The sequence below is a fragment of the Anas acuta genome, chromosome Z, assembly GCF_963932015.1.
Source record: "Anas acuta chromosome Z, bAnaAcu1.1, whole genome shotgun sequence".
Taxonomy (NCBI): Eukaryota; Metazoa; Chordata; class Aves; order Anseriformes; family Anatidae; genus Anas; species Anas acuta.
Genome location: NC_089017.1, coordinates 10639536 through 10927893, shown reverse-complemented (window position 1 = coordinate 10927893; position 288358 = coordinate 10639536). Strand labels below are relative to the sequence as shown.

General features: G+C 40.2%; 10 protein-coding genes and 1 long non-coding RNA gene across 27 annotated transcripts; 6 read left to right on the top strand and 5 right to left on the bottom strand.

The window, feature by feature from the left end:
* Nucleotides 1-60545: 60545 nt before the first annotated feature.
* NNT (nicotinamide nucleotide transhydrogenase) lies at nucleotides 60546-103222 on the bottom strand. Of its 4 annotated transcripts, none has more exons than XM_068667409.1 (22): nucleotides 103060-103222; nucleotides 102091-102288; nucleotides 95025-95254; nucleotides 93615-93832; nucleotides 92830-92917; nucleotides 92004-92092; nucleotides 90263-90450; nucleotides 89913-90046; nucleotides 87496-87687; nucleotides 86190-86343; nucleotides 85592-85753; nucleotides 84703-84813; nucleotides 83767-83912; nucleotides 82558-82753; nucleotides 80927-81160; nucleotides 78855-79015; nucleotides 78157-78336; nucleotides 74183-74342; nucleotides 73085-73166; nucleotides 64183-64301; nucleotides 63114-63229; nucleotides 60546-62762 (listed from the first exon to the last, which is right to left on the bottom strand). In XM_068667409.1, exons 1-22 carry the CDS (start codon nucleotides 103205-103207, stop codon nucleotides 62613-62615), a joined length of 3456 nt encoding a protein of 1151 aa, XP_068523510.1. In that variant the 5' UTR covers nucleotides 103208-103222; the 3' UTR covers nucleotides 60546-62612. The 4 variants fall into 4 exon arrangements, with proteins under 4 accessions (XP_068523510.1, XP_068523511.1, XP_068523513.1 ...); XM_068667410.1 differs by having other exon boundaries at nucleotides 102091-102285; nucleotides 103060-103163; XM_068667412.1 differs by having other exon boundaries at nucleotides 103103-103118.
* Nucleotides 103223-103628: 406 nt separating this feature from the next.
* PAIP1 (poly(A) binding protein interacting protein 1) lies at nucleotides 103629-127610 on the top strand. Of its 3 annotated transcripts, XM_068667420.1 has the most exons (12): nucleotides 103629-103647; nucleotides 104375-104479; nucleotides 107514-107695; nucleotides 112494-112682; nucleotides 114908-115020; nucleotides 116777-116888; nucleotides 118168-118293; nucleotides 121841-121947; nucleotides 122920-123037; nucleotides 123227-123281; nucleotides 123993-124086; nucleotides 126205-127610. In XM_068667420.1, the coding sequence occupies exons 2-12, from the start codon at nucleotides 104449-104451 to the stop codon at nucleotides 126296-126298; spliced, it is 1221 nt and encodes a 406-aa protein (XP_068523521.1). In that variant the 5' UTR covers nucleotides 103629-103647; nucleotides 104375-104448; the 3' UTR covers nucleotides 126299-127610. The 3 variants fall into 3 exon arrangements, with proteins under 3 accessions (XP_068523521.1, XP_068523519.1, XP_068523520.1); XM_068667418.1 differs by lacking the exons at nucleotides 103629-103647; nucleotides 104375-104479 and adding an exon at nucleotides 106216-106579; XM_068667419.1 differs by lacking the exons at nucleotides 103629-103647; nucleotides 104375-104479 and adding an exon at nucleotides 106217-106570.
* A 135-nt stretch (nucleotides 127611-127745) lies between these two features.
* On the top strand, nucleotides 127746-143251 carry CZH5orf34 (chromosome Z C5orf34 homolog). 4 transcript variants are annotated; one of them, XM_068667417.1, is made up of 15 exons: nucleotides 127746-128026; nucleotides 128564-128693; nucleotides 130086-130154; nucleotides 130536-130650; nucleotides 131486-131575; nucleotides 134693-135339; nucleotides 135976-136077; nucleotides 137454-137577; nucleotides 138183-138274; nucleotides 138493-138562; nucleotides 138841-139011; nucleotides 140054-140142; nucleotides 140887-140979; nucleotides 141766-141806; nucleotides 142581-143251. In XM_068667417.1, exons 6-15 carry the CDS (start codon nucleotides 134759-134761, stop codon nucleotides 142772-142774), a joined length of 1557 nt encoding a protein of 518 aa, XP_068523518.1. In that variant the 5' UTR covers nucleotides 127746-128026; nucleotides 128564-128693; nucleotides 130086-130154; nucleotides 130536-130650; nucleotides 131486-131575; nucleotides 134693-134758; the 3' UTR covers nucleotides 142775-143251. The 4 variants fall into 4 exon arrangements, with proteins under 4 accessions (XP_068523518.1, XP_068523516.1, XP_068523517.1 ...); XM_068667415.1 differs by having other exon boundaries at nucleotides 130083-130154; XM_068667416.1 differs by having other exon boundaries at nucleotides 127746-128693; nucleotides 130083-130154.
* Nucleotides 143252-145181: 1930 nt separating this feature from the next.
* On the top strand, nucleotides 145182-156356 carry TMEM267 (transmembrane protein 267). Its single transcript, XM_068667421.1, has 4 exons — nucleotides 145182-145337; nucleotides 147005-147150; nucleotides 149269-149656; nucleotides 155146-156356. The coding sequence occupies exons 3-4, from the start codon at nucleotides 149345-149347 to the stop codon at nucleotides 155479-155481; spliced, it is 648 nt and encodes a 215-aa protein (XP_068523522.1). The 5' UTR covers nucleotides 145182-145337; nucleotides 147005-147150; nucleotides 149269-149344; the 3' UTR covers nucleotides 155482-156356.
* A 13223-nt stretch (nucleotides 156357-169579) lies between these two features.
* On the top strand, nucleotides 169580-180014 carry CCL28 (C-C motif chemokine ligand 28). Its single transcript, XM_068667209.1, has 3 exons — nucleotides 169580-169718; nucleotides 177280-177406; nucleotides 178222-180014. The coding sequence occupies exons 1-3, from the start codon at nucleotides 169655-169657 to the stop codon at nucleotides 178376-178378; spliced, it is 348 nt and encodes a 115-aa protein (XP_068523310.1). The 5' UTR covers nucleotides 169580-169654; the 3' UTR covers nucleotides 178379-180014.
* On the bottom strand, nucleotides 176585-182967 carry LOC137848218 (uncharacterized). The gene is made up of 2 exons (XR_011091227.1): nucleotides 181032-182967; nucleotides 176585-176697 (listed from the first exon to the last, which is right to left on the bottom strand). It is a non-coding gene; the product is annotated as an uncharacterized lncRNA (long non-coding RNA).
* A 1469-nt stretch (nucleotides 182968-184436) lies between these two features.
* Nucleotides 184437-194205, top strand: HMGCS1 (3-hydroxy-3-methylglutaryl-CoA synthase 1). Of its 2 annotated transcripts, none has more exons than XM_068666011.1 (10): nucleotides 184437-184590; nucleotides 187317-187774; nucleotides 188105-188230; nucleotides 188733-188897; nucleotides 189588-189756; nucleotides 189888-190058; nucleotides 190771-190877; nucleotides 191221-191346; nucleotides 191868-192031; nucleotides 192435-194205. In XM_068666011.1, exons 2-10 carry the CDS (start codon nucleotides 187327-187329, stop codon nucleotides 192525-192527), a joined length of 1569 nt encoding a protein of 522 aa, XP_068522112.1. In that variant the 5' UTR covers nucleotides 184437-184590; nucleotides 187317-187326; the 3' UTR covers nucleotides 192528-194205. The 2 variants fall into 2 exon arrangements, with proteins under 2 accessions (XP_068522112.1, XP_068522111.1); XM_068666010.1 differs by lacking the exon at nucleotides 184437-184590 and adding an exon at nucleotides 186465-186496.
* Nucleotides 194206-195418: 1213 nt separating this feature from the next.
* On the bottom strand, nucleotides 195419-227046 carry NIM1K (NIM1 serine/threonine protein kinase). 2 transcript variants are annotated; one of them, XM_068666012.1, is made up of 4 exons: nucleotides 225244-227046; nucleotides 205599-206794; nucleotides 199319-199587; nucleotides 195419-196633 (listed from the first exon to the last, which is right to left on the bottom strand). In XM_068666012.1, the coding sequence occupies exons 2-4, from the start codon at nucleotides 205888-205890 to the stop codon at nucleotides 195884-195886; spliced, it is 1311 nt and encodes a 436-aa protein (XP_068522113.1). In that variant the 5' UTR covers nucleotides 205891-206794; nucleotides 225244-227046; the 3' UTR covers nucleotides 195419-195883. The 2 variants fall into 2 exon arrangements, with proteins under 2 accessions (XP_068522113.1, XP_068522114.1); XM_068666013.1 differs by lacking the exon at nucleotides 225244-227046 and adding an exon at nucleotides 200424-200508 and having other exon boundaries at nucleotides 205599-205739.
* Nucleotides 227047-227195: 149 nt separating this feature from the next.
* ZNF131 (zinc finger protein 131) lies at nucleotides 227196-246892 on the bottom strand. 7 transcript variants are annotated; one of them, XM_068666008.1, is made up of 8 exons: nucleotides 244743-245166; nucleotides 243309-243447; nucleotides 241768-241869; nucleotides 241036-241180; nucleotides 236490-236853; nucleotides 236165-236387; nucleotides 231851-231981; nucleotides 227196-229416 (listed from the first exon to the last, which is right to left on the bottom strand). In XM_068666008.1, the coding sequence occupies exons 1-8, from the start codon at nucleotides 244764-244766 to the stop codon at nucleotides 228766-228768; spliced, it is 1779 nt and encodes a 592-aa protein (XP_068522109.1). In that variant the 5' UTR covers nucleotides 244767-245166; the 3' UTR covers nucleotides 227196-228765. The 7 variants fall into 7 exon arrangements, with proteins under 7 accessions (XP_068522109.1, XP_068522105.1, XP_068522106.1 ...); XM_068666004.1 differs by lacking the exon at nucleotides 244743-245166 and adding an exon at nucleotides 246736-246892 and having other exon boundaries at nucleotides 236165-236853; XM_068666005.1 differs by lacking the exon at nucleotides 244743-245166 and adding an exon at nucleotides 246464-246622 and having other exon boundaries at nucleotides 236165-236853.
* A 13077-nt stretch (nucleotides 246893-259969) lies between these two features.
* Nucleotides 259970-269653, top strand: SELENOP (selenoprotein P). The gene is made up of 5 exons (XM_068666610.1): nucleotides 259970-260130; nucleotides 261831-262034; nucleotides 263918-264130; nucleotides 265904-266021; nucleotides 267863-269653. Exons 2-5 carry the CDS (start codon nucleotides 261844-261846, stop codon nucleotides 268508-268510), a joined length of 1170 nt encoding a protein of 389 aa, XP_068522711.1. The 5' UTR covers nucleotides 259970-260130; nucleotides 261831-261843; the 3' UTR covers nucleotides 268511-269653.
* CCDC152 (coiled-coil domain containing 152) lies at nucleotides 268928-287950 on the bottom strand. The gene is made up of 8 exons (XM_068666611.1): nucleotides 287888-287950; nucleotides 285525-285630; nucleotides 275017-275085; nucleotides 273717-273781; nucleotides 272463-272565; nucleotides 271206-271333; nucleotides 270395-270481; nucleotides 268928-269873 (listed from the first exon to the last, which is right to left on the bottom strand). The coding sequence occupies exons 1-8, from the start codon at nucleotides 287948-287950 to the stop codon at nucleotides 269751-269753; spliced, it is 744 nt and encodes a 247-aa protein (XP_068522712.1). The 3' UTR covers nucleotides 268928-269750.
* Between the last annotated feature and the right edge of the window lie 408 nt (nucleotides 287951-288358).

Genomic DNA, 288358 nt, shown 5'->3' with positions numbered 1-288358 from the left:
CAGAACGTGACATCTTGAAATGACTATTTGAATATTTCCATATCAGTCATTTCCTCATTTCCTGTCTTTACATTTGAAAATGCATATTGTCTCTTTAAGTTTCTCACTGCCTTAGTGTCTGCTTTTTCATATAAGTCTGAAAATATTTTCAGATACATTTTTTTTAAATATTCTGAGTCTCATAGGAGGACAAAGTTGACATGGTGCTACAAAATACTATGATGCAAAAACTGATTTCATCCATTCCACTAGTTTTGCCATGGATACTGTCATTATGAGCATACAGTACATTGGGTGCAAAACCTGTATATGTTGCTCATATAGTTTTGTACATCTTCTTGCTTCCTCACATTCCATATCCTGACAGCCATAACTTTACTGTGATATAGTGCAAGCCTGAATAAATAGTAAAATTAATAGTAATTAAAAGACAAGTTGAGAGATTAAAAAAAAAAAAAAAAGTCCTATAAAAAATACATTGCTCTTTAAGAGATAACTGAGATATAAGAGACCGTGAAATGAATAGTGACTCAAAGTCAACGCAAATCCTGAGAGGAAGTGACAGAAGGAAATGTGTTTCAAAGCACCCATTTTGGACTATAGTGTCAGAAAAGAATCACTATATCACCACTTTGCAAGACCTCAACCAATTTCCAAGCATATTTACTTTTTTTCCTTCTTCTTTCTCCCTACTCTCCCTGCCTTACCCTCCAATATCTTCAATACTTAATTTGAAACTATTCATTTTCAAACTAATATACATTTACATCCCCAAAGACTCACAAACTTTTAATTAGATCTGATCATAGTCAGAAAAAAAGTAAATATGATCCAGCCCCTACCTACTTACACACACAGATTTCCTATGTATAGAACACTGACCTTTCTTTAATTAGGGAAGCCAGCTGGGATTTGAAATTTTCTTTGAAGGAAGCACAGAAGCAATGTTTAGAAAACGTATGAAATCCCATCTTGTCTTTGAGCTGTCACTCAGGCTTTGGGTCTTTTGCCTCATAGTCTATTAACCATTCTTATTCTGAACCTGTGATATCCGATTCCTCTTTCTGTAATTTCCATCTTTTGTTCACAACTCTATTCTCACAATAACACTATTCAGATAAGGTATGTCTTTGAGTTGTCAGCTACTACTTTTTTTTTTTCCTCCTTGTACAAATACTACTAGTGCTTTGGGATTTAGTGATGTAAATGTACAAAGCAAGAGCCCTCTGCTAAATATTGCAGCTCACTTTTCAGTACTACATCAGGCAGCATTAGAAGGGAGTTTTTATAGTTTACCTTGTAAATGATGGAAACCACTCTTTGTTAAACAAAAGAATGAAGGGAGCCCAGAAAAAGATATACTCAGTGCATTGCTTGTATGCTATGGTGTCCTGGCACTGGAGGAAAAATGTAAGAGGATTATTCCTCGATAAAGCACCTTGCAAATATAACATGTGCGTGTTGTGACACTTTGCCCATATGATCATCATTTAGTTCAAAATGGTATGCTTTCAAGGTTTAAAAAGTAAAAAGATCAGAGTAATGACCTTGAACTGCACAGCAAAAGACACAGCATATCTTTATTATGTCTCCTTTGAGCACAGATATTGTATTTTTTTTAGGTACACACTGCCCAGCAAAACGGAAATAGGGATCTCAGCAGTAATAAATCCATACAAAATCCCACTGCATTTAAAATAATTTTAATAACAATAACAATAAGAGCCTGAGCTTTGAGCTCTGGATTTTGGATAAAAATATATGGTGCGTTACATATCAAAGCCTAGAATGAGCTAGAGCTAGAATGTCAGTTCCTTGCCAGTCACATGCTTTATGATTTTCAACAGACCACTTTTTTCTATAGTTGTGTCATTTTATTAACCTGTAACATGTGAAGGTTACCATTTGCATCAAAAAGACTTGATTTGGAGGTGCAGCTTCATTTAACAGTACTTGGAGATTATTGGACGAACAGGGTTTCATCCATGTCTAGGGTCTGTCTCCAGCTACTTAACAATAACAACAAAAACTTCAATGAGTTTCCACAGGCTTATATTGTTGGATAAAATTTGCAGTTCAATAAAGCAAATAGTATAACTAACACTAATTTTGCAGTTTAAAGCTTTTCTCAAAATTATTTATATTTTATTGTGCTTATATAAAAAGAATAGTAATTAAAAATTTGCTAGCAGTCATAATCATTTCTCAGTAATTGTTTTAAAATTTACCTGATAGCTTAGGGCAGGAACCACTCAAAATAGCCTTCATTCATAATAAAACTGACAATAATTTTGGAATATATTTGTTTAAATGTAACATCAAGATGACATTTGTTTAATAGTCAGACATTTTCCTACTAGATTAACCTACATTACAAAAAGAAAAAAAAAAAAAAAAGGAAAGGGGAAAGGGAAAAAGGGAAAAACAGGAAAGGCTAAAGGGGAAAAGGAGGAAAGAGGTAAAGAGGGAAAGACAGAAAGACAGAAAGATGGACGAGGAATAAGACAGAAAGACTAAAAGGGGAAGGGGAAGTGAAAGGGGAAGGGGAAGGGGGAAAAAGAAAAGGGGAAGGGAAAAGGGAAAGGGATAAGGGGAGGGGAGGGGAGGGGAGGGGAGGGGAGGGGAGGGGAGGGGAGGGGAGGGGAGGGGAGGGGAGGGGAGGGGAGGGGAGCTTTTATTTATTTTTATATGGAAAATAAGCACAAATAATCATACTTCTGAACAACAAAATGTTATTTCTTTGGCCTTACTGACCTATTCCTCTTAGTCTGCTTGAGCACTTCTGGTTTCAACAGTCAGCACTACCAAGATACCAAGCAGAGGAAGTATATTTGCTAGTCATGGCACCTACTCCTGACAGACGCCAGCAGCAGTTGGCTGTAGCTACAGTTTTATCTGAGGATGTGTCACATATTTAGGCTGTTATGTGATCTTTCTTTGCTGTTTTCCCTTCCTAAAAGCTTTCTCCATTCTCTCAACTTATATAATTTTTTCACATTTGTGAATTAGGTGCCGAGTGACTTGCTCATAAAATAGCTACATAGGCTGTTTTACAACTCCAGAGGGGAGCCAAGGCTCTCTTCACATTAGCATGCTTTATGCCTCTAAGCAGGCAAGACAGGAGACTTGATGTGGGAAAGTAATTACTATATGGGCATATCTATATACTGGTTCAGTGAAGGAGGGTCAGATATGCAAGCACAGTCTCTTGCTTGCCTTCACAATTCATATTCCTGCTTGCCACTCAAGTAGGAAGCTAGTCAAGTCTAAAAGAACTGATACTTGTCTCTGTTAGCTGCCCATTACACGGGCCAGTACAGCATTATACGGGTTTGTGCTAAGAAAACTGGTCCCTCAGCTCCAGATAAAACAAAGTGGAAAGCTGTTAGAGCAATATCAAGGATCTGTTTTACATTTAAAGTAAGAATACTGAGAAATCTATTTTCAAATTTTGTTTTTTGACTTGTCTCCCAAGAGCCTGTCACAGCCACAGAAACTGAGTTTGGGGTCTGGGTACCCATACATACAGCACGTTTCACATCACATCATTCACTATGGACTTTTCATGTTCACAGACAAGAAGCATTTGCAGATACAAGTCAAAGTTGTGTGCACACAGAAGTCATAAGGTAGCTTCTGTTCTGCAATTGTCAGCCAGAGAGCCAGCATGATCCCATCGCCTGTGGCTGGAATGTATAGCCCCCTTACTGCTTTCCCTGGCTGGGAGGATGGTTTGGGGGGCAGTATCTGTGCCACATGTGTACTGCATTTACCACTCAAAAGAAAATTATGGATGAATGAATTGTAAACAGTTGGAAATATTCACTAGTAGTACTGAAGATCCCTTTGACCCAAAAAGGTTCACCAATGCACTGCTGCAGAGAAAACTGTCCTCCCGTTTATTGGGTACTTTTTATGATCAACATCAGATGCGGCTGGATACATGAAAAACACTAGCTAACTTCTCTGAAACCTAGCTTCATAGTTGAAACTACACTAGTTAGATAAAGCAGTATACTTACCAAGCATAATGAACTAAAAATAAATAAATAAATAAATAAATAAATAAATAAATAAATAAATAAATAAATGTTTTTCCATGGATTCTGAAGCAGGCCTTAAGTGATTAGAATACCTACACACACACATTTTTATTTTTGCTAACTACAGTATTCATTTTCTGGAGGGGTTTGGCTTTCTCATTCACCTGCTAGACTTCTCCATAGACTTATTGAATTCATTCACAGATACAAATCTTCCTGAAGTCTTCCTGGGTTTGCTCCTACTGGCAAATAATATGACAGACAGGCAGTGAACTTAGTCTCCCGTTCAACCTTTGGGTTGCTCCAGCCCATCAATGTAAACACAGCCATTATAATTAATCTTAAGGATTGCCATAAAGTTAGAGAGGCCATTTAAGGAATATGGGTCTGATCCAAGCTTACTTTGTCTTTCTATTTAACTTCCGTGCACCTTGGAAGAGGCCTTAAATTGGCACTGCTTTCCCATAAATTAAGTATGAGCCTTTTTCTAAACCTTAATATGTCCAGGGAGGATTTTATTCTATTATAACAGAAAGACCAATGAATCAACTCCATGCTACCCTTTTACACTTATTTAGAAATTGTACGTAAATATTTACAAATAAAGTGAGAATAGGAACTTGATAAATACACATTTCAGAGGGGTGTTCTCTATAGTATGCATACAGCACTTCACAGGAAATATTTTAGAAAGAGGGAGATAGATGTAATAATTAAAAATGTGCAGTTCAGTGTCTTTGCCTTACCAAAACCAGTGCTCTTTCTGTCTGGAAGAAGACCACATCTCATACTGAGTGATTAATTTGCTATGAATGAGAAATTCTGTGAGTTTTAAGCTCCTCTACATATAACACATTGTAAATAGACAATTTTCACTAAATTTACTTGATATTCACTGAATTGAGATACTTGTTTAGTTCAAGTGTTTCTGTATATCTGAGATTTGAGCTATGCTACTGAGTTGTGATCAGATGTGTGAGTGACCAAGAGTATCATGTGCTTAGAAATACAGATAATACCCACTCAAAACACGTTGGTCTCGTTCCCTGATCTATTCTCTGCTTAGAAAGGAACTCAAGAATTTCTATCACAAGTTTTTTCTGCATACACCTCTAAACAGTTTTCCCAGTAAAATCCATTATTCAAATACATGTACATATAGGCAGTTTATCTGAACTGCACAAAAATTCTGCACATTGTTACCTGACTCTTAATCACAATCAGTTGAAAGCCTGTTTTAAATGTTAAGATATGTGATTCATAACAGTGTCTCAGGTAGTTCCGTGAAGGAAGAGAAGGAATACTAAACTTGTGTTGGAATAGGAATGAAAGACAGTAAATCACAAAGTAGACTGTGGGTTTATATATTTATCAAATAGAAAGAAGCTGCCATGACATGGTAGTCTGGTATCTGTAGGACTTCCTAAGTATCCTCTGTAATGGTAATTTAGTTGTCTTGTTTTGCACCGAATTTGGGTGATAAGGAAAGGGAACTGGAGTTCCATTCCTAGAATCTGATATGAGCTGTGTAAGAATTGAAGTAGATGGGTTTTTTTTGTTATTATTATTATTATTTCTTGTATGAGCCAGACACAGAAAATGTGTAGGGCTCTTTTCTTTTCCCTCATGGCTAATGATAAAAGCAACAACCAGGTGAGCGCTGAAAATATAGTAATACAGTAACACATTTGATCCAGTGAATATAAATAAATAAATAAATAAAAACCTGCTTTTGTGAAAAACAGAAAAATGTGGAAAGTATCTGAAAATGCTGGCATTCTTGATTGGACAAATCAAGGCATAACTACTTTGGAAGAGGAGACTGGAGTTCTGCAATGATTATCACTCCCCAAAGAGATAAGAGTCCTAAACAGTCCAAATTCAACATTCAGTGGGAAAAGATAATAATTGTATTGTAAGGGTTCCCTGTAGGGAGAGGATATATGTATTTTTCAGATGGCAGTCTGACAATGTTCTCTTCCATCTCATTTGAAACATCCCAGGAGGCCTAGCAATTTGAAATATATATAGAATTGACTGAGCCGCCTTAAGTATTTGTTTCACAGTAATGATCAGCTCTGTTTTTTTGAGCTGTTAATCATGAGCCAGGTCTTTCAAGATGACTTCAAGTTTTCAAGTTAAATTTGCTCTGTGGAGGATTTCAATCCACATCATAGTTTTATCTGCTGCAGTTTCCAGCAGCAAAATGAGTGATGTACCATTATCCATACCATGGCTTTGTGGCATTTGCCACACATTGTCTTTATATAAATGAATATCACATAACCTCTAGTTTACAATCATTCCATAGTAACCTATTTGTTAAGAAAATGTGACAGCATGTAATCTTTCACTTTTTACATCTGCAGCTTTATAGTCATGTTTTTCCCTGGTCTCTTCTGGAAGAATTCATTTAAAACACAGATGGGACAAAGGTAAGAAGTAGAGAGTAGATGTCAAGAATTTCTACAGCAAAGAAAATGAAGATGTTGAATCCTAAGCAGTGACCTTTTTTTTGTTACAGAGGTACCATCCCACAACAAATTACTTTAAGCACCACTATGAAAGATCTTCCATGACTTCGCTTCTCTGTATCCCCAAATTGAGCTGGTCACAAGCCCTCAGGACTTGGAACCATGGAGCAGTATCTGCAGATGAAAAGTACTTAGAAATACATTATCAAGTATCTTGTATTTCTAAGAAGAAAAATAAAAAGTACAATGAGACTCTGCTCTGTTTTTTTCTTATTCCATAAAAAGATTGTATGTAGATAGCTTTTGAGGAAGGGTATGTGGGTAATAACTTCTATGTGGTTAGACAGGAAAGCCCAGAAGAATTAATCACATCTTGATGAAACCCTAAATAATTCCACTTGCAGTGCTGTATGTCTGGGAGAGACACATGAGTAAATGTTGTGTCAGAGGCAGATACAACCACAATGGGCCCAAAGAGTCGTGGTAAATGGAGTCAAGTCCAGTTGGAGGCCAGTCACTAGTGGCGTCCCCCAGGGCTCGGTGCTGGGGCCGGTCCTCTTTAATATCTTCATCAATGATCTGGACGAGGGCATTGAGTGCACCCTCAGTAAGTTTGCAGATGACACCAAACTATGCGCATGTGTTGATCTGCTCGAGGGTAGGAAAGCTCTGCAGGAGGATCTGGATAGGCTGCACTGATGGGCTGAGGTCAACTGCATGAAGTTCAACAAAGCCAAGTGCCAGGTCCTGCACCTGGGGCGCAATAACCCCAAGCAGAGCTACAGGCTGGGAGATGAGTGGTTGGAGAGCTGCCAGGCAGAGAAGGACCTGGGAGTGATGGTGGACAGTCGGCTGAATATGAGCCAGCAGTGTGCTCAGGTGGCCAAGAAGGCCAACGGCATCCTGGCTTGTATCAGAAACAGTGTGACCAGCAGGGCTAGGGAGGTGATCGTCCCCCTGTACTCGGCTCTGGTGAGGCCGCACCTCGAGTACTGTGTTCAGTTTTGGGCCCCTCACTACAAGAAGGACATTGAGGAGCTTGAGCGGATCCAGAGAAGGGCGATGAAGCTGGTGAGGGGCCTGGAGAACAAGTCCTATGAGGAGCGGCTGAGGGAGCTGGGCTTGTTCAGCCTGGAGAAGAGGAGGCTCAGGGGCGATCTTATTGCTCTCTACAGATACCTTAAAGCAGGCTGTAGTGAGGGGGGGTTGGCCTGTTCTCCCACGTGCCTGGTGACAGGACGAGGGGGAATGGGCTTAAGTTGCGCCAGGGGAGTTTTAGGTTAGATGTTAGGAAGAACTTCTTTACTGAAAGGGTAGTTAGGCACTGGAACAGGCTGCCCAGGGAGGTGGTGGAGTCACCATCCCTGGAAGTCTTCAAAAGACGTTTAGATGTAGAGCTTAGGGATATGGTTTAGTGGGGACTGTTAGTGTTAGGTTGGACTCGATGATCTTGAGGTCTCTTCCAACCTAGAAATTCTGTGATTCTGTGATTCTGTAATGTTCCACATTTACACAAAGTTTTAAGAACTCATGTTAGCCAAGATTAATTTGGTTCTACATTGGTTCTACAAATCCATTAGGAGCCCGAGGACAATGAGAATAAATGTTAGCTTATTACTTAATGAGGAAGACAGAAGTTACTTAATATGCTGTAGATCGTAGCATGTAATGCTTTTGTGTGTTTGTTTCAGATGCCTCTAAAAGGCTCAGTCACATTTACTATCAGAATTAATACCAGAATACTTGAAGACCTGTCTGAAGCACTCATTACAGTTTCTAATAATCAAAACCTCCAGGGATCAATGAGTTTACAGAAATGGGAAACATGCTGTCTGTCTTTAAAATATAGGGAAAAAAAAGAGGGGATCAGACGTTAGATTAGTCTAACATTCTGGTTAGACTAGACTAGAATGTTAGTCTAGTGAAGGTAAATTCATTCTAGTTTAGTGAAGTTAACTTCACTTTCCAGGGGAAAAAAAATAAATAAATGCACAAACCTAGAATAAAGGAAATAGTCTGCAAGAACCTGGAATGAGGAAGAAGATAACCAATAGCCAAGATGAGCCAGTAAAAAAGATCTCTCCTATTTTTCTTCTGTGATGGGAGCAAAAGCAGAGGAATTGTCTGTCATGACTTGAGTAAGTCTGTTGACACTGATTCCAAAGGTGCTCTGGGATGGTCAGAATGTGATGGGAAACTGTCATCTGCCATCTTCATTTCCAGTGAGATACACACAGTCCAGTTTTCAAAATGCATTGCCTGATCTGATAAATCATACCAGATCTGACCTGGTTGCAGATCACCATTTGATGAGGCCTAGCCTGAAAAAAAAGTGACTACTATGTGGGAGCATAACCAGCAAGAAAAATACACATAGGGTGCTGCTATCCAAAAGCTAACAGATGCATTGAGCATTATGAAGGAGTCTGTCCTGGGGCTGATACTGTAATTCAGTGACTTCATTTTTTACCTGGAGAATGAACGAAACTGTTTTTCAAATTTACAGTTAACATCGAGCTTGAGGGATGAGGTCGAATTCAATATGATCTTGGCAACTTGGAGAAACAGTACAAAAAACAGTACAACTGATTGACAGTGATCTTGAGGAGGGATTATCCACTTAAAAAATACAGGAAAGTGAGCAACAGGTAGCAGAACACAAGCTGCATGAGCCAAAAATGTCATGTTAAGAAAAGACCAATTCCAGCTGGAGGCATTTAAACAGCAGTATAGCCTGCAAAAGACAGAGGCCTTTCACAGAGGTAAAATACTAATTGAATCACTTGCAGAGGGACCAGATGAAGAAAAAACACAAAAGAGGCCTACCATGATAAAGAAGTCCAAAAAACATGACTTGAAAGACATGATCAAAAGACCCTGGGACTGTTTAGGTTAGATAAGGGAAAACTTGTGGAAGACAGGGTAACAGTCATCTGGCATCTATGCTGTTCCTAAGAAGGTCAATAGGAGAAGGAATGCCACAAGAGATATGTGAGAAGGCATTAGGATAAACCTTCTAGTTCTCACCATTGTCAATCACTTGCCTAGGGAAGTTGTGGTATGGGATTATTTAAGAAGAGTTTAGACAAATATTTTCATGAATGCGATGAACAGGGAACAGAGTGACTTCTTTCCCTTTCCCTGCTCAGACTGTGCAATATGACTGCTAGCATATATCTTCTTATAACGCTGGTGATCTCATGATACTTCCTCTCCCCCTTGTAACTTTTTCCCTTTTCAACAAAGCCATGAATGTGCCACCACCCATGTTTGGATTCTTGTAATGTTTTCTGCCTACTGTGTTTGTACTTTCTACTCTATACAATTTGCAGAAGAAATTTTATTAAAGTGCAGACTTTAAGGAATAACCAGTCTGTAACTCTGTCCAGTCATTCAGTAAGCTAACTTGCAGATGTATTGCCTCATACTCACTGGATATATCTCTAAAACTTCACCTAGCCTGTAGTAAACCAATGAAAGAGTAAAATGGCATGAAAAACATTTGCACAAAGAGCACACATCTGTTGATTATGTTCATGGACACAAAGAAGGAAATAGAATTAGAACTAAGGTCTCATTTCTGTATAGTGCTTCCATCGTTACTCATATGAAAACAACTATGAGAGAGGCTGTTACTAGAATATTGTGAATGACACCTTTGAATTACACCAAGGACAGTTTTGTTTAATCTGTAGTACACCAGCAGCAATGCGTCTATCAGAGAAACCCTAGTACTTGGTCCAGTTTAAATCCCTTGGTCATAAAATTTTCTAAGATTTCCTTGACAGACTGTCCTAGCTTGTGAGCATGTCTGGAATAGAAAAGCACCATCAGTTGCAATGAAGAATTGTAAAGAAAAGAGGGAGATAGAGTCCATGAACAAAGACTGAGTAAATACCAAGCTGTACCTAATATATTCAGTTACATAGCTGTCTTAAGGTTCTTGGTGGGAGACTTCATGAGAAGGCCTGGATCATGATATTCTAGGAAGAACAATGGGATTGGAAGTGAATAAGACACTCTGTAAAGAATTTGTTACCTGTTCATACAATTCTAACAGGACTTTGAATGGGATGGAATAAAAGAATAGCTATGGCCCCAAGTCACTGGAGACATCAAACAAGAAAAGACACAGAGCAAGAATTGATGAGCAACTCTAGGGTGTCAAGAGCAATCCCAAACAGACATGGCACATAGTAGTCACTGCTGTGCAGCCCTTGACAAATACAGCAAAGAACAGACATAAGTGTTACAAACTGAGGAGACATCTTAGAATCATAGAATGATAGTTTGGGTTGGAAGGATCGTCTAGTTCCAACCCCTACTGCCATGGGCCGGGACACCTTCCACTACACCAGGTTACTCTAAGCCCCATCGAGCCTGGCCCTGAACACTTCCAGGGATGGGGCATCTACAGCTTCTCTGGGCAACCTGTTCCAGTGCCTCACCACTCTCATAGGAAAGAATTTCTTCCTTGTATCTAAATCTACCTTTTTTTAGTTTAAATCCATTCCCCCTTGTCCTATCACTACACTCCCCGACAGACTCCCTCCCCAGCTTTCCTGTAGATAGACCCCCTTTTAGCTACTGAAAGGTCTACCTGGATCATCCTCTTCTCCAGGCTGAACAATCCAATCTCCCTCAGCCTGTCCTCATGAGAGAGGTGCTCCAGCCCTTTGATCATTCTTGTGGCACTCTTCTGGACTCACTTTAATGAGGTCCATGTCGTGCTTGTGTTGCGGGCCCCAGAACTGAATTCAGGACTCCAGGCTGGGCCTCACAAGAGCAGAGCAGAGGGGGAGAATCACCTCCCTCAACCTGCTGGCCACACTTCTTTTGATGCCATCAAAAATGGCATGGTTAGTTTTCTGGGCTACAAGTGCAACTGGCTCATGTTGAGCTTCTCGTCCACACTCTCAGGTCATTCTCCTCAGGGCTGCTCTCAGTCCATTACCCACCCAAAGATCTTCAAAGATTTTGAAGGTCTTTTCCAACTTTAATAATTCTATGATTCTCCTACAATGCGCCTTCATTATCCTAGTCTTCAAGCTTTTGTCTATCCTAGTCTATCCAAGACTTTGCTTTCAGGGACTTAGGCACTGTGGCTAGAGCTCTTGCCCACAAAAACTGAAGCAAAAGAATTATTGAGTACCTCAGCCTTCACTATATCCCAGGTGACCAGGTCTTCCATTTCCTTCCAGAGAGGGCCCACAATTTCCCTAGTCTTCCTTTTAATCACTGGTGTGCCTATAGAATCTTTTCTTGTTGCTCTTGATATCCCTCGCCAAATTTAATTCTAACAGAGCTTTAGTTTCCTAACCTCATCTCTGTCATCTTGCACAATTTCTTTGTATTCCTCTCAAGATATCTGTCCTTGCTTCCACCCTCTGTAGTCTTCCTTCTTGTGTGTCACGAGCATCTTGTTCATCCATGCAGGCTTCCTGACATTTTTGCCTGACTTCCTCTTTGTAGGGGTGCATTGCTCCTGAGCTGGGAGGAGGTGATCCTTGAATTCTAACCAGATTTCCTGGGTCCCTCTTCCCTCCAGGGCTTTGCCCCATGGTACTCTACCAAGCAGATCCCTTAAGAGGCCAAACTCTGCTCACCCAAAGTCCATGGTAGAGACCTTGCTATGCTCTCTCCTCACTGTCCTCAGGATCCTAAACTACACTATTTCATGGTCGCAGCAGTGTGGTGGTTATACCCAGCTGGGCAGCTGAACTCCACCACAACCAGTCTCTCACTCCCCCTCCTCTTCAATGCAAAAGAAGGAGTAAATATGATGAAAGGGGTACAAGAGTTGTTATGAGAACAGGGAGTTCACTCAACAATTATCATCATGGGCAAAACAGACTCAACATAGGGAGATTAATATAATTTATTACCTATTGCGAACAGACTAGAGTAGTGAGAAACTAAAAGCAAAATGAAAACACCTTCCCCCCCAACCACCCTCTTCCACCTCCTCCCCCTGAGCAGTGCAGGGGAACAGGGAATAAGGGCTGCAGTCCGTCCATGACGCTTTGTCTCCGCCTCTCCTTCACGGTCCCTCTCTGCCCCTGCTCCCCGTGGGGTCCCTCCCACGGGATGTTGTCCTTCCACAGCTGAGCCTGTGGGGGCTGCCCACAGACAGCAGCTCTTCAAGACCTGCTCCCACACAGCTCCATCCCACAGGGTCCATTCATCCATCCGCCAGGAGCAAACTGCTCCAGCACGGGTCCCCCACGGGTGGGCGGCAGCTCCCCCCAGACCCCCTGCTCCTGCGTGGGCTCCTCTCCACGGGCTGCAGCTCCGGCCCAGGGCCTGCTCCTGTGGGGGCTCTCCATGGGCCGCAGCCTCCTCCAGGCCACATCCACCTGCTCCACCGGGGGCTCCTCCACCCATGGGGGGGCTGAAGTGTGGAGATCTGCTCCATGTGGGACCCCTGTGCTGCAGGGGGACAGCCTGCTCCACCAGGGGCCTCTCCACAGGCCACAGGGGAACTGCTGCTGCGTGCCTGGAGCACCTCCTGCCCCCCTGCTGCACTCACCTGAGGGTCTGCAGGGCTGGCTCTCACTCTTTGCTCTCCCAGCTGCTGTTGTGCAGCAGGTTTTTTCCCCTTTCTTCAATCTGCTCTCACAGACGCCCAACCAGCATTGCTCACTGGCTTGGCTCTGACCAGCAGCGTGTCCCTTTTGGAGCCAGCTGGAGCTGGCTCTGATCTGACATGGGGCAGCTGCTGGGCTCTGCTCATAGAGGCTCTGCAGTCCCCCACTACCAGATCCTTGCCATGTAAACCCAGTACAGGCAGCCAAGGCTGCCCTTGAGTTTCAAATTCTCCACAAGCATCTTCATGTCAGTGAGAGGTCCAGTACAGCACCTCTCCTCATAGGCCCCGCTATCACTTGTAGAAGGAAGCTATCGTCAATGCATTCCAGGATCCTTCTGGATTGCCTGTGTACTGCTGAATCATACCACTAGCTATATAACCTATCACAAAAGGTACCAGGTGGCTTTTGTAAAGTATCACTCTTTTGGAGGAAAAGATTGAAAGGTTAAAAAGTGTAATTGTTCAACCAGCTTTTCTACAAAGACACTGGGAATTTGTTTGCATGGAAAGCTCATCAATGACAGGCTAGCCCAGCTAGGGATAAACCCAACTGGAATAAATACAAGTTGCTGGAAAAGCCTCTTCTGTTTTTGGAATAGTCTGGACAGTAATACACATCTAGAAATTATTATAATGGCCTACTAACTACTGTTACTAGGGGGAGAGGATTTGTAAAAAAGGAAGAAAGTGGTTAAGTATAGGATAAACAGATGTCAAATAAATATTTTATTGTTCCTTTTCTGCTTGTTTTATTTTGATTACTCTGGTTTAATGCACCTTCTGAGTGTGTGAGAAGCTGTATAAAAATAAATACACCCCAACAGAAAGGTGAAAATGCCCAGAAGCTGCAAGAGGTATCTAGGCTCCTTTTTTATATAGGCCGTGTGGTAAAATGTCTCTTCCTCACATATTGTGGGATTACAATAAAGTGGAGAAAAAGACTCAGAATGTACAACGGGGCACATAAATCACTGGTCTCAATAGGCAGCCAAGATCTAATGCTGGGAATATTAAATGGTCCAGGCAAGGGGAAAAAAAATATATTTTTTTTTTTGAAGGTTAATATAGTAGCAATACTATTCTTTATCTTAAAGAAAGAATGAGAAAACTAAGAAAAGTGCTGTTGAGCAAAATTAGCAATCAAAGGTAGCAAGTGTGGCAGTTTGAAGGAGGTGACAGAACACAAGAAAGATTAAGAAAAGAGGTGTGAAGAATCCCCAAGAGTGAAGCTGTTGGTGGCATCTAAATTCTTGCACCAAATTAAACCATTTGGAACTTGGCTTCATTATATCTTGTATATCATGGTGTCACACACTGACATTCCAGAGACACAGACTTTCTATTTGTGAGCAGGATTTTTCATGACTTTACACATTAGCAGTGGAGAGAAAATCATTACAGTGATTTGCACTTGTATTCTGTACTGGGAGCTTGAACACAGAATTTACAGCCAGAATGTCTTCTGCCTTTGTTTTCAGCTTGGAAAGAAGACAAAGGCCTAGCTTTGCAGAGCGCAGCTAGAAGTCAATAATAAGAGTGGGAGCAAACCCTACAAGCCCTACAACACCAGCCACAATTACATCACAAACTAAATGCACTACTTGGATTATCTGTTGTTTAAAATAGACGTCTTTAGTATGCTATCTATGTGAATAAAAGCATAAACATTTCAGCTATCAACTCATCAGAACCGCTTGAGCAAGCATAAAATATCTTCTTGGCACCAGGTAGTCATCCTCTTAACGCGATTTCTCTCTCAAACTTACTCTTCAGCCACATGCTAATGGGTTCATCTTAAGATAGCAAAGCGATGCATGTTTTTAATATCAGACTTCCCTTGCATTGGTGAGAGCTACAGATTTTTTGCTGACAAGACAGTTTTAAAACTACATGAATGGTACATGCTTGTTTAGGGGAAAAATGAGGTGAGTAAGAATTCTGAACCACAAATGATGTCATGTGAAAGTCTAAAAAGTGTTACAGACCACTTTGTAAATGCAAATGAAGTAAGGTGAATAAAATGAGAGTCCAACAGATGTTTTTTTAAAAAGACTTCATTCTTTGAAATTTGGGGTATGTTTCAATGTTTATTTTCTGATTTTCTTTCCATGTTTATACTGAGCAGACAGTCCTGAAGCAGATCACCTAAGTCCTTTTGGTTCATCACAGTTTTTAATTTTCCCCTAATTCCTTGGGTATTTTTTATTTATTTTTTAGAGGACGAACAAGGGCTTCTAAAACCAGAAAATAAGCCCTGTCTGATTGGTCACAGAGCCCTCTGGGCAAAGACTGAAGTACTTGCATGGTGAATACTGCTAATGATTGAGTGCTGTGTGAACTGAAGCACAAGCCGCTTCCTGCTAGAAAAGGCCTGTGATGACAGGCTCACCCCATGGAAACATGATGTCTTCCCTTTTCATCACTGAGACAAATCGGCATGGGTTTCCTCTGTTTCTGCCATCCTCCAGGAGGTTTTCATCCATTATTCATCCCCTTTCCCTTTATAGGCAAGCATGTATGAATTTCTGTCCATTCTTCCCAAGACCAACATCGCGCCCCTCCCCTTCACAGCTACACTCATATATATACACATTCTCTTTCCGCTAAAGAAAAAAACAGAAAAAATAGAGGCAAGTGGGGAGAGAAGATTGCTTATGAAATCTTCATTGCCGAAGACAGCAGAAGAGCTTTATGGACAGTTTGAATGAGAGCCTCACACTGTCTTGAGCTGACTCTTCTTGCAATAACAGCATCAGCACTGTTTTATTTTCAACTCAGCACCTCAACAGTGAAGGACTTCAAGCACTTTGGGCCCTACTCTCACACTGCAAGGAACCACTGACTTCCTCTGTGTTCCTGTGGGTGACGTGCCGTAGAAGATCAGTGAGAAATATGAGAGAAATCCACTCCTGTCCTAGGCTACCTTGGTCAGGTAATCCCTTTCAGATTTGTATCAAATTCCACTTAATACCATCAGTTTCTGTGGTCTTCTTTTACCTCCCTGCCGCAGAGGTCCTCTCAACTGTCCCGCTGACAAGTCAACCTATTTCTGATGTTTCCAAGTGCCTGCAAGGAGATGGTATCAGATAAGCACTGAGATGAGTGACTGGCTTAACTGATAAAGTTGCTAATTAAAACCCTGTTTTCAACACTCCTGAAATATTTACTGGGCCAAAATTTAGAGCACAGGGGAAGTTTACTTTTGACAATGTACACTATTTGGTAAATAAAAGGCTCTAACAATTTCAAAGAAAGTCATAGTAAGAATCTTGCAAAAACATTTCCCTCCTCAGATAAATGTACAAATGGTACAATTCACTTTAGAGTTTTGTAGGTTTAACTGTGAAAGTATCTTGTAAACACTGAGGCTAATTCACTAAAAATGCTGAAGCATTGCAAGCACAATCATTTTATAATCTCAACAATTCATTTTCAATTCCCTATTACTAACATTTCAAACTAGCCAAAAATCAAAAATACTGGAAAACTGAAAATGGGTTAAAGGAAATAATTTCTTTCCTGTCCAGTATAAGGTTAGATATCTAGTTACTGGCAGGACTATACAAATGAGATACTGAAGTCATATTAGGATGGCAGTGACAAAGCAACTACCTACAACAAACCACTAAATGCACCCAGTGTAAACTACATGGCTCTGAGACTGAGCTGACCAAACCTGAACTGAGTCCCTGTTCAACCCATAGAAAGGCTGCTCCTTTTCTTTCAGGTATTGGCAAAATTACCAAACAGTTACCAACTGGTTGTTTAAAATACTACAGAAAGTCTATCATAAGTAGAAATACTGTTGAGATTTTAAAATGTTCTCAGATGCCTCATGTGCATGCACACCTGTTTTGTTACTTGCTTGTAATATTCCCAGATGGTAAATGATGAACACCTATTTTGAAACAGTGTGATGAGCTGCACTGCACTCTGTCTGGTAATGAGCACAGAAATTTCTCAGCACATTTTTTATTTAAATTCTGTAACAGTGGTTATTTACTGTGAGGGTAAGAGAACAGATGGTGAACACATACCTAACTGATATTTACAGGTTGCACATGCAGCAGCAGATCAGGACTTTTATTGGTATTGAGGCAACCATTCTAAATTGCAGCTCTGTTACTTGCTTACTTTTGGAGAGAGCTTCTGCTAATAAGTAGAATGGAAAATGAAAGATGATTACCATTGAAGAATTACACATATATCTCGATAGCCTTGTGTTTGATATATTCATATTTCATAAGGTAATTCAGTTCAGGCAGGTTGTGATAATAGCAGTCATTTATAACCTGGTAAATTTAATTTAACATGGGTAATGCAACAAATCTGAGTGCAGGTCCTGAATAGATCCCAAGAAAAAGTACAACATAGAATTTTTTGACCCACATTAAGGACATGATGGAGAAATCCAAAGTTACTGATGAATTCCAAAGATGCTTGGCTCTGGACGATTCACAGAATCACAGAATCACAGAATTGAAGGGGTTGGAAGGGACCTACAAAGATCATCAGGTCCAACCCTGTTACCGAAGCAGGTTCCCTAGAGAAGGTTCCCCAGGTAGGCACCCAGATGGGCTTTGAATATCTGCAGAGAAGGAGACTTCACTACCTCCCTGGGCAGCCTGTTCCAGTGTTCCCTCACCATGAAGTTCTTTTGCATGTTGGTGTGGAACTTCCTGTGCTCCGTTTTGTGACCATTGCCCCTTCTCCTGTCCCCACAAACCACTAAAAAGAAGTTGGCCAAATCCCTGTCTCCCACAATTAGGTATTTCTAAACATTAATAAGATCACCTCTCAGTCTTCTTTTCTCAAGGCTGAGCAGACCTGTGACGCTAAGTCCACCAAGAGCATGATTTAATTTAGTGACATAGTGCTTTGTTAGCGCTATCACTCAAGAGAGATGATAAAAGCAAAGTCATCATCTACACAATTATATTTTCTTATAATGACAGGGTCACCATTGCTGGTTTTAATTCTGCTTTCTAATTACATTTTGGATCAGGCAAACTCATTCCTTCCAGTTATCCTGCAATAGTTTATTAAACTCTTTGTACCACGCCTTTAAATCCCATTGAGAGATGCTTACATTGCAGCCATGGCGTATCTTGGTGATGATGCTATTTCAGACAGAAATGAAGAGCTCACACCTCATTTTCTTCTTCTAAGCCAATGAATGGTACAGTTGTCAAGACTCTGTATGATCTTAAGCTACTTTGCAACACAGATACCTAATATTCATTAAAAGACCTCACTTTACAGTTATGAAGTTTAGAATCTCTTTGTTATCCACAGAACAGAAAAGCGACATCACAATGACATTGTTAACTGATCTGGCAACACAAGGCTTAATCCCTGATTTAGCCTCTTAATAGAGAGTACTATATGTGACTCTAGCATAACCTTATAACATTCTCTTTTGCATTCGCAGCAACAATTTTAGATTTCAACAACACAGGCTGCATTTCAACTGAGAGCCTAGTAATTATTGCAGGAACTTATTTCTTATTTTTCCTCTTCTTCAACTCCTCTATGAATTTTGTTCAACTTCCCCACTCCCAGCTCCCTCTAGAAGCTCTGCATATCTCTGGGAACAGTCTGCCTTTAGCATCACTACTCCATTGCTCTACAGAAGTCAGGAGCAGTAGCAGCTCTGTGAATTCTGACTTAAAAGCAATGTACAGCAGAAAGGATGCTAGAGAGCCTGTCATAAAAACAGGAACCTAAAACTTTAAAAAAGCTATCATAAAAATTGTCTAAAAGGTCATTAAAGCTGTAGCTTTACCCTACTGCCTTAGCCTGATCCTGTTCCTAAGTCAACACTGAAGACTGAAAAGCAGCCTCAGGCCTCCTTTAATCCCATAACTGGTTACAAAATTCCTTGACAGAAGTTCAACTAGGAAACAGTTCTACTGACATGGGTCTGATCTCACACGCCCTGTATTCAACCATACAGGACAGCTGAAGTGAATAGAGGATTTTACTTTGGTATGAATAATTTACAGGAGTAACAGTTTGAACAGAAAACTACACAGAGCTAGGTATGTACTCTGCAGATCATGACTGTCTGTGAATGTTTGAGTTTAGACCCTAAATCTAATTTTGAATGACATTGGAATGTTTTGCCAATATTTATTGGAGTAAGCCCTTAGCTCCCCACAAAGCTCTGTCCTCAGCTACCAGTCTACTTTTAAACAGTGTTTTGATTTACTTCTCTTTTCAAATTATTTATAAACCCTTCATTTTTTTCTTCTTTTCCTCCTCCTGTTCCACAGTGATGTCTACATCTTTTCTTCTTGGCAACCTTACACCTTCTTTCCTTCTTAACAATCCTGTCATCCAAAACACACTAAAATTTTTTGAGAAGAGGTTGCTCAGGGATGTAGAAGAGAAAAGTCTCTGGAGACTTTTGTAAATCATCCTACTCATAGAGTGTAGAACATAGAGATCATTATATGCAAGAAAAATGAAAACAAATCAATAAAGCAAAAGAAATTATGGAAAATTACAGGTGTGGAGAAATCAGATAATACAGCCAGATTCTGAAATTCCAAAAGAATGATGAAGCTATATAGTATGAGCATCTCTCCATGTTGTGGAAAGTAGTGCACCCAGTAAATGATAAAGTAAAAGAATGAAACATATACAGTGAGGAAGAACAAACATTTCCTAGGAGGCGTGCTTACAACAGCAGAACTAGAAAGAAGTGGGAAATTCACTGGCTTCCTTCCAACTACAGATAAATCAGCAATAACAATGACTGGACCTTGCAAATGGTAGAAGACAAACATGAGGTTTGAAGGCAAATTCTTTTGAGAGAGATCACAAAATGGAAAAATTCAACAAAATCTGTACTTTCATCTTCATGTCTTTACTTGACAGCTGGTTGGTCTGTAAAGTTACAGGGCGTTTTCATGTCCAGCAATAGCAGAGATGTAGAGGGGGGATTACTCTAGCAATCCTTTGCCCTGTCAGAAGAATGTTGCCACAGATGTCTGCATCTGAGTACTAGCTTGTATCTAGCTTGCGGTAAAGCTGACACATGTAAAATCTCTACACATGATTTTCTTCCTAATTTATGCTTTGCCTTTAATCTGTCTGGAACTTCCATGGACAACAGTAGGAATAGTAGCGAACAGTGCATGCGTGGGTATTGGCAGAACCATTAGGAAGAAATGCCCTGCCGAAATCAAAACAGAAGACTTGCCAAGCAGAGTGCTTTGGAAAAGGAAAGCAAATCCTGGCAACATATGAAAAAGCAGATGAGACAAAGCATAGTAACTTTGAAGTCTCACACGCAGGCTCGCAGATTACCTTCCAAGGGTAGCTGTTCTCTTTTTTACAGCAATTTCTGCCCATGCAAGAGTTGGCCCATCCCCTTTAACTGGGAGCAAGATATAAACACATCTCCTACCAATACTGTGCACTACACAATGTATTACAAATATACAAACACTGGGAGCTAACATTTTTATGGTGATTTTTTGATTTTTTGACAACTATGCAACTATGAACATCAAATGGCTAACTAAAATAATTTGATAGTTACATGAATAAGTATTTTTCTTTTCCTTGTTTTATGTCTCCTCTGAATATCTAGTCTTTTTCCTTTTTTTTCCTTTTTTTTTTTTTTTTTTTTTTTTTTTTTTTTTTGCCAAGTGGGGAATTTGCTTTAAATAAGAAAAAAAAAAAAAAAATAGAAAAAAGAGAAAGAAAAAAGAAAAAGAAAACTAAATTATCTGCTTTCCCTCAGAAAAATGCTCCTGCCAAAGGAGCTGTGAATAAAAGCCAGCTTTCACTGCCTTCTCGAGCATCTTCCATGCTTTCTGACTCCACCAGATCTGTTTCACAGATGCCTTCCTTGGTAAGAAATCAGTGTTATCTCTACTCCCCTACACAGTACTGCCATGGTTTGATACTATCACTTACGCAATGTTCCCATCTCCTATCTGGTTAATTAAAAATATGCACTTCAGCTCAGACTGAAACAATAATCTTACAAGAGATTCTATAAGACCAAATATTGAGCCAGCTGGCTATATTTTCTAATGAAGTAATCCAGTTGTGCTTTCTAGTCGGAAATTGGGTCCAATACTGTATATCATAGAATTATATCTTTTATGGTTACCACACAAGCAGCCTGTGATCCTCTGGCTTCCAACTCTCTACTATCTACATACCCCACAAATACAGACTTTACATATGGCAGAAAGAACTCAGCTTCCCAAGATAGCTCCACAGGCTTCAGTGGGGTTACTCCAGGCATGAGTTTATACTCTGTAAAAACAGCAAATCCACTCCTGTATCAAGCATCCCCCCAAGTGCTCTGACAAAGAGATGCCTTGCCATAACAGACTGTCTTTGGATCAGTGCCTGCAGAGAACACATTAGCCACTTTCCTTCTAGCAGTAAGCAAACAGCTAGACTTCATGCATGTCCTCCAAAGGAAGGTCCTTTGCAGTCTTGTTTGTACTGACAGCTGCTATTTACATACCTTTGAGAATGGCAATGGGTTTGACACTGTCTAGCTCTCCATATAAGTCAATAAGATTGCAAGAGTTATAAATCATGAAATAATATTTCTTGCAAATAAGCCCAGAGTATTTAAAATAATCCTAAATAAGACAGCATGATTATTTCTCAAAATAGCAGTAGAGAGAATGGATTGCCTGGAAAGCTGGATTTCAGTTCATCCAGATGTGTGCAATGGAATCATTTTTGTTTTCTTACAGCTATTAAAAAGTTATCCATCTTAGCTTTCACCGTGGAAAATTACCAAACTCGGGGGCTAGTCATGAATGACACGAGAATCAATTTAATAGAGACAAAAATATGTCTGAGACAAAACTGATTTAGAGACAGGAATGATTTATAATGCTCTTTCCCCGGTATCGGCTGTTATTTCCACTGCAGTCACTTTAATCTCAAATATCTGTAATGTGGCGTGTAGCTAAAAGAAGACTCCAGAGCTTGTTTGGAAAGATGGGGAGAAAAAAAACCACAAGCATTAGCATATAAAAATATGAATAGCTCCCCAAATATGAATTAAGTACTTTTTTTTTTTTTTTCTACCAGACATGACCAACATTACTGGAGCCTTTTCATCAGCTGTGTGGAAAAAAAAAAAAAAAAAAAAGCTGTGTAGCAGGACAGTACTCAAATAATTCCTATGTCCTAACAGGCAACACTCCCTATTAAGGTAAAAAATAAAAATAAAAGGCAAAATATTATCTGGATTTTTTTTCCCAATGGAATCATGTAGATCTATACAACATCTTCTATGAAAGCACAGCAATAGGTAATAAGTAAATCAATACTAAGGAGCAAACATTCACCTGACATTCTCTCCATCAGCTTCATGTGCACCAACTCATACTAGATTTCCAACCTTGGTCCATTCTTCTGTTTGGAAAATTTACTCTTCTATTTACCAATTCTGCAGTAGACTTCTAAAATACTACTGCAAAATAGCATGTTTGGATCGTCACAGTAAATTACTCCCATGGGAGTGTTTACAAGTAAAAATAGTAACAACATTTAAGTGTTTTTTTCCCCCCTTTCTCGCTCTAAGTGCTATGCTGTTTGAAAACAATGCCAGACTTAGCACTGGATAGTCGTCCACTGAGTAGAGACCAAATCATGGGAGAGGTAACAAAAAAAATTCAGTCCCTGGATAAATTAAATCCTTGGCCTCTCTGCTCAAACAGCCAGCAAGGATCTCAGCTGAAGCCAAACATAGTAGCAGTGTTTTACTGCGATGCAAATTCATCTTCACTATGATCTGACCCAAGACAATCCAAGAGATTTTCAGTCAGCTACAAAATGAACATCCTGAAAGATAAGAAGTCAAACAATGAGATGAAAAAGCTCAATAGAGAGAAAGATTACAATATAGTCACTGCAAACAAAAGTGTAGGTTTTGGTGAACATGAAAACCTCATCAGCCTCTTCAACGACTTGGAAAGGACCTGAACAGTGTGAAGTGGGTTAACAGTTGATTTGCGCAGTTTGTAAATACATCTGGGAGCTGCTAATGTGTGACTATTGGTTTTGTGGTGTGGAAAAGGTAGAACAGGTGAGTTGTGAGGATAAAACTTTAGGCTATACCAATACTGCAATGACCTTGTTCTTCCTCTTTTAACATACAGACAAGAACTGGACTTGGGATTTGTCCGTGTTATCCTGGGAATAATTCCTCCTTTAGGAATTGCCCTTTTGACTTTTACTCCAGTCCTAGCTTTGCACTGAACAACTGAACCTCAAGCTCACTCTCTTCTGAATACAGACAACACTCATGCTGTTATATGGAGATCTCAAAAGGGATTAACAATGAGAAACCAGTCAAGATCCATTGGTGTGTGACAATCTTTCTTTATCAGAAGAAAAAAGAAAAAAAAGTTTTCTGCCAGTAAGGTCACTGCTTTGACAGATTGTGTAAAAAAGCCAGGGGAAGGTGGGGAGTATGCAAACTAGACTGCTCCCAGTTGAAGTATGTGAACAAAAGAATGACAGAGACCATGATAAAAGTTGATTGTGTGAGTAAAAAGGCCAAACCACTACCACATGCCTGATGAAAAGGCAGGAAAGATGTTGTCCAAACCAGGACTCCCAGGAGAGATGAGATCACACTAAGCGGGGGAGGAGGGTACGTACAGGATGTTGTTTTGTAACTGTCTAGTGTTTTCCAGAGTAAAAGTGATTGTGGCTTGGCTAAGCACAAGTTCCTCGCCTGCAGCCTACTTTATCCCTAAAGACTAGAAACAAGAGCTCCACCACCAGGTAGGCTCTCTGGAAGTGCATCCGTACAGCATGGTGCTGGGAATGCCTCTTGTGAGCAACATCTCTGGAAGACCAAACCTGTCTATACAGATGGAGGTGACTGCCCAAGAATTATGATAGTGCCTCAGATTCCTGAAGCATAGAGCTAAACTGCCCAGTACCCAAAACCTAGAGGTTGGAACAAAACTATTTGGTCATGGGATGACTATTATCATAGGGGGTAAAGGGCTTCCCCATAGCATTCTGCCTTCAAGCTAGGTCTTCATTGAAAGGGAGTTAATTTCCATTTCTTAATGCACATACAGCCTAACATTTATGCTATCCTATTTAATGTTCAAGAGCCTTTTTACATAATATTTTAAAAGATCTATAGTTTGCCAGATTATTTATTAGTGCTGCATTCTTTTCTAGCAGGGACACAGCTTTAGATGAGATGTTAGCTATTTCTAACTTCTCTGGCAGGAAATTTATTCCGGCTGCTCTTAGAGGCCCTTCTCCTTTCTTCCCTGATTTCTGGTCCCTCATGTACTATCCACTCTCCTTGATACTCTATTATCTTAAACTCATATTAGTTATTGCATTTTCCAGTACTGCTGTCCTTATCTTTTACACTCTCTACTTCACTATGTCATTGTACCGTTCCTCCTCTGCATTTAATGTTAAAGTCCATGGCTGTATCTATTCCGCGCTCTGCATTACTTTTCCTGGTACTCTGATTCACTGGGCCTTCTAGGCTTTAGATTCTGCATAGTCAGCTTCCTCGAAGGACTGAGTCTCAGTTTCCATTCATGTCAATGGCAGGCTCTGGCACACAAGTGTGCATTCTGTTAAGACTACGAGAGACAGCATGCACTGATGGTTATGCAAGTCCTCTTGATACTAACTATTGCTTCATTCTACATGTGTATCTTCTGTTTATGCCTTCAAATATGGTATTCCATCTTGTCAACTTTTCTTTCATGCTACTAAAGTTTTCTCTGGCACAGTGTTGTGCTCTTATTACTCTTAATTATCTTCTCATTGGCTTAATTTCAAGTCTAATTAAGTTCTAAAACTAATTAAACATTCTCATGCTTCCTCTTATTCATGGTTCTACTTGGCAGAATTAGACATACTTCTTACTTCAGTTAGAAAAACAGATCACAAAAGCTGGACATTGATTTATTAAAACAAATTGTGCATCACCTGTTTTGTAAGCAAACTCATTACCTTGCCATGTATGAACGAAAGAACCATCTGAAACTTTTCTATTACCTTATTTTCTACATTGTTTATACACATTATAGTCTGATAACATAATGTGTTAAGAACATTGTAGACCTTGTAATTAGAGCTTTTACGTTTGTGAACTTAGAAAGAGCTGTGCTGCAGGATTTAGGATTTTTGTCTTTCTGTTTTCTAGCCCAGTCTCCTATAAAGCAAATACATATTACTAAAATGTATCTTCCTTTTGAATACTATTTCTTGCTCTCTTTTTTTTTTCAGAGTTCCATCTACTGTTACTATCGATCTTTAAAACTGCACATCTGTCTTGGCTGAATGTTTTGATTTTTTGATGCAATTTTGATGCAATTTTTATAAATTATATCATGGGAGGAAGGTGTTGCATTATTTTCATTTATGAACTGAGCTACAGCAATGAGGCATCTGCCTGAGAAAAGCAGTGTGGGCCAGAAACAGTCTTACTCTACTTTATAACATACTATGTTAATTTATGAGTATGATGCAAATTACATTGAATTACTAAAGCTTTTCTGTTATACCAGCTAGAAGAAGAATTGGTTGGGATAATCAGAGCTCTGGGAAAGCTATTCTAGTTTCTCATACCCCAGCCACAAAACAGCTTTGACGATTGAAAGGATCTTTTAAGTCCATTAGGAAGATCCATTCCTTAGGTTGCAAGGAAGGTCTCTGAGGCCCTGCATATGACGTACATCAGCCTCATTGCAATCCCAGTATCTACTGACCCAGCAATCAGAGGACAAGAACAAAACTGTGTGGTGTCCTTTGTCCAGCTTTGGTCATTCCACACTGACTGGAAACAAAATGTCACTTGGCTGAGGCGTCAAGTTCACTGAGGGGGCAGGAGCATCATGCAACGCAAGCTGTTTGTTATCCAGCTGACTTCCTAAGAGTATGAAGAAATGGACCAAATGTTTGGCTATTAGGAAAGATCTGAAGGCAGATCATCAAGACATATAGAGTGCATGTAAGGACAGTCTGCATTGAAGACTTACACATCATTAGGACCACTCCATGCATATAATCACCTAAATAGGTGGATGAAGCAGCACAAAGAGATCACACAGATATTAACTGCATTTTTTTCTGCCTGTGTCTGGACCTTTTGTATGCACCAAAATCCCAAAGACTATATTTGTCCAATAGGATATACATGTAAAAATCATCACGACTTATCTACTGCTCTGACCCAGTAAGATGAAGGCAATTTTATGGTGCTGTTATAATCCTTTAGATTTATAACCGAGTGTATTTGCCAGATGGTACTTATGGGGACAGTTAGAATAGACGGCAAACAGCAAATATTTGATGAACCTTTGCAGACACAACAGTGTTAAAAAAAAAAAAAAAAAAAAAAAAAAAAAAAAAACGGCTGCAAATCTCAGAGTCGTGCAGCAGTACAGTAAGGTGAAGGTTTTCCAGACACTCAAATCAAAAAAGAATGCAGCTCCCTTGGGCAGTTAACAGATATGTCCAAACTGGGGGAGGGGGTGGGGAGGAGAAGTGTGTTTTCAGTAACAGGAGTCAGCTTCCAAACCCATTATTAGCTGTAAGCTGTATTTTCAGAATTTTAGTTCCCACCGAGGTCACAGGGGAGAGCACAGCTGCTATTCATAGCCTTTTGGTCCCTCTTACACTGTAGGGGAGAGAAAGAAAAAAGAGGAGCACAGAGGGAGAGAGGGGAGCTTTGAGTATAAAGTAGATTTGTACACATTGTCTTACGTTTCAATACCAACATATACAAATGAACTTTACTGGTCATCATTTGAATGACTCTTCATGCCTAATCAAAATAAACTCCCATTTTTTTTCCAGTATGGGGGAGACACTGTCTAGCCCAAGAGCATAAGCTGTGACTGGGGAAAGGGCAGGGTGTATTTGGATGTACTGTACTGGAAGGTCATTTTCCATAGGCCATCAAACAGGCATGGCACTGCTGGGGATAAACCCAAGTATCTGAGCTCAGTGACCTCTTTCCCACACCATAACATAGCCCTGAACTAATGCAGTTAAGCTTTTGACAGCAGAGAGGACATCTGTACAGGAGAAAATATGGCTACACAGACTATATAATTTTCATGCAACCCAAGCTTCAAAGGACTTTTTTTTAGAGCAGATTAATTGAAAGATTAATGGGCTTATGTCTATAAAACTGGCAAGAACATCTCACTTATGAATGTGAAACAGTTTCACTTTTTTGCTTATATGAGAAAAACATATACCAAGAATTAAACTCATAGATTTTAAAGCAAAGAGAGGTAATTTTCCAGTGGGGCATCAAATGAAACTACCTTTGTGAAAGGACTTGATTTGGAAGCAGAATAAGCAAAGATTCCAGAGATTTTTGTATGATGGTCTTGGTGATGTTCTGTACCAGCTGTTGGTAAAGGCTACAGAGACAGAGTTTTCTACCCTGTTGAATGCACAGAATATCAGTGGCTGTCACTTAAAGAACGTCAATCAAAAGTACTGCTTTACATTTACACAGCTCTCAGACTGCTCTGTTGTGTGTTGTTTTTTTTCCCAGCTGCCTAGAGCTTCAGTACAGCTCTGGCAGCTACCAGTATGAGAAACAGCATCATATAGTCATAGAAGCAGAGTCACAGAATGGCTTGGGTAGGAAGGGATACTGCAGATTCATGTCCCTCTGCCATGGGCAGGGACACCTTCCACTAGACCAGGTTGCTCAACCTTTGTTTTCACCATCAGACTACACTTGCTGGAGACTTGTTGACTTCTTCTGCTCTGGGAGAACTCCCTAGGAAGAAGTGAAGCTAGTTGTTCTTCTACTTAGAAGTCACATTATGACATAAAGCAGGAAAGGTAGTCATAATTGATAGCAAATGATTTCCACAGATGTGACCAGCAATGTGAGCAAAGACAGAAGCCTGCAGTTCTCGGTGACATTGTATCTTCACTAATCTACATTTACCTCCCATATGGACACTGACAAGTTTTCATCTAAAAGGCTTGTATTCTTTCAAGCTACACGGCCTCTTTAAGTTACACAGGCTGCTGTACATTTCTAATGCTTTGCTTGATAACAAGAGAGTTTGCAAACAAAAACTCTTTTTGGTCTTTACAACATACTGTGCATTTTTCTCTTTCATCTCTGGATGTCTCTAAAGAAATTGAATGAACACAGCAAAGAAAATCAGCAGAGCATAATATGGCCATTAGTGTATCAACTGCAGTGAGTGCGTTTATGAACCTGTCACTCAGAGATTAGACTAGACATGCTTCTCTCATCAAAGGCTTCAAAGTCAAGCCTGAATACTCAGCCGACTTTCCCAAGATGGGATTCTCCTACTCTCAAAACAAACATGTCATTTATGTCTATGCCAGAGAGCCCTCTCATATAATGCCACAAGTATAATTAGTTGCGTTATTGAATCCAACTGCTCCAGCATCAAATTCTCTGTAAGTTCCAGTGTGGCTGACTTGCTGCCTTGCAATTTGCTGACATCGTTTCCGTATGCATTGGGACTGCTCTGAGTTCATTTACAGTTCCACTGAACTGTAATTTAGTGAAGCCTAATGGCTTAGAGCATTAACTGAAAAGCTGTATTCCCAGGTCAGTTACCATTCTTGGCAAGTTGCTTAACATTTTAAATAATCTTTCTTTTAAACTTGTTATTGTTATATTTAGTATACTAACCTCACAATAATTTTGTGAAGATTGATTAATATTTATAAATCTCCTGGCTTAGATAACAGGCTCTGTTGAAATATGAATTATTGTCACACCTATTAAAACTGCTTCTCCTTGATGCAAAATCACCATAATAGAAATGGTTTTAGGCACTTTTGTTACTCTCTCAATAGAACCTACACTGCTTGCACAACAGTTAAAGTACCAATATGAAGAACCTCCCTGCTCACAGGTCATAATGATTCCGATTTTATAAATGGGGAATTTTCTCTTTCTTTCAGTTCACAGCTAATTAAGGACATGGCAACCCAATGCATAGCATCAATTAGAACAGAAATCCATTTTTTGCCAGTAAATTTCAAAATATGTTCTTTTCCAGCATAGTGGAACATCACTCAGTTTGGTTCCCACTTTGTAATTCTGTGTTTGAACTCCTGCACAAAGTCAGAATGAAGGAGGACATCACTGGAGTACTTGTGATTGTGAATGTGTGTGTGAAAGAGGTTGAGTTTAGCTAACAGAGCATAAAGCTAAGGGAGGAAATTTTCACATGAGTTGTAACAGAAGTGAATGAACTTTGAGGTCTGTAAATGTAGATCGATGCTTATTTATTTTTTCTTCTTTTCTAGACTGAGAAGGAGACTCTGAGATCTGCAGTTGTAGGCTTTTATTGCACCTAAGTAATCCAAAGAAAACCATATTGTTGTTTTCCTCCTGCTGACTCCTAGTGTTGTGAGCTCTAAAAATTTAACCAAGGATATTCCAGTACATTATGTTTTTCTTAAAATCCCTGTTCCTGAAGAAACATAGTTTTATGTTTTCAGGCAGGAGCATCCCATACCTACCTGAAGCACTCAACTTGCATTCAAACCCTAAAACTTAGGCAGACAGGATCTCCCTCTACAGGCCTCCACAGACATTTCCTTCTACCCCTTGATGCCAAAGGCATCCTAGAGCACTGTCCCAGTGTAGTCAAAATGAAGCCACAGGGTGGCTGGCCTGGGTACCCTATGAAGTTTCTGGTTTATGGATGCACATCCCTCATGTCTGAAATTTGAAAGGCAAAAGACAAATAATTAGATGTTTTATGACTTGCCGAGTCATGATTTTGGAGACATCCTTGTAATTTTTGGGATCTGTTTATTGAATATCCGTAAGCACTGCACAAGCCCTTGCATATAAATATTCCAGCTCTCAAGTATACTACATCATGTCTCCTTCTGTCTAAATCAAGCCCGAGCAGCTTCCTTCTCCTGATGGCATTAGCGACAAGCCCACAAGAGGTTGTCTGAGAGGCTGTTGAGAACAGCAAGGGCTGCATGCGTGCATCGTTGCACACTTCAGGCTTTTAAGCTAAAAGGGAATTCCTTGTGTTTGGACAAGCTGTAGTGGTTGATGTTTACAGCTCCCACTGTGTGAAGAAGGAAACTGAGGGTTAAATACAGAGGAATTTTCTTTTGTAACCTCAGTGTTGATGATAGGGATTGCAATGCTGCCATGTGGCTGAGCAAATGTTCTGTTTATTACAAGTATGCGTATAAACAAATAAATGCATGTGATGCTTTGGAAGAATCCTGAGAAGGGCTTTTACTTCCTTGTAAAAATGTCAGTGAACCCACAGGTGCATCCCAAACACTTCTCAGTGTCTCTGCCACTCAGAGCCTTTTCGGTACCAACAGCTTTGTCTGTATTTCCTGCCTTGGTAATAAAGTCCCACACCAGAAGGGTCTAGAACCTCCCTGTTCTCTGGTGAAAAAAAAATACGCTGTAGGCAGGCCATCTGGTATCAAACAGGGAAACTGTAGAGACACACACAGCTTTGAAGGATCCTGCAATCCTTTTTGCTGATTGCTGATGGCTGCAGTGGAAATAGAGGACTGTGACTAGGAGGAAGGCATGCAATCTTTTGGAGATTCACTATGAAATGATTTGTGTCCAATTCTTTTTATAGTTATGAAGGTTTCTCACCAATAGTCTTGAACACCACTGTGAACAGCAGTGCTTAGGAAAAAAAAAATCAGTGTGCTAGGAGCCTTGAAAGGAATTTGGAACATATTGTTTACTGGATGTTAGCAGCTACTTGAAATTGAACTTTTTCTGTGTGTATACATTACCATCCTCCAATCCCACAGGAATTATACACAAATATCCAGCTCTACTGATGGAAAACATGACAGGGTGCATTTGGCAAAGATTTTTCATTCAGAACTGACTTCCCTGCCAGGAAGTTTTGAAGTTTATGCAGTATTGTTCGTATGGCACCTACCCTTCTGCAAACCATCAGTGCAGCTTAAAAAGCTTCCTGATTACATCACTCCTTTTCATTTTGTTACCATTTAGTAAAAGCTTCCTCATAGTGGGAAAAAGGTAGGATTGTTTGTCTCAGCCATATTAAATATTCTCATACAGCCCCTTGTCCTAATTCCAATCAATTTATTAGTAAAAGTCATGACAGATTTAATGTAAGAAAGAATGGCCCGAAACAGTGATTTGGGGCTTTTTCTGTTTCTGGATCTTCCACATTTCTTCAGGAAAGGTGGGACACCAGTATAACAAACATAAGCTGAGCAACACCTTGATTTCATTAGCTGTTTTTCACAGACTACTAATAGAAAACCCCTATCCTACATGTAAATCATTACATCACAGAATGTGACTTGTACAACTTTAATCTCTACCAAGCCAGTAAGCTAGTCCTCTGCAGGATTACTGCCCATGATTTGGGCCATAATACCTTTGCGGGTAGTTTTCTGCAAAATCTATCAGACAATAAAGGAAAAGACACCTCTTCAAAACTAGATATTTGTCCACATGTCTCAGAGTACCTCTCAGTTTGTAGAGTATGTATGTACAGTGCACCTATTACGGTGTACTCGTTTCTAACAATGGGGAAGTGAGGAGCAAAGGAATACCTTTTACAATACTTTCAGGAAAGTAACACCAGATGAATTAGAGGCACGCCAGAAATTTTCACAGTGGAGAAAAATAACCTTCACAAGGGATGATGCAGAGCAAGAAGCTCACATATGTATTCTAAATAGCCTACAGTACTCCAAGGGACTGCTGTCCACAGATGACCCGCAGCCAGGCAGGAGCAGTTTTGGTGGACTTTGGCCTGCAGGGACACCTCCTGAGAGGTTGTGGCTCACAGGAGACCCAGAGTAGAACAGGGACACCCCGGAGTGACTGCAGCCTACAGGCAACACCCCTAGGAGGAACAGAAAAGAGTGGCAAGAAAACCTGAAGAAGCAAAAAACAGCAGAGAAAATGAATGAGAAACAAAGAGTAGCAGAAGAAAAGTAGTAAGAAGCAAAGTGCTGGAGAACAAAATCAATAAGCAAGGAGAGGAGAAGAAAAAAGAGTTATGCACACAACACCAAACCTCCCAGGTCACCTCTCACCTGACTCGAGTAACAGCGACAGACTCAGTTTAACCTGAAGCAAATGTAGGGGAAGTGGAGCCTGGGAAAGAGGGAGGGAAGGGTGTTTGGCACAACTGCTTATTTAATTTTTTATGTACTCTTTTTTTCACAATACCCAAATCAGTGATCATAAGTCTATTCAATATAAAATACATAAAAATTCCCAGAATGGAGAAGTTTTGCCTGTGATGGATGCTCACATGCTCTTGCCAATAGGATGTGCTTCCACAGAGTGGATCAGCCCAGCAAAGCTCCAATTCTTCCCCATGGAAGCACATATTTGTCCTCAGTAAAACTGACCAGAACCCGCAGTGCCTGCCTCCCATCAGGTGTCCCAGCCAATAGTTTCCTTTCACTCCTGCAACAAAAAATGTCATAAAAACTTATTGATAGGCCAAGCCTAAAGCTACATGAGTATTTCAAAATATTCATTATTAAATTTGGAGGGAAGCAGGAACGGGAGTTATATTTGGTAGTAAAAAATTGCAGCCCAACAAACAACCAAAAAAAAAAGAGTGTAGATATTATTAAACACAGAGTTAGGTGATTGTCATGTTACAGGTGAGGCTTTAACATTTATTTTTTCTTTCACTACAGTCAGCAGTAAAACATGCTTTTACTTCAATAGGAACTGAATGGAGCCATTAAGTAGAGTTGAACTGTTAGGCCATATGGCCTCTCTCCTTGTAGTTTTCTTCATGTTGCAGGTATTTGTTTCTGTTTTGTGTTTGTATTTACATTTTCTTGGCCCTTTTAGTGCCCTAAGGAGCCATTTATAAGTGGTCATAACACAGTAACCCACAAAATTACAGCCCTATAAATTATTCCCTCAGGCATTAAAACAGCCTGGGAAAACACAAACACAGACAGACTCAAAACTTTCATTTAACAAAATTTAGGCCATATTGGCAGTGGAAAAAAAAAAAATCATTTCAAAAAACAAGAAAACACTTTGAAATATACTTAATTTTTATCTACTTGTGTTATAGATAGACATCATTTGTTGGGTAATATATAGTAATACAAGAATTAACCAGACCTTCCATGTTATCTAATTTGTCCAAAGTGATGTTTTTATTAACAGGAAAAATGAGTTTTATGTAAAAACAGTGAATATTGCTAAATGACAGTGTACTTACTTGTCACATCATTTACAAAGTGAAATGCTTAAAAGCCAGGAAATGAATAAAGGACGTCTGAAATCTTAGACTTGCCACATAATAAAAGAAAAATAAACTGACGTTTCTTGCAATGGTATCCTAGAATATCATCCATGCATTTTTTCTCCGAGCTTCTATCTGACACAAGGACCTGTTATTTTTAATCAGTGGGAAAAAAGGCACGAAGCAACAGATTTGGAAAGATCGACAGCTTTGCAGATCCTGTGGACATAAATGATCACTCTTAGGTTCTGTCCCAAAGGGGTTTCTGAAGTGGCATAGGCTGTGTTTGCAGCATGTAGGAGTGCAGACAAGAGGGAGATAAGCACGCTTATGTTCCCTATGTTCACGTGCAGGTTCCTGAAAGCAGAATATGTGTAACTCAGAGAGACACAACCACACCTCTAGACAGGATAGCTTAGGATAGTCACAGGCACATAACGTTGGGATCCTCACAACTAGTTTACACAATTTCTGCAATGTCATGATGCCGAGGTAAGGACAAGGGCAACATTGGCCAAAGCATTCTGCCACAAGACTGAGTACCCCAAAACTCTTGTGGCTGTACTCAGATGCGTAGTCATACACTCCCTCACTCATACTGAGAAACAAGAAGCCACACTGAAAACTGAGAGCAAGGCAGGAAAACTCTGACTAAATTGACATACAGATTGCCAGTTGGTTCAACTACAAATTCTCAGAGGTTTTCTAACATGCCCTACCCTACTTAGCTTGTGAGATTTGGCAAGACTCCAAAAGAAGTTGATATAGGCATACACAGTCTCCATTTTAAGTTCTAGTCAATTGATATTACTTTCTTCATAGGAAGATTTGGACTAGAGATGTAATCGCAGAACACTTCAAACTAAAGTTTGCAAGAAGACAAATGTCTCCATGTTAATCCTAGAAACAATAACAACAAGAAAATGCCTTTGTCAGTTGTTTCCAAATGTTTTTTGACCTCTTAGTCCTAGAGATTATGAATTTCAGATGGTTGTATTGGATGCCAAATATATTAACTCAAATAATCAGTGCCCTGGGGACCCACCTCTCTAGGAGACAGAATTCATCAGTAGAATGTGCTGCAGGACCTGATTTTGGCACACGTTAGTATAAAATCAAGCCCAGGGGAAAGAATCTTAGAATTCACCTTAAATACATGTATGGAATAAATTCATGGTTATACATTATTTTTCTGGCTACAATACTGCTGTCATAGGATTTGTGGAATGTTTTCTTCCCTCCTTTCTATGAAAAAGATGAAAAGTAGGTGAGAAACCACGTTTTTCAATAGGATGAGCTACTGAAGAGACCATACATCTGCTGGAAAGATAAATGGAGCTGTCGGTCCACCTACAGTTATGGGAAGACTGCGGGGTAATATGCTGAGGTATTTTAAGTCTCTACCATCTGCAAAGAAACAGCTCCAACTCATGTCAGTGCTGAAATAAGATCTAGAAGAGCAAGGAAAAGATATAACTTAGTTTCTCAAAAAGAAGAATTTGAACTGAGCAGGGAGACAACAGGCTACTAAGGAGCAACTCTATCCTGAACACAGACTCACACAGAATCACAGAATCATCTAGGTTGAAAGAGATCTCCAACATCAACCTCTGACCTAACACTAACATGTCCTCCACTAAACCATATCGCTAAGCTCTAAATCTAAATGTCTTGTAAAGACCTCTAGGGGTGGTGACTCAACCACTTCCCTGGGCAGCCCATTCCAATGCCTAACAACTTTTTTGGTAAAGAAGTTCTTCCTAATATCCAACCTAAACCTCCCCTGGTGCAACTTTAGCCCATTCCCCCTCGTCCTGTCACCAGGCACATGGGAGGCACCTTGCTACAGTCTCCTTTAAGGTACCTATAGAGAGCGATAAGGTTGCATTTCTCTCCTAAAGTGTTGTGCACATTTTCTCTGGGGTATCATTTGGTTTTTTTTTTTCCAGAAGGTATTGAAACATTGTTCTTGCCAATAGAAAATTTCTCTAATTACAGATAGTCCTCAGTTCAGTCCTTCTAGATGCTTTACTCACAGGGACTGTTTGCTGGCCCCGAAGCCAACTGGTCACATATAGAGCACATATGTCACCTTCCCCATCAACCCATGTAACCAGGGTAGTACCACCCAAATCCACTGCTGGAATGCACTTTCTTCCCCTCCCCCTGGATGATTTCTGAGTTATGGCCAGCTCCTGTCAGTGAAAGTGCCTGTTGGTTTCAGCCACAAACAGGGACAACGTGTGCAATGTTACAGTTCCCTGGCCCTCTATATCCTACTAACATAGATAGAAATATTTAGCACAAGCTTGGACCAAATGAAGGCAAACAAGATCAACTTAAGGCACTGATGCTTATGAGAGTGGTATTGCCCCCCCTTAGAGGGAGATTAAAAAATCTCCATAACCATCCTATAAAGTAGGACCAGAGAAATGACTGTCTTTAAAACATTTTTCTGGGTCTAAAGAATAATTCCTTCCAGATCATTTTAACGGCAAGAGAAATATACCATTTTAAAACTCAAGTCTTTACATTCACAAAAGTGAAATGTTACGGGCATCATAAATTTTATGACATTACTACATATAAACCTGTTTTCATATTGAGGGCAGACTGTGCCCAAGTGTCAAGTATATATTTTAATGAAGATTTTTATAAAATCAGTTATGTCATCAGAGATGACTTAGCAACATTTGAGAGCTGTGAGTTAATTTTTATTTGTATACCTACATTCAGTAAAATTCACAGAAATAAGATGTGATTTACTGCAGAGTGTAGACTGACAGTTTTAAACAACTGCTTTCACTGCAGAAGTTCCATAAAGAAACTAATCAACAGTTATGTGGAACTCCAAAGCCACACATAATTAAACTTTTTACAGAAAAGTTGAATTATACATAGAGCAAATAATCTTTTTAAATTAAAATACTATCTTCAAAACTTCTAAGAACAGACTTCCATTGATTGTTTTTGAAATTAAGTTATCAGGATATTAAGATTAGTATTTATTATTTGTCAAGTGTCTCAACAACCCATTTGACATTATGCAAGTCCATCCAGAATACGTAAGTGGCCTTCCAACTTGTCACATATATAGTGTTTCTCAATAACTACTTCTGAATTCAAATCATCTTTGACTTTTAATAAAAATACTAAGAGCTGTGTAAGTGTAATTTCCATGGATTATGGGGAGATCTGTAGGTTCACTACAACAGAAAATAAATTGAATAGCTGTTTGCCAGCTGTTTGGACATGATCATGGGCAACCAGTTTTAGGTGGCCCTGCCTAAGCAGGGGTTTGGACCAGATGACCTCCAGAGGCCTCTTTCAACTTCAGCCATTCTGTGATTCTGTTTATACAAAATAAAAACTGGGAAAAAAAAAAAAAAAAAAAAAAAAAAAAAAAAAAAAAAAACACTCTCTGAAGAGGCTTCAGTCAATATTTTGGATATTCTCATGTTACGTGGATTTTTCCAGGGTACATGATCATCCAAGCAGAAGGTAGCAAATAACAGTGCTTTACTGATACAATGCATGCAAAATGTTGACTTACCTCCACAGGATGGACTTCATTTAGGGACTATAACCACTGAGAGGCAATTGTGTGAATTTAAAGCTTTCTAACTTGAGCTTTCTGATTTCTAGCAGAATTTCCACTGAAGGGATGACCACACAATTCAGTTCTACCCCCATCCTAAAGCTGTACGGTTTCTCATCCTAGGACAGCTAAGGCAATCTATAACTAATAGCACAGATGGGAGCATTGTATTTGCCTACCTTTGTTTTCAGCATCTTATCTGGCCACTTGCACACTAATGCCTGGCTGTTCACTCCTGTATCTTGAAAAAAAAAAATTACTTTGGCCATTAAACTTCTGGCTTTCTACGTGAAGAATAAATTAACAGGTGTTCAAAAGAGATTCAATTAACTACTCTTAACATGAGTGAAGGTTCTCATCTAACCCACTGGAGTAACATGCCAGCTGGCTACTGGAAAGAGATGAGTATCCAGAATGCACCTGTTATCTGTCTCAACCACTACCAAGGCTTTAGAGAAAACTATTTTTGAAGACAGTCCCAAGAAAGTGGTTTGTTTCATTTAAAAGTTAGTACATCTTAAACCTTATGACTAAATTAATGTAAACAATTGCTTCCTGTGTCCACATATACACTTATGATACTGTTTTTAACTTATGGCAGTAGTTAGTTCTGCTGAGGAAGACAGCAATTTTGTACAGAAATCTAATACCAACATTTTCCTGAGCATAATAAATAAGTAATTTAAGTTGTTATTCAGAATTTCTCTATGCTGAAAATACTAAAGATAATAAAAGAAAAATCCTCAGCTTCTTAGAACCTATGGTTATTTACATTTTTATATATTGCATATGTTTACATATCTACTTTTTTCTCTTTTTTTTTTTTTTTACTATTCTCTTTCTATTCTTGTTTCCCATTCCTTCTCCTTTCATTTCAGTTTAAATAATCATGGACTATGTCAAGTTAGAAGGGACCCACAAAGACCCAACTCCTGACTCCACACAGAGCAACCTAAGAATTAAACCATGTATCAAAGAGCATTTTCCAGGTGCTTCTTGAATACTGGCAGAACTGGGACCATGACCCAAGCACCCTGGGAGCTTGTTCCAGTGCTTGACCACTCTCCCAGTGAAGAAACTTTTCCTAATATCCAATCTGAACTTCCCTTGATTAAGCCATTCCTTCACCTCCTAATGAAGACCTTCTTCTCTGCTCCCTTTCGTGAGGAAGTTGTAGACAGCAATGAGGTCACCCCTTAGCCTTCTCTAAGCTGAGCAAGTAACCTCAGCCACTCCACATAAGTCATGCCCTCAAGACCTTTCAACACATTTGTTGCCCTCTTTTTGACACATTCTAATATTTTTATATCCTCACTGTACAGTCCACCCACTTCTTTACATAGAGCACAACCCTTCCACCTTGCCTACCTTGCCTATCTCACCTGAAGGAATTTAAAAGAAGTTTAAAAGAAGAAGTTTAAAACCTTTTCAAATCAGCCCTGCTATATCATGAGCAAAAATACTTTTTCACTTTTTCCCCTTTGAGAAATGTGAATTTCATCAGGCTCCAGCAGGCAGGGTATCACATAGACCATGCTGTGATTGAAAAACCCCAAATTTTACTGGTGATACCATCCTTGGAGCCAGGTATTGACAGGTTAGGTCCACCTGTTTCTTTCAATACCATTCCCTAGAATTGGAAGGATAGCGGAGAATAATACCTGTGCTCATTCCTCCATGAGTCCCCCAAATGCCTTGAAGTCTCCTGTGATTTTCCTTGAACTTATCATGACTACGTCACTACTCATATGAACAAGAAAGAGTGGATAATCATCTGAGGGCTGTATCAAGCTACGAAGTTTCCTGGACACGTTCTTAACCCAGGCCCCAGGGAATTAGAAAGCTTCTCTAAAAGGCAGGTCTGGTTGGCCTTCTGCGCATCTCAGGGAGTCACCTACAGCAATAAAGCACATTTTTTTTCTTCCTGGAGGTGGTCATGACGCAAGGGATCAGCTGACCTGACCTTGGTGGCACAGGTGGATCATCAACCACCTCATCATGTCCCTGTCCTTCCAATTCCAGAGCCTCACAGATGTTTTGTAAGGGCACCTGGGAAGCCAAGGTAGACAAGGAGGAGCTTCCGATGATGCCCTGAGCACCAACTTGTCTCCATTCACCTCTGTTCCTTAAGTCACTGCCTTCTGCCTGGTAGGGAGAGGTTACTGGATCCCCCTTGTCACCTGCTGTACTCCTAGCTGACACTTCTGTTCTACTGCAGGCAGAGTGTGGTTCCAGCACTCTCCTTGGGCTCCCAGATGCGCCTCTACCTGTCCACTTCCCCTGAAGCTCAGCAATCCTTCTGCCTGGATGCAAATCTCATAGGCATTCTCACTACTGCCCTTGGACACCAGCAGAAACTAGGCCTGGGTGGCTGTGCATTCCCTGGGAGCTGTGTCAGGTGCCAGGGGTTGCTGACACCAAAGGGGACATGGAGGACACAGCTTTCTGTCGTGTGATCACCACTACTTCAACTCGCTGGGGGGCAGCTTGTGACCAGGACTGAGGGTGGCAGGCCCCAGCATCCCCTCAAACACCTACGGTCCCTCACAAGCCTCAGGCTCCCCTCACACACCCCTCACCAGGCAGAGTTGCGGCTGGTGCTGGATTCTGGTGGCTAGAACCTGCAACGTGGCAGCTGGCACTGCCCATTTCCCACCTATCTCTCCCCACACCACCGGGGGTGCCGGCACCTGGGAGCCCCTCCAGATGTCCCCGGTGCCTCGCCAGCCTAGTGCTGCTCTCCACATGTGGCAGCTGCTGCCCCTGCAAGAGCAGAGCTGTTTTTTGTGCTGCACTGCTGCAAGGAAGCATGTAAGTAGCCTCCTGGTTGTATTTCAAATGAATATGGTTAACTGCACTTGAAATAGCCAGCATTCAAAACACAAATGAGCTCACTGCCAGTGATCTTAATTTAATACCTGTGAGCTAAAAACTTTAATTCCAACCTCTTGCCATTGAATCACGTTCAGCCTCCACACAGGCTTAAGCTTTTGCTTAAGTTGCAAGACGACTCTTGCCAATTGTCACATTTCAGTACAAATTTATATATATGTGTATGTATGTGTATGTATGTATATGTGTATTGCATTCTTTCAAACTGCCTCGAAGGAAGAAACACCGTAAGGATCTGTGATGATCCTGGTAGGGCTTTCTTTGCAGAAATCTCATCCAAACCTCCTATGTCAATACTTCAGACTTCAGCAATGGTCGTCATCCCTGATCATAACCGGGTTATACAGGGCTCTTAGCAGGCTGCACAATGTTCCATAAGAGAAGACACAGCTCCACGGCCCCCTTACCTCAGCCAGCTAGTCCTGCTTTATATCTACCTGACATCCTTTATTTGCATGCACTCTCCTTAATACATTGTTTAAATATACAGTAAGGTTGCTGCTTTTGCAGAAATGTAAATATACAACACTAGAGCAGGTAATCTCAGCCTCAGCTCTTTATTCAGCTGCATACACTGGAATACTGTAGGATTTCAGTTCAGCAACTGAGGAGGAAGGCGGCATTTTACAATGAACTTTTTAGTCTTGCTTTTATGACAATTCATAAATGAAAGAAGAAAAGTAATGTCTTTCTTAGGGCTTCATTTTAAGGAGTGTTTTGAGACTGAGTGAATACATAGTTCATTCAAAATGGTAAAATTTTACTGAAAGGGTACTTTTATTTCTAATGTTCCAGTTAAGTTTTAAGGGGTTTTTGGCTTTCTTCCACTGTCAGGAAGTATTGTTTCCAAATCATCATTTATTAGAGCAGTAAGTCTTTAAAACGTACAAAGAGAGGCAAAGAGGTAAGCTCCATATTATTTTTAAAAGTCTTCTATAGAATAAATGAAAGGCAAACCAGTCTCTATTATCATGCCTGGGTCTGCCTCCCTTCCATACAAATAGCTTTATTGATCTCCGTGTCATTACTCCTGGGAGAACTACTTGCATGCGTGGGAAGTCCTCCTGTTATGTAACACACCGTGACACACAACACATAGGGCAACGATGAGCTGCACTGTTATGCAATGTACAGTACTGTCTATGAATCAGGGCTCCCTTACAATGGTCAGTGCTTCACGGCAGTTTGTTTTAGTGTCTGCTGTAGTATCTCTCTGCTGGTAACTAAATATTTTAGAACAGTTTATATTGACTCCAGGGACAGCTGTTGAGGAGAAAATTCCTTTTTTCAAGCCAAATATGGAGTTCATGGCTTAGCTCAGGCATTGGACAGTACCCAAGAATTTGTTAGGTTTTCTTCCCCCTTGCTCTGAATTGTCCAACATCCCCCTGCCTCCCCCTTCACATACACACACACACTCACACACTCAAACACACGCAAAAAAAAAAATCTCTACAATAATAAAATTTAAAGCATATCCAGAGCACTTACTATATGCTGACATTTTCTTAAAGGGACAGTGTCTGGATAATTTAGGTCTAAATTCTGGACTTAATAAAACCTTTTTAAACAAAATGTAAAGTTAATACATTTTTTAAGATGATTTTAAACTGTCTCAGTGAGAAGAGCTGTTCATATTTTAAGGGGCCCCTAATGTCATTGCATTTCTAAGAAATGTCTCACTCTATAAAAGCTAATATGTGAAATCAAACAGACATTTAAAAAACTGACACACTAGTCTGCTCTTACTGCCTAAGCAAAGAAAAATGCAAGGAACAATATATATATATATATATATATATATATATATATATGTACGTAATTGTCATTTTTAATGTTTTGTCTTTATATTATTCACATGCCATAGAGATATTAGTTTTCATTACAGCACTTACGACCTGGTAACCAATATCTCTTTAAAGGAAAATAAAAGTGTTGTCCTAACACTTAAGTTACAATTGGTAATAAAAACAATATATCTTCTATTTCTGCTATCCAAGTGTCTATCTACTTTTCCTATCACCAATCATAACAAATACATCAACAGTATTACAAAATATGAAATATTAATCAAACTCTTCTCCAGTAATAAAAAAAAAAAAAGTCTATAAAATGTCACATTTGTTACAGAAAACATCTCAGTTTGAACTTATTTTATAAATCCTGTGTTATACATTTAATTTATGTTTAGTTTTAGCTTGCTTCTAAAATGTAGGCCAACATAAGAAAGATACAAATTCTACATGGTGTTTAGAAAATGCTGTTTAGCAGTACTATATTACTCTCCCCACATCTTACACTTATAAAAGTCTTTTGGGAATGACATCTCATGTCAATAAATAATGCCACAAGTCTTTTGTGAATTATATGTTACATCATTTCCAATAGAAGAGGAACTCATTTGCAAGAAAAGATAGTTTTTCAATAAAAAAGGTACTGTCAAGAGGAAGAGCAAATCTGTATCTGATAACCTCTAAGGCATGGGTGAGTCAAAGCAAATAATGCTTAATCCTAGTGATATGTAAAGTATTTTAAAGATTTGGAATTGGGAATATCTGTACAGTTATGAGTTTAAGAAATGCTCTTGTTCTTTATTGAGAATTCTTGGTGGAGACAATGCACCTGTGTGATGTTATTCCAGCAATAACAGCTTTATTGTGACCACTTGTCATGGGCCGGGGAGCTCTGCCTGCTGAAAGGATGAGTAACAGGAGGCCTGAGGTGCTTTCCTTGGTCATGTTCTGCAGCACCAGAAAGTGCCTTCAGCACCTACTGCAACCATCATCATTGGCAGGAGGGCTCTGTTCCTCTGGCAGGAAATGAACACTGGCCCTCTAGGCAGGCAGCAGTGGTAAACAGATCTCCTGCCTGCAGCTCTGCACAGCAAGGTATTAAAAGAAGTGCGGCTGCAGAGATATAGGGTCCTAGTGCGAGAGACCCATGTGCGAGGATACCTCCTGTGGAAGCCCTCCTCACAGCTGCAACACACACTGAGTTACGTTGGGTAAATGGCTAAGGCTTAGATCTACAAGGCACTAAATCCAGCTTACCTCCAGATGGATTTATAGTTACAGGCACCTGCATAGATAGAAAGTACTTAAAAAGTTAGATTCCCAGTTCTAGATTGGTGTTTCTCTACCCAAAACCCTTGAGAGGCTTTCTTTACCTTTTCTCAGGGTTAGCCTTATAGTTGCTTATTGGGTAGAATCAATTGAGGACATCTCCAGATGCGGTCAGCAGAAGCAGTAAATGTGATTACAGCACCACACTCACCAGAGGAGAAGATCCAATTCCTTCCTCTCAACTCCCAAGTTCTCCACCCCCTTTTCTAGAATTTTGTTAAATATTCAAGATTAATTAAAAACAAAACAGAGCAAAAAAAAAAATGTATGTTATAGAAGCCCATGGTTTAGGGAACTCTTTGGAGACATAGTTTAGTTCTCTGAGGCAGGTGTCTCCTCACATCTTATAAGCTTTTCTTCCAGAAACTGTGTTCTGAGCACAGAGTGGGCTATTTTATGCAGACTATTTGCTCATATTGTTCTGCTCATTTTGTTTTAAAACAGAGCATCTGTACAACTGTATTTCTGGAAGAATCCAGTGCTTTCACTGGGACCCTAGTGTTAAGCATCCTGGAAGAATTCCCAGTGGACTGGTATCCCAGGGGAGTGAAGCTTCACTCAGGCCATGCCGAAGGCCTTCATAAGAAGATAGGTATTGATTTTCACATTAATAAAGAGAATAAAGGCTCATTTTTATATCAAAAGGCAAATGCTTATAGTACTAGGTAGAAGTCAAGTGAGGTTACTTCAGATTTGGCTTTTGATTTTGGTTCCCTGTTGCTAGATCTACACCTCTGAACAAAGGAAAACAGCAGAAAGACTCTGTATCAGCTGTTGTAAGAGATTTAGCAATGCTTTTGGCTGTAATGGCAGAGGATGTTCCATAATTCTGAATGCACCCTTACCTCCAGATCTTCCTGGTAACTGCTGGGTATGCCAGCAAGCTAAAAGACTTATAGAACTGTTATTATAAGCCCTGTTTAGAAGAAGCTATATTTTATTATTATTATTATTATTATTATTATTATTACTATTATTATTATTATTAATTATTTATTTACTTATTTATTTATTTCCATTGTTGGGGTTTAAAGATTATGGCTAAAGAATTCAGTGGCAGGTTGTAAGAGAATTCTTGGTACAACAAATATTAGAAGATTTGCTTTTAGTGTACTATGCCTCTCAACATTGTTAGACAGCTATCCAAAAGCGGAGAAATAAGTTAAGGCTAGATGTGTTTCATAGATCAGATAGTCCTACATTCACATCAAGCCTAAGTTCCTAATTCCTGCTCTTGTCTGCCCTTCTAACACTGATGTGGTGAAATTTTGTTCTCTCTGACAAAACTTGCACTGCTCCTGTTTAGCTGAATACTTTTCATAACACCTACAGGTTATCACCTAATAGTGCTTTGGCTTGTGTAAGCAGGGGACCATGATAAAAAGGTCACAGCTTGCACATGAGGGAAAAGAAAAACATGCAAGTGTTACTGCAGTTTTTCTAAAGTGAACTCCTGGAAAAATTCATGTAAACTGTGCAGAGCTGTAATGTGAAAGGGGACATTTGTTTCTTCAGAAGGAATTATTATGGTGCAAGAATTGTCTTGGCAGATACACAGAACATATTTGCCCAGTATGTAAATAACTTTTTCTTCTGTAAAACTTCAAGCGAATAAGTAACTTTTTGAAAGGAAAAAAAAAAAAAAAAAAAAAATCTCTTTACCTTCTATACGGATACACATACCTGTTCCTTAAAAAAATAAAGTAAAAAAATAATGTTAACAAAAAGATAGATTTAGATTTTTAATTCTACCTTTTGACCTCAGTGGTTTTGTTTGGTTTACTGATCAGCACAAGTTTCAAATGTCAAACCAAAGAGCATTGCACATGAAAAGAAATCTGTTGGCAAAGGTAACTCTCCTATTGAGGTCACATTCTAGAATTCTCAGTGTGGGAAAATTGATAGTTTTTCCCCATTTTCCTAAGAGATTAGTCATATAAATATTTTCTAATTGCAAAAAACACTACACATGACTTTGCCTATTGAAATGTATTCATTTGAGTGTCTATTACGCAGATTCACTAGATGGAATGCCTGCCTTTCGCAAATTGCGTGCAAATGGGTCATTCCCTATTGGCTGACCTAGGGAGGAATGAAACCTCTCCAGACCATTGCAGCTACCCTGACAGAAATCCCTCTTGATCTCAAACCATGGGAGGTCTGTGCTTTTGGAGATGCTGCATGCAAATCCAGTGTTACATGTCATTGAGCCATGAACTCTTCATCTGTATGCAGTAGCACGTTGGCCATGTTAACATCCTAAATTAGTGCCAAGCTGAAGCTCTGAGCTGGACCAGCTCTGTAGAGTCTAGAGTCAATGTTTCCTGCTGGAAAAGGATCATTAAGACAAACTGCACATAGCTGATGCTAAAACCTGCCTCACTGGACAGCTGGGGAGAAGAGAACAGCCCAACTCAAGCAGAAAGATGCTCTTTTACCCTAAGCTACAGTCATCTCACCAACTTTGATAGTAGGACTCCAACCGCAAATGCTCTGACTACAGATGCAGATTTTTTCCAGTTTAATCACAAATGCGTCAGAACAAAGAACCCAGAGTTTTATCACAGGACATATGTATTCACTGTTACACCACAAGTCACTCAGCTGCTTCACTCAGTGAAAAAGTCAAATCTTCTTGCCTGTTTTCTTTGGAAAAAAAAAAAAAAATACTTCTATCTACACTATTTCACCTAGTTTTTTTCTCTGTACTTATTTTGTGAGTTGTCAATGGCAGGAGTGTTACATTATTAGGAAAAAAGATTTGCATTTTTATCCTAACAGCAGCTTAAAGTATACAGGCACACAAGTTTTCAAAGGAATGAACAAAACAAAACTGAAATGACTTTCTCTCATTTGTCATTTCTTATCAAAATCCATTCTTTAATGGATTTTGACACTCAGCAAGTTGGAACTACTTGTATTTTTTCATGATTCCCAAGTAGGTCCATCATATACTTTAAAAGAATTAATGAATATATCACCCTGCAGAACACTAATGCATACATTATTCATTTTACCTCAGCTTGTTTGAAATGTTTGCATGAAGAGAAACTCTAGTAGGTACTGTTTCATTTCATCACTTAGAGTGTGTGCAACCAGAATGCCGTAAAATTTACAACACTGAGCTCTTGTATGATTAATATACTTCTGCCATAAGAATATGCTATAATTTCATTACCATTACACAGATGGGTCTCTGTAGTCTTTGTGACTTTACATATCTTGAATTTAAATCTAGCAAATGTTTCTTTGAACTATGTTTTTAATTGTATATATCAAACATGGGAGACATTCTATGAGATTTGTTAGAATCATAGAATCATAGAATATCCTGAGTTGGAAGGGACCCTTAAGGATCATCAAGTCCAACTCTTGACACCGCACAGGTCTACCCAAAAGTTCAGACCATGTGACTAAGTGCACAGTCCAATCTCTTCTTAAATTCAGACAGGCTCGGTGCAGGGACCACTTCCCTGGGGAGCCTGTTCCAGTGTGCAACCACCCTCTCTGTGAAGAACCCCCTCCTGATGTCAAGCCTAAATTTCCCCTGCCTCAGCTTAACCCTGTTCCCGCGGGTCCTGTCGCTGGTGTTAATGGAGAAAAGGTCTCCTGCCTCTCGACACCCCCTTACGAGGAAGTTGTAGACTGCGATGAGGTCTCCCCTCAGCCTCCTCTTCTCCAGGCTGAACAGGCCCAGTGCCCTCAGCCGTTCCTCGTACGTCTTCCCCTCCAGGCCTTTCACCATCTTCGTAGCCCTCCTCTGGACACTCTCCAACAGTTTCATGTCCTTTTTATACTGTGGTACCCAAAACTGCACACAGTACTCGAGGTGGGGCCGCACCAGCGCAGAGTAGAGCGGGACAGTCACCTCCCTCGACCTACTAGCGATGCCGTGCTTGATGCACCCCAGGACACGGTTGGCCCTCCTGGCTGAAGAACTGCTTTGAAGAAGAAGAGCTGCTTTGGTAGAAGCTGGTAGAATTCTAGGTAAGAAAGCAGCCTAAGACTAAAGTGTTCATGTCTACTTATCTGCAATTTAGAGATTGATTCGCTGCTAACACAAAAAGACCCATAGGAATTCTTTTTCTTGGTCTTTACCACTAAGACTGGCCTTCAGAAATCCCATGTCCCAGAGGACAAACAGAATGGCTGGAGCAAGGAAGATTTGTCGTTGGTGAAGGAGGATCAGGTCAGGGAATACTTGAACAAACTGGAAGTGCAAAAGTCCACAGGCCCTGATGGGATGCATCCCTGAGTCCTGAGAAATCTCGTAGATGCAACTGAGAGGCCCCTCTCTATAATCTTTGCTTGACAGTGGCAGCTGGGAGAAGTGCCTGAAGACTGGAGGATACCAAGTGTCATTCCTATCTTCAAAAAAGGTAAGATGGAGAACATGGGGAACTAAAGGACTCTTAGCCTCACCTCAGTGACTGGTAGGTAAACCATTTCCAGGCTTTTATATAATGAAATGACCAGCCAAATGAATGAAGGAGAGAGCAATGGGTTTTGTCTTTCTGGACTTCAGTAAAGCCTTTGACACTGTCTCCCCTAAGATCCTCACAGAGAAACTGTTGAAGTATGGGCTGGAGGAGCAGACAGTGAGGTGGATCAAAAATTGAGTGAATGTCTGGGCCCAGAGGATAGTGGTCAGTGGGGAAAAGTCGAGCTGAAGGACAGCAATGAGAAGAGTACCCAAGGGTTCAGTAATGGGTACAGTCCTGCTTAACATCTTCATTAATGATCTGGACAACAAGGTAGAGGGTACCCTTAGTAAATCTGTGGATAACACCAAATGGGGGGGGAGTGGGGAGTGGCTGACTCAACAGAGGGCTGCACAGCCATCCTGGTGGACCTTGACAGGCTGGAGAGGTGGGCTGACAAGAATCTCATGGAATTCAACAAGAAGTGAAAGGTCTTTCACCTGAGGAGGAACAGCCCCAGGAACCAAGATATGCTGTGAGCCACCTATCTGTAAAGCAGTTCTTCAGAAACAGGCCTGGGGGGCCTGGTGGACACCACGTTGAACATGAGTTAACAATGTGGCCTTGCTGCTAAGAAGGCTAATGGTATTCTTGGCTGCATAAGGCAAACACATCAAGAGAGGCAACCCTTTCAATCTACTGAGCATTGGTGAGGCCATACTTGGAGTTCTGTGTTCAGTTCTGTGCTCCCCAGTACAAGAGAGATGGACGTACTGGAAAGAGTCCAACATAGGACGACCAAGATGAAAAAGGGATTGGAGCACCTCTCCTGTGAGGAGAGGCTGAGAGAGATGGAACTGTTGAGCCTGGAGAAGAGAAGACTTGGAGTGGGGGGGGGGGATTTTATTAATCTTACACAAAGGGCATAACAATAATGATGAATTTTTATTTCTTTGCATTTCTCCATTCATCATGTGTGTGATTACAAAAGCTGCATTCATATTTTTAAGTAAAATATTCAATGCCAGAAAGCAGCTACACTTCCCAAGACAAACTGCTTTAGCTCCTATAACCTGTAGAACAGTCAGTCCCTTAGGGCATCATTTACCAAATTTGGCCAATCTGTTTAACTATTAAAACAAAATTAGCAAAGGTTTGTCTTATACACTGTTTGAATTGTATGTAATCAAGACTAAACAGGCTCAGTTGTCTCCATTGGTATCTTATGTTGTTTTACAATAACCAGACAGAGGCAGCCCTTCCTGTTTGGAAATTAATGCTATATACCATAGTGAAAACTGGGGCTGAAAACTTTACCATAGAGTTTTAAGAAATGACAGAACTGAAAAACAAACCAACAAACGAAAAAAAATTACCCCCACAGCATATGGTAAATATAACTATTATATTAAGCGCATTAACTAGGGGATGTTTGATATATATATAGAGAGAGAAAAATTGTATTGTTCATTTATGCAGTTATTTTATGTATTTTTATGTATTATCAATATATTTAGAACACTATTTTCATTTTATTATTTTACATATTTACTAGAATGATGAAAATTTAGCCAGGAACAGAAAAGAGGCAATGGGACAGTGTGCTCTGGCAGAAAGTTACCTGCAGATATACATTTAGTCATAAATGAGAAAGACTTAATACAGTTCTCTGTGCCTTAGTCAAGAGGAGACTCTTGTTCCTTCATTCTGGGTTTTGATAATGTTGTCAGATGCCGTAGTTAGGACAGAAAAGTGTAACTGTGTATGTTGATCGCAGAAGGACAATTGGAATTTAACCAGTGTAGGTGTTGTCCATACATTTTTTCAAGATTTGACATGCCTTAACCAGATATTCTTTAGTCAATGGTCGCGAATTCAAGAAAATCATACTTTTGGGGGCAAAACCCTTTTGGGGTTTGCTCTTTTCTTTGAATTTTTCTCTTTTTTTTTTTTTTTTCTGGGGGGGGGGTGTGTGGGGGGGATCTTTTCTTTTCTGCCTTTGATACATTTTTGTCAATGCCCACATTTTCATCTCTAAGACATGTCTGTAAATGCACAGAAGATCAAAAGTGCTGCTTGTGAAAGCAACCATACTTCTGTTGATTCAAACTCATGGTGCAAGTCAATCCTAACACTACAGTGGGGATGGAGATCAGCATGGTAGTGGCAGAATTGACACCTTCCTGGTGCCTGTCTCATGGTTATACATTACAAGAAAAGCCAACCTCTAAACCCCACTTAAGCATTACAGGATAACATAAGCAAAAGTCAGTGTCACTACAAAATAGTCACTCCTAATTTGCAGATGAAAAAGCACAAAGCAGAGAAATAAAATTTCCTCATCCTGTGCTCACCTAGGCAGCATTTCTGTATACACACAAGTTTTTGACACCAGATCAACTTCGTATATGTATTTATGTGGAACAAGTGACATCTAGTGGCCGATGCTGTCAATTACTATTCAACTCGACTAATTTTTGGGCGAGGTGTTTGTTCCAGCACCTGAATTTTTCTCCCTTGCTTCCTATGCTTACTCCAAGTGCCAATAACAAGTCAACCAGCTGATTTAAATTAAAATTCAAAATTCTACACAAATTTATCACCTTAATACTTTTTTTACAGAACACTTCTCAAAATAACACCACATGGTCAAAATTTATCCATCATGCAAGACTGGACCAGAAGCCCAGCTTTCCAACCTGGAAACACTGGAATAATCCCAAAATGGGAGATCTATGACAATTTCAAGAATAAGGCTCAGACACAGCAACTGGGCTTTAACATACCTGCTGTTCTTAAAATTGATATCAGAACACAAAGGAAAGGAACACAGCACAGAAAATAAGTGAAGGTCCCATCAAAAGGCAGCCACTGACCATCTGTGCCATATGATAACTGTTAGAATCAATATATTATATGATTATCAAACAGCTTTGGGATAGCAAGCATTTATTTTATTTTATATTGGTTTAGTTACAATGAGAAAGACACAAACTGTAAACCAGTTAAGCAATAAGAGAAAAACTATGCTAATCTATAAACTATGTAGAACAATGTAGTTTTGTAAAAGGCTGGAACATTTTAGTTAATTTGAAATAAATCAGTGATAAAATAGTCAAACCAAGGACTCTGGTCTCAAATACATTAAAAATATATCGTATTTGTTTTTAAAATACAAAAAAAAAATACTTTGCCTTTCTTTTCTGACTTGAAATATTGTCTGCACCTGTTCACCATGTATGCACAACTTAAGTATTTGCTGTAGCTGACACTTAAATGTAAGATGTTTCCGTTTTTCTGCACTAATAGTAACATACATTTTATCTTAAATTCTTATCTAATGATTTTCAAGATTTTAGGATTTAAAGTGAGAAAGTAAAAACACTGCTGACAGAGAAAAAGATAAATATGGGATCATATAAGAATAAACTCCAGAGGGGGAAAAATCCATGAAGTTCTAATACTACATTAATATTTAATATTTTAGATTCTCTATCATTAAGAAATGTTACAAGGTACATACACAAGGCCTGACACAGCATGGAAAACAAGTTTTGTAAGAAGAAATAATGCAAGATGAAACAATATAGCTGGTAAAAGAACCAGACAAGTTTGCAGGCTGACACACCATTGAAAGCTGAGGACAAGGCCATTTCCGACTAGAAGAAGAAAATGAGGTCTGAAAAACGTGTCTATTCTTCTCTCAGCTACATCAATTGCCTAATAAAAGATGTCAACTCTCCCTTTCATTTTTAGTCTGTTTTGACAACAACAAGCCACCAAACAATAGCAACGACCAAATCCCCAAGAAGGAAAGATCCTTTTCTATGACTGTGTCATAGCAATTCCATTACACAGTCTACATAAGGATTATTTCCCAGTGGTAATGAGAACACATGCTAAGCCAGAGATCTAATTTTGACATTTCTGGAACAACCTCTCCAAAAAAAAATCTCTAAATGTGCAGCAAAGCAGGAGTGTACATATACATTGTAGACGTTTGAGCAAAAATGTGTTTGTAGAATAACTATTAGCTGAAACCCATTTTTTTTTAATTCATATTTATATACACAAATGCATGTACAAATAGAGCCTTAGTACCACTGCTTGGGCCTCAATAGCATTTAATGCTACAGGATTTTAATAAATGATGCCAAAATATTAGCTTTAAGAGACATGAGGGAGTTTGTGACAACTCATATTATACATCAACACTCATGTGATGCTTGGGATGGCAAAGATCTTAACTCCTCTTGCAAAATGGAGGTATTAACTTCACCGGGCAGTCATGAGGCAAACTAGGCCTCTCCTTCTCAAAGTATTAAACTGCTCCTGGAATATAAAGCTCTGAATCATATGGTTCTTCAAGAGGCTTGCTTTTAAACTATCCCCTATTTTGAGCCAAAACTAAATTTATCTTCACAAGAAACACAATCCAGTAAGAGGATAATGGTTTATTTATCAGAAAACTTTAATGAGAAAACGTGATTTTTTTCATTAAAAAAAAAAAAAAGTGTTATTCATTCCTGTAAATACCTCCACATTTTGACAGCTTGTGAATACTGACATAAATTATTAATAGTTCTTATTAAGAGCATTGATATTGGTGTATACAACATCAGATACAAGCTGCATAAAATGTCTTGTGCCTTTATTTTGATGGCTTCTTACTATATATAAAAAAAATCAGATAAACAACAACCAAAAAGCTTTTAAATGCCCAGCTCCTATTTGTGTCCCATTCCTATTATCTTTGTATTCAAAACAATTTAATCCCTGCAAACCACAGTAATTCTTTTTTTTTTTCATGTTTCCATTCCTGTTAATCTTGGCCAACTCCTGCAACACAAAATGCAAACAATTAAGAAAATAACTAAAAGTAATTTGGGATAATTCATCCACAAAATGAACTCAATAAAAGTTACACTGCAAGTTTATCAGAGTAATTCCCAAACCAACTGCAGCTATTCTTAAAAGTAAAAGCCATGTGGGAAGCAATTTTTGGAGCTAAGCAGACAAAAGGCAGCTGATTCTATCTCTGCTTGGAAATGGAAAAATATTAATGAATTTACACTCTGGCAAAATGCTTTGGTATTTCCTGCAAAGAACATAAGTCTTCAGGTATGGTAAACTTAGTGTCAAACTGATCAAAACCTGAGCTACTTCCCTGTCCTAACCTAATATATTATTAGGTAAGTCTGGCTGAAAGTCAAATCAGTACATTTTGAAGATTTAAAAAAAAAAAAAAAAAAAAGTGTTTGAAAGGTAAGGCTCGAATACTGACTTCTGCACCTCAGCAAAATGCCTTTTTTTTTTAAATAGAAGCATTGCATGTGGGAACAATTGTAACAAAACTTCTCAAAGACATATCTTACAAATACTTGAGCTTCTGAATTAGAACGGACAGGAGGCTAACATTCCTTTACAGCTATTTGCAGTGAAAACTCATTCACGGAAGGATTTGATGCAAGTTTATTGAAAACTAATGGTGGGATACAGCCTAGCAGAACACAAAACAAACACGGAAGAAGTCTAGAGATGACGTGTTCCAGGTTCTGCTTGGTAAAATAACCAGCTTTTTTCTTTTTAAGAGCTGACAGTTTTAAAAGCAATTATTTTGGAAAGAATGCGCTCACAGGAACAATGTGTTGCTAAGACCACAACTTACTTTAACTTAAAAGATGGTTGCTATCTGTAAGCTATTGTACACTTTCTGAAATGGAATGATATCACACCCATTCAACCACAGAAATTTAACTGTTCAGTCCAAAGCCACAAGGCTGGCCCCTGAATAAAATGCCAGAGAAGTGATCATTAAAAAAGCCAAGCTCACTCCTCTTGAAAATATCCTCACTGCTCCTGTCATCAGCTGAGAATATAAAACTTCAGATGCCTTCTTCTTATCCAGAGGGGTACACTGCAGTTCATCAGAGAGACCAATTCAGCACATCTTCAGGACCACCAGTGTGAGTCTTCTTACCTCAAATTTTTTATTATTTCTTACGCTGAGCTCTTTGAACCATGTTCTGGTCTTCACCATTACCTCAGCTTCATCCGAGTGATATTTTGTTCAACCATTTAATAAAATCGATTTTAATAATTCTGGCTTAATCTGAGGAATTACAACATGTGTCTAAAATGAGTATGACAGTAATCCAAAAGTAAATATGGGTATGTTTTCAGACTAAAACTGCAGTTTCTCACTCATATCATCTCCGTTCAGCCATATTCACTCAGATCTGAACATGATCATAAATGAAGAATAATGAACATAAAGGAATTACATCTATAAAGGCTCAGGTGAGCAGTTTTATGTTTGAAAGGACACGTTAGATGGAGCAACAGAGTTTAGGAGCAACTGCAATAGTTAGTCTACAGTTGAGGTAGCTGAAGCTGCTTGTGTTTTACAGATTAAACATAGTAAAAGAGGACAGTAAAATGGGTCTACTAATGGGTTTCCTATAGGATCAGCTCCACCAAAAATGCAAAGGTGACCACCTCCTTCAAAGGATAACAGAAATTAGATCACTCTGGACTCTTGCAAATATCAGATGCCATAATGATTTCACACAAAAAGGAACAAGCAGGTAAAAAAAGTAACTGATCCCCACACTTGCTCCATTGCCCTGCAGAAAAAACATGGTTCTGAGATCTACATACAGCATTCAGCAGCTTCATGGGTAACTTTAACATATTGCTCATGAATCTAATTGTCCAAGTAGAAAGAGTGGCTTATGATACCTCTGAAAGTCTAAAAAATAAAAAACTCACTGTTACATTAAGAATTCATCTCCTGCCAGGTTCACAAAGACCTTTCCCCTAAACCTCTTCTCAAACCGAGACAGAGTTCCATTCTGCAATCACAGAATCAGAAAATGTTAAGCAACGAGGCCAGAGAGGCAGCAAATAACCTGTCTGGATAACTGTACCATCTGATCACTTAATGTAGGTGGTTACAAATCGCAGCCTCTATGTTCACTCACTGCTGCAGCTGTAGCTCTGTCCTGTGCCATCCTCTGAACAGCAAGCAGCACAGGCAGAGAAGTCCCACTTAATGGAATTAAAGCCATACATTACTTCTTCAAAAGAAGGATAGGTAAGTTCTGAATTCATGTAAGACTAATTGTAAGACTAAGAACAGTACCAGAAACAAAGAAAAATCCCATCTATGATGAAGAAAACTTCCCAGCACAATGCAAAAATTATAGCAATACTTTTATTTTGCATTATGTGGACCACAATCCTCTGGTTTTAAAATTCAGGTGTAATTCGATCACCTTGTACCTTATCCTTCATTAAGCTAGCATTTAGTGGGTACCTTTGGGGACAGCATGTTGATGACAAATAAGGATTGTTGATATGTCTATAAATTAGAGAAGGGTCAACTTCCTGTGTTGTGTCCACACATTAACAAATCTACCATAAAACATTTAAAAGCTTAAATTCATTATACTATGGCCTATGACAACAACGAGCTTCTGCAAATGTAAAATCAGAAAACCAAATGGTTCTTCCTACTCACATCTGTAATATTTTAATAGGGAGAATAGGCAACTGCTAGTTATTACTGCACGAGACAGTTTTAACATCTGCTTGAGCTTTTTATGTTCACTAGCTGTTAGTTTCCATTCTGCTAGGAATTTTTTAAATTATGGGTTAGACTGACCATGTAACAGAATAACTTAATTTCATGCTGTGTTAAAGTTCAACCACAATCTTCTTTCAGAAGACAATTCTTACTGGGTGTGAAGCCCCCTTCTATCCTCCAGTTCTTTTACTGATTCCTTCGTTTAATGGGAAAAGGTCTGGATAATAACCAGTTTTGTGGGTTTTGTCAGCAAGAGACACGAAAAGAAGGTCAAGAGACACACGAGGGCTTTTCCTGGTCTGATGCCTAATTGTAAAACATCACTGTTAGTAAGTATATTCTGCACATCTAACAGAAGTGTTATCATGTATAATTTTATTTTCAAGCTTGTGTTCGCATATGAAGAAAAGGTCTGATCTTTGCAGTATGACTACAGCTCTGACATAAAATTTGTCAAAACCTTCCCTAATTTGTCTTGTCAACTTTGACCCCATTTTCAAAACCTATAACAAATATATATTTTTTACCCCCTGTTCATATTACATTCCAAACCATCTGTAGCTGGCAAACAAGGTTTAAAAATTATTTTCTCTATCCTTGACCATCTAAAACTGCTTTGCAGAAGTACAACCTAGGGAGTTCTAAAAAGTGCCAAGAGGTATGAATATAAAAACTAGCAATGTAGAATTCAGAGACATTTCCTTAGCAGGTGAGTAAAGCTGTGCAGAAAATTAGGTTGCAGCATGCCGTGTTTCAAAGTTAAGTACAAGGGCTACATGCAGTCTTACAGTGATAATAGGTAAATAAAATTTACCTATTATCATTACACTTCATATGCCTGCCTATATTCGGATGAAGGGTACAATCTTTCCCAGGGGAATCTATCTCCAGTGAAAAGGAAACTAGAGAAAGCAAAATAGTGATGTTTCCTCTAACACTTTTTTTCCCTCACTCTCTTCTCATCAACTTGGCTCTGGGGAGTCTGCACCTTGAATACTGTGTTCAGCTAACATTTCTTATTATCTTTATAAAACTGGAGAAAAGGCTCTTATTTTAGAAGTCATAATGATGACTGAAATAATGGCTGCAAGTTAACGTGTTAATTTTGCAAATAATACTTTAATATTTTAGGTCTGTTTTTGTTACTTCAAACATCATCTTTGGGGAATTTGGAGCGTCAAGTATTACCAACCCCATTTATGAAAGTGTGCTTGTTGCTTTCAGAAAGAACCATGTATCATGTTAGTCCAGTGTAGCTGGTGTAATATTATATCCCCTAGATAGCTACACAGCAGTTGGATTATGCAAATCATTTTTTTTAATATAATTTCATTTCTTTTTTTAACAGATTTTTTTTAAGCCACCCCACACTAGTGATATTGTTGGAACAATACTAATTGCAAGTCTCACTAAATGAGTATTTGAGCTGCACATCTTAGATAAAGACCAGAGTGCCCAGATTCCAGATTTCCCAGTATTCAGATTCCTCCCTGTAAAGTTTTCCTGCAGAATTTGGAGGTTTACAAAAAAGCATACAGGTGTCTTTAGAGCAAAAAGCTATTTTATTATTATTATTATTTTTATTGCTACATATAATTACAAGAGAAGGAAGTGAATTACACTATATAATCTCTCTCTTATGCTCTGGACATCTTGCAGTCTACCTTAGAAATTATTTTGGTGCAATATAAACACACCTAGCAAACAAAGCACTTGGTGATAAGGATAAGAAATCCACACCTGTATATATGAGGGTGTTTCATTGTGGACTACCCCTAATGTGGTCTTGCAGACTGGATATTTATTTGTGGCTCTAATGTATTTTCTGGTTTAGTTTCAAAAGAATCCAAGTTTGTGTGTTCCAAGACCACTCTGCAACAGAAACCAAAGCATATCAAGTGAATAAAATGGCAACTGACTCCAAAAGCCAATTTCTGATTCAACCAAAATTAAAAAGTAGGTTCAGGTTCCAATCTCCCTTTTTGAATGGACCATTATCACCCACTTTCTTTAAGGAACTGACACAATAGGGTACGTATTACTCATTATTGTAGGCAGGCCACTCAGGAGGACTACAAAGATGTCATGAGGCTATGCAGGGAGAAAATTAGAAGGGATAAAGCCCAACTGGGTCAATGGCATCAACTCAAGGGTACTGATGGAGCTGGTGGAAGTGCTCACCAAGCCGCTTTCCATCATTTATCAGCAGTCCTGGCTACCTGGGGAGGTCCCAGTCAACTGGCAGCTAGCAAATGTGACGCCCATCTATAAGAAGGGCAGAAGGAGGATCCAGGAAACCACAGGCCTGTCAGTCTGACCTCAGTGCCCGGGAAGCTCGTGGAGCAGATCATCCTGAGTGCCATCACACAGCACAACCAGGTGATCTGATCCAGTCAGCATGTTTTTTTTGAGCAGGCCCTGCTCAACTGTCCTGATCCCCTTCTACCTTATTGGTGACCCTCTTAGTGGATGAGGAAAAGTCTGTGAATATCTACCTAGACTTTAGTAAAAACTTTTTATACTGCTTCCTACAGCATGTTGTGGAGAAACTGGCTGCTTATGGCTTGGATGGGCATATGCTTCACTGGGTAAAAAACTGGCTGGGTGGTTAGGCCCAAAGACGCTCTTCAATTCTTCTTTATCAATTATCTGGACAAGGGAAGCAAGTGTACACTTGGCAAGTTTACACATGACACCAAGTCAGGCACGAGTGTTGATCTGCTTGAGGTTAGGAAGGCTCTAGAGAGGGATCTGGATGGGCTGGACTGATTGGCCAAGACCAAATGTATTGAGGATCAACAGGATTAATGCCAGCGCAGTAACCCCACACAATGCTACAGACTGGGAGAGGAGCTGACCAGTGAAAAAGCATCTGGGGGTATTGGTCAATGGCTGGCTAAATGTGAGCCAGCAGTGTGCTCAGGTGGCCAAGAAGGCCAACTGCATCCTGGCTTGGGTCAGAAACAGCATGGCCAGCAGCTCTAGGGAAGTGATTGTCCCCATGCTTGGCTCTAAGGAGGCCGCACCTCGAGTACTGTGTTTAGTTTTGGGCCCCTCACTACAATAAGGACATCGAGGTGCTGGAGTGTGTCCAGAGAAGGACCATGGAGCTGGTGAAGAGTCTAGAGAACAAGTCTTATGGGGAGCAGCTGAGGGAGCTGGGGTTGTTTAGCCTGGAGAAGGGGAGGCTCAGGGGAGACCTTGTCTCTCTGCAACTATCTCAAAAGTTATAGTGGGATGGGGGTCGCTTCTCCCAGGCAACAAGCAACAGGATGAGAGGAAGTGGCCTCAAGTTATGCCAGTGAAGGTTTAGGTTTAACATTAGGAAAAACATCTTCAATGAAAGGGTTGTGAGGCATTGGAACAGGGTGCCAAGGGAAGTGCTTGAGACACCATCCGTGGAGGTATTCAAAAGACGTGTAGATGTTGTGTTTAGGGACACACGTTAGGGGTGGACTTAGCAGTGCTTGGTTAATGATTGGACTCAATAATCTTAGTCTCTTCCAACTTAAATGATTCTAAAATTCCAGACCAAAACAAGAGCTTTATTTTAGCAAGGTCTTTAACAAGGTTTCCCACAGTATCCAGGTTCATTAGTGTCATATAATTTGCATAGGTAGAATATTGACCAAGTGGAAAAGTGGCTGGTCCACCAGACTCAAATGGCTTGGACTGCAGAGCAAAGTCCAGCAACGGGTGAGGTATAACTATCTCACAAAGGGGTCAGTGCTGAAGTCAATACTCTAACACTTTTATTACCGACCTGAACACTGGGAAGGAAAGCACTCTCAGCAAGCTCACAGATTTTAGCAAATTGCCGGAATAAATGATATACTGGAGTGCACAACTGCCAGAGGGACTTCAGCAAGATGTAGAAATGAATTACATGGAAGCTCATTATGTTCAAAGGCAAATCCAAAGTGCGTTATTCAGGACAGAATAGCCCCATACGACAGTGTGGGCTGGAGTCTGCCTAGCTCAAAAACAGCTCTGCAAAAAAGGATGAGATTGTCCCACTGAACAAGTCAAACATGAATCTGCAGCACAACCTTGGAGCAAAGGCCAACTGCATATTGGGCTTCAGACTGATAAGCATACAACCAGGAGGTAAAAGAAGTGGTTGTTTCCCTGTACTTCGTCCTTGTGAAACTGCATCTGGATTAGCATGGCCAGTACAAGAAACTACTGACAAACTGCACTGAGTCAAACCACAAACCATCAAACCATCATGCACATGACATACAAGGAGAAACACACACAAAAAAAAAAAAAAAAAAAAAAGAAAAGAAAAGAAAAAAAAATTTGTCAGAAGGATGAGGAGAGAATGTTTGTGTTGTTTTCAACAGGAGGGTGGGGAAAAACCGTTCTCAGAGGGGAACAGTAAAAGGATTAGGCTAAGTAATAAACACAATAAAGAAGAAAATGCTGGAACAGGGAAACAGGCTGTGGAATCTCCAGAGGCCCGTGTGATCTTCAGATCAAAGCCTGGAGCAATCTTATCTAAAACTGGATCTGTTTTGAGAAGAGGGTTGGACCAAATTATCACTAGAGGATCCTTCCAATCTAAATTCCTCTGAAACTTCAATAATGCAACGATTTCTATTAAAAACAAACATCCAAGGTGTCTCACAGCCATGACAGACACTATAAACTGGAAAAGTTCTGCCAGGTAAACAGAAATTAGTGCCCTTCATGATCTCCTTTTGTTCTTGCTCAGTGCTTTGCCATGATCTGATCAGAACAGGTTTTCATACTGTGTTTGGTTCAGGCTACAGTAAATACATCTTAGATGATAATAAGGACCTGCAGACAGAGGGTAGAGTAAAATCTTCAAACTAGCAGTCAGATTAAGGGAAGGACACAGGTCATAGCTTTATTATTTGTCAGACTGCAAATCTACAGTGTGGGTACGTGCTCCCTAGGTGGGCTACTCAATCAAGGGGATAGATTATCTCATGAATCAACCCTAGACCACAGCCTCAAAGGCCTCAAGTCTTAGCTTGACCAAAGCTTGAAGAAAGCATGAGAGCTACATGTCAGATCACTGTAACTATACAGCTAAACAGACTATCAGATGGCTAACATTATCCATTTATCACTCACTTTGAAGGTAGATGCTTAAATCACCACAACAACCAGCTTGACCATCTTGTAGAAATAAGAATTGAATTGTATTAGATTCATCTTGCACTTCAGCCAATGGAAAATGAGGCACTCAGCCAAGCCAGTTTTTCAGGTTTTCTTTAAGGCAATAGAGCAGTTGATGTCAATGTGTTGCCTAAAGTTGTCTAAGCCTCTTCTAGAGTTGTCTAAGCCTCTTCTTACTAGAATAGGTTACAGACAAGTTTCTAAGGCCAGATGATGTCATTCATACCTCAGACATATTTCAAGAAAAATCCAAATTTTAAAAAAGAAGGCAAAAGCACGTTTCACTATTATTCCTTTTCACTATACACTTCAATCTCAACATCGTTGGGTGGATATTCTAACTCTCAGAAAGAACCTCAGATTACTTGCGTAATCAGGAAACGCAACAGGTGAGAAAAGAGACAGTTATCAATAAAGAAAAATAACTGACTTTTTATTAGCACTGCAACAATTACCTGGTGTTCCATGGTAAAGCACAGTTTTAAAGATAACACTGGTACCTCTGATCCAACTGTACATTTTGTCATCAAAGGAAAAAAAAAGTCTCCCCACCGTTTTTTGTTTTTGTTTTTTTTTTTTTAATGAAAATCTAAGTCTCATATTAAGTACTTAAAAGCAAAGACATGTTGCATACTACAGTTAGATACCTGAAGTCTGACGAAACAAAAATTAATGCTTTAGGATATTAAATCCCTTCAAATCCCTTTTTTACCTAGTTGTGAGGGAGAGAGGGGATCATTTCTTAACTCTCCCCTTTCTCACATTTCACTTTTTTTTTCTTTTTTGCAGACCTAAAAGAAAAGTTGAATACAATGAAATTAAAGTGGTCATTCATGCTACCTTTATACATAGCTGCCACGATGTTTTAAATTACAAATTAATTTCAAGTATTTTCCTGCAGTATACAACACATTAATGCTTATGTGGTAATTTTTGTTTTCAAATTATATACAGGAGATTTGCAAAAAGGGTAGCTTTCATATTCTGTTACATTTCTAATGCATTACCTGTTCAAAGTCTGCATTTTAAGTGATCTTCACATAAAAACAGAGGTAGCTACGTGGAAATACTATATTTTATATGAAGTCTCAATACATGGTGTAATAAAAAAAATAACATTTGTTCTGTCAGTCAAGATGGATTAACTTCAAGACTCACTTGATAGCAGTTTGACTTTCCCAGATATTAATGCTTTTTAACACAAGTACAACTATTTGTTTACAACCTTTGTCACCACGGACAGTTGCTACATCATTATGCAAACATGATAAATTTGTTTTATTAGGCAAATATTTGAGTTCCACTCAAGTACACTTAACATAATAAAAATAAAAGAGCAATCTATGTCATAATTTAATTCTTTGCTGAACTTATTGTGGGAATTTAAACAGTGCTTTCAATTGGATTAGGGAGAAGTCAAATAATCAAAACATTGGATTTTAAGTTTGGTATGTTTCTGTGCTGTCCAAACAATAGCTTATTTAGAAAAATTCTAATAAACTCCAGCATCTTAAATATGTTCAAAAGTGCCTTTTCCAGCATCACAAAAATGTTGATTAAGAAAGCATCACTAAAATTTAAAGTAGCAAATACATTGAAAAGTCTTAAGTGAATAAAAACTGAAACACTGTGGTCCAGATTCTGTGAACAGAACATCTATGCAGCATGTTCTGTGCAGAACTGGACCTTTTTTTATATAAAATTTAAAAATGCAACAACTGGAAAAGATGGATAATCTAGCAGCTGCTGAAAACGGTTAAGCAGTACAGGTGTACATTTCCTTGTCAGGCTTGAAGATCACTTGGTAGGTCCCTGAAATCCCATGTTTCATTTTACATAAGTGGACACTACGAAAATGTGGAACTGTATTTTAAAGGAAAGTAATTTTCCTAAAACGTTCCTCATCCACAGCATCCATATATCCCCAAAAGGAAGAGTTCCATTTTTTATAGAGATTTAATATAGTATTATGTTTAGAGTCTCAAATCATGCAAGCGCTCATTTGTATCTGTTCACAGCTGTTTGTAATTTTGCTTTCTATTTTGATGAAATAAATAGTTATTTTTGTTCATACTGGCCAAAGAACAGCTTTGATGATAAGACAGAATACAATTTTGGCACAGTAATTTTTAGTGAATTTCCATGACAGAAGTATAGACAGTTGGAAAGAGGAAGCCAATAACCATTTAAAGATGACAAAGAGTAATTACTTCCTGCTTCCAACAACTCAATGCTAACCTTAAAAAGCAGACTTTCATATTCTAATGCATTGTCTCATAGGAGGTTTAGTGTGAAGAGCTAATGTGCCTATTCTTTCATAACAACCTAAATCCCTGACTCAACTACATCTCCTAGGAGTCAATGCTGTGTTCTGCAAATGCTGACTGAATTTTGACAGTAAGAAATTCTTCTAACTCGTTTTCCATGACCTCTGTGACAAAACTGTAGTTGCAATTATGAGTTGAACATAAATCAGTATTTAGCTGTGATATGATTCCCTGACTTTGGCCTGCAGGGCATCACAAGTCTTCTTAGCATCTCCCAACAACATGGCAGTATTGGGTTTGTAGAAGATCGGATTGTCCACAGCTGCATAACCGACTCCCAAAGACCGCTTCATTACAATGACCTGCATATAAAGAGCTCACGTTTGATTCAGGAAAATACAGACATCACCCTTGCTCAAATACAGAAGACAAAACCATTTTACTTCAGTCACATTCGTGAGTAAAGTACATTCATCAGGTTTTTTTTGACTGCAGTCATCAGTCTCACTAAAGCACTCACCAGCGATTATAGAATTATGAGCACTGCATCATATTTGCAGACTATTGACTGTTTTGTTGAACATCTGTTAGAAAAGCTTCTCATGGAAAATGGAATATGAAGAAGATCTTGTTTGCTTTTAAAAATATGGTTTATAGGAGAAGCTTACTCTCTTATAGGTAGGTAGATGCTGACACAATCCAGTTAATCTCACCTGTTTGGACTTCCAGACCTCAAGAACTGGCATTCCAGCTATGATCGAGTTTGGATCTTCCTGAGCTGCTGAATTAACTGTATCATTCGCACCAATTACAAGGACCAAGTCAGTATCTGCAGCAAGAGAAGGAAAACAAAAATGAGAAAAAAAATTACATGAAACCTGAGCACTGAGGCACTGGCGTACATGTTTGTGACAAATCTGATCTTTAGAGGCAGAAGAACCCACTGTGGTAAGTATTCTAAAAACATTTATGAGGACTCCATTCACAAATATTTTACAAACTTAATCAGGCAAGTTACATGTGAGAGTCCAAGTGTGCTACCAACTACCCCCAGCAAGCCTGTAAGAATCCAGAAACCCACTCCAACAAGTTCATTAGATGATTCTGCCACGCAAAGTTAAATCCTTCAATGTGACTTCATACATACATAGTACCAGCACTTTCAGGTTTCTTTGTGCCTGGCTTTTCCTTTAAATGTTCTTCTGAAAAATCTTTTACCAGCGACTTCCTGATTTTTAATTAAAGCTTTAATACATCAAATTTTCTATGCATCGCTATTCTGGCTTGCAAGATATGACAGGATCAAATCATCCACAGCATCTGACCTAAAAAGGTAGCTGTAGTTTTCCTGTATGGAGCAGTAACACAGAGGGGAATAAATAATAAAAAAGAAAAAAAAAAAAAGACATAGCATTTTCTCACATCTACAAGCAAGAAAAACAAAATAAAACTATTCTGTTAGTTCTGGAGGATATAAGTTCCACGAGCCTATTTATCCCTCCCCCTTCAATGCCTACTCTTTTTCTGTACTCCTCCATTCAACACTGATCTTTGCTTTACCTGTCGGTACTCAGTTTTCTGCTTTTGAGACAGGCTATTCCTTGTATTCCTCTACACTTACTTGCCACCAGCTGCGAAACCAGACAGGTTGCAAACGAAAGACCTCTGCTCACTTAGTGACTTTTTTCTATTTTTAAGATCTTTGTGCAACATAAAAACAATCAAATGAAAATTGGCAAGAACAAATGAAATCTATTAGAAGCTCCTATCTTGCATGGTAACCTGGGAAGTCTTCATTGATCTCGTCCATTTCCAGAACAATATCATAGGGAACACCAGCTTCTGCTAGGAGTACATTCAGCTGGCCAGGCATACGGCCAGCCACAGGGTGAATACCAAACCTAAAAGAAAAGTAAGTCCAGTTCTATTAGTAAGTAGTGACCACTCTGTTTTACATAATTAAATTGCCACCTTTGACTTCAAAGGCCAAGAAGTTCTTCGAGTGCAAGTACATGTGAATTAATAAAAGGAAACGGTTAAACCTTAAAAATACTAGTTTTCAAGGATAGCAGGGAACTAAATGGGTGGGAGTGGGAACAAGGCCCACTGATTTGAGTCTTCACCTAGACAGCTGTTGATTCCTTTTCAGGAAAATTAAAAATGTAAACTTCCACAACAGATATGCAAAAGAATCTGCTGAGTTTCCAGTAAATCTGAAGAGGCTAGGAGATCATTTTCAACCCTTCTGTCATAAGACTCTAAGAAATTCATTGCACCTGCAAGAAAAGCAGCTTTGGAGAGCCTGCTGCACTAACAATGCCACACACACTTCTAGCAACAACGCAGAAGCAACTAGTGGTCACAAATGCTGGGAAACACATCACTGCAGGATGGAACAAGAATGTTAATCTTCCACCCAGCAGCAGCTTATAAAAACAAACTTGGTGGGTTTTCTTCAATTACTTTTGAAAGTAATAGGTCTATTTTACCATTTATTAGCTACAGCCACCAGCCTGAGCTCACATAACAAGCATTCACATCCACCTTCCAAGATGTACCATATTTAAAAACTTGTGACTGACCTCTGTGATTCTTTATGAACCCTGCTTTGTGCAAAAACAACCCTTGACATTGTTTGCATGTCCCTTACATTACTTAAAAGTGAAAGCATCACAAAGTGAACAAGCCAAAATGCCAAACAAGCCAAACAAGCCTTAATGAAGAGTCTGAAAGACTGTGCAGTCTTCCTGAAATAAGAGCACTCCTACACCTAGAAATGTCCTTGGCTAATGACTTACTGAATCAGATATCTCTAGAGCATGCCTAATGACCAGTAGCCTAATGCTGCAGTCCAACACGAAACTTAACAGGGACTCCATGCACAAGACAACACTTTGCTGAATTCGGGTAACATGCCACTTTCTTCTCATGATTCATCTTGGGAAGGGAAAAAAAAAGGAGGGGAAACAAGAAGTTAAGCAGCTCTACCAGCTTAAGCATAACGATTTGAGAAATGTTTTCTGAACAGCTTAACACCAATATATAGGAAACACATTGCTTGTGAGTTACTAAATAATCAGACAGATGCACAGAGCGGCAGGGGGGACGTTAAAGCATGTAAGACTACTAAACTGACAAAACTCAGAACAGAGATGTTACACTGGTTAAGCTGCAAATCCCACAGATGTTTTTGTTAGAAGCAAATCTATTTCTTGTGGGCAGAGTGTATACTTCTACTCATCTACTGTCCCTAAATAAACTAAGTGTGTGACAGTAGACACGATCTGCACTTTCTACCTTTCCAGTTCCAGAGCAATCAAGCATAATGCTGACTCAAGCACAGCAGAAATGTCTGGGATGAACGTTGTATATAGATGAAGCTAAATGTTAAATACAGAAGCATGCATGTATTCTGGAATAGACAGAAAACACCCAGGAGAAAACTGTAAAATCTTGGATTTCTAAAGAAAAATTTCAGAACAGAAATCCAAGTGAGTCAGGAATGCAATAAAAGGACTTCAGACAGAATTCCTCAGAAAGAAATGAAAGACTGATAAATCAGCTTGCCATGTCTGAGGGATTGCCACATATTTCTATTTTCAACTCCACAGAGATGGAAGTGGATACCACATGACTGAGGGTCCATAAGTCAGAGTACAAATACATCCTTAAAAGGGCAACTGAATGCTCCATCAGCAACACAGCATTAACACAATGCAAAGATGAGACAACTGAAAATCCAGAAACAAAATTAAGGACATATGATTAATCCACATAATGCTAGATACACTGCAGCTTTAAGCTCCAGGTCAAAGAGTCAGCTTTAAAAGTCAGCTTTAAAAGGAACATTTCAAATAAATTAATAGAACAGAGTGTATTCAGCTAGCAAACGTTTGAGATCCTGATGCAAAGGATAATACCTAGAATCAGAGAAAGCACTGCAAATACACAGGACAAAACATTAACAGTTTGTTTCACACCAATCTGTCAGTAATATAAGCCATGCGTAAGACATGCAGCTAGTCCTAAACTGTACCAAATTCAAACACTTTTAGTACCCTAGGAGAACTTTTATTCTGAAGTATACTCTAGAAAAACCATCACTCCTCTGGCAATGAAAACAGATTTTCCAACAAAATTCTCTTTTGTTTCTAATAAAATGATTTGAGCTTCTTTGTGACCAAAGCTGCTTTGGCAATACACAAAACAAAATACTCGTGAGGTTTCTATTAAGTATTATATACATATACAATCTTATTTCATGAGCTGGAAAGCCAAAATTTAAGCTGCCAAGAGAATGAATTTCACCTTTGACTTCACCATTCCTGGCAACAGGCAGAGAAAAACGAGAAAAGAAAGGGACAAATGATCTTCATTCAGGAAGAGTTATGGCATGAACGATCAGCAGTTAAAATCTTCTGACAGACTGTTTGAAACCACACACTGTGTATTCAGAAAGTTTGAAAAAGCTGCTCATACAAAAGCTTTTTGGACAAATATTGAAATTACTCCCAGAAATCTGTTTCTGAGAGCCTGTTAACCAAATATGACAGGAACAGCCAGTACCTCTTGAAAATCGACGTGCAAGCGTGTCAAAAAGAATCATTAAAAATATATGCTTATCTAAAGACTTCTGTAATTTCCCAAGATATACACACAGCTGGAGTAAAATTAGCTAGTCCAACTGAAAGCAGAATTCAGGTAAGCATGAAAAAAGAGATAGCTAAAATCCTTGATGGCTCAACAACATGCCCAACAAAAGCCACGTATCTTGCTCCTGACTCAAAGCAGCAGCAGTTCTTCAAAGCTACGTGCTCTACAGCAGAAACAATTTGTCACATGTGCTCTCCCAGATGTTCAAAATATGAATCGCATTCGTATTTAAAAATTTAAAACATGAATGACTTTAAAAAAGAGGTATGTTGTAAGGAAAATGTTTTGAAGTGGAAAAATTGCTAAGTTTCTTTAATATGCTTTTAATATAAAGTCACATAAAAACTCCCCTAGCTATTTTTTCTTGTAATCAGAGCAGAATCTCACACTCTTGATTTTCTGTTTATCTGGCATTAAGTTTTTGGTCTACACGTACTTTACCCAAAATAAAGATGCAAAATCATGTTGTGGCTGACTTGAAACTTTATTCTGGTAGTTCATGGAAACACAGGCCTACCAGGAATTTTCTATCTCAGCCCTGACTCAGACTGTATAACATGGGACCTGCTTATCGTGCCAGTTGTCAGATACACTGAAGTTAGCACACACCTCTGTGCTACTGACAGACTTCACACCTAACAGTATGGGTACCAGGCAAGAATATACAGCTTTTTTTCCATCCTCTTTCGGATAGCTTTTTAGCTTCAAGAAAGACAACACAGCACAATGAAAAAATGAGGACATACAAGAAAAGCTTCAAAGTAACAGAAAGCAACATTTTCTTTTAAATTTAGACTAAAGATCTAAAACCTCTCACACACATACAGCATATCTGGGACAGCTCTTTCTAGCACAGAAAGCATTTAAATTCATCACTATTGCACTGAAATTACTGAAAAACTCAAGATGGAAATCCCATTTTCTACAGTTGAAGTCAGCATCTCTCTTTATTACAACTGGCTAGATAACATTCTTGTAATTAATACTGGAAGAGCTAACATACCTAACCCAATGCAAAAGTGTTTCAAGATCACTTCATCACATAAAAAAGGATTCCTGCCATTATGCCAAAGCCGGACAGAGTGATTAAAGTATGTAACATCTGGCTGGTGCCTGATTTAGCTTGGTCAACATTTTAGAAGCTGTATATACAGAGAATAATTTGCCCAAGAGTTATGCCTCATCCTCTCTCACCGCCCACCATCAGCCATTCATTCACTTTACTTATCCTTTGACACAGGATTCCTTTATTTCTAGTACAGACAACAATCTGTTATTCAAGGTAACAGGAGGCAACAAACAAAATCTAGATGAACAGAGGACTGCACCATTCAGACAGCACGCAGCTTAAATCCTGACGTACTATCACCTGCAGTGCCTCACGGCTTCTAAGTATCACAATATAATGCTCCGATCACACATTATACACAAAGCACATAGCTCAGGTCTGATTACACGCCTCACGCAACAGATGACCCCAGAAACAGTACTTGAAAGGGACAAAGCTCAATGGCTCTGCTGGAATCAGGTTAGCTAAATTGAATTACTTTAATTAACATATTAAATGAAGGCTGGTACTGGCTCTGTATTTCCAACCACTCCAGTGAGAGAGTTTATCACAGCAGGGGCAAGATCCATGGCATGGACCTGGTTCAGTGCAACAGACCTCCCAAAAACCCAACAGTAGGGAAGTCTGAAAAAGCATCACAAACTGACATAAGAAAGTCACCCAGAGCTGAGCTGACGCGTTGACCACTGACATACCAAGAATACACCCTGAGAATCACGCAGCCAAGTTGCATCTTTGCAGAAGCAGATCAGGTACTGCAAGGTTTTATCATTCTTTCTAGCTATACTGATACAGCACTTGAGCTAACAGATCTGTGAAACATCATTTGTCCCTCCATCTGCAGCATTAATGACTCAGAGCTCATGCAGTTAATTTGACTACAAGAAACAGAGAACCGATGTATGCATACCCACTTACTTTTCTTCCTAGTGAGCATACTTCAGTTTCCTAGAAACTTGCGTTAACACGGACAATGCTGCCATTCAGCAATTTGACAGTAATCTCTCTCTCATGTACACCTGAGTTATACAATATCTGAAGGTTGATTAGGACAGCATCTTAACTGCTTATGCTTTACAATTCCAGCAGATTTTCTTGCATTACAAAAAGCAATGTTTTTAAATTGAAATAAGTAATTTTAGTAAATTGATTTTATTCATTAAGTTACAAAGACACATGTAAGAGGTACCCATCCACATGTTCTATCACAAACACTTAGCACCACTAAATAAAAAAACAGAACCTTAAATACATTTGATTAGAGCTCAGCCAGAGGTAAAAAGAATTCAAAAACACAGATCCAACACTAAATCCATCCTGTCACATTTTCAAATATGTAAGAAACCCGTAAATGTTTCCATGTGTTTAAAAATAATCAGATTCTCCAGCACCAGAAGACAAATGAAAGTCCTGCAAGACATCTACCTATACAAATTAGGTTTAAAAACATACAGCATTTTAACATCTAATCTAAAAGGGTGTTAAAGAAGTGATCTGTATTTTCCCCAACTATGAGAGGGAAAAGAAAACCATCATGCCTTAATTATTAGCTTTTTAAAGTTCATACAAAGCATAATTTTAGAAGTCCTTTCAGCCTGGAATTGAATTTTCTTCTCAATAGTACTATGCAGGAAATTAAAACACACTGACTGAAAAGGTCTTAGGAAAGAGATGCTATGGCAGAAGCTCAGCATTTTGGTATGGACATGAAACTTGTCAATTACCCATCTACATACGAGAATGTATACAATTTTTAACTGTACTAAAATACTACAGAAGAATTATATACTCTATATATGTAATTATTATACAATTATATAAAAGAAATCAGAATTTCACAACTATGGGCCTAGAATCAACACAGCATGTAGCTGAAGAAGTTTGTGAACATCAGAACTTCCCACAATTTACTCACTTGTAACTTTGCAGAAACAAAACTAGTCATAAAACAAGCACTTTTTCCCCCAAGTCCAATGAATTCTGGAGACTGTGAGATTTAGACTATAAAACGTTTTGTTGTTTTGGCCATCCATAACTAGGTAACACTATAATTGAGGCTCAGCAATATCCAGTTTTGTATGTGATCCTACTAATGCATTAAAGATGTAATCTACTTGCAATACCATCTCAAGTAAGTGATGATGTGATGTTAGCTATGTCAGCAATTTAATAACTAAAGCAGTCTAAAGTTTCAAACTCTCCTGTAATTGTGAATTCAAGCCCTAGTCATAAAAGGTTACACATCATTTTATACAATCTGTGCTCTTCACTGAGAATGCTAGGGCTATAAGCATAGTTATTTAAAACAACAGTGTCTCTGGATCAGTCACGAGCCATGAAGGAAAAAAGACCATATGACAGATGCAATTTTTCTTGGCACAGTATGGGCATTACAAATTGATGACAATCGTATGTCCATGCTGGCACTCTTCCACAGTGGATGTGTGAGAGTGTCACTACATCTGGATGGTGAGCGTACTTAGGGTCCCGAGGCGCTCCAGCCCTACTGAAACCAGAGGGACAGCAGCTGTACTCAATGAACACCGTGGGAGCTCCGCAAAGTGATGAAAGGCCTAAATTACCACAAACTGTAAATACAGATTTATTTCATTAAAATGCTAGGTAACCACTGCAGTGATCCCTTCCTGAAATTAACTCATGTCAAGTATAAGCCAGTTATTTCAAGGATTCATTCATGTTTCTCCCCTGCAAAGCCACCATAAAAAGGCAAAACCAACAATCTTATAAAAAAAAAAAAAAAAAAAAAAAAAGAGCTCCCCCACACAGAAGCTCTAAAAGGAAAGCCAAAAGCATATGACACTGTCATCACATCAGACAAGAAGGTTCATCTAGGTTCTTTTGTTGCACAATTAACAGGTCTTCAAAAATTTTAATGCAATTTGGACACACATTCAGCTTTTTGCTAAACATGGAAAAATAAGGAGTGAAGGTAGCTGCTCCAGGAAGTAGATACATGAGCATGCATCTCACTTTTCACATATCCAAGCAAAAATACCTCAGTAAAGCAATTTAATATGCAGAATTGCAACACTGGATACACACTAACAAGTATCTGTTGCTAAAACGTACAACAGCACAATGCATGCTGTAAAATACTGCAAAGACCTATACGCAGCTTTTCAATGAGTTTGAAAAAATAGTGAAAGAAGAAAAACAAAACCGAAAAATCCCACTAATTGCTGGAGTATAGATTCCAGAGGAGAGTCACCATCTAAATGAAATAAACACGTGGAATGCAGAGAATGAGTATGGCTAACCAGCATCTGTCCAAATATCTTGTTTCAAACGAAAGCTGACCCTTGACTAATTTTAAGATATTATGTTACCATAATTAGAAAATACTTTCCCAAACAATTAAGAAGGGAGAAACGATGCTAGCTTCTCAGTATTTTCAATACCTCTAAGGTCTACAAAAAAAAAAAAAAAATTGAGGGAGAAAAGGACTTGAGGCTAGCACCTAAGATTTCTAAGATTACTAGTACCTAAGATTTCTCTCTCAGCAGTGCAGCAGAATGAAGTAAAATAAATAAAATCTGGTAGTGGCCACGTGCTTCTCCAGTAATCCTTCCATGCAATACTCAATGGACTCTAATTACAGTGTCACTTGCAATTGCAAAAACTTAACAGGAACCCAAAAAACTAAGTCTAAGATGCTTAAGGGATTACAGTATCTGTCATGGGAGAAGGGCTGAGAGAGCTGGGATCTTTTAACCTGGAGAAGAAAAGGCTCAGGGTGATATCACTGTGTAAGCACCTAATAGAGAAGAGCAAAGATACCACTGAGGAGAATCTGGTTTTGTTATCCAGTGAAAGGACAAGAGGCAATGGTCAAGAACTGAAATACAAGGAATTCCATTTAAACCTCAGAAAAACAAATTGTTTTACTCTTTCCCAGACAGGCTGTTAAGTCTCCAGCCCTGGAGACTGAACACTCAAACACAACTGGACAAGATACTAAGCAACCTGCAACCTAAGCTGACTCTGCCTTTAACAAGTGTATTGGTTGAACTAGATAATCTCCAGAGGTCTATGACTCAAACCATTCTGCAATTCTGTGAAGGTTCAGGTTACATTAAAATAGTGATAGAAGTTTATACACCTTCCTGGTTTAATTGGCTGCCTTGTGAACAAGTGAGACTGTAGAAACCTTAGAATTGTCGTGTGAGAAGAGACACATTGCATGCTTTTGCATTGCATTGCATTTGCATGCTTTGAAGCATGCAAAGGGAAAAATCAGACAGCATATCTTATGGAAGTCCTGCTGCAAATATAAGAACACATGGATTGATCCAGATTCCTCCAGAATCCTCATAGATATCTATGTGTAACTGAGGGACTGTCTGCAGCACGTTTTTGTCCAAACACGGGGCTTTAAGCATCTGCAAGACACTTTTTAACAGTATGCACTGACCATCTTTAGCTACCCCAGAGCACAGAAAGTGTTAGTAGAAGAGTACAGAAGACAGACTTTTTTTTTTTTTAATTTAAGAAGGGCATCTATCTAAACATGCCCATCAGAATTGGATTTTACTGTCGCTATTTATTTACTACTGCTGCTGAGTAATTGTAAGCATTGCTACCATTAACACAAGTCATTTATCCAATGAAATAAATGAATCCAGTATTCTTGGTGCACAGGCCACTGTACCCGATCTACTCTTCCACTTCACATAAGACTGACACAAGCAAAACCACTGTCTCCATACTGCAGAAAACCCACATTTCTTTCTGAGGATCCTCCACTATTCCCACTGCAGCCCTTCAGCTATTCCCCAACAGTTTCACAAGCAGAGGGATGAATTCCCTTAGGAAATTATTTTCTAATATAGAGCCCAGCATAAGAATGATTGCTGAAAGAAAAATTAACCAAAACACACACTTGCTGAGGATTTTAATGGAATGAAAAGAACTATAATGCTTTTCATCACAGAAAGTACTTACCTGACATTTTTCCCTTGTTCTCTCAACATCTTCACAAGATCAGCTATAGGGTACTGAGCTTTTGCTGCACACAAACCATAACCTGAAGGAAGAATTCCAATGTTTTAAGCTGTTTTCTTATTTCAGTGTAGATAGAATAGTTACAGGGAGCAAGCATACCTTCCACACAAACAGCAGCTGTCTACTTATATATTATAAAAAATATATGTTTTAGTTAATATATAATTAAATTTGTATATTTATACACAAACATATGTGAATGCATGTATCTCAGATACTCACATACTGATCAGGCTACCACTCCCTAGGAATGTAATTCACCTCATCTTTTTGGTCTCCTGACCACTAATAGTATAGTAGTTTGACCAGCCAAATTACAAAGTAAGTTGTTTTGCTTTCTCTGAAATGTGTTCCCTGCTCTATCAGAAAAGGACAACTTTGTTTCTTGCATTCTTCCCATTCCGTTGCAAAAAATATGATTTCCATGATTTAACACAACAGTGCCATTCAGTTGAAGAGAACATCTTCAACCACTCCTCATCTGATCTCTCCTAACAGGAAATATACTATTGAACCGTATGAACCTATGGCCAACACATAAGTTTAACAGAACTCGTGGTTTTGGTTTTCAGGTTTTTTCCTATGTGAATTCCAGTATTTGTTGAATACTATCTTAGATTTAGATGTTTTCCTGCAGGTTTTCCAACAAAAACAATGCAGAATTAAGCAAGTATTTAATAAGCACAAATACTCTCAATAATGTAAATGATAGCTTATTATTAATTTTCTTACTGGTACCAATGGTACCTTGGAAACTTACATCACAACTGCACACAAAATTAACTGTAAGCACAGTTTACAAAAGACAGCCTCTGTCCTTATGAATTTAAAAACTACATAAATAGGACAAAGTGGGAAGAGATGCGCACACAGAAAAGTGAAGTGACATACACATGATTACACAGAGGAATGATGACTAACCTGGGAACAAAAGCATCTCTCACAACTCCAGACAACACTGCAGTTTTTTGTTTTGGGTTGTTTGTTTTAATAATACATCCTCTCAACATCTTGCTCTGTAAGTCAAGAGTGTCTTACCTGGAGTAATAATAATGCTATTAGCTTCCTTTATCATTTCAATTGCATTGTCCACATTGATTTCTGTGTGGGTTCCAGTAATTTCCATGGGCTTCCCACCAGCTGTTGATGTGGTGCCATAGCCCCCTAGAATCACATTTGCAAGGGAACGGTTCATAGCCTGAAAGACAAGAGGTTTTTGATCAGATAAGATGAAATGGAAAAATAAAGCAGAGGAGACATCCACAAAGGAAACGTCTGGAAGTATTAAAACCCTTCCTAACAATAGTCTTTATCTGTTGGTTTTGCCTGCTGACTACTCAAAGTTCTTACAACAGGCTCCTTGAAACAGAGACACAGATTACAACGATAATAGCCAAACAATAGCTTCTAACACGTAATACTACACAGATAGTGACAGATAAACAGCATTTTCCCAAGGCAAAGAACAACACAAAACACACAAAAGACAGCTTCATCAAATATTGGTCTCTTTCTGTGATTAAAATGAAGGTATAAAAATACATATTTGATGACAGAAATTTTATATACATACATATAATTTTTGCAAAGTATTTCTCTAATTCTTGAGCAATTCAAGATGTAAGCACAGAACTACTGCATGGAAACCACATGGCTCTTACAGGTAGTACAGAAGCAAAGCTCCTACAGGATCACAACAGAAAAGAACAGGACAAAGCTAAGCAGCCACACAAAACTAACCAAATGCTAATTGAAAACAAATTTGAATGAACTAAAGGGGGCCATTAACTTACTGGCAGAGTACCAAGGGGGAACAAGAGATCTTAAACTAGGAGCTTTAAGAGAAGAACACATCCTGAAAATTCGGCTCTGTAGATACACAGCCAGGAAAAGCCACTGGCTAAATGCTTTCACTGGCATGTCTCCTTGTGAGCATGGTCCCAAAGCAATATCTGGAAGTAGGCAAAACTTGTAATTGCAATAAACAAAACTTCAGAAGCAGGGAAGGAACAGGCATAAATTTCTTTTTTAATTAAACATGTGTGTCATTCACCTGCTGTGCTAGCTCATAAATCACAGCAGATTTTAAGAATGGATCTGGAGAGACACACATACAAGTGAAAGAAAACACCCACACAAAAGTATGCTTCCAAGTCCATTTTCCACTGATATTTAATATCATGCAACTCCATGGTTTTTTCCTATAGCCTGAGAAGATGTGCAACTGTGAAATTCAGCATCTAGCAAATAAGCACAGCAAAGATGTTAGAAGAACTTTTGTTTATTCTGATACAGATACTGTAAGGATGGCACACTGTAGGGCCTAAACACAAGTTTTGTGAAATCTGCATTTTTGTACAGACTGCAGTAGTTTTATCCTTTAAGAACACGCTGCCTTTGATGTGTACCAAAACACTAAACTTTAAAATGGGAGAAGAGACAAGTTATAGCAGTTGTATCTGGTAAACAGTCTAGGCAGAAGAATACATTTTTAGACGTTGCACACTGTAAGTCTACAAGAAGCTAAGTGCTTTCAAGTCTTATTTAAACCAAAAAACAACAGTAAGACCAAGACGAAATAAAAAAAAAAATAAAAATGTTCAAGTATTAGAAATCTGAGAAACCACACAAAGCATGCATGAGATTGTAGCACCCTTGCCCGGCTTCAGAACTACAGCCACAGAAGGCTTCAAAATGAGTGAAGACCTCATTAAATAAAATTAACCAAAGCAGCTAGGACCTACCCAGCACCAGGACAGTATGCTGTCTTCCACAGCCTCCTTCACCCTCTTTGCTGCCACAAACATATACAAATAGAGAGCAGGCTTTGTCACTGCTGTTATTCAAAGATAACCCAATTACCAGAAGAAAACCCTTTCTGCTGCATATACATATACAGGTGATGCTGCCTGACGCTTGCAGCCCAGGTAAACCAAGCCCTTGATCCCTGAGCCCTTACATGCTCACTGTGCCCACATAAACAGCACAGCTAGTACATGTGAGGAGGCAGCATCCAATCTGTAAGACTAACACAGTCCATGCCTTTTCTTGCTCTGTTTCATCACCTCGGCTAATGGTTCCTCTCCCACCTGAAGCATCTTCCCCATCCCTAAGCATACTGATTCTAATACTACAATTGCAATCATCAAGTATTCACTCTGAAAAAAACAGGGAGAAAGAAGTGTTAATACAATCAAATGTTCTGTAAAAAGGCATGTTGCATTAGTGCTTTGAAAGAACCAAAATCCACAAGATGAGTGAACAGTACAGGCCTTTGCTTTTTTGTTTGAAAGTTAAATTCTTTGTCCCTAACTCACCCTAATAATAGGCACAAAAGGAGAATGGTTGGAAAAATCAGTCAGTAAAATATGAGTGAAAAATTTTAAGGGATTATCTGAATACATGTTGGCCAGTTTTATTAACCCGTGTAAAAGCTGTAAGGGATTATCTGGATAGGTTTTGGATAATTAAGCTACAGTTTTATCACAAAAAGGCAATTGGAAACGTAAAAGGAAGCTTTCAGCCCTTGTTTCCACAAATACCTGCACGTCTGCACTAGATGAGTTTCAATACATATCCTCTTTTGTGTGGAAGTCATATTGGAGGTTAAAAAAAGGTAGGGAGAAACTCCACTGCTTCATTAGCACAGGTTACAACACCCTGAAGAACAGACCTCTGTTGGAACCACTGGAACTCAGAAGCAATTTTTCTTCCTGAAAGCCAGCTTGAAGAAGGCAATGATAATGAATCCCTTGATTATAACAAGGCTTTAGAAGTAATGATTTCCATTAAAGGAAGCAAAGCACAAAAGAAAAATGCTGGGAGAGAAACAAGTTATTCTGTGTATTGTACAGAAGTTATACAAACTAATTTTAATTTTACTGGCTGATCAACTTTAATTGTCTAAGCTTACGTGAAGCAGCACAAGACTTCTTTAGTATTATCTGAAAAACTAAGCTTCCTGAATGTTAAGAAATACACAGAGGAAAAACCCCTCTGTCACTGCGTAACTGTTTTGTTAATTAAATTCCTAGGCTTCTTATTTACCTACATTAACCCCAAACAACATCAGCAAGTATCTCAAAATTCCAAGTACTGAAAGGAGCTACCAGTAAAAGACAGAAAAGAGGCAGTAAGAGAAAAATTAAGCTATAGAGCGACTATGACTGTGGGGAAATATATATCCAATAGATCGTATTTTCACCAAACCTAAAGGATCTGATCTTAGAGAATATACTTTTCACAACTCTGTTGCCTTATAAGCATCATCTTTCTACTAATACAGCCTAACTTGCTGATTGTATATATATCACCAATTTAGGTGAACAGCTTTTGGTTTTTGTTTGTTTTTTTGTTTTGTTTTTTTAAGTCTCTGTCATGGAAAGTACAAAGAAGAGAGATAAAGGAAAACAAAGAGGACTTTTTAGTAAATGATCCCCCAAAAAAGAAAGTCTATTAATACTAGCACAGTATGATTACACGAAGAGTTAAAGCCCAAGGTTGCTCTGACACACACGTTAGTATCAGCAATCAACTTATGCAAGGTTGCTGCCACCCTGTGGTACTTCACAGTAACTATTTTCTGAAGAAACTATTCAAGCACTCTGTCCCACACTCCAAAAAAAAAAAAAATTTACTCTCTAACCAAATCAAACTTTTTTTTAAAAAAGGAAGTCACTGTGTAAAGTATCTCCTCCTGCTGATAATTTAAACTAAAGTTTAACAACACTGCAAAGTAACATAACTAAAAAGACAGTTGAGCACGAGCAATCATACCTATTTAAGATTCAAACCCCAAATGTGCAAGTCCAATGCAAAGGCTTTCCTTAGTTCTGAAGTGGGTCTCTCTCCAAATTAAGACGTATGACTTACATCTAGTCCAGGAGCTTCAATTAAAAATTCTAGCTTCTAGTACTTTGAAGTCTGGTCTTCCGATTGCTAATCTTTCTAGCAAACATTCTGAATAAGGTTTTCCAGTACTTGGAAAACAAGCACAATTTCTGCTCACTTACCACACACATGATGTAAGAGAGGATGGCCCCAGAGGAGCCAATGAGTGCACCAACAATAGTCAGCAAGTTGTTGTTCAGTAGGAAGCCCTCAGCACACAAGGCCCATCCAGAATAACTGTTCAGGACAGTAATAACTACAGGCATGTCAGCACCTCCAATGGCTGCTGTTAAAGTGACACCCTGGAAAAGGAAAGACAATGCATACTTCCAGTATAAGCTATGACGAAAAAGAACATGCAGAAAGGACAGTCTGCCTGAAGCATTAAAAAAATAAATACGAAGTTACTTAATAAAGAATCCAAGTATTTTTTATGTAGGAGACATCAAGGAGGAGGAGAGGAAGGCACTCTATTGTCCTGATCTGTGTTTATTTACATATTTCTACACATAAAATCAACTGACCAGTTCCATGGCTTTTTTTAGGAATTAACTTTCCAAAAGTCTTTTAAATGGAAAGGCTCCATTAAGTCATAGCTGCAAAAAGTAATTAGATATATCAATGTCAGTTCTTCAGAACATTTCTGTTTTACAGCTAGATTTAGGAAAGTTAATTCAACTTGCTACTGAAAAGTCAACATATAGGCACTGTGTAGGATGATAGTGACTCAGAATGGTAAAATGTAATTGTTAAGAGTAGACTTGAGAAGATGAAAAACAAGCTTGTTATTTGTTTTGCCTTCTGTAATTACCCAACTTACCATTATGGCTGAGAGAGCTGACACTGAACCTAGGCAAGTAATTCCTGTAGTATAACTAGGATCGATCATGTATGGAACCATTCCACCAATGCTGGCAGCCAGCAACCCTGCATTCAATGCATGTCGACCAGGCAAAAGCAGTGGTGCAGAATTCAGGATACCTGCAATCAAATGCATGTTCAGAAATTGAAACATACATGTAGGACAATCTGTCTCTAGCCCCGAAGACTGAATACCTCAACAAAAGAAAAAAGGAGGGAGGGGGAAGGGGAGAAAAGACAAAAGTTAGTAGAAACCGAGACCTTGTACTGACTCAGTATTATAATGCATTCAGGTGTATTCTAGATTCTCAAATATTCCTGTTTAAGCTCATTTTATTTACCAATCTTTCTTCAGTGCTTCAGAATAACTTACCTAATCTAAATATCCTTTTCTCTCAAAAAAGCCTTCATTATGTTGTTTGTTTGGTTTTGATTTTTCAACTTACATTCTGGCCCCAAGACTTCACATGCTATTGTGAAGCTCTGTAGTAGGAAGTCTCTAGCTAGAACTTCTTAGTACAGGTATTATCAGACTCTCAAAACATGTGTGCTTACAAAAACATGACTACACAGATAAACCCCAAACATAAAAATACTCCTGCTAGAAATGCTTTAATTTAGAAATGCTTTAATTTCACCTCAGTCACACAGAATTCCCATAGCTTCCTACGTTGGCAGAGGCTTTACTAGAAAAAAAGGCTCTGTGATTCAGTTCAAAAAGACAAACATCCTTATTTTCACCTTAGGGGGTTGGGTTTTTTTGTTTGTTTGTTTTAAATAACAAAGCAAAGAGTCAAAATAATACAAGTTTATCCATTAATTTTGATTTACATAATTAGATGCCAAGTGTCTTATTTAAATTTATGAGAATTCAGGGGAAAGAATGAACTGCTAGTCTCAGGACTTGAAGACAAAGGCTGTGACCTACTACCTCTATTTCAGTAGGATGGTGTAGAAAGGCTTATCATTATGATGCTGATCTGAAAATGGAAGGGGAAAAAAACATGGGCTAAAATAGGCAGTGAAGCTCACCAAGGATGTGCACACATATCACTGGGGAGCGTGGAGGTGAGGGCAAAGATGGAGAAGTGGAAGAAAATCAAGAATAAATTGAGTACTGCTTAGCAGAAATACATACTACTGACAAATCCTTCAAAAGATTATTAGAGAAGACAGCTTTCCATCAATGTCATGCTTCCTCCTTCAATGGTGGTCTGAAACACTGAAGAAAGTAAACAGATGTTTCCCAAAGGAACTACTGCAAGGCTATAACAGGATTAATAATAGGAAGCTCTTCTCTTTTCTGGAAGTTATTAGAACAGACACTATCTGTCTCTCAAAAGCTGCATGCTTACATAATGAAAAATACATGTAATATGTATTTTTGTAAAATGAAACCTTCAGGTGCCTAAGAATCAAGAGTTAGCATGTGTTTACGCACATTTACTAAAACATTAAAAGGCATGGAGTATGGAATTTGTGTGGTAGGTAAATAGTAAATCAGATGGTTTAAAGCAAGACAGTCTTAACTGACACTGCAAAACTATCTACCTAATGAAGCCTGAATGATGCTAAGAACAAAACTTCACAAATATTACTAGCGCTCACAAAGTCCAGCAACACAAGGGTTTCAATTAAAGTATCTGTGCAGGAAGATGAAGTTGCAATCGTAAGACTTAAATAAAATAAATAAAATGTCAGGTACAGTGTCTCAATAACTCTATGGCAACACTTACTTCTAGATCAGATGAATTGAGAGAAGCTTATTACCATTATTAATTACCAAGTCAGATATGTCCAAGCACTGAAGACAAACCTTTCATAAATAAAGTTGTACACAAGCAGGACCAGAATTAATTAGAAAACAGTACAGCCACAAGAATTAAATATATAAAATTTCACCTGATGCAAAACACAAGGTTTCTTTCCAATTACATAGCAGTCTACAGGCAGAGCTAAACCCTGGCAGAGGGGGCAAGGGGGAGAGGTAGGCAAGCCTTTAATACTTAGTTCTGAACAAAAAGATCTCACCTTGCAGCTTTCCATAAGCAATAAGAGAGCCACTGAAAGTCACTCCTCCAATGTATGTGCCAAGGTATGCCACAATCTTGGTGAGGTTTGCAGCTGGATCAGTAGCGAAGTGAGGATACTCTATCATGTATTCTGCTACACAGGTGAGCACAGCAGCCAAACCAACCAAGCTATGGAAAGCGGCCACTAGCTGAGGCAGATCTGTAATCTGGATGCGTTTAGCAATTGTCAAACCTATTAAAGAGTTGAAGACAGAAGGGAAGACTTACAAAAACGTATCTAATCTATACAGCTAGAAATTGATACACCATGGTTCACCATGCAATGCATACATGCAAATACACACCTGCTCTAATGGAAAAATATGTTCTACACTAGAAATTGCTGAGTAGCAGAAGGCTGCAAATGTGCGATAAGGACATGATACAAATTAGGGAGATGACTAAAGTACTTTTTGTTCTGATAAGCCTAATTAAACATTAAGAAATTCAACATTTTTTTGTGAATAAAGCACAATTTGAAGAAGGGAATTTGGTAGCATTCAGTAAGCAGCTGAACTTGGCAAGTAAATATGAACTTGGGCAAGTTCATCTGCTTCTTTATGTCCAGATTCCACAACATAGGTGTACTCCTGCTTTTCCAGCAGTCTCCCTATTCTTTATCATATCTCGATGCATTAATAATAAATGCCCTGGGACTTGTAATTTTTCATTCACATACTTGCAAAATAATATAAGCAAGCCATAAATTAGTCTATTGACCAAGTTTTAGTAGCAGAGGGACCGCACAGATGGCCTCTGAGCAGAGCCCAGCAGCTGCCCCTTGTTAGGTAAGAGCCAGCTCCAGTCGGCTCCAAAAAGGATCCAGCTACTGTCCAGAGCTGAGCCAGAGAGTGATGCTGGTTGCATCTCTGGGAGAGCAGATTTGAGAAAGGAAAATAGGAAAAAATGCAGCTATGAGAGAGAAGTGTGAAAATGTAGGGAGAAATAACCCTGCGGACACCCCCGCCTTTGGGGGGGACCTGTGGTGGAGCAGTCTGCCCCAACAGATGGACCCCGTGGTATGGAGCTGTGTGGGAGCAGTGCTTGAAGAGCTGCTGCCTGTGGGCAGCCCCCACAGGCTCAGTTCAGGAAGGACGGCATCCATGGGAAGGAACCCATGGGGAGCAGGGGCAGAGAGGGACCATGAAGAAGTGGCAGAAACAAAGTGTTGAGGAACAACCGCAGGCCCCATTCCCCTGCACCACTCAGAGGGAGGAAGTAGAAAAGGGTGAACAGGGGGCAAAGGTGTTTCTAGCTTGCTTCTATTTTCTCAGTGCTCTAGTCTGTTAGTAATAAGCAATAAATTACATAAGTCTCCCTATATTGAGTCTATTCTGCCTGCAACAATAACTGGTGAGTGACCTCCTTCTGCTTATCTCAACCTTTGAGCCCTTTTTCATTGTATTTGCTCCCCTGTTCTTTTGTGGAGGGGAAGTGAGAGATCAGAGTGGTGGAGTATATCTAGCCATTGGTGTGAAACCACCACAGTACATCAATTCATCTGTGACCTGTACAATGTTTTGTATCTACAGCTTGCCTAAATGCATGCACGGAACATATATTCATTAGTTTATAGTATAATACACATACCTATGGTACCACCAAGTGCCATTGCACCTGACATCTGAGCCAACAATTCAGGTGAAGGTTTAAGGCCTCCAAGAGTTGCTGCTAAACCTCCTGCGACACCAATCATACCCAAAGCATTTCCAAGACGAGCTGTTCCTTGCGTGGACAGACCAGCCAGGGCACCAACACAGCATAAGCCTGAGCCCAGATACATCATCTTTAAAACAAGAAAAGCATGGATAAGAATATATGAAGTAGAGGCGTGTAGTGCAAAGCTGATGTCAAAAGCTTTCTGATTATTACACAATACGGTTTTCTCCAGAATATGTGTAAGTCACCAGGTGAGTTGCTCTTAATTGAAGTAAAAATCAAAGGCATGACTGTGAGAAATTGTTGTAAGAGATGTGATTTTGACCATTTAAAATGTGATCTTTATTTAAACTTTTTCCCCATTTTATGAGCTTAGTTTATCTTCACCATGAATATTAAACTCAAGTCAATCCAATTTTCCTCATCAGTTCAGAAGCAAGTTTTTCTTCAGTACTACTCTACAGCTGAACTGTCCCATTCATCATAGGAATGCTTTCAGAATTTGCTCAGTGCCCCTGAACTCCTGCTTTTGTAAAGAATAAGCAAACTTAAATGAACTGAGCTACACGTAACCTGTCTAAATAAGTAAAAAAATGCAGCGTATTACAAGCACCCAGAATAAAACCATGCTTGAGTTTACTTTTTTCTTCCAAGCATAAAAGAAAATACAAATTGATTTATTTTTATTATTGAAACAAATGCAAACAAAAGCCTACCATAAAAGATTCTATAGGTACTATCTCTGCATATCCCTCTGCGCTGAAATTTCATTCCTTACAGACATCATACTTCCTTTAATTGTCATTCCAAGTTGAACTTTTAGAAACATTTAAACCAAAGACTGATTTCTACAGTCACTATAACATTTAAAGTATAACTTAGAAAAACTATCCAATAAATAACAAAGTATCTGCGGGTTCTTGAGTTTAAAAAAGAAAAATGAAGCTTTTAACATAGATTCAGCATTTGGGGTATGACTGCAAGCTTAAAGTTAATCAACTTTAGCTTGGCCTTGTGGGAATACAAATCTGATGAAAACATGATAGCTGATTTGCTATTTACACCTCAATCGAATAAGCAGTAAAGAAGCACACCACATGGTGAATAGTGGGCTGAGTGCCACAAGGTTTGTCTTCTTACCTGTTCAATACTATAGCCACCATTGAGAGCAGCTCCATAACCTCCTACAAATACAGCACCAGGAAGCAGGTACAAGTAGTTGTACTCAGGAGGATCGGTGGGACGTTTGAACATATCCAGCATTCTCTGTGTAACTAGAAACCCACCTAGCCAAAAAAGAAAGCAACAAGTTTACAAAAATAAAGTCTGAAATTAAGCATGTGCTAAGCTACAAAAGATATTTCGCTAAACTATTATTACCACACAAAGCTAGTAACTGACACCAACAAACCTTCTGGAAAGCTAGTAAGCTGGAAGACCACAAAGCTAGAATCAGGGTGAGATGTTGCTTTCTTTTTTTAACCTTTGGAGGGAATTCATAAAAAGATGAGTTTGAAAGCCTGGAGGACTTGCTCTTACTCCATACTGCCTGCTGACTATAAAGTACAGTCTGGTTTATTATTCTGCTCTTTTCCCTTTCTATTCTAGCAAAAAAGGTGTTTTTTTTTTGTTTTGTTTTGTTTTTTTTAAGTCACACGCTTTATCTTCATATCTTTTCATTATGAAGCTGGGACTTCTAAAGATCAAGCAAACAGAATTTCATTCTATTCCAGTGGTATATTTTGCAAGTGGAAAAAGGAATTCAAGGCTAAATGCAATACCATCTGAAGGCATACAGGAAAATATATTGCATATAGTCATCACACAAGGAATACCGTAAACGAAAAATACACATTTAAACGCTTCCTTAAAAAAAAAGAGGTTACTCCACATGGTATACAAGCCAGAAACACTAGCTACCATGAAATTTTATTTTTTTTTCCCCTTTATGGATGTTCTTAGACATTATTCCCAGAATAATATTTCTCAAGTCTATATTCACTTAAAGATCTAAAAGAAATAAAAGAATTACAAAAGTACTTTAAGTTATCCTTAAAAAAAGGCTAACATTCATACCCGCAATATTGACTGAAGAGATAAAGGCTGAAAGCACTGCTAGACTTTGAGGAGCATTTTCAGGGAGATAGTTTCCACCCATCAATACCAGCCCACCAACTGCTGTTAGTCCTGTTTAAAAAAAGAAAAAAAAAAATGTTACTGAACCTTAAAAGGTCCTGTATCTAAAGAAAACTTTCCTCTAGCTGTGAAACTGATACCAGTCAAGTGAAATTTTGATCTTTTAATCAAAAAATCTTGATCTTTTTCACTAATACAAACATGTTTCGAAAGAAAACAATTAGTACACAAATGTAGTTTTAATGTACAGTACTTCAAGCACAGAGTCAGCCTTTGAACACTGGTTCAATAAAGAAACTGCTTTTAGTGGTCAAAAAAGATCAGGCTTGTAGCCTGTCACAAAGGCACAGACAGCCTCTCTTCCTCTCCTTATCTAAAATTTTTATAATGTTACCAATCTTACAGATCACTGTTAGAATTTCCCTCCCCACACACCTCCAAAGAACGTATTTTGAGGAGAGGAAATAAAAAAAGAAAAGCAAGAAACATGAAAGACAAGTTATATTCAGGTCAATACTTTGGACACAAGGGAGAAAAAGTGTGTTGTATGACTGAAGAGACTGCAGCACTCCCGAGCGAAACAAACTTCAAATCAAACAGTTTAAGAACGGGAAGTTTGTTAAAAAGATAAAAAAAAATTACACAGCACCACATTTGCCTTTCGTTTGAAAAAACACTCTTGAAAATAAGTTATCCTTGCAACCGATGAAAGTAGAGATGCTCTTTGCCATTTTAAAAGACAAATCAACAGACATTTGTCTAAAGCTCACATAAAAGGAGCTGTGCCTCCTTCAAGAAGAGAACAAGCAGCTGTATGACTGTTACTTACCTGAGATAGCATTAGTCACTGACATAAGTGGAGAGTGAAGAGCAGGAGTCACACCCCATACTGTATGGTACCCCACTATTCCAGCTAGGCCAAATGTCGTCACCATTTGCGTGAAAGCATTATTAGGAGCTACAATGCCCAGTCCTAACATGCTAGCCAAGCCTAGAAGAAAAGCAGAGGAAAATTATTTTACAACTTTTAAATGCAGGAAAGTATTCAAACTTAGTGGTATTTAAGTCTCACATAATACATTAAAGATTGAAGATTGTTGATTCCGCTGCAAAGTATAGACAATTCCTAGCAAGAGTGCTTCAACAATTTAAATGTTTTACTGATATTTTAAAAAGAAAGACAAAACACATATACATACACACCGCATGAGTCAGCACTGTTTGAAATGTTAATACTTTTGCTTAGATTTCTAAAATGTTATTCTCCTCTCAAAAGCAATTACAGAGCACTGATTTTGTGCTAGGATACATCAGCCTGGTCTCTGAGCTAGTTATTAAATTCCATAAGTAAAACGAGGAGTCACTTAAAAATACTAATTAAATGAGGAGCAGTCTACACTGATTCTCCAACTCCAGAAATTGCCTACCTGCTGTGTATACAGAAGCACTAGTCATAGTTTTTCTAAAAGGTGTAATAGTAGCTGCTTTTTCCGCTTCCAGCTCTGCTACAGTCTTCTGCTTCACAGGAGCTCCTTGAGGAATGTTATTTGGTGGTGGTGCTGGGAAAATCACCTTGCCATCCTGACAAGAGATATTTACAATTATCCCTAACGTAGCAGATGCTTTAGAGTTAGAAGAACACACTATTTTTAATCCTGTAACTCAGTAAAGTCTTAACACCCTAAAGCATCTTCCATTTTATGCATCAGAAGTTTACAAGGCTGAAGGAATAGTAGTACATCCTGACTAAATTAACCACGCTGGTTCGCACATTTATCAGACACGATTTAATGCTAGGGTCCAAGTGCACCAGGTAAAAGCACAGCACCTGGCTTGAAAGCAGGACCCAAGACAAGGAGGGGAGTTCTCTTAAATGGAAAACACTTTTTCAAAATAAAATGGGGGCTTGGAAAAAGCAAGTTCTACTACAGATCAGAACTGTAATCAGTCTGCCCAGACCTCAGAAAGGTTCCAGGCACATGTCTCGCTTTTTTTTGTGCTCCCAGATCTCTGAAGGAGTACTTACTGGACCTGAAGACGGTACAGACCTACTCAATGGTCTACAGACCTGAAGTCAACATAAGCCTCCTCCAGAGTAGATCTTTAAAAGCATTAAAACATCTTGGTAACATTATCCAACAAAACTCAACAAAAATTAGTACCTCTTGTTACCTACCTAATAAAAATGGAAGCGTTCTGCATACTATCATTGCACAAGGAAAGCCCATACTGGCCCATGCCCAAAGCTTGTATTTTATTATTTCTTAGTAGAACTTAAACTATCCTGCATATTCTAGTTCCCCTATTTTTTTTTCTGAAGTTACTCTTATATAAACAGAAACATGTATTTATGTATTAAAAAAAATAGCAGTAATAAAGGAGGAAAGGAAGAATGTTTTTATGGGCCTGTAGTAGTATTTCTAAACTGTTTTAAATAACTACTTTTTATCACATGAAAACAACATGAAAATTTAGTATTTTTCTCTTTTTCAACAATAGACATAGGTATTTGTTTAACCATGGTAAGAAGACAGAACCAAAATGTTTCCCTTCAAAAAAAAAAGGACAGAGGAATTTTCAATTGAATACAGACACAATTGCCCACAACATCCACCAAAGCACCTCTGAAGTATGTCAGCATGCAGTTATCTTTGAATACATTTTAAGGAGACAGCAATAATAAACGTGAAAATATGTACCCACAAGTTAAAAAGGGAATATTTATTGACTTACCTTCATTACTACAGTTCCTCTAATTACATGATCCAGAGTGCCGTAATCAAACTGATCTTTTGGATCAAAGTAGAAGTTCTCTTTGTCAGGACTAATAGCCTTTAGTAGTTTGATAATGTTATTGGAATATAGAGTACTGGCCTGAGTAGCCATTCTGCTAGGCAGGTCTGTGTAGCCAATGTGTGTAACACCCTGAAAAAGATTTAAGTAAAATATAAGGACCAGTCTTTCGGTGTTCTGAAAAAGCAGCATCTCCTCCAATACATCCTTCTGGAAATATGTATCCGAACAGTTTCATTTTTCTCTGTTACCTGCTCTCTAACAGAATTAGCTGAGAGAGGGTTACTTACAACAGTTAGAAAATTCAACACTATCAAAGCACATTAAATGTTATTAGCAACAAGCCAATATGACAAGGTCATACTGGTACAAGAGATTAACTTCTCCAAATGCTACTGTTCTTTCAGAACCTAGCTTCTCTTAAAGCAACCAGGTAAGAGATTATCCTGCTCAGTGCTTGGCACCTTCTCAATCCCTCCTGAGGGCAATTTTCTATACCACAGATGAGTAAAAGGAGCTTCCTCAGAGCTAGCTAGCTGTCCAAGAAGTATGCTCAGGTTCACACTTATGTAGAAATATAACACAATATATCCACACTGCTCACAGAACAAGTGTGAGTACACCTGGCTGTCAGGCTCTTGAGCTTTCAGAAGATGTTGGAAATTGAGGCTGGCATACACCCCTCATGCTCTAGCAGATTCATGTTAAAACACTGCTCCTGCAGCTTACAGCTAAGAACTGTGCATACTTCTAGGAGCTCCAGCTTCTTGATGTAATGCTGTAGGACACTGCTAGTAGTTCTGCACTGCTGCTCTTTTCCACAGCTCAGTTCCAGTACACTATACGCAGGGCTAATATGCCTCTGACTAAAAGCACTCCACATAAATTCTTCAAACAAGTATTTGTTTATTTCTGTTCTACATACTCTAAGTTCAGTTTTTAAACAGAGACACCAAAAGTCTTGAAAACCACAAATAAAATGTATGACTCACAATATATGTGTGCAGCCCTGTTTATATTAACAACAACCATGGTAGCAGTATGTTCTAGAGGCTTCCCTAGAGTACAGTACTACTGGCATTATGCCCTTTCATTCACAGAATCAGAGAATGGTCTGGGTTGGAAACAACCTTAAAGATAACCTAATTCCAACCCCACTGCCATCAGCAGAAACACCTCCCACCAGATCACGTTGCTCAAAGCCCCATCCAGCCTGGCCTTGAACACTTCCAGTAATGGGGCATCCACAGCTTCTGTGAGCAACCTGTTCCAGTGCCTCACCACTCTAAGTAAGAATTTCTTCCTAACATCCAATCTAAATCTACACTTCTTTAGTTTAAAACCATCACTCCTTGTCCCATCACTCCACTCCCTGACAAAAAGTCCCCCCCCAGCTTTTCTGTAGGCCCCCTTTAGGTACTGGAAGACCACTACAAGGTCTCCCCGGAGCCTCCTCTTCTCCAAACCGAAGAACCCCAACTCCTTCAGCCTGTCTTCACAACAGAGGTGCTTGAGCTCTCCGACCATCCTCATGGCCTCTGAACTCATTCTACTAGGTTCATGTCCTTCTTGTGCTGGAGACCACAGAGCTGGACACAGGACTCCACATGTATGTTACCAAGTAACAACCTGGGAAATCTGCTACTTTGAACAGATTTCAGTAACCACTAATAGATTTCTCACATGTACTAAAAATAAAACCTATGAAATGAAAACAAGCACTCAACTGAGTCAATAAAAACTGGAGCAAAACCAAAGTAGTTAGTCTGGCGCAGGTCAAAATTGCATAATCTAATGCTACTTCTAGTTTGGTTAACGAGTGGTTTGGATACTCTAGGGGAGATACAGTCATGTTGGCGAGGCTGATGACATATCAAGATGACACCCTTTTGAAGCTTAGGCTGCATTGAGCTAAGCCAGAGACTGCACTAAAGTACACACTGATACAGTCTGAACCTATTTAGTTGTACCTGTGACATGGATTATAACCTCCAGTTGTGGGAGGTGATGAGCAAGTCAAAGAATCTCTTGCTACTGATGTCTCTTTAGGTAGACCAAGAAACTCAGACCACACTCAGCTCAGCAGAAACAAATCACTGAACTGGAAGTCTAAGAAATGCTTCCTTACTTACCAGCCTAACTAATACTACAAAAAGGTATTTGTTTCTTTAAAAATCTTCAAATTATTATACAAAGAGATGACTTGCAACCAAATCCAAGTCTAAAGGATTATTTTAGTCCAAACAGACGAAATGGCTACTCGTTTTCAGCATACAATTTATAAAATCCTATCTTCAAATTAAGTGTGAATGTGAATTCATTCAAACTGAGAACAATGTGCAGACCAAAATGCTTACCTTATGAACATACAATTCTCCAGGCTTTGTAGTCTCAATGTTTCCTCCTGCTTCCGCAGCTAAATCCACAACAACTGAACCTTCCTTCATCGATTCAATCATATCTTTCTTAAACAAGACAGGTGCTCTTTTACCTGTCAAGACAGGACAAAGCAAGTTAAAAAATACAGCTTTTTTTCTGCAGACAGTTTGTGGAGAAAAAAGGTCACTTCAAAGACAGATGTTTATGAGGAAAGAGGTACATACACAGAAAGCATCTAACACTTCCGTTTCAACAGCAGACACGGCACCAAAACATGCAAACTTAATCAAGCAGTAAGAAAAACTAGCATATTTTGTGTAAAACATACCTGGAATAAGTGCTGTAGTGATGATAATATCAACGTCTTGGCACTGTTTGGCAAAGAGTTTCATTTCAGCTTCAATAAATTCTTTGGACATTTCTTTAGCATAACCACCTTGGCCCTCTCCAGCTTCCTTTATGTCTACTTCCAAAGGCTCTGCACCAAGAGACTTGAACTGTTCCAGAGCTGCAGCTCTAGAGAGAGAAAATTGAGGGGTGGGGGGAAGGAAAACACTATATTTTCAGAAGTAGCTCGATCCACCATGAATTTTATGATCTTTTTAGTAGCAGTCTTCAGACATGAAATCCAGAGCTTATCCTAGTACTAAGGAGACTAGGACTGAAGTCCTCAATTTTCTGTGTCTAGTGAAAGAAATGTTTGCGTAAGTAATTTTAGGTCCCTAATGATGAGCCTCGGATAAGGAATGTAGGCAGCATTACAGGCGGGATTCCTGTACAGTCAGTGGAGTTGCTCCAGGAAGCAGCAGAGCTGTGAACTTAGCTGTTTTGACTACATCTGCTCACCCAGTTCTGTTGCCTTGACTAGGTAAGTCTAGAGCCCTAACTTAGATGACTAAGGTAGGTGACTAATAAACACCATAGCTTGTGGCCCTGTCTTTAATCTGTGAAATGTGAAATACCAGTAAGTCTGGCTTTCACAGAGAGAATTGTTTTTAAACAGTTATTTGTACACTATTATGTTTTTAACGGTAAAACTGTAATTTACATTGCATCATATTATATCACAGTAAATAACATAATCCCAGTGAGGTGAAGATTCACAACATGCAGACGATTTACCACAAAAATTCTCACACAATGAGATAAAAATATACAGGATGCTTAAAATTGGAATTAAAAGAAAAATTTGAAATGCTTTAAACAGATTTTGTTCTTTTTATGACATGCAGTTTTTCTAACAAACTAGAGTGAAAGTTTTTTTAATAATGCACATCATAAATCTGGAGCATATTCGTTTTTATTCTTTCATGTCAGATACAGCACTAGATGCTACTTCTGCATAAAAACAAACACAAGCAAGTAATTTAATGTAGATATAGTATCAATTATGGACAAATATAAGTCCACTTAACTGAAAAAAAAATTAATCACATTTGCATTCTCTGTATCAATAAGAATGCTAGTCTTTAATTTTCCCAGTCTATTACTGTAAAAATGGCCACTGGACAAAATAATACTTCTGAACATAAAAGAGATCCCCCAAGAAATCAGCACCTAAAGCAGCTTCAGATGCAGTTCCTGCTCCTTCACCTTGAGTTTCATAAATAAAATAACTTGATCTCTTTCTTTCCTTCAGCAGGCTGAAAGAAGTTTGCCTCAAAAAAGTTCCTGGAGAGGTTCCCTCTGGGATCAGGAGAGTAGAGGGGAATGACAGTATGCAGCTATGAACCTGGATCAAAGCAAGCTATAAATGAGAGCAAAGAGAGTCTTTCTTTACTCTTCTTCCCCGCAACCCAAAAAAACAGACAGATGCAATTCTGGACAAAGGCCCCACCTTTATCATTTTCATAAAGTGATTTTTTATATGCATATAATTATGAATGATTTAATAAGATCTTTGTAAAGTTTCAATGTTTTGGGGAATAAAAAATGAAGATATTAGGCAGGAAAAAAAGGTAAGAAGGTAATTGTGATTCAGTGCAGAAAGTGTTTTCACAGGACTACTGCTGCGAACAACCTTAGCCGAAAACCATTTCAGATTGCTATTTCTTTTTTCACACACCCACCTTGTATCAAATCCACGAACCACTGCACCCATCGATTTCGCTGCTCCTGCAGAAGCCAGGCCAGCAACTCCTCCTCCAATGATCAAGACCTAGAACAACACCATTATCCTGCTTTGAACATAAGCTAAAAGTAGAGCTGATTAGATAAACAGCAATGTTGTACCACTTTCACAACAGCAGATAAACCTCATCATAAACAGTCATTTAAGTGAGTTAACATAGGACACAGAACCCAGAATGACTGAAATTGCCCTATAAAAGTAATAGTTTAAAAGCTCTTAACTTCATTTATCTAAGAGCCAACTCATCTGTAGCTAATAGTTTATGGAAGCAGATATGGGTTTTCCCCTTAATTTCTCTTTTTTTTTTTTTTTAATCTTTACTTTCATTTCTCTTCATCCTAATCTAACTGCATGCAATTCCTTCAAGCGAAGCAACCCCTTCAAGCACAGCCTTCAACACATCAGAAATTCCAGTATCTCTGACTTTTCCTAACTGCTTCCTTGCCTTCCTCCTTTCCCCCAGAAAAAAAGTATATATATATAAAATAAATAAATAAATAAATAAATAAAAGCATCCATGTATATCTAGTCTGAAGTTTAAAGCTAAACAAACTTAAAACTCCATTTACTTTATTCTTGCCCCCAGAAAACACTACGGGTAGTCAACAAAAATCCATATGGGAATATTAATGCATATTTCTGCAGTCTACAGAACTAGCCCCAAAGAAGGTAAAAAAGCCTTGAACACAGTTTTCAGCAGTGGTTAACTGTGATCAGGAACTCACATATTCCCCTGGCACAGTTATCTGTTTAATTGCACTTACCTTGGCCGGAGGAACTTTACCAGCAGCTGTGATCTGACCCGTGAAAAACCGACCAAAGTGATTTGCTGCCAGTACAACAGCCTTGTAGCTGTCAAGCAAGGAAGAAAACAGTCAGTATTTTCCCTGGCTCAGCACAATGCCACTCACGACAGCCATCAAAAAGATGCACATTTCACTAGAGCATACACGGGATGAAACAGGTTTACTGTTTTACACTTGGGCCCAAGTTTAACAGTCTTTCCATCTTTGCTCATGTTTATTAATAATATATAATAAATAAAATACATAATAATAAAAAAAATATTTAAAAAAAAGAAAAAAAAAGAAAAAAATGATGCAATGCATTTTCAGAGAGGACTTTTGGACTGCAGAATACTGGATGTCCGCAACTATTCACTATCTCAAATAAAATTTTCAATGAATAATAATGAATAATACATAACTTGCCAAAAGCTGACTGTTTTTCTGTGATGCTACTTTCAAAGGCTACAACCCAAGGTTCATTAGGGAAGGAACCATGTACACGCATTTGCAAAACCCAGAGTAATTTTGTAGAGAGCTCACTTAAACAAGCACACATTCAGGAAAAAAAAAAAAATGGACAGCTAACTCTTCAGATTTATATGGCTTAGGGCAAGGTGCTCAACTTTATTTCTTTTGCCCATCTGCTTTCATGGCCTTCCTGGAATGGGTGACTGGACACCAAGTTAACATCACAGCAGCTGTCTGAAAATGCAGGTTACTTTTTATTAATAAGAAACATAATTGCATAGTAAGTTTCATACCCAGCAATGTTGGCCATGGAGCTAAGTGCATCATATCCCTGAGCAATGGTGACCCGTGGAACCTGATCCATAGCCAGGACAGTAGTTTTTTTTTCTGCAAGTTTTTTCAGGAGGTCTGGATTTTGTGCTGGGTAGATAAAACTAATCAGGGTAGCCGATGTCTTGAAAAGGTCTGCTTCATGTACACCTAGAGCCGGGTTATGTATAGGAGCCCTCACCTGAAGAAAGAAAAAAGAAAGAAGTTTCCAAATTAATCAGTGGAAATAAGTCAGTGTACACTCCACTTCCTTTCTACGGCTTGTAGTCTGTTCATTTCCACCCACAAAATACACAAGGAAGGAAGCATATCAAAGGCTGTTTGCACAACTCAACTGAGTAACTGCATTTATTAGATGCATTCCATGTATTAGAATTAGCTCCATGTAGGTGGCTGACAGAGCAATAACAGTCACACTTTCAGGAAGATCTCACAGCTTCTAACCAGCAGTTACTGGCTTTCATGACAGATGGCTTTCATGACAGACAGCTGTCTCAAAAACAGCCATCTGCAAACAAAATGAGTACTGAACATAGGTGCCAGTTAAATTCTACAGGTTATCTAACTCTACAGGAATCACCAACCAATTTTGCAATGCACTACCACAAACAGGGCATTACAAGCATGAACCCCAGCAAATGCCCATCTTGATCTATATTTAATTTTTCAATTTTTTTTTTTTTATAAACAAACCAACTAAAAATGGTTGTTCACAAACTAACTCACAGAAACTTGTATTCAACCCTAACAGAATAACTTGAGGAAAAAAAAAAAAAAAACACATTTAAAGGAAGCCTCAACATCAAGAAGGCGGCACGTTTTTTTCCCTTCAGGGCACAGCACAACCTAATAGATATCAAGCAACTTCACTTTTAGCAGTCTTGCCTGATCAACTCCAATTACTCTAATTACAAGTACTTTTGAAACACACTGTTGCTGCACAATTTTTGGATGTCTGATTGAGAAAACTTAGAAACCTGCACCTTCAAAATTCCAAGCAACATTCCCTGAAGAATAACTTGGAGTTATGTGTTGCTAATCTTGGATTAGACGTTTCTTATGGATCTTGTCTGATTAGTGTCCTGAACTAGTCTACCTTTCTCTCGAAAACAAATCCTCCAAGGTACTTAAAAATTTGACAAGACATTATCCTCAAATTTTTCAATGCTGTTGTTTACTAGTTAAGTACTATAGCTGCACACATGAGCTATAAATAAAAAGACTAAATTAAAGCAGAACTTAGAATGAAACAACAAAAAAAAAAAGAAGGAACTTATTACTGAACTTTCAGTTGACTACTGGAAAAAATTGACCTATGTGGTCAAATAGAATACAAATAGAATGTAAGACAAATATATAAATAAAGCAATTACTTTGACAACCAAATCAGAAGCCAGGACTTCCTTGGTCCCCTGGATCTTTGCTCCAACTTCTCTGTAATTGTCATCAGAAAATTTGGAGGCTTCTCCAGCACCAGATTCCACCACAACATTGAAGCCTTGCTTAATCAAGGCTTGAACTCCAGCCGGTGATAGAGCCACTCTCTTCTCATTCTCAAATATCTCCTTGGGGACACCTACAGTCAGCTGTTTATAAGGAATTCCTGTAGGAGGCGGTAAGATAAGATAGCATTAGTTGCACTAAAGATTATTGAATTTATATTAACGATGCTCCCCAGTGTTGTACAGAGTCATGCACACGTCACATTTAATAATTCTCTTCAGGGAAATGGAAGAATTACTGTTTCTAGCAGTGCAGTTCACATTTCTTCAAATTATGCCACCTTTCTACATGCCCGTTCTCTCAGGTGTCAGCAGAGAAGCACAATCATCCACACAAGCACTAACAAGGGTTTACTGCAGTTCATACACATCTGATTTCATACAACTCTGGTTGTATAAATCAGAACAACAAATATACAATATAAGGTATTCTGGTGATAACACATTCAATCTGGTATAAGATGAATTTAAATTCCTCTCTAGTCACTTTAACTTTACTATGAAGAAATACAGATATGAGTTTTAGTAGCAGAACTATGTTTTAAATAAACATCAGTTCTAAATGTCTATCAAAACCATATTACAGTTGTCTTAGGTCACTGCTAATGAATGTATCAAACATACCACAAAAGCAGATTGAAAGGCACAATTACATTAATGTACATCTCTAAAGGTTGCTAGAGAAAATGAAAAAATTAAGAGTTTTTTGAAATAGTGTAAGAATAATGGAATACCAGACTACTGGTTTGTTTATTTATACTTTTTAATTTTATCTCCTTGCCTGAAGTTCTTCCAAGTTCTATTAAATAACACCAGGAAACCACAGAAGCTTCAATTTGCCAGTTTTAGCTTTGAATCGCAGAATGGTTTGGGTTAGAAGGGACCTTAAAGATAAACCAGTTCCAACATCCCACACCTCCCACCAGAACAGGCTGCCCAAAGCCCCATCCAGCCTGGCCTTGAGCACCTCCAGGGATGGGGCATCCACAGCTTCTCCGGGCAGCCTGTGCCAGGGCCTCACCACACTCTGAGTAAAGAACTTTTTCCCAACACCTAATCTAAATCTATTCCCCGTTGTCCCATCACTCCACTCCCTGACAGAGCCCCTCCCCAGCTTTCCTGTAGCCCCCTTTAGGTACTGGAACACCTCTGTAGGGACTCCCCAGAGCCTTCTCTTCTCCAGACTGAACAACCCCAGCTCCCTCAGCCTGTCTACACAGTAGAGGTGCTCCAGCCATCTGGTCATCCTCATGGCTCTCTTCTGGACCTGCTCTTACAGCCCCACACCCCTCTTGTGCTGGGGGCCCCAGCCCAGGACGCAGCACTCCAGGTGGGGCCTCACAAGGGCAGAGGCAGAGGGGCATAATCCTCGCCCTCCACCTGCCGGCCACGCTGCTTTTGGTGCAGCCCAGCACTCGGTTGGCTTTCTGAGCTACAAGAGCACATGGGCTCACACCGAGCTTCTCATCAGCCAACATCTCCAAGTCCATCAGGGCTTCTCTCAAACTTAACGTTTCAAGTTACAAACATCTAACTTTGTTCTTTGTAGTCCTCCAGTCTGGTAGTTAAACTCTGATCCAGCCAAGTGCTTAAATACATTTATAAATACAGTCTCAGGCAGAATAATCACGTATCACACTGCCACGTTGCCCCAGTTACACTAGACAGCATGCACAAAGGCCCAGTTCTGCAACATCTTTCACTCATGTGTATGCAGAATTTAAATCTGGATTCTGACATTTACGTGAAAGGCCTACACTGCATACGTGTTCTTGAAAAATAGCGTGAGCCTATTAAGCAGTCACTCATATTAAAGGTCAAGCAAACAAACAACAATAAAAAAGCAAACAAAAAAAAGAGTGATAGGCTTATTTTAAATTGCAAGTCTGCTTTTTAATTGGCCACCAATACTCTGCATTTTGCTATAAAAACTGTGCAAGACTAGGAATGTGTTGCACATTTTAGGAAGGCCTCCTTTTCACTTTTTGTTTGACTGCAATAGAAACAAGTAAAACAAAAACAAAGTCGTATCATACCATGAGACCTTTACGGAAATTAATTATTTTGATATTTTTAAAATCTAAGCCTATCTATGAAATAAAACTGGGACTGAACTGTGCATAAAGCTGAACATCAGAAAATTTTAGATTAACAACTCTCAAGATACTTTCAATTTGATTGAAAATACAATAGAAAGAGTTGCTAAGAGCTGGTACTTAAATATTTACCTGTACTTGTCATCCATTAGAAAAAAAATAAATTACTACCAATAAGAAGGCAGCATGAAAGATAATGAAAGAACTACTTAATATTATTACTTTTTATTTTAGCTTTCTCTTTAAATTTCTCTAATAAAACTGTAAGACAAGTGTTTTGTTATTTATTATGTTGGAGAATGTTTAAAAATTTTTAAGGCAAAAATCAATTTAAAAAAAAAATGCTATAAAGGAAAAGTAATACGAAGTACGAGAATGCTCACCTAGAACAACAGACTCACAAAGACAACATTGCCTGGCAAAGATTTGCTTCATCAGCACACGCATCTAAACAGCACTGTGCAACTAAGGGCATCGTAATCACAGCATCACTAGATATTTGAAAACTATGGTAACTTTCTGTCAGTCACGCAGATTACATTATCATTTGAAGGGAACTTTCCCCTTATTTCTTCTCAGTACTGCACAATGAAGCCCCGTTTATGACTTTCACGAAATCAACTCAATGCAAATGAACTCTGTTGTCTTTTAAAAGCAGAAATGAAACCAAAATGACTGAGATTTGTTAGAGTGAGAGATGAGCCATAATTTCAAGAAAGAAGTATCTCCAGGACTAGAGGCAAAAAGCTTTTCAAGAAGCACTGAGAAAATAAAAACTAGGGTGCTACATATTTGCATTCTCCTTTTGGAAGTTTTTTGCAGTGGACAAATACAGAGAGAGAAAGAAATGAACTAGAGCACATACAGGAAATAAAAGGATGGCTGAAAATTTAAAAGTGCACAGCACTCGATGAAAGCTTACTTCCCAGAATATAGTTCTATCCACAAAGGCCCAATTTTTTTTTTATTTTTTTATTTTTTTTTTATGAAAAATGACACTTTGACTTATTTTTGTTCACTTGCTTTTGTGTGGAGTGCCAGAGCAGAAGAGCTAACAGCTACAAAGGACAGGACATGAATATGTACCGTGTGCCAAATGTGTTTTCTCATTTCCTTCTTTCACATTATTGTGTTGCATGCAATAAAAATGTGAAGTTTTTTTGTTGTTGTTGTTTTTGTTTTTTTGTTTTTTTTTTTAATATAGAAAGCATTTGTACCTCCTCTACTAAGCAGAATGATTGGAGACCAACACTGAAGACTATGTCCTCTTCCAGTGCTTTGGGAAATCAAGAAGGACATTCAACAACTCTCATTGATCTATCCCCTTTTCTCCTCTGTCCCACTGCCAAATGTCTAGCAACCAGAACTCAAGTGAAAAGTGAAGCAAATAGGTGTCAGTTTGCCAGCCTTTACCCAGACCAGTTAAAAGACGCTTTTTAAGGACACTACCCTGAGCTATCATATCACTGAACACAAAAATGGAGCAGATGTCTACAATTTCAAAGCAAAGATCTATAATTGAAACTTCAAGAGAGGGTATGACAAGAACTAGGTTTGAAGGAAGCTAAACCATTAACACAGATTTGGTTCGTTGAATCCAGCAGTTTCAGTTATAAAACCGGGACCCTGATTTAGTTTTTAACTTGAGAAAGCACATCTGCTAACTTGTCTTGGGTTTAAAATTGAATGAGTGAAGCTTCCAAGTTGCATTTTTAGGCCCCCACATTGGATAATCTCTTTACGAAGTGCCTTGACTATGTCTTAGTAACTTACTGCTTTATGACATCAAGAACATTTCTCAAAAACAGACCTCAAACACAGACCAATTTACACATACCTTGACCACTTTGAGTCACATGAAGACTTCAAATGTGCTGTTCATCCAGTAAGAGATACCCAGTACTTTTCTGATATAAAGAATCAACACAAAAAGGATTTTGCCACTATCAAACGTAGAATCATTAAATTTCACAGGCCTTAGAATATTAGCATTAAACATATGTAAATTAGAATTTAGAAAAAATTAGAATACTGACATTTTAAGTAAGACACTCATTATTATGCTTTCTCACCCCCCTTAAAACAATCTCCACAGTGTAAGAAGAAAAGTGGAAAGCACAGTCTTGAACTTTGGGTAAACACAATACATGCAGGTAATCTAGATCTCCAAGCTTCAGAAATCAAACAATTAAGAAGTATTATAAAAGCAATCTTTTCCACTTAGCTTCCATTCACAAACTGGGTATTTAAAGAAGATCCTAAATTAAAGCTATCAAGAAAACCCAGAATATTTTATGCAGAAAACATGAGAAAAATACTTTCTTTTTTTTTTAATCTCCTTAACCTGATTTCATGAAGTACCTTGTAGCAAAGTAGGATATCACCAACTGACTCAGACAAAACAGAAGGGAGAAATAAGCTACATTTTCTAGAACAGGAAAACAGGATATGAAACCTGCCTAACTGCTAAATTACTCTAACAATAGCTTTAAACAAACCATCTCACCTGTTCTGAAGATGAGGACAAATTCAGCAGAACAGCAATATGATGTAGGCAAAAAAAAAAAAAAGAACGATAAAGAAGATTAAACAAACACCTGAGCCCTGCCCTTACATGAGAAGAGGTACACAGTTTATGAATAACATACAGATTAGCTTTAAAATGAATTGTCAATGAACTGTTATAGGTTTAAAGTCCTGAAAGATTTAGAAAAAAATATGAAAGAAGCATCTAAATAGAAAGGACATTACAAATCCCAAGGTAGAGGGGGTTGAAAGTCACGTATCTGTGGACAAGCCCATCTGGATGCATAATAAAAAACTTCAGTTGGTCACTCTGTAAGCACCTATTAGCATGGTCTAGGAAAGCTTTGCATCTTTTTTCTGAAGAACCTGATATTGGCAACTGGTTGACAGATTATTGGAATACTTGTTTATTCCTATATGAAAACACCTATGATTTTAAGAAAGGAAAAAAATAGCAGCAACATAAGCAGCTGTAAGAAACGTATCCATCCTCCAAGTTTACTTCTCAACTGGCTCCAAATCTCTTCACTGTGCAGGGAACTGTTATTCCTGTACTTACGACATCCTGGACTAAATGAAAGCTTATTTGAGATCATGGAAGTAATAACTACAGGCTTAAGAAGAAACATAGCACCGCTAGTCTTTTTGAAAAACTTGTTTTTCGTAATCTTACAGTGATTTCACCAAGCATCACTTTAAGCAATTTCCTAAAACAAAGAATAAAATATAGTTATTTTATACACTGTTGAATTTTGATTCAAAAACACTTAAGTATACAAAGGCAGCACTACTGTTACTGATTTGTCACTCAATTACTGCTTTATCCTTGATTTGTCCTCTGCTGAATGACAAATCTCATGTTACCAAAATGAACCATAAGGACAGCTTAATTATCAACCAGAAGACTTATGAAACTTAATAGTTGTTTAATACTGAGAATTATATCGCATGAATATAAATACTACTCTCCCTTAAACAAAGACTTCCACGAGAGAAAGGACAGCACTGAATGCTTAAACATTAAACACTAACAAGATTTATCCCTTCCTGTAGAAAAGTTTATGAAAATCAATTCATAAAAACGAGTAAAAAAATATATATATACACACATACAGACGTAGTGATTTTGAAAAAAAAAAAAAAAAAAAAAAAACACAGAAGAGATCCTTCAGTTTCATGACCAAATTTGCAGTCAAAGCCAAACACAAGAAGCGATTACAAATCCAAACAACAAGAGCACTTACCTGGGATATTTGAGAAAGAACTTTGAACCAAGTTCCCTACATCCCAGGTTAACATGCTCAACTAAAGGATAATTTGCAATATCAAGACAGACAACGATTTCTTTCTCTCAGATAATAAACATGGGGAAAAAAAAAAAGAAAAAAAATCACGGGATATCAAAACAATGCCCTGATCAGTTTTCACAGAACCTAGCTCCCTGGACTGTCAGTCAAATAAATTCAAAAAAGAAGATTCTGAAATTCAAAGAAATTTCTCCATGCAACTTTGGCAAAAAGTCACATGACAGATTATCAGAAGTTGTCAGAATAAACAAACAATGCTCTTCTCCCATCACATTTCTTCAGAATCCCTGAACACCGTGTCATTGACTTGTAAGGACCCCAAAACGGACCAGCCACTTATGCAGTTCGGCAGAAATTGTATATGATAAAGGTGTTTCTAAGTTATATGTTATGTGCTGTGTTTTCTCAGACATTTCAGTTCACAAACACTGCTGCTTTTCTAGACCTTGAGAAGATCTACTAACATGGCATCTACTGTGCATCACATGTACTTTTTTTTTTTTTTTTTTACACAGGATAACTACAACCAGATACAGTCATGCTTTCAGATACTCTCTTTGTAAGGGAAGTATTTTCCACTGCATGCACACAAAGCAAAATTCAGGGGGAAGTCAGGCTTTTAGCTAAGAAAAGATTTAAGTACTACCCTCAAGCAAAATAAGCGTCAGCAGGAGTTCTGACCACCTACCTGTAAAGAATATTTGGATCCATGTTATTCATAACAAAGACAAATACCTTCTGCATAAGCTCTGTAAACTAGCATAAAATTGGTGCCTTATTTTGAAAGCTTATTATAGCTTATTATGAAGTTTTGAAGTTTATTATATTGTAGTTTATTACGAAGTTTTGTCAAATTCAGATGACTAAAGTAAGGTAACGTGCTCTTTTTAAGATTGTAAAATAGACCGTATAAGACTGTCCTAGCCCATTCAAACGAAAAAAAGAAAAAATCAAGCTATCTTTCCCTGTTAAAATAAGAGATTTTTTACAACAGTTTAATCAGTTTACCTGGCTTTGGAGTTGCCTGAGACCAGAGCGCCTGGTGGGTTCTAAACATCCGCAAGCATGGCACTTTTGCTGAATGCACCTTAGGTGGTAAGACGTTGCCGAAAACAGGAGTGGAGCACCCACTAACAGCAAAGCGCAGGAGGCTCGTCATTTCGCCCAGACCTCCCGGCAGACTCCTTGCCACGTATGGAATCCCTGCTGCGCGTGTGGAAACAGAGCAACACCAGTTACTGATGATAACAGGCAGCAGGTATGTAAACTGGGCAGCCTGAGCCCCTGCGGCTGCCACCAGCCAGGCGCGGGTGCTTTTTCCATATCTCCTCGCCGCAGCCAGAGGACAAAGCCCGTTGTTTGTCAGAGCGGGGCGGCCGGGCACAGCTAGGAAATTAAACAAAGAGGAGGGCACCCAAGGCTCCCCAGGAGCAGCCCCAGCACCCCGCAGCTCCCCGGGGGGCGACCCAGGGCCCTGACAGGGCTCCCGCAGGGGGTCGGTGAGGGCGCCCCGGGGCCAGCGGGGGAAGAGGGCTCCTCGCCCGCCTGTGCGGGGGGAAGGAGGCAGCAGGGCAAGGCGACGAGGCACGGCCCGGGGCTGGCAAGGCACCGTCCCCGCTATTTATAGCCCGCCGCCCCGCTGACCTTGGGCAGGCCGCTCGCCCCCCGCCGCCACCACAGCGCCCGGCGGCCATGGCGCCCGGCCGAGCCGCGCCGCCTTCTCCTTCCCCTTCCTCTCCCCGAGCCCCTCAGCCAGGACCGGCCGCCGCCGCCGCCGTCCTCCCTTCCTCCCCTTCCCTCCCCGTCCTGTCCTTTCTTTCCTTTCCCTTCCTTTCCCTCCCCGGCAGCCGCTCCGCCACCGCCCCCCCTCACCACAACGCGGCTCCCCACGGCGCGGGGCCGGCTCCCCGCTCTGCGCCCCGAGCCCCCCTTATCCCTGCTGCGGCTCCGTCCCGGCCCCGGCCCCGCCGCACCCACCGGCTGTGCCGCCGGCGCCGGCCCCGCCGCGGCACTGACCGACCTTGGGGCGAGGCGAGGCGGCGGGGCCGGGACGGGGGCGGAGCGGGGAGGGGGCGGGAGGGGGACGGGGAAGGCGGGGGGGGGGGGTCCCGGCCGCCGCCGCCATGGCGGAAGGGGCGGCCCCCTGTGAGGGGAGGGTTGGCGGCCGGGGGTGCGAGGGGAGAGCGGGGAAGGGGAGGCCCTCGGTGAGGTGAATCGGGGGAAAAGGACCCCGGAGCGTGGTGCTCGGGTGCTGGTGCGGGGGCTGTTGGTGTAATTTGTAACTGCAAGGTGCGGGATTAGCGCTGGGGCTGATTTACGGCTGCTGGCAGAGCGCTCCCCTCAGGCCGTCCCCTGGTGCCAGGCGGTGAATTACGGCTGGAAGTGAAGCGAGGCCAGGAGAGCGTGAGGCTCCCGGGGTGGAGAGGAGGATGCCGAGCGCTGGTTGTTCGGGAGACAGCCGCTTTTAAAGGCGTTTGTGAGGAGGATTCGGCTCGGAGCTCTGCCCGCGGGCTGCTGGGTCCTCGGTGTTTGGGGCTCGGAAACCTGGGGCAGCAACATACCTCAGTAATACAAACATATTAAATAAAAATTAAATGTGTCGATGTAAATTATAAATGTATCGATGTAAATTATAAATGTATTGATATAAAATAAACGTATTAATACAAATTATATTAATCTTAGTTAAATATATTAGTATTAGTTTAATATATTTAATATTAAATGTATTAATATTAGTTAAATACATTGATGTGAATACAAAGCAAACACTGTATTTCGAATTATTAGAGCACATTTAGTTTTAAAACACAGCAGCAGTCCCTCCTCCCTTCTTCTCCCCAGGTAGAAACATGTTGTCACCCCTAAAAAAAAATGCTTGTGTTCCGAATAGTGATGAAGTTGCATTTTGTGGTTTCCCAGCACCAAGCACTGCAGGTCTGTGCAGGATTGCTTCTGAATTAAGTTTCAGGCTGTTAGGTAACGTGCTTAGGACAAAGCAGGTAACTCCTCTGATGGATATTTATAAGCCGCCATAGCTGCACTTGTTGAAAGTTTTAATCCAGTAGGATATACCTTGCTAATTTAGATATGCCAGATTTTCAGATTGTTCTCAATAGCTGAAGTAACCAACGAGACTTCAGTTACTCAGGCCTGAATGTTGTAAGGAGAATTTTAGGCATTGCCTAAAGGGGTTGACTACTGCAGGTAATATTTGGGAATTGTGATTTTTGGACTTAACCACCTGAAAATAGTTTTTTTGTTTTTTTTTTTTTTTTGATGTCTACTTTAGGAAGGAGAAATTAGTCTCCCAGTCAAACACAACTATTCTTGTGCAAACTTCAGTTGCGCATCTGTAGTAACAAGATGGATCTGGGATCACATTCCACTCTACACCGTAAGTAGTTGCCAAACAATCACTATATTAAAATAACATGGAGGGTTTGCTCATTAGAAAGAACTCACATTTATGACCAAAGATGAAATTGTCTGGCATAATAATGATAACCTGAGGCATTTAATTCATTATAGGTATATACACTGAAAAAGATATATGCTTTTTTGAAAAATTAGTGTCTCAAAAAGTGGTCACAGGATGTCCTGATGATTTTCTTAGAGCCTCTGCATCCTTAACCAATGATTGAGAATCTCTGCTTCCTTTTTCGTGTTGATGTAAGCTTTTCATTCTCCTCATGGTAAGATAAGGTTTATAAATGCAACCAGAGGTCACAATATAGACTTTAAAACCAGGACTGAAATAATAATATATATATATTAATTTTGTTATTTTAATATATATATAATATATATATATAATATATATATATATATAATTTTGTTAATTTTATATATATAATTTTGTTAATTTTAATATATATATTAATATATTAATAATTAATATTAATATATATATATTGATTTTGTTATTTTAGCAGCTACATTGTGATCTTCAAAGGTTTGATAATACTGCTCAAATTTAGTTTTAATAATTGCTTACACAAGTGAAGTCTTTTACTTTTCTGAAAACTCATTAGTCTCCTATATTTCCTCTCATTTCAGTCGTGTAGTTTAGATTATTTAGTTTACCAGTCTTCACTTTCAGCAGTAGCTGCGTAGGAACAGTTTTCCCATGAGCCCAATTAATTCTAACTGTGTCACCTTTATAGTCTGGCCAACTTTGTCTTACTAAGAGTCAGTCCATTACATGCCACAGGAATATAAAAAATCTGCACTAAATTTTGTATTCTATAGCCTTTATTAGTAATTTTAGAATAGTAAAATGTAAAACTTTGTAAATGTTTTTCCTGCTTATTATTACAATAGTCATATTTTCAAAAAAAAAAATATATAGGACAGCACTGTTCCAATTTCATACAGCATTTCATACACGCTTGCCTATTTTTCATCCTCTCATGAGTCATCAGCGGAGTTTGAGCCAACAACACACAAGCGTTTGGCTTGGGCTTTGGAAATAACAGGTGGAAAGGTCGGCACAGGCCAGGCTGTTCTGGGAGACAAACCGCAAATATCACCGGCTCGGTCAGCTGAGGTGGAACTCAGCTGAGTGAGGAAGCAGGTCGGGCTCTGGATTTCGCAAAGCAAGGAGAGCAGGACTCTGCCAGGGCAGAACAAAAAACGGCGAATTGAGTTGCCCATGGAGGTGTGAGTTGAATCATTAGCAAAATGATTAGCAAAATGGGCAGTCTCCTATAGTAGGTTTATGTTAGTGGAGGGCTTTAGAAGTTGTATGCGAGCATTTAACGAGAAACCTCATGTGTAGATTGCGCGTGAAAATACATTATCACTTGAAAATATGTTATCACTGATAACGCATGTTTTAACACGGCTGGTGTTACAAAAAACTGCAGTAGCATTGTCTCGTGGGAGGCTTAGCCGTGGGATTACACTTACACCGCGGTTCAGCCCGCAGTTTGTGCCCCTTTATTTTTGTTTTGTTTTGTTTTGTTTTTTGGGGGGGGGGCGCCGGCCCCGCACCGCACCTGAGGCAGCGGGCGGCGCTGCGGGGCCGGGCCGAGGCGGGGCGAGGCCGCGGCGGCGTTGCCATGGCGACGGGCGGGCGGGCGGCCGGCAGGGGGCGCTGCGTGCGGGGCTCAAACTGAAAGTGGAGGCTGGGGCCGCGGCCAGGCGGGACCCGGCCGCCTCCTCCCTCCCTCCTTCACTCCCTCCCTCTCTCCCTTCTTCCCTGCCTCCCTCCCGGGCTCGCTGCCTCCCGGCCTCCCTCCCGCGACCGCTCGGAGCCGCCCCGGCCCCAGCATGGCGGAGCACTTCGACCGCACTCCCGGCGCCGGCCGGGATCGGGGCCGCGGAGGCGCGGCGGACGGCGGCGGCGGCGGCGCGGCCTGCCCGGGGGGCGACGGCTCCCCCGGCTCGGAGGCGGCCGAGGCGCTGCCGACCAAAGCGGGCGGCCCCCCGCAGCAGGAGGGCCTGCGGCCTCCCAAGACGGCAGCGCCGGGCAGCGGTGGCGCAGGTAAGGCAGGTAGGCCCCCCGCTGCCCCCCTACCCCCACCCCGCACGGCCGCTGCCCCCCTGGGCTCCGGGGGCGGTGGTCGTGTGTGTGCCTGCGGCTTCCCCTTCCCCTTCTCCCTCCCTCCCTCCCTCCCGGTGCGTTTTGTCCGTGTGGTAATCCGGCCGCGGCTGGGCCCAGCCCTCCCCGTGCTGGAGATCCCCTGGCTCCGGCCTAGAGGGTTGCCAGCGCGTAAACACAAGCCTGCGGTAGCGCAGAGCCCTGTTCGTCGGCCGCCTTTTATTATATATATATATATATATTATTTTTTTTTTCGGGTACGTGTCGGGGTCCCTTTTTCGATAAACAATCGAGCTAATCTGTAAAGGCTGTAATCTATCTTTAGAAAATGTGCAAAACGTGGTTTAAAAACACGGTTTCATTGATTATTTTTTTTTTGGCAAATCACGCACTAGATGGACAATAGCTAGGTGTCTTTGGGGAGTGTGTTAAAATTAGTGGTGCCTGCTATTTATTGACCTTTAAAATCTTGCTTTTGCATTTAAAATTATGAAAAACCCTCAAGAAAAACAAGCAAGGAAACCATTGATTTACTGCTCGGGTTAGCTCACTTAAAAAATGTGTTGGGGGGCGGTCTCTCTTTCTCCTCTTTCTCTCCTCCTTTCTCTCCTCTGTTCCTCTTTCTCTTCTCTTTTTCTCTTCCATCACTTCCATATGAACATTTGTTCACTTTCTGTAATGTGGAAAGGCATCTAGAGTTTCCAAAAGCCAAAACTATTAATGTTTTAGATAATCAGCTAAAATGGCGTCTAAATAATAATACAAGGTATGTTTGAAATTATAGACTGTGATTAATGTTAAAAAAATACGTATTCCTTGTGTGCTCTGTGAGAATGCATACCAACTAAACAATGTCTAAGAAAGGCTGTTAATAAACACTTTTCAGAACACCTGCAACAAACAAGAATTCCATTTGAATCACAAGATAAAGCTTCAGTTCCTGATTCTGGACCAGAAATGGCTAAACCTCAGGTGGCTGTGGCTCCTGTGGTAGTATCAAAGCTGTCGGTTAAAGCACCTGAGTTTTATCCATCAGGATACAACATGAACTTTACTCAGAACTTTGTGGTAAGTATTCATCTTTTCTTCTTAGTGTATTTTAATTTACTTATTTTCAATTTAACATTTTTTTCTCGAGATATTACCTAAGAAATCCAAAAGATTCAGATAATAACCTCTAGACATAAAGCTGGAATATTAATTGACAGTGGGGTGAATATTATGGTGACTCTGAGAGCCTTTAGTGTGGGAAGTTTTGCTCACTACAGATAACCACATTCCTTGCTGATTACTCCAAGCGTTGACTTCACCAACATCTGAATAAGCAATCTTCTTGGAGACTGACTCTGTTGCATTTACATCTACAGTGCATTTTAAGTAAAGGCTTAGCTGCATTTTTGTGCTGATTTCTCAGGATTTTGAAGTACGTGTGGGAAGAGAAGCTTTAACTTAAGCTTTTGCAAATATGCTTCCACTTCTACAAATAGAATCAAATGATAATAAATAATTACACTGAAACAACTAGATTTTGAGTAACTAACACAAAAATAATTTATTTGAATCTTAAGTATAGTGTTTGTTTTTTTATTTTTTTTTCCTCCTTGCCAGCAAAATCATATTATCTGATGTTAACAGCTTTGCCAGCCCGCTGAATAAAGTTACTGTCCTGGATAATACAAGTCCATGCCCGTATACAACTGTAAAAAAAAAAAAAAAAGCCAACATGAACATGCTTCGTGTTGAATGAATAATTATTACATTGCCCCAGTACATTACATGTTCTCTGTAAGTACTGGGTTTCAGTTTCAGGATTAAAAAATGCCATCTAGAATGGTATACATTTGCATGTGTGTAATCACAAGCTCCAGAGGCCAGCAATGAATGTTGCTTTTCAGGTGCTTTGCAAAAACACACAAGCATGTGGGAGCTCCTCGTTGCTATGTTGTAAGAATATATTATGAATATGTGTGACTCAGCTATTAATAAAAATAACTCTAAAGTGCGAGCAAAACTTAGGCTTTTATTTGGATGTATTTGGTATATTGCAGGGACCTTAATTTAATCAGTGTATACTGGGCATGGAATAGTGATGTTTTTGACCACCAGTTTTAAATTGGAATCAAAACACGTTACAAGAAACTTCTGTTTCTTCAACTTTGTATTTCTTAGCTTTCACTTGTAATGTTCCCTGGAATTTTTAAATGCAAAAGCTCACATTTTTCTTACAAAATACACAGTGATTTTGTTATTCATCAAACACTTACTTTTTAAATAATAATTCATTAATTCCTTGTGTGATGATAGTGCATTATTGTAATTACTATATGTGTCCATATAATATTCAGTTCATCTCCAGTTAGGTCATACTCAAAACTGTCAATTGCTATTCAAGATGCTCCAAGACCTGTTAGAAATTTCAGGAAATTCTGAAGAATTCTGAAGAATTTCCTGTAGAATGTAGAATTCCTGTGGAATTCTCTGTATACAGCTGTCAGTAGCATAGGAAGATCTGGACGTCTGCAGTAGAATTGGTGACTGGATTCAGGTTTGGATTGCCAGTAGGAAATGTCAGACTTGTTCTTTGAATAGGGTATATGACAACAATACATCCTTCCATCCATCAGAAGGGCATAATGTCCACATGTCATAGTTCCAGTAGTAAAATTTGTGTTCCCTTGGTTGGAAGCTTTTTTTTTTTTTTTTTTACCCTTATTCTTCTACTTCATATAATTTCCAGTTAGAGGCTGAGCAGCCTCAGTGGCTGGTTTATTCATTTAGCCAAGCCTAAGAGTGTCACTTAACCTCATACATTAACTAAAATATGCAGCCTCGTACATACAGCATTCTTTGTACTTAGTTTTTCAACATCATTGTAAACTTGATGAGAATATATAATCTGAAGCAGGAAAAGCTTGTTCCTAAGAAGTCTGAAGAGAAACCAAATCAATGATATCTTATTGGTAACTAAGTTCGTAAGTGGGAACATTTTGAGTACTTCTCAGGTATAAGACAGTGTTATTTGGCACAGTAGCTGAAACAGCCTGAGAGCAGCTCATGAATCTTTTCTACATACTTTCTGATTTTTTCTTTTATGTAAACCAGACGGTACTACTTATTTAGCCTGTCCATTCTTATGGCTTTAAATTCATGAACTGACTCTTAGTAGAAAAGAGACAAACCAACAACTTTCAAGTTAGTGTCTCTTTCTTTTTTGTTGTGCGTAATCCAGGATCTAGTCCTATAGCTGTCAAACATAAAAGAGAGGGATTAGGCAGTGTTGGCCTGCTGAGAAATCATTGAAATTAATGGAAAATTTCTAGTTGACTTTCATGGCTTTGAATCATAAATTTGTAATGAATGTGTAAACTTAGAGCTTTTTGTTCGCTAACTACTGTTTAAAAATAACCAGGAGGAATTTGCTTTGTTTTCCATTAGTTGGTACAGTACGTGGTGCTGTATTTTCTGTTAAATCTTAAAATCTGACGATGAGAAATGTAAGTGACTTATTTCTAGAAGTTACTGAACTAAATCTAGTTTTTAAAGTATGGAACATTATTAATTTAGCAGTATACAACATACATTAACATTTTAATTACTTGTTTTTCCTTCAGTTTATTCTGTTCCCAACATAGTTACTGAAATTTGGGCTGTCTTTGGAATTGTGTATTTAATATAAGTAGATGAATGTGGTGTTGAGTTTAGCATCTTAAATTCAGAATGCGAGAAGGAACATGAATACAGGGACACCAATTTACCCTTTCCAAAACAAGGACATTCTTTTCTGAGACTAAATTCTTTACAGTGAGGATGAGAAGATACTTTCTCTGCTGAACGAGAGTGTATTACCAACCTGGTGGATGTCAGAACAAGCAGATGCTTTTTCCAGCTACAGCAATTACTATTCCTGCAACCTGGCTGCAGAATTTCAAAACAGCTTGTTTGCAGAGTAGGTAGTTTGGCTGTAGGTGACTAAGCTGCACTAATTAGACAATAATGTCATGTTCATGTGGAACAAAATAGTTTTACTTTGTACAGTACTTTTTTCCGGGCTGTTTGATTTCTTTTAGAGGAACAGAATACTAGCAAGTTATAAAGAGGCCTATTAGCCTCTTTATTAACTCTTTTAACTCCCTGGTTCCTTAAGCACCAAACGGCTAGAGTTATAAAATACTCGAGGTTGGAAAGGTTCTCCCAAGTTCATCTAGACCAATTGCCAGCTTAAAGCAAAGCAAACTTGTGTCAAGTTGTTCAAGACTTTATCCTCATGTATAGTAACAACTAGCCACCCTTTCCTTAAAAACGTTTTTATACTGTTTCTGGTGTGCAATTTTAAGTAACATTGTCTTCAGTGTCATCCATTGGTCAAATACTCTACTGAGTAAAACATCACAAGAACATCTTTCTAGTTTCTCTTCTGTTATTTTCACATGTGCCTCATTAGTTTAAGTTGCATGCCCTTATGACATGGGGTCTCTGAGTGATTTTGAAAATTATGCACTTTTCCCACACGTTCCTCACAGGTCCTGAAATTAATGTCAGTACTTGATTTTTAGCAATATGTGTCTGTATTTCTCCACAGTTCATGTACAGGGCTTTGATCTTTTGCAGGTCCACATTGCTTTTCAGTCTCTCCTCTACTGTGGCATTTTGAAGCCAGAAAGTAAAGGGCATCTGCTCACTAAGGGGGGTGGGGAGAAAGAGAATAGAATGATAAACATAATATATGCAAGTCCACTAAAGAAAGGAAGTCTTACCGCTTTACCTCAAAGTTTCATTATAGTGTATATATTTTAAATTATTTTCTTGTTAAATAGCAAGCAGTTGAGAACACTGATATCCTGACTGTTACCCTCATGTCTTGAATCAGGCTCCTGCTTGGACATCTGAAATGTCATATGAGATGCTCACAATCCCTTGGGTAGTGTGACAAAGTGAATTATTTGTGTGTGTTATTGCTAGTTATGTCACAAAGTATGTTGCTTCCTATGCTATTCCTCTCATGTACTTGCACTGTAATCATCCTAGAACAGTACTGAACTTTAGTGTTACATGCATTCACTTTTGAATGGGCAAAATTAGCTGTCTTTTCTTCCATCACTGGGAGCATAAACACTGATAAAGTGCTATTGTGTTAGCCCTCCCCTTTCTTTAGGGAACAGGTATGTTTACTGTCTGCACTTTAACCTCAATATCTGCAAATCAATGCAATACCACTGAAATAATTTTATTTCATGTCATGTAATCTTTCATCCATTGCTAAAAGATATGCTTTGATAACTTCAGAAGATCAGTTTTCCTGACTTAATTTTGTGCATGGGAATACTATACTCTATTTGTTATATTTCTGTAATTTCTTTCCCTCCTGCATATTTTGGAGCACTTTAGCACTTTCTGTAAGTGCAAAACATTTTGTTTCCTATTTCAATTTTTTTCCTTCTACGATTCGTTTATCTACAGCCCAGTGTGTGTGCGTATGAAGTGTTTTTAATCTCAGTTGAATAGTTCTATTCATAACAGGTATACATGTGCTTACTCATGAGTTTGTTAGTTAATCTTACACTCTGACAAACTGTTTAATTCTTATTTTTAAAAATATCTATATAATTGTCTGGGAGACCCTAATCTCTGTAAAAGTTTGTGACTTAGTTCTTAAATTGACAGGACTACAGCAGCTTTTTGATGCATTGAAGTTTATGCTCTCTAAAAATGTCTTTGTGAACCATGTACTAAAGACCACTGTGAAGCATGCATGCAAAACATCAGGAGTTATTCCTATCTAAGAACGGTATGGTTACTTCTGGAGCTGGTAAGCATAACAACTTCATTGTAGGTTCTTAAATGTTGGTATGCTTCTTCACTGTTGTAGGAATCTTCCTATGAAGATGGATATGATGGCTATCTGACTTTGGCAGAATATGTACAAGACTTCCTAAACCAACTCACTGAGCAGCCAGGTTGTTTTGAAACTGAAATAGAACAGTTTGCTGAATCACTGAATGGCTGGGTTACTACTGATGAAGCTTTGCAAGAACTTGTTGAGCTCATCTATCAGCAGGTAGCCTATGTATTCTGTCTTATACCATGGATAGCCTAACTCTTGTTACCTAGTGTCCAAGAATAGGCATGGTATTATTAGTTGTTATATAATTGTATCTATATAGCATTTAGTAGCATAATATACATGTAATATAGCATTTATAGCATATATGTAACATAGCATTTGTAGCATAATGGTGTGAATTGTCTTTCTCTTTAGGCTGAAACATATAGCAATAGATTATGCTGGACAGATTGAAATGGTAGCTCAATTGTGGGAAGTTTGCCTCATTGACAAGTTTCACCAGTTATCTCAGTTGCCTTTGCTGTGTATTTGAATCTCCCAGGTCATATAGTAGGATTGAAACTGTAGCACTTAATTTAAAGAGTTATACTTGAATTGCTGTGTTTATGTAGTACAGATAGAAAGATGACTCTTAAGCCATGTCCAAGTTCCATGTTTCTGTTTTTTTCCTACAAAAAGTATTCTTCATAATGCTTAGATGCCTTTTACTCCTTGACGTTTAAAAAACATAGCTAGATACCTATTGTACACATCTCCCTTCAGGAAATGTTTCTTCACTGACAGGCTTTGTTCTTCTTTGCTGGTCTGATGGTAACTGGGTCCAGTCCCATTGATGGCCAGAAAAATTAGGACAGAGACCTTAAACTGAACTCTGTACTAATTGGGGGAGCCGCTGGAAAGAACAGCTTAATCTGTGTTGCTAAGCAAATGAGCTGCTGTTTCTGTCTTTTGGGCTTGCTGCACAGAACAAAGTCACACTTGCACTTGCTATTTATTACACTGGATGTCTGTCACTTTCCTGGGTTGGTTGCTTTCAAACTCTTCCTTGAAGGATATGAACAGCTCTTTTATTCACCTTTTAAGTGCAGGTACTTGCTGAACTTTCTTTTTTTTTTTTATTGTGGAAATAATCTGGGGTATGTAGAAGCAGCATGACTGTCTGGTTGGTTATCATACAGGACTGTAGAGTCTTCAGTTTCTTATATCACACAGCTGCCAAACCTGCACTGTGTCTGGCAGCATCATTTTCCCTATATTTGGATACATGGAGGGTAGTGATAAAAGACTACAGCATTCAGTATAACTTTACTGAAAGAAAAAACAGGAATTTATCCCACTTACAAATTTTTGTATGCATTAAATAAATTGACTCAACATTTAATGCAAATCTTTAATGTTACCTCTTCCTCTCTCTCCCTGTTTATAACAGGTCCATTGTTGGGGTTGGCTGTACCTTCCTTAACTGAGAAGCACTAAGTGTAAACAATCTGAAATACAACAGTTTATGTGGAAAGTGAAACTCAGCTCAATATTAAAAAAAAAAAAAAAAAAAAGCTGTCCTAGTATCCAAAACATAAGATTTTAGGTTTTTTAGGAGGTGATAGCATTTGAATGTCAGTCAAGTCTGCTTTATTATTTTTCTGTCTTAAGCTTCTGCTCAGGTATTTGTGTTTCTTACTCCTGGCTTATCATAAAACTTTAATTGCAGTAGGCACAGTGTGTTTTTAAGCATCTGCCTTAGTGATATTAATTTAACCTAGTTATGCAGATTTACAGATGCTAGACTTGTGAAGGAAAAATGTTAAAGTGAAAGAAAAAAAAACCTGTGCAGTCTTCCCTTTTTTTGGGTGCCAGGTATCTCAAGCTGTCTATAAAGAGTAACCATCTACTTCCCCCATTCTTCCTAATCCTTTTATGTATTTATTTTTCCTTGTCATGATTTTGAATTCTTTCTCTGGGCATCCACTACTGCCAAACATAGATTCTAGTATAGATAGCGCTCAAACTGAATGAACGTGGGTTTTTTGTTTATTTTATTTTAATCACTTACTGCTCTTTGAGAGAGAGTGTGTCCTTGAAAAAGCATCTTAATGTCCTCAATTGACTTCTGTATAAACAACTTGTAAGTGACTTTCAGACACTCTTTGGTATAAGCTGCAATGGAGAAGTAGAGTTGAGGACACGTGGTGTAATGGCAGTTGTTTTCTTAAAGCCACATTATCACAGTAATACACTTTTGTGTGCCGAAATGCATGTAGCAAAGTGTTCATGAGATATGAAAGTTAACATGAAAAACAGTAGTTATTAACCTTCTACTCCTCAGTGATCTAGTCAACTGCTGTTAAACACCATTTTCTAAAATGCTTTTTAATACATTTCCTGATAACCTAATCATTACTTGTACAAATAATTTATTATTTTCACTTTTATTTCGGAAGGCAACATCTGTCCCAAATTTTTCCTACATGGGAGCACGGTTGTGTAACTACCTATCTCACCATCTAACGATTAGTCCACAAAGTGGGAACTTCCGACAGTTATTACTTCAAAGGTCAGTATCTGCATGTCACTTTAAACGTATTACTTTCTGAGGTTTCCTGTCTTCCTCTTTTGTGTATAACTCTTAAATTACATAGCATAGAAGAAGTACATATTTAGAATAGAAGTTTATATTTAGGGTTATTAAATCCTCAGGTACATACTGCATATGGAATACATACATATATTTATTTTTTTAATATGAAAATAATGCTCAGTTCAGGTTCTGTAGTCTCTTCTGAACTCAGTATGTTAGGCTGATACCAAATTACAAGGTACATTTCAAAGCTAGTCAACTTCAAAAGTATCCTAAATATACATATATCTTTGTCCTTTGACTCATGCTACACTTCATTATTCTGTGTTTTTTTTTCTTTAATTACTTTTCTGGCTGGAGATCCAGAGGGAAGTTCATTAGATCAGCTAAGTGACTTTACACATGTGAAATAGATAAATAAAAAGCCGGAGGATAAACTTCCACAGATTTTAGAATTTTGAGGTCTTGCAGTTTAATGATTAAGGCTTCATAGATGATAAAAAATACAGTGTTTTTTAAATATATATATTTCCTATTAAATCTTACTGCATTACATTTGAAGGAGTAGTACAGTTTTACTTCAGGAGTCTTTACAAATTATCCTTTTACCTTTAAGGACTTCTGGCTTTATAAGCTTCAGATTTACTTTTAAAGATTCACTTAGTCCATATATGTTTAGGAAAAAAACATAAGTTGAAAAGGTGATTCAAATGAATTTGTTAATCAGGAACAGTACTCTACAGAGAAGCTGAAAATACTTATTTTTTAACTTGTTCCAAAGCAGATGAGCCTTTTCTACCTCCAAACGACAGTACAAATTATCACTTTTTATCTTGTCATGTTATCTACACTTCTTACTTGAAAAACAGCATGAAGGAAATCCCTGCTAATATTGGATTACCTGATTGCTGATTTTAAAGCCAATCCAATAGATAATGTTCTAGCACCCTGAAGCTGTAATATTAAGGTAGTTTGTTTTGCTGCTAATATGGGTGGAATTGGGGTGTGGATAAAAAGGCCAACCATAAGAATACTGAAAACTACTCTTTCTTTCTAAGCCCACATCTTTACTTAAAATTTGGTATTTCAACTCCTTATATTTTTCAGTTTCCTAGATACTTATTAATCTGTTGCGTAAGCATTGAGAATAAATGGGAGATTGTCTTGTTCTCCTTTTGTTTTTGAACTGATATGCAAACCTGCATATTTTTGACACCATTGTTGAAGACTGAAAATACTACATAACTATCCTGTTATCTTAAACTATATTATTAAATGTGTTCAATTTTTTTAAAATGCTGGTTTGTAACTAAATAATGCACAGCTGTTGCTTAAAATTGCTGGATAAAGAATTTATCACATAAGTGTAAAGGCATCTGTGGCAATGTGGGAAGCACCTTGAAAAAGGAAAATATCATTTATGACTTTATTTCTGTTGACATTTAGCTGCCTTTGTTAAGCTTATTGCACCCATGTTATACTATGTGTATTTTTACATCTCAGATATCTCAGTGTTTGAAAACACAATCTTGTAATCATACTTATTCACCTAGTGCATCCACAGTCTTGTAAAGCCCTCTCATTTCCTTCACAAATCATACTTCCCAGAATTCAGCATTTAACAATTTTAATACAGTTCATAAGTTCTTAGCATTCTACTAAATAAGTAGCACGTTGTATGTGTTGGGATGTCAACAGATGATAACAATACAATTTTGTTTCAATTTTTCAGGTGTCGAACAGAGTTTGAAAACAGAGATGAAGCTGCAAAAGGAGATGAGGATACTCGAAAACAATTTCATGCCTTTGTGCTGTTCTTAGCTGAACTTTATCTTAACCTAGAGGTAAGAAAAAAGTTGTGTGTCAAATGGTTCTTTGTTAATTTTTTGTTGTGTTTAACTAAATGCTGAAATGGAGTATCATTTGAGGCGTTGCTTTTTTAATGTAGAGGTGAATAAGTCAAAGAGCTTGAGGAAAATTTTAATTATAGCTGTGCATCAAAGAAACAAATAAGCAAAAGTAGACAAGATCATTAAAAGAGAAATGTAAAAAGATATTCTTAAAAAATTACAAGAATTCCCTAAATGAACCAACCGTAAACCACCTTTTCCAAAATTTGTGTCTGGTCACATATTTTCTCTGTTGGAAAAATTGGAATGATGTTTTTAGTATTTTCTTTTGGCTTGCAAAACCATTGGATTACTTCACTTAACCAATGTAAGAAATGTTACAACTTGCAGAAGCAGATCGAAATCAATAAGCCATGTAATTCAATATTTAGCCACTAACCAGAACATAAAATACTTGAGGAAGGTGTGGGAATCTTTAAGATGAGCAATTAAAAATTGAGACCTTTAATGGGATTTCTTCTTAAAATTGAGTCTGGCTCATGCATGAAGCATGTAATCTTGTATTAGGATCAGGTTTTTGTACCTATGATGTATGTGTACACATTTTTTGTACATCAAAAAAAAATCATACCTGTGAGTTCAACAAATTCAGCAGCTTCTGAATAATTTTTTTTTTAACTGGATTATTTAAATATTGTAATCTGTTTGGACACTATAAAAAATATGTCATGAGGAAATAAAATAATTCTCCAACTCTTTCATGTTTATACATAAGTGGGCCTTGAAATACACTTTTCACTTACTGAAATAAAAAGGAAGCTTTCTAAAGGGCATGGAAGGAGAGGAGCTTGCCTGGTTTTGTGAAGTATATCCTTTATTTATAATCCATTTTCTGTAATTCTAAAGTATATATGCCTTTTAGAAGCACACCACTCAACAGCTGCAGAGAGTGCCTAATGTAACAGAGGGAAAAAACAATTTGGGTTATTTGCCAGGCATTTTGTGGCCGTTCTTAGCAATTTATTGACAAAGAAACACAATGCTAGAAGTGCATTGTTACAATTTTGTCAGATTTCTAAGAATGTTACACAGTCTGTGTTCTAAAATAGTTGCAGCACTTGATATGGTCTTCCATCTGAAGAGTTCAACTATGTTAATCACCAACTAAATCATAAAGTATCTAAAAGAGAAAATGTGACAATTTCTGAAACTTGAATCTTTTAACTGTTTTCTGATCTGATTCTATGATTTTTTGTTTTTTGATGTTTTGCAGATTAAAGGAACAAAGGGTCAGGTAACACGAGCAGAAATTCTTCAAGAAGGCCTTCGAGAATTACTAAATGCACTTTTCTCCAATCCTGTGGACAGTAATTTGATATGTGCAGTGAAACTGCTGAAGGTGAGGCAGTTGTTCTGAAAGAAGAAAAAAAATAATCAAGTTCTGTAGTTGAGGGGGACAATCTGGTACTACTTATTTGTGTAATTATATGTCAATCATGGTATAGTTCAAACACAAATAGTAAGTTATTTTGCTTTTTCTTCATCTGGGATAACTAAAAACAGTGCATCACATGTAGTCATGTCATAATGATTCCTGCTAGTGAAATGGGGGGGGGGGGGGGGGTAACAAAAAAAAAAAAGACTGCGGGATGTGGGGGGCAAATCTCATGAAAGCCTATTTCTTTCTGCCACATACCACAGTGGATTCCTAGGTTGCAAATATGAGATCCAGGCTAAGAGAGGTAGCCACATCGCACGGTTCCTTTTATAGGTCAATGCTATAGTGTGTCGTTATTAGCTGTTCTTAAATAACATGATAAAGAGAGGTTTCTAATTGTGGGTAATTAGAAATTCAGAATTGGTAAAGTAAAAAGAGAGAGGGTAGTTTCCTTTCTTAGTCAGCACGAACATTATTGGAGTTAAGCAGCTGTCATTCTTGAATGTCCCTGTTATATTCTTCCATGCACTGGGAATGCTTTAACTGAGTGCCTCAAAAGAGAAACGAGCAGTGCATAAAGTCAGTGGGATGCGCTTCTGTAAACACAAAGTGCAGGTGACATGTCTTCTGGAAGTATTTCTTGTCAGAACGATAAGAATTTTGATTATCTAAAAAAATGCTTGAAAGTTGGGAAGAGAAGGTGGATAACTGAAAAATAATACTTTTAAATGCCATAATAGATAAGGAAATGTATGCATAGAGCATTATATTTCTTTTTGAGATGATGGATGTACCATCTTCCTTTTGGTAATGGTAGGGGAGACAAAGCTGCAACAGAGAAAATGTTTGTAGGATTTTATGCACTACATTATTAGTAACACAATTACTTTTTTCATTGCAAACTTGAATAAACAAAAAAGTAAAGTACTACTGTAGAAGTAAAGTGTGAGGCCATATATAGTAGCAGTGGAACTGACGCAAAGGCAAAGGAGCAAGTAATCCTTTCAGCTCTCCTTTTCCAACTCAAATGAATTGTGAGCGTTGGGGTATATTTTCTGGTTTGAAAGATGCTGAGAAGTTAGGGTCTATCATTTTCAAAAGTTCTTTGCAGCAAAAGGTTCTGTCCCACTTCCTACTGTATCATTTGCATCAATACCACAGTATAAATAGGTATTTCTCTTTCATAATGAAAACAAGTTTCTTTTGTCATTGCTTTTACTTTTCCTAAAAAAAAAAAAAAAAAAAAAAAAAAAAAAAAACTATACAGGGAGAAGCTTGCTTTCACAAGCCCTAGTAATATTCATACTTGGGAAAACACAGTTTATTTTAGGAATGAAGGTCAAAGTATATGCTCCTTTTCCAGAATTTTGTTTCAGTATTTTCGTTGCTGGTTTGTTTTTTGTCCTTGTTCCTTCCCTGTCCTCCCACTCTATGGTTTTTCAGACTCTTCTCTTAAGTTCTTGTGGCTTCTTTTTAATACAGTGAATAGGGAAGAGAGCTTTTATATCTTCCTTAAAACAAATGTTTGAATGTTGAACACATTGAAACAAATTTTGAATGTTTAAGCTGGTTGCTTCATAGCAAGTATTAGGCTGTATTCACTGAGCACATTCACTCCTGCAGCTGATCCTTATGTTCTATGTGTCACTACTGCAGTAATATATTTTTCCTGATATATTTTCTTCTTCATATAGAACCATTTAGGTTGGAAAAGGCCCTTAAGACCACCACATCCAACCATGAATGCAACCCTAAGCAGTAGACACAAAGTCTACCACTAAACCATGTTGCTAATTGTCACATTTGCATGTCTCTTAAATACCTTCAGGGTTTTAAAGCACCACTCCACCTCCTCCCTGGAATAGCGGTGGATACCAGAGCTTTTTACCTGTTTGCTCTGCAATGTGGTGTTGTTTTTTTTTTATATATATATTAAACCTTCTTGATACTATTATCTAGTTATCTAGGATCAAGGCAGGACCCTTTGAGAAATCTGGAAATATGAAATAAGAGCTAAGATACTTGATTTTCTGTTGCATCTCATCATATAAGGGAATAAAATGCCATTCCAAGCATTTTGGATTATGTGGTACTTACACTGAGTAGACCAGAAATTGCTAATAACTTTGACTATAGTAGTAAACTAATTCTGCATGATTTAATTCATTACTCATACTGTGTAGTTCTTGGGCAATTATTTGCCAGTTCTTACAGAAAAGTCTTTCATCCACAGCAGTTCTAGATTGTCTGCTGCTAAAGTGCTATCAGCATTAGTTTCAGGCCTCACAGATTTTAAGTATTAAAATTCAAGTTACTTTGGTTAGATGATTCTTGCCTCCTCTTATATATGTCCAGATGAAATTATCTACCATGTCCGATAGCTATGTTGATTGAGGTGTTCCAAAAGATTACTAATCTGTTTGTTGTTCTCAGGTAAACTAGCGGTATTACCTGCAAAAGTATGGTTTCATTTTTCATAATATACAAAATGTAGTGCAGAGCATGCACTTAAAGCAATTAAGATCTGACAAATGCCTTTAATCCTTTTGAGCAGGATTCAAAATGCTGCTGTATTTCTGTGTTGATGTGACCCTGGTAACAGTATTGTCACATGCAATCTCCATCTCTACCGTCTGACTTCAGAGAGGTGATGAGATGTAATGATTAACATTGCAGTGACTTCATGTAGAAAATCACAGAATCGCAGAATTGTAGGGGCTGGAAGGGACCTAGAGATCATCAGGTCCAACCCCACTGCCAAAGTAGGCTCCCTAGAGCAGGCTGCCCAGGTAGGTATCCAGACTTGAAAATAAGGTAGGCATCCAAACTCAAATACCTCTGGAGAAGGAGACTCCACAACCTCCCTGGGCAGTCTGTCCCAGTGCTCTGTCACCCTCACCATGAAGAAGTTCTTTCACATGTTGGTGTGGAACTGCCTGTGCTCCATTTTGTGGCCATTGCCCCTTGTCCTGTCCCCACAAACCACTGAAAAGAGGTTGGTCAAATCCCTCTGTCTCCCACACTTGAGATATGTTTAAAGATTGATAAGATCCCCTCTCAGTCTTCTTTTCTCAGAAGAGACCCAGCTGAACAGACCCAGCTCTCTTGGGAGAAGAGAGTTTTCTCTGGAGGGAAAAAAAGAAAAAAAAAATACATGTTTTGTTCTAATATGACTGGTCCGGAGTGTAACTAAATCATTGAAGAGTTATTTCAAATTCTAGTTTAAAGACGGAAAGAAAGGAGGGATTTGGCTGTGGACTTGAAGGTAACATAAACATTGGATATAGAGGTACCTTACTGTACATAGTCTTAAATAGACTGTTTAACAAGGTCAATTTTATTCTATTTAGTGACAAGATTTAGGAGATTGGCAGGTTCAGTCTTCATATAGTTGGACAATCTTGCATGTTACAAATTGTCAACATAAGCGTTTCTGTAACAACTTGTTAATTTTTTCTATGATTTGCTTTAAATAAAAAAAAAAAGAGTGCTCATCCCTTGTCTTTAGTTAACAGGCTCAGTTTTAGAAGATGCCTGGAAAGAAAAAGGAAAGAATGACATGAATGAAGTGATCCAACGAATTGAAAATGTTGTGTTGGATGCAAACTGTAGCAGGTGAGAAGATGTATTTGTTCCGCATGTAGAATACTTTAAAAAAAAATAAAGAATACTGAACATGTCCAAAACACACATTTACTGGCCTAAAAAACTTACATTCACAGAAAGTGATGTAAGTATCACTTTGCATCTAATAAACAATATTTTTTCAACTACAGGTGTTTATTTATTTTGTTTTGGTTTTATTTCTTGCCTCAACGGAGGTGATTAATGACCTTTTGGTCTTAACCTCCAGTAAGTGGTTTAGGCTCTTAGAGCAAGTGTAAATGTAATAGTTGTGATATCTCCTTGTTTATACTTTTAAATCATACTTAAACAAATCTTAAATATGGTAGTTAAATTGCTGTAATTGTAGGGGTGAAATAGATTTATTTTTTTGCTGAAGAACATGCTGTTTTGGTAGGGTCTTACTACTTATTGCAAAAAGTAAAGGAAAACTGAACTCTTCTCCATGGACTTCCTTAGAAGAAGAAAACAATTTCTCTTATTTCAGGGAAAAATAGAAGATGATATTTAATGTATTGGAGAGATTAGTTTGCTTGTTGACTACAGAAATTCAGTGCGATTCAGAGAGGTAAAGTCAGGACCATAAATTAGATGTTTGAATATCACCCCCTCTTCCTGTATTCCCCACTACTATCCTTTTATAAGAAAAGGATTTGTTCCTCAAGTTGTGCTGCAGACTTGGTATCTTGATTAAAAACTAGAGCTGTTATCTATTTCATATGGACAACCTGCATCAACATGGAGGAAATGGAAAGTGAGTGTTTCATAATTGACCCATGGAGCATCTAGACTTGAAGAAAAAAAGGCTGTAACTCAAAATTACCTGCAGACTGGACCAAGTGTTTTATTCCTTTTGGGGCTTCTTCTGTGATGTAACTGTCTAGAATTTGTAGGATAAGAGAAGCCATTTTATTGCTTAGCAGGAAAACATTCTAACTTCTGTATTGCTTCCCTTTATTTTAGAGACGTGAAACGTATGCTTTTGAAACTAGTAGAACTGCGATCAAGTAACTGGGGAAGAGTTCTTGGAACTTCTTCACATACAGACGCCACCCCTGACAATGACCCGAACTATTTTATGGTAAGAAAGTACTGACACTATGGTTCTTTAATGTTAATTTAATTTGATCCGTAGACATTAATATTGCTGAAAACATATTTTGCTGATAACGTATCTGTAGTGTATTTCATATTGCTGAAAACTACAAAAAAACTACAAAAAGATGCTTCTCTGAATGCATACAATTTACTGTATAACTTTTATTCTTAGAATGAGCCAACATTTTACACTTCCGATGGCATTCCTTTCACTGCTGCTGATCCAGGTACATCATAGGCTTAATATATGTCTTCTTTAAAAAAATATAATTAAGTTTATGCCCTTCTGAAGTATACCTTAAGTTGTTTGTAAGATATATGAAACTCATGCAATTTAAAAGGCAAAATAACGTATGAATTTTTGGCTTTCAAGTGTGCAATGCATGCCTTACTCAGGATTAAAGAATGTAAGTGTTTGAAATGGAGGATATGTATTTGAGTTCATACAGTTCATATAGAAGAATTTGTGCCATAGTCCTCAGCACCTAGCCTCCCCACAAGCCAATAAAACTTCAAGTGGTCCTTTGTCAGTTGTTGAAAACTTAGAATCGTAATTAGGCTGGAAAAAAGCTTCCAGATCAAGTCCAATAGTCAACCTGGCCTACCAAGTAGCATCACTAAACCATGTTCCTTAGTAACAAGCAGAAGGGTTTGTTTCTTTGTTTGGTTTCTATCATCTGGGCACAACACGGCATGATGTTTCAGATGAAGGTATCTGTGACTACCTTTGCAGTTCTGTGGGATCATGGGTATCTTTCTTATTCTTAAAGGTTGGTTGATGTCCTGAAAAAACACTGTAGTACTAGGTTTTTCTGTATTATGTTTTCTGCCTTTTATGGCTTCATTACGTAGGCTACTTTCAGACTGTATAGATCAATGTTAATTTAGAGGACTATCCCTATTATATATACTACTCAGTCTCATTTTTACTATGCCAGATTACCAAGAAAAATATCAAGAGCTGCTTGAAAGAGAAGACTTCTGCCCAGATAATGAAGAAAACGGAACAGATTTACCAGGAGCTGACTATCTGTATGTTTTCTTTTAGATACTAGTTATTTTTTCTGCAAACTTAAGAATCCAATCTTGACAAAAATGAAACCATAGTAATACAATTTTTGTTTAGCCCTACAATAGAAGTTAAATGTTTGTTAAGGTATACATTGTTATCACACAAGTTTGTAACAAACTTTTATTCAACTGGTAATGAAATTTCAGCATTTCCACACAGGTACAAACTTTTTTTTAATGTAGAGAAGAATATTGCAAGCAGAACGCAGCAAGAGCTTCGAGTATCAGAAAATGAGGCAACCTGTATTCAGTTCACTGATGACTATATATCCTACCTAAAGGTGACCACAACATTTTCAAAGGGGAAGCTGCTAAATTTTTCTCCTTAGGATAAATAGCATTCCCCCATGAAATGACTGTTCAGTATTTTTGTAGAACAAGAAAAGCAAACTGATAGCAAAGGGAGAAGCAGTAGATAGGAATATGGTCTGATTTTCTAACACTGGCTTATAAGAATTTAAAATTTAAACCAGTAGGAGGAATGTGGTCTAAAGTAAATTGCTCTGAGTTTTTTATCTATCTGCTTAAAGCAGGACTTTCACGTTAGGATTTGATACCTAAAAGTATTTTCGGTGTTGTTGTGTGTGCTAACAGGACTGGCCTGGATCAATATTTTTGTTAATAAATTAAAAGACTAAGATGGCAGCTAGCTGAGGCTAGTTGCAGAAGCTGTGGAAGGTAAATTAGAGATGTCACGAGGAATTAACAGGCTCATATTGAGGAAAAAATACCCATTTGAACTGCTGTGCTTAGAAGACCAAGTTAAGTGCAAAATGGAAAGACAGAATTTTAAAAAAAGAAAAAAGAGTATTTGAAGAGTTGCCTGTGGAAGACAGAGTTAGCCTTCCTGCAAAGTGACTATGGAACCTTTGTTTAAAGCTTAAGAAAAGCTTAGCCAAATACGTTCTGATCCTCTGTCAGCTATTTCTTGTGGCTGTCATCAGGGAAAAGGGTTCTGTGTCGAGTCCCTTTGCAAGTCTACAGTCCTACAAGTAAGGAGGAACAAATAAATATCTTAACTGCTTATTTAATGCACAGTGCTCAAGAAAAAATAATTTCCTTAATTATACATTTCTTTTTGGCACTTACTGCAGTTTTGTGTGAAACAATTACGGCCACAGTGCAGATAAATCATGCTAATTCCCTTGTTAGGAACACAGGCACAGAAGATAATTTGGGCACCTGAAACAAAGGCACACTTACTGAGGGTCAATAGCTGATGACTATTTCTTTCTTTATAAGGGTGTTTAGAATTACATACCCTATCATGTTCTAGCTACAACTCCATTGTCCTCATTTATAGTGGTGAAGACACCAGTTGGACCTACAGGGAAAAAAGTGATGTGCAAGTTACTTAGCTGTGGGAAGGAGCAAAGCTGTTATGTGATCCCCATCACATCTCAGCTTTATTTTGAAACTCTTTGGTAGTCTTCCCTCTGTGCAGTACTGATTATTGTTAGCAGGATCCAGCCTTTTCTCTGGTCCAAATGTAAGAGATCTTTTTATTAAAAAAAAAAAAAAAAAAAAAGACTGCCATGTAATAGGAGGTAATATAATGCAGATGCAAAAGGGGAATGAATTAAGGTTGCCTTCTTCTGAGTATCAACAGATAGGATAATGTATTTTTTTGACTCATGTGTGACCAAGACAGTTGATTCTGTATTTGAACTAGGATGACCTAACCAAAAATTATGTTAATTAAGCTTTCTGGGGGAGGAAAAAAATAATAATAAAAAAAAAAAAAAAAAAAACAGTGCAAAAACATCATTAAGTTTTGGAAATAAGTTGTTTTGCATTGCATTGTTGCTTTTTCTGTAATCTAAAAAACTCTTAACTGCTGGAGAGCATTAGACAGTCTAAAACGGTGACAAACATTATTGTGATTTGTATATGCCTGTGCTTTGCATTCTTGGGTTATTTTTGTAGCCATGATTTTGGTTTTCTCTCTTCAATCCCTTCTAGTAAATAGTTAGCTACTATTTTTGAAGGTCTGCTTTATATTTCTCATCTACATCAATATTTCACCTATTTACTGTTGTATAAAGTATGTACTTAATCTTATTTTTGTGTTTTTTGTAGGTATTTTGATGACATTGATGACGAGATGGATCCAGAAATTGAAGAAGCATATGAAAAATTCTGTCTAGAATCGGAACATGAGAGAAAAGAGTGAGATGTTAAACATAAATCTTAGTTTATTAAAGCAGTTTAGGCATGGTTAGAATACATGGGGATATAAAACTTGTAACATTTGTACCAAAATAAGGAAGTTGAGTTTCTCCAAGTACTAAAGATACACAATTTCCATTTTGTTAAACAGAATCTGCCAAAAATTGTAAACTTATGTCCTGTATCTTAAAATGTTGTGTATATATCATAGTTTATTTTATGTACAGGTATATGAACAATGTTTTGGCTGCAATAAAAATTGATTTAAAAAGTGTCATAATGGAAATTAAAGTTTAACTAAAGGGGATCTGTCCCATATTTCCCTTTTTGGGAGAAGGGGGAAGAATAACGTGATCTAACTTTAATTGCTTGCTTGCTGGTTCTAGTATACATTAGGAGTTATTCATCCTTTTTGCCATATACAAGCTATATTTTTTTTTTTTCTGCTAAGGAGAATATGGTCCAAATATGGCTTACCTGTTCTGTAGATCATGAGAATTGGTTTGTTAAGGTTTTGTATCGTGTGGGTTATTTTGTGGCTTCTTTCTTTCTCTTCTTCCTCTCCCCAAACCCACTGGGGTGAGGTCTTGACATTTTTTCCTGGAATAAACATGTGATATGTTGATATTGTGAAAAAGCAAGCAGTATTTTGAAAGTCAGGTGCTTTCAAGACGTGGTTCAGATAAGCTTATTTTCAACTTCTACATGCAAAAATGATCCTTTAAATAATTTGCTGTGTTCTTCAAGATTACCTGAATATAGTTATAGTTTAACCCATGCTCCTCAAAAGTATGTGCAGTGCTCAATATATTTTTGAATGTATCTAACATGTCTAACCTTCTGGAAACCCTTGTAACTTTTTCCATTCTAATTATTTTGTATAATTTGTCCTAATTTTGTAGTTTGAATACATTCATATATTTCAAATATGTTAACATTCTGAAGCCAACTACTCTTCTTTGACCCAATATAATCACGTTAGTGTCCCTAGGATATTCCATTGCTGTTGGTGTTGCCAAACTCAGTTGTACTGTTTCCTGTTATCTGTTACTGGTTAGACTAAGTAGAACCCCCTTGCAAAATAAAAAATAAAAAAAAATATTTAAAAAAAAAATCCCAAAAAGTAGCTACTGTAAAGAACATGTTGTAAATATGCATGTAAATAATTCTGTTAATATTTCACTGTACTACGTTTGGTTAAATAACTTGTGTGTCTGCTAATACAGTGAGCACTGACTGTTTTCTGGATGTTAAAACATTCGTTTAGGTTGGAGTTTTTGGAAAATAAAATTTAACTAGCTTTGTTTCCTTTGGTATATTTTCATTCTTTTGCCTTTTTTTTAAAGAGGTTTTGGTCCATTCATCTTCTCATTTTCCTACCTCTAACACTCGTTTTTTCTTTAAAGTATACAGATACAGAGAAGATTATTTTTTAATATAGATTGGACACACAAAATCAATAAAATGACAATACTAGTCATAATATTTATATTAGCACTGGATGGAAAGCCAGAAACAATAAAAGTATAAATTAAATAATTTTCAGATAGAGAATGTCTGTGTGAAGTATCTGACTTTAAGTTGTGCATAATTTTCTTACAAAATTTTTAATTCAAATGTAGGTCAGTTTTCTTCGTTACTTCACAAGTAAATATCTTGTAGAAAACAGATTGCTGAAAATGGAAAATCTCGATAGCATGACCACAGAACAAGGATTCACCCATGCATGATAGTAAGTTAAGTGTCTTCAAGGGGCTCTGCCTTTTATGTTTAGTTTTACATTTCTTGTTTAGTGTCTTTCTATCAAAAGTAGCAGTCTGACTCTAGATGTATCTGGATGATAGAATCACAGAATATCCCAAGTTGGGAGGGACCCCTAAGGAACATCAAGTCCAACTCCTGATACATCCTGTGAGCTTTTGGGGACAGTTAATCTTAGATGTAGATGTAAGAAAGAAATATTGTAAGTCATCCTGTATAAAAATGTTTGAATTAGGAGTTGTATATTTTAAACAATTCAGATCAAGTTTTGCAAAATAGGCTTTTCCTATTTTTCCAGCAAAAATATTTAAAGCTCTGTTTTGGGATGTTAATTCAAAACAGTGGAGAAGTTGGTGTTCTAAGTGCACATGAATGTTTGTAAGAGCCGTAGACTTGCATTGCAGTAAGGAGAAAATGGTTTTAACTCTCCTCTATTGATTAAGAAAAACAAGATCCTGTTTGCTTTAAACATTTTAACTATCTTTCCTATTTGTCTTAAATCTCACAGGAGACTAATACAAATTAGTGAGGATGGAATGAGATGAGGGAGCAAATGAATGAAGCAGCTTTTGTATTGTAACAATCACTTTTTGCAGCTTGTCTTCCCACTTTTAACTGCTCTTCTGTGTATCACAGAGGTGAGTCTGGGGGGTTTAGGGATGATTTCAACTACACTAGCATTTTCAAGTTAGTAGTGCACTGTGCTATGGTGCTTTTCATTTATTGTTCTGATGAAAAACCCTTTGAAAAGATATTTTCTTTTTATTTTTTTTCTTCATAATGGCAAGCCCATGAAGTCAGAAAAACAGGGCAATTAAACTTCAGGGGAGAAGTTAAGCCAACTTTTTAAACACTAGTTCTGCAAAGAAAGACTCTGCATTTGAGTTCGTGCATGCAACTAAGCAGTTAGTTTCACACATCATGAAAAGTATGCATGATACTTGCCACTCTTGACAAATCAATTGTGAGTTAAAAATGTTTAATATGAGAATCTCACTTTGCTTAGTCACTTCATGCTGGGCTGAAAGATGGGTCACTTTGCATGCTGTTTGTTTTTAAATGAGTTACGTATTCAGAAACCTTTACTCAGTAATTTCCTTTCATGTCTGCTAAGAGCTTTTGCTACTAACCTACTTTTTTATTAGGAAAAACATGATCAGTAGTTTTTTGAATATTGGTTTTAAGTGTAATTGTAGCACTACAGACAGAAGTAACTGGCTTAGTTACATCAGATAGCACAGATTATGTATAGTTAGGATTTTTTTTAAGCAGCGTCCATTATGGCACTGAGCTTTAGTGACATGTGCTCCAGATTGTGATACTTGTTTTTATTTCTCTCATCTCTAAATGTTCTGCCTTTCTCTCTTTTCTACACAGAACTCATTTATGCAATTAGCAAGTTCAAGTTTGCAACTTTGCTTCTCTTTGACACAATTGTAGTTCTAATTATCCATGTTATGTGCATGGTTCCTACTAGTTGATTTAAGTACAGAAAAATGCAATTTCAGCCAAAAGTTGAGAACAGTACTGTATGCGTATGTAAATATATTCCTGAATTGCTTCTGTCACCTCTACTTCAGTCTACTTGACCTGCTTCTACAGCTAGCTTCCAAGTTTAGGGTTCCTACCTTAGCACTGAAATTGCTGGAAAAAAATATGCATCTTCCATAAATAAAAAAAAAAAATAGAGCAGAGAACTAATATTATTTGTGTTTTAAATGATTGAATACAAATAATTAAAAGCTCAACCAGGACTAGAATCTGCATTTCTGAGCCCTACTCCAGTTCTATCTCTATCAAGTCTTATACTTGCTTACTTTAAAACCAGTTATCTTTACACTGCTAGATTTTACAATAAAGAGGATAAAAATAATTCATAATCTAAAAATATACTCTGAAACTTGCTTGAGGCAAGTATAGTGCAGAAAAATAGTAATTAAAAACAGAACCAGATTTATTTCGGTGCACACTTATATCTGTAGCCACTTGACTGGAAGCTGACCTTCCCTCTGTAACTGCTTTTTCAGCAGAGGATGGAAATTTGTCCTGTATGCAATTCCATGGTCGCATATTGATCTAAGAAACATGCATTTTCAAAGGTAAGGAATTATTTTTACAGCATGATGAACCATGTGATCTAGAGTGCCATTTTATGGCAAAGGATCTTGAATTACGTTTACTTAGTGCTTTAACCAGGCATTGGTAATGAATTGTCCTTTAACTGCAAACTGTCATTCTATTTAAAATAGCTTTGATTAAACTGTAAAGGTGGATGGTGGTGGTAATGTATGTATCTTCCAAAAAGGCAAACTAAATTATAAATTGTCCTTTGGGATATTAATCTGTCAAATCTTTATTCAGCTAGGGCTGCTGAGATCCCACTACAAGTAACTACATGGATTAGATTTCAGTATATGTATGTAGAACAGCAGTCACAAGAGAAATATTTATTTGTAATCTGTCTTTGGGCTATGTTGTAGATCGGCAACCTGCCTCCTCACTTTCCAGAGATGTAAACATGTGGAGGAAATGAATTAATGAATTACTCGGCCGCTTACAGGCCGAAGGGGCAAGGGCAAGGACGAACACCAGCAGGTACTGCTGCAACAGCTCCCCAGGCAGCTGTCCTCGGTGCAAACACAGGTGTCGAAAGATGCCTGTCTTAAAGTAGCACAGTTACCAGTAAGCAGTCAGGGCATCCACACTGCTGATTTTCATTTCTGGATTTTAACCCACGTCATTCTCTCCCCTCGTTATCGAAAGCCACGACTTCAAGCAGCAATAAGCTCTGTTTGTAGAGCTACCCGTTGCCGTTCTCGTGTTACTTGCCCGCTTTCCTCACAGCCCCCCCGCCAAGCCGGCGCCTCAGAAACGCCGCCACAAACACAGCGGGCGTGGCGGCCGCAAGCGGGAGCCGCACGAAGGGGCCGTTACCTCCAAACAGCCATATTAAAATAAATAAATAAATAAATAAATAAATACATAAATAAAGAGTTCAAGCGGCGGTGCATGCTGAGGGAGCTGGGCGGCCCGTCCCTGCCTTTCCCGCCCGGCGGGCCGCCCGCCCTCGGTCGCCATGGCGGCGCGGGGCTTGATGGCGCTGCTCGGGGACGGCTCCGTGGAGCTGCGCGGCGCGGAGGGCGCCCGCCTCCTGCTGTCGCCTTGCGGCTCCGAGTACCTGTTCGAGGAGGCGCTGCCCCCCGCCGCACACCCCCTGCAGCCGGCAGAGACCTGCCGCCGACGGGTCGCCTTCGTCCTCAGCGCCCACAGGGTACGTGGCGGCCGGGGAGGGGAGCGGGCCGGGAGGCGCCTCCGCGAGGAGCGGGGCATCGCCTCAGCCCTCCTAAGGAAGGGAGGGGGGCTCGGTCTGCGAACGCCTCCAGAGGTCCTGTGATGGCACTGTTTGCTTTTGTCTTCGTCTTTAATTTAGGAACAAGTTGCACGAGCTCTGCATTTCCGGAACAAGTTTTCCCCTCGGCCGTACTTACCTTCAAGCCTTATATCCCCGGAAAGAAAGACTGTAAGTGTTACACACACAGCGCTTCTGTAAACTGAGCTGCCCTGGAAGTCTGACAAAGTGGGCTTACAGAATTGCACACGCGTGTGTATGAGTATAGGCCTTGAAAACTGACAGTGCACAGTTTGGTTCACGCATTTGTCGTCTCACTTGGAATACTGCTGTTTCAAATTACAGTTTTAAATCTTGCTTAGTTTTTTGTCCTTAGTCCTGCATATCCTTAGCAGCTGAACAGTACAGATTTCACCCGGTCTTAGTAAGACTAAAACCCAGATATTTCATATTCTTTAAAAGACTGATGAATCACCTGTATTGGACTGGCATTCCATTAGCAGCATGCTTCATGCTAATGTTTATTTGTTAAACATTGACTATCAGTACATACCTACAGCAGTCAGACCTTAACAGTCCTATCATGTATACACTATGCATGTACACAGAGCTGATGCTCTGCTGTGTGCAGTAGTGGGTAACCTCCCACCTTCTGGTTCAGGATCTTCTCATGGCTGAGTTTCTAGACAGTTCCTAACCATACTTTACACCTGCACTACCTGCTTCAGGATACTGAGGAGTAACTTTCGAAAGCCACAGTAAGTGGCTTTTTTTCTGGTCTCCTTTCTTCTTGGTTTAGCCACAACTGCTTTCCTTAAAGCAAGAATGGTGTTTTTGTAGCTTCTGATGTTGTACTCCCTTGCTGACCAGTAATTTACAATCAGCTTGTTTTTCTGTGCCCTCTACTTTCCACCAGTGCTGATATTTTCAAGGCCTTTGCTGTTTGTCACACTTAAGCTGTACAGTGTAGCAAGAGATACCAGCTGTCAAGTTCCAAGTACACACAGCAAGCTCTCCTAACAAGGTGGTCACGAGCCTAACAAGCCACTCTGGGACCTGGAACGAGTTATCTTAAGGCACAGTTAGCATAAGGTCTGTGACCTGTTACTAGCAGTGATGATACTATTTTTACAGGGATGCTGCATACAAAAATGCATCTACAGTTACACTGTATTACTTCACTTATGCTTAAATTCAAACCAATGCCATTCACTTAGGATCTGTTTGGACATGCTGACCATCTGTATCTTTAGGAGGCTTGACAAGGGGGATCCTGTCAGTTAAGTGGACTGCTTAGAGCTGTACGTAGTTTTGAACATGCAGATTTAATCATAAATGTATTCAGCAGTAGCTGTATGTTTTTTTTGTGTTTTTGTTTTTTTATGTTTGTTTGTTCGTTTCCTAGAAATTTGGAGTATGTGATATCAAAGACAGTCAGTCATTACGCCAGTATCTCATTCCTGGTGGAAATAGTCAGGTCAGAGCCCATCCTTCTGTATGTAAAGTTAGGATTGCTTTTCTTCATTTATATCACACCATTTATCTCCACTAAATAGTTATCTGCAGCCTTACTGAGCAGTCCCTTGAATATTTTTAGGGTCCTTTTGCAAGTCTTTATGGTCAATTTTCATTTTTAGTTAGCCCTAAATACCTTTGGCAGATGTTTTCACTTTGCTAATGCACTCGTGTTGCCATGTTTCATTTTTATTGGACTCTGGGCAGAAGTATGATCCTGGTTTGATTTAAGATCAGTGCTGTGGTTTAACCTGGCAGGCGGCTCAGCACAATACTGCTGCTTGCTCACTGTCCCTGCCTCCAGTGGGATGAGAAAGAAAATCAGGGTGAAAAACAAAGTAAAACCTATGGGTTGAGGTAGACAGCTTAATAGGAAAGAAAGGAATGAATGAAGACGCAAAACTCATGCATAATGCTGTTGCTCGCCACCTGCTGGCCGATGCCCAGACAGTCCCTAAGCAGTCATGTTGTCCCTGTTACCCCCACCCTAGCTGACTCCCCCTGTCTTATTGTTCAGCATGAAGCCAGGCGATGTGGGACACCGCTTTGGCTAGCCTGGGCTGGCTGTCCTGTGTGTCCTCTCCAGCTCATGGTCCCTGATTCCCCTTGCTGACAGGGCTGCACGAGGAGCTGTAATGTCCTGGGCTCTGTGAAATTACCTCTCTGCAGCAACTAACACATTGGTGTGTTATCAGCATTATTCTCATCCTAAATCCAAAGCACAGCACCACGCCAGCTACAATGAACAAATTAACTCTGTCCCAGCTGAAACAGCAAACAGTCAGGTGGGACAAAGCTGATTAAACTGAATGAATACTCTTCTGCTAAGAGAGTTTTTCAGGCCTTATTTGAAGTGGGTTTGCATTTCTTTGTTCATGTAGGATCCAGTACTTTACCTGGAGTCTCCAAATGAGAGCACAGTAAGAGTATTTCCTGTGCAGTGATCAGGCATAATGACAATACAAACAAATGCATGTCCTTTTAGGGCAGAACATTTGTAGGTGCCTAGAAAAACACTCTCTATCTTGAGTTTTTTGTTTTATTTTGTTTTGTTTCTTTCAGAATGTGATTAGTGCATTTTCTAAATTTATCTATATTTATTTATCTAATATGTATTTATTTATCTATATGTACTTAGCTATACTACCTCTTTGGTTAAAGCTATAACCTGGGGATTGAGGTAGATGCAGTGTTTGTTTGGAGCAATTTGTAGAGAATCAGCTGCTTCATTTAAGAACATATTACATATGCCATTGCACATGGTACATATTGCATATGCCATGGTACATTATATGCCATTTTACAGGCTTAATTTTATAAATAGGAGAATTCAGACTACATGGCATATCAGTGTACACAATTTTAATGTGGACTTTGCATGAATTCCACTGATAACAGATATGATCAGTATAATGATATTGATCATTTCCTGATCTTGAGCTTTCTCTTCAGTGTTTCTTAACAAGTTTGAAATAGCTGTCAGTGGGCAGTTATGCCTGGTCAGTTGGCCATGCATCCTTCTGGTTTATGAATGGGTATTAAATTATAAGCATATCGCTAGAAATAATCCTGTTAGAACAGGAGGAAAATGATTTGAATGATAGATATTTTGAGTTCACGTGTGCAAATAAATACAGACTAATGTTTCATGCCATACATCAGCATGCAGAAGACATGAATTATTTCAAAAAACTCACAATCCCTCCATTGTAATTTCTGGCAAGCATGTAAGTTTTACTTTGAAGCACATTTCAACCCTTTTTCTTGTATTAGATTCTGTTCAGTGATGTCTTAGAAGTTAGATGGCCTGACCTTGTTACTGCTGACCTGACAAGATGTATGAAGAATGGCAATGTGAAGATATCATCATTAGACGGTTATGCCCACCTTCACCTGTCAGGATTGCAGCAAGAATTTACTGTGGAGTTCTTATGCAAAGTCAGCCAACCATCTGCAGCATATTCACATTCCTCTCAGACGAACAGCAACTATCAAAATGAAGATCAGTATGGAAAATCAAGTAAAAATTCTCTTCCAGAAACGTCATCAAGACAAACGAAAGCAGAAAATAGAAAGAATGAACATGGCAGTGCTGAAGGAAAATACAGAGACCCAACCAAACCAAAGGACCAAAAAGACAGAGATAGAGTTCCTATGTTTTACACAAACTGTTCTTATGAATACACATGGGTTACACAGTGTTGGTCTGTTTCCTCGTACCCAGAAGAATGGAAATACCCTTTGTCTTTGGCATTTATGTGCTATAACTTACATACTGTTAAGACTGAAATGAAAACATGTGAGGGAAATGACCATACATCTATTGGAGCAGATGTTGTAATAGACCCCAAAGCATGTTCAACAGTATCTCGTTTGCCTACAGCTTTGCCACTAAGCTGCAGAGCACCACATTTACACAGGTAATTTAAACTGTTTGCATCTTAGTTGTTAACATATGTCTACAGTTCTGAACTTCAACCTTTAGCAAAATAACTGAAATCTAACTATAAGAAGTAAAAAATACCATCATAACCTATTTTGTTAGCAACTTCTTGAAACATGAAATTTGTGAAACCAACATTCTTTATCCTACTGTCAAAAAATAAAAACTCATTAGTCCAGAGGAAAAAACAAACAAACAAACAAACAAACAAAAAAAAACACATTTCTGATATGCTATGTAAATGAAAAAGAGAGTACTGAAAAAGAACACCGTGCTGGGGTTTGAGTTTCTGTTTTTGTTTCGGTTCTGAATAGATGATACTTCTGAAGTAGGACAGTGACATATATTCTTTGTCAGCCCTGCTAAAAATAGTTGAAAAAATAATTGTAGGTTTGAGAAAATAAATTTGGTAACTAGGAACTAGTTACTAGTTAGGTATCCTAGGAACTAGAGGACATTGGAAATACATGGCCTATTTTCTTTTGAGTAGTTGTGCATACATCTGTTTTGGTATAGAAAAATATTTCTGTTTAGGATACAGAAATAATTACCAGCCAAGAAAAAAAAAAAAAAAAACACAATCTTACTGAAGCTATTATTGTATTTTATACAGGTGGAGTTTCTGTGACTTTTTTCTACAAAAGAAGCAAGAGTCTGGAATGTATTCATACCCTCAGCTAATTGAAATTGTATGGTGCGAAGGTATTTTTTATAGGTATGTAGGAAGTCATGCATTTCATTTTTGAAGGACTTAATTTGTATGGGAATTAAACTTCAAGATAAAATGTCTTACTTCGTCCCTTTACCATTCCTTTAGAGATTGTATACAATCTTTATGGAAGATTCTATTAATGGCTGCCATTTGTTTGTTCTTAGAGCTTAAAGACAGAGCTTAAAATTTGCTTCACATTCTCTAATACATTGTAGTTCCAGGTCTGAAAGCAGGTATGCCTGAAAAAACAATTTTGAAATCATACTTAAGGCTTTTAAAGAAGTGGTCAGATTTCTTAAGAGACTTAAGTAGAGAACTGTAACTTCCACAGACTTCATTGACAATTATAGTGCCTTTTTTTTGTTGTTGTTTTGGCAAATTACATCACTTCTATTGATGCTAAAGATTTCACGTTTAGAAATGCTTGTCTTGGTGACCTATGTAATTCCCATGTTACAGGCAGCTAAACTCTACTGTAGATTTTCCTGGAAAATCAGCTTGCCTGTATGTTTTGGTTTGTTTGTATTTAAATAAGAATTTTGTAAAGTAGGCTCTGCAAATCTGTTATACAAACTTTGAAAGGGTCACAGTCGCTATCAGCATTCAAAAATTTTTGATAAAAATATAATCAGTCTAAAGCTTTCATCTTTCTCCCATACGCTCTGTTTTTTTTTCTCAGTTGATTTTTGATTCTCAGTTGATCTGAACAAAATTTTTGTCAGTGTTTTCAGTAATATGTAATAATAAACTTATTTATTGGTGAGTAGCCATACTTAGTCTTACAAGGCCCAAGTAATATTTGAAGTCCCATTACTGAAGTTTAGGCATCTGACCACATGGTGCAGAACTGAGTCATTAAATAAGCGTAATGCTCCAAGATCACAAGAAAAAGACTGGCAATCTTAAACAAAACAAAACAAGACAGAAACAAAAACAAAAAACCACAGGTGCAGCAGAAATGAAGACTTTGGTTGTTTAGGAAGCATTCGTTTCTTCGTTTCTACAGCTTTTTTTTTTTTTTTTTTTTTTTTTTCTGTGCACACCTGTGAGGGCTGGTCCCCTGAAAATAATATCTTTTCCTTCTTTTGCATTGGTATATTTTGTGTTCAGTGGAATGGGCATTGAACATCTTTTGTGAGATACCTACCTCAACACAAGGCTCTCCTTCTGAACATGCTAATCCTGTCCCCACCTCCACCCTTCAAAAGTGGCTTGGTAATGCCAATCACCAAAAAAATAATTTGTGTGCCCTACTGTTTGTGAAACAGTATAAAGTTTTTCCTTTGAGAGTTGTTGAAAATATGTTTAGTGCTTTATTCTGTACTGTCTAGTGATACAGCATTTTAAATACTTGTTAAAAGTCTTCTTATTTCTCTTAGATTTATCCATGGCAAAAGAAACATTGCAGAAATTTACCCTGGTGATGAATCATTTTTCAAGTCTGAAGGAGCTTTTTTGGGAAACTACTTCATGCATTATGCAATCCAGAAAGGAACAAACAAGGTAGGAATAAAACTGTTTAAAAATACGTTCAGAATTCCTTCAATTTAGCAGCTGTGTTTTAAGACATTTGGATATGTAGTCTAAAGTCAAGACCCCTTATTCATGTGATTCTACTTTGCTTTCAAGTGATTATTTTTTTTAGCATGGCTGTTAGTCCACTTCTCTTTCTTAACTTTATTTTTTTTTCTTTTAAGTTTATTGAGTTGTGTGTGCTAATTTCAATGTTTTCTTCTTAGATTTGGATATTTGTATTTTTAAAGCAGTATAAAGGATCAATGCTGCACCTTTTGAACCTTGCCTCTAACTTGTAGTAAAACGTAGTTACTCAGTAATGAACGATACTCACTGATAAAATAACCTATTGGTCCATGCTGAGTGTATGAAAACTGTGAATGTGTCTTAGACTTAAGGGATGGATACAACTGCATTTTTTGTTTGTGTGTTTGTTTTAGCTTTTAAAGGAGATACCTATCTTCTGCGATTAATTTAAATGTGGTTAGAGTTGTCTGGGAGGTCAGAAATTTCATCTCTTTCAAGATTATAAATAGTTTTGTCATGCTACAGTACCTATAAATAACTACTGTTTCTTCTGCTCTTTACTGCAGAGAGAAGAGAAGATGTATTCAGTAAACAGTCTTCCTCCTGATGTACCTGGAAGTCCATACTCTATATCCTCCATCATTACTCAGGCAACCAAGTAACTTATTTTTCTCCTTCATTGTTGTTATATTAACTCCTCTAACTGTGAAAGGACAATAATTAAAATTACATGTGATACTTATTATTACATATGAAAATTAAGCAAATTTATAATATCACTGGTGGCATCTGTAACTTACAGAACAAAGATCACAGCTGTGTAGAAGATACTAAATAAGGACAAAATTCTTAATATTTAATACTTTTTTTCCTCAGAATGCTTCTGTACTGCTACAAGACAAAACTATCATTAATTCCTAACTATCATCTCTGCTGCTGGAAGATGGTATGTAGCTGAAGATTTATAAATCTTCCCATGTTACAAAGGTGACTGAATGTGCTATAGGGAGTAGGACCAATTCTAGAGGGAAAAATCTTAAGCAAAGATGAAAAGGTATATAACTGAGAACCATCACCACAGACTGTTAAGGTAAATTGGTGAAGCAGAAAACAGTGAATTGCATGATAAAGAGAGCTGCTTATGGTCTAGAAAAACATGAAAATTTGGGAGAGATACAACCAGCTGTGACATTTCCTCTTTTTTATGTCCTTGTTTGGTTCTAGGTACCTGAGACAGACAGACAGGAAACGTTGCCTGTTTTGCTGGATGAAAAGGTTATTCCCAGCATTGGAAGACTTCTTGTATACTCAGACTATAAAGTCCATGCTACTTTTAGGGATGGAATCACCTTGAATATGGTTTGGGATTTCAGCTCTGGCTGTAGAAAGATTCAGGTAACTTATGGCTTATACACTACTCTTAAAACTCTTCATTAAAAAGTGTTATTAGGAAACTAATGGGGTAAGTAAATCAAGAGTTTTTCTGTCTATAAAATACAAACTGAGCTCTTTTGATAGAGTTGTGATTCAAAGCAGTTTTCTGCCATGGCTTGCTCTCAAGCTAGTATAATAGGCATAGAACTACACAGCACATAAAGACAGCAAAATGTATTGTGAGTATTTTACCCAGAAACTGAGGAGGAAAAATACTTTAGTGTATAATTCATGCCTAAAAGATAAATAAAATTGTATCCTTTTAAAAAGTCACTCATATCAGTGTAAGAAGGGGGTGTTTCTTTGGTGGTGGTGGTCCTGGTGTTATTTCAAAATATCTATAACTGAGCAACTGAATAGTGAAGAATTGCTCAGGAGTAGCCTTGTGGATATGGAATTACATATTTTTTTTAATATTTTTTTTAATCTCCTGAATAATGAAGTAAAAAGATAATGATGACTTTTGCGCTACAAAGTGGTGAAAATGGCAATGGTGGTAAAATGGCACTACAGAGAAAATCATGTCATAGTGGAATTTAAAGTTGACTGCTGAGACTTTTGGCTTCCATCTCTTTGCTTTTACCCTATGGTGACTAGACACAAAAAGATGTTCCTGAGGATATGTGTACTATAAACAATAAAAGTGTGATACTTAGCCTCTTAAAAGATATTGTAACTTTATGATGTGAGCCAGCTCAAATCTGTACACTCATTAATGATAAACGTAGGAAGAAACTAAAGTACTACAGGTTTGGAAACATCCCTACACATTATTGGAAATATCTCAAACAGCACAAAAAACAGTGTTTGTCTACGCCAGGTTTTCCTTTTTTTCCCCCCATATCTGTGATAGCAGAATATAAGCAACTTATAGCAAAACACAAACTTTAAAGTGGAGTGTTCACAGATAATTTAATTTTTAAATTAGCAAATGTTATTCACTTGCTTTTTTTTCTTTTCTTTAAAGCAGAAAATTAATACTAATTTTTTTTTCCCTTCTAAGGTAAATGAAAATGTAGGTTGGTGTAAGCTAACTACTCCTGATGGGGTACAGCAGCTGATAAAAATAAGTCATCCTGGAATCTATGAAAGGTATAAGTAGTTTAAATAATTTATAAGTAAAGAACTCTAAGCAAACCCTTTTATATGTAGAAATGTTTTTTTTCTGGAAATACATCAGAGGAAAAAAAAAAGCCCAAATACATAATGATAAAAAACACATATCTGGCTAAGATTCAGGAACTGTATGACTCAGGATCACTGCATTCAGTCATTCCAGTATAATTGTTATGGAAATGTAATGTCTTTAAAAAAAAATTAAATCAGCCAACCTCAAACTAGAGCTCCAACTTGGCACTTAAATCAGTGGGTAAGCAAAAAAAATATCTTTGTGCTGTATAAAGCTGGCATCTAGAGCTGAAAAGCACTTTATCCAATTTTTGCTTTATTACAGATATTGACCTCTGCCTACAGACTGCTTTCTCTAATCTGCTTGCTCTAATTGCAGTCTTATTATGCAAATCATCAGAAGCTTATTCTGCTGCATTTCAGCAAGCAGATATGCACACACAAAAAATAACATTTGTACACTATTCATTTCAAATCAGATGGCTTTGTTATAATTTTCTGTGACTCTATAGATTTAAATATGAAGGATATTCTTTTTTAAAAGTGTGAATCCAAAAAGGGCAAAGAAACACAGGGAAAAGGCTAGACTTTTAGTCATGTTTTTTGCTGAATCCAGATTCATTGCTTAATGCTTTTTTTGTTTGTTTGTTTCTATCTTGAATTAACAGTGTGTTTCTCATCTAAATAACTTTTTTTTCATGTTAACAGATACATCACAACAGTAATAGAATGGTGCAGAAGTTTGAATGAAAGCAAAGAGACTCCTGAACATATCGCACACTCTGTAACTGAAGAAAATTGGTACTCATTTTTATTCTAAATAATGTTGAAAATAAAACTCAAAAAGACTATAAACTCTGAATTTTATAGACAGCATTTCCTAAGGATCCAAAAAGAAAACTGTAAATCCTTTTATTTTGTGTGACTTCATATTTCTCTGTTGGAACTTAAAATGTACAGTAAGTTGAATTCTAGGTGAAGTTTATTTTATGTTGCTTCTGCCTCACCTAAAAATAGAATTATGGTGACCTTGCCAAATATTACTATAAGATTAATGTTATAGAAATAATATCTTGCAAAGTGAAAATGAGAAACTAAACAAAGAAAGGCAACTTTTAACAGAACGGCAAGCTGTCCAAAATAGTACTTTGAACTTTTAAATGACACCTGGACCTGTTATGTATTTGTCCTTCTTAATAAATGCTACTGACCAAAGGTCTAGTGACATCATGTAGTTACATAATCAGATATTACAAATGTGATATATGAATCTCATTACAGATTCACTTATCACATTATAGCAGATGCGGTAGATGGAGTAGATGGTGAAACAAAAATGTTATCTATATATACACACATAAATATACAGCAAAGAGTCTATTTTTAGAGATGAGCCTTGATTTTTAGAAACAAATGATTAACAAATGCAGCCATTGGCTAGTAGTATGAAAAAAATGCTTTTTTTTACTTAGAGTTCTCTTTCTAATTTTCTGTATTTCTGAGAATTGAAATTAAAATCTGGTGTACAAAAGTACAGTTGAGAAGCTTTTTAGATACTATGATAAAAATCTTTATTTTCTTGGACAGGTCTGCTGATGCTGAGCTTGAAAAAATACGGAGATTTAACTGTATCCTTTTGAAAGCTGTGAAGATTTTTACTTTGATATTCTGTTGTTCATCTGTATACTCAGACCTGCATTTTCAGAACATCAGAAGCTCTCTATTCTGTTCTCACCTGCTTTTTACTGCTTTACCTGATTCTTAAAGCACCTTTTTAAATCACTGTTTTCTCATTAATCTTGTTCAATTCCTTTACAACAGCACTAGCAATAAGAACAGAGTACAAAACAAAATAAAAACATTAGCAAAATAGGGAATTCCCATAATGAGTATTGAAGTTCACCATTTATTATATATAATATATATACTATGAATAGATTATATATTAATTCCACTAAAACCATCTGCTAATCTGTTCTTGAAAGAGGGATGGTACAATTGCCTTTTGGCATGTTGTTGCAGTAAAATGCTGTCTTATTTATCACCTACCTCAGGATTGTCCAACCAGCTCACAAAGTATGCAGAGTATGCAGTGCCTTTTTTTTTTTTAAAGGCAGTGTAAAACTCTCTTTATGCTGGCTTTTAATTTTATTAGGATGAAAAAACATACACGCTATGAAACTTTGCAATGTAACATCAGTTTCCTTTAAATTAACTATTGGGCAAATAGAAGCCTTAGTTAAAGACATTTTCTAGAAACATTAGCATTTTTTAGTTTTATGTAATTACTGTGGTATGAAATGTGAGCCTCTGTAATGCAGAATCATGATTATGATACGGCAAAGCGTTTTTCTCGTTATTAGGAGGAAGGCTTTGAATTTTTCTTGACAAACTCATGCTAGATATATTGGATAATAGCAATGTTCCAGAAAGGACAGCAGCTGCAAAAAACAATCCATCTACAATTGCTGTTGGAAAAACAGAAAATAGAACTGATACTGAAGAACTCAATGAAGGGTGCATCTTGGAGGCTTTGGAAAAAACCTCTAAAATAATTCAAGATATTGAATCTCTGCTTGCTGCTTCTGGGAAGTGAAAATCTGTAATACATTGTATCCTCCAAGGAGCTGTCCCAGCTATGTCTGAAGAGGCTTTGAAGTATAAGAGGGATGAAGGATGAGACGGCAGCAATTAAATGCCTTGCCAGACAAATTACATGTGTAATTTGTTATTGTAATACCACAGTTGTATGATGTGGATAGGCAAAAATTAGGGGCCAAATAGTGGGGCACCACTTGGTAAATGAGAGATCTGATGTGACATTGCTACGTCTGAGTGTATGAATGTCTGTTCAAGCTGTGTAGCTTTGTAGAGGTTTGTGTGACCAACTTGGTTAGAACTTGCCAGGGTAACTTGGGGGGAGGCATTTTAATGGTAAAAACATGCTTTTGTCCAGAAACCGACACCAAGTAGTTAAGTATTAAAGTCACCCCAATGACTCCATATTGAATAAAGTTGCCCAAAAGATTTATACCTATTGTTTTCTAATAAAAGGCGTGGTTTTAGTCAGTACTGTTGTGGGTTTTTTTTTGTTGTTTTATGCGTGGTCAGTCACTAGCCTTTCAGCATTAGGTTTTTGTTTGTTTATTTTGTTGTTTTTGTTGTTGTTTTACTCAATCTCATCAGGAATACTCAAAAACCAGTCAGTAATCACTCTGGGTTTCTCTGCAGCCCCAGTTCCCACTCCCTTCACCCCAGCGCGGGGCTGGCTGAGGAGGAGGAAGAAAAAGAGGATGTGATACATGGAGTAAGGAGGAAGGTTAATTGGGAAAAGTCTCACCACCACAAATTTTAGTAAGCCCTTATCAATCAAATTTGATGTATGTGATGACTGTAATCCAGTGAATTTTACTATTTTGAATCTGGGTGAGTTAAAGCAGAGGAAAGAAACCCAATATTGAATTGCACTTGGAGGAAAGGGAAAAGATCGTGGGACTACTAACAATCCCATGCTTACTTCCTTGTATTACATTACTGAATGCTGTTTATCACAATCCCGGTGGAATGTCCTCAAGAAGACAGAGTCTTTCTTATGGTTCAATTGGCCTCAGCCAAATTTGAAGCCAAGACAAGAATTAATGACATTCAAAAGAAGAGGAGGGAGTGTGATCTATGGAGTAATAATTCATGTCAAGAAGATGGTTGATGTTAATAAAGAAGGGGGAGATGTGGGAGTGTGGCCATGGGGGTCAGCAAGCCCCATGGTTGGTGGTAACATCAGACTCTTAACAATGAGACCATCAGGAATGTAAAAGAGTTTAGAGTTTAGAGGGCACAAAGATGGGTGATTCAGGAGAGGCCATGCCTTCTGGGGTTGCTTAATCTGCAGCCGTTAAGGCATGGAAGTTGCTGGGGGTTTGCTGTTGCCAGGCAAAGTTGTTTGACCGATGGAAAGTTGTTGGAAAGGATTGCTGCAGGGCGAAGGGTGTTAGAGGGGAGCCCGTCCTCAAGATGGAAAGGCAACATGATGTGATGAAAAAAGGAATGAAAAGGAACAGGCTGGCAGAAAGGAGACCAGGACAGGAACAGGCACACTGATCGCCTCATGAAGATAGGTTCGGCCAAACTCAGCAAACTGCTCCGAGAGGCTTGCACAGAAAGTTGCTGGAAACAGACACTGGAGCTGGGAAGAAGCTCAAGCTGAGACAAGCGGAGCCACACACACAACTGACCCTCTGGTAATCAGCTGCGCATTATGAGGAATCACACATCCTTAGGAACATGGACTGTCCTGGTAACCTTGCAGCTTATTTCCTTTATTAACAACCAGACAGTTTATGATCCTGAAATATGGGACCAAATTGATGTCAAGGTGTGGGACCTACTAAAAACGACAAGGCTGCGGTGCGATTGCTTGGCACCTGGGAGCAATCTCTGGGGCCTTACAGTCAGACGTGTGGGTTGCCAGGCAGTGAGGGAGCTGCGGGCTCGGCCACCAATCCTGCTCTGCACAATCAGCCGCTGCCACTACTGCCACTGCAGGCCTTCGCTGCTCCCACGACTATCCCTGGAATTCTCTGGTGATAGTAATCAAGAAAAGGAATGGAAAATGGGGACCATTATATGGTCTGAGAGAAACTAGTGAAGTCATGGAAGATATGGGAGCACTTCAACCAGGATTACCAACCCCAACAGTGAGCCCACTCGTGGATATTAATAGACTTAAAGGATTGTTTGTTAAATACTTGCCTTTTAAAACCTTGCCATGCTTATGTTTCAATTGGTACCTTTCTGATTGTACATATGTACAGGCGTACTGGGGTTTCTTATGAATCTGTAAAAGCAACATTCTGTGTTTTTAGAAGGTTCGATGTTCGTGTGTGCATGTTGGTAGAGCACAGACTCCCCGCGCACTCAGCGCTGTTTAATCGCCTTTTATAAATATGACTAAGTTCAGACTGAGTTGCAGCTGCATTTTTAGCAGAGGAGAAGGAGAAACAGAAAGAGAAGGAGGAGAAGGAGGGCGCCGCGCTCCCAGCCTGCTCCTCGGCCGCGCATGCCCGCGGGCCCGGCGGCGGCCCGGCGCCCGCCTCCGCTTCTCCTCATGAGGCGGAGGCGGGACGGGGCGCTGGGGGCTGCCGGCGGCCGCCGCTCCTCAGGTGGGCGCCGGGGCCGGCGGGAGGCTGGGGCTGCTCCTCGCCGCCCCGAGGCGGGTTGGGGGGTCCCGGTGTGCCGAGGGGGCCCCGCGGGCAGCTGCCGGCCTTTCGGAGGGGCGTCCCCGGAGGGAGCTGCGGTGTCTGCGGGCGGCTCGTCAGGCGTAGCCGCCGGGAGGGCAGCGGGAGCCGCCCCGGCTCCCAGCTTGGCGTCCGTCACGCTCCTGACTGCGGGGTTTTTGCCCTAAAGGGGGCTGCTTTCGTGCTCCCTGAGGGCCGAGGAGAGGTCTGCGGGGAAGCCGTGGCTGCTCTGCCTGGAAACAAAAGGGTGCCCCCACCTCCGGGCAGCCCCCTGGCTTGGCGTGTCTGCCCGCCGCGTGCTCGGCCTCCCTCAGCCCCAGTGCCCGTACACAGCACGGCAGTGCTGTAGTCTTCAATTGGATTAGCTGTTTATGGCCCAAATGGCATAGTTGTAATTAATTAGGGTGATAAATAAACCGTACTTTTTTTTTTTTTTTTTGATGCCGGATGACAAATGAAATTTTCCTCCGCTGTCTCGCACTGCGGTTTGTCTCCAGCTGCTGCATACTTTTGGGATATTCCTTTCAACTCTTTCCTTCCCCTCAAATTCCTCTCAGCTCTGAAGTGCTGTTGGCGGAGCAGGGATGCGTGTTGGTAGCTTGGGAGGGCTCTTCGCGAGCACTTTGACTTGCGGTCCCTGAAAGAAACAATTTAATTAAAAAGTGCTCACTCCTCGTTTTGTGTTTTATTGCTTGCTCACTTCTTTGTTTGTTTGTTTCCTCCTTTGTTGCTTTGTTCCTTCTTTGTTGCTTTTAATTCAGTTCGTTCCTCAGTATTGTGGTGGAATTCTGCAGATGTCTTGTGAGCTTTTGTCTGCTTTCCTCTTTGACCTGCTCCAACCCTCTGAGCCCTATAATGCATTATAATTATCAGACACAAAATATTTGCATTATTAGTCCTTCGCAGATCGTTCTGTGCTCATACCTGCTTTTCCAGGAGATAACGCGTTAACACTTTGAGCATGTGTCTTAAAGGGTGATACTATTTTATGAAGTTTTTCATATAGATTAATATCCACTATTAAATGATATTCTTGAGGAGATTATGGAACTCTAGGGGATCACTGTGATCTTTTGACTTCTTGTATAAAACAGATGATAGAACTTTAGACATTTAATTCCTATTTGCATTCATGTATTTTGTTAAATTGTAGCAAAAATTTTGGAGAGCAATAACATTTCTAAATGCTACTTTTAGCCATTGGATTTTTATTTTGCTCTTATGCCAGGAGATTGAAAGCATTTTAGTGTCAGGTGTTTCCCTGAATGCATATTTTCAGCTTTAATATAAATATCTTATTGCGTCAGTAATTTACAAAGACAACTGTGCATTTGTTGAAATTAGTTTTTTCATGTTTCCATAAAAGAAATCAAATATATCTGTAAAATTTAATTTGGGGAGTATAGACAGATTATACCGAATGCTGTATCCCATATAAAAATGTCATGAGCAATGACAGCTCGAAACAGTGGTACTATATCAACTGTCATGTGCATGTGTTTCATGTAGACCCACCCTAAATCTTCAGCATGTTAGCTGGACTGACCATGCATAGACTTTATTTAATTTATTGATTTCTTTGATTTATTTAGGCACAGAAAAAACTGCGTTTTGTCTTCCCTGCACTGGACTGGACTGGATTCAGCAAGCGGAGACACTCAACTCTAAGGCATAGACCACATTTTCTACTGGAATAAAGCAACTGCAATGGGAAAAAATGTATTCTCCTAGTTCCATGGTAAGTTTGGCTCCAAATATCAATGTGTTTTTTAAGGCTATGTTGCTACATCAGTTCTCACCAGATTGTATTCTTTGTATTCTAACACAGATTTTATGATAATTTTAAATAAAATCCAGTCTGTCATGGTGCCTTTGTAAAAGAAACATTTTTTGAGGATATTGTGATTTGTTCCTTCAAAAATAATTTATTCAGAAATATGCAGTATATTGTAAATCACTCCTCAAAAAATGACAGTTCCAGTGTTTCAGGAAATATTTTGTATATTTATTCAGAAGAGGTGCAGTCATGGTTAACAGGCTTTAAACTTGACCCACTTCTTTTCATGTGTATGCAAAGACCATGTATTATTCATGCTTTCTTTTCTCTTTTTAACCTTTTCCAAGTAAATCCTTCAGTGACTTTTTTTTTTCTGTAAAGATTAATGCCAGTAGTCATGTCTTGTGGATACTTTTACAATAAATAGGCATGTAAATAAGCTAGAAAAAAACATTTTATATTTTCTGGGGCTTATGATTAATAATGATTAAAATTCGAAAATACTGTCAATCGATGTTGTTAGAAGTGTTCATTTATAAAGAAGGTCTGATACATTCTGAAAATGCATATTTAGAATAAAAATGTACCTGGTATAACTACTAAGAAAGGAATTATCAAGATTTAATGTATTGCAAAGAAATAGCAGTGTCTTAGGATGCAGGCTTTGAAACTGCTCTATCACAGAACCACAGAGCAGTTTGGGTTGGAAAGGCACGTAAAGATCACTCAGTGCTGATGCCCTGCCATGGGCAGGGACACCTCCCAGCAGACCAGGTTGCTCAAAGCCCCATCCAGCCTGGCCTTGAGCACTGCCAGGGATGGGGCTACACAGAAGTAGAGAACATTGTAGTAGCTGGATAGTTAGAACTGATACTGTGCTTTAAAGTCTGCTTTTCGGTGCCTGTTTAACAACACAAAGCTAGGGAATACATCGATTATATGTGTGTTTCTTAACATGTATGTTTCTTTTTTCTTTTTCTTTTTTTATTTAGTGTTATCATTAAAATGAGTGCTCTGTCTTTATAACCCAGGTATGTTGTAGTTGCTTCTGTGGTGAGGTCCTTTTGGACCTCAGATTCCTTTTGAAATTTCTTTTGAGGTGTCAACCATTTTTTTAAGGTCAGGGTAATTATTCCCAGAAATAATCTTGTGCAAGTGGGTTTCATAACAATTACATAAGCATAAATATTGTTTAAGGACTTTTAAGTGATTATTAATACTTATAGCAATGCCTTTACTTTCAACTTACAGTGGTCAGCTCTTGAAAGCTAAAATGACTGGGATTAGTTCTTTTATAAGTTCTGCAGAAAGAGCTGTTCTGAAGGTAATGTGACAAATAATAGAGGGGTCCTAGAAGTATCCATAGAGTTTGCTGCTGGAATGCTAAGGAGGTATAGGAAAAGCATATGTAGTTTCACTCTGTAAGAAGTTAGTTTTGGTTACATCTGCTTGATTGAAGGGTGTCGTCTTTTTGTGTTTATTGTCAACAGTGAGGATATTACGGTGTTTCTGGAGTTCTTAATGCTTATTCTAATTGCGAATCTTATTTACCCTGGAATAAACAAGGAATAGCTCAGAAAGGTGTACCATGGCAATAATAAATATGTTTACAAACTATGAAAGATATTGAAAATATAGATTAGAAATTTGTTTTTAACTGTTCTGGCATATTTGAGATTTTTTGAGCATCAGTTCCAAGGATACTTGAAACTGATTTTTTTTGTCCTATTGTTATAGCATAACGGATTTAATTTGATGAGTATCATGAATTTAAGGCCAGGAGGAATCTTGAAAGATATTCAGTGTCTTATCATAGACACAACTCAAGTTATTTTGTGAAACTGCATTTCAAAAAGCGGAGTTAGAGCTTTCTGTGTTACGAAGGTGTGTGTGCTGATTGGAACAGGACAACCATTTTAATTCAGAGTTGTCACCTAAATGAACTTGATTAAAATCAAAGCTTCCGTAGGAATATTAAATGCAAACATTGTTTTCTTGTGCTTATTTGTAGCTGTGATGACAAATGCTTTCTACTAATGACTTTTTTCTTCAATACTTTGTTCTTTCTGACATTTGCAGAACAACTGAAGATACGTGGGACAATGCACAGTGTATATCCTGATAACATTTTGTGTGCTGTGACGTGGTCTTTGCCATGGCGTCTGAGACTGAAAAGGCCCATGCTCTCCTCCAAACTTTCAGCACAGCTTCAGTTATTTCTAGTCTAGGTTTGGGAGTATTCTGCTTTGTTGCAGACAAGCTTCTGCAGTTTTCCTTCATTCAGCAAAACGACTGGCTCCGAGCCTTCTCTGATAATGCAGTGCATGGTATACTAGGAATGTGGTCCTGGGCGATAGTGATCGGACTCAGGAAGAAAAGCGACTTCACAGAAGTCACCCTGGCTGGCTTCCTTGCCTCCGTCATCGATGTGGACCACTTCTTCCTTGCTGGCTCCCTGTCATTAAAGGTAAGTGAATAGGTGGGTGGCAGCTTATTTTTATTGTTCATCTACCGTATCCTAAACAACAACAACAAAATGATACTTTGATTAGATGCATTTTAAAAAGATATACGGGAATTCATATTTTTATACAATTGTTATGATTTTAAAATGAAGAAATACCACATTCCCTGTTAAGTTCTACCCCTTACGAGGCTCTGAAAAAGTTCTGAAAGCCTCTTTCCATGGTATCCTATGGTTATCCAAATATGGTTCTTTGGTTATCCAAATTAACATTTAACTGCTGCCACGCACGCTTTTGTGTATGAAGTGGATTATTCCATTTCTGTGTACAGTAAGGAGTAGAAATCTAGAAAACAGATCATCCAGCTGATGTTTTGTTTCATTCAACCACTCATACTGAGCAGTAGGAGGTTTGTTTTTAGTCAACTCTATAAACATTTCTCCCACAAACCAGCAATATGTGTATAGCCTGTTCACCTTTAAAAAGAAAAAATAATCTGAGATTGTCCTTAAATATAGTTGGTTGTAAAAGAAATCAAGCAAGTGTCAAACTTGTTAATAAAATGAAAAATGTGAATTGGCTCCTGCTAAGGAATATATGTGAATATATGCCTAACAGGCAGTTTGCAGAACTGCCTGTTAGGACACCATTTATCAGTACAATGAGTTTACTAGGTTGTGGTGTTTTTTCTCAGGGGTTCTCCTGTGGTTTTGGTGTGTCGTGTGCCCACTTCCCTGCTGACACACGTACATATATCCCTGTGTGCTCCAACCACCTGTTCTCAGCTTTCCCTGAAACAACACTCTGTTCTGCAGGCTCTCCAAAACACTTGCTCCATCCAGAAGCTCTGGCTGTACCAGGTCATGGTCCCCACCCCTACAGCCATGCCACTCTGCTTGTAACCAGGCATTGCTATGGTGTTGCTAGCATATATATGCATAGGTTCTACTTTGTACAGAAGGGGAAACTTTTATTTATTCAACAGGAGCATAAGTTGTTCCATGGTGTCCTGTTCTTTCTTCTCCTGCTTGCTCAGACTAGTGTTAAGCTGTTCACATGGATGACAGAGGACATAATTCTTAGGACACAGAGGCAGGAGAGGAAGGAAAGAGGTGGAGAGGAAATTGCTGTTCTTTGCAATCCTTTAAATAAAGAACTACAATCCAAAATGTTTTACCTTTTCTTTAAAAATATGTGCGAGAGAGAGATACATGCAAGAAACATTGTTTATAGTTGAGATGTAAAAACAATCAGACTTCCAGTGGGAAAACAGATTTTTTATTTGTGTACAGTATCAGTATTTATTGTAAATAAAAGATGTTTTCCTACTGGTAAGTTTGATGGACCTTCTGATATGATCAGTTCTATTCCTCTTTGACAAAGAGGATGTTTTCACAGCATCACGGGGTGGCTGAGGTTGGAAGGTGCTTCTGGAGGCCACCTGGTCTGACCCCTGCCCAGGCAGGGACACTGACAGGGGGTCCAGGTCCTTGTCCAGGTGAATTTTTAGGAAGGAGAGTCCACAGCCTCTCTGGGCAGCCTGTGCCCAGGTTCCATCACCTGCGCAGCACAGAGGTGCTTCCTGACATTCAGAGGGAGCCTCCTGTGCTCCACTTTGTTCCTGTTGCCTCTGTTTTGTCATCCTGGCACTGAGCCCCACTGAAAGAGTCTGGCTCTGTCCTCTCTGCACCCTTCCTTCAGCTATTTTTAGACCTTGATGATTGAGATCTGCCCCCTTCAGCCTTTTCTGCTCCAGGCAGAACAGCCCCAGATTTCTCAGCCTTTCCTCCAGCAGGGAAGGCTCCTTCAGTCCCGCAGTTACCATGGTGGCCCTTCATCGGATGTGGTTTTCCATAGCTCCACCTCTCCTGTGTGCTGGGGGGCCCGGAGCTGGGCACGATACCCAGAGGTGGCCTTACGAGTGCTGAGGAGAGGGGGTGAATCGCTTCACTCTGCCTGCTGGCAGCGCTCCTCGGTGCAGCCCAGGACACCTCTGGGCTTCTCTGCGGCACGGGCAGGCTGCTGGCTGCTGCTCAGCTCCCTTCCACAAGGACACCCGGGGCCTGCCCTGCAGAGCTGATTTCTGCGCTGGCTGTACCCACCCAGCAGGTGCTGGTGCCTGGGGTGTTGCTTCCCTAGGTATCCCCGCTTCTCCCCTCTCCTGTACTTTTTGCAAGTGGAAATGCCATAAAATTAGAGAACTAGATAAAGAAAAGGAAAGTTTGCTTAATGAGTCCTGTAATGTTGACGTTTTAGTACAGCATTTAAACATAATTATTCTCACATTTATTCTTTATTTTAAAATCGTAAGCACAAGTAATGAGGGACTAAGAAGTTATAGAAAACATTAAAATGTTCTTGCAACTTTTTCCGGTACTCATCACGGGTATTTTTTCTCAATGACGACTAGATGGCGCCCTTCATCAGTGCGAGTTGAGAAAGTCGGGCGTTGTGTTGTGGGACTGGGAGGTGACCTGCCTCCCTGCTGCCCCCAGCGAGGCAAGGTTAAATGTGCTTACACTGTCCGTGATGGAGAATGTTTGTGTAGGCTGCCCCTTGTGTCCCAAACAAAGGTAATTGTTGGAATTATATCAGTTAATTTCTTCCTGTGTTTTTTCAGTTTCCAAGCAGCTGTATATATATATATATTTTTTATTATTTTTTTTTTTCTAGTATTGAACCTAAATTACTGATGTTGATGGTTAGATCTCGTTTTCTTTAATGCCTGTCTGGAAAAGATGTCCGGTTGCTGTGCTCTCTCCATTTTTTTTTTATTTTTTTTATTTTTTTTTAATTAGGAATACAAGCACAGCATGCAGAAGAGTAGCCCTTGAGTAGCCACACTTACATAGCTGAAATAAGGAGAAGGCAAGATGCCCAAAGGCCCTGTCAAAGTCCCTTGCCTACCTAACTCCACTCTCCTCTGTATGTTAATTGGGTTAATAAAGGATATTTACCTGTAAACTGTGTCCTGTTTAGGTTTCTAAATCAGGGGTGTAGATCTGTAACAGTGTGATTTTTGCAACTTGAATAGACATTCTGCTTTACAATAAGTCTCTTAACTAAGTAACTCACTGAGTAAAGGCTGGAGGACCTGGATTTATGATTTCTAAATGTCCTGCCACTTTTCTGGTCTCCTCTGAATTGCCTCTTGCTTAAATTGTCTTTAAAGGGCCCTGTCCCAAACCACATACAGTATTTTAACAAAAATAGCCTAAATTTGAGCTAAGTTGTTTGTTTAATTCTTTTTGCTTACAAATACATACAATTTTGTCTTTTTTTTAAACAGCATAAAAATCCTGCTATGGGTTTTGTGTCTTCTTGCAATGCCAGCAGTCTTTTTAGTTTGTGATCTAACCTAATCCCCATAAACTTTTCTGCTGTGTTGTTGCCTGGCTAGCTAGACCTGATTTTAATGTGTGATTTTTTCTTTCCTCAGCTTAATATGATGCGACTTTTGGTTTTGTGTTGTAATTTCAGGCTGTTGCCTGTATGATTTATTACTTACTACCTTTTTACTGCTTATTTGTTAGTCCCAGTCTCATTCTCCCTTACCAGATTGCAGGACTGAGAGTAACTGTTTTACGAGACTACAGCATTTGTTGCTTATGCAACATATTGCTGAGAAACTAATAAATTAAGAAATCTAATTAACTAACCACTCCACTGTTACTAATTTATAACAGTAGTACTTTTTACATTGCTATACACAATTAATTATCATGCTCTTAATCACAACTATTAAATCTGATGATAGGTTACTTTATTGAAGTAGCTCTTCAGTGCAGCACAAGGCAGTATTGCCATTACTGCAGGTTGTTACCTACAGACTCCTCCGCTTGTTCCTGCTGACACTGCTTGTTGCTTGGACTATTTGGCTAGTGGGCCGCTTTTCACAATTTCATCATTATTTTTTCTGGAGTATTCAGGGTAAATAGTCACCTGCAGTCCTTACGTTTACTCTGACAAATACTTGTGTACTGAGCAGCATGTGATCTAACCTTTTGCCCACATTATTTTTGGCAATAAATATGAAGTCTACAAAGAATTTGCTGGTTGGAATTTGTACCTCTGTGTATTCCAGATTTGCACACAAATGTATAAAGTCTATGAACCAGTGCTCAGTCTCACTGGCTAGCTCTAAGTGAGGAAGTTTCTGCAGCCTGCCATTGCTTTCAGCTTGGCTGATAAACGAGAGTGGCGTGAAGGGTTGGATGTGGTACAGGCGTGTCTTCAATGACAAGAGTCCCCCAGGCCTGTAGTCCATCCAGGCCTGTAGTCCATCCACCTGGGGATGTTGTACGTTTTGTGGGGTGTTTGGATGTTGTAAGGCAGGAAAGGAATATACTATTTATTTATTTATTTTTTAAGATCTCATTGTGATTTCTAAAGGGCGAGTAATTTGGTAGGAGAAAGAATGTAATAGCTTATATTGCCAAACAGATCTACATCTCCCTCTCTTGGGCTTGGCAACTTAAGAATGTGAATGTTGATCTAGTTACAGACTGTAAAAGAGAAAACAGGCCATCCTCTCAGAACTTGGGCAACAGCATTTTGGAAGCCTGATGACAGTACTGCAATTACAAAAATATATATGTTTTAGCTTCTTGCTGACAGTAACACAAATCTGATTGTCTTTGTAGGGTAGGTGATAGACCGTTTCACCATCACAAGATCTTCAACCTTTAATCCCTGAACAATAAGCTTGTATGAAACAAAAACAGATTTGCTGAAAATGTACCCATTGCAGCAACTTAAAGAAGTTGGGTCTATACCTCTAAAGTTGTTGCAATTTCATCAGTGTTGTTTTTTTATTTGTGAGCTTTTTAGTCCTGTCACCTAAACAGGACTAAGCTTAGTCACTACATTGTCACCTAAGAGTGTCACAAACAAGCATGTGGGAATCTAATGGAGCAAAGCTTAGGCAAGTGAAATATATGTAACTTCAGTATTTTTTGTTGAATTGGAAATTTCTGGCTTGACAGCATTTAACAGAGAACAGTACGACTTCACAGGTATTAACAAAAGTATAATTTTTGAGAGTAAATGCCAATGAAGCACATTAGATGTTCCAAGTGTATTGTATGGTTGGTCTCCTTCCCATTGTTGTGAAATTAAATATATATAATCGGTGCAGCACACTGCGCAGGTTCCTGTTTGCTGTGTGACTAGATGACAAACAGCATACCTCATCCCTCTCGCTTCCTCTCCTGCTGCTAGTACTGCTCAGTAGGGTGCATGATTCATGTCACAAAATAGAGAAAAGCCTGTCCCAGCACCCTCAGCCCTGCTGCTGACAGGACAGCACAGAGCTCTGACACATCTGGGTGTTCGTATGGTTGGCTTTGAATAGCCACAGCGGGAAGGAATGGTATGTTTATCTTTGCACTTCCACTCAGCCCCTTAGTAATACACCTGTAAACATCCATGAAACCTTTTTTTTGCTTGTCATGATTGTAGCCATTGCCAATTATATTTTTCTTTTCTGCAGGCTGCTCTGAATCTTCCCCAGAGACCACTTCTCCACTGTTCTACTGTGATTCCTGTTGTGGCTCTGACATTAAAGTTTATTATGCACCTTTTCAGGCTTAAAGACTCATGGTGCTTTCTTCCTTGGATGTTGTTCATATCCTGGACTTCTCATCATGTTCGTGATGGGATTCGTCATGGCCTCTGGATCTGCCCATTTGGAAAAACTCCTCCTTTGCCATATTGGCTGTATGTGGCAATAACAGCATCTTTACCTCATCTGTGTTCATTTATTATGTATTTGACGGGCACTAGAGAATTAATGTCTATAAAACACGGGATTCACATTGATGTGTAAGGATGATAGGTCTGAAGTTTTTCGTATCAGCAGTTGAAATGAGCTGTGTTTGTCAATGATATGGTTTCCTTATGTTCCCTGTTAATTCCAAGTTAGGTATTTGAAGCCTGTGGAGCCAGTTACAGCTCCCATGTCGATTTGCTGTGGTCACAGAAACCTACTCTATAAATGCTAATAATTTCATATTTATACATTCCCCTTGAAAAATATGTGGTCATTATCATTCATGTATAGCTAACTAGTTTATGAAGCACTTGGTCTCTCTGTAGTAACTATGTTACACTTTGCTGTCATCATGCCATTCACCTGATCACCATTCACTCCAGATTTGGATTCTGGCTACATTTTGTCTGGACAGCATTTGTATAGCACTTTAAAAACATGAAGTACTATATAGATGCTAAGTATTATAGCGTAGCAGTGTGTGCCACTTCTGAAAAACATCAGTTAGCCTTTTGAGGTGATTTATTTGTTTTTTTGCTGGACTCTTGTATTCAGTAGTTTTTGTTTGTTTGTTTGTTTTTTTTAAATGCTTTTTTTTTACTTCAAAAAGTTGAAGCTGTGAATCTGCACCTCGTTCAACACGAACTGCCATAATACAGTGTTTACACTAAACTCTGTTCTTCTGTAGTTGCTGGATACTCAGTTTGCAGACAATTAGACAACGGAAAGAAGACAGTTTGATTACAATGTTATGTGAGTCAACAAGAGTGCTTGATTTAAAATACATTAATTATGAATATTTAATTTGGAACTAAGGAATTCTAGTAAATATTTAAGGACTGTTTAAAGGCAAACTTGCTAATTACAATGATGTGTAAGCTTTACAGAAGATTCTGGAAGGTATAAGAAAATAAAAATTGCTTAAAATGTGAGTTTGGTCTTACTAATGTACATACATAGCATTTTTCCTGAAGTGCAACATCATCCTTACTGCAAAATAAAATGCATTATTATTACACTGAAATAGAAATTTCAGGAAAAAAAAAAAAGTGTTTTTTTCCTGTGACTTTTTCCAGAAAAAGTCACAAAGTAAAAGTTTAGTTCTCGTCTAGTTTTTGGTGTACAACCTCAGCGAGTTTGCTGGTGGCACCAAGCTGTGTGGTGTGGTCGACAAGCTGGAGGGCAGGGATGCCATCCAGAGGGACCTGGGCAGGCTTGAGAGGTGGGGCTGTGGGAACTTCATGAGGTTCAATAAGGCCAAGTGCAAGGTCCTGCACCTGGGCCAGGGCAATCCCAAGCACCAATACAGGCTGGGCAGGGGATGGATTGAGGGCAGCCCTGAGGAGAAGGACCTGGGGGTGTTGGTTGAAGACAAGCTCAGTGTGAGCTGGCAATGTGTGCTTGCAGCCCAGAAAGCCAACCCTGTCCTGGGCTGCACTAAGAGCAGTAAGGACAGAAGGCTGAGCAAGGTGATTCACCATCTCATTGTCCTCATGAGGCCCCACCTGGAGTCCTGCACCCAGCTCTGGGGCCCCCAGCACAAGAAGGACACGGAGCTGTTGGAGCGAGTCCAGAGGAGGGCCAGGAGCATGAGCAGGGGCTGGAGCACTTCTGTGAGGACAGGCTGAGGGGCGAGGGGTTGCTTTTGGTTTTGTTTCACTGAGCTCCGTTGCCTGCTAAGGAGATGGGGTATTAATTTCCCTAGTTGATGAATAGCTGACAAAAGGGAGTAACTCCATGGAAAAGCATAGATAGGCTATCAGGTGCTGAACTTATCAAAGGGTGCAAAGATCAGGTGATGTGTTTATGTTTAGCATTACTTAAATTATACTACATTTACGTTAGTAAATACATACTAGTAAAAAGTACTAAAAATAAGAAAATATGACCTGTGCTGACTGGCTTAATGGGTACCAGGGACCTTCTGTGCAAAGTTGTAAAGGTTCTCTGCAGCACACTCAGCAATGCATGGAAAATGTTACACCATTTCAAACTGTGCCTTCCCTCAACACGAATAGTCTGCCTGTTTGTTCTGTTTTAAACTACAGGTTGTGAAATGCCAGTAATAAAAATCTTTTGTGCAAGAGTGAGTACAAGTCACTGTAAAAAGTTATATATTCTTGTTTCATAATATATGCATAGAGTTTTGGGCTTTATCCAGATTTGTTTCAGAGTTAAATGTGCATAGGAATAACGTGGAAAAATAACACTTTCTCATTTTTAGATTCTCATTTAACATTTTTGGTAACTATATCCCCCATCAGTCCTTCAGACTGGTACTGTACCATAAGATGCTTGATTCTTACTTGAATTCATTTCTCTTTCTAGCTGTGTTTAAAGATCGGATAATGGGGTATTCCTTCAGTACTTTAAAAATGCACATACTCCTCTTCTGCATTTCTAGCAGTTCTACCAAAGAAATGAATATATTGAGGAAAGCAGCAAGCACCTGTCACGTGTGACTTCTGTCAGTCCCTCTCCAGACAGGCACGTTAATCTTGTGCCTCTTCCTGACATTTAGACAACTTTATCTCAGGCCGTGGACAGCTTTTTAAGGTAAAGTGACGCCCAGTTTGTGGGTAGCCAGGTTAAAGAAAAAAAGAAGTCAAATATTTGTTTCAGCCCACGTCACCTAGGAGATGCACCTCCCTATTACAAACGAACTTCCTAACATTTTCTTACCAGTGCATTTCAACTGCATTGATTTTTCCAGCTATGCAGTAATATTTGCCATGTGTAGAAAAAGCATAGCAAAAATAAAACAACCCTAAAAATGTATCTTAATGAATTTGTGCTTTACTGCAGCATCACACTTGAATTAATATGAAATATAAAAAGTATGCGAATTACACACAAAAAAACTGTTTACTCAAGGTGGTAACTTCATGCACGATGTGCAATACATATCACTAAAATACTACTGTTAATTCATACATTTCATATACCAATTGAAACTATTTCCACATATTTTCAAGTCTTACAACTTAAAGTCGAAGGAAGTGGTTGTGCTGATTTTAATGGATTGCGGTCTTAAAAAGTAAGTTCTCATAATTGCCAAGTTAAAAATGTTTGAATCCGCAGCCTCCCCCTTCCCCCCCCCCAAAAAAAAAAAAAAAAAAAAGTAAGATAAAATTTATTTTAATTGCATGTTGGCCTTAACAGAAGGAAAGAATGCATTTTCTATCAATTTATATTCTAGTTCAGAATGTAATCTGTATTTTGACATAACTACAGGTGCTGTTTTTTCTGCAGTGAAGTACATTGTATTAATGATCGTCTGCCTTTAACCAAATATTGATAAGTGAATTATTCATAATTGATGCCATTATCCAAAGAAAATGTTGGTGAGTTTGAATTAAATTGAAATAATTTTATTTTTTGTGGTCAGCCTATTGGTAGTGGCTTATTATTGGATGGACATTTCCTCTGCTAATGGAAATAAAGTTCCAGAAAGAGACTTAGAGGGAAGGGGTTAAAATTTAATCTAAGGAATTGTTAGTACAATGTTCATTTTGAATATAGATACATATATATATATCTGCTCCATCAGCCCCTCTCACAATGAAGCAAAGTGATGAAATGCAGCAGAAGAGCACATTTCAGTTTAACTATTTGAGCCGATCTAAGTTCTGTCACTTATGCAAATTTATTCACAGCAGTAGAAATTTGTACTGTAAGCACTGCATAGTGTGGGCTTTGATCAACTGGCAATTTGAGTCCACAAGTTAGGATTTGTTTCCCTGCTGCAGGCAGACCTTGCTTTGAAGCAAAGAAGTGCTGTCGGGGTGAAGTACCCTTTGCATTCATTAGAGAAACAGTAGTAAGATTTTCCTCAAAACACTGAATTGGTACCCCCAGTTCTGTGTTCTCTACATTGAATTTTTTGAAATTTGAATGTTGCACTGTAGAACGGCTTTCTGTTGTTTATAACAGAAGAGTAACATTAAAGGTAAATTGTACTGGTATTTATGTGTATCACACATCTTTCTTTTGATGCTTATATAATCACTTTCTATTTCTGTAACCTGAATTTGTATTTAATTTTCCTGAGGGAAAGAGGAGTGTTTGAATGTATAGGAGATCCAGACATCCTGCTACTTAGCAAAAAAAGCTTTTATGTTAAGCAATGTTAAGGAAATCTTCAGAATATTGAGAAGCAATTAAAAGAAATTTTACTATATTCCTTTTGACAGAAGTGTTAAATAGATTTAATTTTGTAAAAACATGTGTTTAATCAAAACCAGATGACTGAAAACATTTGCATTGAGCAATCTGTGGAAGTGAATTTATACACCGCAGCTACGGCAGGGGTATCTCCCCACGTCAGGCTTTATGCTGTGTTGCCATATCCAATACAGAAACAACTCCTTCACCCAAGGAGTGTTAGCGTTCTCCTTGGAGCCTTCCTCATGCTTCCAAGTAAACCTGATCTTACTTTGATCTTAGACATTCTTCACCTCCAGAATGCACAGCATTCGGTAAGGAGTCCTGAAGAGGCGTGGGGTAGTTTCCTTAATCTGCTCGCTGCTCATTCGTAACAAGTTTTTTGATAGCCTAAGTTGGCAGCTGTGAGTTTTAGTGCAGGAGCTGTGGTACAGAAACAAAGCCAAAGATGTCAGACATAATGATGGCATAAGGAATTTCCAGAATCCACGATGTTCAGGGTCACTTTGTCATTAACGTCAGCAGACTGTTCAGTCCATCAAGGACACTTTGAAAGTTTGTAATGCTGCTGGTTTCACGTTCACATTTCAGTTTAAATTGCTGACAGCCAAAACCAGGCTTCTTTTCATGTATTCCTGCCAACAACTTAGAAGGAAATCTTGTCAGGACCCCTCTAAAAATGCAAATGTTCTGGGACAAAGGAGTACCATAAGATTCAAGTAATAAGGCTCCATCAGTGTAACCTCAATAAATAACCTATTTGTTCGTTTAACTCTTTATAATGGATAGAACCAAGCATTCAGTTGTACCCTGGGTCTTACTGTGGATTCATGGGTAGGGCTTGGGGGGTTCTGGTACAGAATACTCTAGCTAGCAAAACCTTTCAGCATTAGCTGTTTTTGTTTCATTAGTCCTCAGAGAGACAGGTCTCTTTCTTCTTCTAGACACACGTTGAGGTGAAAGTTTGAATGATTTGCAAGTATGTTTGGGTGGAGGTTTTGTATGTCTTGTGCATCAAACGCGAATAAGCAACTAAATGCATGCTACAACTTCATACCATAAAAATGTATGCACATAATTTGTACATTACTTCCCCACAGTAAGAACAATTCAACATGCTCTTACATCCTAGCTATCTGTTGGGCAATAACGTAGATCCATCTCACAGCAAACCACCACAGACTGCCCTTATATCCGCGTGGGGCCAGCCAGGCTGTGCAGTGGTGCGCAGATCACCGTGGAGCTCTTCCCACAAGAGACTTCTACTGGCGTACAGGGTTGCACTTCTCATGCCATGGTTTGCCCTAACCCGGTGGCAGCTGACTGAAATGGGAGCAGAGGCAGGTAGCTCTGCTGCGGGCAAGGTGAGATGAATCCCACGTTCCCCTTTAGGTACCTTCTAACTCTTCTACGATGCCAGCACAGAAGCTGCAGTAGGTCTGGTGACCGTTCGTCTCAGCAGTGGGCAGAAGGGCAGGTGCGTGCTTGTCCAGAAAGTTATGTTCAACACTTGAGAGTGAGAAGTGAGGACGGTGGAGGAGGATAAAGGCCAGAAATTTATTTGTTTGTGGTTTGAACAGGAAAACACTGATGAAAAGCCAGAACACAAAACACCAAAGGCAGAGTTGCTTTGCACTGTTTTTTTCTCCATCCAGTTGTTCTACCCCTCCAGCTTGCAGAAGCACTGCCCTTCCAGTCAGCCTGCTTGCATTGCCACACGGAGTGCACGTGCCCTGGGCCTCCGTGAAGGATCGCAGAAACACTCGGGTTGGAAAAGACCTCCAGGACCACCTCGCCTGACCTTTACCCTAGCACTGAGCAGCCCAGTGCTATACCACGTCCCTGAGCAACGAACAGGTGAGAGGTTTCAAGTGCAGAGGTGAGGGTGAGTTACATGATCACAGCTGAACGCTCTGCTGCTGAGCTGCTGATGGCACCTGACACCGACGGTGCGGGGGAAGCATCTCAAAAGCAGCAGTATTGATCGAGGTAGAGAACAGGCTATTTCCCTGGCACCGATGACGTTTCCTTAGGCAAGGATATCATGCCAGTTTCCCTGGCAGAAGTTACTTTATTGATGGAGATAAAAGCTTTAGTTTTCAGCTCAGATTCCAGCCAGTATGGCAAACTGCCATCATTACTTCTAGAGCGGTAACGAGCACAGATTTACTTTGGGTAATGAGAACAGCTTCTACTAAAATCTCTGAAATATATATTTTATCCAGACTTGAGAAAATGTGTCAGAATAATTTGTATGTAAGACGTTGTTTGGAAACACTCTCCTATCATGTTTGCAAAGGGAATTTGGTATTTCTGCTTCCTTCTGTCCCAAAGAAACCCATACTTGCTGGCATTTGGGGAATAAATTAATGGCCTACTTAAAGGAGAAGGAGATGACTTGCAGAGGTACACAGAGGAGAAAGTGTTTTACCAAGCTGTTTGTTTATCACCTGCTTGGCCTGGTTTTCTGTTGTGCCATGAGAGTGGCTGTGAGGTTTGTTGTGTTCCTCAGGCCTTCTGGAGGAGGTAGCTGCTAGGCTTTCAGAATCAAAACAGGGAACAGAAGTGTCCCGTGACATGCACGAAATACATTTTAATGCTATTAGGTGTTACATCCCTTCGCAACTTATCAAAGCAAAACTTCTTGCCTGACACTTGTTTTGTTCCCTCTACTATTCCTATCTCCACAAGTCACCTGCTGGTAACATTTAGCACAGATACCTTTATCTCACAAGTAAGTAAGTGTAACTCTTCGTAAGTGTTGCTTAATCTCACTAGATCCTTAATTAAGCTTGTATATATATATATATATATATATATATATATATAAAACAACAAAATCCAAAACAAAACAAAACCCAAACAGGGAAGCTGGGCCAGATAAGTGTGTTCAAAGAGAAATTCTTCAAAGCTGAAGAAGTAGAGCTGATTGGGGAATGCTGGGATGAAATGTAGTTTTTCAAGAAAAAGACAGCTCACAGAGGAGCTTGTTTCAAACCTGGCAATTTCTAGCAGAGAATTTCATAAAAAAGACATAGCAGTCACGTCCAGCTAGCTGGCCTGAAATGATGAAGCAGTTTGGGTTTTAGAACTACAGGAAGAGAGCAGGTTATTGCAAACCACTTTCCAAAGCCAGCAAACAGGCTTTGGAATAGCGATGAGGAACTAAGGCGATAAATTCACTTGCCAAAGTAAACCTCCTTCCTGCCCCAAGTGCAAACGTACAACGGCGTTGTTCCATCCAAGTGTCTGAGGGGCTGGAAACCATCGGGTAATTGGAGAAGAGGGAGCAAAGGGACTGTGGTGGTGAGCAGGGCTCCCAGCAGAGCCCACAGCCCGTACCCGCTGCACGGCCCCGTCCTTGCCCCAGCGTTACGCCAGGGGTGGGCTGGAGCCCGCGGCCAGGGGTGCCTGAGGGCAGAGAAGCAGTGTGGGGCAGTGTTTGCTTACCCAACTTCCAGTGGTCAGTGTAACCTGGGAGAGGTTTCAGTGCAAAGTTGATGGTGTGTCTTTCCAATTCGGGGGTCAAATTGTATTCTGCCAGCCCTGTGCAGCCCCAAGTAGTTATCTGGGAGATGGGTTTGCTTCGCTGTGCCCATTTAACAGCATCACCTTTGTTGTAAGTGAGGAATATGTGGTGGTGGTGGCCACGTTTCTTTAAGTGAAATAAAAAAAAAAAAAAAAAAAAAAAGCCAAATCCAGCAAACAAGACACAAAACTCTTCCTGGTATTAGTGAGTAAGAACTGCAGAAGCAGGTGTATCATTAACAACATCCTTATTAATAATGTATTTGTTCTGGGTAGTGCAGGAAGGTTTCAATCACTCGTCTGTTGTGTAACTAATCCCTTACCAAGGAGTCTCCAATCTAAATAGTCTGTTTTACATCTTGTAGGTAATATTTAACTATAAAAATGTAAATGAAAAGAGAGGAAATGGTCCTGGTCTTGTTTTGCTTCAGGTAATAGACTTGCAAATTATAAATTATATATTTTTTTCAAAATGTTGGCATTTTCCATTTCTCTTGGATTTGTGAAACTTATGCACCTGGTCATCCAGAAAGAGAGCTGCCAAACCTGCCCCACACAATTGATTTTTTTTCTTAATTTCTCTTAAAAAAAATAAAAATCTTAAGTAGAGTTTTGCACCAAAGTTTTTTGTGCCCTTTATAAGAAGGGGAACTTCAAATCAAAAAATGCAGGGCAAGCAGGTGTTTTGGATGAAGGCTCCTCACTCGGTGGGTTTTCCCCATCTCCACCAAGCTGCCTAGCAGCTCTGATACAGGATAAGCATTGTGAGGAAATTCATGCACGGACCTGGGGTAAAAACACAGCACTCTGTCTCGTGCTCTGCACAGAGCCGCGATCAGGGCCCCGGCACCCTTCAGAAAGGGAAGGTCCTTCACCAAAGCGACCCTCTCCTGTCTGAGCTCTGGCTGTGAGAAGCATAAACGAAGTCGTGAAGCTCTTTTTCCTCTTCTCCAGCTTCCATACTTACGCTGAGCATAGGTAAAGTGTGCATTTGATCCTGTGGATGCATAACCAAGCACACCACGCCACGGCCTCAGAGCTGCGAGGGACTCTGTTACCTGGCAGGCAGGAGACCACGAGAGGCAGCCCGAAATCCTTGGTGCCAGCTCAGTAACGAAGATGTAACGTGGGCGTGATGGCTTACAAGGCAAAATTTAATTTCCCGGTACAACCAGTGGCTGCAAGAGATCATAGTTCAGGGCTGATAGTGACTTCACAAGCCATGCTAACAGTCAGTGAATTTGGGTTAGGAAAGAGGGAAAATCACGTTTATTCCCCGTAAAATTGTTGCAAGTCTGTTGATCCTCATGCTTTGATGCAACGTCTGTCGTGCACTCCTCTCAGCCCCTGTTAGTATAACCTCGTGCCGTGGCTGTGTTTGCGTTTGCCCCTGCGTAAGTCTCCTGTGACCATAAACATGTTTTTAGCCAACAAGTAAGACCAGAACACCTGTATTTATTTATGTTTGTGGAAAAGAGCAACAACCTTTTCTTTAAAACTTGATTTGATTATTTTCCATTGAACGTTTGTCATTTGTGTTATGCCCCTACACATACAACGTTGGGGTTTAAAAGATAGGGGCATGCAGGTAGATTAGGGAAATCCAGGTAGACTGAAAACCAGTCTCAAGCTCCTTCAGGCTCAGGAGAAGTAGGTTAGAAAAAAAGCATCATGCTGAACCAGACCGCTGGTCAGATATTGTCTCTACAAGCAAGCATTTTCACCGATGGTGTGTTTGCGAGCAGTCCCTCCCACAGTCTGTTTTTTGCATTTCGGAATCCAAATTAACAGGCTAATTGTCTCATCAAAAAGCCAGTTAAGGCCTACAATGAAAAACATGCCAACAAAACTTAGGAACACCTGGTCTTTGGTACTCAGCCTTGTCATGAGAAGCCCTTTGGGAAACAGAGTTGGGAAAAGCGTGTGGACAACTGATGTAAACTTCGCATTTTGGGCTTGGTTTGGGAGAGTGACTAAGCTATGTAGCCAATAAAATCTTTTAAAAAAAGAACCTTTATAGGAAAGCACACAGAATTATTGGTTCTATCAAGAAACACAAATACCAATATTCTTATTTCCCACTTTATATCTCAGCATCAGGTTGTCACCTGAATAAAGCAGCAGCCAGCCATGGAAAACCTCTGCTGTCCGTTCTTCTTAGTGCATGCAGGGCCTCTCAGAGCCTTTCTCACATGGTCTTCCTCTGCAGTAAGACTGGCTTGTAAAGGGCAGAGAGGTTGAGAGGGGAAGTGTTGTAGCTGCTAGCTACAACAGGGACTTCACAACTTCCACACCTTCCTAAGGACTTACTTTGCACTTTTTTTTTTTTTTGTTTTTCCCCTGACCTGGGAGATTAATAATATCCTCTGTTTCTCCCTCTGTCCATTTTTCCAGTGAAATAGGTCATTTGTCTCAACCACCATAACAGGATGTCAACTTCTAAAGTCACATTGGAGATATGGAAAGGCTTTAATTTGGACATCCCAGGCGATGTAAACACTCTGCTGGCAGGCAAGCCAGTCCACTGACAATGATGGACTGAATTTAGGACTCTGGCAGACCTAAAGAAAGTTTGTGAGGTGAATCCTGGGCTCTGCTCATGCTTTTTCCATGCTGTTTCCATTGGAGAAGAGAGATGCTACCACAGTAAGAGCTAAAATCCAGTAAAGGCACCTGCAGGTAAATGCCTGGCTGTTGCAGAGTATCTGTGGGGTCAGCTGCTTCAGATGCAATAGCTGTAAAGGACATTTTATTGAAACAGACAGTAGAAAAAAGGAGGCGTTTCTCTGCACTTTTGGCACTGGAAACAGAGCTGGCACCACACCTTCGTCTTCCTGGTGTGGAGAGCCTGAAGCCTGCTCCCCAGCACAAAAGCCTGCATTATTCCACTGAGCTCTGCTTCCACCCCAGTCTACAATAAACTACTGCTCAGGAGGCCGCTAAGAGAGCAGGGGATCCAGGCTCAGGCCCTCACCCCTAGGTGCCAGGCAGTGGCAGAGGCTGGGACAAGTGCCCTCATCTCCCCCCACCGGGGCTGCAACTCCTGCATGGGGTCCTGAGCCCCAGCAGGGCAGTGAGAAGGAGCCACGGCAGCATGCAGGGACATCGGCCTGCGGGGAGGGACTGGGTGCTCCAGTGGCTCCTCGAGGTGCTTCTCTTTTCCTTCTGTCTGTGTGAGGCATGGTCTAGAATAGGGGCTGTCTGAAGAGATCGTGGTTTGGGATTTTGTTACCTACACAAGCAATTGGAGATACCTCTAGGAAGTCCAAAGTATGATTGTAAATTATGTTCTCTGTTCATTCACAATTTAAGCCCTTCTAGGAAAAAAAAATAGTTACTGCAAGTTGATTATTGTGAGCCTCATCAGAGTAATAGGAAGCACTGAAGTAACAGAGTCTAAGTCCATTACTTCTACCAGTAAGCCGAGAGCAAAGGCTCAAGTTAAATCTTGCTGAAGACAGCAATGGTCCAAAGTTGTTTTAACATGATTTATCCTGATTTAACAAACGGAATTGGAGGTTTTGTTCTTTGCCAGTAATCAGCACTTCTGTTGGAAGTCCGGCTTCAGAGACTGGAGGCTGTCAGGCCTCGGTGCCCTGGTGCACGCTGCACAGGACTTCTTGGATTGGGGTGCAGGTACACGGGCAGGGCAGAAGCATGTGTCTGCTGTTCCCTGTGCCGTACCTTTCACTGCAGAAAGCTGTTCAAGGGCAAGCAGGGGGTTAAAGAAGGGCAGTCTACTCCTGCCTGTGCCTCTGTAATTGGAGAAAGGTGTGAGACACCTTACAGTGCATTTTAGCATGGAGAAAGTCGCAGTCCTCTGCTCCAAAAATTCAAGGCTTTGCTCTCAGACGTAGCTTTTCCAGCATTCAAAGTAGAACAAGTTCAAGACAGAAGTTTAAAAATGAGTAGAGCAAGAATTTGCTTTGTTTCCCAGGGCAGAGGAATGACTGCCTTCTCATTTGCAATAGTTCTGCCTGTAGGTTAGAGCTTTCATTTGAGGTTTGAATTCAGTCCAGGTGAATATGTCAATAAAAGCCTTCACGTTCCTCCAGCCGTAATTGCAACTAATGCCATTGTCAACTATGTCAGTGCAATTCTGGGAAAAGAATTTCTGGCTACCTTGTTCTTTCTCTGTATGCTGGACGGCTGCCTGTGTGTTTAAGTGGAGTCATAGCACAATATTTGCCATTGTTTCCTGGCTTTATTTTTATTTTGAATTTCTCAATGTCATAAAATGGAGTTATTTTCTCAGTTTACATTTTGCCCTATTCTAATAGGTGTAACATTCTAAATTGTTGGCACATTACACAGCCTCTATAAAGTGGAAATCATGTTCCGGGTCTGCCATAATCATCGTTTCCTTGCTGTACTTTCCCATTGAACTGAACACGCATTCATTTTGTTCTGGAGCTGTAAATGTCACTGCGAACTCTGAAGGCACAGAAGATGTAAAACTTGAGCTAAAATTGAGTAATCTGACTGCAGAAGTGAGTTGCATTCAGCATGCCATAGCATTTTGTCAGCAGCAGGGAAATGAATGCCTGCAGGTATCCGCGTTTGTTCAGTTTGTGTGACACAGGATATGTGTGTGTGTCTGAGCAGCCACCTGGGAACACTCTGCATTTCTCGCACGGGGTGCTTTGGTTTTTCTCCCACCCCATCGCTGCTCCAGCTCGGCATGCTCTACACTCTTGCTGGACTGAAAATTTTGCGGTCTGCACCAGGTGTTTAAAACTGTATCTGGAGAGCCTGTGTGAAGCTTTTGTCAGAGCAAAATACTTGGTGTCAGTACCCTCACGGACACAAAGCACCCAGTTTTGAGGAGACAAAACCCCATTAGTACTGACGGAAGCCATTTCTTTAGTTCTTCAGTAACACCTGTTTTATTCAGCCTATTCCTCTTTGTGCTACGACGAAGTACATTAACACTGCTAATAGTCTTGTCCTTACCTAGGTTCATATTAATTAAGGTGCTGCGAGCTGTCTTAGCTTTGCTAGTGGCAGTTTAGACTTTTTAACAGATTTTTCACTGTAATTAAATGCCAGCAATGAGTCAGCTTGTTGATTTCAACACAAACGACTTCCCCGAAATCATACGTGAAGTGGCACACATTATCTTCTCCTCTTAACACAGTAGAGCCTCATTTGAATGTGTAGTACTCTGCAGGTGCCTTATTCTCTTATCCTGGTAGATAACAGTGTCAAGCAGGAACCAAGAGCTATGAAGTAAAGCTGTAACAGCCGGTCAGTTTGATCGCACGATAGTAATTTATTATGAGGCTGAACTGTAAAACTTGTGTTGGGACAGTGCAAGCATAGATTAAAGTCACTGAGGCTAGCAATTTCTTATATCTTGTGCTCTGGAAATTTAGGAATGGTAAGAACTGCTGTAATGAGCCAGAGCAAAGGTGAGCCTGGCTGAAGAGTCCATGGACTTCTTGAGCTGATTCTTCTAGTTCGGTCTTAGAAAAAGTCCCAGCAGACAGCCTGCGTGGCACTGGCAGTGGTGGAGGGTAGCAAAATATGGAAACCACCTGCTGCTGGTGCACTCTCTCAGCTCAGGGAGACACCACACGGTAATCTTTCCAGGCATTAGAAAATGTGAACCTGTGACCTATGTCATCTGTAGCAGGAAATTTCAGTTGTTATTTTCCCCAGAGTTTTTCCCCTGCATGAATCAGGAAAACCTTCTTTGATGCCACTCACAGAATTACAGATATTATCAGCCTCCAAATACAAAACTTTACTTTTTTTTTTCCCATGGAGAGCCATACATTTGTTCAGATTGAGTGTTCCTCTAATGTCACAGAGAATTATTGACATGGCTGCAGAAATGAGAGTTATGAGAAAATGGACGGCGATACACCAGGTATACCATTCCCAGCTGTCTTTTGCCAAAAAAACGTTCCTGTCTCTTTCACAAACAGCATGGCTGCTGCCCTACAAGCAGGTTGGAAGGGGGCTAAGGCATGCTGAACAGCACGGCTCTTGTTTAGGGTCTCTCACCAGCTGAAAACACGAGACTTGAACACAAAGCTGGTGCACGGCAAGCGGCTCTGTGGGGCTGAGCCTGTTTACAGTGCAGTGGGTTTGGCCTGTGTGGTCGCGTGTTTAGCTTTCACACAAAGGCAATATCTAATAACAAAGGTGCTTTTTTTTTTGTCCTCCTGATTTAATCCTGCAAATGTTTGTTTCCGAGGCATTTCTATAAGCAGCACTTCTACTTCTGAAAAGCCTCCTCAGCGAGGAGGGCTCGGGGGATGCAGCGGTGAGGCACAGCGGCCTCAGTGCTGCCACATACGCAGAGCCTCCTCTCCCACCTGTCCGAGGCTTCCCCGTGTAAGCAGGGAAGAAGGGGTAAGAAGAGGAGGCCAGCTGAAGCCCGCTGTGCTGCACAGGACGGAGCCGACTTCGAGCTGCTGCCCAGGGTGGGGCTTGCGATCACGTTCTTCCCCAGCAGCCGGGAGGTCGGGCCACACGATATTTCCTGTAACTCGCTGCTGGCTCCCTCAGCGCACCCCGGCTCCTGGGAGGAATGGATGTGAACTTAGTCACCGTTCTTGCTCTCCTAACAGTCGCGGTTAGTCAGACGTCTGAGAGTAAGTACAACTGAGCTTTATCTGTTTCTATGTTTTAATTGCCTAAAAGTAAAAGGAAAAAGAAAAAAAAATCCCAAGGTGTGTCTACCTAGAATTGTGTCTCCTTAAGTCTCTGCAGCTCTGCAAGGGATCAAAGATGATAGCTTAAAGGTCTGTGCTGTAGCATGGGAAAGTTTTAAAACTGAAAGCTGGCTCTCCTAACCCGCGTAGAACAACTGGAGTTTGTTTCCCTGGAATAAGTTTCACCTGAGCATTCCTTCGTGTTCCCTTAACAGATGTGGGGACTTTGTCATTCTGCAAAATGGCTTAAACGAGGAAAAGCCGTGTGGGTAATCTGTCATAGCAAATACTGTCAGGAACACTGCAGCTGAGAAATTTTCATTGCTGAAGGTGTAAGACCGTTAAAGCAGTAATTTCCGACAGAACACATAATAAAATTTTACTGTTTGTTTAAAGGGATCTCTCCAGTTCAGCTGTGATTTCCTACTTTCTGAGCTTCTGGAGAGGCAATATGCTAGAAAATCACTTGTTCTTTTTCCTTTTATGTTCACATGTCCTTGGTGGCAAAGATTTCAAAATGCTTGTTAAGACTTACTTCACATAACCAATTTCTCATACGCAGAGAAGAGGTTTTCACAGCTTTGCTTTGCATTCACTGCGCATCTCAAAGATCCATGAGATCTCCTAATGCTTGCTCTTTTCTTCGTGTATTTCCATCAAAATAACTTTCCAAACAGATTAGCCAGTGCTGTGCTTGAATTCATACTTTTCCTTTGTAATTTGCTACTGTAAAATAAACTGTGTTCTCAGAGAAGATGACTCAAATTCTGGAGAACTTCATCCTTTGCAATTTCTTGCAAATATCACTTGCACTTTCCTAATTTTCCAGTGGTTACAGTAGGAGTGGGAAATGCTGAGTTCCCTGGTGATTTAGAGAACACATGGACAAAATGAGCCTTAACGTTTTGTCCCATTAAAATGGCCACTGCACCTGCTGGCCTGAGAAGACTGTGTGAGTTCCTTTCCATTAGATTTATGATCTGGCCAGTCAGCAAGGTCTTGCACAACAGCAATGGCATGTACACACACGCACACAGGTCAAAGTAAAGGTTTTCTTAGCGCTCATTCTGTCACTCTGAACTACCTGGCGCAGGGGAAATACCTTCATCATCTAATTTACCTTACACAAACATGTTCCACGTTTACCAACAACATTCAAACAGCAGAGCCCGCAATAAAAAAGGCAGAACTGCGTCTGGTTGTATGGGTATGGGCACGCCCTACCCTCATCTGAACCAGCACTCGGCTTCCGCTGGCCATTATGCATCTGTTCACTTCAGTGGCACGGTACAGAGCCATGAATAAATTTTGGGCTGCTACATACCGATTTGCAGAAGTTTCCTTTGCTCGTGGCTGTGGATTGGTCGCTGTTGAACAGACGCCAGGTAAGCCATCTGGTGGCCAAATTACACCCAGCCGCAGGCAGGAACGTGTCTGCCAGGCACTGCCAGAAAACGAGCAGAGCAAGACTGTTTTGAAGTGTGGCAGGAAGGGTTTGCTGGAAGGTGTTTTTTTTTTTTTTTTTTTTTTTCCCCTTAACATCATTTTAAAAAAAAAAAAAAGGTCAATTTTGCTTTGGAAAAAAAAACACACACATAAAACAACAATAACAACAACAAAAAAACCACTATATTCTCCTATCCACTCATTGCTTTCAGCATCATGGCTTTACAGTGCCAAACACTGTCACACCTGCTGTGGCAGTCATGAGAGGCTAAGCAGCAGGTTGGATACGGAACTTATTTCAAAGGTGGTTGATCTGAATTTCAGATTGAGAAGACATTTCTCTTTTGAAAACTCCCACATATATTCAATTTTGAAGATATTTAGACAGAAACTTGATAATTCTTACATAATGAAAGCATCCAAAATGAGTGCTAAATGCTGCAGGGTTGGAATAACAAGTAAATAAGATTGTCTGGGTATTCCTGATGCAGTTAGCTGGAGTTAGTCCAGTCAAGTCATTCTAGTAACACCAGTCTGGTCAGCATGAGGGTCATCTGTGCAGTGTGGGAGATGGGTTTCTTCTCATTAAACTGCATTTCTTCATAGAAAAGTAAGAGATATATGTTAATACGACAACTTCTTGTTGCATTGCAATGTGCAAGGCATTAAATGTTTTTTTTATTTGCTAAGAAAAGTAGGAATTTCACCTTCTGGTAAGGCACTGGATAATAGTGTTTCTTTGACCACACCAGTATGTGGCCAGAAACATAGTGCTTGCCAATTTTCATCCTGCATCAAGGATGCTGCATGGGAATAGAAAGCTTGCAAACTGATGGTGATTTGATGGACCAAGACATATTTGCAAATCATGGCCTGCGTGGCACACCCATTTGTCTGTCTCCAGTCAGCCCTCCTGGCTTGAAACTGGCCATATTAACAACAGTCCTCACAGCAGAGCAGACAAGGCATCACTAAATGACTTCATTTATATTTATTCTAGGCCAGAAAATTGTATGTTATGGTTTATATTTTATTAAATATTATTTTCACCACTTCAGCAGATATAGCTTAGAATCCCTTCTAAATCTTTTCTTTGTCTCTTTTTCAGTTCTGTACTTCAGGTTTGTGTATTCTCATACAATCAGAATAGAAGGAAGGGTTTAATGAGGCACAGTTCAGCATCCGAGTTCCCCTCTCAGTGCCAGCTGTTGAGCAACCTCCGTGTTTTAACAGAGTACAACTACACTGTGTTTGCCAAGGATTCTAGCAACCTGCTTTGTTCACTTGCCAAGCAGGATCAGAGCCTTCTTCATAATGAAATAGTTACTGACCTGCTTTGTGTTAAGCTAGGAAGACATGCTTTAAGGTACTGAACTCTTAAATCAGCCCCAAGTTTGTTTTAGATGAAAGAAACATTTTCTGGCAGCTTCATTAGCAAACGAGTACTAAATGATCTGCCTTACAGAAGTTAGTATAAAGTGTAGGTGTTCTGAGAGAAATCTTCCTTCTGAGGGCAGAGCCTGGATTTTATGGTCATAAATCAACAGCACTGGATTAAGGTGGGAAATTTATCTACGGGAACGGCTGTATTGAGACTAGAGCATTTTAATACTTATCATGGCCTGACTAATCAAGACATTAATCCAGTTAATCAATGCAAGGGCTTTTTGTGCATATGTACAAAGCCTACTTTGTAACCACAGAAGAATTCCATTAGGAAACACTAATGACTGCTGCTGATAATCCCAGCAGTGCCGAAGCTGTGCAATCAGTGCAGGGCTGCATCAACGCATGATGAATTTGAGACACTTTAGCAGCAGATCTCACATTTCGGTTTAGACATGGAAAGAGCCCCAGGTTCCCAGATTTCACCATGCAAGATAAGCTGCCTGTCTGAACACAGGGCATGTTGGGAGAACCTGTTCTGGTTAATAACTGTGTGCATCTTTGCAGGACTCCCTTGGTCTGTGCAAGTGCAAGACCTTCCTATCGGGTATTTGAGGTGGGGACCAGAAATATGTTTCCCACTGTTCCCACCTACAGCCCAGCATTTCTGTTGTGCTTGGTTAAACGAAGCAAAAAGGCGCAGGGGTAGGGAATGCCATGGTTCCATCACTCACTACCTATTTCGGTGTGTCTTCATCTCCTTAACAGGCTGCCCAGGGAGACTGTGGAGTCTACTTCTCTGGAGATATTCAAGGCCCGTCTGGACGCCTACCTGGGCAGCCTGCTGTAGGGAATCTGCTTTGGCAGGGGGGTTGGACCCGATAATCTCTTGAGGTCCCTTCCAACCCCTACAGTTCTGTGATTCTGTAATTCCTCTTTTTTTCTCCACCTGGTCCCCTTCAGCTAAAATATGAGACAACGACCTGTCCTGCTGTGATAAATTTCCTACAGAAGAGCCTGGCTGAGCCAATGGCTGCTGTGTTTCTCCTCCCCAGTGTCTACCCACAGGGGAACATTTATGTAGCCCTGCCTGCCTAAAAACTGCAGCCAGAGACCAGCAGAATACCAGTAGCAGAATCTGCTACTGATGCTGTATTCCGCAGGAGGTCCCTTCACCAGGCACTACAATTTCTTGTAAGTGGGAAAGATCTAGGGTAATCAGCCCAAAACTGGAGAAATGTTCATGGCTGCTCCAGAAAGTGAGCAGGAAGCAGTAACTGCTTTTAAGATTTCTTGCCTGAACTCTAGACGGCATGGCCTTCCTCAACTGCTGTCATGTGGCTCTTGGGTTTGAGAATGATGACCAAAGAAAGTAAAGCAGAAATGATGAAAAAAGTTTCTACATACTGAGTTTGGCTGGGTAGAGGATAAGAAATGGAAGCTAAGACAAGGCTGTCCTTTCTCTCCAGTACTTCTGAAGTCGGTAAAGCTATCCATAGCATGTTAAATAAATCCAGCATAATGAAAAGATTAGTAATAGTGTATTCCACAAGCCACAGTGGCAAAGTATGTATCCATAAAGGAGGTCCTTCCTAGGCGTCCTTGAGAGAGAAGGCTGGGTGAGTGAGGGTGTTTTCCAGTTACTCGTTTGCCCGGTGCAAGGGTGCTTAACTTGCTCCAGTGGAATTTTCCACAAGATTTGAAGTATTAGAGGCTACCCCAAAGTAGGACACAAAACATTTAAATAGCAGTGGATCTTTCCTAGGTGAGTGTTACCAAGGAATAAACACCAAAGCGAGTAATATCACCTGCTGAAATAACAGCAGAGCTGAAATAACAGCAGAGTGATCCCTGAGTGGACCTGTCTCAAGATGATTGCTAAGCTTGTTGATCCTGTCAGCTGCTCCTTCAGTGTCCTCATTAAAGAGGCTCAGTGTCACACAACAGGTCTAAACAGTTTTTGGTAAGCAGCCGTGGATTTCTCATTGTGTCACTGGGCCACTGAGACAAGTGAAATGGGCAGCACTGAAAAAATCTCTTACAGTGACAAAGGGCAATAAAAGACCTGGCCAACATCTGTGTGGAAACACAGTTCTTTTCTTTTAACCACTGTGCTGACCATTGATTAACAACTAACGAGCCTGACCTAATTGCTGAAGCCCAAACATATTTCTGGTATTGGGTTGGGCTGAATTCATTAGCTTTGCTTATTACCACCTAGTGCCTTCCCACTTATGGGATCAGAGCACAGTTATGTTGATAACTCATCCCAGTGCTCCAGAACAACAGGTCCCTTTCCTGGGGCTTGGGGGAGATACAGGAGTTCCTTGACTCACTGCCCTGACTGTTCTTTAATTTCTATTAAACTTAATTTCTATTAAATTCTAATTAATTTCTATTTGCCATATTGTAACTGTACACTCATGTACAGAACAACAATAACATAAAAAATCACATTTTATTTAAAAGTGATAGCTTATTTTTTTGTTGAAGAGCAGTGAAGTTGGTGCAGACTGGAGTTCCTCAGGGTCAATAGCCATACAAGCCTACGAAAGCAAGACTGCCGCCCTAAGCACACGTCTCCAACAAAAAGTTACTAGCAGGTTCTCAGTCTCTGTAAGACAGGGAAATAAGCACCACCTCATTCACGCTCTACTACAAAATTTCAGTCTGTTTTCTGTCCGTGTATTCACCAGTTTCATTGGAGTCTGTTGTGTGTTCTCACATGTTGAGGCATATTTTCTTGCATAGCTGCACGATTTAGAGAGGATTAATGCTCCAGTCCAAAGACTGACTGAGCATCAGGTAACTGAATTCATTCTAAAATTGCTAAATTTTAATTAGCAATTAATTTTGTTAATTTTTATTTAATTTCCTCATATGCTTATACAGCTTATACAGCTATAAAAGTACATCAAAAATAATTTATTAATTTTCGGTTATAAAGTGTGCGAAGGACAGTTCAATACAATCCGGATCAAGGGAACAAAGAAAGTGATGCTGGTAAGTCCATGAAGTGAATGTGGGCAAACAATGGTAGCCATGCAGCAGGGAGGACAGCTGCCTCACCCTAAAACCTTCTGTAGTATCTGGTGATTCTGCCCAAGGCTGGTGGTGCTAGCCTTGCAATGCTTTTAGTTTACTAGACCTCAGAGAAGCACAGGACTGGACCTCAGATAACATTCAAGATACTATTGCCCTTCCCTGAGCTTTTTTTCCTATGTAATTTTTCTGCAAGGAACCAACTGGCAACAATGAACGCTCATACTTCAGTCACTAACAGTCATAAACCCTCAGAAAAAAATAAACTTAGTGGTGCTCTGTGAGTTGAATTCCCGTTTGCAAACATGAATTAATTGGCTTCATGAATAGTATGCTGTTTTCTCTCTTCTCGAGAGAGAAAAGAAAAGGACATCCGGGAAATAATACATGTAACATACAATACTTAATTAATCCTTCTGCACCATACAATTATTTATAGCCTCCTCTCTGGGTTGCCAAGGAGGTGACTATCAGAGCAGCTGGTGCCTTTCACCCTCCTTTCTGACTGTGCAGTCCTAGGTCTCTGTCAGCTACCCCACTGGGTACTAAAACCTCCTGCAAGCTGCAGCAGGTAGCGTGACTGGCCTTCAGTGAATTTTACTATATTGCTAGCTGCTTTAGCTCCCTGCTGCAGCTCTGCCAGCCTTCCCTGTTATTCTAGCTCTCAGAGAGAATTCTTGTGAGAAGCAGGTCACACAGTCTTCATAGGGGAAATTTTGTAAAGAGACTTGTATTTTCTTGTTTACAGCAACCATTGAAAATAGATTCTCTTGCTTATTCTTATCTATTCACTCCAAGGCTGAATTGTTACTTAAGAAACAGCATGACTCTTTTCATGGCCAGGAAAAAAATAAAATCAAATAGGAAGATTCCTTCCTTACCTTACACAGATTGATTCATTGGCTGGGACAGAGAAGTCCTTGTTCTGCTCACTTTGAAGCATGGGTTTGATCCCAAGACTCTCACATTCAAGAAAAATCCCTCAACCACATAGCTCGGCTTGTACTTGAACTCTCGGAGGGAATCCCTTTTAGAAGGTGTACACCTGTGTTAGCAATGAAGAAAAACAAACAGCAATGTGTGACTATTTGTTACAAAAAAATCTTGAGTTAGCATCTGATTTTTAACCTCTAGTCTTTTTTTTTTTTTTTTTTTTTTTTAAAGATGGTATTTATCAAGCAGAAAAAAATCTGCAGGTCATTCCCTAGCAGAGACACATTCAGTCATGAACCCACAAGCCCCAGGGGAAAAAGACAACACAAAATTCAGCAATAGCATTAATAATTTCAAAGACAAACGATAATGAGGCTGAGTCAAGATCTCAGGATGAAAGAGGAGGGTAAAAAGGAAGAATGCAATAAAACATTTTTTGCTGTGAGGGTGGTCAGACGCTGGAAGAGGTTTTCCAGAGAGGTTGTGGAGTGTCCATTTGTGGAGATGCTCAGAGCTCAGTTAGGCACAGCCCTGGGCTATCTGCTCCAGCTGATGCTCCTTCAGCAGGAAAGCTGGGCCAGATGGTCTCAGGAAGACACTCTCAACCTCAACCAGCATGTGACTCTGTGAAGTTAAGCTGTGGGTTGTCCCTTCATGTCTAAGCCATTTCTAACTTTGTTATTACTCTTTTTAGCTTTGTTTCCTGGGGCCTTTAACTGTTGCACGAAAATTTCAGATGAAATTCCCAAAGGAATTCTCCCCAGAGTGGAGAGGTTTGAGATCCAGAAAGCTGATGGCCTGTGTCACCTAGAAGCTGTTATGTAAGAAATGTTTTGGGTGCTTCACTGTGAGAGGGGTACTGTCAAATTGAAACCTGTTAGGCATCATTTTAACAAGTAGAATCTTAGTTTGCTTACAGAAATTCATTGAAACATAAGATTGTGTGTGATCTAAGAATCGTCCATTGTTGTGCTGTTTGAACTTAAGGCTGCTAAAATTGAATTTCCTTTTCAATAAAAATATTGATCTTTATTCAGCCTGCACTAACTTTGACACGTGCTTCATTTTCAGCATTGAAAAAGGACTTAGGCACCATAGGTTCTCTGATTTATTTATTTTTATTATTTTTGTATTACTATTCCTGATCCCCTACAAACCCTGCCTAAACTCAATAGTTGGCTTTACTTTTGCACATAAGCAATTTCAATTATTTTACTTTTTTATTATTATTATTTTGGCTGGTACAATATTACAATGTTTGGGTTAAACTGAAAGTTTTGTATGTAATACTGGAAATTTTTCATTTCTAGACCATTTCCATGATGATCACAATAGTAATAATAAAGTGATCTACATACTTTTTTTTTTTTTCAGTAGAAATGTAGGGTTTTGTACAGTGGTTCTGTTCAGAGTGACTGAAGCAGGAAAGTTTTTTCAGACTTTGGAAGACAGTGTAATCATGTAAACCTTTGGTACTAGAAGTTACCATATCTGAAAACAGACAAAAGGAAATGGACATACTATAGAATATAAGATTAAGCATGTTTCATGATGCTTTTGTAGGTGAATGATAAGTATGATATTTATTTATTTATTCTTAATTTTTTTCTTTGATGACTGATTTCTGCTCTGGCAGTCTCTACATAGGAGACAGAAAGTTCTGTGTGAGCCCACAGATTAAAAGAGTTAAAAAATGGATGAAGAAGAAGAAGCACAAGATTGCTGGGAAAAAAACTCATGGGAGAAAACAGAGAAGAAGCAAAAATAATAAAAAAAGCGAGAAGCAGCAGTAACATGATGAAGCAAGTCCCATGATGAAGATACCTGTGGCATACAGCACTCTGAACAGACACCAAACTACATCAATGAAGGATGATTATCGTATTAAAATAGCCTTCCAAATATCTATGTTCTAGAGACAGCAGTGGCAAAAATCATCACATGTATACAACAATGATGCTGGGCCAATTCCCAACAAAATGACTTGATGTTCCTGACAATGTCTTGCAGCACGTGCTCTGCTGTACCTCCTTGATTTATAGGTATACTTAAATCCCCCTCCTTTTAACACTGCTTTCACAGCTACCTCCCTGTGATTTTTATTTAATATGCCAACAATCCTTCTCATTGTTTTATTTATCCCACTTCCAATCTTTGCTCCGTTTCTTCCCAGTTTGCAATCATTTTTGTACAATACCTTTGTGCTGCTGCCTCTTTTGTTTCTACTCTTCTAGTCACAAATATGGACTTTTTTCTTTTTTTCCTACGTAATTTTACAGATGCCTTTCCAGATCCTAGTTTAGTTAGTGTTGGCCAAAACCATGGATCTTTTGCCTACTCTAAACACTCTCTGCTGTCAGTGATTATTATCGCTGGAAATACTGAAATACCATTGAACCAAGCCTGGTCATCAGACTCAGCATGTGGTGTCCAAAGCCGTGCAGAAAAGAGTCTTGATTGATGTTGTGCATTTCTTTCTCCCTTCTTCACGGCATTTGATCAATTAGCTCCTCAGAGTTATCTCCTGTATTTGTTTTGTAATTCTTATGTCTAACTATACCGCAGACATGGGAGGATGCAAGGCAGATGACAGTAGGTAGAAGCAGCTGCTTCTGAGTTCCCTAAAGAAAAAGAGGAACATCTGTAGCAAGGCCACTAGAGAACAGGTAGCGCACTCCCACAGACACATAGCTGATGAAAGAAACTCCTTCCAAAGCAGATAAAGGAAAACAAGAAACATAATTGTCATCTCTGATAAGCCAACGGTGCCCTAACAGGGATGAGGCAACACTTCTTCTAGGTTCTAGGGAATACTGCGTGCGCTGCTTACACTGGCACAGCTCCATCCTCTGCCTGCTGCGATGCCATGTCGGAAGCAGGCTGCCACAAGCAGGAGTCGCAGTTATTCTGGCTGGGCATGCACAGGAGCTCTTCCTCCTGACTGCCTTGTACAGCAGTGCATTAGTGTCTTGTGTGTTAGACAGGGTCCAAACCTCATGGGCCCAGGCTAGCAGAGCACCAAGAACACTGAAACACATTACACTATGCTATTAGCTCCCAGCAGCTCTGTTCACTTTCTTCCTTGTGCTCTGCTATTGATTCCGGATTTTATCTTCATGCCTCCCTCTTGAGTCACAGACATCCAGGTGGGTTTGTGATGGCATCTCAGCTCCTCATAGCTTTCTCACTGATGCAGCCAGCGGCTTTTGAGCCTATGGAGTGTACACTAAATATTGAGACTGATACAATACTGACTGTACCCTAACTTCCATGCCTATTTTATCGGGGATATTCAACATATTCAGAAAAGCAGCAAAGTGTATTTTTGTAGTTTTTAATAACTGGAATTACTACAATGTTGTAAGACCCAGACGGATCTGCAACTCAAATGCTATTAAAATATTTGCCTTTACTGAACCTACTTTAAAAGAGTGTGATATTTTTGTTTACGTCTTCCAGCTCTTCATACTGTATGTTGTCTCCTATTAGTTTCTCCTGGATCCAGTAGATTAAATTGAAAGATTAGGAGTAGATAGAGGCCATCTATCTCCAGCTGCCAAATGTGTTTTGATTTTGTGTTCCTGTGCATTCTTTTGGGAACTGAATTAGGACCAGAGTCTAGCAGTCGATCTGAAAAAATGTCTTCCCCAGTATTGGTATATCAAGTATCAAAACAGCACTTTGAAGACCTCCTCTGTGGTACAGCTTCATTTATCCCTGAACTCTGACACACAAACACTGAATGTAAAAAAGAAAATTCTTCCAGTTTCCAAACCTTCACTTAGGTGACCTCACACACTCTGCACCTGAGCATTATTTTTGACCTTTACTATTTTGTACTTGGCAACAAAATGAAATCAATACTTTTTTTCTGTTATCTCAACATCTTGTTTTGCAGAAGGGATTATTACAGCACATGACTTTGTTTTCAAAAAAAAAAAAAAAAAAGTGATAGCAATGGGTTTAGGCAACCAAAGATGCAGTCAGCTGCTTCTGAAAACCTCACTGAGTGTTTTAGTGACTTAGAAGCCTAGTTTCCATTGAATTCCATCCCAATTTGGCCCACGATTCATTTCACATTCTTGAAAATTCCAATAAATTTACTCCATTTCAAGAAACAGCTTTAATATTTGGTTGTTTGATTTATTGTAAGAGTCATCAACTCTTAAAATATTAGCCTAATATGATCATCTCTATCTCTCCAGGAGGCTTTAGAAAAAACAGTCACAGATAGGATTGCCTAAGAACTATGAAACAGAAACAAAGAATTTGTCAGGTCTATTTAGACAAAACCAGAGTCCTAAAGTTGTTACCATGACTTGAAACCAGAAGTAAAGGAGAATCATCAGACAGCAAACACGTTTCTCTCAAAGCACTTGGTTTAGGAGATTCCACTCACTTCTGCATAAGTGAGAAATGGTAAGAGAGACTCAAATTCAAACTCACCTTCTGTCAAAACGGGCTCAAATGATGCATGGGTTTTATGGGAGGAAAAGGATGTTTGTCCTCTCACCGCCAACGTCTGAGCTTCAAGGTCGTTCTGAATTATTCTGGGTTTCTTCGGTAATTGCATCTTTAGCGAGTGGACCTTTTTTCCCTTTCTCAGGTTACAAGTTCCATGGTTACAGAGGTGCAGCAATCCTTCTGGCACAAAAATACACCAAACGCCGTCTGTTATGCTGTCCACTGAAAATATCACTGGGCAGATTTGTTAAGTTCTTCAGCCGTGGAAGGGGAACAACATGCACTCTCATAAGACGTGGTGCAAACGGTGGCAATCCCATGTCTGGAGCATGACTCGGTTAAAGGACTATAATCTTAATTACCTAAGATCTGGAACAAGATCCATCAATAAATTTATTGTTATTTACTGCAATCTTTCTGAGAAATCAACATAAACCAATTGTTGTCAATTCCATTGCAACAGCTGTATAGGCAGACCTTTCTTGCAAACAGTATCTATAAGTATTCCCTGACATTACACTCAGTGACAAGAAAATTGGATCTGAAGCCTCTTGAAGCTGAAGAAAAAGACTAATGCTCTTGATAACAATGACAGAATAAATTGTAGCTACTAATTAGAAGAAATAGTAAATCTTAGGCTACAAAATGCTTCCTAGGGCTTCAAAAACCCTTACGAGGGCTACTAAATTAGTTATTGAAACAGTCAGCAAGAGGAGGTAATCTGAAGTTGATGTAGATTTAAATTAGTATCTGGAGCATCCTTAGAAGACAAATACATCACTTTTTTCAGCATAGGTTAGATACCTGGTCCCTGAACTTAACTCCAAATGATTATGAAAAAAAAAACAGGACTGCATTGTGTCTTTAGACTGTTTTAAAATTCAGAAAATCCAGCAACTGGCTGTTACATTTCACCTTTTAGCTTTCCTTCATCAGCTGCAGGGTGTAATCTGTAAATGTGCTTTGATATGGGCACAGTAGGAGAACATGGCTATAATTCTGTTGGCTACAGGTGGTTCATTCATTTGTAGTATTTTTAAATTTTACTATTTTGCACACACATTATTTCAGATTAATAGCAATGATTTCGTGCATGCCTATGCCATACTGTCTTCAACAACATAGAAAGTTAATGAGAAAGACTGTGGAAAGACTGGAAATGAGGCAGTAAATGTGGATCATCCCTTGGTCAGAAAAAACTCAGAAGATTGCTATTTACATTTGCATAGATTGTTGGGTACATTAAAAAAATAAAATCTGCTTTTACCATTCTGGAAGCAGATAGGACGTTTATCAAAAAGAAGGCGTGATGTGACTGCAGGCAGACAGGTGAGCACAGTCAAGCTGTCAGGGAGCGACAAGGGCAGGCTGCCGAGCGAGGGCAGGCGAGCCAGGAGCCAAACGTGACACCAAGGCCGGCCGGGCAGTGGCCTTGCTGACAAGGGCACACTCTCACGGCACCCGAACAGGAAAGCAAAGCAGGTCCAGGGACAGCAGCTGGGGTCAGCAGGGAAAGCTGCCGCAGTGAGGCAGGTCCAAGGCGAAGCTGGGCGTCATGCCCATGGCCAGAAGCATCCCAGGAGGGAGCTGGGCATGTGCACCCACAGAGCTCCCGAGTTGTGAGGCAGCTCTGCAGTTTTGGGGAGGCTTCCTGCTGCTCCCTGCCTCACAGCCCTCCCCGCTGCATCTGACCTGGCTGAGGAGGACACGCTGCATGGCAGCTGGCCACACAGAGACACCAGGGACCCCAGCTTGTAGGGAAGGGGCTGTAAAAGCCCCATGTCCTGCGCTTCCACCCCAACAAATTGAGGACCAGACGGCTTGCTTCCTCTCTTCCTGAGCAGGTGCGGCTCTCCACGCCAGCACAAAGTACCACACCGTGAGGAGCCATTCTGGCACATGGTGAGGGCTGGCATTAGGAGCCCATTTCGAAGTCTGGAAGAAGGAGACTTTATTTTTTCCTCTGGTAGGAAGGGCCTGGAGAACAAGTCCTACGAGGAGCGGCTGAGGGAGCTGGGCTTGTTCAGCCTGGAGAAAAGGAGGCTCAGGGGCGACCTTATTGCTCTTTACAGATACCTTAAAGGAGGCTGTAGAGAGGTGGGAGTTGGCCTGTTCTCCCACGTGCCTAAAGTTACGCCAGGGGAGTTTTAGGTTAGATGTTAGGAAGAACTTCTTTACTGAAAGGGTTGTTAGGCACTGGAACAGGCTGCCCAGGGAAGTGGTGGAGTCACCATCCCTGGAAATCTTTAAAAGACGTTTAGATGTAGAGCTTAGGGATATGGTTTAGTGGGGACTGTTAGTGTTAGGTCAGAGGTTGGACTCGATGATCTTGAGGTCTCTTCCAACCTAGAGATTCTGTGATTCTGTGATTCTGTGAAAAAGAAGGAGGAACTGAAGTTTTAGAGACCTGGGGCAGTTGTTCAACTCTCCCGATGGAGCAGAAAAAAAAATAATTTTTCCATCAGGAAGTCTGTTTGGTCTGCAGGCATGGAAGATGCGGTGTGCCCGTAGGATGTAACCATGCCATGGCTTGTTCAGTTTGCATTTTGTCACTGTGTTTTTTCAGGATTACACAGGGAACTGGCTAGCACAGTGCCTGACGTAAGCTTATCAGCAGCGTGCAGTTAACAACTGCAAACAAAACTCCCAACATCTCAGTAGCATTTCCCAATTTCATGAAGAGTTCCGTGACAAACCCGTGACTACACACGGCGCTGCGTGATGATAGGCTCAAATCAGAGTGAGCAGGGCAGGAGCTAAGGCTTTCCATGGGAGCTTCCCCCTTCCTTTTGCACTGCTTTCACCAGCTCCCAAGCCCGTAAATAACCTGTTCGTGTTGCCCTGATGCTGTGTGAGGTGAGGGGGGCGTTGTCCCTGCCAGCTGCAGCCACCAGGTGCCACAGGAGCTGCCCAGGGAGGGCACCCCTGCGGCTCTCCTGGCTGTAAAACCAGCCCCGGGACCGGACCACCGAGCCCTCCTGTCCCCCGGGGCTGTGCCCGTGTGAGGTGTGTGGGGTCCGGGTGAGGTGCGCGGGTCCCTGAGGCGACCCTGGCCACACGCCGCAAAATGGCGGCAGGGCCGGGCCGGGCCGGGCCGTGCCGCCCGTTGCTAGGCAACCGGCGGCCTCCTCGCCTCGCCGGGCCCCGGCGGCCGCCCTACTCTCACCCGCGGTCGGCCGCGCGCTCCCATTGGCTGCCCCCGCGCGGCGCTCGGCTCCCATTGCTCCGCCGCCGCCCGTGCCGCGTCCTCATTGGCGCGCCGCCCTCTGGCCACGCCGCGTCACTTTCTCACACCATTCCCCCCCGCCTCCTCCGCCGGCCCCGGCGCTCTCGGTGGGCGGGCCCCGGGGAGGCGGCGGCGCTCGTGATTGGCCGGCGGCAGCTGCCACTCAGCGCGCGGGACGGAGCCCGGGCCGCGGGGCCGTTTAAAGGGGCCGCGCGCCGGCTGCCGCCGTTTCCTCTGGCCGGGCGGGCGGCAGCGGGCACCGGGCAGCGGGTACCGGGCAGCGGCAGCCACAGCCACAGCCATCGCCTCGCGCAGGTGAGCGGCCGTGGGGCGGCCGTGGGGCCGGGGGGCGGCCGTGCGCGGCCACGGGGCGAGGCGCCGGTACCGGGAGCGCGCGGCCGGTAACGGCCTCACCTCAGGACTCACCTCAGGAGCGGCCGTGCCCGAGGGGACCTGAGGGGAAGGCGCGGGGAGCTGGGGGCCGGCCGCTTCTCACAGGTAGCCGGTGATGGGAGCAGAGGGAAGGGGCTCAAGCTGCACAGGGGAGGTTCAGGTTGGAAACAGGAGACATTTGTCCTCAGAAAGAGCAGCCGGGCATCAAAATGGGTTGCGCAGGGAGGTGGTGGGGTCACCGTCCCTGGGGGTGCTGGACGCGGTGCCTGGGGACACGGCTCGGTGGGTGCTGGTGGTGGCAGGGGGTGGTTGCAGCAGGTGGTCTCGGCTCCCTTCCGACCCCAGCGCTGCTGTGGCAGTGTGCGTACAGGATGGTGAACGCTGCCGGGTGTTGTGGGAGAATGCGGCTCTGCGTCTGGCAACGCCAAGGGGAAAGTTGTGTCTGGCTGGTGCTGCTCATTCATTCCCTGCGGAGCCCCCAAGGGGGTGCGAAACAAAGCAGGTTCCTCGTTGCCTTACAGCGAAGCATCTCCACCTCTCGGTTTTTAAAAGAAGTAGTGCTTTTGGGTAGCGTTTCACTCTAACTATTGGACCAGGGGAACAAAAGGCTGCTTGTCTCAGGGCAGACAATTTCCATCGTAACAAGTGACTTTCCGAAGGTGCTACACATCCCATTTTCTTAAGTGACCAGAGTGGGCGTGTAAAGCAGCACTGTACACTGTGGTGTAACCTGACAGCCCTGGCTGCTGCTACACCGGACGTATTTGGTGAGAATACATCAGAAATTACCTCCCTTTAGTTGTCTTCCACGAAAAGCTCTTGGGCGAGGGAACTGTGGCAAGCAGCATGTAATTAAATGCTGGTGCTGGCTGATCCGCAGGTCCTGTAACTGGCCAGCACTGAAGCAGAGTGCTTTCCTCAGAGCTCACCAATAATGCGAGTCCCTCTGGCATACTGAGCTGTCCTCAGGATAAACACCCAATTAAAAGCCATTGTTCTGGGGCTGTGGCATGCCAAGCCCGTGATATGCCATCATCTCATCTTCTGTGCTCATATGTAACTTAATTAAAACTGCAATCTCTGCTGCCTGGTAACGAGCGATGGGATGCGTGGCAATGGCACAGAGCTGTGCCGGGGAGGCTCGGGATGGGCGTGAGGAACAATTTCTTTGCCATGAGGATGGCCGAGCACTAGGATGGGCTTCCTAGGGAGGTGACCGGTGCCCGTCAGGGACACCTGGATAACACCCTCAGCATGCACTCTAACTTTTGGCTAGCTGTGGCGTGGCCAGGCACTGGGTCATCTTCCTAGGTCCCCTCCAACTGAGATGCTCTGTCCTAAACTTAACCATTGCAGCCTCTGGGGTGTCACCATGACCGTGTCAGCGCCCCCACAGCTGGCTGTGCCATGCAGAGGGAGGAAGGGGTGCCTGTGCCATGGCATGCTGCTCCCCGAGCAGCTTTTTGTCCCTGGGAAGCTGGCGCTGCTGGCGTTCATTCACCCTCCTCTCCTCCCCGACGTGAGGATAAAATGCAGCTCGGGGGTCTGGGAGCAGCACCCCCAGAAAGCCACGAAGCCCACAGCGTGCCTGGGTGCCGCTCTGGGCGTCCTGTCTCTTATTAAAAAACAAACAAATAACAAATAAAGCAGGGATGCGGGCGGGACGCGTGGCGCTGCCCGCAGCCGGGGCACGGGGCCGCCCGGGGTCACGCCGCGCGCGCTCCCGCGGCGCTGGGGACGGGAGCGGGTGCGCGCACGGCGCTCCCCCCCCCCAACTCCTGCGCATGCGCCCTGGCCGTCAGCCGCCGGCCATGGGATTCCGCTGCGTGTGAGGGACGGGAGCGGGGCGGCGGGGACGGGGCGGGAGCGGAGCGGAGGGGAGGGGAGGGGACGGGACGGGAGGAGAAGGGGAAATAAAGGAGGGGAGGGCAGCGGCTGCCCAGCTCTGCGGCACCGGGGAGGGGTCCCGGTAACCTTGAGGCGGGTACGGGGGGGCGGCCGGCGGCGGCTGAGGGCCCGCCCCGCTGCCCGGGGGAGGAGCGCAGGGCCCGGGGTGCCCCTGGGGCGGGCAGGGCGCAGGGTGGGGGGGGGAGGAGGTCGGAGCCCGGCGTCGCTGTGGCACTTGTGGAGCGCCAAGACAGAAGCGGGTTGGGAAGGCTCTGGCCTGTGTGTCGGCCGGGTTTATTCCTGAGTTGGGTGGTTCGTGGTCAGCAGCGGTCTGAAAAGCGGTCCGGTGTGCCCAGCCTGCTTGTGTAGGGTTGCGGCTCTGCTGGCACGTGGAAATAGGGTAATGGGCAGGCTCGTTTCTCAAACGCTCAGCACTGACATGGGTTTTGCTGCGCTGAAATAATTGATACCTAGTGATTGAGGCTTAAGCTAAATGTACCTGTCTCCAGTGCTGAAAATGAATTTTCAGTTAAAAGAACTTAATACAAAATGTTATACAATTGATAATGATGTTCTCGGTATTCTCAGACCAAAATCTCCAAGGCTTGCCTTTTACAAATGAACCCATAAAATACCTAAAAATTATCCTTTTCTGTATACCTGCAGAAATCTAAAGTATATACAAAGTAGATCTCTAGAAACAGATGTGTATAAACAAGTTGTTTTTATGTTTTCCTTTTTTTTCTTTTCTTTCCTTAAAGATCAGCCACAATGCCTGGGTCTCTTCCAGTGAACGTTGAATCCTGTTGGCCCAAAGATGTGGGAATTGTTGCACTAGAAATATATTTTCCCTCTCAGTATGTTGACCAGACAGAGCTGGAGAAGTATGATGGTGTGGATGCCGGCAAGTACACCATTGGGTTAGGCCAGTCGAAGATGGGGTTCTGCTCTGACCGTGAGGATATCAATTCCCTCAGCTTGACTGTGGTTCAGAAGCTTATGGAGAGGAACAACCTCTCCTATGATTGTATTGGGAGATTAGAAGTTGGAACGGAGACAATAATTGATAAATCCAAATCTGTAAAGACTGTCCTGATGCAACTTTTTGAAGAATCTGGTAATACAGATGTAGAAGGAATTGACACCACGAATGCATGCTATGGAGGCACTGCTGCTCTTTTTAATGCGGTTAATTGGATTGAATCCAGTTCTTGGGATGGTAAGTTCAGGGTATTTTCCTGCAAATTTACGTCATTCTCTGTTGTTGGCTAATCTCTTATAATTACAGTGTCTATGCCTAACTGTATAAAATCCAGAGGATAAACTATATTAATTCTTTCTGAAGTCTTAAACACGCTGGGCATTTGCCACTAGTTTATCCATGCTGTCATCTTCTGCATGTAATTATCATCACTGGTCTTTTCCTGCGAAATTTGGTAGCTGACAGAAAAGTGAAATAGTTTGAAATAACCAAATGCCAAAAGTTGCTGTTGTCTAGCAAAATCTAGATTCTTGGCTAATTCACATTGTTACTTTGGTGTTTTTACAGGGCGTTACGCACTTGTTGTCGCTGGAGACATTGCTGTGTATGCCGCTGGAAACGCCAGGCCAACAGGGGGAGCTGGTGCTGTTGCTATGCTCATTGGCCCAAATGCTCCTTTGATTTTTGAGAGAGGTGAGTCCTGTGAGAAAACAAATACCATTCAGCCAGATACTCGATCCATTCTGAAGCCTGCCCCCTGTTTCTCTGGGTTGCTGGAGGGCTGGATTAACCCCCACTAATGTCAGAAGGTTGTCTCCTTTTGGCTACCTTGGCCAAGTCCCCCTATAGTACACAGCAAGAACCAATTAGAGGTGCTTCCATCTGTTTTGTACTAGGAGATTCTCCTGTAAAGTTGACAAAGTGTGGGCTAGAACTGAATAACAAAGCACTGCACTCTATTTTCAAGAAGAAATGACTTGTTAATGTGTTTGTGATGCTCAAGCCTACTGTACTTGAGTTGCAGGCAGTTGAGAACTGTGTGAAACATTACCTAGAAGGGCTTGAAGTGCTAAGAAAACCTGTCTGTCTGGGACCAAATATTAGCTGCTTTCCACATTTGTGAAGTGATGTATTCAAACTGACTCACAGAAGCTGAATAAAATAATTTTCAATGTTGTCAAATTCTCTCCATCAGGACTGCGTGGAACCCACATGCAGCATGCCTATGACTTCTATAAGCCAGACATGGTCTCCGAATACCCTGTTGTTGATGGCAAGCTGTCTATACAGTGCTACCTCAGTGCGTTAGATCGCTGCTATACTGTCTATCGCAACAAAATCCACGCCCAGTGGCAAAAGGGTATGTAGCCACAAATACTGGAACGTATAATTACACAAACAGCGTATTTTCAGGTTTTAGCATCCAATCTAAAGACTAGCGTACTGCTTCTCTTTTTGTGCTTGTGTTTTCTGAGGTGGTTGAAATGTTTGCTCTTCCCCCTAAAGAAACACGTTATTTCTGTACTGTTATAACTGAATATCTGATGATCAGTAAGGAGTAGTCTCTTCAGGCTTTTGTTGCGGCAATATAAATACCTTGCTTCAGAGTGTGTTGTTTTTCCCTCCCCCAAGGCTCTTAAAAAATATTGAGGTTAATATTTAAATACAAAGTGATGATATTTTATCCTCCCATGTTTAGTAGTTGCTTCACCCCTATTAAGAAGGATAGATCTGAAGATTAAATAGATGAAGCAGAGTATTTCTTATTTCAAAACGCTCGGTAGAAATACTGAGTTTCTGTTAAGCTTACAGCTTTTTCTGCCAGAAGAATAAACATTGCTCGATGGTGCACAAGATCAGGAAGAAATTAATCTTTAAACAGAAGTTTTATCAGCATTTTAAATGAGTTTGCCAGGAAGAGTTAGTCTTGAGATGTCTTTTGTATGCTGACATGTTATGATGACTAAGTACTGCCATCCCCCTGTTTTATTTTAATAGCTGAAGTGAGTACAAGTAATAAGTTGTGTTACAACTTTTCTGCCAATTCCAGAAGGAACAGACAGACGTTTCACCTTGAATGACTTTGGATTCATGATCTTTCATTCTCCCTACTGTAAACTGGTGCAGAAGAGTGTGGCTAGACTGCTGCTGAATGACTTTCTCAGTGACCAGAACCCAGAGACAGCAAGTGGCATTTTCAGTGGGCTGGAAGCTTTCAGGTGAGAACAGTTGCTGCCTTACTTGTTCAGATAGTCTTAATTTGGTAAACAAGCAAGATATTCTTCGTTTTCCTCTACCTATTACTGACCACTTTTTTTTTTTTCTTGCATTTATTTATTTTTTGTAATAGGGATATAAAACTTGAAGATACATATTTTGACAGAGATGTAGAAAAAGCTTTTATGAAAGCTAGTGCAGAGCTCTTCAATCAGAAAACCAAAGCTTCATTACTTGTGTCCAATCAGAATGGAAATATGTATACCCCTTCAGTCTACGGTTGCCTTGCCTCTCTTCTAGCCCAGTAAGTATAAAATTGGAAAACCAACCTCATAGCCTTTTATATGTAAGCACATAAAACGTTACAAAACTATTCCGCATACACAGCTAGTTCAAGTGACAAGTGGATTCAAAGTTTGTGTCAGAAGCTAATCTAAAACACTGCTTACTGCCTTTCTAAGTAGGATCTTACTTGTAAGGTGGTGTACCTTTTCCCAACCTTCTCTCCCGTAACCTCCCCAAAAGACACTGCCATAGTAGGAAACAGAACCAGAATGCTTTCTCTGTTTCCCTATAATAATAAAAGGAAAGTAATACATGTATTTACTGAACTTTTTTTTTTTCCCATCACTGAGACTTAAAAAAGCATGCTAAACATAAATGAAACCACTCATCTTGGGTCTCTTGTATTGTTACTTTGCATTCCAAGATGTGATGTTTCATTTTAGGCTTTAGGATACTTAGGAATGAAAATTGGCCACTTTCTAGATGATCATATTCTGGGCATTTCTTTGCTCTTTGTTTTTGCGTAGGCAGCCTTGAAAATCATCTCATAACAGCAGTGTTTGAAATCTTGCTTTAAAAAGCCCTAATTTATGCGCATAGCATGCTAAATGTGCTGTTGTAGTTAATACAGTCTTATGTCTGCTTTTTCTAAGCTAGCTGCACTTTCTGGTTGTTTAAAACTGGCATCTTGACTTAATTCTCAGCATAAAAGATTGTTGTTTGGTTTGCAGGTACTCCCCAGAGCATCTTGCAGGACAGAGAATTAGTGTGTTCTCATATGGCTCTGGTTTTGCTGCTACTCTGTATTCCATCAGAGTTACACAGGATGCCACTCCTGGTGAGTGAAACGAAGAGACGCTAATTAACTCCCTTGCACAGCTCACCTCTAAAAGCTTTGCTACATTACCCATCAGCCTAAGTAAATCTGTAGAACAGTGCTTAATGACAGTAACATTAAAGATGTTCCACCTCCAGGGTATGTTTTAAGTGACTCTTTAGGCAAATAGATAATATTTTTCAAATGCTACAAGTGTTTTTCTCAAGTAAATGGGAGTATTCATACCTAACTAGAAACTTTGCTTCTATGATGCAGAATATTTTGAATAGTCTTGCTATGCTAACATGCTAGTGTGCAGCTTTTGGCACTGGTGCAAATGGTACATGATGGGTTTATGTTGTAGGTTCTGCACTGGACAAAATAACTGCCAGCCTTTCTGACCTTAAAACAAGACTTGACTCAAGAAAATGTATTGCACCTGATGTCTTTGTTGAAAACATGAAGATTAGACAGGAAACTCATCACTTGGGTAAGACCTTCATAAGCATGTATCACAGAACCATAATCATAGAATTGCAGAACGGTTTGGGTTGGAAGGGATCTTAAAGGTCATCTGATTCCAGCTCCCCTGCCATGGGCAGGGACACCTCCACTAGGTCAGATTGCCCTGTGCCCTGATCATCTTCACGGCCCTCCTCTGGACTTGCTCTGATAGGTCCATGTTGGTCCATGTCCTTTGTATGTTGGGGGCCTAGAGCTGAACACAGTACTCTGGTATTCCAGTATTCCTAATCCTACAGCAAAATACTTAATTTGCACAGCTGTAATGATTTGGTTATGTAATGAAGAGGATGTCCAACTCTTTCTACTTCCTTATAGCTTGTAAAGTGCTTTCCTGTAGCTCGTATTCATTGAAATGAAATGAAACCAAATGATGCAAGTTTTCCTGTCTTAGTACTTCTAAACTACAACACGTAAAGGCCAGTGTTGAATGAAACTCTCACCAGGAACCAACTAACAGGATGTGTTTGTTTATTTTTATTTTTGCAGCCAACTATATTCCACAGTGTTCTGTAGAAGATCTCTTTGAGGGAACATGGTACCTTGTGCGTGTGGATGAAAAACACAGAAGAACTTATGCACGACGCCCAATCATGGGTGATGGACCTCTGGAGGCAGGAGTTGAAGTTGTCCACCCAGGCATTGTTCATGAGGTGAACACTGTGCGCTCTTTTAAAGTTTGATGTAAATGGTGGAACGGTTTATGTGGTTGTCTTAGCATGTGCATGTATGGTAAAAGATGAAGGGATTTTACAAATTATTTTAAGTGCTTTGTTAAAATATGTAACATACAAGCCAGAAGTTTAAAAAAATAGTAATGGATTTTTTTAAAAGTACATTTCATCATAACAAGAATGAAACTGCACAAGAATGAAACAAGAAGAAACTGGCTGTTTTCACATGATCTCTTTGCATGAAGCATGACGGATATGAATGACTTTAAACCAAGCCGTCCAGTGTAGCATGAATGTTGTTTGAGAGTTGGACTAGCCATGAAGTATTGAATGTACGTGAACTAGAAAACTGTATTTAATGTCTTTTTTCCCTTCTTCTTAGCACATCCCAAGCCCTGCTAAGAAAGTGCCAAGAATCCCTGCAACAACAGAATCTGAAGGCGTTACTGTTGCCATTTCCAATGGGGAGCATTAAGATACCTCTGTGAGGTGGGGAATGGAAAAGGTGTGAGGGTAGGGTGAAAGAAAGGATTACAGTAGTACTGAAGTTGCATTGTACAGTAGTACTTACTTGGGGATGAAAAACCTTCAAACTCCTTGAAAGGATTTGTCTTAATGCAGTGTGCTGATATTTATAGTATTTTCAGGACACTAAAATCATTAATATACTGGAGATAATAGGACTTGCTAGGGGCTTTGTGGATTCTTTAACATGTCTGAATTTTTTTAATTGCTGAGTAGTAGCTGCAGTCTATTACAAGGTCTTTATACATAGGAAAAAAAAGTGAATCTTCTGCTTGCTTCTTCCATGTAAAATGGCTTGAAACCTACACTTAAATTCTACTTGTATGCAAAAGTGTGTGGCAAAATAGTCCAAGCTTTTAATGTTAGGGTTCTCAGTGCCTTGACAGTAAGCAGTCAGTCTTCTGAATTCTGCACTTCTCTTGCCCTTTATCACCTTCCCTTTCTTCTCCCAGTCTACCTCCTCACCCCATTGCTTTGGAAAAGATACAGAACCAAGTAATGTTCATCACTGGAATAAAATCACTCTCCCCTATCAAAATAGTGGATCAAGGACCACAAGGCTGACAGTAACTAACAATGTTAGTTACCATGAGGTTCCACCTAAAACCCACTTTGTGCATTTTTTTTTTACCTGCCTTATAAATCACATCAGCCTGGGAGGAAAGAGGAATGACAAGGGAGGTAGACTGTTGTTCTTCTAAAGAACAAAAAGAGGTATATTTCTTGGACTTACTGATTTGGCACTTTTCAGGATTATTTAACTATAACAAGTATTTAAAGCAGCAGAATTTTCAAATAAAACTTTTAGACATTATGGAGCTGTTTTAATTGGCAAACTAAGAAAGGGAGGAGGATCATTTTGTCTGGAACTCTGGCCTCTCACTATTCTTTATATAATACATTTCTAAGAGACTATTTCTAACTTTGGATTTGGCTTTGTACTTTGAAGTCCTTCTCACTATTGGTGATGTCCTAGGAGTGGGGTCTTTTCTTTCTTTTTTTTTTTCCCCCCCCCAGTACGCAAGCTATCCATTTTTGCAAGTGGTAGATACACAGTTCTAATGGGGATTCCATTCTGGTAGCTTTTTAAAGCCCAGATTGGTAATGAACTATGACATGAGCCTTGTAAGCTTGTATTATATATTTAATTGAGCTAATGTACAGAATGAAGTTTTGTTGAATTTTATTTCTTTGCTAATTCTGCAAAGCTACATTATCTCATATAAAGTAGCAAGAAATGATTCATCTGTTTAAATCATGATCTTTTTTTGTGTAACAAAGTGTTTGTATTATCTGTCACTCATTAGGATTTGGTAACTTGCTGTATTTGTACAGTCAAGCCTTGGTGAAATAGATGTTTATTATAAATTGATGGATACTAATCTGTTTGTTCTGCTGAAAGTTACGGAGCAATGATGCATGAAGATAGTGTTTGCAAGCATTTTGGTTTAGGTTGCCCTCATGAAACTTGTATTGGCACCAGAAAAAAAATTGCCATGGAACAAAGTCCATTGCTGGCAGTGGACAAGCCAAGAATTGAGCTACTGGCGCAAAAAGTTAACCACAGACCCTCACTGTCTGTGTGGCTGATCCTTTATTAAAATAAAGTTTGAGATATTTGAAACCTGCTGGAGTAGTGCTGACTTGTTGGGTTTTCAGGATGCGTTTTATCTTTAACAGGAAAGGGGAAGCTGACCTTGTGAAAACCCAGAGTGTGGGGGTCACAAGCTGCGTGGGCCTCCTGGATCTTTCTCCTTGATATCATTCCATTACACAAATGGAAAGAAAGGGTTGTCGAGGCTGGTGGGAAATCACTATTTTAGGGCTGTGTTTCAAGATAACTTAAAATGCTTTTGTATGGAAACTTTTTGTAGTGGAGGAATTCATTCCCAGCTTATATAATACAACCAATATTATTACTGTCTTAGGAACAACGGTATCGCTTTATCTCCTCCTCACATACACAGTGAAAGGGGATCAGTTCTTGCTTTGTGCTTACCTGGGTCGTGTTGAGCACAGTTTTCCATGGGTGGCTTTTCAGAGTCATTCTGTTGCTCATTTACATTAATTACTCTTTTCAAGGTCAACGGATCATCTCATTGGTCCTAATAATAGATAAGGCATCCTGCCTTTTAATTTGAGGACACCAACTGTACCTCTCCAAACCTTGCATTGGTTTACCTGTCTTAACTAAAATCATACAGGCTCTGCCTGTCAACACAGGCACTTCAGTTGTGCCTGTTCAAGAGGGCAGCTAGTACGCATTTACATTGGAGGTGCTGATGTTGCTGATTAAAATGCCTGATTAAAGCTGAAGGTAGAAATACCTACGTCGTGGTGACACTCAAAAAAAAAATGGAATTGTCAGGTTTCCAACTTCATGAATATCAAAATCATTTTTTCACCAGCCTCTGTTGCCAAACTACTATGGTAGAAGTTAGTGAAAACACGCCTTAGTATCCACAGTGCTCAGCTTACCCTGGGATGCCCAGTGCTAAAGTGAGAATTTAAAAGTACTTGAGTTTTGGAGTATGCTTATGTTTGTTTCTTTATTGGAGCACAACTGGGTTCTAAACAGCTGTAGACTGTGAGAACCATACAAATACTGGAATACTGGAACAAATACAAATACTGGAACATGTCAGAAGGTTAGATGGCAGCCCAACCAGTTATGCACTGAAAATTGCAGCCACATGTACAGTGTTAGAGTAGCATATCTGAATTTGCCTTTCTGAATTTGACAAATCAAGAACCATCGTCAATAACAGCCTCGTCCTTTCTATAATTATTTTTTTCTTTTTTAAAGCTCTAATTACATTTTATGTTTAATTTGCTGAATAATTTTCAAGAAGATGATTTTTTTTTTTTTTTTTTTTTTTTTTAAGAATTTACAGTTGTTTGCAGATTGACTGTTCTCTGTGAAAACTGTTCTGGTCTGCAGTGGTAGAGTTGTGTCAAGCTAAGGTAATTTTTTGAGAAGTCAATTGTAACGTGTGTGCTTAGAGATCTCCCAGGCATGCTAAGGGCAGTACTATTTGATCTTTATTAAAAGATCACTCCTGCTATTTATCTCATACCTGTTTTACCTGAGTTCTTGCACTGGCTAGACCATGTCTCTGCAGCAAAGGGAAAACCAAGCGCATTAGAGCTCTGCATTTGAGCACTTGAAGTTTGAACTGAGAAATACAAAGGAGATGAGGCATATTTGGTTTACTTAAAAGTTACAAAAAATGTTAACACCAAATCTTGTGAAAAGTGAATAAAACCCTTTGTTAAGTGTGCAGAGTATAAAGCCTGCAGTTCAGTTTACAAAATAGAACACAGCTTCGATGTGTACTTTATCCCACTGTAAGAGTTGATTCCTTTCTTGAAGTCTTGTTCTTTGGGATCTGGACAGGACATTATAGGGACGCATTCAAGCGCCCTTTTCTTCTGTACTTTGTGTAAAACAATTCTGTAGACACCTGTTATTGAGCTGCGCGCATCTCTTCCCCGGTTATTTTGAATGTGTTCTTCTGTGATTCCCAGATCTTTAAGAGTGTTTTTCACTTCAATTTCTTCCTCTTTGAGCGTACTGATCTCAGACAAATACTTTGGATCCAGTTTAAATGGCTGTAAAGGCTTAGGGTATTGTATCCCCTGCATCCATTCACTGTTCATAATAAGTTTGACAGAGTATCGTTCTGTTGGTACTGGCTGAAGGACTCCTTTTATCAGTTTCTGGCAAGGCTCTGAGAGGGAGGCAGGCAAGCTGTATGTCCCTTCAAGAATGCACTTTTTCAGTTTGGCCACTGTATCTGCTCGAAATGGCATGATACCTGTCATCATGAAGTACAACAGGATTCCTAGCGCCCAGATGTCGACATAAACACCGACGTAGTTTTCATCTCGGAAGAGTTCAGGGGCAGCATAAGGAGGGGAACCGCAGAAAGTATTTAAAGTTTCATCTCTTTTACTGATGGTGCTGAATCCAAAGTCTCCCACCTTAACACAGGTGTTACTGGTGTAGAAAATGTTTTCTGCTTTTAAGTCCCGGTGAATGATATTATTCTCATGCTATAGAACAAGAAGAAAATACAATATTAGTTTGTTCATAGGGAAGTTCCCAAGTGACTACCCCCTATCATTGATTAATTGCCACACAGGGTAAAGAATTGCCTATTTCAGACAAAGTGAGAAGTATGCAGTACTAGCAAATTGAAAAGCTAAAATTGTTAACTAAGTCTAACAATTCTCTACTGCTAAGGAAGCAGCACAGTACCTGGAGGAAATAGAAAGAAGGATGTCATTTTAGGAAATTTGTTAACAAGAGATTGCTGTCCTTAAAAATATTTTTATTAAGTAGATTTGTGATGGCATCGTGGCTATCCCTGCATGTATAGATACCTTCATGAGCAAAATGTTTTATTTTTTTCAGGGTTCAGAACACTTTTGAAATTACTACATTTCTGTAATGATGTAAGTAACAAAAACTATTTATTTTTAAATGATGCCATTTTTGCATCTGTTCTGAGCACACGGACTTGTGAACAGAAAGCTTGTAGTTCATGAATATCATAAGGGGAATGTGAACAGACAAAATAAGAAAGCTGCTATAATTCTGTTGTGTGATCCAATATCCTGTGAATAACTGGTCATGGCAAGAGAAAAGGATCACAAACTTGTGCCTTCTAATATTTCACACCCTTACAGGACACTGAGTTCAGTGGTGTCTGCTAGTTTTAGAAATCTGTAGTAAATAGGCTGCAACTTGTACCTTTTTTCCTCAGAAATGCCAGTAGCTGCCAAGCACTCAAATCGAATTTGCTCTGCTGAGTGGACACAGACCTGTCTTGATTAGGTAAGGGCTTAACTTCATTGCTGAAATAACTAGGAAGAATGGAAGTGTTTGAGCACTTTCTGCTCTTTACCCTTAGAGGTGAGAAGGTGCACATGGATCTGGGGGCAATAGGGAAATCCTTCAATATCCCCTTCTGTGTCCCACACTTCTAAAACTGTCATTAGTAACAACCAGGGGATCCTCAGTCCTCATCTATGAGGGATGAGATGGGATACGGGTATCCTGAATTTAATGGATTAACAAAAATTAACATGTTTTTAGTAGAAGATGGTGTGCATGAGTGAAGAGGTTGGCCAAGTTGGTAGTCTGGGTTTAATGCTAAGAAATAGATGTGATCTTTAAAGTAAGGTCCAGTGTCTTTGGATAAGGTGTTGAAGCTAATCCATCATTTAAAGAACATCTCATCATTCTGTCAAAATACATTAAAAAAAAAAAGACATATTCTTTATATATTCTGTAAGCAGTTTGCAGCGTGTTTTTAGATGCCTGACCTGGAAATAAATACCCTTGCCTGTGATGACCTGGCTTTCAAAGCCCAAGTGAGTTACGTGGCAGGAGAGGAGGCACCAGAGGGCACCCTGTGCCAACCTTAACAAGTCTTAGGTTTACTTCTCAAATACAGGAGAGTTTTCTAGTGTTTTTGTGCTGTAGTTACTAAGTAAGGTTCAGAGGAGGTTGTACTGGGAGTAGTTACCCTCTTCTGCCCTTGTAGGATGCTTTGTGTTCTACAAATTGCATCATTCTAAATCCAGTTGCAGTAATGAAGACTAGGCAAGAGGAAGTGACTTGCCTAGGGGTTTAAGATCACAGTTTGCACCTAAGTGAGGACCAGGAATTAACTGTCTTAATTGCCAGTGTCCCACATTCATTAATAAGCAAGTTGGGTGTTTGCAATACCTAGCACACTTTCTCTGGAACGCTTTCTGCTAGCTGAAGAGTGATGCTAAGTTTTGAAATATCTGGAGGGAAGAAACTGAGCTTTGTTACATGGTACCTACAGCAACATAGGAGAATGCTGTTACTAAATACATGGTTCTACCCACCAAATGCTCTTATTTCATTTTCCTCCCAAAAGCTGTCAACAGAGGGGCAATAACTTGGAGTGGATGTGAAAGTTCTCTTGGGTATGTTTCATAGAATCACAGAATATCCTGAGTTGGAAGGGACCCAAAAGGATCATCAAACCCCACTCCTGGCTCCACACAGAACTACCCAGGAATCAGACCACGTGCCTGAGAGTTTTGTCCAGACGCTTCTTGACCTCCAGCAGCTGGGTGCCGTGCCCACTGCCCCGGGGAGCCTGTCCCAGTGCCCCGCCACTCTCTGGGCACTTACCCCCAGCCTGACCCTCCCCTGTCCCAGCTCCATGCCATTCCCTCGGGTCCTGTCACTGTCCCCAGAGAGCAGAGCTCAGCGCCTGCCCCTCCGCTCCCCTCGTGAGGGAGCTGCAGGCCGCCATGAGGCCTCCCCTCAGCCTGCTCTGCTCGGAGCTGAGCGAACCAAGGGGCCTCAGCCACCCCTCAAGCATCTTGTCCTTCAGATCCTTCACCTTCTCCATAGCCCTTGTTTGGACGCTTTCTAATAGCTTTCTGTCCTTCTAATATTGTGGTGTCCCAAACCACATGCAGTTCTGGAGGCAGCACAGAGCACAGCAGGACAATCCCTTCCCTTAACCAGCTAGCAGTGACATGCCTGATGTCGCTCAGGGTACAGCTGTCCCTCCTGGCTTCCAGGGTATACAGAACTTTAAGACAGCTCTTCTCTAGTTTGTGTTTTTGGTGTTCAGAGATACAGGCCTGAAATCTTGGTAACAGTAAACCTACTACTTGGAAAAACAAAAGGTATATCCACAAATTCTGCCAAGTAGTAAGGAACAACGTGCCTGTGGAAGAGCAACTTACCATGTGCTTCACAGCAGAGACGATCTGGGAGAAGATTATTTTACACTCTGTTTCTAATAGCTTCCCTTCTGTAGTGATTTTAGTGAAAAGCTCACCACCTCCTGCATACTCCATCACCAGGTGCAGTTTTGAGAGCGTCTCCACCACTTCATACAGTCTGATGATATTTGGGTGGTGCAGTTTTTCCATGTTGGATATCTCACGAGACAGCAAACGTTGAGTCTTCTGGTCTAGTTTTGTCTTGTCCAAAATCTTGATAGCTACTTTCTCTGAAAAGAAAAATGCTTTTCCATGTTAACCCAACAGGTGCAAATGGTAACACTCTTTGTGTACAAGAGTGCTTGGTTATGTAACTGCAATGAAATTTTGCCTATGATGAATACAAGATAAGCTACAGCAGCCTCCTAAGCCCTGTCATCCTTCACACACATCCATGTTCCTTTCTGAACAGGAAAGGAAAAGTTTCTCCAGCATCCTACTCATAGCTGGTATAGCTAGAGGCTGGGAGAGTACTGCAAGTGCTAATCAAATCATCTGCTGTGTTCCATGGCTATCAAGCTAATATGTGTCTGATAACCACAATTACATCATCTATGTCAGGTGCCTAACCTAGGCGTTGCAGCTTTCAGAACAGAAGTCTGGCCCCAAGTCAGAGAGATGGGAAGCTGGTATTGCTGCTCTCTGCTGCCTAGAAAGAAGTGGGCAGCTGCAAGTCTCATCTGGGTGTTACAGTGACCAGTGGATATGCTGCCTTCCTGCGACACAGACTGATCCTGCAAAGCCCCTAAGACTGGGTGGAAGATGTGTCTCCCTCCTCAGCTTGCTGCTCACTAAGTTGTTAAAGTCTGTGCTCTCGCTTTTCGATATTAGCTCAGTGCTGTTCAGATGAATTAGGTGTGTTATGCACAAGAGCCTGATTCTTCCAGACTAATGGAGGTGTTGAATTTAGGTGGTTTGTTTCGGAGCTGACACAATACTCAGAGGTAATTTAGGGACTTTGAATATACCCCTGCAAGCTTGTAACAGAAAGATGTGTTTAAGTTGGTGTGACTTACAGAACGGTGGCCTAATGTCTTATCCCATATCCCCACAAATTCTCAGTTACCAAAATCAGTGTTGCAGAGGTTTGTCTTTCTCAGGATAGCTGAGCCAGTTTTTCCAACGTGTTCATGCATGAGTAGTTCTTGGTACTGCACAGAATACAGGAAAAGTACAATTTTATGTCTGTATACCACAGTGGGCCATGAATTCACACCACAGATAGACTTTACACTAAGAAAGTAAACAAAACAGTGAAGTAGAGTAAGTTGCAGGGATCCTGTAAGACAGCAAATGTGTCTTGTGCTGTCCTGGTAATGCAAAGCCGTGGTTAAGTTCTGCGTGTTTCTGGAGCTTATCTGCAGTGAAGGCGGGGTCACAAAACACTCATACACACACGCAGCTGCACTGTACCAACAGGGAAGCTCCAACAGATCAATCAGAATTGTGCTTAGGTTTCTGTCTTAAACTGGTGGGCCATGCCTCTCACAGTTGGTACCTGAAGGATTACTCTGGTTAGGACAGGTTTACAGTGCCTTTGTGTAACTTACCAAGACAGCAAAATTAAACTGGAGCAGGGCAGGTAAAACAACTGTCTGTTCTTGGAAAGAAGCACTTCTAGCCGACCATTCACAGATTTAGACTAGTAACTTTTATCGAATCTTTTAGAAAAGAACTTCACCTTGCTTTCTAGCACACAGGGGCAAATTGAAAAAAAATAAATCAGTATTGCTTATTTGTTGCTTTAAGAGAAGAGTGACAAGGAAGACAAAAAATGTTTCAGAATCCTCTTCTTACACCACCACGTATCAGGACCAAGGTCATTTAAATCTACATAATTGCATTTGGGTATGCGTGATATTTAAGAAAACCAGATGGCCTCAATTGTAAAAAAAAAAAAAACAAAAAAAAACACCCCTTATTTTCCTTCTTAAACTGCCTCAAAAACAAACAAGCAAAAAAAAAAAAAAAAAAACAAAAAAAAAAAACAAGAAAAACAAAACAGAACAAAAAAACAAACTTGGTTTACAAATCCTCTATTACCCTTGCGTGGTAGCTGTTCAAACAGAAGGGCATTTTCTGTAGGCAATTTATTTACCAAAATTAAATAATAAAAAAAATAAATACTTATACTATTTAAATAAAAAAAATAAATACTGAAATTAATTAGCAAAAGATTTTGATTGATCATATGCAGGGTATGTTGAGGTTTTGAAAAGACCTATCTGAAATCTCAGTGAAGAACAGAGATTAAATGAAGGTTGAGAAAATATTTCAGGAAGAAGTGGTGTATGGTATGCTGGCAAAAGAAAACAAAAACAGAACTGACCTGAAATAGTTTAAAAACAAATAGGTGACTGGCCAGTCCTGCCCTTGCAATTGCTGCTTCACAGCAGACAAACTTTTTAACAGCTGTAAGTTTGGGGTGTTCTCAGTTGTATACATTCAGCTGTGCTCTCATACACGTGAAATAAGGATCACAGAGTGATTAGGAATCTAACTGTCCTCAACAAGCAACTCAGCAGGCATCTGGAGAAAATCCCTGCCAAAATTCAGGTTAATAACATGGGCAAGACTCCCCAAAAAAAAAAAAAAAAAAAGCACAAAAGATTTTCCTGCATCTGCTAAGCAAGCAAGACAACCCTTGTGAAAGAAACAAGGTTCTTCGTCAAGTACAGTCCTGCAGTTTTTTCCTGTCTTGGAAACTTTTCCAGGTATCCTGCTGGAACAGCACTCACAGGCTACAGAACAGCACACGTGTAATTACTTGCTACAAAAGCTGATCTTGGTAAAGAACAAAATGGTTTCCTTTCCCAATATGGGGTGAACTGTTAGGAGGAGGAAGATGCTTGGAACCTGCCACTGCAACAATTTCTGAACAGCTGAATGTTCCCGCGCCAGATACACATGCCTGTCCCTACCACAGGAACCCAAACAGCAGTCTTAATAATGAAGCCTGTTTAATTTACATCTCAGCCAAGAAAAAGACTCGTACTCATTAGCACTGTGCGGACACATCAGCTCATTAACAACACAACAGTGCACAGCTGTTGGAAAAAAATAACTCCTCTTCCAAAGGGCGTGCATGTGTGCGTGCCTGTGCACGGCTGTGTGCGTGCACACGTTCCTGGTCTCCCATCCCTACAGTGTATTCTGTGAGGACACTTGGATGTGTGCAAGTCGATGGGGCTGGATGGGATCCACCCAAGGGTACTGAGAGAACTGGCAGAGGAGCTGGCCAAGCCCCTATCCATCATTTATCAGCAGTCCTGGCTATCGGGGGAGGTCCCAGCTGACTGGCGGCTAGCAAATGTGACGCCCATCTACAAGAAGGGCCAGAGGGCAGACCTGGGGAACTACAGGCCTGTCAGTTTGACCTCAGTACCAGGGAAGCTCATGGAGCAGATCCTCTTGAGAGTCATCATGCGGCACTTGCAGGGCAAGCAGGCGATCAGGCCCAGTCAGCATGGGTTTATGAAAGGCAGGTCCTGCTTGACGAACCTGATCTCCTTCTATGACAAAGTGACGCGCTGGGTGGATGAGGGAAAGGCTGTGGATGTGGTCTACCTTGACTTCAGCAAGGCATTTGACACCGTCTCCCACAGCATTCTCCTCAAGAAACTGGCTGCTCTTGGCTTGGACTGGCGCACGCTTCGTTGGGTTAGAAACTGGCTGGATAGCCAGGCCCAAAGAGTTGTGGTAAATGGAGTCAAGTCCAGTTGGAGGCCAGTCACTAGTGGCGTCCCCCAGGGCTCGGTGCTGGGGCCGGTCCTCTTTAACATCTTCATCAATGATCTGGACGACGGCATTGAGTGCACCCTCAGTAAGTTCGCAGATGACACCAAGTTAGGTGCGTGTGTCGATCTGCTGGAGGGTAGGAAGGCTCTGCAGGAGGATCTGGATAGGCTGCACCGATGGGCTGAGGTCAACTGCATGAAGTTTAACAAGGCCAAGTGCCGGGTCCTGCACCTGGGGCACAATAACCCCAAGCAGAGCTACAGGCTGGGAGATGAGTGGTTGGAGAGCTGCCAGGCAGAGAAGGACCTGGGAGTGATGGTGGACAGTCGGCTGAATATGAGCCAGCAGTGTGCTCAGGTGGCCAAGAAGGCCAACAGCATCCTGGCTTGTATCAGAAACAGCGTGACCAGCAGGGCTAGGGAGGTGATCGTCCCCCTGTACTCGGCTCTGGTGAGGCCGCACCTCGAGTACTGTGTTCAGTTTTGGGCCCCTCGCTACAAGAAGGACATTGAGGAGCTTGAGCGAGTCCAGAGAAGGGCGACGAGGTGAGGGGCCTGGAGAACAAGTCCTACGAGGAGCGGCTGAGGGAGCTGGGCTTGTTCAGCCTGGAGAAAAGGAGGCTCAGGTGAGACCTTATTGCTCTCTACAGGTACCTCAAAGGAGGCTGTAGCGAGGTGGGGGTTGGCCTGTTCTCCCACGTGCAGTCTCCCTTGTGACAGGACGAGGGGGAATGGGCTTAAGTTGCGCAAGGGGAGTTTTAGGTTGGATGTTAGGAAGAACTTCTTTACCGAAAGGGTTGTTAGACACTGGAACAGGCTGCCCAGGGAAGTGGTGGAGTCACCATCCCTGGAGGTCTTTAAAAGACGTTTAGATGTAGAGCTTAGGGATATGGTTTAGTGGGGACTGTTAGCGTTAGGTCAGAGGTTGGACTCGATGATCTTGAGGTCTCTTGCAACCTAGAAATTCTGTGATTCTGTGACAGATGAGCTCGCAGGCAGAGATGAGCAAGAAGGATATTTCCCCATCATCCCTTCTTCCTCAAGAGCATTGCAAACTTAGTATCAAAAAGTTAAATCTTTGCCCAGTGAACATTATAACCCAAAAAGCTACTAACAACAAAAGAAAAATAATTTTAGAGATTTCTGGTGAAAAGCAAGTTTCTCAAGGGAGAAAAAAGAAATGTCTTCAGTTTTGATATTTAGTTTGCTCAATATCACTCTGCTCATTGAAGTTCAGAAATTTCCAGTCAGCCCTACACACATTCTAAAGCAACCTAAGTTCAACAGGTGAAAGGTTTATCCAGCTCCAATTTATCTTTCCATCAGTGTTCCTCCTGTGCATGGTACAGGAGCAGCATTTCCATCAGCAGCAGGCAGAAGCAGCTTTCTCAGGAAGGAAAAAAATCACAGAGCATAAACCAAACAACTCGCTATGGGCCAAGTACAGCGGTGATGCCTCCCTGAAAAAAGCAAACCAAAAAAAGCCACACCCAGATAACCAACCCTTAGCCTTAAGCAGGCTTGAATTTTGGGGAAAAAATACCACCAGTTGTCCACTTTGCTCCCAGTGCAACAACAGCATTGTAACTGGGCTAAACGTGAGCTTCCAGACCTCTGCATCTTGCCTGAAGGAGGTGGTCAGCAAAAATAGCAACTGATAACAAGGAATGAGGGCTTTGGGGAATACCTAGATCTCTCAGCCTTAAGGTGATGCAGGGAAGGAGAAACAATTGAATTGAAAAGGAAAGACAGAACAGAAGATATTAATGTACATGGGGAAAACAAGAACAGTTTCTAATATTGTCACAGACTGCAGAATAAGCCGGGTAGCTGAAGACAAGTTCTGAGTTATACCTGTAACTGAAATGTTTGCTGCAGCTACCTACCTTTTCTAGCTCCCCCAAGAAGCAGCTTATGCAGTGCATTTCTGTACTTATAAAAAGAAAAATAATTGGCAGTTCAACACAGCTTTCTATCCAGGTTTGGCTGTAGCAAAACTTGTCCTCCTGCGTCTGCTCAGCCCACACCTACATACCCTGTCCCAGCTTCCTATATGAATGCACTACCTGCAAAAGTCAGCAGAAGCAACACTTCTCACCAAAACTACTGTTACTGAGTGAAAGCCTCAGCCATGCCAGTAAAATTTGCTGTGAAACAAAGGAAGCCTTGCTCAGTGGGGCTGTGGGCAGCCCTGAGCTGGGCAGGGCTGACAGCAGGAGGAGTGTTTGCAGGAAGGAGGTGCAACACTGTGAGGATAACTCCCCGGAGTGCACAGACAACTTTGCCACCCTGATAAAATGTTTCTGGCTGCCTGTCATGGATAAAGGCTGCTCCAAGCTAAGCGTTCACCCCTGTGCCTGCTTACAGAGCCACACAACCAAAAAGGCACATACAACCTGCATGTGTATTTAAGGCTCAGGCAGCATCTTCTTCCCGAAAAGGCCCATCTGTGTACACACAGAACTAGGGCACATAGAAACCACGACCCACACAGCGGTGCCTACCTTTGGTCAGGGAATGAATTCCAAGTTTCACCTGCGAGAAATTCCCACTTCCTATTTCTCCTCTGACTCGATAGAAGCCAATTCTCTTTCCCAAGGTTAATTCTTTCACCACTTTTTCATTCTGGGACATATCCTGCATCAGTTTCTCAAATGGGGTCAGCCTCTGCTGGCTGCCCTCTTCGTCTCCTCCACAGCACCCCTCACGCCCGTAGTCCTCTCCGCTGTCCTCACGATTCCACCTGGCATAGCGGTGTTTCCCAAGACCTCCTCCATTCACATATCCTGTTGTCATAGTCTGTAGGGTGATCACTTCCCCATTTAACAAAACGCCCCAATAAGCAGTTTAGTGAAGTGAAATAATTCTCATGAATATACAATCCAACATGTAATAGACACAGTGACAAACAGAAGGAAAAAAAAAAAAAAAAAAAAAAGCTGCTTATCAGAAGTCCAAAGACGAGTCTGGAAATTACCTTAAAAACAAATCATCTGTATTTACATGTTGCAATTTTGTCCAAAACTGTGGACAAAAATCGAAGCTATTTATGTCCATCTCCCACTAACAGATTTACCGTGTCAGGATCTCCATCTACAAGGTAAAAGAGGCTTTGCAATTAAAACTGTAAGCTTTGTGCACAACAGTGGCGAGTTGCTCACGTTCTATATAGTACCTTTGACACAAATGCAAAATATTTGACACAAATTTTCAGGCTTTAGCTCACTGTTTTGAAAACTAACTTGGTAGAAAAAGGTCAAACAAATAGCTGTTTAACTGCCCTGAATAAACCCAGATGCTTCCAGTTCATTTTGAATAGCTGACCTTAAGAGCGTAGCTCTTGACTCTGGTACCAGTCCAAAAGCTGAACGCAGGGTTTTATTTTGATTCATTCTTCAGCCTGCGAGCTTGTCACTGTGCCTTGGAAATGACTGCCTCGAAGCCTTGCTGTAAATAGTCTGTTGCTCCTCTGTTTCCTTCCCATCACTGGTTTAACAAAGCAACTGATCTTGGAAGATGACAGGAGAAGCATAATCTGTGCACCAGGCAAAAGAAACGCTGCGCCTCGGTATCACCGGAGTCACATGGCAGGACAATACAGGATTAGGTAACTGCAATGTCACTTTAACCCGCCTTTATTTAGATGAGCTTTCTTTAACGCCTTGAGCCTTCTCAAATTTTTGCCAGACGCATGGTGTTCCTAAGCAGACAGATGAAGAAAGTCATTAAAACCTTTACATAACAGCCATGCACCTCACTGAACGACAGCACACCGTGCATCATTTTACCAGTTTAACTCAATTTGTTTGGCAGCACACGTAAAGATGCCCTCACCCTGAATGCACAAGCCACCTCTTATCTTTAAAACGGTACAGCATTTTTTTCTCCTTTACCCTTGAAAAATAGGAGTTGATCAGCAATTGCTAATCATGCAAACACGTCCTTCTGGGGTGGGGAGCTGGGCCTGACGGCTCTGCAGCACTGCCAGCAGTGGCAAAGCTCGCCTCTCCTGCTCCCAGCCTGCAGCATAGCATGAGCGATGGGCACAGGAGACACCCCACTGCTGTCGTACAAGGATTGATGGGGCTCGGAGGGAGCATTGCACCAGTAATTCCACGTGTGGAGCACCTACGGCACCACGATGAAAGAGGATCTGCGACAGTGCCAGGTGGAGCTGGTCTCCAAACCCCAACAGGAGGAGGAGAGGCCCAAGGCACCACAGAAGGGAAAGGAAGAGAAAAAGGAAGCTGACAACATCTGTCATTAAATGGGACCTAGAGCAGCAAGAAAGCATTCGCCTGCTCCTGTTACGCAGCACTCTGCGGCGAAGACTGGAAAGAGTGTCTCTGCTTCGAGCTTGCCCCCCTGAAATGCATGCACGTGGTGTCCCCTCACCTTCCCGTGCTCTGGCTGCACGGACAAAGAGCCTCTGGGCTGCTCCTCGCCTTCAGAGCACCCGAGGGCTCCACATCTCTGTCCCTCTCCTCCCCGAGGCACAGGCTGCTGCTTGCTGCCTGCCTGGCCCCGCAACACGCTTACCCCTGGCACAGCTCACAACTGCAGCAGAGCAAGAAGTGTGTGTTTTGTGATGTGCCTTCGGACTCCTCTTACTCTTTTTCAAAGATAAAAAGTAAAAGTGTCTCTGCAGTAAAGCAGAGACAGAGGAAACTGAACAAAGCACTGGGGATCTCCCATCCACCCAGCCTCCTGTATCACCACAGCTGGCCTCAGACTTTGTTATCTGGCACCAGGGAAGAAACACAGTATGTATTTGTTCTCCTTTTCCATCTGGGGAAAGGACAGCTTCTTGTCAGATCACCTGAATTCCGGCCTACAGCTGTTTTCTGTTCCAACCTGTTCCATTTCACAATTTGAGACAATTTTAGGTAACAAAAAACTTGTTTGTTGAACCTCAACAACGTTTCACTGTTGTAATTGTGGACAGTACTCTGTCAGAGCAAGGCTTCTGGAAACAACTAGTCGAATGCATACCACAGTGACTGAAATTTTAGGAAGTCTGAAGAAGGATACTCTGGAGAGCTGAGTGTCATGAATGTCAGCCTATTCAGCATTAGAAGTCACGCCACTGAAGACCACGTTCTGCAAAAATCGTCAGGGCCTTTGCAACTAACTGGCTGTATGGCAAGGGCTGAGTGCTCAGGAAGGATTTCAGGCCCACACCATCCCTCCCGAATGCACTTAGCAAGGGCAAAGAGAAGGCAGCCAGCACGGCCTACGTGAAAGTTCAGTACCAGAGCAGCAGAAACACCGCCAGGGAATGCCAGGACCGTGTGAGACGGGGTGTTAAGAGAAGGGCAAACTGCATTAAGGCATTATCACGTGGTTCTTCCAGAACCTGCCCCTGCCAAATTCTTGCCAGGGCCCAACGTGCTCCATTTTAGAGCACTGCCCATCATCGATCTCCCTTCCAGGCGTCCCACTATCAGCCTGGCAATCTCCTGGCACGTAGCCAACTGGCTGGGTTTCCCCCGTCTTTTAAGATGAGCTATTTCGGTATTCCTCGAGTTGGCAGAATATATGCCATCTATTTCTGGCCTAGGTTCCTTCCTGTGACCCAAACCAGTAAAAATCCACCCTGACACCATAGAAAAGGGCACTGTCTGTAAAAGAAAACAGCAGTTCCTGGTAAGGAGAAATAAACTAGGAAATCAGAAGTCATTCAAATAAAATTAAGGACAATTATTCAACTTTTTTGTCTCCAGTATGGCTGTAAAACCTCATTATATATCTGCCCAAATTATTCATTACTCAAAAAGTAAAACAAGCAAAAAGAAAACAAACAACCAAAGTGAACAACACTCTAGGAAAAGCAACACAAGCTGTAGTGAATAAGACTTATCAAGCCTTTAAAACATGTCCCAACACTGCTTGTTTGACCTTGTAACTCAAATATTTCCAGGTACTGATGTTCTGGTGCTATTCTAAGACGTGCTAAATGCCCTCAGACTTCAGCTGAAGGCTCACTTTAAATCCTGCATCACAGACATAAGGAAATTTGGAATGAAAGGGAAAAGAATAAAACAAAAAAGATCAGTGGAGATACAGATCCTGAAGTCCTACCTCACCAGGCAAATAAAAGCGACCTGTTTTTAAGGAGCTTTGAATGGGACACATGGAAGAGTACCAGCAGCTAGAACAGAGCTACCAGCACTGCACTTTGCATCTTGCTCTCTTTTATTACGCCTGTCTTTTGCAAAAGCAATAAAAATCCAGATTTGTATACTTAAACAGCTGCAGCTCCTATTTCAATGAATGTGAAAGAAGGCACATAGGATGGTCTCCTACTGCTCGAGTCCTGAGAGTAACAGTTTGATTTTTATACGAGGATGCCACTGGAGATTGTAATACATTCACTAGAGTTCCCTTTTCAGCCCCTCTGCTTACTGCTTTGAGGACAGCGAGATTTTGGAGGTATTTTCTTAGGGCAGGGGATTAGCTCGATTTGTTCGACTTCCCCTGAAGCACACCTCGTCTCCTTTGCACATTCTACATACTGCAAGCCAACCCTAGAACTGAACTGAATTTAAAGTAGCAGGGCTTTTTTTTAAGTAAGAAAATACTGATCCTTCTCTTTTACTATAGCTTTGAGAGTTCAGTTACTGCAAGAAAATACCAGCAATCTGAGACACTCGTATGTTCAGAAGACCTACCTTCCGTAAAAGACGAGAGCGCCCTGCAGGACGGTTGACAAGACCTGTGTCACAGACCAAACACAACACAAAAGCCCTCCTGTGCAGCCACACAGCGTGTTCATTTATACAGGGGAAGCTGCAGCTCCACTTCTGTACCTCAGCTCAAGTCATATTGGTTCAGCGCAGGGCTGCTGTGGCCAGAGGAAATCAGTGTTTGTTCAAGGTTTGTCCTAAGCACATTTTTGGGGGAGTTGAATAAGCAGCACCGTCAGTGTTATTTCTGTGAACACCAGCAAACAGAGTGACCATATGAAATGCACACCTCAGAGCTGCGTATGGGTAGCAAAAAATACTCAGGACACACAACATAGCACAGCTACAGACTGAACTCAGATTCGTACAGTCCCAGCTGAGGCAGGAAGAAGTGCTAACAGTGCTCAATACTGACTGTGGAGAGCCTCCAGAAAACAGCTCTCTTTCTGTCCAGGTTGATTAAGGAGGTATTGGGGAGGCATTGGGGAGGCAAGGACAATCCCCAGACAAGGCCTGTATATCTCGAAACAAGACACTGGAACTCATGATAAGGAAGCGGCAGACGGACAGAGAAACAAATGTAAGGACTATAAATCTCAAAATTGGACATTGGAATTCATTATAAAGATACAACAAACGGAAGAATTAGCAACAACCAGCTCTCGCAATTAAGAAACATGCCAATTCAGCAGATTCCTGACCAAAGGTGAAAAGTACACTGTGAGGAAGACTCGGGGTCTTCCTCCCAAAGATCCCTGCCCACGTCCCAAAGACCCCTGCCCACAATTCTTGGGAGGCTCTACGCAGGCGCAAGGTGCCAAAAGGCTAATTAGCATGAGAAGCGGGGGAAGGCGGGGATAGGTAATGAATATGTATAGGCGCTTGTAGAATATTGATAGATTGATTGTATAAATTCAAGACTGCTTTCCGCTTTGGGTATGCACGATAGGTGGAGAGATCCCCCGTGCATCCAGCGCTGCAATAAAGAATATACCACTTAAAGGAATTTCGGCTTCGATCTTTGAATCAAGGTCCACGTGCCACTGATTTCAGTGCATACTAGAATTACATGTACTACTGTTTTTTAGCGAAGCACTCAGCTTGGCAATTATTGTTCCATGAAAAAATAGACATGAACAACAACATATCTTTTAACCTTACAAGTACCCTTACCTAAAGCATGACCTTGTTTTTCCTCTCATGGAAGATTACCACACACAGCAGCCAATAGGCAGGCAATATAAAATATAAACATTCACAGCAGAATGTGCATAAGCTTCATTTTCTTTTTCACTTAATTGAAAGCCTATTTCTCTAATGTGAGATAAACACCTCCACATTTTAAGACAATGACCGTGAGGTGCATTGCAGTGAGGCACAGCGCTCCATGACCTCTTTCAGTGTGGTTTAGGTTGTGACAGAGCACTGGGGTACCATGATATGAGTGACTACTTTTAAGCAGAGCCTCCAGCAGTCTGAAGCAGCACACGGCGAGCAGGCACCTGCAGCTCCTTCAGCCGGGCAGCGCTGCTACAATCTGCATACACTGGGCAACTCCCAGCCACCCTGGCAGGCTGCACCAGCACAAAGGCAAAGCAATCTGCATGTCTATCTCTGCATGTCTTAGGGGCACCAGACACAAAAATGCCTTGAAGATGGCAAAGTGAAAGGGAAGGCTAACAACAAAATTAAAGAACAAGGACTATTATTTATCCTACTGCAGAGTAATTGATGAAACAGAACACAGGCATCTTCAGTGCCTTCTCTGTAAAACCCAGCTTGACAGCTGCAGCACTGACAGAGGAAGCAGAAAAGATGATAAATGCTTGTCCTGCAACTGACTCCTTCACCTCAACAAAGTGCCTGTCTGTTCCGTGTGTTTATGCTAAGCCAAGCAAACCAGAAATCCTGCTGTAAAAAGAATAAAATAAAACAAACACCTAGGAACACAGCAACTCTACCCACACCTTCCCCTTTAATTGTGACAAAGAGCAGAAGACAATGCACTTTGCAACCTGTTTATAAGTTTAACCAGCCCGAGCCCTGCATGCCCAAAGCAGGGTTTGAGGGGCTGGAGGGATGTGGAGCCACCATCTGCCTGTGCTACAGACAGGGGAGCAAGGGCATTACTCAATGTTCCTGCCAAAAGGCCAGAGTAGTGAAATCTAGTTCAGCTGACGTTGCTGTGCTCTGATCTGGCATTGCTGCAGCAGGTACAGACACTTAGAACACCTTTGTCTAAAGCGAGAAAAAAGCCAAGGTAAGAACAGAAAGTACAGCACGGAAATGATCCCTCAGACACAGCAGCTCACTGCCAGAACAAATTGGAAGAGACTTTGAAATTTTATTTACTTCTCCAGTTACCACTACCAAAACCAGGCCTCAGACTAACACTGCCCCTGCAGCCAGAGCCAGGGGGCCCACACGTGGTGCTGAGTCCCCCCGCCTGGCCAGGATTCAGACCACCCGGTGTGAGAGACACTGAGTGCCTGAGCAGCAAATCCAGGCTCTCTGGCCCTTGTCACAAACAAGCAGAAATGAGCTGTGAGAGGACCACAGCGGGCAAAGCCTCCCTGAGGGGCTCACAGCCCTGAGAAGGGAGGCTAACGCTGCGCCACGTGGGGGAAGGCGTCCATCAGAGGACAGCCAGCATTTCAGTAAAAGAGCAGCCGAAGACAGGATCCTAGTTTTATTTCCCACTGGGAAAAAGGAAAAGCTGTGGTGATGAAAATGGAACAGAACAATCTTCTCTTGGTTCACGCGAGGATTCATTTTATGAAATAAGCCAGTTTAAGGACAACATAAGCATTTGTTACACAATTGCTTTAAAACCCATCTGTTTCCACAGGCATGCTCAATCCTGCAGGCAGAGATATGTCTGCAGGCCCCTGCAACCAGCCTCTCTCCACCCTCCCCTGCTCTCCCCATTCCCCCAAAATGTTGTAGGCACCTTATGGTTGATTGAGTGCCTGCCAAGTTCCTCAGAAAGGCTGAAAATCTCATCTTTGGGTTGAAACCATGCTCCTTATAGGACAGACCCTTAAAGTGAGACACGGATGCTGTGTCTCACTAAGGGGAGCATCAGACAGACCCTGTGCCCCGTAACATCCACACGGGCGGCTGAGGGGTGTCCACCAGCATCATGATGGGTATTGCCAACTCACCTGTCTGCTTCCCCGAGCAGGGCAGCAAGCAAGATTTGGGCACGGAGCCCCCAGGCTGGGAGGCAGCCCCCTGGTTCCTGTGGAGCTGGTGTGTGGCTGCCAGCAAAACGAGAATAAATGCACCATGGTCAATGCAACAAGAACTGTACTAAGCTAATACATGAAGGCCTGTGAAGTAGAAGCTAAAACATGGGGAAAAAAGGAAAAAAAACCTTTTATCCTTCTGCTGCATTGCATGATAAACAGCTAGAGACAGAATTAATTAATCTTTGAGTTGCAAATAAACTTGCATTAAAAGCAAAGACAAAAAAGGAAATTATTAGTAGAACCCATTGATTTCCCAGACCTTTGAAATACATGGGAGGAATTAATTTGAAGTCTGACTGTATTTTGAAATAAAATTTAACCTGGCCAGTCTCTTTCACTTCCTTCCCTGAGGTACAATGTAAATTGCTCATGGAAATGTTCTTCCAAAATAAAAAAGGCTTCCAACGTGCTTGTGAGGCAACAAATGCAACAGAAGTCTTTATCGGCCTTTTAAAAAGCAGGACAAAATTTAAATCTATTTCAATTACATCACTAAAAATGAATTTGACTTGTATGCTTGCAGTGAAGAAAATTAATTCTCTGGTAAAAGAAAGCTATGGCAAACAGAAGTAAGAAGCAGACAATTCTTTGTGTGCCACTGAAATCACAAAAGAAAGCAGTCTTACTGCAAGAAAATGGCATCTTTATGCAGATACACACTGCTAAGCAGATGGCCTGCAATAAAGTGGTACTGCAGCTACTTGCAGGAAAGAGAAACACGGAATGCGTTTCCATATGGGTGAAAATAGACAGTGCTCTATTTTATATTGTCTACCACAGTTTTCTTTCATTATTCACCAGGTATACATTAGATGGGCCCTAACAACTGCAAATAACTCATTACCTCTTTTAAAATCATCAAGTTTAGTTACATCTATATATATGTACTCCCCAAAAGTACTTATTAGTAAAAGATTGAGTATGCAGAAAGTAAATTTTAAATGAATCTGGGCAGAAGATAAGCAGTGGCTCGTTTTCCAAGGAGCTACATGGAAAGACAAATTCCGTACTATCTGACATTTCCGTTTTTTCAAAGTCTGAGACACTGAGGGGATGCACCCTGAATCAGCATTAACAAGCTGGTGTGTTGCAGTAATTGTATGACTGAACTTGACTAAAGGAAGGTGTAGATGTACATGCACAGTACTCACGTAGCAGTCAGTGGCAGATGTCGAGGCGAAAAGGGGCACTGCCATGAAGACTGTCTGCTTGGTATTACCAATGCTGGAGAAGGTTCCCTGAAAGCATCTTTGCAACTGCTCTGTCCTTGCCAGTTTCAAAGGTCTCCAAGTGACAGCAGTGCTGAGGACTTTCAGAACATTTGGTGAGAAAAAAAAAAAAAAATCTACATAGGAAGACACATATCTGTACTTTTTATCTAATTTTTATGTACTCTATTGCCTTCTGTATGCCCTCCCTGAACCCTGCAGGAGCACAGCCATGAGGGGTACAGCCACAGGCTCACTAGACTCTACCATGCTGAAGCTGCAGCTAACTTCTGGAAACTGCCCAGTGCAGCATAAGCATTCACAACCCAGCAAGAAGCTTAGCAGGAACTGTTTTGATCTTACCTGACACCTTACAGGTTTAAGGTGCTAGCCTCTCAGTATTAAAGAGGTGTTTCCTGCTAGTGAATGCCCTGCACTGAAGTACAATTAGAAGTGAAATCAGCATGGGTGTTTCTGAAACTGGGATCGTCAGAAAACAGTCTTGTTACAGTCAGCAGCATCTTAAGAACATCCTACTGCCAAGTGAACTGTTCTTTCTGCTGTGACGCACATTAAGGATCCTAAGCAAGGGACGTTAATCCAAGCAAGATGGAACATGGCTCTACATTTTATTCTTTTGCAAGAATAAAATTTTTATCCTTCTTGTTGCAGTGTTGCAACTAAATGCTTAGACTTGCATCCCCACATCTGGCTAAAATAAGCTTTGGTTTAGTTTTGCATTTAAGTTTCCCTGGTTTTGGAGCCCTGAGAAGTTTATAACATTGCCTCTTACAGCAACATTTCCAAACGCAGCAACATGGGCAGAGCAGCCTGTACCCGACACCTTGCAGCAGCTGCCCTGTCCTGCTACCAGGACAGCAGAGGTCCACGGGCAGGCACAGACCAAAACCCCTCTGACTCGGAGGGGTTCCGCAGAAGGGGAACACCTCAGATGCCCAAGGAATTCACAGCTCGCCACTGATCCACTGTCAGAGACATGCAAAAAAGTTGCTACCTCCTGAATACCTAACACCGTCCTGCCTTTCATAATACATTTCAATAGCAAAAGCTTTCCTGACTTGAAAGAGACAACATTAACATTATACATTTTGCTATATTTAATTTAATTAGCTAACCTTATTGAGATTTGCTGCATATCTGTGTTGGAACACAGATTATTACTGTATTTGTCAAACTGAAGACTTGTGTCAACTTGGTCCCATAAGAAAGAGTAGCACAAATCCGACTGGTCAGCAGCATTAGGAAAACAGTTCTTTCAAATTTCCAATTTATTTATTTATTTATTTTACTTTTCCAATTAGGAAACCATTTTTTTTTTTCTAATTAAATGCACTGGCAAAGAAACTGTTGTTCCAAAGATTTCTGGAATTGCTAAATATATACCATGTGGCGTTTGAACTACCATACAAAAGATCATAAAATTTACCACACAGAGGACTATAAAACATCTCCAAAAGTTACAAAAGATGACGCCCATTAAACAAACAAACAAACAAAAAACATATTCTACATGCAAGTTTGGGGACAAGATTTTGACAAGCTTGCAAAAATAAAAATTAGGAATAATTCCAACTCTGAGGTATTACACAGATACAAATTATGCTCCATGGTTTCAAGAAGCAGAGGGTCACTGATAAATAAACAAACAAAAGCCAAGATATGCAAAAGTAGAACACAACTAACTTTAGAACAGCTTTAAACCATATTCTTCCCTGCAAACACCCATTCCCCCAGTGCAGACTCTTACCTGACATTAACAGATTCAAAACCACCATTCACAACGCATGATCCTAAATACCAGATTTACGAAAAAAACTACAGGTAAGACACTCCAATTCCTTACCTTACTTCAATTTCCTCCCTGCAGAAATTCACAGGAAAATTGCAGGTAAGTATCCAGAAATGAATCCGGCAGTAGAGGCACAATCATATAGATGCCAAGGAATTTATAAACTATTCCTATTTTACTGAAATTCCGAGAGAGCAATCTGTTTTTATATAGACCATAATATTGCGCCTCCAGCATTTCATTCACTGCCCACTGTCCTGGATTTGCTTAATGCTCTGTCCCTTCAGAGCAACCTTCTACCAACACAGAAAAAAGTCAGCTGCTTGAGAGTAGCACAACTCAATGGAAGTGGAAAAACCTCTAGGTTCATTTTACACTGTAAGGGGGGGAAAAACAACAACAGAAAAGCTAGTGGAACTAGCTGCTAATAACTGCTTTAAAAAAAAAAAAAAAGAAAAGAAAATGTACGAAGTCAGAATATTGTAAGAGTCTACTACTTCAGTGGTGATAATTGCTTCTGCAATTTATCATAATTAAACCAGGAAGTAAATAAAATCTATGGAATGGGATTTTTGTCAAGGCACTTAGGAATGAGACTGCCGTTTAAATGAGATGCGCATGGAAGTGCATGCTCACAGGAAAACATACTGAGGAAAAAAAGCTGACCTTAAATTTATAATGATACTTTTCCCCAGTGCTAAAGGCAGCACTCAGAGCATCGCCTGCAGTTCAGATGACCTCTCATTAAACCATACGGAGTCAAACAAACCCATTAGGCTTTCTGAAACTGCTTTGCAGATGGAGGGAAGCGTAAACAAGAGATAGCAGAGCTCAGTCCGTCCAGCCTCCACTGACCCAGCCAGCCGATGAGGCGAGGCCAGCCAGGCAAAACAGGATGAGAAATGCTCAGCGTCACCCCAAAGCCTGGCGGTGGGCAGCCCAGAAGGCCATCACCCCTTATATTGGGCCTCGTGGCTTGGCTTGGTGCTGGTCGGGACAGTGGCCCGGGCCTGGTCAGGGCCTCACCTGATGGACACACCAGCCCTGGGCAGCTCTCACCCTTCCGCCACCTGGATCATTGCAAAAATGTGTGGTGAAGAAGGGCAAAGTCACAGCCAGTGCTTGACTGAACCTTGAAGGGGGTGTGTTGGAAGCACTCCTGCAGTGAGCTGCTCAGGGTAGACATAACACGGCATTTAATTTTGCCTGGTAACACATCGCACGTGAACAGTCAGCACCACCTTGAGACAGAACGGCCTTTTCTGATGGCACAAAACAGAAATGCAAAGAGATTGTTCTCATAACCTCTCAGTCACGGGCCTGGCATGAGCAAACAGCTTCCCATCACCATTTACTGGCTCCAGAAATAATTCTGTCCATTTTTGTTTCTCATTTTTTAAACCTGGCAGTACCTCTGGCCTCTTAGAACACCAAAACACATCATTCACCACACTGATCACGACAGTACTAACACCAAAAGTGAGAGGACCATTATTCTGAAAGGCTGCTCCCATCTCAAAGCCAGCTTCAGGCCCATATCCTGCCGCCATGCACTCTCCAGAGCTCCCAGATTTTGCTTAAACATGCTACAGAATTAGACGCATACATACTTTCCAGGCACAGTTAAATTAAAACCAAAGCAAAAAGACAACCTGTCCTACCACATCGTGCTCAACTCTTGCTCATAAACTAATTAGATATGCACATAGACCTAACCCACTATTCACTCTAGGCAATGTCACATTTCTGCTTACTGCTCCTGACATTCCTTCAAAGCTTGGTGCTTTTCGTATTTTTCCATTACAACAGAACAAACAAACAACCAAAAAAATGGCATTAAGTTGCTGTTGGCATGTAAAGTTCACTCTGGAGAAGTAAACAGGTTGAGCCTGTGGCTTTAGTGAGTTGTTAGCATGTGCCCAAGACACACAGAGAGAAGACTGAAAAGTTTCATAAGCTGTGGGAAACGGACCTGAAACATTACAGCTGAGATGCAGAGGATTGAGTCTCATTTCTGATGAAAGTGGGATTTGTTCACTTTTTCCATTTTAATATAAACATACAGTTCTTCGTCAATTAAAGGAGGCCTGGCAATACATTTGCTAATTCTGAACTTCTTTAGTTACACTCCTAAATTTAAGAAATAATTCTGAGTGTTATTTGAGAAGTCCTATAATACTACTAATACAGACTCGAAACCTTTATGCCAGGTCTTCTAACACGGCCAAATGAAGCTGAGTTCTTTTCCTTCAGCCCATATGAGATTTCCAATTCCAGGAAGGTTTTATTTCAATTATTGTTTCATAGTAGCTTAGATTTTACTTCCAATTTCTGAAATACCAACTGAAGAGAGAAAAATAATGGAAACAGAGGTATGTTTTTATCCTTCCTCGAACAGTTTCTCCAGGTCACCTAGTGGTTGCATTCCAGGGTTCAGATAAAACATAGACTCCCTTTGAGCATCTCCGTATCCATTCTATACTGAAACGTATTTATCAATCTCCAACGTAGCACAACACACTCTTATTTAACACATAGGAAACATACGCTGGCAGACATAAAACTTACCTACAAATACAAACAGGGTCAGAGTACAAATCAGATTTAAAATTCAGGAGGCCTTGGCAGACGTCCTATGTTCAAAGCACTGACATCCCATACATACACCATGTTGCATATACTGCTGAGAGGACCAGCAGGCAGCAAAACAAAAAACAAGCTCTCAGTGCAAAAGCTGCCAAATTTAGGGAGTCTTCAAACAGGACTTCTGAAGGATTAGACGTACGCAGAACTGCATTGCAACTAAGTGTTGTGTATGTATTTACCAGGTAAAGCTCAGGTCTCTGGTAGAAAATGACTCTGATATGAGCAAGGGACTGGTTTCCTTTCTCAGGCTGTAGCAGTCAGATGCCATTCCGTGTGCATGGTGTGCAGACAGACTGCCAGTCACAACATCACGGCAGCCGCTGAGTCTGCCAGCCTTCAGAGCACGGACACACGCGCTGAGTACTTCCTCCAGAAGTAGTTTTGGCTTTCTCAGTGTTCCTCCTTACATTTTCTGATAGTTATGCTTGTCTCTAAGGTATCCTGAAGGGTAACAGTAAAAGAGACAGAAGACAGCCTCTTTCAGTGGGTGTACACACACATCAGAAAAACGCAGGCTCAGTAATGGGCACCAGTGAAACAAAAGCTGTTCAGGTCAGACACCAGCGTGTGACTTCAGGGGCTCTCACTCGCTTTTCTTTTCCCTGTTATATAGCCTTGAATCTCTTCCTCTAAAGGAAGCAATTTCTGAAACAACACATTATCAAGGAAGCCACATTCTTTTTGTGAGTTAGTGATGCACTTGATCCCCTTTTAGCCTTTGCTGATAGCAATATTTTTCCCTATGAGTGGTGGAAGAGGCAATGTCCCATGACAGGCGCTTCTTTGCAAATGTCCCGTACCTCCTCAGACGTCTGTTAGGTGGAGCTGACAAAAACAATTCCTTTTCTTTAAAGAAGGTAATCCACATCAGGACAAAACTAGCTTTCATATGCTTTTAGATGAAACAAAACCTACAGAAAGCAGATTGAAAGAACTCTACTGTGAGGAAGCTCTGCTCCTGGAGCACCTGCTCAGACTTTGGCTGCGCGTGTTCAAAACCCCGTGGTGAGCCCTGAGGAAGGGTCTCAGGCCCAGCCTTGCCATCGCACAGCAGAGCACTGTAACTACGCGGCTATCCCACAGGCGTGCCCTGAAAACCACAACTGCAATTAAAGCAAGTAGCTGTGGGGATGGGTCAGGACAATTCACTCATTGCAATGCAGTCCTGTATGGTGTTTCTGTGATACCGTGCATGCACCAGACTATCACCCCCTCACGTGAAGGAGAGTCACAAAAAGGTTTCTCAGCATCAGGCTTATGGGAATAGCTCTCTGCAAGACACCCAGATGAGAAAATGTGATATTTAGTAAGAATTAAACCTCAGTTACCATGTGTTTCTTTTGACCTCTGAGACTGGAAAGTTTTGGTAAACTCCAATCCACATTCCCACATGTATTCAGCACGTATCACTTGGTGGCTGTGCTTTCATGTGAAGCGTAGGGCTAGGTTTGAACTCCAGACCTTTCATTTTTCTGCCAAACACGTCCTCAGGAGGTCATCAAATCCTGGGTCACCAGAGACCAAGAACACCAAAGAGGATGGACGATATAAGCTGCGTCTGGGAAACCAGCCAAGCCCGGCTCTTACTGATGCTCTGGCTCTTTGATTGTGATGGGGATCCTGCAGCTCTTTTTTTCCACTTAGCAAGACATCAGCTGCTTCAAGCAGCATCAACCAGCCAAAAGGGGTCTGGGACAGCAGAGAGCATGGAGGGGAGGGAGGGGGAATCAAAGAAAAATATACAAGAAGGGCCTTGAAATAAAATACTTTTGCAAAATCTTCATTACTGATGCAAGGATCTGCCAGCATTAATTACAACTAAACTGCTTTCAGGAGAAACCTCCACCAAATGGAGCTGATTACACTTCAAATTAAGATAAAAAGCAGTCATTTATATACTTCAGAAGAGCAGACACTTATTAGCGCTGCTTCTGAAATGCTGTCCTTTGATTTCCTTTCAAATCTGATCCTGCCAGAATCCGAGCGTTTTTCAGGACATCACTACTGTGCCAGCCTAAGGGGAGCTCTCCGTGTGCATCCCCAGCCTCTGGATGACACCTGCCTAAATACAGCTCTGGTGATAAGATAACACAGTCCTTAAGGACAGGAGGGCAGCTGTGCTCTCCCCTTGCTGCGTGCAGTGGCACAGATAAAGGGAGCCCGTGCTGCAGGTGGCTCCTGCCAAGCAGGAGGATGCCAAACATACAGCCGCAGGGGTCGGCAATGCCTGCGTTCGGTGTGGTGCAGACGTGCAGTGCACCTACGCACAAACACGCTATGGACCAGGAAATAAATGGCAAGCTGTTGGTGAACCCCTCGCTGCTTTACCATCAGTCCTGGGAACTCTCCCCTGCGCAGAAGGCCGGACACGTGGCGTGGCTGATCATCCCCGCTGCACCTACGTCCAGAATTTAAGAAAAAGCTCTGATCAGTGCTCTTCCCTAATTCACACCCACCGCTTGCCTCTGTGCTGTAAGTTGGGGCAGGGGCAATCACTGCCACTAGTGTATGTTTCTATATTTCCAAACGTCAAATACAAATTATAAAGAAGAAAAATGTGTTTGTGCACACATGTAAACAAAGAATGCGATCACTTCTGAAATACTGAAATTACCTCAATCATCAGCTAATACAGTGCTCCAAGAGAGGCTCAGCTGTAACTGGGTGATAGATAGTTGCCTGAAGAATAGGTATTTCCAAATATGTTACAATAAAGCTGACCTGTGATTGTAAACTCAGACCTCCAGGTCTGCTGTGACATTTAGCAGCCTACCATCATCCAGAAGGGTAGAAATAACACTAATACATAAGAAATAACCTTATGTTTTCTAACTTGCAAAGGAGTAGAAAGCTGAAGCTAGATTATGCCCTCAAAGGGCTGTGGTTATGGCTCAGTGTCCGGGTGGAGATCCTCGGGGGCTTGGCACTGCACCAAAAGCATCATGGCCAGCAGGGCAAGGGAGGTGATTCTCCCCCTCTGCTCTGTTCTTGTGAGACCCACCTAGAACACAGAGGAAGCCACGAGGATGATCAGAAGGCTGGAGCACCTCTCCTGTGAAGAAAAGCTGAGAGAGCTGGGGTTGTTCAGCCTGGAGAAGAGGAGGCTCTGGGGAGACCTCACAGTGGCCTTCCAGTGCCTACAGGGGCCTATAGGAAAGCTGGGGAGGGACTTTTTGCTGGGAGGTGGGGTGATAGGATAAGCACCAGAGCATTAACTTCTGCCAGATTCAGAAAAAATAAAAACATTCTTTCAACTACGCCGTACAGACAACTGTACTAAATATGGCCCTATTTTGGAAGAGAGGTCTGGCATTTTACATACATGCAGTGTCTCTAAGAAGCCACCCTGCACGTAAAACTGGGCCTGGGTACCTTGACTTTGTGAAAGCTGTCACAGACACTGAAGGTCACAAGCACATCGCAGTGAACTGTTGGAAAAACTATGGCAGTAATAACGCAATAACTTCAAAAATAAAAAAGAGGCATATGTAACCGAGAATCAGCCCAAACGAGGAGTAGTTCTGAATTCTTTAGCGCCAGCTCAGTTTCCAAGCACGTCCTGCTTTGCAGGCAATACTCACATTTTTTCACTTCCTTCCAGATTAAATACTTTCTCATTTCACAACAAATGTTTTAAGATTTGTGACAGCATTGCCTCTTATTGTTGCACAGCATAATAACTGATTTATCTTAAAGAGGGATTAAAGAGTCCTTAAACTATTCATCCGCTTGCTAAATCATGAACGACATCGTAACTTAGATCATTAATTTATTAGAAACCTCTGACAGATCCTGAGTTTGGGAAGCTAAGCCAAGCAGATACTTCTATTACAGCAACAAATTGTTCCATGGTTTAACTCTGTGTCTTTCCTAGAAGACTGGATGTGCATCACCTTGACTCCGGACATTACGCTAGAAGGTAATGAAGAGCATTTAAACCAGCTGTTATCTAGCAGCTCAGTATTGATGATCTAATTTGGAAACTGGATTAAACTGCATGGATTAGCACACCGCTGTACAGCTGCATGGATTTAAAGGTTGTCACGACAACCAGTAGAAAATGTATCCCCCTAATCCTCTCTGAGCAGATCTGTCTCCATGCAGCATTAACAAGATTTATCACCAGCACAGACATACTTACAGTTATTTTATTGCAGAGATCTAGATAGGTATAATCTCTAACTCTCTCTGCAGCTTAAAATACCAATTCACAACCACAAGGAAAGAGAGGCTCAGATTATGAATGACTTCTGGAAGCAGTGAAATGTCCTCAGATGTTATCTGGAATGTATAATATCTTAAAACAGATTAGTGTTTTTCAATTAATTTGTAAGGGTACTGAGTACACAAGTATGTATTTATGTTATCAACATAATAAAGTGACTATTATCCCATGCTTCCCACCTCAGGTAGAGTTCCTCTCATGCTTAAAGCGTAGCAAGAAACTCAAAGATGCCTATTTCAAAGTTATCTTTCTCAATACCTTCCCTGCTGCGGAGAGAAAAGTCTTTGGTATTATGCTTCAGGAAAGAAAGTCAGGAGATGAACTGCCTGCTTGCAGAATTATTTTTTCTGTGTAATCATAATAAAATACAAGGAAAAAAAAAAAGGAAAATAAAAGCCATTTACCTATTTTAAAGGAGCAGTCAGAGGCTGAGCTGATTAACATCTGCAGTTAGTGTCCTAAAGCAACACAGTGCAGAGTGCTACCTACTCACAAAGGACTAGCTTTTCCCAAACACACAGAGGAGCCAGAATGGAGATTTTGCCATTGCCAGCTGAGAGTTTCAAAGGATGGAGTTTCTTGCCTGCCACACAGTAAAAATTAGGAAGAGAAGCAAGCACTCCCAATTCCTGGGGCTCTGGAATAGTGCCTGGGGCCAGGACTGCCCATGCAAAAGTTGTGTGTGTGTTTCCACACAGCTAATCCCATTGCTTGTCAGTACAGTTCAGATTCATGTGCTCTCTTTTGTCATCTTCCCCACCCCAGTGTAAGTTTGTCTCCAAAAAAAGCAAGCAAACAAACAAAAAAATCCAAATCCATGCCAAAGAGCACATTTTGAACATATATCTTACAACCATCTGTCATTCATACTTTCCATAAACAAAGCACCACAGCTGACACAATGCAGTATCTGCTCAGGTCAGTGCCCTGAACCTCACAGAGTGGGAACTCACAATGCACGCACTGCAAAGAGCATCCTCCTGAGAAGTTTGACCTACAGGATGCAGAGAAAAGTCCTTTTCAGCAAAGTGCTAGTTTGTGAGTTCATTGTAATGCTGCTGCACTATGAACCAGTTATTTTCCAGTGCTTTTTTTTTTTTTTTTTTTTTTCTTCAAAACAGGATGACTATATCAAAACGTGTTACAATAAATGATTTGTACTTGCAGTAGTGCAGGACTTGTGTGGAGATCAGCTGTGTTAATTTACAACATCACTTGGAACATTTTCATAAGACTAAGCTAAGGACCTCACAACCAGAGAATGTTTTTAAAAACACCCTAGAACTTGCACTTTTTAAAACAACAGTCTCAAAAGATCCCCCAAAAGCAACTGTAAGAATAGCAAAAATTAGCACATTCAGGTATATTTGTAGCATGCGATACCACAGATAAGAAAGGAGATATCAGTTGAATAAAGGCTCCAGAAGAAGGATGATAATATTTAAGTGGTCAGAAACAAATAAACTGAAGAAAATTATTCTCTCTCACTTACAGCAATAGGATTGCTCAGCCTGTGGAACTATTTTAGACTGAGAAAACATTTGAAAAGAAGTTACCCAGAGCAAGAGAAAATGCTTCACAAAAATGGCGAGAAGAAGAAAATAGAAAACTAATTTTCCTTCTCTCTGGTAATGTTAGAAGCAGGGGTGTAATAGGGACCGACAATACACGATTGTGTACGTGTATTTAGCATAGGACACTTTGCAACAGAAGTCTAATCTTGCTTTTAATTTACTTTATTATTATTATCACTTTACATACACACACTCTTTTCTCTCCCTGAAAATGAGTATTCTTTTTCATTTTATTGTATTTTCCTTCTTACCGGGGGGGGGGGGGGGGGGGGAGGGCAGAGGGGAGGGGTCAATCTAAACATGCTCTAACACACAGACACCTCTGATTTCAGGAACTCTGCACGTCAGGAGCCAGCTTCAACACCAGCCTACGTCCTGAAAGGTGCAAGACCTGAAGGGGGAGAGCCCTGAAGGCACAAACTTCCCGTGACACATGCTGATTGATGTCCGTCACCCCTTGTGCCGGCCCCTCCACCAAACAACGCCCCCAGCCGCAGACCCCGCTGCACGCCCTGCCGGGCAGCCCCTAGCTTCCCCGGCAGGAACAACCCCTTTCCGCCGCCCAGCTCCTCCCGCAGCCCCAGCAGGGACCAGGTTTCCCCTCAGGCGGCTCCAGCGGCCGGGAGAGGCTCCCCGAGCCTCCCCGCCTGAGGGGGACAGGGCCATCCCCGCTGCCCGCCTCAGCGCGCCCGCCATTTTCTGCCGTCAGGCGGCCCGCCATTTACCCGCCTCCCTCGGGCGGCCCAAACCTTGGACAGCTCCGGGCCTCGGGGCGGGCAGGGGCTGCTCCCTCGGCACCCCGCCGGTCCGGGGGGGACGGGCAGGCTCTGTCCGGTGCCTCCGTCGGGTGACAGCTTCACCTCGGCGAGAGGAGGGGCGGCGGGGGCTGGGTGTCCGGCTGGCAGCCCCCGGTGCGTGAGGGGCACCCCCAGGAGGTGGAGGGGGCGGCTTCGGGTCTCCCGGTGGGACAGATTTCTTCCTCACAGGAGGCGGCCAGCCTTCATTTGAAGGACGTGGAAACGGGCTCAAGCGTTTTATGGATGACAAGGAGCCTTTAACAAATGAGAAAACCTGGCTGGCAAAACGTAACGCGGAGCTGCACAGGCATTCCTCGCCGCGTGTAAAAGCCCCGTCACGGTGTGAGCACAGGCAGAGTCCCAGCGTTGTCCCCAAGCCACTAAACTGCGTTGGGTTGAGCTGGTGAATCGGAAAAAAAGGCTCCGTCTTCTGTTAGAGCTGCCTGAACTGGCGACCGCTTGAGAAAATAACCGCTACAAGAGAAATGGTACCTCCGAAGGTACAAAATATTTGCACTTCCTTTAACAGGTTACTTTAATTTTTAAAACTATTTTCAGCAAAGCACTAGTTTAAGGACAAACTTGTTAGAAACAACAACAAATTAACTCCATGTTGCAGGCAACTATTTATCACCCAGTTACAGCTGCGCTTCTCCTGGAGCACAGTATTAGTGATGAACTTTCTTCAGCTCAAGGAAAGTGGTTGTCCTAAACAACTAATCCTTTCTTCCAGATAATAATTCAGCAGCTCTCAAAATATCAATCAGCACCCTTTTCCTCTCCCCACCCTAATTTCAGAAACAGTTTTTGGCTTTTCATGCATATTACATATAAATCTGGAAGATTACCTCTAACCTGAGTCTGCATTTAAAGTTCACATTGTCCAAACACACCACACACATTCCTGTTCATTTCCTTTTCCATTTCTCAGTGCCTAGACCCCCCCCATTGGTTTATCCCATTAATTTAATTCTACAGAAATTCAGCTGTTCACTCTGCAAGCCAAGACACGCTGCAGACTGCAGGCAGCAAGTTCCACAGTTCTGTAGATAGACTGTAGCAAAGTGGCCATTACAGAGAGCAGCCAGAACTTCTGGCTCCCCAAATCTTCCCTCTAACCACTATAGGTCTACAAGGGGAAATGCTTTCCAATGGAGTTACTGAAAAAAAAACTTTCACTCTGCTCCTGAGGCTGTCCCCAGCCTCAAATCCATGCCCTTGATGCAGCATGGCCTCAGCTCACACCCTTAGGCATTGCAAGGCAACCTCTGCCTTGCCAAACACCTGGGAGAGGAACTCCATAGCTACAAATACCAGTTAGGATCTATGACTGGTTTTGTCCTGCATAGAGAAAGAGTAAAACAGCATCCCTCTCCTTCCTCCCCTGAAGGTGGACCTGCAGGATTACTCCTGCCCCTGCCACGCTCCCACCTGGGCTCAGCAGCACTCTGGATGAAGGCAGCACTGGGCACAACTGAGCATCCTTGCTCTACTAACTCACAAGCCATTGTTGAAAATGGGAGATAAAACAAAACAAATTAAAAACCAACCAAAAAACCAACCAAACAACCAAACAAAAGTGCTTGCTAAGCTACAGCCCTGTTGCCAGTACCACCTAATATCTTTAGTTTTGTTAAGACATGCAGACAGACAGTTCCTTTAATTCCACAGATACAGGTATTGTGTCCATATGCACAACTTTACAGATACCTAAAACAAACAGATATGCAGCAAAGCAAGCAGGCCTGTCCCCTGCATGTTATCAAAAAGCCAAGTATAAATACAATAGCCAATTTCCACTTGCATGATTAGCATTGTGCCACATCCTTCCCTTAGCACAGAAGATACTATTTGCAACTCAGGAAACAAAACACATCATTAAAAAAGAATGCAAGTTACATTAATCAAATTGTTTGAAATTTTAATTGAAATTTGTGTTTGTTTTGCAACAGTTTCTCAAGAAGTACGATGAAACACATGAATAATTTTGAATGAGACTGAAAAGCACAAGCTTGAGGAAATTATTCCGCCTTTGGAGACGACTGAATAGAAAACTTGGTTTTAACTAAGATCTATGGGATTACTAAGTGCATTAGGGAACTTCCTTGCAATAATTCCTCCATTCAGTTAAGGCTTTAAAAAGTTTTTCAGAAGTATGGAACAAGGCAATAACTGGGAATCAGAAGTCCTTAGTATGGCTGAACACAGAGCCAGACCAATATTTCCTAAACAAACTTAACTTCATAGTAATGAGCTATTAAACTTATTAAAATGGGATTGATTCTTATCACCGGGATCTGGCACTGTAATTGCCAGTCACTAAATTGTTTCTTGTTTACTGGGTGAAGCAAATAATGCAACATTTCATGGTTGGTATTATTTTATTGTCTAATATTGATTAAAATGTTTACACTCCTACTTTTCAATCCACAGCTTAGCACTCATACCTATGGCTTTTACTTTTATTTTTAGCACAACATCTTTGTGTCAAGTGTCAGAATTCCATTTCAAAAAAATCCCCATAACCAGGAACCTGATACCATATAGACAACTCTTCTCTATACTTGTTTAAACAAATTCATTTTCAAAAATGAAGATTTATAAAAGAAGAATCTGCTGGTAGCTTTCTTCCAGCTCATGTTTACCACAGATTCTATCAAGCTTTTCCATTTTAAGATGTTCATTTTAGAGCGTCTTATTGCCACTAAGTGGAATCTGTTTCCTCCCTCAGCACCCCCCCCCATTCTAAATTTAATGCAAAAAAATCAGTAGCTGACAATTTTAAGCAAAAATATAAAGCACTATAACATTACCTACATTGCCTTTTTACTGAACTAGGTTCTTGAACACTTTAGAAGCTTTGTGGAAATTTAACCAGTCACTGTTGAAAAGGCACAGGATTTTTGTGCTCTCAGACCTCCAGCAAAAACAGCTTTCCCCCAGACTGAATGTTCAGAAGTTCCAGCTTGATGTAAAACTTCTCGCATTAAAGAAATGCAGGGACTGCTGTTGGATACAGTACTGCGTTTGGATGGCAGTCTGCCCAGAAAATTCACAGGTATCCGAGTGGTCATTTATGCTAGAACCCACCAGATTTTACTAACTCTTCTGCCACAGACACCCTGCAAATCTGTAACAAGAGTTTGCTTCTACTGAAGAGGAAAAGAGGTGAAGTTACTCTTACATATACCCAGGGATGGTATAACAGCAAGACAAGCTATTCATTATTAAAATCATCACAAAGCTGTCCATTTCTGCGGTAGTTCCTGTTCCATGGTATTAGATGAATGACAGTTATTCTTCACATATGACAGAAGTGTAGTTGTATATGAAGAAAGCTAACTTTGGTCCACTTGTCCAGCTTGCCAAGGACAGCATATTGGAAAGATGACCACTGACAGTTCAAAAAACAATGTAAAAGTTAACAAAAATAATTTGGTATTTCACTCTTAAACCTGCACGCGGTTAATTGACCTAATCATCCACCTTTTCAGTCTTCATGTCCACTAATTGTTGAGCTTTTAAGTCTTCAGCTTGTTCATGATCCCCCTTATCTGCATCATCTACGTGACTAGGTTCTTTTTCTTCTGCTTCTCCTTGATCAACACTTTCGTATTCTACTTGTTCAAGGTCTGTTCCATCTATAAGTTCTGCTTGTACTTCTTCCATCTGTATTTGATTTACATGCTCAACGTGCAACTGCTCCACATGAACTTCAGCACCATGGTCAGTCTGAATGTGCTCAACCTCCAAGTAACTAATTTGCACCTGTTCTTGTAGTTCATCCAACTGTGCGCCTTTCACTTGATTATCCTGTATGAGATCCTGGTGCATCTGTTCCACAGTCACCTGTGCAGGATCCACTTGGACCTGAATTACTGGTAGGACATGGACTTGTTCCACTTGTTCTATTATAGTCATTGATGTTACTGGTTCAGCTTCCACTGGAAGAACCTCTTCTGTCATTAGTTCTGAAATATTGTGCATCTCTTTGAGATGCCTTCTCAGCTCACCGCCTTGCATAAACCACAAATCACACAGGGTACAGTGGTTGGGTTTTTCACCAGTGTGTATCACCAAGTGATCTTTAAATTGATCCCAGCTGTTAAACACGCTGTTACAAACCTGAAACAAAAGACAGAGCATGTTAAACAATGCCAACAGAAATATGACAAAGCATGCTGCCTATTCCAGTCCATGGCTTCACACAGCGTAGCTTCTTGCTACGTAGATTTAAAACACACACACATATATGTTAGAGGTAAAAGCTGAGAAGTCAGTTCCAGATGAACAGAGCACCTATTATTACTTGAGAAAGTGTGACAGTTTGAGTTGTGCATATACAGCATAGCTACTGAATTTATGAGCCAGTACAACATTTGAAAGATTTCTCATTTCAAACTTACGTGAAATTCACATTCAGAAGCAGGTACCAGTAGTTCTGTGTCTGTTGCTAGAATTTGGGGTGGGAAGCTATTTGTGTAATAATACAGCATGATGAAAGTGTAATACAAACTGTTCTGTTACTGAAGTTCTAGATGCAGCACTACTAGCCTACTTTTCCTCATCACCTTTATTTTCTTCACAGAATTATGAGGTTTCACTGGCAAGACTAAACTCTGCCATTGTGCCTTTTCAAAATAAATAAATAAATAAATATCAGTGTATGAAAATGTCTTAGAGCTCCATCTCTGTTAGACTTGTCCAGCTAAAAGTACTGCGAAGACTGCAGACACTATATATTCACAGAACACTAGAACACACTTTATTCCCTTCAGCTGGTACTGAGGTGTGTAGCCCGAGAACAATACACAAGGACACTGTAGAAATTGCCTGTAGAAATGTGCCTGCGGGGGAAAGTAGGGCAGAGTCACACTTGGACTACAGAAACAGGGTCTGGAGTCTTTGGCCATGCAAGTGTTCACACTGGCAAAAAGAAACAAAGAACATGTTTCAACACTCCTTCACTGCTGGCAAGTATTTTAGAAAGAAAACATTCCATCTCTTTATTTTTTGGCGACAGCACAGAAGGATAATGGATTATCTGACAGGGATTAACTCAAGGAACAGGTCTGTAAAATGGACCTGAAAAAACAGCTGTTGAAGTCTGTTAAAAATGGGTTTGTGTTGTTATTACCAGGCTTTCTTCTCACCAGGCTCATGCTTTAGTAAGAGAGAAAGTTGGACAGCACACATTCAAAATACTAACCTTATAAATAAGCACTTAAACTTACTTTGTGATATATAAAGATAATAACGATTAGTAATGTCCAGGCACATAATTACTGATAGCCTAATTTAGTCCTCTAGGCATACACTCAAAAGTAACAAAAACAGTCATCAAGCAAGTGCAAATTTTTTTTTTCCTTTCTTCAGGGAGCCGAGATTTTATGCACTGAACACTATTCAAACTTAATTCTAAACAGGGAAGAATTCAAGAAAAACTTCTCCAGGAATTACTGTAATTGCTGTGGGCTGAACCCACATTCAGCTACTAATCCATATTCACAACATCTGTGAGAGGACATGGTATCAATTAATAAACAGAAAGCTACAACACAGTGAAATTGGTCAAAATTGGTTAAACCAAAGGGTCACAACAAAACAGCATGTTCAACCTGAGGCTACTAGGTACGACTGCGTTACCCAGTAACTCTCATGATCAAAGCTGTCTTATCTTTAATTTATAGGTACACTCACAAGAGTTAATTTCAGACTAGGATAAAAGCTGAATAATACAATGGCAACAGTCAAACTTCCAATTCAATGATGTGACACACAAAATTCATCCATTCATCTCCTGCAGCATTCGCTGCTTTCTATGAATGAGATCTCTCTCTTTCAGAAGAAATAAAGCCCACGTCCAGAAGTTTTCTTTACTATACAACCCAAATTAACTTAAAACCAGAGTAAATTAAATAGGGTGAGAGTCTTAAGGGTAGTGGGTGTGGCAGGGGGAAGAAATGTGTTCTTAATTGAGACTGGAGCAGCAAAACAACAAATAAACTGCTACAGCCAACCTCAGTTTTCATGTTTCTAGCCTTTAAAAGCTGACTTTTAAGAGTCATGTAAAATTCTGAAAACGTTTTTGAATCCCAGTTACATATATTATCTATTTACAGCATTTATATTTGCTTAAAAGACATTACAGATTGTCATCATAATATGGAATGACTTTACAGACAAAGTCAACATACTGGGTACCAAACAGCAGAATAATAAAATAGGAAATAAAATAGTACTTTGTATTTTGGACTTTAGTGAAGCATGTTCACAAGCAGGATAGGCCTAGGTCAGTGCATCAAGAACCTTGAAAAGGAAGCAGAAAGATTAACAAAGTATTATGAAAATCCATACCAGTAATTCCACATTTTAAATGGAACTACTGAAATATAAAAATTTAACTGAGTGCTGTGGTTGAATGCGATCCTCATATTTGTTTAAGTGGTTCTTGGAGGCGTGAGCCCACTCTTGCTGCCTTTCCTGCTTAGTACTCCCAGACTCCCTCAGCACGGGAAGGAGGCACCTGGCCTCCAACTCTGCGACTTCCATTACCCACCTGACATTCATACAGCTTCTTTCTTCCCTTTTTAGCTCCAGCTCCAGACTGACAGGCCGCCAAGTGACATTTGAGCGTGCTATTCCTAGCAAAACGTTCGTGGCAGTTTGGACATTCGAAGGGTTTTTCACCTATTAAGACAGACAGGGATTTATAACAGCATAAAATCAAACAGTTTTCTGTCAGCTCTCCCTTCTTCCCCTCTTGCTGATAGACACGCTGTAAAGGCTTGGCCAACTTGATTATTCTACAGAAGAAGAGAAAGACACTCTGTGTACACTTCATTTATATAAATAAAAAGGCAAAGTCTTAACGTGGAATCATAATTCTCATTCAGAAAGAGACAATCTGCCATAACTGCTGGTGCTAATTAAAGTCTGTTTAGGTTTTTATGCAAGTTTGATCACTAACCTGTCAAAATATCTTAATGAAATAGCAGCTATTCCTGTCTTTTCACCTGGTAATATTCAAAGACTCAACATCAGAAATTATACGAAGTCACACAATAAAGGAAGTATTTAAAAAAATACGTTTTATTTTCAAGAACAGTAACAGCTTATGCTGAAGAGCTAAAACTAAGCTCCAGAAAAAAGATGGCACAGATTAACTATGAAGTAACAGTGTATCAGCATTTAACAAAAAGCAGAAACCAAATCAAAACAAAAATGAAAAACAGTGAAGAGAAAGCAAAGAGGGACATGGCATAGATGGGCACAAGCAAGACAAAAATTCCTTTCTGTTCGGTCACTTCATTTCAAACCTGGTACCAAAAAGAGGAGCGCTTTCCACTGGGAAGCCAGCTAAGGACAGCAAGCAGGGGAGGATGAAAACAGGCTCTGTTTTCTCTTTTTATCCAAAGTAGCATACTGCTATTACTGACATCAAGCAGAACAAAGAAAAACTGGTGTCTGATTACTAATTTCATCATGCATAAACACAATGAAATTCAAGGAAATGAAAATACAAAAAAAAAAACACCTCAGAACAGCATGTTTCTTCTGACTGTCTGATAATTAATCTGTGAAGGTACTGGCAACAACCTAACTATTGAAACAAACTGCTTAATGAACACCAAAAGAGGCTGAGACGTTTCAGTGAATAATGTAAGAGTTTTTTCTATCTGGATTAAGATTTAAAGCCTACATTTTCAGGAAGCAGTAGTTACTGACTGGGATGGAAAGTCAATAAACCCATGTTTTCAGAAATAAAGATATTCAGAAGTGCCTAACTCGGTTTTCAACAGAAATCCACAAGTAGCCTATAATTCTTACTTCCACACTCAAAGTCTACAGAAAAAAAAAAAAAAAGTGTGAATATTCCCCTTAATGATTACCAAAGGCTATGTTTTTGGAGACTACTGTATAGCAAAGAAGATAAAGGAGCACAGAACTCACAGCACAAAACTTCACCAGCCCTGCCATATGGCCACATTTAAATAGTTACTTGGTGTCAGCCACCCCCCAGTCAAGGACAGATTTATTCTTCTCTTACTCAAATTCTTCAGTAATCTTCCACACATAGTGACAAAAGCATCTGACAGTGACAATTTAATGACAGTGGTGGCAATATCCAAGAGCCAAAAGAAGTGTGACTCCGTGCACTGCACAAATCAGCACAGTGACCCAGGCTGCACAGCTCAGGGGAGATGGAAAGAAAGCACATGCACCATCCTGCCAGCCCAGCTACCCCCAGAGACACAGGAGCTCCCCTGTGAGAGATGACAGCCTGCTGCCATCCAGCTGTGAGCTTAGCCCCATCTAACTGTGATTTTATGAAGAGTTTTTTTTTTTTTTCTCCTCTGGATCTGATCATCGTCTTTTTCAGTGTATTAGAAAGAATGAAATTTCCTTTGCCAATCTTAAGTAACTCAGGACAGGAACTGTCGGGAAAGAGACGGCCCAAAATAAATGTTTTTAACCCAAAGGCCCCAAATAAACATTTTTAACCCAAAGGAATTTCTAACAACTAACACTGTGATTTCTATTTGCCTAATATATAAGAAATCCCATCCCTGTATATAAGAAATACATACACATAATACATATATATCTGTAAGAAATTCATCCCTGAACATAAAGCTACCACATCATTATTAAAATATGTTTAGAGAGAAACAGTAGTTCCCCCCCACCCACAAGTGCACCAAAAACAGGTATTTATCAAATGAACTCCACAATTATATATTCAAGGTATGCAAACAGAGTCCATTTGTTAACTTCTATGGAAGATGTTATTTGTAGTTTAAAGTGAGCCTCCTGTAAAGCATATTTTAAATTTACCACAGAATGGCAAAGACCATGATTAATTTTTTCTTACGAAGTCTGTGTAATCTGTATACAAATTATGTTAATTACAGGATTTCCAGACATCATGGCTGCTTGGAGCACAAAACTCCTTAATTTCCATCTTCACTCATGTGAGCACATGCAGCCTCCATAAAAAGCCTATCTTTGAGAAATATTTAGCAGTCAAAATTCCCAGGGAAATCGTGGGAAATCAAAGCTGTTCAGCATCTCTTTCTGGTAGGCGATATAAACTTGGCAAAAACAAACAAAACAAAAAAACAAGGTTAGACAAGAATATCGAGAGCAGTAGCTTCCTTTTAAGATTGACTGCGGGATGAGGAAGTGGCTCTTCCTGTGCAAGACTAGAGTTACATGTACTAAATTCAGTGGGCATACATTAATTACAGTCTTGCAGAATTTGTCCTGTGAGTTACTTCCAACTAGTAATTGAAATCTCATTATCATGCAAGAAAAACAAAAAAACCAGAATCATTACATCACATCAAAAAATCTCCCTTTTAATAAATTCTAGAGACGACTTTGTTAATATTTTCAGAGATGCATGACATGAATTTCTTTTGCACTTGCTACTTTAATGTTATTGCTGGTGTTGTAATTAAACAGCAGCAGGACGAGATCGTTTGTAGTACATTTTCTCCATGGGCTCTTAATTTTATTTTAGTATTCATCTAATGTTTAGAATTAAGAATTTAGAAAGTCTTTGGCTCAGTGGGAGTTTTTCCACTGACCTTAGGAAAGCACAGTTATCTGGTAGTATCATGTTTGATTTTAAGCTTCAGACTTTCAAAATGGGAAACCAAAAGTAATTAAATTCCAGGAGTACTGCTTGTATCAATACATATTGATACGGTCCTCTGGGTCTCCTGTGATATGCTGTTACTTTGTGTCCCAAATTCTGTCACAACAGCAACTCCCACATGAAGATAGCAGAGTAAACAAAATAATCTACCAAAAACTTCTCTCTGAAAATACTTTCCTGATGTAGTTTGTAGCTGTCTTAGCTATGCCAAACCAAACACTCCCTACTTTATAGGGAATAAGGATTTGATAAAGGCTTTTTACAAATGCAACTCTGAAGGGGCTATTTGGAGTAGGCTGGGTACAGTGTCATTCATACATCAATACACACCTGTCCCTGGTACAGAGAGGTTCCAATTAAAAGGCTTTAACAAGATAAAAAGACAGGGGCTGCTCCTCTGCATTAAATCTTACTGATGCCTCATGACTGACATATTAAACAAAACCACTTGGATATCAGACCATATTTTATATGGTCCTTACATATAAATACTTTGTAGGTATGATAATATAATTATTTATATATAGTTTATATATAAAGTCATCTACAAAATGCTCAGTATCTGTACAGATAGTACAGACTTCTCATATTATAAAGGAAGACCGAAGGAGGCACAAGCAATTTTGTAATCAAAAGATGCTATCCAGATGTCAAAAAGGCAGATTTTACAGTAATGGAAGTCTACTATAGCCAGTAGAAATGTTTTGCTGTGTTACTTAACATGCAAACAAAACTGAATCACAGATGTCAAGACCAAGGATGAAACTGTCATAAGAGGCTATTTCACACTGACAAGCTCACAGTTCAGATCTTATTACAACAGAAAATTTTAACCAGGAGAATTGTGAAAATAAAAGTAGCTACTCAGTTTGGTACATTTGAAGTAAGCATGCCTTATGAAATAATTCTTAGAACAATGTTTAATACACTCAAGAGAAGCTTCATTAAGGTTTTCCAGTCCTGAGAGCATATTTTTAACCACTTAAAAAAAACCAAACAACTCAATACCTCACAGTTTATACCAATAGGAAAAAAAATCAGTATAGAATCATCAACACAATTCTATGATTCTTTGATTTTAGCTGTAACTAGAAGCTAAGTATTTCTAGCACTTGTGTGTTCTCTTCAGCATAACCTCTACTTCCCACAAACATTCAAAACCCCAAAATGGCCAAAGCCACAAGTACGTGACTACAGCGGCGCTCTTACCTGTGTGCTTCCGGAGATGCTCTTTAAAATGTCCAAAGTGGTCAAATTGTTTATCACAGTACTGGCATATATGTATTTTTTTGCCAGGTCTTTGCTTCTTGCTGGCACCACCTTCATCGAGGTGGTAACAGGTGACGTGCTGTTTCAAAGCACTCTCTCGTAGGTACCTTTTATTGCATATGTCACACTTGTAACTCTCAGTAGAGTGTGTTTTCATGTGTTCCTTAAAATGGTAAAACAATTTAAACGAACGGTTACATTTCTCACAGTGGAATAAATTGTTCACGTGTGACAGCTGAAGTTCCACAATTTCAATACCTTCTACCTGTTTGCATGAGGGATCAGTTGCACTGTCATCTTCGTCTTTGATCTGGCATTTTTGCTCTCCCTGACGATACTTGCTGGTGATATCTGCCAAAAGAGCCAAAGCAGATTCATCTGTTGTAGCCGTTGTCTGTATGTACTTTATGGATTGCTCTGCAGAAGCTACTTCTTCAAGCGTCTCGACGCTATCATCTTCCATTTCAATTGTCCCTTCAGTAATCTCAACCTCAATTTCAACTGGATCTGATTCTGCAGATGGCAGTGTTTCTGTGATAACATTCGAAGTTTCAGCTATCTTCCACTTTTTTGGTTTATTTTTAGCTTGGGTTTGATTTGATTCTAAGGGTGATGAATTTTCTTTGTTCCTGTAAAGCATTTGCATAAACAAGGTTAAGATTCACAAACACGTAACAAATCCTGCCTGATACTGAGCTTCTGCATTAAACACGTTCTAGCTGTTTTTAAGAAACTCAATGCATATAACCTGCGTGCATTTTAGAAGATAATTTGTCCTTACTCTATACTCATTAGTCCTGTAAAACCGCAAGTTTGGAGCTATGGAGACTTTCACATCGGGCAACTAAAATGTTTTAAATAGCTCTGCTTTGAGCAATACACAATGCATCAATAAAATGACCAGTTAGCCTAACGGCACAGGTTTATCTGAGCAACTTTTGAAATTCTGCACTTGAGAACTTTCACAAAGGGCAGAGTTCTTCTGCCTGCCTACTCAGAAATAATATTCAAGTCCTTCCTATGCTATTCATTGCTTAAGCTCTGGTGACTGACTTAGGTTCCTAGAAACCACTGTAGGTGTGACCTTACGCAATGATTATCGTAACAGCTAGTACTTCAGGAAAGCACACAGGCTAAAAAAAACAACAAACAACAACAATTACAACAAATACTCACTTGGATGTGGAAAGAGTACTCTAATTTAATTTTCTGGTCTTACACAACCCCCCCTCCCAGCTTGGTTTCTCTTACCCCTGCACTACACACACACAACCTCCTTCCTCTGAGATGTCAGGGATAGCATCCCATTATGATCTATGGAGTAATAATTCGTGTCAAGAAGATGGTTGATATTAATAAAGAAGGGGGAGATGAGGGAGTGTGGCCATGGGGGTTGGCAAGGCCCATGGTTGGTGATAACATCAGACTAAACGATGAGGCCATCAGGAATGTAAAATAGTTTAGAGGGCACAAAGATGGGTGATTCAGGAGCCATGCAGTCTGGGGTTGCTTGTTCTGCAGCCCTTAAGGCATGGAAGTTGCTGGGGGTTTGCTGTTGCTGTTATATGCAAGGTTGTTTGACCAATGGAAAGTTGTTGGAAAAGGACTGCTGTGGGGAGAAGGGTGTAAGAGGGGAGCCTGTCCTTGAGATGAAAAAGGCAACATGATATAATGAAGTTATGTCATCAATAAAGAAGCAGAAAGAAGGAATGAAAAGGAACAGGCCAGCAGAACAGGGACCAGGACAGGAACAGGCACATTGATCGCCTCATGAAGATAGGTTTGGCCAAACTCAGCAAACCGCTCAGAGAAGCTCGCACAGAAAGTTGCTGGAAATAGGCACTGGAGATGGGACGAAGCTCGAGCTGAGGGAAGCAGACCTGCGCAAACAACTGCCCCTCGCTGGTAAGCAGTTGCGCATTATGAGGAATCACACGTCCTTAGGAACAAGGACTGTCCTGGTAACCTTGCAGCTTATTCCCTTTATTAACAATCGGACAGTTTATGATCCTGAAACATGGGACCAAATTGAGGTCCAGGTGTGGGACTCTGCAACTAAAAACGACAACGTTGCAGTGGGATTGCTCAGCACCTGGGAGCAGTCTCTGGGGCCTTACAGAGCCCTGTGGGGCCACAGTCAGACACGTGTGGGTTGCCAGGCAGTGAGAGAGCTGCGGGTTCAGCCACCAATCCTGCTGCTGCACCAGCAGCCCCTCTGCTGCTGCAGCCATCGAAGGCCTTTGCTGTTCCGCCCCCTGGTGACCTGGACGTGCCTTTTGACCCAGGCCCTATGGGCCTTGCAAAGGAGACGGAAATGTTTTCCTTCGATCCGGGAAGAACAGGATACATAAGGCCTGAAGGCCGAGTTGCTTAACAACTTAAAGCAAGACATATTGCTCCCAGGACTAGCCCTGGAATTCTGTGGTGCTTGTAATCAAGAAAAGGAACGCAAAATGGGGACGGTTATAAGTCATGGAAGATATGGGAGCACTTCAACCAGCATTACCAACTCCAACTATGCTCCCCCAGACGTGGACATTAATAGTGGTAGACTTAAAAGATTGTTTGTTCTGATTGTACATATGTAGAGGCATACGCATGTATAGGAGTACTCAGGTTTAGTATGTAAAAGCAATGTTTTGTATATTTAGAAAGTTTGATGCTTGTGTGTGTGTGTTGGTAGAGTGTAGACTCCCTGCGCACCCAGCACTGTTTACCTGCCTTGTATAAATATTACTAAATTCAGATTGAGTTGAGACTTCATTTATAACATGGATTTTTTAGTAATAGGTGAGGTGAGGTTTCCTTCAGCATCCGCATATCATATGTCAGAAATATGCAGCTAATGACAATGAAGGATAGAGCTTATCAAATTACATCTTACAATATTCAGATACAGGAAGACAGAACATCTAAACTTATAGCTTCATTTACTCTAGATTTCTGAAATTTAGAAGTTAAGTTACTTTGCACATTACTGCAAAGAGCTCCAGGATCACGTAGCAAAAGAATAATATGCTCAGCAAAGAGGAGACTATCATCCTTGAGCAGCTGGTGTGAAAGTCTGAACTTGAATACACACTTACAGCACTTTAAACACAACTGTACTTTAATGAATAACAGCTGGTTGTTTTCTTTCTAGTCTAGATGGTTATGTGATGTCCATCTCTGTGATATTAATAAATATCGATCGGGCAAGGGGCTTGCTCGATTACCGTTTATTTCTACTTTGGCTGAAGTTTCTGAAGCTTAACCTGAAAGCTTAAGTTAAAGCTTAAACTGTGGCACTGTATTATAATTCCTCCCACTCATACCGTTGAGGAGAACAGACTGATAGTGGTACTTAAGCTTGTTTGTTTTTGTCAAGAAAACAACAAAAAAAAGGCAATGAAAACAAACAAAAAATCAATAATAAAAACAGCCTTTCAATATATTAACAATGGAAATAACTAAGAATAGACTAGCTTGCATATGTTAAACATTTTTTTCTTTGTATCATAAGAATTAGTTTACTGGCGTTGGATAACCAAAAAACTGCACAACATAATGCAACACTGGGAAATGCGTGCATGCTGGGCAGTTTACTTTGATGGGCTGATCCAAATCCTGGTTCAGCAGTTCCACTGGTGTACACTGACTGAAACAGATACCATTTAGAACAAACTTCTTCAATTTCAAGTTTCTTTTCAACTTTGTCAGGCAGACACAAAGGTCTGCTTTTTTTTCCTGAACAGAAGAAAAGTTATCCTGATGGTATTATGCTAACCTCAAAAATGTCAAATCAAAAGTGTTGGTGGGGTTGAAGAACAGGACCAGAAATGCAACCTCTTATCTCTTCTTTTAAAAAATTGTGTTTTTTTTGCTCTGCTGCCAATCCCCAGAATAAGAATTGGGTAAGTTCTTTTGAAAAAATCAATGTTGATATTGGAAACCAAGTTTCTAGTGTACCATGGAGTTTTTTGTGTCTACCCCCAGCTTTTTTTTTTTTTAAAAAAAAAAAAAAAGAAAATGCTAGCTGGCTTCTAGGGGAACTCTGGGCTGATGCATTCCCCTTGGACAACACTGTTTATGGGAAGATAAAGAGGAACCTTATCCCTGATGCAAGGACCTTTCAGTCAGTTTAGAAGAGAAAGCCATGATAACCATGAGACCCCTCCCCCTGCTTCATGCTGAAACAGCTGAGCATCCGGAAGGAATGATAACATGACAGCACTTTGTGAAAGGGAATGACAGGGAAGAAAACAGCAGGGTGGGAACATCACCTGCTTTTCTCAGGTTGTAGTTTTGCAATGAAGCACAGTTATCAGACTGGGTAAGATGTGCCACAGCAACATTCAATTAAGTATTTATCCAGCATAAAACTGATTACACCAACTATATTTACTCAAGAATTTTGATAGGTTAGTTTTGCATCAGGGAGCTTTAAGATCGCTACCCATTCTCTCAGAAACAGCAGGAAGCTGAGTGAAATCAAAATACTAACACAAACTTATAGCATGATCTAATTACCTAAATCACTGCACACATGACTCTCAATCAGATGGGGTCAAATAGCCCAAAGACCTGGTACTAGTTCCACAAAGACACAGCCCTACAATGCTACTGAGCTCCAGCCCAAAGAATGAGACATTCCTTTTGCATCCTTTGTTACTCTGACCCCTATCATGTAATTGAAAAGTATATTGCCCCAAACAAGTTTCCAAAGTTCCAGGATAAGAGCAGCACTGCAAAATACCAGCAGACAGCTCTACTAAAATGATTCTTAAGACTACATTTCAGTGTTGGGAAGAAAAAGAGGCTTATGTGTTTACCTGATTTCAAGTGCTTTGATTGCTTCTAGCATCTGTAGATACTCAGCTGCTTTCCAAACATCATTTGCTTCTTCCTCACCTTGCACCATTAGTTTTGCTGTATAGGTGAATTCTATTAGGTGACGAAATGCCATGTTACTTACACCTGTTTGGAAGCAAGAAAAGCAAGTTAACAATGCCTCAGTGCCTCAATCTGATGAATCTTGCACACTTGGCCGGCTCACGATACTTTAGCTGCCAGTTTCATGAAGACAACACCCTTGAAAAGCTCATGTCGGAATAACAAGTCTGCTATAGAAACATGGAAACAACTACGGAATCATGCCATAACAAAGGTAAAAGTAAAGGAAAGATAAGAGGGGCTAAAAGCTGTTTGTGTGGAATAGTAAAAAGTACATGTTTAAAGTACAATTTATATATTTATTTAGCATTTAAAGTACAATAAAAAGTACATATTTAAAGCATATTTAGAGCATCTCTCTTTCTCAAAAGACCTCTGACCAGCAGATGATTGTTCCAGGAAATTGCTCCTGGCTTACAGGCAAGTATTACTCTGTGTCTATCTGTTCTTGCATCCCAGCTAAGGTAGGAGTGTGATGGTTGGACCAGGTGATCTTGGAGGTCTTTTCCAACCTTAATGATTCTACGATTCAGCCTGCACCAAGGACACCACATCCATTTCCAGTTCCAGCACACAGCTCTGAAAGTTTTTATCTGCATGAACCAGATTACCTTCAATCTCCACCAAGGGCTCCTGAGTGAAATCTTGGAAGAATTTGTAGAAGAACTGGCTACAGGCAGCAAGAACAGCCTTATGAGCTTTGAAATGGTGACCTGTGAAAATAGATAAAAAATTTTAGTTTAGGATGACACCTTCCTTACTTACTGCAGAATGAGAGCAGATGCACAAGAGAGAACAGCGGTAAAACCTAGTCTACAAATCTACTCTAGCAGAATACAGTCACTTAACGTGTCTCCATGTAACATGAGATGCTGCTGCAGCTAGCCTTCCACATCTAATGAGACCCTTGCTGAAGGCAAATCAAAGTCAGAGAACTTGCTCACTTCAGCTTGTTTCTCTTTTCAGATACTTAATTTGTGGCAAGTCCTTGTGCAAACTTTTTTCATGAATGTCTTAGGCGCAGCTCTCAGATTTCATCCAAATTCTCTGTGCTTTTTGGCATTCCTATGTACGGATCTATTTTATCACCATTTCAGCTAGCTTAAACACCCCTGCAGAACAGACACAGTTCTGATCTGATCATTCTCTTTTCCAGACTCTGTAGTCCCCATCACTGTGTTGTCTTCTCCTTGGTGCAGGCATATACACATTTATAAGGCCCCATGAGATCAGGATAAGAGAAGCAATGTAGATTAGAACTATGCAGCTGCACCAAAAAGCTTGGAGCCCAACAATAACACTTGGTAATACAAATAGATATGGTAATACTAGAGCAGGAGCAAACATTCAGGCTAAGTTCTGTGCAAGAAGTGCCAGTGAAATAACAGTGATTCCACAACAGTAATCTCTTCTCCATTCCTTTTTTCTAATCCAGGCTCTACACAATCCCTTTTCTTCGAGTGAGTTCTGGCTATCTTTTTAAGGGTCAAGCAGCACTCCTTTAGTCGAGTCCATTCTACTGGACACTGCCTATCTTCTCCAAAGTGCTCATCCATTCTAAGACATGTTTCAGATTAGAAGCAACCTTGGGTATCTACCAGACACCATCTTTTCTAAGCACTTATATCTCCATCTTCCTTTTAGACTAATATTTACAACTCTAAAACACAGAGGAAAAGAAAAGCGAATTATTCTTCCCTATTTTAAGAATATATTAAAAATAATATGCAGATACTAGAGAAGCAAGGAGGCAATCTTATTTCAAGCTTTTTTTTTTAAACCATATTTGTACAAGTTCTCTGCAGTCGGATTTAGTCAAAACAGTCGGATTTAGTCAAAAAAGCATCTTCAAAATGTTTCGGAAATATTTTGGGTGACATTAAATATAGCACAGCAGTTGCAGAGTAGGATAATATCTGAAAATATTTAGCCACTTGTTTGGAAAAACAGAAGCATGATTACTAATCACTGCTGGAGATGCTGTTCACCCCAAGACTTTAAAAGAAAGTCTGCGTGCAACTCACAGACCAGTACTGAACTGAGAATTTGTAAACAGGCCCCTTTGACAGCTGAGCCAAGACCAACCCAAGAGCTTCCCAGCACAGCTTTCATAATTTTTTGTATACTATCTGGTCCATAGACCTATACATACCATCCACAATCAAAGTGATATCTGTGAACTGGTCCTGCTCACGTTGTTCGTTCAGTCTGTCCAAAATAACTTTATAGTGCTCTGGGAATTCCTGGATACATTCCATCGTTTCTTCGGCTTCCATGGCAGAAGGACTAGTCTGCAAGAGATGTGTAGCAGAATAATAACACTGCACCGCTCAGTAAATGCTATGCAAGTCAGGTTAGTACACAAATGTGAACTAATTGGCACATTTCAGGGACTACAAAGCCAACAGAAACACCAAACTGGTAACATGTTTGTCTGATTTTAGCTAAAAGGTAGAAAACAATAGGGTTAATGAAGTAGAGTATGGCCTTATTTATGTTTAACAAAGTACAACTGAACAGTGTATCTCTTTATTCTACATATTTAACGAGGACCCACCTCCCTCAAAGCAAATAATGCAGGGACGTAACATCTGTACGGCTAACTAGTTAACAGCATCTCCTTGGCATAACACCAGAATCTTTACACAGCCACTTCCTGCAGTTCTACCGATCCACTTGGTGGAAGAACCGTTCTCAAAAAATCCTTATTTAAGTAAGGCACAGTTCGTATCTACTGAACACAAGATGTTTACTTCCTTTAAGAAAGGATGCAGTAAGGCAGCGCTTTACAGCTTCTGTGTACACAGAGCTGCCTTGTATTTAAAGTGTTGCCACACCCAAGCACAAGAAGCTTCTTATTCACCCAGCCTACTTACACTTCTCCCCCTGCATGGCGAAATATCCGCTGCCAGCCTTTCCAATGAGACACGTGGGCTTGTAATATAATGGCCCTTCCTCCCCTACTGATACAATAAATGTAGCCGTGAGTGGGAGTTGAGGAGGTTATCAGACCTGAAGAGGTTAAGCAAAACACTGTGCCTGTGGAGACGAGGCAGCAGATGCTAGTCTGCTTCTTATGCAAAAGAACCACTGGAGAGAGTCCAAGCGCTTCAATGAAAGCATATCACGAATTATCTCTAGGCAAAACGACTTCAGGTCTGTGCAGCAGCCCTCCTCTTCAACTCCCACGTTCACATGGCTCTCATGCTGAGAATGCCTCAGAAAAAAGTAAAGACATTTCAAAGCAATGTTAGCACAGAAAGTTCAATTTCACAGTCTAACTCACTTTGAAATACACTTGGTATCTGAGAGAAGACAGTGGTTAGACTTGAATGAGCTTCAAAGGAACTTGGGAAATACCTTTCACTGTATTGTTATGCTCAGCAGGGACAGAAGGAAGAAAGTTAGAAGAGCAGTTAGGATCTCTGAATACAGAGGTGGAAATTTTTGGTGTGACAAGGAAGCAGGTATCTTTAGAGTGCTGGAAGAAACTAAACAGGAGGTGCTCCCTGACTTCCAGTGCAGATTTGGTTGATTGGAATTGTTAAGTCCAGACTGCAAACCTATCCTTGTGTGCACCAGCTACCTCTGATAGGATGCCGCCAGGCATGCGAACGCCACCGTGTGGCTCCCTAGGGTCAGCTTTCCTTCCAACAGTGCATTCTGGTATTACGGGGTTCAACAGGAGAGAGGAAAATAATTACCCAATTATGATGAAAGCAGGCGTTATTTTGTTATGACTAACATATCAAGCAAATAAATTTGTCACATTTGTATTTTAAGCAAAGGACACTCTTCCTTGCATCTCAGAAACCATACCAAAAAGATGACAGAAAGTGAAAGGGAAAGAGGGACAAAAGTGAATGCTTATGGAAGTCTAGTTCTGCTTGCTAGCAGTGCTTTTTAAAGGGGACACTGAAACTCGTATCAGGCTCTTGAAGGGAACAGAGAAGGTCAGCCTGCCGGGAAAGCAAAGTGTAAGGTGCTGCCTCCATCTCACTTCATCTGTAATGAGCCTAAGACAGATGACAAGCAGCTCCCACCTTTCCTGTCATCTGGTATTCAATGTAAAGCCCCACATGGGAAGCTGACAGCCATTACATCACTGTTGAATTCTTCTTGCTTGTTTTTGAGAAATCATTCAAGGATGGATGACTTGCAGTTAAAGACGTAATTCCTTAAAAGTTAAGGCAAACCAACTTTTGACCCTCAAATATCATGATATCATACCCTCCTACCAAACCTAAAAGTTTGTTTTAAAAAATTGAGTCTTTCTCAGAACATTAAAACAAACAAACACGAAAAACATACGACTTATGTAAATCTGTTGTCCTGAACTACCACAGAGCTCAGCAATATATGGCAAAAAAAGACGATTGTAACTCTGTGTGTTCAAAGCCCTGTATATGTTCACTGAGGTGACAAATACCATGGAGCAAGAGGTGGGAGGTACAGGAGGTGCAGCTCCCTGAAAGGAAGGTGTGGGGAGCTGGGGGTCGGCCTCTTCTCACAGATAACCAGTGGATAAATAGGACTAGAGGGAACGGCCTCAAGCTGCACCAGGGGAGGTTCAGGTTGGAAATAGGAGACATTTCTGCTCAGAAAGAGCAGTCAGGCACTGGGATGGGTTGCCCAGGGAGGTGGTGGAGTCCCCGTCCCTGGGGGTGCTCAGGAGAGGCTGGGCGCGGTGCCTGGGGACACGGCCCGGTGGGTGCTGCTGGTGGCAGGGTGACCTGTGAGGGCTTCCCAACCCTGACGACCCTACCCCCAGGCAAAACAAGTCAGAGGAGGCCGGCAGCAGTGGCCCCACGCGATGCTTATGCACCAGGTGGTGGAAACCCGGCTGCTCCTGTTTCCTACACATTTTTTCCGACAGATTTTTTTTCCTTTTTTGTTGTTGCTGTAGGGCTGGGTGCCGAGCTAACCCCGTTCCCCGCTCACGCCTCACACCCCCGCAGCCCTCACACCCCCGCCCCGCTTTTATCACCGCACTCCCGCTCCCCCCGTCCCCTTTTTCCCCCCCATTTTTCCCCATTTTCCCCACATGCCGCGGCCTGCCCCCCACCCCCACCCCCACCCCCGCCCCCCGCCTCGGGCGGCTCCCTCAGGCGCGGCCCCTCCCCCCCCAGGCACCGCCGCCATCGCGGCCCCTTCCCCGCCCCGACCGCCTCCCTCCCATTGGCGGGCGCCGCCGCCACTCAAAGCCACCCCAGCCAATAGCGGCGCGGCGGCACGGCCCGCCCCCCGCCGAGAAGAGCCAATCAGCGCGCGCCGAGTCCCAGGAGCGGGAGAAGCCGGAAGGCCTACCCAGCGCCCGCCGCCCGCCGCGCCCGCCGGCCCCGCCACAGCCCCGGGCGGCCGCCCGCGGGCACGGGCACGGCGCGGGGCGGCCCCGGGAGGGGAGCGGGGCCGGCGTTGGGCCGGGCGGCGCGGTGTGGGCGCCGCCGCCTGGTTACCCGTCGTTACGTCATCAAAGCGCGCATTAAATCGATCCCCTTTTAACGGCCGGCCGGCCGGGTCGCGGCCCGGCGGCGGCGGGGGCCCCGCGGGGTGGGGAGGCGGCGCGGGCCGGTACTCACCGCCTGCAGCGCTCCGCCCCGCCGCGCCCGCGCCGCCGCCGCCGCTTCCTGCTGCCCGGCACGCTGCTAAGCGGGGCGGGCGCCGGCCAATCGCGACTCGCATTCCCGGCCTGCACCGCGCGGCGGAAGTGACGCCACCGTCACCTTTCACACAGCGGGGCGCGCGGCTGGGCGGTGGGAGGGGGAGGGGAGGCTGGGCGGGGCGCGGCGCGGTGCATGCTGGGAGATGTAGTTCCGGGGCGGGGAGCCGCCATCACGCGCCGCCTGCCTCACGCGCCCCTCCCTCAGCACCCCCAGGGACGGGGACGCCACCGCTGCCCTGGGCAGCCCATTTTGATGCCCGGCTGCTCTTTCTGAGAATAAATGTCTCCTGTTTCCAACCTGAACCTCCCCAGTGCAGCTTGAGCCCCTTCCCTCTGCTCCCACCACTAGTTCTCTGCAAAAAGAGGCCGGCGCCCAGCTCCCCGCACCTGCCCCTCAGCCCACTGCAGAGAGCAATGGGGGCTGCCCTGAGCCTCCTCTTCCCCAGACCGAACACCCCCAGCTCCCTCAGCTGCTCCTCGTGAAGGGAAAGCGCAATTAAATTGGGTGACGAGGCAGCCATCCGTCCCCCCCCAACTGCCATCAGCCCCACAATGAGCCCCCCACGCTGCCACCCCAGCAGAGGGGCTGCAGCGCTGTCCCCTGCCATGGAGCACCCTGGGGTGCCACAGCACTGCCAACACGCTCCCTGCCACACAGCACTTCATGTCACGGTGTAGGTGACCCCGTGCTGCCCACCGTAGCATCCCACAAGCCAGGGACGGGGCCGTCTCACCTCCGTCCCCACTGGCACGAGTCTCACTGAGCCCACTGCCACACCGAGGGCAGGAGCAGCACACAGGTTTTCCTGTGTCATTTAAACTGAGTGGTGAAGGCAGCATGGAAAGCAGGTCTAAGCCATGCTTTCGCTGGTGCCAGCTCCAACACTGTAACACCGTGTGGCCGCCACAATGCCGCTACACTGAGCACAAGGGAAGTGTCTGAGCAGCATCCCGCACAGCCAGCAGAGCTGCTGCATGCCCTTGTTATCCCTACGTTCATGCACAGGCTCTGGACTGCGCCCTGGGAGGGAAGGCAAGGGAGTGTTGCTGGCAGCGAGCATCCCCTCTGCTGCCACAGCTGAATGTGGGCACCGTGAGGCCCCGAGTTCTCCTGTAGGACATCATCACCAGCGGCATCTGAAGCCAGCCAGATTTTGTGTGCTGCCAGCAGGTGAAAATGTATTCCTCCACATAAAACACCACTCGCATTTAGGATGTCCAAACAGACACTTTGACATCCCTATGAAAGCCTTTATGTCAATCATAGCTGTAATGGCTGAATGTTCTTATGGGCTTGCCCACGTTATTCCCGTGAATGAATTTGTTTTATGACCTTCTCCTGCACTTTTCCCTAGTGCCAAATCTATGCAATTTGCTTCACCATATTCATCCTCCACTAAAAGGGTAAATGCTTATGAAGTTACCACATCTGTTCAGCATAGAAATCTTACCACATCAAACAAAGTGTAAGTAATAGCCATTCTGTCAAGTTCAAATTTAGTTTTATAGTCTCTCTCTCTCTCTCTCCCTCTCTTTTTTTTTTTTTTTTTTTTAATATATAAACTCCTAGGTGCCTGTGCAGTATTTTATAATGCATTTATACAGAACAAGTTTGAGTTTTATCGATACTGGTGGTTTGTAATGCAATACAAATAACTTTGAAGTAAAATTTATGTTCCTTTTATTTCCTCATGCTATTGCCCAATGGATTTGCTAATATAATAATATATATTTTTTATTGTGTTGTTAGGTCTGTTCGGACTATTGTTTTCAGTCTAGAAGAAATTTCATTTCTAGAAGAATGACACAGCCATTCTTTTCTGGTATATGGGAGTACATTAGGAAAGCTGATGCCTCATGCATTTACACCTTCACTTTGAACAACTTTAAAACTAATTTTGATTGAAGTACTGTATCTTCAATAGTTTGAACTTAAAATATTGCTGAATTTACTACTATAGGACCAAACCACTACACAGTAATTAAAAATCATTTATTTTTTCAGTACCTTCTGCCTGTCCAGACAAGGTTGATGCTTTTTTTTTTTTTTTTTCTTGACCATTTGCTTTTTTTTCCAAAGCATGTTCTGCAGTGTTTCTTTCCTACTTTTTTCCTATGGCTTCACCCTTTTAATTGTTCTGTCAGATTACATGGAAGCTTTTGAATGATCAATTTATATATATATATTTCTAATATCTTTTCAAATATGAAATTAGACTGACCAAGCTGTAACTTTCCAGATTCTCATTTTTCTCTCTTAGAGGTGTGTGTGGTGTTTGCCTAGCATACCTCTAGGATTTTGGAGAGCTATGTATGTTAGTGTGTGCTCTTGCCGCCTTCTCTCTCCTGTCTGTGTGGGGACACCCTCTGTCAGGGTGGCTAAACACATCAGTACGCAGCTGCAGGGTTGCCTGGAGATGGTGACACCCGTCCTGGCACAGGGAAGTGTAACAGCACGGGGAGCACCACCTGTAAAATTCAGGCAGCAGCAAGCCCGAAGTGGAACTTTGACTGGAACCACAGCTGCATGGCACAACCCGTGATCCCCTAGTGGCCAGGGATGTCTCCACCATCGTCTTCTTTCTCCCAGGACTGAGTGAGTGACACGTTCTTTTAGGTAAAGCCCCAAGTCTAGGTTATGACTGTACTGTGAACAGAAAGGAAAGGATTTGACCCGGTCTGCAGAGGGTCTGGCCAGGTGACTGAGAAAAAAGGTGACTCTGTAACTGAGAATTCTAGAAACTCTGTGCAACTGCAGGCTTTGCTAAGTGCTAGAAAATGTAGACAACAAGCTATGCTGATTGTCAATTTATTTCTTCTGTAATGTAAATCTCTAATTATAACCAGAACTGTGTGGCCTGTTCTCATTCTGCCAAGGATCTGTAAAGAATCTGTCTGTCCTCCATAGTGTTGGGTGACAAGTTGTAAATCTCAAAAAATAAAACAAAATAAAATAAAGGTTTATAGTGTGTTAAACAAACATGAGAATGATCTTTATCCATATGCCTAGTTCAATCTGTATTAGCCATTTCTATGACTAAAAAATCTCTTTTTTTTTTTTCTTCCTTGACTCAGTGACACTCTGGAAAAATCTGTGTTCATTAAGATAGCCTGATAAGCCTTCTGGACACAACTTTCGACTGAGTTTGGGCATCATACTGAAGCACAGATGTTCTCCAGCTCAGGACTTTTAACAGCAGTCTTGAAGAAGGCAGAGGACATTCAGCCAGACTGAGTGTTGGCAGCCTTTCCCAGGGAGATCTGTAAAGTAGCAAACAGAGAAAAATGAATACTAAACTAATTATAGAAAAATGTGAATCATACATTTTCCTTTTTTAAGGTAGAAGTCTGAATCATGTACTTTCATTATTTAATTAAAAAACCCTCTTGTCTGAAGAAATAAAGGAATTAATAAACTGCAGATGGTGAGACCAAGAATTCAGAAGGTGTGCTGATGTGCCAGATTAAGTAAATAACTATTTTCCAGCAGCAGTTGATTCAGATTATAAATAAAGGCCAGAAGGGACCATTAGATTATCTAGTCCAAAGCTGTCTACCCAGCAGCCTGACCTATACTCAGCATGCCGGAGAGCCCTGTCTGGCTCCTCAAATGTTTGTGAAAATTGCTTAGTGCATTCATACACACCCAGATATACTACCACAATGTCCTGATCATGACCAAATGATTCATCCAGGGAGAGAAGGAGTTCAGATAGCTCTAATGTGGCCTTTTCTGTTCTCTTATATTTAAAAAGCCTTATGAAATAACTGCTTAGTCCTGTAATGATAGCAATCACGTGTAAGAAATCTTTTCTACGTTAGAAGACTCAGCATGTTTCCATTGCACAATGTCTTGTTCTGTGCATAAAGGGGCTTTAATGTCATGCCTAGAGCAAGGCAGATGTATGCTGTTACGCAAGAGAAAAACATGTCTGTAGAACCTCTCTGATAAGTACGCATAGTGAGACAATACCAGCGACTGAATATTGTAAAGGAAAATAAATATGGGCTGTGCCTCAGACAGAATGATAAAGGGCTCTTCTGATAATTCTTCTCACTCCATTAGTGTCTCAAGAGCAAAGGGAAGATGTAAGGAACTAATGAAAGTCAAAATTATAGCGATAATTGTAAAATATAATACTTAAAAACCGTAACATGCTGAATTGTGAACTGATACTAAAAATCCTTAAGCCGTGCATCTGTGACACAAGGATATTGGCTTGTTCCTTTGTTATCTTTATGTTTTCAGAGGAAATGCACAGCTAGGACAGGATGTGCATTTATGTCTGCCGCCTTACAAGCTCCATGCCAAATCTGGTCTACTGCCTGTAAGTTTCATACTTTTGTAACCTCAGGAAAGTTAGCTGACTAGTGAAATCAAGGATAACAGTGTCTGGTGAATGCTGCGAGAGAGGATCATTGAGTTCTTTTAATCTTAATATTTTCTTTTAAATTATTTTGAATTTCTGGAAGAAAGAACAAATCTAAGAATGGGGTTTATCAGATCCATAAACCATGGTGACTTGACTTTTGCAGAATTATGAGAAGCGTTCCTACAAGGATTGTATAGTGGTTTAATGCTTAAGTAACAGTAGATGTTAAGTACTTTCTGATTTTTTCCTTTCATCACAGCATATAAATTCAACAGCGTTGGCTGTCAGTGTTTGGCTGGGAAACCTCTATAGAAAAATGTTTTTTTTTTTTTAAAATTAAAGTGTTACCTGTGTTTGTTCTTTAAGAAAATGTAATCCATTTTTGTATAAGTGCACCATGAGTAGAAATAACATACAAACACATTGTTTATAAGGATATTTTGTATATACTACATCTTCACGTGTAACCCAGATTTTCACAAGGAAATCTTCCATAACCTGAATTGCAAAAAGTGGTTTTGTTTTGTGTTTATTTGTTAAGCAACAGTGAACATCAGGAATTGAAACATCTCGTACTATTTAATGATCCATGGAAATCTAAAGAGTTTGCAAAGGATAAAAGCTAAACTGGCAGAAAATTTTCTGACCTAGTCCACTTTCAGTTCTGCTCTTCCCTGTATTATACATGCAGGAATATTAACAGTTTTAGATTACTTCTCCTTTCAGGCCACATCATCTTCCTATAAAACTGTAGACCTCTGGACCATGTTATTGCTGAGGAGAAATAAAGTCTGACTGATATGTTCATCAATTGTTAACCATAGATGAAAATTTACTGTGGAACTTGAAGGCAATCAGGGCAACATCCCACATGCAATTAAGATGGATAATACTCAGTGCAGTAAAAAATGAGAAAGCAGACAACCTAGAAATAATTCTTCCTGGTATCGAGGGGAGAATCTTCAATAACATTTTTCTTTCTAGCACAGCATTCCACCCATCCATGCGAGACCATGTGTGCTACGTGTCACGTTGACTGTAACTGTGCCATCTACAACAGCAGCTTAAGTACTCCATTTGCAGGCGCACAGATGGAGCAGACACCAAACTACATGTGCTGCTGAAAAAGCACCCATTCTGTCATTTTAGTTCCTAATATCAGCTTCATGTACGATCCACACTGCAAGCCTTGAGCAGTGCCACAATGATTTGCCTGAATGGTGGAGACTGAAGCCCTATATTCAGTTTCAGGAGAACTAGATGTCTGAAATCCTGCCTGATCCCTTAAGCAGGTATTTTGTAACTTACCTCAAGCACAGATCTGTGTTAAACAATCAACAGAAATTTCATCATTAACCTAAAGCATTTGCAAGCAAGACATCATGAACTCGTTGCAATGAAAAAGGGAATGCAACTAAAAATCATTTATTGTTAATTATTACTATTATTGCAGTCATAGGATCACTTATGCATTTAGCTTTCTGGTCTGCCTCTCCTTCTGAATGCCTTCTAGCTGTGTTGGAGAGAATGGTCTACATTAAAAATCTACGGGATTTTTAAAGTGCAGCAAGTGTTTTTCACTTCACATTCTTATTTTGTTTCCTCTTCATGAGTTCTTACAGGAAGTCTGGCAAAGACTGTGATGCAGGATCAGCACAAAACCCTGCTTTGTTTTTCTGCCTTTTTTTTTTTTTTTTTTTTTTTTTTTTTTTTTTTGTTGCTGACAAGCAAATGTTCAGAGAAATGCAGCTTACAGTCTAGAAGGCTGGATTAAACCATTGGTCAAAGATGGGTGTGGGAGCTGCTGAACTGTTACACCAAGAAACACTGATTCTGGGCTCTACTGGGAATACAATCACCTCTTTAACTTTAATCCCTGTAAAACTACCTTTGAGACTGTTATGTGCCTCATATTTAAATAATAGCTAGTAAATAATATCAGGGGTATGAGATTAGTATTTCTGAACAAGTCTTGCTGCCAAGAGACAGCCAGAAAAAGGAGAAAGCAATCCGAAAACCTGAACATCAGCTAAGGGCAGCTAGAGATGAGGATTTAACAAAATAAAATTGGGACACATCTCTCCTTGTAGTGCTGCAAGAGTCCTTACAGATCTGGGGCCACAAACGAACAGCCATGCAAACCTCTACTGACTGGAGAGATGTTGAGGCATGCTGCGATGACTACTTCTAGTCAGATCAAGGACTCGGTTACTTTTCAAGTTCCACAAGTTGAGCCAATGATTTTGGAACTGGATAGTGAGGAGACTCAAAATGAGTAATGTTGTTGCTGCCTGTAGTTAGATGTACGATATGAAGCCTGTTCAGTGTGAATTCTTAGACAAGTCAAAAAGTTCATCCAAGCGCGTGTGAACATTTGAAATAGAGACAATTCCACTGAAGCAACCCAGAGGGGCTTCTAGTGAATTTTGCAGGGCAGATTTTTTTTATGTCTTTTTGATTCTGAGTGGTGTGGCATAGTCTGATTGCTTGTGCAGGTACTTCCAAAGGTGGTGTCCTCGGGCAAGATGTCATTGTATCTTCTTTGATACTCTCCCTTCTCTTCCTTTCAAACACCATGTTATTTCCTCTGTGCTGTGCTGCATACTGTGGCCTTTATGCTGGAATGCCATTGCAGTTCTCTTTTTCTAACTCTTCCCACAACAGCCCAAAACGTAGGAAACCAAATCCATAGGAAAAATAGTAAGACTGCCAATGTAAGGATAAAATGTTTGTAAGGTGTAATAGCCCCCAATATTTGCAGGAGGCCCATTGCCAATATACTACAGAAATAACATTCTGTAGGCAGAATTTTACTTTGCCTTCATGGTTAGATTCAAGAACTGCACCTGTGAGAAGTAAATTATAGGACCGTAATGTCACAAATTTGGGGACTTTAGTTATATACAAGTTTCATCCAAAATATGCACAGATAAGTGTATGGCACTTATAATTTTCAGAACAAATGTGAAATCTTCAAGAGAATAGTTGTGGATGCCGCATCCCTGGAGGTGTTCAAGGCCAGGCTGGATGGGGCTTTGGGCAACCTGGTCTGGTGGGAGGTGTCCCTGCCCATGGCAGGGGGTTGGAACTGGAAACCATTCTGTGATTCTATGATAATAGGAAATACATGCAAATCTAAAGCCGGTGGTAGTATTACTATCTGATTTTTTTTTTCTCTCACCATTTTATATGAATTTATGAAGCTATTCCAGTCTATTAAATGAATTGGCATTTAACACTTCTATGCAGCATTCTCATTACATTCTGAGTGTGGGATGCAAATACCAAATAACTATATATCAGTAAATGGTAACGTAGCTGCTGAAATACTATTTGCTGAATGCAAAACTTGTAAAGCCAGTATAATTTTCTTATCAGAAATTAAATCTAGGCAGGGACTGAGTTTTAGTCACTACGGCTTTCTCTCAATAATAGCACTGATGACAACTGGAAAGGTGTTACCTTAAGATAGTTGATACAAGTCCTCTCATATTCACTGGTGTTTACTGATCTAAATTGAAGATTTGGCTCTTCCAGATTTCCATCAGCTTTCAGAAACAGAGGCAGGTGTTTAGTCTGTTCAGAATTTGATTGCTGCAAGCAGATGCAGCTCTCCCTCTACTTCCATATAACATCTGTTCAATAAAACAGTTCAGACCTTCCACCAGGCTTTAGAAGGTCAGCATTGCTTTACAGTATTTATTTATGTACAGAGACCAATTGAACTATTACATTTGGAGCTTATTTTGGTTCTAGGAAACCCTCTTTTTGTGAAAATAGTTTTTACTCATGGTGGGAGTAGAAGAGTAGATGGCTATCAATTTCAGCTCCTTGAATGCTGTAGCTGTAAAGTGTACTCTGTTAAGTGAAGACTCACTTAGATCTATCCATTTTTATATTTCATCTTCAAATTGCTTCAGCAGTTCACAGACAACAAGCTACTGAGAGTGCTTTGATGCTGAAATTGCAGCTGCTTTTGAATTTCCAAGATGGACAGGATAGGAATAAGTAGTTGGTTCAGTCAGTTAGGCCTTCAGTACTGGTGCTACTGGCACACTCGCATACTCTTGCCCTAGGAAGGGCACACAAGATTTTTTCACAGTTCAGCATATAATATCTGAGAAGAATTATCATCAGCAATCAATCTGCTATATCATGTATTTGAAGCCATAATTATTTCTTTTAGTTTGTCAAACTCCATTTTATGTATAATGATCTCCATCTTGCACGCAGCTATCTGAACCTACCCCTAGGCTCTCTTAACATCTGTTGCAGATCATGATGTTGGCAGCCACTGCTATATATCAGGAAAATAAGGCAACATGGAGCCACAAAAAGGAATTTGACTGAAAATACGTCGTCAGTTTTTTTATCACAAATCAACAGATCTTGAGAAAATACTTTTGCATACAAAATCCCTCTCATTCATTGGCTGGACTCAGTTTTCACCTCAGTTTTCATGTATTTTACAACAGGCTAGGAAAAAGCAGCTTTGAATTTCTTGCAAGGTTCACAGTATGTTGCCACTGAAGACTATGCACTGTGCTGTTATAGTTTCCATTCTGCAGCTAAGGTTCAGTGCAGTGAGCTATGCTTGGATGACCTGTTATAAATCATTAACAAGAACTTGTTTTTATGGGTATTTCTGGTGAGAGACCTTTACGGTCACCTGGAATGAACTGCTGTGAATTTAGCAGATGAATCATTTTCTTCCACATCTCCTGAGGAGAGTTATTGGGTATAAAGACATTAATAGGAGTTGTCTGTATTGTTGATCTTCTAAAGTTATAATTACAGCAACACCCTCTTTAAGGCCTGCTCTGTTAATGTGAAGAGAACTGTCTGAATACAGCCAAAATCAGAGGGGTTGTTTAACGTGTTGAACTCGTGAACTCATATTCATTAGTCTAGATCTTTAATCACTTTAGTTCTGCACAGACTCAGTGCCCAGTACTGGAAAGCCTAAAGCTGCCTGCTGAATCCCAGGTGCAAGTGCATCATCCCTGTGGAAATCACTGTGGGATCACAGGGATCACTCTGTGGAATATGAGACCCACGTAGGAGATCTGTAAAGCCAGCTTCAGGCACTGTGTGATTATGTTTGTTTTTTGTGGTTTACTGTCTACCACACCAGGCACCTAAGCAGAACCAAACCAGTTTTCTTCTGTAGATCATATGACTGCTAAGAATTACTAAATATGCTAAAGCACTCAACAGTGTAGAAGATTTCCTATACCTACGATCTCAACCACTTCTTCTTAATGACTTCTTAGGTATGTACCGTTAGGTAATTTTTTCATCCTCAGACAATATGATGACCACTGGTCTTAGGCCCACTGAGGTGGTGTGGATCTTGTAGGCTGACACAGTTATTGAAGGATAAATGCAGAAAGGAAACAGCCAACAAGGAACTGAGAATATACGTAGGTTTCAGCCATAGGGTCAGTTTGCACTTGTAACGTGTGCAATGATTATAACTGAGGACATGTCTGATGGAAAAAATGATTTTCCTTGTTAATTGCAGCGTGAGATGGGTTAAAGTAGAGAAAGATATTTTAAAATGGAATCTCCAAGAAGGAAAACAAAAACATCTATTTAAAAAATCGGAGCTTCTTTTAGACCCATTGTGTTTTTAAACAGACAGCTGCATTTATCAGCTATTCCTTAGTTCACTGAAGCAAACTCCAGGACTATGTGTCTGAAGCAACATCTTTTGTTGCTTCCTTTGAATTCTGTCAAGTATGCATTTGGCTATCTTGCACTGCTCTGGCAGAAGACCAATATTGCACTGCCGTCCCTCTTTCCGGAGTTACTTTAACTAATGAACTCGTGGTTCCAATTATTTTGCTGAATCTATTTTATTGTAACATATATTCTTAATTTTCACTTATATTAACCTTTATTTACATCATTTAAACAAAGTTTAAGGTTAAGCATTAAGTCAATGGCTTGTTTTTGTTGTAATTTATTCCTCTATAAAGTATGAGTAAGTTCACTGACTTGACATATTTACAACGTTATAAAATGAGACTACATACAGGAATAATCAGTGGAGACTTAACAATCTGCCAATGGACTTTGAATTCCCTGTTTGTGACATCCTTCAGTCCCAAGAGCAAAGACACTGAAGTCTTGAGGTCTTGTGACAGAATTTGTGCTGGATCCACGTTCTGCCTCTGTTCTCTCATTATTTGCACACGTTGCAAATCACTGCAGCAGACTTTACCAGAGTGTCGTTGCCAACAGCCTCATAATTCCATGTCCATCTGAGATTTTTTTTTTTTTTCAGAAATGTGTATGATACCAATTACCAGTCTAGATGACAGAAATCATAAATATCAGTTAGTTTCCAAATTTCCTTCACATTGGCATTTTGGTGCTGTGATGCTTTGAGAAGTTTGATACATGTCAAAAAGTGTACCGTTTGTGCTCAACGTGAAGGGAAGAGGGCTGTTATTTCCACCAGAACCATTTTTCCCCCCTGCTAGGAAAGAAAGTGAGTATTAAAAGGATGATAATTATAAAAATTATTTTCTTTGAAACTGAAGACTTGTCCAAATTACAGCTGATAGTCTCTCACTGCCTCCTGCAGCGAGACTGGAACATTCTCAAAAACTAAGAAAATACTTGTAGAGGAAATTAAAATTAAGATTTAGGACAATTATTTCATTAGAAGCCATGTGTAAAGGGCTACAGGAGCCTTCCAATTCAAGGGGGCAGGCTGTAAGAAACTGAATGTTTAGAATTTTATACTGTAAATTTTACAATTATTTATTTAAAAAAATGTGGAAGTGGATTTTTTTTTTCCCCCACTCAGAAAGGGTAATGCTTCAGACAGATGTTTTAACATATTTAGGAGGTCATTTATTTCTAAAACAACTGAATTAGAACCACCTACACCCACAGCCAACATAATGTTAGTTACCACTTGCTTTAAGATGGACGAACTTTCTTCCTCAAGAAATCTTGAAGCAGAGCACCAGTCTTGGGTAGGGTGAATGTTGTAAGGCAAGACGCTTATGGCTTATGACTATGAATGTAGTTGTGGCCTTCTTCTCAATATTATAAGGGTTGTAATAGCTATCACATAATGTAATACTAAATAATGTAATAAACAGTAATCATCAGCACAGTAATAGTTGGTATCAGAACTGCTGCTTCTCATCTCTGTAAGGGAACTGAGGGTCTACAGGTGTCTCTGCATACTATTTGGGAGAAAATACTAACTTTTCAGCAGTGACCACTGTGGATTTCCATCCTCAGCAGGAAGTTGGCTGATTTATAAGCCAGCTGTTTCAGTTCACTGTGTCTGGACCCTTTATTCCTCAGCAGTCCTGAGCTGTGAGTCTCAGCAGTGCTCAGTGGTATAACATATAGCTCGTAGGCTCAGCACTGGTTAATTAAGCGTTGTGCAAGTCCCTCTGCATAGCTGCAGAAGAAACGGGAATGGAATACTACTCTTTATTTCTGCCTGTGTCGCAGTAACTGGTAAGACACCAATTGTCAGTTACTACTGAGCTGTATCTGACTCCCCTCCCGGTCAGTAGAGCCTTTCTTTTTAGCTGCTTCAGTGCTCATTTAGGAATTGACAGACCTGATACGTACCAAATAACATCCAGCAAACCCTGTAGGGCTTTATTAGCACTGAAAATCAACGACTTATCTTGAGGCAGCAGGCCCAGCAAATAATCTGTTGCTTGCAACAGCACAGGACATCGTCACAGCTCTGGGGGCTTGGTTCCAGCTATGAGGCCTGGCAGAGCACACAGAGATTCACTTCACCAACAACAAAAGCAACATGAGCACGTCCCACTTCAAACAAGCAAACAAACCAGTCCCTGTCAGACATCTGTTTCTGCTTTCTTCACTGTGTCCTCAGAGACTATGGAATAAAACTTCAGATCTTTGTCCTTCTTTCCACTGGCTTGAGCGTAGCACATCTTGGTGATAAACCCCGAGGTCAGCAGTTCTGTTCCTCGTGCCCAACGAGACTTTCGACCAGAAGCACGAAGCTCGTCTGTGCAGGGGACAGAGTGCCAGGCCACAGAGCTAAGCAGTGTGAATCTCACCACCTTAAACTCTGCAGGCACACTACTTTTAAACACTTATTTCTCCATAAACATCCATAAACTTGTACTTTGAAGGAAATCCATCTGAAGCAAATTGCTGTCAAAGTAAAACACTTTATGCATAAACAGTTCCCTCTCTGGGGAAGGGAAAACATCTTCACACAAATGTCCTCAGGCACCTCAGTGATGACAATGCTGAAAGCAAACCTAGCAGAGATAAATGGCTGCCACCACAGAGAGCTTCGTGGCTTTCGTGCATCTACATTGCTTTAAATGTCTGGAGATCTGGACTTTAACCTCTGGCATAAGCTGATGAACGGGCAGATTCTCCCCAAGTTTTAGTGCCAGCTGACGTAACCCAGAGCAGCTGTGCCAGAGGAGCTCTACAGCGCACAGGCGCTCAGCCTTGGCACACCATCCTCTAAGCAACCACGAGATAAAGCATAAGTGCAAAAACCTGCTAGCTCAGCATTTTTGTGAATGGAGAAGTACCTTCCCCCTCTGGCTGTGTTCACAAAATAAGGACTCGTTGGCCCACCCCTCCCTGCTGGCTGTACCACTGCCTCCAGCTCTGGGGTGACTGGTGCTTGGCACGACCCGAAATTCAGCCCTCGCGCCTGGCACTCCTCGCCATTCCGCCTGACAAAACGCTTCTGTTCGCAACTAGTTAACCCAGAAATATTTTGGCTACTTTTGCTGGAGGGGTTTGCTTTGCTTGCAAGGTCGCTTGGAGTGAGCTCCCTGAACTTTGAACCGTGTCTGCACAGCGAGATAAACAAGAGCAGTATAAATACCGCAGCCCTGCTCCCCACCACGCTTTCCTCCGCGGCGCAGCGGAGCGGCGCTGCCAAGGCGAGTGGGGAGGAAGGGGTAAGTCTGCTGTTTTCACTTCGACTAGAGCGCCGGGACTTCAGATTTGGCAGGGTGTCCGCTTGTTTCCCCGGCTGAAAAGGCCAACGGTGGAAATTTCCATTGGAAAATGAAAAGCGAAGGGAAGTGTTAAGTGGGAGCGCGGCTCCCATCTGGAGGCTGCAGAGGCAGAGCAGCATCGCCAGATGCCCCAGGAGCTTCGCGCCCTCCTAGTGGAGCCCTGTGAAGGTGGACGGCGTCCCAGACGTGTGGGAAGAGTGAACAGCTGGCTCTGCTGATGCTTCTTGGGCCAGTATCTCATCCTCAAAGTGCTGTACCCAAAAACGATTTTGGTACAACTGCAGGCAGGGAACGTGGGGACAGCAGGATTTCTCAACATGATGCTGGCGCTGCAGCAGCTGGCTCTTGTTTGAAAAGATCAGTAATTAAAAGTTTGGTGTTATTTATTTATTTCTGAATATGACAAGATTGGTGAAAAGCCTACCCTTTATCAGAATTTACTGTGTCCAAAACATCCTGTGTTTACTATCAGACTCTGATGTGAGTGCTGGAATCACAATATTCCACAGCCTCGGATGTGCTTGGGGGCAGTTTTAAAACTTTGAGACTTTTCTGCACACATTAACCCAAAATTATTATGTTATTGGAATAGAAGGATAACTACAGAATTTCTTGTATGTTTTGATTTTCATAAACATTAAATGGACTTAGTATGGGCAGGAGTTAGTGTGGGCAGGAGTTTTTGATAGGGCAAATCTGAAACTTGAGTTTTCATTTCCTGCTTTTGCAAAATTGTTTCTATTCCTGTATTCTTTAGAGATTTTTCAACTGGATCCAAATGCTACAAGCTGACTTTTAAAAAACTTTGTCTTTTTTTCTTTTCTTTTCTTTTCTTTTCTTTTCTTTTCTTTTCTTTTCTTTTCTTTTCTTTTCTTTTCTTTTCTTTTCTTTTCTTTTCTTTTCTTTTCTTTTCTTTTCTTTTCTTTTCTTTTCTTTCTCTTCTCTTCTCTTCTCTTCTCTTCTCTTCTCTTCTCTTCTCTTCTCTTCTCTTCTCTTCTCTTCTCTTCTCTTCTCTTCTCTTCTCTTCTCTTCTCTTCTCTTCTCTTCTCTTCTCTTCTCTTCTCTTCTCTTCTCTTCTCTTCTCTTCTCTTCTCTTCTCTTCTCTTCTCTTCTCTTCTCTTCTCTTTTTCTGTTTTCTTTTTCTTTATCTCTTTCTTTTCTGTTTTCTTTTCCTGCCAGGAACTGTAATGCTTGCTATGTATCAAAATACTCTGGTGGTGCAATTTCTTGTAAATAAGTGGACTTGCCATTGAGTAGGTTGGATTCATACCCAAGTCTGGAGTGAACTGGCCTGGATTCTTACTAGTGTAAACTGGCTCAGCACCACTGATTTCAAAAAATGGGGCTGTTCAGTAGCATTAAAAGACATTTCAGTTATTCTGAAAAATTTTTCAACAACAACAAAAAATTAATTAATTACTTAAAAAAATACTTAATGTAGGAGAACTCAACTGCAAAATGAAAGAAATATGATTAAGGAGCCAACAGTAGTTCAATTTTATGCTCTTTTACTTCATTTATTTATTTATTTTAACTAAACTGAATGGAATGAGTATCCTGCTGTGTTTTGTTGTGGGAATTTCAGTGTCTGAACTTCGTTTAGGCATTGATCTCATTTTGTTTATTTTCTCTCTTTTCAGATAAAGCCCAGCCATGTGGGCAGGGCTGGGGCTAGTTCTGGTTCTCTGTCTCCTCCCAGGAGGAGGGACAGAGACCCAGAACTGCCAGGAGCCCCCCGAATGGCGGGTCGGGGAGGAGAACCCGATGCTGAACTCGAGGGGCTCGGTGACGGTGGTGGCTCTCCTCCAGGCTAGCTGATACCTGTGCCTGCTGCAGGCTTCCAGGTGAGCGTAAATCTCTTTCCTATCTTTCGTTAAAACATGAGTGGTTGATTTTTTAAAGCCATCTGAGGATAATTCATATGCCCAACTACAGATGCACTCAGTGAACACTAGCTTCCTCAAAAGCCCCTGGCAATCCCAGCTGGTGTGTGTGCCCTGGTGTAGGAGTGCTCTGCACCGGTGGCAAAGATTCTTCAGCTCTTAGCGTCATCCTGACTAACAGATCGTGTTCTCCAGATGGTATTTACAGCATCAGATCAGATCAATTTGACATCAGTGAAACCCAAAACACACAGAAAGCCAACAGAAACAGTTCCTCAAGAGAGATGCTTCAGCTAGGAGCAGATAATTAATATAGTAGGATGCTGAAGCCAAAAAACATAATTCTCTGACTTGGCTAGAACATCTGAAACAGTCCAGTTATCACTCATTTTTTATGTAAAATCTGTAGGGGGAATGGAAAATCAAAATACACGTTTTTAATGTTCTTTCACAGCCTCTATTCAGAGGTTCTAGATACACAAAATAAAACAAAAAAAAAATCCAGAAGATACAGTAAGAACTAGCCTTGCAAAAAATGATGAAGCGTTTAAGGGAATCTGTTATATTTTCATACAAGTCCTGAGATGTTGGTGTGCGCTGGTTTCTTGAACCTACCTCAGTAGAAATAACTAGGTAGCATGACAGTAACAGGAGCAAGGAAATAACTTTAAGTTGACCCAAACAGGAATTACATACAACCCTTGTCTTGGATTCATTTAGTGGTTGTGAAATCAGTTTGGCTTAAAAACTCATACTTCTGGTTTCATGGCTTGATTTTGATCACTGTAATAACATATGCGTTTTCCCCTCTAGGCTGCTTAAGTTCATATTATGATAGTCTTTGCAAATTTTTCAAGAGCTGGATTTTGAAACAATGGGAAATTTCTACCTCCATCGAAGTCAAAAATGAGCTTTGTGGTTGGCTTTCAAGGTAGTTGGACTTGATTCCATGCATTTTAGAAAGGCTGTATTCTTTCAAGTTCTGGAGTATCTCCTGGAAATGAAAAAATTAAAATGTTTTATAGAGTAATGCATATGGAGTGATCCTGATCGAATGAACGAAAACATCGTATAGCAAGAAAGCAGCTTTCTGTACTAGGTAGCAAGGAAGAAGGGGTTTGTGATGGAACAGAAAAAGAGGAAGACTGATTCCTGCCAGCCAGGCTTTGAACACACTCTATAGAGCCATTTTTTCAATCCTGTTAATGTAACATCCCTTTTCTGACTATCACATCTGGCTGCTGTACAAACCTATTTTGTTATAAAGGTTTGCTTTCTTGATTCTTCATCGTCCTGATATATTCACTTTGTTCATTCTTTAACCACCTATGTGACCCAAAGCTCATCATTTGAATACAGACATCTCATAAGCTATCTGTGTTAGACCATGAAGAGTGTGAAAGAACTGCAATAAAAATATTACTGAATTCATCTGAAAACAGATGTCGTCTTTCTTAGCTTTCTAAGCTCTTGTAGAGTCTGGCTTGGTGATAGCATAGAGTCATACTGTCATTTAGATTGGAAAAGACCTTCAGGATCATTAAGTCCAAAGACATAGTGGATAGCTATGGCAAATAGCAGGGATGTTTTAATGTTGTTAGATCGTTGCCATTAAAACTCAGAGGAAAAAAAACATTTGCTGTAATGCAAGGAACATGGAGGACATTAACTTTTGTTGAAGTGGCAAATAACTTATGTCTGGAAGCATGCATACATTTAAGAATAATGTTTTTGCATTGCAAAGCAAAAAAAAAACCAAAAAACAAAAAACAAACACCAACCAACCAAACAGAAAAAAACAATACAATTGATTTATGGTCTTGCTTCTTCACATTCTCCTCTAGACTGGAGGACCTGCGAGTGAAGCTAGAGAATGAAGGACTTGTCAATATCTCGTATGTGGTTGTCAATCATCAAGGAGCTTATTCCCAGAAGAAATTTCACCTACTGAAAGAAAGTGTTTCAGAGTATATTACTGTCTACCAACAAGATGAACATCAAGCTGATGTGTGGACCACCTTAAATGGAAACAAAGATGATTTTCTCATCTATGACAGGTCTGTGTTTAAAAGAAAAAACAGGAAAATATTTGCACATATTTAGATTAATGCTTTGTAAATCTCTATATTAATTCATTAAAATAATCTCCTAACAAAAACGTTATAATCTAAGTTGCACTGAGTAAAGCACTTGAACTTTTGCTGGGAAAAGGAAGCTACGAAACAAAAGTCTGCTTTTGCCTAAGTGAGTTTGGGATAAGTACATTCTTCTTCATAATTACTCTTCTTCATAATTGATTGCATAAAATTAATCACTATTAATTTTAGATTAATATAGTTGAGTGCAGAATTTGATGATTCTGATGTTAAGCTGTTTTTATCCTCTGACAACTTCATTACATCCATGTATTTGAAAGTAGAATCAAGCCAAAAAAGCTACTTGAGCTACCTGACTTCTCACAAAAACATTGTGACTGAAGTTGCTGAAGGCGTCACAGGGACATGTATCTTTTGGCAGAACTAGTAATAATTATTTACTTGAAGTCCTGATTTTCCAGTTTTGAAGTGATGGAAATTATTTGAAAAGTCCTGCAGTTAAGATGTCCATCTCAGTTACTATTATGCTAGTGTAAAGAACATTCTCAGTTCATACTGAAGCATAATGAAGTTTGTTAGAGAAGTAGAAAGTTATTTTACCTTTTTTTTGGTCCTTCTTGTTCTTGGTTAACATGATGAAATTAGGCATGAAATGCAAATTAGGGAGCAAATAAGCCCCAGTATGGAAGGTTGATGTTATATGACAGACAAACAGAACGTCGTCCGTGGAGGGTCCCCAAAGCTGATACCTGGCCAACGTTTAAAGGTTGAACAATTCTGTGCTGTCAACACATAGGATACACCTACACTGGCACTTTTAATTGATTTGGCAATAGTTTGGCTGTGGTCCATTTTGGTTCTAGGAATTTTTGTCCTGCCAATCTGTCGTCCTAGATGTGTACTGCAAACATGTAGGGAGCTAAGGCTGGAGGAACTGCTGTTGACATTGCAGGTGGGGCGCATAAGAAGGTGCCCTTGTGTACAGCTTGCACATTTATTCCAGCTGGTCAAGGACATACCAGGACATTACAGTACAGACATGGGGCAAACACGCACTGTAAAAATTCACTCATGCACACCAGATCACTAATGGAGATAGATCACAATGCTCATTCCCATAAAAAACAAACAAACAAACAAAAAACATTACGTTGCATTAGGGAAAGGTTCTGCACCCAGGGGGTGGTCGGGGACTGGGACAGGCTCCCCAGGACAGTGGTCAGAGCACTGAGCTGCTGGAGTTCAAGGAGTGTTTGGACAACGCTCTCAGACATTTGGTTTGTTTTTGGGTGGTCCTGTATGGAGCCAGGAGTGGGACTTGATGAGATGTGTGGGTCCCTTCCAACTCTGATATTCTGTGGTTCTTTGTACACAATAACCATGTGGTGATCTGTACCAGTATGCAAACAGCCCTCCTCGTTAGTAAAACAGATCTTGCTAACCTTTGTAACCTTTGGTAACCTGGGTGCAGCTGAAGCCGAGTTTTCTGCCCGTGGAGTTGTTATGTCAGTCAGAAATCAGGCTTCACACTACATCTGACGCAGCTGAGCAGACAGGTATTTGTAAGGCAGATGCTGGTTTTTACTGTAAGTTTCTTGGAGAAAATTGCTCTCTGTTGGTCTGTACATTGTGGGTGGACTGACATGAGTAAAATAAGGTATGTTAAGAAAAAATATTTAATTTTATTTGTGTATGTTTCTGCATACGTAACTGTGAAGTTCTTTCTCTTCTTAGATGCGGCCGTCTAGTGTACCACCTGGGTCTTCCCTATTCCTTCCTGTCTTTCAACTATGTAGAAGAAGCTATTAAGATTGCATACTGTGAAAACAAGTGTGGAAACTGCTCTTACATGGTATTTTCTAGTTTAATTCTTCATATAATAAGAAAGGAAACTGGATTTGAGCAGTACTTATATTTTTTTTTCAGTGTGATTAATCCCAAAAGACATCATTTTGAGTCTAGACATTTCATGGGTCTAACAGAGAACATTTACATATTTTTTGAAAATGAATTAGATGTAATTTAGAATAGACTGATTATTTAAATTCCTGCCCTTGACCTAAATGCAAATCATTTTCAGAAATCTAAATACAACTTTGTGTGGTAATCCTGTTTCTGGAGCTAGTGAGCATTTAGATACCATTTTTGGGGACAGGTAGGTAATTAAATAGTATTTTTGGGGGAAACATGGCAGCCAAATCTGAGCTGGTGTGAGTTACTATTCCTTTTAGTTTATATTTGAATGTATACAACATACAATAATATATTGTATAGAAGTAAATGTATACAGTTATTGTATACTGTGTACAGTATACAATAGTTAATTTTAAAAACTGGTAATACAATGTGACAATTATTACTATTATGAAAGAAAAAGGGTAGCTTTGTTTTACATATAACTAGGGATCAGAAATACTTCAAGGATTACCAAGAAACGTGCATACATAGTCATGAACGTTGGACAAGAATCATTGTTTTGGTTTCTATCATGCAGCTTTTCAGCTGAATGTAGGCCTCAGGCAGGTTGGATGTGAGAATATTTTTATTAGCAATTATGTAAACCATATTTTCTAAAATTTAATGTTAAGAGGCCTGTCCAGCTTTCAGTGTTGTAAAACAAGGTTTCTTTTGATACATTCACATCTTTTTTTTTTTCCCTTTTTCTTTTTTTTTTTTTTTTTTTTTTTTTTTTTTTTTTTTTTTCAGCAAAGCAGCACTTTCAGAAACAAACACTTTTTTTTTTTTTTTTTTTTCCCCCCTCTTGGTTAGCCTTAGGGGGGACAATTCAAAGTTTTAAAATGCTAAACACCACATATGATGTTCAGAAGGCACACGGCACCTTTGTGCCTAGCTCACGTTCAGCCCCTAGTGCTTACACAAATAATCACAGCTGGAATCATGCAGTCTGATAAACACAACAATTTGGGAATTGAAATAGGACACAAAAAGTATGTGACAGAAAATCTTCCCTGCCCTATTACAGAGTTACAGCCAACCAGGCAGCAGTGACACATGAATGTGCTTTAATCTTCATATGGAGAAACCATTCTGAACAACTTTGCCAGCTGCAATGTTCTTATTTAAAGAAAGCTTTCGTGTTCAGCAACTGGACATATATTGCTGACTGGTTTATCTATTTTTATGGAAACATCTTCCACAACTCCACTCTTAGTGGTATGAGATTGTTTTTCATAGCTGCTCCACTGGCGTGCTTACCTGTGCCTGAGGTGTCCAACCATAGAAAAGTGGCAGTTAAGCTAGGGATCTGGGTGATATGGGGGATTTTTGTGCCTCCAACAAATCTTGGAGGCAGATGTTTCATTCCAGTTTTTCTTTTGTAATTGCATCACAGAGGGTGTGGTAGACTCTGTTCTTGAAGCCAACTTGTTTGGATTTCCCCTCCCCACCCACCTCCAGGGCAGAGAGGTTACAGAGAGAACTTTTTTGGATAGTCTTTGTATTTTCTTGATTTTGTTGGAAGCTGGAATGTTAAATGCATTGTTCTTTTCTGCAAGGAAATATAGACGGTAGCTTACCCCTTACATTACTCCATGAGTTTTTCAAAACTACTTATAAACAGCAGTTTAAAATAGCTCATTGGTTGGGTTCTAAGTACTGTAAAAATACTTATATGATTAATATTTACAAGTAGTTTAATTAAATACAATGCTTTGTACAAACTATGTTTTGCAGGAACCTGATATTGATGCAACATGCGAAAACATCACGAAAAAAGCAGATGAAAAGCTAGCAGAGGTAGAGCCCAAACCAAGTGGTCAACACTCAAATCACAACCACCAACCACATAGGCACAAACAGCACCACCACCACCACCGTCATTCCAAAAATCAGAACCATCAGGCTCCTTCTGAAACTCAAAGACGTCACCATCACAGCAGTCGGCGTCACAGAGTTTTTGACCATAACATACATGATCAGACAGGTAGCCATGAACAGGTAGAAATTGTTCCTCCAGGAGAAGGTGTGGAAATTCTTAGACAAGATACAAAACTATGAAAAAAAGGGAAAACCGGCTGTAAAAACCAGTTAACCTGAAATTGGCAGACAGCATCGTCAGACTCAACATCCAGTAGCTGATGTTGTCATTGTCGACACCTTTTGTTTGAAGAGCTAGGAAATGCTGTCACTTGACAGTGTCGCGGAGCACTTCCAAATTCTTGCAGGTGACACGGCCAGCTGTTAGCAGAGGACATCACTGAATCCTGACAGTGACGTCTGCTCACTGCTGCCTGAGAGTCACCAGCAGCAGGAGCAAGTGAAACTAGCGACACCTGACAGTGACAGGAAAGGGCAGGAAACTGAGCATGAAAAACAAACTAAGCACCTTAAAAATGCAAGGAAGTCCTATTGCCTAAATTTATGTAATTGCAGCAGTGGAAAAAAATAATAGATTAATAGAGAAGTATTTCCATTACTCCCAAATGAAAATTAGACCACAACAGGTGACAGGAGTGTAGAGTTAAGGTTTTGCAAAGAGCAGTGCTCTTGGAATTACATAATACCTGTCAAACTCCATCAACAAAAAATTCATTAATATAAAGGAATTTAATTAACCCAGAGTTTGTTTTTCAGTTGCATGTGGGAGGTGTCGGCATTCTTGATTAATTTGTCTTCCTTGTTTCTCTTCTAACATTCTGCTTGCATTTGTGAGGACAGGAACATAAACTATGACCTAGGGGTTCCTGTCTGATGTTTTGCAATCAAGAATAGAAGAAAAGCAAAACAGACACTTTAATCTTTTTTTTTTCCTTTTTTTTTTTTTTTTAATTAAGATAGAATATACTCAAAAGCTTTTTCTGACCTGGGGATACAAATTATGTACAAGAAAAGCTTATTTCTAAACAGTGTGCCAAAATAACTTTTTATCTCAAGTGTAAGATACAAGCAACAATTGAATTATTTTAAAATCACAGTTGTATGCTTTACATTTGTGGGTTAGGTGCAGTATCAGGATCCACTGATACATTCTACTACAGTTTGTAAAATCCCACTGAATGATGAATAAGATCATGTCTGAAGTGAGAAGTGTTAACAATTCTTTGTGTGGAATCAACATTTTTAACAGAAAGGGACAGAACAAACTCAGTCTTGGTTTAATGTTTATCTTTGTTTATGACAGTACTGAATTTGTTAAATCTGTATTGATTAGCAAGGTAATATACCACTGACATTTGTGTAATTTCTCTGTTTGTAGCTTAGCTTTCTCTAATTTTGATTAACCAAGTTGAATTACAGACACAGTTGTGTAAAGGATTCCTGGATGAAGTGAGTGTTCAAGAAAGGAAAGCTGCTTTGAAAGCATACACCATAACTAATGATGATTTAATAGGAAAACTCTTACTCCTACGAAACCTGAATCTTTTTATGGTGAATGCTAATTAGCAAGAAAGTAGTATGGATATAAACAGAATGCCTACTTTTGGAATATATGGAAAGAGAATTTTCAATAAAAAGTATTCAGTATTTCTTCATGTGTTGTTTTTACTTTCACTTTACTTTTTTGGTTTGAAATACACTGTTTCTCATCATTTGTACTACTGAAGTGCCTCATGCTATTTACTCAAAACCGCCTCCGTTTGAAGTGCAAGTCCTGGCCTTTATTAAGACGTTGCTCTAAGTCTCTTATGGTGTTTCGTAGAATTTCAATTTCCTTGTTTTTCTCCTCCTGGAGATGCTGCAACTTCTGCAAAAATGCAAGAAAAGTCTTTGTTCATAAAAATCAGGTGGGATTATTACCTGCAATATGCTATTGCTAATACAAAATATTAGAATATCTTTCTCAGTATTTCTTATCACAACATTACAAAGATGACTTCCCCAAAATCCTGTTTCTGTGACATCACAAAATTCCCAGCCTACAAAGACAATAATGCATATATAATTTGTATCAGTTATTGATGTTATTACTACCTTAAGTTCCAAAGTTAAAAATTCTGTATTAAAACCACTTCACGTGTAGGCTTTTGTTGTTGTTCATGTCAAAGGTATTAAGGTAAACTCTATCTATACCAACATCAGCGCAAAAGACATGAAATTAGTTGTCTAGAGGTGGGAGAGATGTGTTGGAGAGAGTGAAGATGGGCCCTGTAAGATATGGAACTCTTTTTTCCCAAATAAAGATTTATTGTGGAACAAACAGAACACAGTAACACCCCAGAGAACGGCTGTTTGAATATGCAGATTAGAGGCTATTAAAGCACATACCCTTCGATAGATACTTTGTGGCAAGACAGAAGCATCTGAAAATGACTTTGTTGTTTTATTCTGGACTCTTGCCAATTTAGAATTGAACTGAAAGAATCAGGAAATTAAAAACATTAACAACCCAGCAAGAGGGGAAAAAAAAGTATGTTAATACAAGGATATCTATATATGTGTATATATATGCAGGAGGAGAAAATGAACGGATGCTAAAAAATTCTGAAACCATCCCCCTTCCCTCATGTTCCAAGGATAACTCAGCCCAAACACTTTCACACCTTGATTTTTTTTTTTTTTTAATGTGAAAGGTTTAAAGTATTTACATAATTTTTCTGCAGTGAGGACAGTGTCTTAAAACTTGAGCCATGAAATACATGTTGAATTCTATTACTCAAACCTCTGCAGGATTAGAAGTTTTAAAACTCTTGGATGTTTATTTAAAAAATAAAATTAAAATAATTAATAAAAAAAATAATAAACCACCTTCCAAGCATTTAGAAATAAAAAAGATTAAGAATAAATATAAAGTATTACTTTTTATAGCTCAAAAAAATAGCAAAATTTTCAAGTAATTTAAACCAAGAACACCTTGAACTTCACTCTCCATGTGTATCAGGCAGGACTAGATTTCAGAGCAGAAACTACTCAGATACCATTACAGAAGAGAACATGTGCCACTGATCTTTGTAAAGATGATCACAAGTTTCATAGGTTCCGTCATGTTAGTTTACGTACTAACTATGCGATTTTTCACTACACAGTCTTCTAAGTTTACCCAATGCATAATTGATCTTGAACTCAGAATAAAACATACCTCCATCTGCAGTTTAATTATTTCATTCTGCTTCTCTTCATCTTGGGTTTTCAGCTGCCTAGTTAGCTCTAGTATTTCCAGTTCTTTTTTCTCTATTTGTTCTCTAAACTCCACCTCTTGTGCTTCAGCTAATAACACAGTAACACCAAATATGATGACTAAATTATAGAATATGATTAGATGTAAAAAATAAAAACAACATTTCCCAAATATTAGAACTTCGTATTTCACAGGAAAACAATTTCAGTCAAACAAAATACACATCAAAGCTATGTGGAAACCATCCTGTTCCATGAAAGTGAGATGAAGTCCCCTTAAAGAAGCATTCTGTAGATCAAATTCCACAAAGACTTTACTTACCTTTTTTTAAGCTAAGTGGATAACCAAAAAATCCTATTTTTCAAGGCTATGTCAGTAATGAAAAGAATATTAATACTTCAATCAGGTGTTTCTTTTTGCAGAATTATTTATCTGCAAAAAAAGGTATGATGTCATGCTCTTATTGAGCTGGAACACCCCCTCACAGCAGTCTAGCTCACACTTCAGTAATATTCCACACAGCACTTAACCCAAAATTTCATTCCTTCAGATGTTCAGTCAAAGTTCACAGTGTCTGTTCTACCTTTTTTGGAATTTCTGTTCATCTTACATTGCTGTAGTGTTACCCTACTGCCATTCTCTAAGGGAGACCTTGTACCCTGATTACCTTAAAGGAGGTTGTAACAAGGTGGGGATCAGGCTCTTTTCCCAGGCACAAAGTGCTAAGATGAGGCGAAATGGTCTGAAGTTGCACCAGGGGAGGTTTAGGTTGTGTATTAGGGGAAATTTCTGAAAGGGTTGTGCAGCACTGGAACAGGCTGCCCAGGGAAATGGTTGAGTAGTCATCCCTGGAGGTCTTCAAGAAATGTGTAGAGGTAGAACTTAGTAGCATGGTTTAGTGGTGGACTTGCCAGTACCAGTATAAAGGTCGGACTAGGTGATTTTAGAGGTCTTTTCCAGCCTGAATGATTCTATGATTCTATGATTCTGTTCTCTTGAGCCAAGATCAAATTCAGTTCAACACTATCCTTTTCTAGCTTTCAGGTGTCATTGTTTTGTCAGTATGACATCTGTACTCTAAGTAGAAACTGTTCTCTAGTGTTTTCCATGAAGAAGTTGAATTCTTGCATTTGTGCTAGGAGTATAGCTCTTTATGGTTCTTAAAGGTTACAACATAGTTTACCCAACTATCTAGCATTTAGTCTTGAGAGAACTTACATTTTTTTCTTATGTTGCAGTTCAACTGTGTTATTTCTAATTTGTGGGCTTCTTCTCTGTTTTGAATTTCTATCATAAGTTTCTCAATCTGATCTTTATATTCCTGTGAATGTAAAAAGCTTCATAAAAATCTTCAGGTTTCTGTGCTTGCTTAGAAAGCCTTCTGCAAAGCACAACATTCACATCAAAATGCACAGTACTCTATAATTCAGTACTTGTTTTATGTTGCACCTGTTCAATTCTAAAATTCCAGTTACTTCTTAAAGAATCTGGTGGAAGTCTACAGATGAAAGATGCAGCAATTTTCATTTTATTACAGCTACCAGTTAAAATAAAATTATAAATTTCACTTATGAGGAGAAAAGGCAAATGTAGAGGTGGTATTCCTTTCCCCAGTCTAGGGTATGAGGTGGTGCTGCAGTTAGTTAAGTGACTACATTTTTTACCTTACTGGATTTTTGAATGTAGGACTATATAACAGAAATGGTATTTAAAGTATGCAAGGTTGTTAATATTGCTTATTCCAAGGATCTTAGGATTGTAGGACTTTACACTGGTACCAGTGGAAACATCAGTGGTATGAGTGGTTGTGATGTTGGTAGCACTGATATTCAAGTGAACAGTTTGAGCACACCTGTTTTAAGTTTGCTCTAATGAGAAATACTCTGTAACTGGAAAGGAATTGATAGTATTTGTAGAGGTGCTTACTCCAAAGCTCTTGTCAGAGCCTTCAGCATGGTAGGTAGACACTGACCAAAGCAATTCTTTAAGTCACTTACAAAGGCAGTTAATATTTGGTGGTAATAGCATATACAGGGTGGTCGAGTTAAGTGCCTTCAGAACATCACTAGATGTGCATTTATACATAAAAGACATGTATAATAATAGTTTGCATGTGTCTTTTTGAAAGCATTATTTATTCTCAAATTGTCACGATAACAGGTCTATTGGTGTAAAAGTTTAATATACATTTATGACTAGTGTAAACACACGCAAAGAAAACTGGCAATAAGATCATTAATCCTATAAGGGAAGAGATACGCAATCATAGCACAGAGATAGCACACAGCATGTGGCTAGCCCTGCTTATGTTACCTCCTTTCTAAACCAGAGAGGGAAGGATAACAGTACAGAGGTGGTAACTTGTATTTATTATGAGGGATTTATTCTTTTTACAGCATTTACTCCCAAAGAAACAGAGAAAGAGAGATTACTATTCCTCTGACTGAATTCCTCTGATCATTTGTAACAAACCTGTTCACAAGCCTTTAATTTCTCTTCCAAAATGTGAATGTTTTCCTTCAGTCTATCATTTTCATCTAAACAATAAATAAATAAATAAGAATAATATACTAAAAGGTACATTTTGACAGTTATTAGCATGAAAGCAGAATAAATAAATTAATTGCATTTTTTTTTAGTTGCCTGAACTTTACAAAAATTTACATATTCTAGACTTGATAATTTTAATTTACAGAGCTACATAATCTCAGCCTCCACTATTTTTTTTTTTTTTTTTTTGAATAAGAAAATTCATAATTTATTCATAATATTTGTTGGGTATTTGAACAGTAATTTCTCTTCTGATTACCAATGCAGTCAAGAAAACCTACATGTATATGCAAAGTTAACTGGCTCACAAAACAAATTATTATAAGGTCCACAGCACTTTCAAGTTAGGAGATGTAACTTTTTAAGGACTTGTTTCTCAAAGCCACACCTCAGTTAATGTGTGTAAGCTCTTATAAAGACTGTCTGCAATGACAATAATTATGTACACTGGAAAGCAGCATCTCAAAAATAGAATTCAGAAAAAGCAGTTACTGCTTTCTTGATTAGTACAATCCATTCTGAGTATTAAGAACAGCCATATACTTCTAGATCTTAGAAGTTTACTAATACTTATGCTAAATTTCCTTGAACACACAATGGGTATAAAATAGAGTATAGGCTGTAGAATTAAACTGTGATATAAAGATACTTTAATATATGATGTGTATAAAAATATAACAAATATTTCTCTATTTACCTTTAAAACAACAGTGAGTAATTGTTGAGTATTTCTGGATAACAGCCAGATTTTAATGACATTAAGCTGAGGATTAAGACTGGTTTTACAAAGCACATTGGTAGAAAAAACAAAAAACACATAAATGCTTAAAGGAACTATAGTTTAGTGATCAAATAATATTTTCTAAAATTTTCTGTGCTGTGCTAAAAAAAAAGTAAATCCTAATAAAATTAATTAAATTAATTAAAGATCTCACTGAAACAGAACTTCTTTTATGTGTGGATTCTAAGTAGAATAATAGCAGTAGACATGTATTAAGCACATAGACCACCAAAATCTGCACAGGATTGATTTTAGATACACTTTGTTTCATCCCTGAAATGAAACAAAGCCAGTGAATTTCTCTCTCTGAAAAAGAGAGAAGATGCCTCTGAATTTCTCTCTCTGAAAAAAAAAAACACCATGTGAATATAAAGAAAAACTGTAAAAGTCTACTTATTTTAATATACTGCACAGAATATATAAGAACATTTTTGCTTTTACCTTTCACGTTACAGTGGTTTTCAAGAGTTTGTGTTAGACCCTTGATCACATTTTGTAGGGTAGTACATTCTAGAAGAAATGAGAAATCCAGTAGTTTTAAATAACTTCCTCACCACTTTAATTTTGGAATTCATTATAGCAATTGTAAAAGAATAATAAACACCAGGTTTAGGTAACATTTTAAAAACACTATAAAAATGTAAGAGAAAAACATACATTTTTAGTAACAGACTTTTAAGCATAAATCCTTCTGTTTGGTCTTCCGAGAATATTCAATTCACTTTTTTTTTTTTTTTTTTTGAATAGTAGGAAAAATATACTGCTTTACCCGCTGTAATGGTGATTTAAACTCTTCTTAAAGAATCAGTTTCGTCTTTCTCTTTGTGAGTTAACCTTGTTTAATTCACACGACTTTTAAGAAGGACATTTTTGCACAAATAACTTACAGGATGTAATATTTCAAAGCTTACTTGCACTATATAAATCAGCTTGGAAATCCATAGCCTTCCGTTAACAGACCACAAGAATTCAGAAAAAGTAAAGAAGCTATACACAGATTGGGCATTTAAAATAATAATTTAAATGCAAATTACTTCATAGTTGAGATTTTGCTTATTTAGCAATCTTGTCATCCCATGTATCTGCTGTTGTAGGTGAACTTCAGCCAAAACAATGGTATGCTAAAGGAAAGCCTGTTGAGCATTTTGTAGGCAGCTACTTAAACAGCAAATATTGGGCATGAATAGGAATTACTGTACATTTGGGAAAAAAATACAGTGATCACAGTGTACAGGATAGGGGTTTGAAAAATTATAATAAGCCAGGTATTATTGGATAGATGTGTGAATTTCCAAATACTGTATCAAGCACTCTGATAATCTCCATTAAATTCCACAATCTATGAAGGGGGAAAGAGAACACTGGAGAACTCTGATACACAACATTATCTGCAAATAAATGTTTTAATAAAGGAAGTTTAAAAGCAAAATAAATTGCTTTTCTACATTAAATTAGTTTTGTCTGCTGCAATGTTTTAGTTCTTAAATGTTGCTGAAGATACAGTTCCAGGGTGTCTAATGTTCAATTGCTTAACAGTTAATGACATTTATTAAACATTTTCCTATCTTAATATGGCAAGGAAGACACCATTTAGCTTATAGAAGCTGGCTAAACAGTAATTTTAAGGCTGTTAATTATGTTTTACATACAATGAGCATTACAAATTGATAAAAAGTACATAAAGGTATGAAAACTAACAGCAAGCTTACAAAAATTGAGTTGCATACTTAACAGCAGTAAAAATGAACATGAAAAAATCCATTGTGGGCTCTGAGAGATGGTGCTTTCCTAAAATGTCCTTTGTAATTATTTTTCATGCATTTGTCCTCCTATCACATGAATGGTCATTATTGCTAAAATATATATTTTTCAGAACAGGAACATTTAACTGTCAATGGAGGAGACCTAGCCTTTATCAAACATTTTTCTGACCTCCACTCTGAAAATGTGGCCATTTCAAATTCAGTCAAGCTGTTGACTTCAGAAAATCTCTTTGTATGTGCTCCCTATGAGACCATTTACAACTTGGTACTGTATTTTCAAGACTCAAATCGACACCCCCAAAAGTGAACAAGATGTCTCCTATTATACCTCCTAAGGGGTAACTGCTGCTCTGTAATAAAAGCTGATGTCAGCCTCTCCGTTCTGTAACCATGTTGTTTCCTTCTGTTGGTAATTAAAGATGCTTTACTGTAATGAAGAAGGCAGAGACTGGGTAAGACATTGTGAAAGAAACAGATGCAGATGGGAGGACACAGCAGAGCTAGACGTGCCTTGGAAGATAGATAACAGAACTGTGAGTCAAGAAGCAACTAATGGTGAAGAGGATTGGCAGCTGCCAAGAGAAGAAGGGCAGTAGTGGTAAGATGACAAACACACAATGAAGCACGCAGTAAAGTGAGGTGGATAAACAGGAAACTCAGCACAGGATAAAGGCAGGACAAAAGAAATCAGACTTAAAGGATAATGTGAGTCAAACCACTCACATCAACCTTTCTTAGTTCTATCATATCTGAACCATGAATGCTCGTAATCATAATTGGTCTTGAATGCATGTGTAGGCATACAGTTGCTTCCCAGAATGAGGAGGTGGAGAGAACAGGGAGTGATATAGTGATCAGGAGATAAAACACTACCATCATCTTTTTAGCTATAGAAAATCAAAATCTTATCATGAATGAGACAGGATGCTGTAGGAAAAGGAAGGACCATATGCACTACCTGTAACATAACATTAATTTTCGTCAAATACTATTTTATCTCTTCTGTTCCTCGTCACCTTATCAGTAAAACGCCAAAACTTTCAAAGACTGGGAACACAAAAACTGAGGTTGCTTAGTCTTGAAACTTTGCTTCCTGTTTTCAGAGTACCACTGCATTACTGAAGTTGCTTTTAATTCCCGCAGCTGATAATGTGTGCTAAGTAACAGTTCCTTGTCTCACCAAGCCAAAGGTCTGTTGACAATTGTACATCCTATAATTAAAGAATATGTCACAAATAATGGACTAAAGATGATGAATTATGATTCCAGCTCCAAGATTCAGTTTTCCACTCAGACCTTTTGACCTTTTAACCTACTCCCCCATCGCGTGCTTTTCACTCAGCCGAGTGACAGCCGCCGACATTCTCCTGTTCAATTCCTCCAGCAAAGCGGTAGAGGGAGCAGGAGCAGCACAGAAACATTGCCTGCTCTCAGTTCCTGCGCTAGGTAACACACCGTACCAACAGCATTTGCAGAAAAATCCTATTCAAAATCTGAAGCTCTAGGTCATCACGCCCATTTGTACCGACACACTCTATCACAAATTTTCTCCCCTTTGAAAATGCAGGAGATAAACTCAAATGCTTGTAATTCTTACACAAATTGTAAACATCTATGCATTTGAGTAAACAAGGGTACAGCAGGTAGTCTTACAATGAAGCACAGGCATTCAGGTGCAAGCCACTCTTTTGTCTAGTCCCAAGAATATTTCCTTATCTTTATTATTTTTAAAAGATAAATATTGACAAATTCCTTCTGTCATTATAGTTGTGACTGGACAGAATTAGTGGGCACCTGGTTTTGCTTGCCTGCATTAAGGAAGGAAAACCAAAATTTGGCTAAATGGTTGCAGCTTTGTTGATCACTGGTATTAGCATCTGTTATGGATTCTGCATGGCTCCTTCACTGTAAAGAACACTCCCTACATTCAGAAAGACTAAAGACCAAAGATTAAAGAAACCTAACAGACCTTTTTCCAAGTTTAATTTATAATTCATTGCACTGTCTTCCATCTGAACTTAGAGCTGAATAGAATATTTGCTTTTTTTCTTATAGAGCAAATGCATCAATGTCTTTTTTTTTTTTCCCTTTAACACCTTCAAAACACTAGTCAACGAATATTTAATCCCAAAGATGCTAAGAAAATATGTCATCCTTGTTACTTGGAAGCAATATCTACAGCTACCAAGCAAGTCCTGCAAGAAATATTTGAAAAAAGTGAAGTAATTAGTGGCCAAACTAAACAAAAACAAACCCAAAACACTGTTTTAGTCAAAATAGAACCACCTTAAGTTTTCTGTGGAAACAATGTGATTGCTTTCTTTTAAAAACTATGATATATTTTTGTTCAGAACTGTAGTCTGCACCACAGGACTCCATTTAGTCAGCACTGAAAACACTTTGGAGGAGAAAACTAAAATGTCTTAAGTGTATTTGCAAGGATTTACACTACACAAAAACTGTGGTCTTGAATCTCACTTATGCTGAATCTAGCAAAGAGCACATTAAGACAAAGCAAAGCCTATTTATTATCTTTCAGACAATGTATATACTTGCCAAGTTGCTCATCTTTTTGTACCTTATATTTCGTTAGTGTCCCCCTTGCCTTCAGTAGCACTCGTCTCCCCCTTGAGTTTTATACATTTTCTTTCTTCCTTTGCATATCCCACTCTTCTTGTACCTTAAGGATTTCCAAAGAGACTTCTGGTAATCAAGTATTTCATGGAGCCCTCAGGTTCTCACTGATACTTGTTGGAGATTTCTTGGGGCATGAAATGTGATTCTCATTTCTGTTTCTCATACTAACAAAGGGTTCTTCAGCAAGAATAAAATTCCACTTCCTGCACCCCACCAGCACTGGCAGCCACAACTCCTTGAGGGTAGGCAGAACAAGAGCCTTTCCTTCCACGCTGCTCTTGCTCTCTGCTCCTTTGCTGAAAGCAGCATGTTTATTTGGAATCATATGTGAACCATTCACCAGCATGTGGTCTCTCATGTTTTTCCTTAGCTGTTCTGCGAATTGCTTTGTGGTCTACTGTTAAGCCTTATAGTCTAAGGCTGAGTTGTTTATCTGTCCTACAAGTCCATTTGCTCTTGCGTTAAATTTGTAGTAAGATGAACGTAAGAATATTATTCAACTTGAGAGTGTACATGCATTAAGAATGCATGTTGACGTTGTTCATTAAAAAATTGATGCAGCTGTCCAGACCCAGCTATTTCAGCTTTTGGACCAAACTCTTCCACAGATACTCTTGGGAGATGTGGCTAAGCTGGGTTCTGGGAAGTGGCTTAGGACATGAGGCTAGAAGAAATCCTTTTTTCCATGCCACAGCTGGCCCTATCATTATATAAAAGCCATTCTCACAGCCAGGCTTTGTTAGGATAGCTCTTGCCAGAGTAAGAATGGAAGTATCAGTGCTGCTTTTGGTCTCATGCATCTTCTTCAGTGCTGCACAGGACTCCTTTATATCTCCATGAATAATAACAAATGGTTTTTAATGCCACAGTGCTTTGACTTTCAAAAAGGTTCTGCAAAGAATCAAACTATTTGACACAGCACTTTCAGTGTTCTGATTCTGATTATACAGTATGATACTAATTTAATCATAAATCTGTCTTCTGAAGGTTGAATGTTGCAGGTGAATTTGATAAAGGTACAAAGTTTATTACTATCAAATTTAAAAGAAAAAAAAAAGCAAAATGCCTTGGAAATATTTTATAATTATTCTAATTTTTAATTACTAAAAAAGCTGTAATGACCTTTTGAAATACTTTCAACGTTACAATCAGTGCTGATCTCCATTAACACGGCAGCTGTTGTTTGTCTGTGAAACTGTTTCCTGACAACCTTTAACGAATGCAGTTCAGAAATGTTACTTATATAAATTCTTCAAGTATTGTGGTGTGCTAGAGTTCTATTGGAACACCTTATTAACCTAACAAATCGGCTATATTAATTACATTAATTTCTAAATATATTTTTGCCCTTGGCATCTTTCATGTATCTTATCACCAGGTAACTTTCAGAAATACTTTTGGATGTCCCACTTTGTTCCAAGTTCCCCCTTTTGATTTTTCCTTTACTGCTGCTAGTAGTTTTGTAATCTTTTACTTTTAGACAAGAATTTTTGGCTTCCAGAAATTCTGTTCCTTCAGAATTCAGTATCCTTACCAATTTGTACAACTACTACAACATGAGTATCATTGAGATGTGTTGTTGTTGCCTTTTTTTCCCTCTTCCATCTGCCGCTAAACAGCTCGAGGTCACACTCCTCAGTTTTTTTGGGGCATAACTATCTCCTCAAATCATTTAACACAGTGAAATATCTCAGTGATGTGAGGCACCACTATTTAAGAAGCTCAAATCTCTCTTCTGAATTCCACCTGTTTTCAGTCCACTCTGCTTACAGTGTCCTTGCTGCAGTCTTCACAGCTGCTCTGACTTTATGCATTGTCTCTTGTGCATTCTCTGCTATCTTTCATACCACAGGTTTATGGAAAGACTAAATTCTTTCATCAACGCTTTCCTTCCCCTCTTTAAAATCTCTTTTGTGTAAAAACTCAGCTCTTTGTTTTCATCAGTAATGAAGCTTCTTGGTCTGTCTCTGAATGATTATCCTTCATTGTCTTTTGTTATTAACAGAAAAACAAATCAGTCTAGTGAGTCAGACCAAAGTTCCACTATCCCCTTTCTTAGTACCCAGTAGAAGACACTTCAGGTAAGAATAAAAAGCTGGACAGACACTACTGAAATGTATCCTCTCATCTTCCAAGAAACATAAATAGGGAAGACCAGAGTGAGAGGTACTGTTTTGTGTTAAATACTTTCGGAGTCTTGGGGAGGTTCTTGCTGGCTGAAAGCTAGCTAATGTTATACCCATCTACAAGAAGTGCATGAGAGAAGACCCAGGAAATTACACAGGTCAGACCTGTTAGTCTAACCTCAGTGCCTGGAAAAGGTACGGAGAAAATTATCTTGGATGCCGCTGAAAGGCATTTAAAGAACTAGGCTATTATCAGACATAGTGAACTCATGGGGAGAAAGTCCTGCCTTAGTAATGATGAACTGGGTGATGAACTGGCTGAAGGGCAGAGCTTAATGGGTAGCAGTGAATGTGACTATATCTGTCTGGCTTCTGGTCACTGGTGGTGACTGGGCTCAACTCTAGGCCAGTTCTGTTCAACATGTTTATCAATACTCTGGATGCAGGAGTGGAACACATCTTCAGCAAGTTCACAGACAATGCTAATGTGGGAGGTGATTTGGGTTCTCCAGAGAGACGAGACTTTGCAGAGGGATCTAGACACGTCAGAGCACAGGGAAATCATCAACGTCATGAAATTCAGTGAGCGAAAATTCTGAATGCTTCACCTGTGATGGAGCAATGCTGGACACAGGCACAGCCAGGGAGACCAGTGGCTGGGGAGCAGATCAGCAGAACAGGATCTGGAGGTGCTGCTCGGCAGCAGGCTCAACATAAACCAGCATCATGCCCTGGCAGCTAACCTGCTTGTTGGGGTGCATTAAACACAGCATAACCAGGCAGTCAAAAGAGGTGATTCTCCTGCTATATTTAGTGCTGGTGCAACTTCACCTTGAATATGGGGTGCAGTTCTAGTCTCTACAATATACAAATGATGTTAAGGTCCTTGAAAAGCATCCAGAGGAGGGCAACAAAGCTGCTAACAGGGCTGAGGAGAGGCTGAGGACACTTGGGTTGTCTAGTTTAGTGAAAAGGAGACTCAGAGGTGACCTTGTTGCTTTCAACAGAGGAAATGAAAAGAGAGTGTTGGTCTCTTCTCTGATTATAGGATGAGTGGGAATGGCATGAAGCTGCACCAGGGAGGTTCAGACTGGACATGAGAAAAAAATACTTTACCCTGAGGGTGGTCAGACACTGAACAGCTTTCCTAGAGAGGTGGTTGGTGCCCTACACCTGTCAGTGTTCAACTGACATTTCAATAATACCCTCACCAATATGTTTTAACTTCAATTAGCCCTGAAGTGGTTAGACAGTTTGATCTTTGACGGTCCCTTCCAACTGAACTATTCTATTCTGTTCTATTATATTCTAATAAACATGATAAAGTTTTTTTACATTATTTTTTGTAATCTTTTTGGACTAACATATGCTTCTGATATCCACAAGCTTCTATGGGAATTCAACAACATAATTTTGTAATGTGTGGATTTTTTGTAATTCTGTTTGCTTTAAATCAATCAACCAGTTTGATTTCCATCAAGTTCTTATCACAATCATTACCTATTCTTTTTCTCTATGTCATAATTTTACAGCTATCATTCATACAAGATGTATTTTTTTTTCACTTCAGGGTGGAAAGATATCAATGAACTTGTGTTTTTCTTCAGATGTTCCCTAAGTGTGGCCATGCCTGTGTGGGCCCCAAGAACACCCTTCCCCAACTCTCTCCTTGGTGTTTGGTTGGGCTCAGGGCCAGCTCACTGACCCTGATAAAATCTGTTTCAAGAAAGTTAGAAGATAACTTGGAAATAGCCACCCCTCCTTCACTTGGAGCTGCTTTTAAGCTATGGCTCTTGCCCTTTGTTAAACTTGAGCTAAGTCACAGCTGTGTTGCAGATGTGCCTGTGCCTGTACAACATACCCCATTGATCTCTGCGCTGGGTGCAGTCTGCTTTGATTTCAGACCTGCCTCATCACCATGAATCCACTGGGGATGATAAGAACATATCTGGCCCCTTTTATGGGTTTTGGATCTGATCCTGACTTGCCCTCTTACCTTGACCTTGGACCTGTACAATCACTATGTACTTTTTTCGGTACTGTGGAATTTTGTCTGACCTTGGCAGCCAGCATCATGCCAGCTGGCCTGCCCTGCATGGGTATGATGGGACTGGGTCCCTGCTGTTGAGGATCCTGTCTCTGTGAGTCTTGATACATGATTGGTTCCCAGCTCCCTGTCCCTTGCTCCTCCCTGACAATAAAAAACCTTTCTGACTTCTCTGTTATTTTTTCTAGTTCTGGTATGTCCATTTTAACATGTGGGGATGTGAACATTGTATGAAAATCACGGACTTTAAAGGGACAATGTTACTTCCATAATCATGCCTACCACTACTTTTGCTTATGTGACTACGGATATTTTCAGAGAACTGTCCACAAGTACACCAAGATCTTTTTCCCGAGAAGCAGCCAACTGCTGTTTATATATGAAGCCTCCCATATGCACTGCTACTGATTTTCACCTCCTCATTTTATCACCTTGTCATTCTTTATCACGAGAGTCTCATTGTAAATGAACAGATTAGTATCACCGTCAAACTTCACTTACTCACTCAAAAGTTTTTCCAATTCATTTGTGAATATGCTGAATTACTTGCGTCCCAGCAAAAGTCTGAGTGAACCTACTGGCAACCTCACTTCAGTGCTCAACTAAGTTTACTTCTACCCTGTTTCCTAAGTTTTATCAAGTTAATCTGTCAGATACCAAAGCTCTACAAAAAAATGCACCTTTCAGCAACTCTATGAACTACAGAAGAATAAGAAACCACAAAGCCTTCACAGCATAAAATCAATGCTGAATACTAAATATTATTTCTCTTTTTGTCAAATACCCATCTAAAAAGATATACTTCTAGAAAAGAAGTATTAAAAAAATCTTAATTTAATAGTTTTCACTTTAATTACTCCTTTATTTGACAGCTGTTTTATTGTGACATAGACGCTTAAAATTCCCACATGTAAAACAGTAAAAAGCCATTTCATTAATTAGCTTCCATGGAACAGTTTGAATCTTTTTAATATTGATATAAAATTTTATTATAATTCTTAACTTTTAGCACCATAATGATATCTGCTATATAAAGTAAAAGAAATACAACCAAATCTCTGATCACAATAAAGGTGAAACACAAGTGAAGCCTATAAAATGAACTTACAACAGCAGTATTGGCTTAATTGAACTCAAGCTTGAAGAATTACATGGTATTCTTAACACCTTGTAACTGAGTTGGAAATGCCATTGTGATAGAAACTTGACAGTGACATTATAAACTGAAAATGGGCTGTCACATTGTTTAATTCTGACCTCTTCAGAGATTAAATTTCACACAGATACAAAGTCTAATCACTTTGGTCAGATCTTCAGTCTTTGGGAAGTCAAATAAATGTCTGGGTAAAACAAACACTCATATACCACCAATGCTGAAGGTTCTTAAAACAGCCCAGAATTAATTTAAGTGAGCAATAGTCAAAGAGGAATACTAAACTTTAATAGCCATGTCAGCATGGTAGAAAATGTATTCCAGCCCCCAAATTGGGTTATCCTAAACAAACCAAATCACAGAAACAACTAAGAAAAATAATTCCTCGTGTTATCTCAGAGGCCCACCAGCCTGACATCCCATCTCTAATTACAAGCAAACTGACATTTCAGAAGACAGTGGAACAGGCTTTCAAGAACACATCTGGCTCATTTTTCAGTTGGCAAAACACTTCTGTCAACCAGGTGAAACACGACATTTGCCATATTGAAAACAATGGAACAGCTCAGACAGACACATGGTAATGTCAATGACGATCTTACTTTTCCCAAATGTTGACCCTATTGTTCTACACAGATATTCGAGCTGCTTGTGGATTAACACAAGTCACAGTTCTAACACTTTAAGTAGAACTGCTGGTGTTAGTTTGCTTAGAAATGCTGGCAATTGTAAACTGCAGCTGTTCATAAGAAGCTCTAAAGACATGTATGGAAGAAAAAGGTAAGCATTTGGGATCAATAACGTCATCAGGTGTCTCAAGCTCAGGTGACCCTTTTCCTCCTTCCCTGTTTCCTTGGAAAAAGAAGTAACACTATCAACAGAAAAAAATATCATAAAGTTTTTCTTTCATAGGTATTGCAGTTGCTTAAAAATCCAATAAAGTGGGTGGATACTAAAATCAAGCGGAAAACAGTTACTTTAATGCAGTTCTCAAAATATATTTGTGAATTAAATTTATCTGTTTTGAGAAAATGAGGTGGATTCCATTATGTGACACAAGATTAAGCATTACTATTTTTCACGCAGTATCTTAGATCCTTGCTACTACATTTTTGTATTTTATATACCTGAAAATAATGGAAATATTTATCAGAACTTCCTGAATACAAGCAAAAACAGACTTCTTAAAAAACAAAGAAACAAAAATCAACCCAAAAACTTACCTTCTTTTACTGACTCCTCCTTTGATTGGCTTAATGATAGCAACCTGTTAGATTTTTCCAGCTGAAGAACCAGTAGATTGTTTGCTTCATTAATTTCTGATATTTTCTAGAAAATTGGAAAAAGACTAATGTTACATTAATATCTTTTGATATAAGTTTTTAATTTTGAGTTTTAAGTGGATATAAAAATTAACACTGACACAGTACTGCAGCCTGTGTTATTTGACTTTCTGGAAATTTCATCATGGAATGTAATGGCTTGGGTTGAACTGGGCCTTTAGAGATCAGCCAGTCCAACTCTCTTGCAATGGACAGGGACATCTTTTACTAAATTAGGTTGCTTTGAGACTTTGACCACTTGCAATGATGCAGCATACACATCCTCTTTGGGCAACTTGTTCTGATGTCTTATGCTTCTCATTGTAAAAAAAATCTTCCTTAAATCCCACCTAAATTTACCCTCTTTCAGTTTAAAACTGTTGCCCCTTGTCTTGTCACTACAGGCTCAGGTACATGTAAAAAGTCTTTCTCCATCTTTCTGATAAGCTTCCTTTATATACTGAAAGGCCACTGTAAGGTCTCCCTGGCACCTTCTCTTCTCCAGGCTGAAAAATCCCAACTCCCTCAGCCTGTCCTCAATGGAGAGGTGCTGCAGCCTTCTGATTGTCCTTGTGGACCTCCTCTGGAATTGGTCCAACAGGTCCGTGTCCTTCTTGTGCTAGGAACCCCAGAGCTGAACACAAGACTCCAGATGGGGTCTCACGAGAGCAGAGCAGAGGGCGACAATCACCACTCTTGCCCTCCTGGTCATGCTGCTTTTGATGCAGCCCAGGATACAGCTGGCTTTCCGGGCTGCAAGTGTACATTGCTGGCTCAGTTTTTTATCCACCAGTATCCACAGTTCCTTCTTGATGGGACTGCTCACTATCAATTAATCACACAGTCACCCAGGTGCAGGACCTTGGTCCTGGCATTGTTGAACTTCATGGCATTCAAGTTTTAGACTTGAAAGACCGTGCAGTTGATTCTGCTGAACTAAGAACACTACCTACTTCACTACTTAGAAGCTAGTTCTTTCTTCTGAATTCTGTAGTCTATATTCTACATTATTCATCAGTAAGTTTCTGTCTACTGTTTTGCATAAGAGACTGCTTATGCCTTCACTGAGCACCAGAGTAATGTGTGTGAATGGGAATTGGTATAATATATTTTTTCTATGAGAAAAATATTTCAGGTGCACAATCTATATTATCTTTAGTATGGACTTGCTGAACAGGATCAATTACTGGAGAGCTGGTCAATGTGGGTCTAACAAGAATTACAGTACCAATTTTTCTCAGTGGATCAATCTCCTAAGAACTGACAAATAGAGAGCTCAATGCATACGGAATACAAGAACAGATGCTCCTGTTATAGTAATGATATTTTTCTAGAAAAAAGGAACAATTTCTGAAAGGAAAGTCCAGCAAAGCTCTGTAATACTGGTATCACCAATAGATGTTTTTGTTACAAAAAGATATCCTGCATTTCTCCTGAGAAGCCAGAGTTGGCCTCAGCACCATTAGAAAAGGAGGCTTCTCAGATTTGGCAGACTTTGCAGAGAGATCTCTCAAACCAGAGAGCTGAGCAATGATCAGCTGCATGAATCTGAACGAGAGCAACTGCCGAATTCTGCACCTAGGATGGGGCCACCCTGGCTGTATGTACAGACTGGAGAAAAAGTTTGGAGAGCAGCCCACTGAAACTGATCTGCGGATTCTGGTTGAGGATGAGTTGGTTTGTTCCTCCTAGAGAAGAGGAGATTAAGGGGAGGCCTCATGGTGGCCTGCAGCTCCCTCATGAGGGGAGCGGAGGGGCAGGCGCTGAGCTCTGCTCTCTGGGGACAGCGACAGGACCCGAGGGGACGGCATGGAGCTGGGACAGGGGAGGGTCAGGCTGGGGGTTAGGGAAAGGTTCTGCACCCAGAGGGTGGTCAGGCTCTGGGACAGGCTCCCCAGGGCAGTGGGCACAGCACCCACTGCCTGAGCTGGAGGTCAAGAAGCATCTGGATAATACTCTCAGACACATGGTCTGATTTCTAGTTTGTGCTGTGTGGAGCAAGAAGTGGGACTCCATGATTCTTGTGGGTCCCTTCCAACTCAGGATATTCTGTCATTCTATGATTCTATTAAATCACTCGTATCACTCTGGGATACTGTCCATCCAACCACCTTCCAAACAGAAGTATTGGTATTAAAAGGCATATTAGTTAGCTGAAACCACTTTAAGGAAACTTTCAAATGATAAGCTTATTGAAACATCATGAAATATTTGTAAATAGGGATTTCATTTTCTAAAATTATTTTTTTTATTTCCTCACTTACCTTTTCTATCTCTGAGAAGTTGTCTAAAAGTTTATCAAGATTCACCACACTGATTTTCTTCATGGCTGTGATTCATTTATATCTGGAAGACTTCATCCAGTGATCAATGTACATATAAAAATAGATCTATGAATGTATATATTTCCTATTTACACTATATCAAATGATTTCATATGCACAAAGGTAAGGAGAAGAGAGAATACCTTTTTAAAATTAAAACAATTTTTCCATATTAATCAAAACTTCAACTAACCTGAGCTGAGGCATTTCTAAGAAATTAAATGAATATCAGAAAACCCAAGGCAAATCTATCAAACTGTTAGATGACATCATAGAATTTGGATTTTTTTTTTGTTGTGATTCAGAAATAAATCTGAATCTGCTCCAGAGACACGATGACACTGTTTTACCTAAAAATATCAGCAATCTGCACATAGGATGCTTTTAAAACATATGACCTACTTCTTTTTA

Bases quoted from the DNA above. Each gene is read 5' to 3' on its own strand.
- NNT (XM_068667409.1), bottom strand. From the start codon at position 103,207: ATGGCGGCGGCGGCCGGGACCCCCCCCCCCCGCCTTCCCCGTCCCCCT. The intron at 83,913-84,702 runs GTATGAATGTTA...TTTTTTGGCTAG, and splicing joins CTCTTCAGTCAATATTGCGG to GTGGGTTTCTAGTTACACAG. The intron at 63,230-64,182 runs GTTACCATGCAA...CTCTTGCTGCAG, and splicing joins GATCAATGAAGACTTCCCAG to ATACTGACTTGGTCCTTGTA.
- PAIP1 (XM_068667418.1), top strand. From the start codon at position 106,357: ATGGCGGAGCACTTCGACCGCACTCCCGGCGCCGGCCGGGATCGGGGC. The intron at 115,021-116,776 runs GTCAGTATCTGC...TCAATTTTTCAG, and splicing joins CGACAGTTATTACTTCAAAG to GTGTCGAACAGAGTTTGAAA. The intron at 124,087-126,204 runs GTATGTTTTCTT...TGTTTTTTGTAG, and splicing joins TTACCAGGAGCTGACTATCT to GTATTTTGATGACATTGATG.
- CZH5orf34 (XM_068667413.1), top strand. From the start codon at position 131,132: ATGGCGGCGCGGGGCTTGATGGCGCTGCTCGGGGACGGCTCCGTGGAG. The intron at 131,327-131,485 runs GTACGTGGCGGC...TCTTTAATTTAG, and splicing joins TCGTCCTCAGCGCCCACAGG to GAACAAGTTGCACGAGCTCT. The intron at 136,078-137,453 runs GTATGTAGGAAG...TATTTCTCTTAG, and splicing joins TGCGAAGGTATTTTTTATAG to ATTTATCCATGGCAAAAGAA.
- TMEM267 (XM_068667421.1), top strand. From the start codon at position 149,345: ATGGCGTCTGAGACTGAAAAGGCCCATGCTCTCCTCCAAACTTTCAGC. The intron at 149,657-155,145 runs GTAAGTGAATAG...TCTTTTCTGCAG, and splicing joins CTGGCTCCCTGTCATTAAAG to GCTGCTCTGAATCTTCCCCA.
- CCL28 (XM_068667209.1), top strand. From the start codon at position 169,655: ATGGATGTGAACTTAGTCACCGTTCTTGCTCTCCTAACAGTCGCGGTT. The intron at 169,719-177,279 runs GTAAGTACAACT...TACTCTTTTTAG, and splicing joins GGTTAGTCAGACGTCTGAGA to CTTTGTTTCCTGGGGCCTTT. The intron at 177,407-178,221 runs GTAAGAAATGTT...CTGCTCTGGCAG, and splicing joins TGTCACCTAGAAGCTGTTAT to TCTCTACATAGGAGACAGAA.
- HMGCS1 (XM_068666010.1), top strand. The intron at 188,231-188,732 runs GTGAGTCCTGTG...TCTCTCCATCAG, and splicing joins TCCTTTGATTTTTGAGAGAG to GACTGCGTGGAACCCACATG. The intron at 191,347-191,867 runs GTAAGACCTTCA...TTATTTTTGCAG, and splicing joins ACAGGAAACTCATCACTTGG to CCAACTATATTCCACAGTGT.
- NIM1K (XM_068666012.1), bottom strand. From the start codon at position 205,890: ATGACAACAGGATATGTGAATGGAGGAGGTCTTGGGAAACACCGCTAT. The intron at 199,588-205,598 runs GTAGGCACCGCT...TTTTCTTTTCAG, and splicing joins AATTCATTCCCTGACCAAAG to AGAAAGTAGCTATCAAGATT. The intron at 196,634-199,318 runs GTAAGTTGCTCT...CTTGTTCTATAG, and splicing joins TCTCTGCTGTGAAGCACATG to CATGAGAATAATATCATTCA.
- ZNF131 (XM_068666002.1), bottom strand. From the start codon at position 244,766: ATGCCTGGCGGCATCCTATCAGAG. The intron at 241,870-243,308 runs GTATGTATAGGT...CTATTTTCACAG, and splicing joins TATCACTTTGATTGTGGATG to GTCACCATTTCAAAGCTCAT. The intron at 241,181-241,767 runs GTAATCTGGTTC...GCTTCCAAACAG, and splicing joins GCCCTTGGTGGAGATTGAAG to GTGTAAGTAACATGGCATTT.
- CCDC152 (XM_068666611.1), bottom strand. From the start codon at position 287,950: ATGAAGAAAATCAGTGTGGTGAATCTTGATAAACTTTTAGACAACTTC. The intron at 285,631-287,887 runs GTAAGTGAGGAA...CCAATTTTCTAG, and splicing joins ACTTCTCAGAGATAGAAAAG to AAAATATCAGAAATTAATGA. The intron at 273,782-275,016 runs GTAAAAGCAAAA...TTTATTGTTTAG, and splicing joins AAACCACTGTAACGTGAAAG to ATGAAAATGATAGACTGAAG.